This window comes from Lutra lutra, chromosome 5 (assembly GCF_902655055.1).
Source record: "Lutra lutra chromosome 5, mLutLut1.2, whole genome shotgun sequence".
NCBI lineage: Eukaryota > Metazoa > Chordata > Mammalia > Carnivora > Mustelidae > Lutra > Lutra lutra.
In genome coordinates, this window is record NC_062282.1 from 29,708,554 (window position 1) to 29,952,346 (window position 243,793).

General features: G+C 38.5%; 2 protein-coding genes and 1 non-coding gene across 7 annotated transcripts; all 3 read right to left on the reverse strand.

The window, feature by feature from the left end:
* Positions 1-8,178: 8,178 nt before the first annotated feature.
* CPLANE1 (ciliogenesis and planar polarity effector complex subunit 1) lies at positions 8,179-154,706 on the reverse strand. 5 transcript variants are annotated; one of them, XM_047729904.1, is made up of 56 exons: positions 154,117-154,706; positions 145,336-145,463; positions 141,155-141,290; positions 140,921-141,040; positions 139,822-140,054; positions 135,229-135,335; positions 133,654-133,810; positions 132,735-132,838; positions 131,208-131,390; positions 128,394-128,643; positions 128,070-128,225; positions 127,126-127,895; positions 125,980-126,188; positions 125,702-125,782; positions 122,331-122,495; positions 118,030-118,203; positions 110,817-111,045; positions 109,542-109,681; positions 104,624-104,841; positions 101,859-102,023; positions 97,613-97,751; positions 96,819-96,928; positions 96,505-96,663; positions 96,278-96,386; positions 94,381-94,681; positions 91,312-92,215; positions 79,278-79,426; positions 78,505-78,668; positions 76,261-76,343; positions 75,442-75,521; positions 74,329-74,406; positions 71,803-71,995; positions 69,066-69,359; positions 67,939-68,709; positions 66,516-66,682; positions 61,664-61,796; positions 60,574-60,625; positions 56,853-56,957; positions 53,980-54,051; positions 51,293-51,402; positions 50,716-50,911; positions 50,188-50,337; positions 45,240-45,469; positions 35,857-35,941; positions 31,119-31,283; positions 28,840-28,870; positions 28,126-28,257; positions 19,260-19,425; positions 16,815-16,873; positions 16,190-16,357; positions 15,324-15,436; positions 13,088-13,177; positions 11,116-11,199; positions 9,923-10,098; positions 9,296-9,459; positions 8,180-8,845 (listed from the first exon to the last, which is right to left on the reverse strand). In XM_047729904.1, exons 2-56 carry the CDS (start codon positions 145,414-145,416, stop codon positions 8,710-8,712), a joined length of 9,996 nt encoding a protein of 3,331 aa, XP_047585860.1. In that variant the 5' UTR covers positions 145,417-145,463; positions 154,117-154,706; the 3' UTR covers positions 8,180-8,709. The 5 variants fall into 5 exon arrangements, 4 of the variants coding, with proteins under 4 accessions (XP_047585862.1, XP_047585860.1, XP_047585859.1 ...); XM_047729903.1 differs by having other exon boundaries at positions 78,505-78,671; positions 154,104-154,706; XM_047729906.1 differs by lacking the exon at positions 50,188-50,337 and having other exon boundaries at positions 8,179-8,845; positions 78,505-78,671.
* A 15,077-nt stretch (positions 154,707-169,783) lies between these two features.
* NUP155 (nucleoporin 155) lies at positions 169,784-239,953 on the reverse strand. The gene is made up of 35 exons (XM_047730637.1): positions 239,666-239,953; positions 236,977-237,114; positions 234,698-234,794; positions 232,337-232,407; positions 228,339-228,431; positions 227,050-227,216; positions 226,517-226,622; positions 225,677-225,750; positions 224,867-224,958; positions 222,934-223,031; positions 222,289-222,441; positions 221,452-221,552; positions 217,586-217,756; positions 215,739-215,849; positions 214,318-214,412; positions 213,489-213,577; positions 212,523-212,585; positions 211,642-211,789; positions 210,462-210,528; positions 208,499-208,614; positions 204,946-205,043; positions 200,943-201,073; positions 199,366-199,557; positions 198,149-198,287; positions 196,662-196,797; positions 189,466-189,619; positions 189,154-189,258; positions 187,990-188,144; positions 184,562-184,691; positions 183,326-183,439; positions 182,507-182,627; positions 181,616-181,726; positions 178,815-178,951; positions 170,532-170,638; positions 169,784-169,986 (listed from the first exon to the last, which is right to left on the reverse strand). Exons 1-35 carry the CDS (start codon positions 239,820-239,822, stop codon positions 169,848-169,850), a joined length of 4,176 nt encoding a protein of 1,391 aa, XP_047586593.1. The 5' UTR covers positions 239,823-239,953; the 3' UTR covers positions 169,784-169,847.
* On the reverse strand, positions 207,404-207,535 carry LOC125101465 (small nucleolar RNA SNORA30/SNORA37 family). Its single transcript, XR_007127863.1, has one exon. It is a non-coding gene; the product is annotated as a small nucleolar RNA SNORA30/SNORA37 family (small nucleolar RNA).
* Positions 239,954-243,793: the final 3,840 nt, after the last annotated feature.

Sequence of the window (243,793 nt, forward strand, 5' to 3'; positions counted from 1 at the left end):
GAGATCAAGAAAGCTACATTCTGCACTCCTTTCCGGTGCTTAAAACACTGGATCCTGGGACGCCTGGGTGGTTCAGTCAGTTAAGTGGCTGCCTTCGGCTCAGGTAGTGAATCCAGGGTCTTGGGATTGAGCCCCACATCAGGCTCCTTGCTCAGCGGGGAGCCGCTTCTCCCTCTACCTGCAATTCCCCCTGCTTGTGCTCACTCGCTCTCTGACAAGTAAGTAAAGTCTTTAAGAACAAAAAACATGGAATCCTTCTTTCCTGTCATACTAACAATTTGTGTTGGGGATCACTTGGTACTGACCCTGGTTATTATTAGTTTCTGCAAACTTAATCACTTGGCACGTATTTGCTGAGTGTTTACTGTAAGCAACGTACTGCCGTACTGCGCTGGACCAGTGGCAATAAGTCTGTGTTCCAGTGAGAGAGTTGGGAAATGAACCACAAAGTACACAACTATATAGTTATTAAGTAACAAATGAAGTGAGTGCTTGAGAGGAAAAGTAACAAAAGGGTGCTAGCACTGAAGTAGTCTGGAGGGCTGGGGGGCATGGGAAAGGCTTTCTTCTCCGAGTGAAACTGATTAGTCCTCAGATAAAGCCTGACATGTAATAGCTGTAACAGATACCAGCTAATGTTGGTTGAGCCATTAAGAAATGGGAAATGATTTTTAATTTCTCCCAGCAGTTCATTCCTTTAGGGACATGATGGTTGAGGTCTGAACTCTAAGGGGGGAAAAAATAGATGGAGGAAGAGATACAAGGAGAATTCCAAATTGACGGCACAGCCTATGAAGCTTCGTGGTTCCCAGGGAGGGCAGAGAGCAAGACAGCAGAACAAAGCTGATGATGTAGTTGGGCCAAATCATGATTTTGCTGACCAAACCTTGTTAAAGATGTCCTGAAAGCAAATGGGAGCCATTAAAGAAATGAAGACAGGTAGGAGTAGAATAGGGATTTGCATTTGTGAAATCAGACTTTCATTTTTAAAAGCTCACTGTCGGGGCGCCTAGGTGGCTCAGTGGGTTTTTTTTTTTTTATTTTTAAAAGATTTTATTTATTTATTTGACAGAGAGAGATCACAAGTAGACGGAGAGGCAGGCAGAGAGAGAGGGAAGCAGGCTCCCCGCTGAGCAGAGAGCCCGATGCGGGACTCGATCCCAGGACCCTGAGATCATGACCTGAGCCGAAGGCAGCGGCTTAACCCAAGCTCAGTGGGTTTTAAAGCCTCTGCCTCGACTCAGGTCATGATCCTGGAGTCCAGGGATCGAGCCCCGAATCAGCTCGGCAGGGAGCTCGCTTCCTCCTCTCTCTCTGCCTGCCTCTTTGCCTACTTGTGATCTCTGTCAAACAAATAAATAAATAAAATCTTTAAAAAAAAATAAAAGCTCACTGTCTACAGTGTATACAGTGATGGAGGAGGCATAAGGTCCATGTGAAAGACGACAATAACTTGAGTGGGGGTGGCGGGAGGAGAGGAGTGGCCTCATTTGTAAAAACTTTACGATAATTACATTGGTCACATAGCTTTGATTGGATATTGTTTAAATTGTGATAAGGAGAGAACAGGTGTGAATTTTCTTAGACGCAGTGAGACAAGCCTTTCTGGGTTGGTACCACACAGAAGAGAACATGACTTATACTGGATTCATCTGGAGGACAGACCATGAGGAATAACCATGATCTGAAGTGAGGAAAGGAATCAGAAGATATGACATTATTCAAAAAGGAGAAAAGACGTGTCGGTAGACTTCATAGCTTGTAACTGTCAGTTGAATCTTTAGAATCCTGCCTTTTATACAAAGTAATCCCAAGATATAAATTTTACAAAGAGGCAAGCTTTTAATGCAATAATACAGTTTCTATTATTTACTGGTTTGATTTTTCTAATTAAATTTAAATAATCCCTTGTTCATAAAGGCAATCACTTTGAACTCTTTTAGCTCTTTCTTTGCATAGTTATATTTCTAAAGAATGTACTATTACAATTTATTAATTCTGGACTATGTAATATCTTATGACCTATTAACTTTTTTATGAAAGATGAGGACTTAGTTCTTATGCTCTTCCCCTCTCCTCCCAATATGGATATCACTGTATTTAATCAGAGTTTATGCAATAGAAAACTATGTAAATATTGTTCAGTCAGAGTGAGCATTTAGTGTACTAGATGAATGTTTCCTTTCTTGTATACTCAATTCCCTTCAGTGAAATTGCTTTGCTTTTCACTCACAGAAGTTCCACGTAGTAATCTGTAATTCTTTGTACGCTCTGTTGTATCATTCATTTGTGTCTCCTCCCCACTCTGCCTCCCACTCCCCAGCCTCGTTCCTCCATCAAGAAAGTCCTTCCTCTAGCTATCCTGACATTTTGCATCAGTATGGACCGATTTTCCAGGACTGCGGCAAAGTTATTGTACCAGACTCTTCCTACCCCTGTTTTGGTTGAATTCAGAACCTGTGTCTGGAATCCATGCCTTCTTCCTTTTTGCCTAAAAATGTTCCATTTGCTTGAGCATAGCCTGCCATAGCTCCCTAAAAATGGACACAATGGGACAAACTTGCTGAGTCATTAGGTGTCTGAAAATGTCTTTGTTCTCACCTTATAATTGATAGCTGGGTCTAGAATTCTGAATTGAAAATTTTCCCTTTGAAAATCTTTTCATCATCATCTAGCCTGTCCTGTTGCCATTAAGACGGCTGATACCATACTATTGTTCCTTTGTATACAACTTGTGTTGTCCCTCTCTAGAAGCTTTAAGGATATTTTATGTATTTCCCATATTTTGAAATTTCACTATGCTGTCCCTTAATGGATCTCTTTAAAATTCATTTTGCAGGGTACATACAGACTTTTAATCTTTTTTTTTTAAATATATATATATATTTTTAAAGATTTTATTTATTTATTTGTCAGAGAGAGAGAGGAGAGAGAGTGAGCACAGGCAGACAGAATGGCAGGCAGAGGCAGAGGGAGAAGCAGGTTCCCTGACGAGCAAGGAGCCCCATGTGGGACTCGATCCCAGGACGCTGGGATCATGACCTGAGCCGAAGGCAGCTGCTTAACCAACTGAGCCACCCAGGCGTCCCTTAATCTTTTAATCTATGTCCTTAGCTATGGTGAATTTTTCTAATTTCTTTCTCTTTAAGTTTTCTTTTTTTCTTTTCTTTTTTTTTTTTTTTCAAGCAGGCTGGATGTCCAGCGTGGGGCTTGAACCTAAGACCCTGAGATCAAGAGATCAAGAATCACATGCTCTACCCACCGGGCCAGCCAGGTGCCCCTCCCAGCCCTTTAGTTTCTTTTGTGTCTCTGTAGTTTCTGTTAGTCAGGTAATCCGGGACTGATTTTCTCAGTTGTTGTTGATGTTAAGATTTTATTTTATTTATTTATTTATTTAAGCCCAAGAGCAGGGGGAGGGACAGAGGGAGAGAGAAAATCTCGGATTCCTTACAGAGCCCGACGTAGGGCTCCATCTGGCAACCCTGAGATCATGACCCAAGCAGACATGGAGAGTTGGCTGCTGCGCCGACTGCGCCACTCAGGCGCGCTTCTCAGTTGTTTTTTGCCCGCCTGTGGGTGGGGCGAGAGGTGTCTCTGGGCTCCATCTTTGAGAGTTTTTCAGCTTTAACTCCTCCATTACGTTTTTATTTCAGCCGTATTTTAAATTTCAGTTTCTTCTTGTTCTCTGATTGTTCCTCTTATACAGTTAACTTATTCTTACTTTATGGATGCAATATCTCCTTATATCTGTCAGATTAAAAAGTAGATTTCTCACTTGGCATTTGGAGGCCTTGAGCTCAAGTCAGAGCTAAGGCATCGTATGTTCAGATTTAAGGAGGCTGATAAATCACTTTCCTCACTTCTTCAAATTCTGATTAGAATTATAAACTGGACTCTGAAAGATGGAGGTAAAATTAACAGCTTTCTTGTCAGTAGAGCCGGAGTAGAGAACGTACCGTAGCCTGGACCCGCAGCCACAGCGGGCTTGCCGCCATGCACCCCAAATCTAGACCTTGAGGTCCATCTGTCGTGTGGGATTTTACAAGGTAAATACTTAATCTGCTCAGCCTACTAAAGGAGACATTGCTGTCCATCACTCAAAAGCACTAAGAACAGGGACAGAGAGAATGAAGTCACAAACACACCTGCTTGGGTTTTATTTTGTTTTGTTTTAGTAATCTCTACACCTAACAGGGTCTCAGACTCATGGCCCTGAGATCGATAGTCTCATGCTCTTCTGACTGAGAGGCAGCCAGGTGCCCCACAAATACACTCTTTTTGTTTGTTTGTTTTTAAAGATTTATTTGTCAGAGAAACAGCAAGAGCAGGAACACAAGTAGGGGGAGTAGAAGAGGGAATGCAGGCTTCCCATTGGGCAGGGAGCCCGATGCAAGGCTTGATCCCAGGACCTTGGGATCATGACCTGAGCTGAAGGTAGAGGCTTAACCCACTGAGCCACCCAGGTGCCCCTCGTTGTTGTTTTTTGTTTTTTTTTTAGGTTTTTTTTTTTTTTTTCTTTTTTAAGATTTTATTTGAGAGAGTCCAAGTTGGGAGGAAGCAGAGGGAGAAGAAGCCTTCCCAGTGAGCAAGAAGCCTCTTGTGGGACTCGATCTCAGGACTCTGGAATTGTGACCTGAGCTGAAGGCAGATGCTTAATGGCTGATCCACCCAGGAGTCCCAAGGTTTTATTTTTTTAAGTAATCTCTACATCCAATGTGGGACTTAAACTGAGAACTCCAAGGATCACAAGTCACACGCTCCACTGACTAAGCAAGCCAGGTGGCCCTTCACTTGGTTTTTAACTCCTAGACTGCACTCATTTTAAACATGGGAATTGATGTTAACTCTTGACATTCACCAATCAGAAATAAAAATATTAACAGAAACAACCTCACGGAAATGTAAGAATAGAGTTTCCTCTCTCATGGAGTTTCCCAACTTGTTTTAAAGAAAGATTTCTTTGAAGGGTGCCTAGGTGACTCGTCTGTAGAACCCCACATTGGGTGTAGAGATTACATTAAAATAAATAAACCACATCTATTTCCTACATAATCCGTTCTATTATTTTGCCCACTTAACTTGTATTCTCCCTGTCATGATGAAGTCTTTCTCTATGTGTCTGGTGATACCTAAGTGTCCATTCAGGTTTTAGAGCAAAGTACTAAAAAGTTTATTGTGGGGCACCTGGGTGGCTCAGTGGGTTAAAGCCTCTGCCTTCGGCTCAGGTCAGGGTCTCAGGGTCCTGGGATCGAGCCCCGCGTCGGGCTCTCTGCTCGGCGGGGAGCCTGCTTCCCCCTTTCTCTCTGCCTGCTTCTCTGCCTACTTGTGATCTCTCCCTTTCTCTGTCAAATAAATAAAATCTTTAAAAAGTTTATTGAAGTTCTGAGTGTATAGGTAGATTTCATCTGCTGAAACTTTTTTTTCTAAAAGGCCAGAAAGTATTTTAGTGTTTGAAAAATCATATAGTCTGTGTAGCAACTATTCAGTTCTGCCATTGACACAGTGCTGGTTGTGTTTCAGTAAAAGTCTATTTCAAGGCGCCTGGGTAGTTCAGTTGGTTAAGCACCAGAATCAAATTCAGCTCAGGTCTTGATCTCAGGGTCGCAAGTTCAAGCCCCGCATTGGGATCCGCTCTGAGCATGGCGCCTGCTTACAAAACAAACACCTTTACTTCCAGAAGCAGAGAGTAGGTCAGATTTGCTGACGTCTGCTCTATGGTAATCAGTTAGAAAGCTGGACTCCTGCCTGGGATCATTATTTTTTAAACCCTATAGAGAAATTTTCCCTCCAGCTAGGCAACTTCTGTCACAGATCTTGGCCCCCATCCCACACATATAGGAAAAGTCTAGGCCATCCATTCCCAACTTATAAACCAACTTTAGCTAATAAGGACTTTTTCCTCTCACTTATTCCCCAGACTCAGTGTTTGTATGAAAACTAAAGCATTAGTTTCCACCAGGGTGTCCTTACAGGCAAAGGGCCATAGTCCAGATGCTGAACACAAATGGTCAAGGTGTACGCAATGCTTAAAGGAAAGTGGAGTTCTGGAGGGCTACCCAGTGTGACTTCTGAGCAATTATCAAGTACATTTTCCTTTTTCTTGTATTTCCTCAGCAAGATTCAAGGTTTGATTTCTTAGAGGAAAGCTAAGCAGGACACAAAGCATGTACCTAACAATTATTTGAATTGTTGACAGATGGAAAATTGTATAAGTAACAATGGCTTGTCATTAGTCCAACCACTTATCGATTATGGACTCTGGCTGGAAACAGTGGGTGGAGAAGTGAGAAAGCATGGAAGTCTGAAGTCAGTGTTTATTTTTTTAAAGATTTTTATTTGAGAGAGACAGAGCCTAAGACAAATGCTTAACTGACTGAGCCACCCAGGGGCCCCATGTTTTAAATCTAGATCCACGTATATAGCTTCTTGGCAGAAGCTTTGAGTTTCCTTTGCTGGTGGATTCCAAGCTCAGCCAGAACACTTTGGTTTATGATACATCATGCTAAATGCTGTATTATCTTTTTAATAAAAATGTAAGCAAAGATTCAGTTTTGAGAAATTGGGGACCACTTTTAATAACTAGAGGCATTTCCCAAGTGTGCTGTTTAAAACCTATATGTAGAAACTGCTTCTCTTTAGTCCATGCATGAAGGAGCTAAAATGCTCATTTGGATGAGTCTTCTGTGTTCAGATACACTAAGCAAAATCATCATATTGCAATTTAAAAAATTTTTTTCTTAAGGTTTATTTATTCATTTATTTGACAGACAAGAGATCACAAGCAGGCAGAGAGGCAAAGAGAGAGGAGGAAGCAGGCTCCCTGCTGAGCAAGGAGCCCAATGTGGGGCTTGATCCCAGGATGCTGGGATCATGACCTGAGCCAAAGGCAGAGGCTTTAACCCACTGAGCCACCCAGGCACCCCATCACATTGCAATTTTTTTGAAGACTGAAGACGTTCTCAGGCTACAGGTTGAGACTACCTAGGATTATCTGTCCTCTGCTGACAGTCTCCGCCCTTGTTCCTTCCTCCTTTTCAGGTTTACTATATGGATGTTCCCCAGAAGACTTCCACTTCCACCTGCGACAGAGGACCCGCTACCGACTCGCCTGCCTCGCTCAACCATAAAGCTGGCAGGTGTTGGACAATGTGCAGCACAAAACAGTCTCCTGGAGAGAAGGGCAACTCATGAGTAAGTCGTCTTGTGAATGCCTCGGTGCCTGCTTGAGGACCGTAATCTGATGACCGCAACATAATGAGCCAGAGTCCAGGCGCGCCACGTGGTCAGACTCAGATGCAGAGGCAGAGCTCAGGGCCTTCAGTAGCAGGACTCTGCAGGGCGGGGCCACAGGGGGAAGGACGCTGCACGGAGGACCCCCAGAAGCCTGTGGACCCAGACAGGGTTGAGCTGCTCGTATTAGTACGCGTGTACCTGAGGCAGACCCGAGAGCACTGACCACAAGGTCGAGAGCCAACAGGCCTACCAGAGGTGGAGCCCGGCTGGGGGGTGAGGCCAGCCCAGCCAGAGTGGAGAGACCTTGCTGGTACCTCAGTAAGACTCCAGGCATCCAATCGAGACACCAGAAAGGCCCATCTTAGAAGAAGAGATCTTGCCCTAGAATAAGGGCTAAGAAAAACGCCCTTCCAGTGAGGGTAAAACCTATAGTCCGCCAACGAACCCTGAGCGAACCGCCGGAAGATGTGTGCCCGAAGAAATGCCGACCTGAGGCTGAAGGGAGCGACTAGATAGAAACTGGGATCTACAGGAAGAAATGAAAAAGTACTGGAAATGATAGTTGCCTTAAAAGGCAACTGAATGTTTACATCAGAATAGGAGCAGGTAAAAGGGATTACACTACTGTAAAACCGCGTTATTTCTGAAGTGGGGTGAAATGTCCAGTTGGTAAGTTAAGGGTTCACACCGTTAGCCCTAAAGCATCAGTTCTCAAACTCTTTATACTCACAAAAACTATTTAGGGTCCTAAAGAGCTTTGTTTATGTTGGTATATCTGTGAATATTTATCATGCTAGTAATTAAAACCGAGGACAGTGTTTAAATATTTTTAATTACAGTGACCCATTCAATGTTTATTTTTTAGGGAGAGAGAGAACGCACATGCATACACACACACGCGCGCGTGTGCAGAGGGCAGAGGGAGAACCTTAAGCAGACTCCATGCCCAGCATGGAGCCCAACATGGGGCTGGGTCTCACGATCCTGAGATCATGACCTGAGTCAAAATCAAGAGTTAGACACTTAACCAACTGAGCCACTCAGGTACCTCCCATTCAATGTTTATAACACATATTTACAAAGGTAACTATTTTCCAAAACAAAACTTAGTGGGAAGAGTAGCACTGTTTTATAGTTTTACAAGTCTCTTGAATGTCTGGCTTTAATGGAAGACGGCAGAATTCTCATACGTGCTTCTGTGCACGGCCTGCAGGATGTTATTGTGGCTGAAGGACATAAAAACATCTGGGCCCACACAGGTCTGTAGCTGGAAAAGGAGGCACATTGAATTGCTTTTTCAGACAATAGTCTTTGATATTATGCCAAAAATTGACAAATGAATGAAGGTTTTTAGTTTCTTCTCATTAAAATTATCTCCAACATTATGACATTATTTGGGGGCAACACCAGAAACTACCCAGGTCTCCGCACCATGGTCTGTACAAAGTTCACATGAGCCTTCTGGAGTCAGGAGTCCTATTTGCCACTCAAAGCATTCCTCCCTGGTTCTTTCCCAAGGCTTTGCAGGCTGGAGGGCACAGGACAGGTGGAAGGTGGTTGGTTTCTTTTCACTCCAGGACCTGGCCTGCCCAGCTGAATTTTAGGCCGTGTTCTGAAACGGAGTTCGTTATTGAGTCTCGGGGTGAGATTGTGACTTTCTTATTCCCCTCAATTATCCATATAAGTTTGTTTCTCAAAACTCAGGAGATAGTAAAGAAGACGAAAGAGATTTTTTATTGAAAGTAACTTAAATATTATGTAAACTTGACTTGAAAGTTACTTTTCATTTTTTCATCATTTAAAAAAATGGTGTCTAAGGATAGGTCAAATGCAAAAGCATGCAACAGATCTATAGTTAAACAACCCTTTACCCATGAAGGCGAAATTATTGAGAAGCGTTTATTTTCCCTCTTGCCATGGCTAATCTGGGTAATGATATGGTTGCTGGTGGTGTGTACACATGGCTCCCTTCACTGCTTCTCTCTTTCAAACACACAAATCTTTCAGCACGACTACCACTGAGGCGCCGGGCTTTGCTTGGCAACAGATACTCGGGTCTTACAGGTCCCAGGCCCGGTGGACAGACAGGCTCTTGTCCTCCACACCGGCCACCATGTCTTCAATGGCCTTCCAGTCAAGCTTGCTGAGGATGCTGCCGGTGCTCTCAGACACGCTGTCCATGCCGCGGGAAGGAGGCTCTCGCTCTTCCTCAACGGCTGACAAGTCCTGTCCAATTAAGAAAGGCAGTAAGTTGTGATCTGAGCCTGAGAAAAACAATAAATGGAACATGAACTAAGCTTTCCAAAGTTTCTAGGGCTGCTCATCCCCCAACTGGTGAAGCAAACTAGGGCGGTGGTTGCCCAGCACATCTGGAGTGACCATGGGCTGAACATCATCTGACACAACTAGATGCTGGCATCAGGTCTGAAGAATGGACACGATGGATTTTTATACTTGTAGTACAATTATCTGTTCTTACTTTTTTTGTTATTCTTTAGTTGAAAGGAAAATACAAATTCAAGGAAAATTCTGAAAGATAAATGCTAGAGTACTAAGCCAAAAGTGTCGATGCTTTGAATGACTGCTTCAGTCTTGCAGGAGCTCCACACCCCACAGAGAACAATAAGTACCACCAACAACGGGAGAACACGGAAATCACAGGCAGACGGAGATGGGGAACAGCGCTTACCTGTAGAAGGGAACCGTGACTCTCCTGAAGAATTGCACGGATGCGTGAAGGTACCACCCAAGGACTCACCATGGTCTCCTCCCTCTCGTACTCTACAGACACCTGCTTTGACTGAGGTGAAAGCTCGGCAGTGATGTGATTTTTCGTACACTGCACACGACATGGAGCACCGGAACCTTTCATGGGAAAAGGACAAAGCTAGTGGGACTGATTCACTTATAAATTGGCTTGTTTATTCTGACTTTTATTATCAAATCCAAGGCAGTCATGTTTTATCTAATATTTAAAGTTTTTTTGTGACTTATTTTTAAGAAATCTCTGCACTTGGGGCACCTGGGTGGCTCAGTGGGTTGAAGTCTCTGCTTTCGGCTCAGGTCATGATCCTGCCAGGGTCCTGGGCTCGAGCCCCGTGTCGGGCTCTCTGCTCAGCGGAGAGCCTGCTTCCCCTCCTCTCTCTCTGCCTGCCTCTCTGCCTACTTGTGATCTCTGTCAAATAAATAAATAAAATCTTTAAAAAAAAAAAAAAAAAAAAAGAAATCTCTGCACTCAACACGGGGCTTACACTCACAGCCCGGGATCGGGAGCTGCCCCCTCCACCAGCTGAGCCAGCCGCGTGCCCCTTCCCTGACAACTGAATTCTGGCCATCTCGTCATTTTAAAAATAACAGGAACCTCTAGGACAAGAGAGTCCTAGAGAGAACAAGTCTAGAAGTAACCTCTAGGAGAGGAGAGGCCGCAGATATAATGGAACCGTGGAGAAGTTCCAACTGCGAAGTTGTGTGAACAAACACTGCGGCGAAAAAGAAAACAGTAAAACAGAACTTGAGACTGAAGGCTGATAAGAGAGAGAACACCAAGTGGTTAAGAAGCATGATAACCACGAGGCAGGCAGTCTCTCCGAAGGAGACGGCAACACACGGAGGCGGCGCTGGGACGCCCGCTCCAAGTGTTCAGGCTGTGAGAGATCAGCAAAGGCTGTGACCGCCAAGCAATCCCACCCTCACAGCAGCCACAGCTCATGCGCTAACTAGACTTCGATACTCATCAAATGGACTTAATTATTGCCATCAAGAAGAATGACAAAATCATCACCAAAATTAAGAAATTAAGGTTAACGGTCCTGGACTTTAGGATAAACCTTTACCTGCGGGGAATCTACACACCTTGAGAAGCTGCCACTGGCTTTTTCTCACCTTGCTTTCTGCAGGGATGACTTTGTAATCTCCTTCGCTTCAGATCAGAGTGCATTTCTCTAGCATTTGCTCGGGATAGCCAATCTTAAAGTAAAATATGAAAACAATGCTGTGAAACTGAGCAGTGCGAAGCTTTTCAAGTGTGGGTGTTTGTGCCCCAGTGTGGACAGCGGACGCGTTCTAAGGTAAAAGGTCAGTGATACATCGGAAAGAAACCCCACCATGGGAACTAGGCTGGCAAGTGCACGGGCTTCCCTCCAAGAAGCACTCTCTCTGACGGACAGTGACCACCCCCCACCCAGTTTCTTTATGAAACCTACTGCCAAACGTCTATGGGGTCCAGCCTGAGGAATCTGAAACTGAACAGAAAAACAGAATCCATTCCCTATACCACCTCCAGAAGAAAACCCTGTCCCTCCGCTTGCTGGTCTTGGGCCATACTCTAGACACACAGCCAAGCTAGAAACTTGGGAGTCCTACCAAGTTCATCCTGTCACAGGCAGGACTACCCCTGGACAATGAAAGAAATACTTCTGTTTGCTTTTTTAAGGGCAAAGCCTCATGCTAGATCATAATTCACTTCACAAAACCCTGGAGTTTTGGAGCTTCCATAAATATAATATCAGTGTACCTATAACTTCAGCTATTTCTAGGGGCCACATTGCATTTTGGGGTTTTTATCTGTTAAACTAACATTGCCAGGTATTGAGAAAAGAATAAAATAGCTTTGGAGTATTCTCACCTAAAAATTTTACAGAAGATTAAAATGAGAGACTTTGAAATAAAAACAAAAGTCTGGGGGCGCCTGGGTGGCTCAGTGGGTTAAGCCGCTGCCTTCGGCTCAGGTCATGATCCCAGGGCCTGGGTTCGAGCCCTGCATCGGGCTCTCTGCTCAGCAGGGAGCCTGCTTCCTCCTCTCTCTCTGCCTGCCTCTCTGCTTACTTGTGATTTCTCTCTGTCAAATAAATAAATAAAATCTTAAAAAAAAAAACAAAAAAAACAAAAGTCTGGGGTTTTACAATTAATAGCACAGGAAATGATGCTTCTAGCACTCAAACTGATTCTAGTAGTTACAGCCTTGGGTTTTAAGGGATTCAGTGGGGAGAACTATGGAAAAAGAACCAAAGAGGATTCCTAGGACATAGAGCCATCAAAGTAACACAAACATGACAGGGTAAAGAGCAGACGTAGCTGAAGACCGAGGCAGTGAACTGGAAGGTGGCAGCACAGGAGAGAGGCCTAAAGGCAGCAATCGACTCATTCATGTTTCTCATCATTTTTATACTAAGTGTAGTCAGTGTTTGCATTATTGTCTCTACCACATGTAGTCATTTCTGTGAATCAGGATAATGCCAGAGAGCTCACTCAGTTACTGTGAGGACTAAGCGCGATCACTCACGGGCCGTGTGAGTACAGAGCCCGGCATCAGGCATCACTTCCCTGAGCTCCCTGGCTTCAGCAGGAAAATGGGGCCGTGACGGGGAGCTCCCAGGAGAATACCGTGAACGCACTCTGTAAATGGTGAAGAGTTACAAGGGGCGAGAGCTGGGCCGGGGCTAGATCTTAATTCTTAGGCACTAAGATCATGGCCATTTCCCTCTCCAGGTGATCAGAGCACAGCTCATTCAGAGACCCCAAACTTACCATGGCTCTGTGACAATGGCCGCCCCTTGAGTACTTGTTTTTATGTTCAGTACTCCGCTAAGCCCATAATACGGGCTCTCACTCTAACAATCAGGATTTTGCAGGCGAGAAAGTTGAAGCTTACACAAATGGCTTAGGAATGTGCCCAAAGCTAAAGAATAAGTGGTGACCTAGGATTCCAGAGAGAGCGAACGCCACAGCCGTTCCCAAGCCACCGTGCCACACTGCCGCACCCGCAGTCTGAAACCTGCATTTGAAATTTCTGAGACTGCCTGACAACTTTTAAAAAATTTAAGTTGAAGACCTTTATTCTTTACTTATCCCTTACCTTTTTGGAAGGTAACTGGAGATGCCACAGCCTTCCTTACTGCCACTTTGCCTCTGCCACCTCTGCTCTGTATGGTATAAGTAGCAGTTCCTAGAAAAACAGACAAACTCCTTTAACCTATGAGATGGGGAAAGGAGGCTAAGAAGGCAGGAGGAGGGGCTGCCTTGAAGGCCGGGACAAGCTCCAGACAGATCAGTGTGGGATGGGGTTCCCCACGTGCAGGAGCACCTTTTCGAGGACAGTCCCCCAAGAGTAGGGGAGCTGACCAAAGGAGGGCCAAGGCCTTAGCCCAGGCAAGTGCAACGTCATCATACAGGCCTGACTCTGGACAGACCCAAGCCAAAGACACATTTCCACAGAATCCAAGACTTCTCCATCTGATATTGAGAAACCATAGATTGAAGTTTAAAATCCTTGCCAATTTTTGGCATTTCTTTTATTTAACTTTGGCAAATGTATCAGGTATAAAATAAAACTTAAAAAAAAACATGGTTACTACTTTGAAATTTTAGTTTAAAAAGAGCACTCTTATTATAATTTGTTAATTAAGAGCAGGAGTTAAACTATGACGTTTTATTAGGAGGACTGGAATTCATAGAAACTCAATTTTCTAAATTGAGGCAGCATAATGAAGCGTAGTTTCTAAGTGTGTAGGCTCTAGACCCAGACCAGGTTTAAATCTCTAGCTATCTGATCTAAGGGACTTATTTCAACTTTCTCTGCCTGGGTTTTCTCACCTGTAAAATGGGACTATAACAGTACGTATCTCACAGGGTTGTAATTAAAGAGCTTAAATAGAACCTGGCACATTAGTTTATTATACAGCTAAAAGCTGTATGCATTTAATACTATATATTAACCATGATTATATATTTCTTAAGATTTTCTTTCTTTTTGGCGAGAGAGAGTGCGAGCTGGGGGAGGAGCAGAGAGAAAGAGAGAACCCCAAGCACACTCTGCTGAGCGCAGAGCCTGATGAGAGGCTCAATCAATCTCATGATCCTGAGATTATGACCTGAACTGAAAATTAAAAAAGCCAGACACCTGGGGCACCTGGGTGGCTCAGCTGGTTAAATGTCTGCCTTTGGCTCAGGTCATAATCCCAGAGTTCTGGGATCGAGCCCCGCATCGGGCTCCCTGCTCCATGGGGAGTCTGCTTCTCCCTCCCACTCTCTGTGCTCCCTCTCTAATAAATAAATAAAATATTAAAAAAAAAAAAGAGCCATACACTCAACTGACTGAGCCATCCAGGTACCCCTATGATTATACATTTTTAATGTGTAATCATTTCACAAAATAAGTATGTTTTACTCTGGTAATCAAAACCCAAATATGGCAAAATTAACTAAAGGAAGGCTAGCGATAAATAACAGATGTTATATCTTCAAATGTGCAAAAGGATGTTCAAAAGGTAAAAATATGATATTTCTTTTTTTTTTACGATTTTATTTATTTATTTGACAGAGATCACAAGTAGGCAGAGATGCAGGCAGAGAGAGATGGGGGGGAAGCAGGCTCCCCACTGAGCAGAGAGCCTGATGCAGGGCTCGATCCCAGGACCCTGGGATCATGACCTGAGCTGAAGGCAGAGGCTTTAACCCACTGAGCCACCCAGGCGCCCCAAACATGATATTTCAATATAAGCCTCTTACTATTCCTCTTCTGTGACATCCTGGTATCTATCTAGTCCATCTGATGTCTATAAGAACTTGACTTGTAAAATGCCTACCTTTTCAGCCAGACACACAAAAAGAAACATATTCCCAAATAAGTCTTCTCTAAATATTGACTGTTCAAACTCTATTATAAAAAGGCCATTCGTGGGGCGCCTGGGTGGCTCAGTGAGTTAAGTCGCTGCCTTCGGCTCAGGTCATGATCCCAGGTCCTGGGATCGAGCCCCACATAGGGCTCTCTGCTCAGCAGGGAGCCTGCTTCCTCCTCTCTCTCTGCCTGCCTCTCTGCCTACTTGTGATTTCTCTCTGTCAAATAAATAAATAAAATCTTTAAAAAAAAAAAAAAAGGCCATTCATTTAAGAAGATTTCTGGGGTCTTCCTATTTCAAAGCAGCAGAACAAACAAATCCCAGCCCAGGTGAGTCTTTACCAATCCTGCAACTTGCATCCTGCTGACATGAGAACTGCTTTTCATGGAGCTCTCATTGATGAAAACCAACTCTGGAGACAAGGAGGTCCAAATTATACAAAACTTAAAATTAAAAAAAAGCTTAAATTCTTACCACATGGCCAAGGAAGGCCTTGAGGTTTCCCCTTTCGGATATAACTTGGTCTGGATATATATCTGAATTTTCCAGGTTGATTTACTGGAATATTGTGACCATGTTGATTCTCTCTAAAGTAGAAATTATGTAATTATTATATCCCTAGAATCTCAAACCAGCAACGAGCTATATTTCAGAAGGCCCAAATTCTAACCCTAATACATTCACTTGACATTGCTTACTCTGTACTTCAGCAGTTATGTTTCACGTTATAACAATTCTCAACAAATCATTTTTCGTTTAAACTTAAACTTCATTTGTTTTTTTCAAGGAAACTGTTTTTGGTTATCTGCCCAATTCAAATTATCTATGTATTTGGCAGTTACTTATGTATTTAACACCCTGCTTTATTTCAGAAAAGATTCAAGGGAGTGTCTGGTATTTTGAGTAGACCCCAAATTATACACACATAAGTGACCTGATTACATGTGGGTTTGTGCTGGGAAGAGACAGCGGAGAAGTGAGAAGCTGGTGAGGACTGTTTCTACAAGAGTGGAGCCAAGTGGAGAAAAGGGGAGAACAGTGAGTGAGGTGGCAGACTGCAGAAAAGGAGGAAACAGAATTGAACAGATAGCAAAATTGTGTTAGGTATGCCGAAGTGCTTTGCCATCTCTAAGAGATAGAATGACATTGTTGTTGTTTTCCTTGGTGATTCTATAAACTTATAAAGACCTTGTAATCATAGGAACATGTTTTCCTTTACTTGATTTTCATATTTCTGAGCAACATAGATGCAAATACACTGGACTTGGGTGACAGAAGCCCCACATTCTTCTTACCGTGCCTGACATAATCTCGCCGAATGATATGTCAAACTGTCTCACCTTCTTGGCGAAAGAGAATGTTGCTCTTGGGAAACGGGAGCAGCTCTGGGTTTGTTAGGCAAGGCTTTCTGTGCAGCTGTTGGGAGCTGTACTGACTCAGATAACAGTTCATTCATCAGACTGTACGCTTGTGAGATCCGCCGACTATAGTGGTCAGAGAGTAGCAATCTTAAGACAAAGAATTAAACAACATTTAATGAAAGAGTCATTTTCAATTCATACCTCGAGAGGGAACGGAATGTTTGAAAGATCACCTAGCATTTTTTTCAATGCTTTTCAAATGCAAATTCATATTTCAGATTTCTGAAAAACATTAGGTGGAAATTAGTAAAGATACCTGCAGTTATGGCCCTTTAGGTATTTTCAAAATGTTCATACATATCTGGATTGCGAGAGGGAGGACAAGAGCAGAAGTAAAAGTCATGAAAATTCAACAGAATAAAAGATATTTGAAAGCAAATTCCTAAAAAGTCTAGTGGAGTCTATTTTCCTTGCAGTTATCTCCCATAATGTTCTGTTAATGGACAAAAAGGAGCTACTGTGAAGACTGGAGTTCCTCAGGCGTAGCTTGCACCTCGGGTGAGCAAACTGGAGAGGGCGCTAGGGGTACAGCTACCCAGCTCACCTGTCCTTTTCGTTCTTCATCTTCTGTCTCAGCCTGATTTCCCTTGAAGTCATGTAAAACTGCACGAGAAATACCCGGTTAGTCTGTTACTGTTCAGTTCAAATAATTAAGCCTTTTTGATGCACGAAAAACATGAAAATTCCACTAATCAATTTTAATGGGAGCTTAAAACATGTTTTTGCTCTTCAGGAAACAGTGCAAAACACTCTCATATTTGACGAAGCTTCCTATCCCAAACACAAATCATGAAAATGTTAAAGCATCATGTGATTAAAATCTAATTCAGTAAGTGGAAAGCAAAATCTATTTTAGCAGCTAAATTAAGCATTTTATCAAAAGGAGAGAACCCTATCAGCTGCATTTATTTTTCCTTTTTTTAAAATTTAAATTCAATTCACTAACATACTGTGTCAGCTGCATTTGAAATGGGAAACAACAACATTTTAAGGATGAAGACACACACTCTTCATACTCGGTCTTGTGATTAAAAGTGTACTTGATCAAGCAGAAAGGAGTCAGACCTTGAAAACTATCATTTTGATGTTTTAAAATGTCTCCCAGCAACCTACTGTAGTATGTTCACTGTGACTTGTAAACTCTTCAGACTTATGCACCAGGAGGCAAACTAGCAAGTGTCTTACTCCAGAACCCTAAGAGTAACTATGGAGTTACTAATGAAGTCAAGTCCTTTTAGACACAATTGTGTATATAAAAATGCACATAGAAGTGCATTCACTCTCTGTAGGCCCTACACAGAAGTCGTCAGTAACAAATTAAAGGTCTTATTAATTTCTGATACAAATTCAAATGAAATTTTTAGTTACATTAACCCCTCACTAACCCCAATACCTTCACCTGAATAGAAGATACAAATAAACAGGTGTTTGCACTTGTGGAGGAGAGCTCATGAAGTCGATGGACCAAGCAATGCCAGTGCCCTCAGAGTTAATTTGTTCCAAAATTGGACACCATCCTAACTATCTTGGGTATTTGCTTGGTTGACAGGGTGATACCAGAACCCACCCCCTGTGGGTAGAAGAACACACATATAAACACATGCACTTGAAGATTCTAGTCAGGTACCTCAGCAGCCTTGAAGGTCATTAACCAGGTCCTTAACACTATCCACAAAATGTTCTGTTAATTAACTCGGGCCACCTGGGTGGCTCAGTTGGTTAAGTACCTGACTCTTGATTTTGGTTCAGGTCATGATCTTAGGGTCATGAGATCAAGCCCCATAGGGAGAGATCCTCTTTCTCTCCCTCTCCCTCTGCCCCTCCCTCCAGGTCATGTGCACATGCCTACACTCTCTCTTAAAAGAAAAAAAAAATTGATATTAATATCTCCAGACACAGGGGCGCCTAGGTGGTTCAGTGGGTTAAAGCCTCTACCTTCGGCTCAGGTCATGATCTCAGGGTCCTGGGATCGAGCCCCACATTGGGCTCTCTGCTCAGCGGGGAGCCTGCTTCCCTTCTTCTCTCTCTGCCTGCCTCTCTGCCTACTTGTGATCTCTGCTTGTCAAATAAATAAAATCTTTAAAAAAAAATATCTCCAGACACAAGTAAAGTATGCAATTTACTTAACAGTTTACCTACTTTGCACCATTTGGTGCTTAAATGTGACACCCCTGTCTGGGAAACTCACTTTTATAGAACATGCTCCTCTAATGATGCTGAAAAAAATTAAGTACTATATATTTTATCTCAAATTACGAAGTAAAAGATAAACTAAGTATAATTCAAATGTAATTTTCATAGTAATGTGATTATCAAAGTAACAGGACCCTGAGATCATGACCTGAGCTGAAGGCAGAGGCTTAACCCACTGAGCCCCCCAGGCGCCCCCATACTCTATTTTTTGTAGATAACTTATGGATACAAAATTGATTTTTTAAATGGCTTTGTTACACACACAGTTGTTCAACTGCCATTGACTCTCACTGAAAATTAAGGGAAAAGTTCCAATTGGTCACCAATCAGTTAACCTCTTCACTTAGTTAAAATTAGCAAGAGCCATAGTTAGCCAGGGGAAGAAAAAGTATTTAAGATAGTTCAACAGAGGGGCACCCAGGTGGCTCAGTTGTTAAGAGTCTGCCTTTGGCTCAGGTCATGATCCCAGGGTCTTGGGATCAAGCCCTGCCTGGGCAGCAAGGCTGCTTCTCCCTCTCCCACTCCCGCTACTTGGGTTCCCTGTCACGCTGCAAATAAATAAATAAATAAATAAATAAATAAAAATCTTAAAAAAAAAAAAAAAAGTTTAACAGAACATGGCTTATAGAATACCTTGCTACATTTTGTTAATTAACATTTTCTGACAAGTCAAATGGTGACATTTCTATCTAATAAAAAATGTATCCAAATTACATTAATCCTTTTCTTGAATATTTGCCAGGGAAAACTGCATGTATTCGCTGCTAATCCCATTGCCCCGATCCTGCATACTTACTGGATTGCTCCTTGGGCAGAAAGGGTCATGTTCTTGCCCTCTCTTCTCTGCCAACTGGTTTAAGTACTCTGCCATTCTCTCCTTGCGTTTTCTTTTCATCCACACCTGAATTTCTCTTCTTTCCTTCTCAGTTCTTTGTGTTCGTCTACCAGAAGAATGCTGAATTCTGAGAAATTTAACAGGCAGGGCATCACTTAATTTTACATTTTTTATGGATCTAAGTAGTATCACAACTAAATACAGTTTATTTGGAAAGGGATTTTTTTTTTTAAAGATTTTTCTGAAGTAATTTCTACACCCAACGTGGGGCTTGAACTCACAACCTTGACATCAAGAGTCACACGTGCCACTGACTGAGCCAGCCAAGAGCTTTTTCCTGTTCTCAAAAAGCAGTACACTCATGTCTCTATCAGCTTGCTCCAACCTGTTCCCTGAAATCCACTGAAAATGATTTCAGAAACCTCACCTCCACCACCAACAAAAAGCTCACCAATAGCCTCTTCCTCCCACTGTACTTCTCTAGAACACTTAATACAACTGGCCCTTCTTTTCTTTGTTAAACTCCAACATGGGTCGTATTCTAACTCTGAAAACACTGTGCAGCCTCCTACATTGGCTCCTTTCATGTCTGCTCCCCTCTTCAATATTAATGTCTTTAAAGGTTCTGTTTTGGACTTCTTCACCAATCATCTACTCCTGGAATACCTCAAACACTTCCAACACATGCCACAGAGATGACTTCTAAACAGCTGCGCTTGAGGATCTACCCTCACTTTCGTGCCCATGCCATACTTTCCACAGGCTGACCTGAACTAATAACTGGGCATGGCGGGCATGTTATGGCTGGCCCCTTCCTGCAAGACACAGGACTCCTCTGGTGGGCCATGCTGATGGATGTCCACCACTGACCCAGCTGAAACGATCCTAGAACACCATACTGCAACATTGCACTTGCTTGACCCTCTCCCCTCCTCCTTCCCTCTCCTCCACAGGCTGCGATAACACACTGTGATCTGATGCTTCCCCCACTTCTATGTTTTCCGCCCTTTCCCCTCACAGGCCTTTCTCCCAATAAACGTCTTACACATGCCTTCTGCTTCTCAGATGACATGAGCAGACATAGTAGTACTAACGAATGGTCCGAGAAAACAGGTGGTGTGAGGCAGGGATTTGGGACAGACTCGTTACCCAGCAGGAGAGGAGAACATCATCCTGAATGGAAGGTCACTGATACAAACAGTATGGTTTACACTGAAAACCTGCTTTTCCTTCTGGAAATGTGGTTTTGGTATGTGCAAGGAAGAGGCTGCCTACTCCACCAGCCCCCAAGAAAAACTCTGGGAACTGAGGCTCTATAAATGAGTCTCTGTGGTGGACATTATCTCATGTGTGCTGTCACAACCTGCTGCTTCAGGAACTGTGTCCTGTTGAGACCACACTGGGAGAGGTTTCTTAGGAACCTGTGCCTGGTTTCCCTCAGAATTCACTGCATGCACTCCATTCCTCTTGCTGGTTTTCTTTGAATTCTCTTGTTGTAATAAATTGTGAGTATGACTCTATGAGTTCTGTAAGTCCTCCCAGTCAATCAGTGAACTTAAGGTGATCCTGAGGACCCCTAACACAGGATCAAATCCACACTGGGACTGTAGTCTGACAGCTGTCCCCACTTCCTCTGGCTCGTGCCCCTTTCTCCCTCACAGGTGTTTCCCCAAATAAATCTCTAGCTCACCCAAATCTCATTTTAGCATTTGCTTCCGGGATGACCTAAATCTAATGTGCCAATAAGTATTACTGAATATTCTCCTAACACCTTATAACAACTGAAACTACATTCTCTATCTTGCCAAAGAAATCCCCATCAACTCAGTCACCTGAGCATGGAGGCTGATGCAGGAGAAGTGAGAAAATCATTCTCACTTCCTCCAGGCTTACTCACGATTATTACCCCACACGCTCCATTCTGAACCCCTTCATCTTTAGACTACTAAGTAAGACCTCCCGTTGGTTCCCATTTCTAGTTTAAAGCCCTTTGCTGACCCCTTACTGTTTACAGATAAGAAATGGGTGCCTTTGGTCCCGAATCTACAGCCAGCACACCCAGCCAGACCCTCTCTCTCCTTCTAAGACATAACTCCAGTCACATCTAATTCCCAGCCCACTTCTGATCATCACTCCTTGGTATTTTATATTCTTGCTGTCTCGAATACCCTTTCTATTATTTATAAGCACCACGAATTTCTATCTGTGCTTTGGAATACAGCTCAAACACAGTAACTAGGGAAGCTGCTGCATTGGACTGACTCTCTCCGCAGCTCCCATAGCACACTGATATAACCTGGCCTTATGTCACACTGGTTTTATAGTTCTATCTTCATTCAAAAATACAAACCATATTTTTATTCTAAACTTGATACTTAATACATTATTGATGAAATAGTCATAATATTCATAAGGTTGACTCTCTTATATAAACAAGCCAAGAGGTATACGTATCCCAAGGAAGAATTAGTAGAAGAGCCAGACTTTATTCTATCAGGAACCAGTTCTTGGATCAGGACACGTTGCAAGGAAAAAAATTTTAACCTAATATTCCAAGAAAAGGCTATTAAATATGTATTCTAAGGATTAATATTGAGGGCAAAGTATTATGGGGCGCCTGGGTGGCTCATTTGCTTAAGCGGCTGACTCTTGATTTTGGCTCAGTTCATGATCTCAGGGTCATGAGACTGAGCCCTGCATCAGCCTCCACGCTCAGCTCAGAGTCTGCTTGTCCCTCTCCCTCTCCCTCTATCCCTCCCCCTACTTGCATGCATGTGCATACACACACGTTCTCTCTAAAAATGAATGGGTAAATAAAATGTTAAAAAAATATTTAATTACTTCTAAAAAAAAAGGATTAAATTTATGTTGTACTTAAAATGATAAGAGCTTCCAAGGAAGAGTAGGAGAACCCTAAGGCCATCTCATCCCATGGACATGACTAGATAACACTCATATCAGTGTAAATAACCCAGAAAATGATAAAAAACTGGAAGAACAAACTCCATCCACAGCTAAATGTAGAGAAGATGCCATATAAAAGAGGACAGGAAAGGTGGAGACTCAGTCAGAGGCTAAATGGAACCACAGGACTGTCTGCTGGAGGGAGGGATGCTGTGGGCGTGCAGTAGGGAGAGACATAGACCGTTACTCTGAGGAGCCCACACAGGAAGGATGAATCCCCACAACATTTGGCTTTGAAAACCACAGGGCTTGAATTCTGCAAGTTCTTATAATCAGAAGGACTTAAATCCTGGAACTTTAAAAATAAGCAGGCTCAGGTCTGGGAGAGCCTGGAGGGAGAGAGGAAACTGAGTCCCTGTCCTTAGCACAAGAGACAGTCCTCTGGGATACAGCAGAGAAGCAGCAGTTTGAAAATCTCCTGGGACATAGGGGAGGGAGGTCTGTTTACTAACCTCAAAGCATGTGTTGGAGGGGCAAGGATCTTTGGGAGACTTCTCCAAGAACAAAAGGCCTGGCAGGCACCATTTCTGTCCCCTGCCCCCCAGCCTAGACACAAGGACACCGGGAGGAACAGCACAACACTGACACCTTCTAACTAACTTGCCAACAGTACATCTGCTCCCATGTTTTCCTGCAGACCCATCGCCTCCAGTCAGAATTCCAACTCGCCTCCAATAGCAAACTTACTCACATCATGATAACAACACACATCCCAGCCCAGTGCACTCCTGTGGACTTGGCTCCTCCAATACGCTCTTGGCCAGAACCCATCTGAAGCTGTGCGACAAGCCTGGCATGTGCAAGCAGCTCCAACAGGAGCCAGCAGCATTCCAAAGTGACTCCTGCTCCAGGGAGAGAGAACCACATACAGTGATCAGACTGCAGCCCCAGTGGTGGAGTAGAGGCAGACAGCTGATCTGATTACAGGCCCCGCCCACCAACAAAAGCTTCTCTGGAGACAACAAAAGGAAAGTGCCCTGCACTTCCGTGCTCCTGCATCTCTGGCAAACACTTGGTCTGACTAAACTCAAGTCCAAGGTGACCCCAGACTGGCCCACTAACAACCCAGGGACCACACCCTGTCCATAACAGGTAAAGAAAGACGTTATAGACAACTGGACTGAAGGAAAAAGTGGCTCAGCCACAACATCAGGGCACGTGCAACACACAGAGGAGATGCCCCTGAAGCGCCAGGTGCTGGTGATCAGGGCCACTGCACTGCAGGGTGTGACAGCACCTTGTCTTCAGAAGGCCACTACTTGCAAGGCGGGAGATACAGCTGACTTCCCTAACACAGAAGAACAGTTACAGAGAGTTAGACCAAATGAGGACACAGAGGAATATGTCTCAAATGAAAGAACAGGACAGAGTCACAGGAAGAAACCTATGTGAAATGGACATAGTAATATGACTGAAAGAGAACTTAAAATAGTGGTCAAAAAGATGCTCTCTGAAAAAAGAGTGAAGGACATCAGCAAGACCCTTAACAAAGAGATGGAAAACATAGAGCCAATCAGAGATGAATAACCCAATAAATGAAATTAAAAACACAGCAGATGGAAAGAATAGTAGACTAGAGGAAGTAGAAAAATGGATCAACAACCTGGAGGACAGAATAATGGAAAGCAGTCAAGTTGAACCAGTAGGAGAAAAAAAAGTAATACAAAATAAAAACAGTCTTAGGGCCTCAGCAACACCATCAAGTGTAATAACATTTGCATTATAAGGATCTCAGAAGGAGAAGACAGAGAAAAGGGAGCAGAAAATTTACTTCGACAAAATAGTATCTGAAAACTTCCCAGCACTGGAGAGGGAAACAGAAATTCAGATCCAGTAGGCACAGAAATCCCCCAACAAAATAATCTCAAGGAGGTCCACACTAAGACACATAGTAATTAAGATGGCAGAAAGTAATGATAAAGAGAATTTTTAAAGCAGCAAGAGAAAAGAAAATAGTTACATACAAGGAAAACCTCATGAGGCAATCATATGATTTTTCAGCAGAAACTGGGCAGGTCAGAAAGGAATGCAATGATATATTCAAAGGGCTGAAAGGAAAAAAAACCTGCAGCCAAGAATACTCCATTCAGCAAGGCTATCATTCAGAATAGGAGAGATAAAGAGTTTCCCAAACAAACTAAATTTAAAAGAATTCATGACCACTAAACCAACCTTATAAGAAATGTTAAGGGGGGGGCGCCTGGGTGGCTCAGTGGGTTAAGCCCCTGCCTTTGGCTCAGGTCGTGATCCTGGAGTCCTGGGATTGAGTCCCACATCAGGCTCCCAGCTCCATGGGGAGTCTGCTTCTCCCTCTGACTTCCCCTCTCATGCTCTCTCACTCTGTCTCTCTCTTTCTCTCAAATAAATAAATAAAATCTTTAAAAAAAAAGAAAGAAAGAAAGGAAGAAAGAAAGAAAGAAAGAAAGGTTAAAGGAGACTCTTCAAGTGGAAAGGAAAAATTGTAAGTAGGAGTTAGAAAAGTAGGAAGTCCAAAAATAATAAAAATAAGAATACATATAAAAATCAGTCAAGGAACTCACAAAATAAAAATAAAAGGATGTAAAGTATGACACCATACACATAATACATGGGAGGTGGGAAGAAGAGTAAAGAATGGGTTCAAACTAAAGCACCTGCCAACTTCATATAGACTGCTCTATGCATAAGATGTTACATACAGGGGCGCCTGGGTGGCTCAGTGGGTTAAGCCTCTGCCTTCATCTCAGGTCATGGTCTCAGGGTCCTGGGATCTCAAACTATTCCAAAAAATAAAAAAGGAAGGAAAGCTTCCAAATTAATTCTATGAGGCCATCATTACCTTGATACCAAAACCAGATAAACATACTACCAAAAAAAGAGAACTACTGTGGCACCTGGGTGGCTCGGTTGATTAAGTATCTGACTTTTTTTTTTTTTTAAGATTTTATTTATTTATTTGACAGAGATCACAGTAGGCAGAGAGAGAGGAAGGGAAGCAGGCTCCCCGATGAGCAGAGAGCCAGATGCGGGGCTCGATCCCAGGACCCTGGGATCATGACCTGAGCTGAAGGCAGAGGCTTTAGCCCACTGAACCACCCAGGCGCCCCAAGTATCTGACTTTTGATTTCAGCTCAGGTCATGATCTTGGGGTTTGTGAGAATGAGTCCTGCATTGGGCTCCATGCTCAGCGGGGAGTCTGCCTAAGATTCTCTCTCTCCCTATCCCTCTGCCCCTCCCCGTCATGCTTTCTCTCTAAAATAATAAATAAACAAATCTTCAAAGATTTTTTTTTTTAATTTCACAGAGATAGGCAGAGAGGCAGGCAGAGAGAGAGAGGGAAGCAGGCTCCCCTCTGAGCAGGGAGCCCGATGCAGGACTCGATCGCAGGACCCTGGGATCATGACCTGAGCCAAAGGCAGAGGCTTTAACCCACTGAGCCGCCCAAGCGCCCCTAAACAAATCTTTATAAAGAGAGAATTACAGGGCAATATCTCTGATGAACAGGTGCAAAAATTCTCAACAAAATATTAATTAGCAAACCAAAGTATTAATGCATTAAAAAAATCATTTACCACTATAAAGCGGGATTAATTCCAAGGACGTAAGTGCGGCTTAATATCTGCAAACCAGTAAATGTGATAACATCACATCAACAAGAGAAAGGATAAAAAAAAATATGATCATTTCAATGGATGCAGAAAAAACATGTGACAAAGTATAACATCCATGCATGACAAAAACCTTCAAAGAAATAGGTTTAGAGGAAACATACCTCAACATAATTAAGGCCATATATGAAAAACTCACAGCTAATGTCATACTCAATGGTAAAAAACTTGAGAGCTTTTCCCCTAAGATCAGAACAAGACGAAGATGTCAATTCTCACCACTTGCATTCAACCTAGTACTGGAAGTCCTAGCCACACAATTACACAAGAAAAAGGGAAAAAAGCATCCAAGTTGGCAAGGAAGAAATAAAACTGTCAGTATTTGCAGATGACATGATACGATATATAGGAAATCCTACAGACTCCACCAAAAAACTAGAACTGATCATTGAATTCAGTAAGATGTGGAACACAAAATCAATATATAGAAATTCATTACATTTCTATATACTAGTAATGAAGTAGCAGAAAAAGAAATTAAGAAAACAATCCCACTTATAATTACACCAGAAATAATAAAATACCTAGGAATAAACCTCACCAAGGAAGTGAAAGACCTTGTATTCTGAAAACTATAAAAATTGATGAAAGAAATTAAAGATTATGCAAACAAATGGAAAGATAATCTATGTTCATGGACTGGGAAAACAAATATTGTTAAAATGTCCATATTACCCACAGCAATCTACAGATTTAATGGGGTCCCTATGAAAACACCAACAGCATTGTTCACAAATGACCCCCCAATGTGTATGGAACCACAAAAGACTCCAAGCCAAAGCAATCTTGAAAAAGTACAAAAGTCTAAGTATCACAATACCAGATTTCAAGATATACCACAATGCTGTAGTAATCAAAACAGTATGGTACTGGCATAAAAACAGCCACACAGCTCAGTGGAACAGAACAGAGAGCCCAGAAATAAACACACTGTTATATGGTCAATTAATTAATTCATTCATTGGCAAACAGGAAAGAATTTGCTTTAGGAAAATATGGTAACTTCAACAAATGGGTGTTGGGAAAACTGGACAGCAACATGCAAAAGAATGAAACTAGACCACCTTCTTACACTAAACAGAAAAATAAATTCAAAATGGATTAAGGACCCAAATGTGAGACCTGAAACCATAAAAATTCTAGAAGAGAACAGGCAGTAATTTCTCTGACATGGATTGTAGCAACATTTTTCTACATGTCTTCTGAGGCAAGGGTAACAGAAACAAAAATAAATGACTGGGACTACATCAAAATACAAAGCTTCGGGGCGCCTGGGTGGCTCAGTGGGTTGGGCCGCTGCCTTCGGCTCGGGTCATGATCCCGGGTCCTGGGTTCGAGCCCCGCGTCGGGCTTTCTGCTCAGTGGGGAGCCTGCTTCCTCCTCTCTCTCTGCCTGCCTCTCTGCCTACTTGTGATTTCTCTCTGTCAGATAAATAAAATCTTTAAAAAAACAAAAAACAAACAAACAAAAAACAAAATACAAAGCTTCGGCACAGCAAAAGGAACAATCAACAAAACTAAAAGATGACCTACCAAATGGGAGAACATATTTGCAAATGACATGTCTGATAAAGGGTTAGTATCCAAAATACATAAAGAATTTACACAACTCGACACCAAAAAAACCCCCAAATAATCCAATTTAAAGGTTGGCAGAAGACATGAACAGACATTTCTCCAAAGAAGACATCCAAACAGACAACAGACACATGAAAAGATATATATATGTATAAATAATAATGACAACAAAAATAAAAATAAAGTGATGAGACCTTGGGAAAACTCCCAGGATATAGATGTGCTGCTGTATTAAATACACCAGTCTGACTAAGGTTGGGGAAAGGGAGCAATGACACATAAACATCACAAAAAGTATTTATGAAGAAAAAAATGAAGTTTTGTGTTTGTTTCATAAAAATCACATTAAATTATGGTCAATTTTTAATATTCCTGAACCATAAGCATTTTAAATGAGTTAAAAATGATTTATTCAGGGGCGCCTGGGTGGCTCAGTGGGTTAAGCCGCTGCCTTCGGCTTGGGTCATGATCTCAGGGTCCTGGGATCGAGTCCCGCATCGGGCTCTCTGCTCAGCAAGAAGCCTGCTTCCCTCTCTCTCTCTCTCTCTGCCTTCCTCTCCTTCTACTTGTCTCTCTCTGTCAAAAAAAAAAAAAAAAAAAAAATCTTAAAAAAAAAAAAATGATTTATTCAAAGATTACCTGCAGATACTCTTAGCTTGTTGTTCTGTTAAACCGAGCTCCTCCCTGGAAACTCCGTCTTTTGCTATAAGGTCCTCAATGATGTCTCCAATATCAGTTAACCCAGTCAGCTGGAGTGGATCTACTGAAACGCTTCATTTTCAAATCCAATTTGAGAAATATTAGTTAGTATCTACAGTTTAATTACATTAATAAAAAATGAACATGTAAAGTTTAAAAAATGAACATGTAAAGCTATGTCCTCTAAGAGCATAAATGAACACAAAAATAATAAACACAAATCTAATGTTCCTTCTACTTTCCAGGAATCCTCAGCAAAAGTCTAATCATCAGTCATTGATGACTTCTTTTGTGCTCTTAAAAAAGTGAACCTATGGCTCAGGAGATAACCTCTACCTGTCCTGCTTGCTGAATACACACACAGTAAAGGATGCAGCAAGCGCAGTCTACTGCGTTCTAATTACCTATGCTGAGTTTTGCTGAAAAAATAAAAATTAAAAAAAAAAAAATCTAGAGGTCAAAACTATAAAGGATATAATAAAGCAATCCTCAGCTTCTTAAAACACCCCATTCCCAATGAGAATTATATTCCTTTCAGTCCATGAAAAAATATGTAGTGTAGAAGCTCACATACACATGAATAACAGAATTTCCGAAACACACAGTTTATACCCAATCTTAAGTAAACCTGTGAATTATTCTGAAGATACTTACCTCTCAAATAACTCATCACTGTTATTCACACCTTAAAAGAAAAGACACATTATTAATAAAAATTTTGGGTCAATATTTTTTTCTACTGTCATCTATTAACCTCTTTAGAAATTATATAACCAGAAATTAAAATATTTTAAGCCTCCAAATAGGTTTAAAGATATATATGTGTAATTTATTTATTCTCCTCTTAAATGTGCTATTTGATAGTGTATACTCTGCATTTTCAGATGATTACTTTTCTATCCAGAATACTCTGAATACTTTAGGAAGTACAGTCCTTCTTTGCTTAGTACACAGTTTAAAATACTAAAGTGTGGGGCGCCTGGGTGGCTCAGTCCTTAAGCATCCGCCTGGGATGCTTAAGGGTCCCAAGGATCCCCGGGTCCTGGGGCCTGCTTCTCCCGCTCCCACTCCCCATACTCGTGTTTCCTCTCTCGCTGTCTCTGCCAAATAAATAAAATAGAATTTTAAAAAATAAATAAACATAAATACTGAAGTGCAATTTACTGAAACAACAACAACAAAACAAAAAATGTTCTGATGATCTAAAAGTAATACATTTAGGAAAATAGCTAATTTCATTCGAAGAAGCCATAACTTGGAAGAACAGGACCCAAAAGAATAATTTTTAAACCTTGTCCAATATTAACTACATGTCTTTAAAGCAAAACACCTAATCTACTCAATTTTTGATACACTTAATCCTCAAGGAGAATTGAGTTACTATGGGGGAAAGTGTTCTGACACCTCTTCTCAAAAACATTTCCTTGTTAAGATCTCATTAGATGAATCCACCCTGACCCAAGACTTATATATCCACATGTTTTTAATACCAATTTTGCTTTCCTAAGCACATGTTATTTTGTTTAATTTATTAATCCTCAAATCAAGGATTTTACATATCTTTGTTTTCAGGGTTGGGGCATTTGTGAGGTTTTAATAGCAATTAACTCAATTTAACTATTTTTTAAAGATTATTAAAGTAGCATAAGCAGTAAAAAAATGCTTTTTTAAAAATGGCATAGTGGTTTTCTTTTTAAGATTTTATTCATTTATTTGACAGAGAGAGAGATCACAAGTAGGCAGAGAGGCAGGCAGAGAAAGGGGGGGAAGCAGGCTCCCTGCTGAGCAGAGAGCCCGATGTAGGGCTCGATCCCAGGACCCTGAGATCATGATCTGAGCCAAAGGCAGAGGCTTAATCCACTGAGCCACCCAGGCGCCCCAGCATAGTGGTTATTAAAAGAAAAACTGTTAAGAAGCTCGCTTTAAGTCCTATAATTTTTTTTCTCTAAGTTCTTCCTAGATTCCAATTGTATTTTGGTCGTCATCCTATGGGGTTGATCATTTCCACTTCATAGAGTTGTGGAGATTGAGTGCAGTACCTAAAGCACCTAGCTGAGAACCTGTTTGATTCCTGTAGGTTCTCAGTCATCTTTTTCTCAGTCTCCTGTTCTCAATCTCAGTTCTCAGTCAAGCTTTTGCTTGACTCTTATGGCGGAGAGCTGATGGATGAGGTTAAAGAGGTTGTAGAGGGTTCTGACTGCTTATGCTACTTTAATAATGACAATAAAACATACTATAAACACTTAAAAATTCATCATTTTTGACCATCAATAGCTGAGAGAGAAAAAATATTTCAAAGCCACTGTCAGTAGCCCATGTATTGTATTTAGTATGACCTATTATTCATATGACAAAATGTGTTTGTTAGGACTAAAAAGTGCACTTTTAATTGCCAACTCCAAATGAAATAGAATGAAAAGTGGCACTAAACTTGTCTAAGTCTCAAAATTCTCAACTGTACAACTGAGATATTAATGGCATCCCCTTTGCAGGCTAGGCTCACATCAGGGTCAATGCACGTAAAGCAGCCTTATCTGGAACATGGCAGTCTCCAGAAACTACAGCCGTTATTTGGTTTCATAATTAAAACTCCAGGTTCTCAATATTGGCTGAGTCTGAATTTCTCAAGTTTTATAAAAATCAGATAGAATAGTAAATCTAGTTTCTCTATATTTAACATTAATAAATAACTTAGGAGATGTAATCATACATCTTATTAGAGATAACGATACAGGCTTACAATAGATCTTAGGAAGATGATAAGACAACATAGTTCTTCAAGCAAATGGCACAGTTTTTAACTTCCCTCCCTTGAAATTTATAAATATTGCAAAATGGCTTCACAAATCTTCCACAACTGTGTTCCAAATAAAATACTCTTCAGTAACAGTATACGGGAAAACAAGAGTGTAAATGAAAAAAATGAACAGTACCAGGAGAAGTTGTATTCTGGTCACTGAAAAGGCTAAGAGCTGAGTCAGCAGAAGGAAACACACAAGTTTTCTGACTAGAATGAGTTTCTGTCACTGAAAATTCAGCTTCTGAAGTCTCCTCTTTGCCACATTGAGCATCCTTATTCATATGAGTCAGGAAATGTACTAATCCAAAGTAAAATGGTTGAGGAAGAAAAGCAAATGGGAAAAAAAGATACAACAGTTAACACTTTCACATGGCACAAGATGTATCAGAAGTTTACAATATATTATTTTGAAAACTTTCTATCCTATAATGGAATATAATTTAATAGATTTAAAATTTAATCTCCCTCATAGTAAAACTATTAAATTTACTATCAATTTCAGAAAACATGGTGGATGAGTTAGACAGTCTCATGCTCTGTTATAAAAACACAGAAGAAATGTTAAATTAAAAAAAATAGATTAATATGCAACCAAGCCTTGTAAATAAAGAAATCCCCCAGTCCCAGAAAAGAAAAAGGAATCAAAGCTGGGCAATATATGGGCAATGATGCTGGGATAGTCCATACAAAAAGGAGATAAATTTTCTGTTATCTGCAGTGGAGAGAACTGAGCTAACTTCATATGGCCTAGAGCACTGAAGGATAGCTCTGTCCATAAAACGAGAATAAGAAAATTGGAGAACCAGCAAAAAAGTTTTCTATCTGCCTGAATAACAGATGGGGAAAAAATAAGTCAGTTGAGAAATCAAAACCTCTGTTGTGCCACAATCAGGAATGGGATCTGAATTTATACTATCTATGTACTAATAGCAACTACAAGCCAAAAATGTATATAAAAATTTGCCCCCCAAATTTTTCTACTTCAGTGGATCTCAAGAAGCAAATATAAAACCATATCAAAGGCGAGTATATACAACTGAGCACAACTCCCCTAAAGATAAGTTCATGATTAAAAAAACAAAAAACAAAAAACAAAAAAAAAAAACAGATTGCACAAAGAAACCACCATAAAAGAGAGCTGTATGCAGATCTGATAATTGAGAATATACACGCATGAAGTAAAACAATCTGAAAGGGCATAAAATACTACTAAAATCATTAAGCAGATAAAAGAAGATAGAGAAACCATAATAAAAGAACAGCTCAGGGGCGCCTGGGTGGCTCAGTGGGTTAAGCCTCTGCCTTCGGCTCATGTCATGATCTCAGGGTCCTGGGATTGAGCCACGCATCGGGCTTTCTGCTCAGTGGGGAGCCTGCTTCTCCCTCTCTTTCTGCCTGCCTCTCTGTCTACTTGTGATCTCTCTCTCTCTGTCAAATAAATAAAATCTTAAAAAAAAAAAAAAAAAAGAACAGGACAGTACATCCAGCAAACAAATTTGAAAAAGAAATAAAACTTCTAGATACTGATAATATATTTTAAAAAATTAAATCCTGTAACAAAGATATAGAAGAGAAAATTATGTTGTCGAGATCTGAGGACATCACCCTAAGTACATCATTGAGAGATAAAAAGGTGGTAATTAATAGTTAAGAGAAAGGGAATAAAGTGAGAAGGTCCAACATAGTTCTAATAGGTGTTTTAGAAAACAGAACAGAAAGAAAGAGGAGGAAGCAATACTCCAAAAGAAAATGGATGAAAAATAACCAACATTAAACCTGCAAATTAAATAATCATTCCGACTCTCATTTAGAATAAATTTTAAAAGTATATACACTGAGGACCCCTGGGTGACTCAACCAGTTGAGTGTTTGACTCCTAATTTTGACTCAGTTCATGACTTCAGGATTGTTAAATCAAGACCAGCACCAGGATTCTCTCCCTTTTCCTCTGCCCCTCCCCTCACTGAAAAAAAAAAAAAAAAGCTCTTAAAAAATACATAAAAATGTTTAAACTGAGACACACTTGTATCAAAAATACAAAGTAAGAGAACTTTAAAAGCAATCAGAGATAAAAACAGTAACTGGACAGACCGCACATAGGTAGAATAAACATGGCAATTAGAGATGTCCGTAAATAATGGAATATTATCCTTAAAATGCTGAGGGAAAATGAACATCAACTTAGAATTCTGTGCTCATCTGTAAGCCATCACTCACAAATTGTAATAAAATTAAAGATATTTTCAAAGACTAGGAGAATTTACCACTCACATGTTCTAGATGGAAGAACTATTGAAGGAAGGAAGAAGGAAGCAATTCTCAAGAAAGCAAATACAAAAAGCAATTGTGAGCAATAAAATCAGAGAATAGAAAATTTTGTCAGAGAGCATCTCACGCAATAAGTATTATTTCATAAAACTTGTGTTTTGGTTTTATACAGTTATAGTTCACATATTTACATTATTTGAGTTACAAATTTTTTAAAAAGAACCAACTGAAGGCAAAGAAACTGGAAGACATGGGAGACAAAATGGGAGGGTTAAAAACAAAGATCTAAAATACTAGAAAACAGTATCAGGGAAGATAAGGGGGAGCAAATCAGTGTTAAAAGCTCTAAAGTCAGGGGCTCCTGGGTGGCTCAGTGGGTTAAAGCCTCTGTCTTCGACTCAGATCATGATCTTGGGGTCCTGGGATCGAGCCCCGCATCAGGCTCTCTGCTTGGCGGGAAGCCTGCTTCTTCCTCTCTGCCTGCCTCTCTGCCTACTTGTGATCTCTGTTTCTGTCAAATAAATAAATAAAATCTTAAAAAAAAAAAAGGCTCTAAAGTCAGGGTGCATGGGTGGGTCAGTCGTTAAGCATCTGCCTTTGGGGTCTCAGGGTCCTGGGATCAAGCCCCGCATCGGGCTCCCTGCTCGGCGGGAAGACTGCTTCTCCCACTCCCATTCCCCCTGCTTGTATTCCCTTTCTTGCTCTCTGTCAAATAAACAAATTCCTTAAAAAAAAAAAAAGCTCTAAAGTCCTTATATTGTTTAGGAGGTAAATATATTTGTCTTAAATTTTAATTCAATTATGAATGTTCAACATTCAAAAATAATCACTAAGAGGTTAAAAATAGAATGTGTAATTTCTGAACCAATAGAGAGGAAAAGAGAGAATACAGAAAACTCAATCCAACAGAAGGAAAGAAAGAAGCTCAAAAAGTAAAGAAAAAAATACATAGTAAATAGGAAGCACAAAATGAGATTATAGAAATAAGCACAAATATATCAGTAATCACAATATCCATACTTACATTTGATGATGAAGACACACAAATTAATTATTTTTAAAAATGAAATCTAGTTAACATGCTTAACACAATTACAACAACATAATCACTCAGCTTGAAAATAAAGGAGTACCTTACAGAAAATACAGGAGAGAGTAAAATATGTTAAATGACCCCATAAAGATTCAATTAGCAAAATCTAGACTCTGAAAAGCATTTTCACAACAAACATCTATGTTTCTTCAACAAATAAACTGCAAGGGGAAAAAGAGACTAAAATACCAGAAACATAGAAAATGTGGACAATTTAAAAGCTTGATTAAACATATATATGTATACAGAGACAATCTAAAGCTTGACTGAACATACAGACACACACGCATATGCATGCACACACACCCACATACAGACTATACAAAGCTACAGAAAATTCATATTCTTCTCAAGTAAACATTTACAAAAACTACACATCCCAGGGCACAAAGGAAATTTTTGTTTTTAAGATTTTCTTTCTTTGGCAGAGACAAACACAGTGAGAGAGAGAACACAAGCAGGGAGAGTGGGAGAAGGAGAAGCAGGCTTCCTGCTGAGCAGGGAGCCCGATGCGGGGCTCGATTCCAGGACCCTGGGATCATGTCCTGAGCCAAAGGCAGATGCTTCACTACTGAGACACCCAGGCACCCCCACAAAGGAAATTTTAACAAACATCTAAGAGTTGCTATTATCATACACTCATCTAATCAAAATGCAACGAAAATGAGAGTAAGTTAAAAATATAGTCGAAACCGCATAATATTGAGAAGTTAAAAATCCCTTTCATGAGCGAAAGAAAACATCTTAATACAAATTACAAACTAGATCAAAACAACACCAAAACATGGTGCATATCAACACTCTTGTCTGTGTCCCTGCAGGAACATGTTTAGCTTCAAATACATATATTAGAAAAAAAGAATGAAGTTAGGAAAAAGTCAACAGTTTAAGCCCTCAAAAACTGAAGAAATAATAGAGCTAAGGGGTAGAAATTTATGAAAAAGAAAATTAAATGACAGAATCAAACCAAAGTCTGTTTAAAAAAAAAAAAAATAGAAAACTGCATTAAGTTGCTGACAAGACTGAATTAAAGAGAATGTAGAGATAAACAACTATAGGCACAGTAGAAATTTTAAGTAACTACCCTAATTTCATTCTTTCAGTAAGAAATAAAAACATATTCTATTTCACCACTGCCTGGCCATTTAACCAGAGCCTCAAATTCCAGTTCCGCAGTTGACCAGGGGCAAACAGCAACCTCAGCACCAAGCTCTGTGCAGCCCTCAGCAAGTGCGTGGTGGGCAGTGCCCCACTCTAGGAGGCTGGGCATTGGATTCTGGGGTGGGGTGGGGGTCGGGGAATGGCCTGGGTGAGAGCCAATCACATTATCACATGAATAATCCCAATCTAACAAGGGACTATGGGCTTCAGCTCACGAATGAAAACTATTCCTAGTTCTGTAGCTCTCAAAGGCCAATGCTTATTCTTTCAAAGCAAGGCTTCAGTCCCCTCTACCAACACTCCCCCCTCCACTCCCCCACCATCCCACCCCCACCTGTAACACACACACCTTCAGAAATGCCAATGGCTTTTGAAGCTAATGTTTTTTCAGATTCAGGACTAGAAGACAATTCAATGTGATCTTTAGGTTCGACCTACAGAAAAACACACACAACAAAATAACTTAAAAATTTCATAGTTTGATAATTTCACAATATTGTTAAATAACCTTTTAAATATTAGGGTAATGTACCTTTTAAATATTTGGGTGACAATGAAAGAAATGTGACTAAATCCAGTAAGAGCTAAATGCGGGGATGGATGAAGAGAAGGGAATTTTAACTTATTTGTAATCTAAATTTTAATTTAGATTTAATTTAAATTTAATCTAAATTTTAACTTATTTGTAATCTAAATGATTTAATCTTTTTAGGCATCCTAAGGAAAACAACATCATGTAAGTTTAGATTGGGAAGGATCATTAGCTACCATTTAGACAAAACCTTTCATTTTATAAATGAGAGAACACAACCCAGAGAAATTCAGTGACTTTCTTAGTGGCAGAACATGGATTTGAACTGAGGTCTTCAAAGCCCCTAGTCAGCGCTTGTCCACAATTATTCCTTTATTTCTTCCAGGCTTAAAGTCTGTTCTCTTAATTAAAATAAATAAGCCAAAATCTTTGTATTTATGTGTGCATTATAACAGGATGAGAACATTGTAAAACAATATCCCAAAATCTTTCATTGAAATCAGTGTTAGTTCCTTCAAAGTAGTCACCTTAGCAGACTAAATACTTATAGAGTTTGATCAACCTTCCTTTGAGAACTCTTCCTTTGAAATAGTCTCCTAGGCTTGCATACTATTATTAGTAACTGTTCAGGTGATAAGTCTTTATTATATAAATGGGATCTTATTACTCTCAGAATCTAAAACCAAGAGAGCAAAGATAACCATTAAATAAGCATGTATTGAATGCCTGCCATGTTACCAAGCAAAAGGCAAGGTCCCTATCCTCCAGTATTAAAAGGCTTGGGTGAGAGGGGAGCTGTAACAGAACTTTTAGGAACTTTTTCAAAATGTATGTGTGTGATCTACACATTCCCCGCTGCCAAGCCACTGGCTCCTCCTCTGTCCCCAGCCTACCACCCCAGATTCAGCAGGGCTGGCGTGTATATTTTTGAAAAAGATCACAACATGCACAGCTGTCCTTTTAGCTAATGGATACAGATGTGTGGAAATTCCTTTTTTTTTTTTAAATTATGTTATGTTAGTCACCATACAGTACATCATTATTTTTTGATGTAGCGTTCCATGATTTACACCCAGTGCTCCACGCAATACATGCCCTCCTTAATATCCATCACCAGGCTCACTCATCCCCCTAACCTCCCACCCTCTAAAACCCTAAGTTTGTTTCCCAGAGCCCATAGTCTCTCATGGTTCATCTCCTCCTCTGATTATCCCCCCTTCATTTTTCCTTTCCTTCTCCTAATGTCCTCCATGCTGTTCTTTATATTCCACAAAGAAGTGAAACCATATGATAACTGACATTCTCTGCTTGACTTATTGTACCTAGACTATTCTCCTCCAGTCCCATCCATGTTGATGCAAAAGTTGGGTATTCATCCTTTCTGATGACTGAGTAATATTCCATTGTATATATGGACCACATCTTCTTTATCTATTCATCTGTTGAAGGGCATTTCAGCTCTTCCCACAGTCTGACTATTATGGACATTGCTGCTATAAACACTGGGGTGCATATGGCCCTTCTTTTCACTACATCTGTACCGTTGTATCGTTGAGGTAAATATTCAGTAGTGCAATTGCTGGGTCATAGGGTAGCTCTATTTTTAATTTTATGAGGAAGCTGCACACTGTTTTCCAAAATGGCTATACCAATGTGCATTCCCACCAACAGTGTAAGAGAGTTCCCCTTTCTCCAGAGCCTCTCCAATATTTGCTGTTTCTTGTAGATTTTTGGCATTCTAACTTGTGTAAAGTTGTATCTCAATGGTTTCAATTTGAATTTCCACGATGGCTAATGACGATGAACATTTTTTCATGTGTCTGTTAGCCATATGTATGTCTTCTTTGAGGAATTGTCTGTTCATGTCTTTTGCCCATTTTTTGACTTAATTCTTTTTTGGGTATTGAGTTTTTGAGGTGTTCTATTTAGACCTTGGACATCAGCCCTTTGTCTGTAGTGTCATTTGCAAATATCTTCTTCCATTCTGTGGGTTGCCTCTGTTTTGTTGACTGTTTCCTTTGCTGTACAGAAGCTTTTAATCTTGATGAAGTCCCAAAAGTTCATTTTCACTTTTGTTTCCCTTGCCTTTCAGGACATGTCTTGAAAGAAGTTGCTGCGGCTGACATTGAAGAGGTTACTGCCTGTGTTCTCCTCCAGGATTCTGATGGATTCCTGTCTCATATTGAGGTCTTTCACCCATTTTCAGTTTATCTTTGTGTATGGTGTGAGAGAATGGTTGAGCTTCATTCTTCTGCATATAGCTGTCCAATTTTCCCAGTGCCATTTATTAAAGATACTTTTTTCCATTGGATATTTTTTCCTGCTTTGTCAAAGATTACTTGACCATAGAGTTGCAGGTCCATATCTGGGCTCTCTACTCTGTTACACTAGTCTATGTGCCTATTTTTGTGCCACTACCATGATGTCTTGGTAATCACAGCTTTGTAATAGAGCTTGAAATCAGGCAACATGATGCTCCTAGCTTTTTCTATTTCAACATTTCCTTCACTATTTGGGGTCTTTTCTGGTTCCATACAAATTTTAGAATTATTTGTTCCAGCACTTTGAAAAATGCTGTTGGTGACTGGGATGGCACTGAAAGTACAGATTGCTCTGGGCAGCATAGACAGTATACAATGTTTATTCTTCTGATCCATGAGCATGAAAAGTTTTTCCATCATTTCATGTCTTCTTCAATTTTTTTCACTAGTTCCTAGAGTATACTAGTTCCTAGAGTATAGTTCCTTTACCTCTTTGCTTAGGTTTATTCCAAGGTATCTTATGATTTTGGGTGCTATTGTAAATGGAACTGATTCCCTAATTTCTCTTTCTACACTTACATTATTAATGGATAAGAAGGCAAATGATTTCTGTGCATTGATTTTGTATCCTGCCACAGTACTGAATTGCTGTTCCAATAATTTGGGGGTGGAGTCTTTTGGGTTTTCCACATAAAGTGTCATGTTGTCTGCAAAGAAAGAAAGTTTGACGTCTTCTTTGCCAATTTGAATACCTTTGATTTCTTTTTGTTGTCTTATTGCTGTTGCTAGGACTTCCAGTACTATGTTGAACAAAAGTGGTGAGAGTGGGCATCCTTGTCGTGTTCCTGATCTTAAGGGAAAGGCTGTCAGCTTTTCCCCACTGAGAATGATATTCGCTGTGGGTTTTTCATAAATGGATTTTATGAAATTGAGGAATGTTCCCCCATCCTTATACTCTGAAGAGTTTTAATCAGAAAGGATGCTGTATTTTGTCAAATGCTTTTTCTGCATCAATTTAGAGGACCATATGGTTCTTCTGTATCCTCTTATTAATGTGTTCTATCACACTGATTGATTTGCAAATGTTAAACCACCCTCGCATCCCAGGGATAAACCCACCTGGTCGTGGTGGACAATCCTTCTAATGTAGTGCTAGATCCTGTTAGTTAGGATCTTGTTGAGAATTTTGGCATCCATATTCATTAGGGATATTGTTCTGAAATTCTCCTTTTTGATGAGGTCTTTGCCTGGTTTTGGGATCAAGGTAATGCTGGCCTCAAAGAAAGTCTGGAAGTTTTCCTTCTGTTTCTATTTTTTGAAACAGCTTCAGGAGAATAGGTATTTTTTTCTTTTTTGAATGTTTGGGAGAATTCCCCAGGGAATCCATCAGGTCCTGGACTCTTGTTTTTTGGGAGGTTTTTGATCACTGCTTCAATCTCGTTGCTAGTTATTGATCTTGTTTTGCAGGAATGGAAATCTTTTATTTCCAGGAATGCATCCATTTCTTCCAGGTTGCTTAATTTATTGGCATATAGCTGTTGAAAATAATTTCTGATAATTGTCTCTATTTCCTTGGTGTTAGTCATTATCTCTCCCCCATTCATTCATAATTTTATTAATTTGGGTCCTTTCTCTTTTCTTTTGGATGAGTCTGGCCAGTGGTTTAATGACCTTATTAATACTTTCAAAGAACCAGCTTCTAGTTTCATTGATGTGTTGGTTCTACTGTATTTCTGGTTTCTAATTCATTGATCTCTGCTCTATTCTTGATTATTTCCCTTCTCTTGTATGGGTTAGACTTAATTTGTTGTTGATTCTCCAGGTCTTTCAAGGTGTAAAGATAGTTTATGTATTCAGGATTTTTCTACTCTTTTGAGTGAGGCTTGGATGGCTATGTATTTCCCCCTTAGGGGGAAATCCTTTGCCGAATCCCATAGGTTTTGGACCGATGCATTTTCATTCTCATTGGTTTCCATGAATTGTTTAGTTCTTCTCTGATTTCCTGGGTGACTCAAACATTCTTGAGCAGAATGGTCTTCAGCTTCCAAATGTATGAATTTCTTCCAAACTTTTTCTTGTGATTGAGTTCCAGTTTCAAAGCACTGTGGTCTGAGAATATGCAGGGAATAATCTCAGTCTTTTGGTATCAGTTGAGACCTGATTCGTGATCTAGTATGTGCTCTCTTCTGGAGAAAATTATATGCACACTTGAGAAGAATGAGTATTCTGTTGTTTTAGGGTGTAATGTTCTGTATATATTTATGAGATCCACCTGGTCCAGAGTGTCATTCAAAGCTCTTGTTCCTTTGCTGATTTTCTGCTTAGATGATCTATTGCTGAGAGTGGAGTGCTGAGGTTTCCCACTATTAACATATTATTATCAATATGTCCCCTTTATTTTGCTTAACATTTGGCTTATATAGTTGACTGCTCCCATGTTGGGGGCATAGATATTTACAATTGTTAGATCTTCTTGTTGGATAGACCCTTTAAGAATGATTTGGTGCCCTTCTGTATTTCTAACTATAGTCTTTAGCTTAAAATCTAATTTGTCTGCTATGAGAATTGCTACCCCAGCTTTCTTTTGAGGTCCATTGGCATGAAAGATGGCTCTCTGTCCTTTCATTTTCAGTCTGGATGTATCTTTAGGTTCAAAGAGAGTCTCTTATAGACAGCATATGGATGGGTCTGTCTTTTTATCCACTCCACAACCCTGTGCCATTTTATGGGAGCATTTAGGCCATTCACGTTGAGAGTGATTATTGAAAGATAAGATTTTATTGTCATCATCTTGCCTGTCAAATCCCTGTTTCTATAGATTGTCACTGTAAGTTTCTGTTCAGTATCACTCTTGGGGTCTTTCCCCTTTTATAAAACCCCTCTTAATATTTCTTGCAGGCCTTAGTGGTACTTGCTTAGTGGTCACATATTCTTTTAGTGTCTGCCAGTCCTGGAAGCTCTTTATCTCTCCATTCATTCAGAGTGACAGCCTTGCTGGATAAAGAATTCTTGGCTGCATGTTCTTCTCATTTAGTACCCTGAATATGTTTGCCAGCCCTTTCTGGCTTGCCAGGTGTCTATGGACAGGTCTGACACTATTCTGATGTTCCTCCTTCAGTACGTAAAGAATCTCTTACCCCTAACTGCCCTTAAGATAGCTTCCTTGGTTCTAAGATTTGCGAGTTTTACTATTACATGCTGTGGAGATGGTCTGTTCTCATTGATCTTGGGAGAGGACTTCTCTGCCTCTAGGACATGAATGCTTTCTTCCTTCCCCAGATTAGGGAAGTTCCTGGCTATGATTTGCTCAAATGTATTTTCTGGTCCTCTCCCTCTCCACCCCCTCAGGGATCCCAATAATCCTGACCCTGGAACATTTCATGGGATCATTTATTTCATGGATTTTAAGCTGTTTGTTCCAGGCCTCCTCCTGTTCCTTCTTTGCTATCAGTTTGCCTTCTAGATCACTAATTTGTTCTTCTGCCTCATTTACCCTAGCATTAGAGTATCTAGATTGGATCTCAATAATAGCATTTTTAAGTTCTGGCAGATCAGCTCTCATTTCTGCTCTTAAAGAATCTATGTTGCCATTAATGGTTTTCTCCATCCTAGCTATTGTCTTCATAACTGTTATCCTGAAGTCTATTTCTGACATCTTGCTTATAACCATATCCATTAGTTCTGTGGCAGAGGTCACAGTCTCTGAATTTTTCCTGTGTTAGGGGTTCCTTCTCTTAGTCATTCTGTTGATGGGTGGTTGAGGGAATGTACAGAGTCCAAATGATTGACTGCAACCCAAGCAGGATGCACCTTTTTTATAGGGATCTTAGGGTTGTCGGTCTCTTGTTCTTTCAGACTGTCTTCTGAGGGAGGGGCCTGTCCTGCTGTTACTCAGGCAACCCTGTTTGGGCAGAGCTGCCCTGACTCCTGTAGGGAGGAAATGGGCTCAGTGAAAACCAGTTTTGGCGGGCTTTTGTTCTCTGGCAGCTTTTCCTGGCAGCTTTCCACATCTCTTCTGAAAGTCAGAGTAGAAGTGACCGTATCCATATCTCTATCTCAGAACAGAGAAATCACAGTCTGTTCTTCAGTAAGTTCTCCAGGCTACATTGTCTCCATTTTTGTCTGTACTGCTAAAAAACTGTATTCTGGGTTGTACACCCATAGCAGCTCTGCTAGTCCTTGCTTCCAGGTCCAGGCATGTCTCTGCCTTTTGTGCTTCTAAAACCACTAGCCACCCCCAGTTCGCACGTGCATCCCTGCAGCTCTAGGTTTCAATCTGGGGGGCTGTCCTAACGTCCTTTTACCACTGCTACCAATCAAAGTTCCCCACTTGAGATATTCAGCTTGTAGAGCTCCAGATATATCTTCTTACACCACAGGCTGATTTCATGGGTGTTTAGAATGGTCTGGTAGATCTCTAGCTCAGTTCAGAGGACGGGTTGAAACAGGGTCCCCTACTCCTCCACCATCTTTACATCTCCCCTATAGAAATTCCATGAAACTCTTTCTTTGCTTTGCTTTCTCCTGAGTCTCTTAACTACTTCAGAATGCTCCTTCTCAAGCTTTGTTGTCGAGTCATCTTTAAAAGTTCATGCATCTACAGAATTCTGTCCTTTACCCTCTTTTTCTCCTCATTCAGTGTATACTCCTTGGGTGAGTGCCCTGTTATGATTTGAACTTCCTTGTAAGGAGTCTAAAATCTGTACCATCAACCCAACTCTAGCTTCTAAGCTCCAGAAGCATATATCCAACTGCTACTAATCTTATACCTCAAATTTAAGATGTTTCTGACCAAAATCACTGTGCCTCTCTTCCCCCAAAACACACGGTCTTCTTCTTCCCTTGTTTGGAAAGTGACTCCACCATTTACCCAGGCTCAAAATTTAGATACCACTGTGAAACTATTCTTTTTCACATTTTCAGAGCCAATCACCCTCTGAGTCCTGCTACATCCTTCTCTAACTCCAATCCTAAAGTTCAGGTTATCATTACTTCTTAGCTTGGTATATAGTGAGTCCCAAACATCAATCAGTAAATGCAGTATACAGCTAGCTGTATAAGAGCCATTCATGAAGCATATTAATTACACAAATTCCGGGTCCCACCAAAGAATTACTTAAAATCAGAATCTCAGGGTTTGGGCCCACAAGTCTACATTTCTAACAAGCTCCCAAGATGACTCTAAAGAGCAGCCAGTTTAGAACCACGGTGACCCAACCACCTCCCTGTCCTCAGGCTTATCCTCTCCAATCTGCCCTCCCCGCTGCTGCTGCCAGAGCATCTGATCACACCATTTCACTGCCCAAAATTCTTCAGTGGTTCCCTCCTGCCTATTTATAGTATAGAAAAAAATCCTAATCACTTGACATAGCAAACAATACTTTCCATTATCACTTATCCACCCTTATCTACCTTTACTGTCAAATGTCCTAAAGCCCAGTATCATCAACCTCTACCTCACAATGTTTCATCAGTCTTTCCTTACCTAACTGGTGAATATCAATTCATTACCAATTCCAGAGTCACCTCTATAAAGGCATCTTTGATGCTATAGTTTCACTGTCCAGCCACAACCTGTCCTGTGCACCTGTGTTCTCACTGCACCCTGTTCATATGTTTTTACTGGTGTATACATCTATCTTCTTTTGTTAGATTCTAAGCTGCTTGAAAGTAATGACTATGTATGTCTTATTTATCGTTCTATTCCAAAAACTTAGCAGAAGCTTAATAAGTGTTTATTGATGAAAAAACGATTCTTGGGACTCTGGAGCAAGCCAGGATCAAGACATATTTGGCTCTGGATATGCTTAATATACAAGAACATAAGGCCATTTTGAAAGTGATTCCTTGGAATAAGGAGTTCCAAAGATGACTCTAACACTTAACACTTATTTTGAAGTGCTAGATCTAAGTCTGGATTTAAAAAAAAAAGGACACAATCAAATAAACATCATAATATCATTACTTAAAAGTAGTCCCACCTTATGTTTTTTCTGTGTGATTTCACTTAAGTTTAATCTTAACTTTTTAATATGTGCTAAATGTTTGAATTAAAGAAATACTATAAACCTAATAAACACATCTTTTAAAATATCAGCCAGCTAGCAACCTAGAATATTTGTTAGGTAAGTCAATGATGGAATTTTTATCCTGCAGACCAATTTGCATTTCCCAATATAAAGCTTTAACACATTCAAGATATTTTTACTGTTTGTTCCTTAATCTTAATTTTATGTAAATTTTACTTCCTAAAAAAAGTTTGTGCAAAATAATTAATTCATGTTTGAGACTTCCTATTTGTCTAACTACCATGATATACCAATATACATAAATAATCTCATTCTTATATGTATTTTTTAAAGATACAGAAAACGTCTAAGGACTACTATTCCCATTGTATAAAATATTTAAAAGAAACTGAGAACTCTAAATATAAAGACAACAGCATTTTTATAAAGTTAAAAAAATCCTGCTGAAGAAAATGATACTCAATTATGAGCAGGGTTCATTTAAAACCACATTCTTGTTTTCTAATTCATGTATTTATTTTCCTGGTAGGAAGCAATGGTTCACTTCTTAGAAGCTTAAGGCAGTGGTTGTTAACTGGGGGCTATCTTGCTCCCCACAGAATATTTGGCCATGCCTGAAGACATTGTTTTATTATTACAGCAAAGCTAGCAGGTAAAGATTAGGGATGCTATCAAATATCCCTGTCAAATAAATAAAATCTTTAAAAAAAAAATCCTACAGTGCATATGACAAGTCTTCCACAACAAAGAATTATCTGGTCCAAATATCAATAATGCTGAGGTTGAGAAACCTTAGCTTAAAAAAGAAAATCCTATTATATTAAAAAACCAAATGTCTAAAATCACATCAAATTCCAAATCTAATAACTCAGTAACAAACGATTAGCTAAAATAAAGACAGTCTGTCTACCTTATCACAATGTCGAACTAGCAGTTTGTATCTGGGGCAATCCTGCTCTATGTTTTCAGCAATGTTCTGTATTGCTAACAGCTGTTCATCAATTTCCTGAAGCTTAGATGTGAGACGCTCTAGGCGGCAAGCTGCAGACACATCCTGCAGGAGCTCCCACGGTGAGTCATCCTCTGCAGCAGCTGACTTCAAGTTCTGTTCTTTGACTTGAAAATCTGGCTTTAGCATATCTAAATATTAATAAAGGTAATCAATATTAGAATTCAGTAGAATTAAGGGAGAAGTAAATGATGATGATCTAATTTTTTTCAAGACTGCATTTTAAGTCAAAATAACACTCCCTTCCAAATCTGTTTCAATACACTCAGAAATAACACTTCAGCTTCTCAACTTCGGAGAACTGTCTGTTGTGAGATAAGAATACATAACAGTGTTGCTATTACCACAAAACTCCACACACAAGGCAGTTTGAATGATAATTTTACCCTCTGCAATAAAAACACACTTCATTAAAAAGCAACATTATTTAATATTTTTGACTTTTTATTTATTTTAAAGATTTGCTTATTCATTTTGAGAGTGAGTGAGAGAGAGAGAGAGCATGAGGGGAGAGGCAGAGGGAGAGAAGCTCATGCAGACTTCCCACTGAGCACAGAGCCCAGTGTAGGGCTTGATTTCATGACCCTGAGATCATGACCTGGGCAGAAATCAAGAGTCAGACACTTAACTGACTGAGCCACCAAGGTGCCCCTATTTTTGACTGTTTTAAAACTCTACTTGAAAACCACCAGTGTCACATAGTAAAAGCAAGGCCTACTGTGGGCTACTACCAACTCTACGTGGGATCTCAGGCTATCATTAAACCTCCCAAGACCAATATCAAAGCCAATGACCCTCCCAACTCTTAAACTCAATTGATCCTTGTTCCAAATTTGAAACACTTTTTTTTTTTTTTTTAAGATTTTATATATTTATTTGACAGAGAGACAGTGAGAGAAGGAACAAGCCAGGGGAGAGAGAGAGGGAGAAGCAGGCTTCCTGCTGAGCAGAGAGCCTGAGGCAGAGCTTGATTCTAGGACCCTGGGATCATGACCTGAGCCAAAGGCAGATGCCCTATGACTGAGCCACCCAGGCACCCCTCAAGCACTTTTTATAAAATGTGTTCTTTTTCCAGGTTCTGGGTCTCCTTCTCCCTCTATTGCTCTTCCTTCTTCGTTGTCTTGTCGTTTTACTCTTCAGCCCTCCCACCCCTCTGACCCATCAGCACTTCCAGGGTGTCATTCTCAGCTCACTTCTCACTTACGTATTCTCCCTGGGTGGTATCACCGAAGCACAGATGACTCTCAAATTCACATGGCATCTTCATGAGCACCAGCCCTTAAATCCACCTATGTCCTGGGTATCTCATTTAGGTTGTTCCAAAAGCCTATCAGCTGAAATTCATCGCTCTGTCCCTCCAACTTTCTCCCTCTTCCTGATTCCCCAGTTCAGTTAGTAGCTCTCATTCACCATGTTCCTAAGCCAGAGGACTGAGAATCATTCAAGGTTCTTCTCTTTCCTTCAGATCCAAAGTAATACCAAATATTGATGATTACCAACCAAAATCTCCATTCCTATTACCATTGCTTAGCTGAAGCTTTCACAATAGCTGGACCCCAAACAGCATTTCTATCACTAATTTATTTTACCCCTATTTAGTCCACCTTCCACACGGATCTTTTAAAACACAAATCTGATTTTGTTCCTTTCCCACCTCAAATTCTTCAGTGTTTCTCTAATACCTCATCTTAAAAGTCCAAAGGCCTCAGTATGAGGACAATGCCATTCAGTCTTTCCTCTATCTCCCTCTCTAGCTCATCTATTGCTGTCTTAAACAAACAAAACCACTTCACTGCCTCCAAGCAAACTTTAATTCTCTCAGCCTCTGCAGGCTCCATGGAACCTCCACATCACTGAACAATTTAGTCCCTCACTCTGTGTGACCTTTCTCTAAGTCCCACTTCCCTTTAAGATTCCACTGAGGTGTCTCAGTGGAATAAATGGGGATAAATGTCCCATCCTCCCTAGAGATGGAGTAGATGCTGCATTTCCCAAGAATCTCATCCATACCACCTTGAAAGCACTTCCCATGCTGTATCATAATCCTCTGCTTCTATGCCTTCCTTTCCTCCCCGAGGTGAGTGCCCAGGCAGAGAGCCCAATATTAATTATGCTCTTCTTAAGCTCCAAGATCTGGTCCTTCATTTAGTGTTTATTGACTAGTTGGTCAAATGAGGAGTATGATGCCTGATCTATCTAACTTAGAGAGGCTTTGTGAAGACTGAATTGTGCAATAAAATACTCTGAAAAATGTGAATCACTAAACAAGTGTAGGTAGTGCTTCTTACCTTTCAGTCCCAGTCTAGTGTGAGGTTTCCCATGACAGGATAATATCAAACTGCGATGCAGGCAATGGCCACTGTATCACTTTCCACTACCTGTTCTGGCTTTACTTTTTTTTTTTTTTTTTTTTTTTAAGTAATCTCTACACCCAAGGGGCTCAAACTCACGACTCCAAGATCAAGAGTCACATGATCTACTGATCATGCCCATCAGGTACGCCAGGCCTTACCTTTTTTAGCTTGACTCTCGTAGTACTTTACCATCTGTCCTTCCTGTTTTGGGGAGCCTGAAGTATCTCCCTTAGTCATTCTCAGGAGAGAATTTTGTATACAAACTTCAAGGAGAAAATTTGGCAAAAGAGCTGGACGTGTTCAAAATCCAGAATGGTCTACATACATAATGAAAATAGCTTCCCTTTCTTTGGAGAATCTGCTCTATTCCCACTGACTAATAGGGGGAGAAAAAAAAGGAAAAATCACCTAAAGGGTTAAATACTGAGCTCCATTGATGAAAAATTCTCCCTCTGGCCAGCAAAGCTCTGCTTGTTATTAATAGTTAAAAGCATTCCTATTGGAGATAAGTTTCTAAAATAGGAAACTACTGTCATTCAAAATGGTGAGCAAGTATCACTAAAAGTAGGAATTCATTACTTGTCTTGCTTTTGTTTTAAATACCTAGGGAATCTGTCCCTCCTTCTCCCAACCTTTTTCTATAATACAAATCCCATTCAACTCTATTATGTAACAAGATTCTGAATCTTTATGGTATATTATGTAAAAACCATAATGGAATTTATTTTCAAAATATGAAACACATCCTTTTAAATTGGCAATTTAAAGTTGTTCTCTTTAATAAGGGACACTGACATATTTTTGTAACCAGTCTTCTCAGAGAATGATCTTCCAAAACGTTGAATAGACTTGATCTGACTAATGAAGAAAATTAACCTGTAGCTAGATTATGGTCACTTAAAATGCTGGCCAAGGATATTCAGGGGTCACAGAGAGATGGATCTGGTTCCAGTTTGGCAGAATTTCAAAAGTTGACTGGTGTGAAAATGAAGGGAAACTAGCTGATAGGCATTTTTAAAAAAGATTTATTTATTTTAGATAAAGGGAGAGAACAAGAGAGTGAGCATGGGGAACAGGGACAGAAGGAGAGGAAGAGAGTCTTAAGCAGGGTCTGCACTGAGTGCAGAGCCCCACGCAGGGCTCTATCCCATGACCCTGAGATCATGGCCTGCGCTGAAACCAAGAGTCAGATACTCAACTGACTGCACAGCCCAGGGAGCCCACAGGCATTTGGCTAGATGTAACCCACATGACAACTCTATGAGGTTGTGTCCCACAGAGATATAAGTAAGGATCAGATAAAGTTAATATACTTGCAAAAAGTATTCAAACTATGAAGTGATAGAGTTGGGACCAAAAACCAGGTCTGTTCTACTTGAACCTAGAAGTCAAGCTCTTTTCATTTCCCCACACACTTTCCCAGCCTAAAAGACTTGTTAGTTTCATACATTCTCCCTTCAATACCCATGCACCAAACAGCCCCATGACAGGAGAGAGAATGGGCCAAGGCTTCAAAATCTGAAATTCTGGCACTTATTGGTATACACAGCTATAATAGACATGCCCTAACACATCCTAAGGTGAGGTTTCCCTGCTACCCATCCCTTCCCTATACCCTCACATCTGAGTGCCCACTGTTGATATACAATTAGCAGACAGGGCTGTACTCTGACCCCAAGCATCTGAAAACCACAAGGCTGGGTGTCCCGCCCAGGAGCTATGGAACCCAGAAGACATATTGGCTTTCAGCTGGAAGAAATCTGATGGCTTATTAAGCTTAATCTATTCGGGGCACATGGGTGGCTCAGATGTTTGGCCATCTGCCTTCGGCTCAGGTCATGATCTCCAGATCCTGGGATCGAGCCCCGTGTTGGGCTCCCGGCTCAGTGGGGAGTCTGCTTCTTCCTCTCCCTCTGCCTCTCCTCCTGCTCAAGCTCTTTCCCTATATCTCTCTATATCAAATGAATAAATAAAATCTTTTCCAAAAAGAAGAGTAATCTAATCATTCATAGGATGTAATAACTTTAGGTTTTAGAAAAATATTCTTCTAAATCTTGCAAATATTTTATAATAATGCAACCTAATTTATAATTCTAAAACTGAGTATTTTACTTATAATATTTTACTGTTGGCTAAATACCGGTGTATTTTCTATATGCTATTCTAGAATCACCCACTTTTTTTAAATATGAGAATTCCCTTTTAATACCAAAGCACTCATGACATCCCATAGGATGTTTATTTTTATTTTATGTTTATTTTATCTTATAAAAGACCTATGTACAAAAAGATCTGTAGTCTCCTCGCGGAATACCCAGGGTCTCCAGCTTTGGAACCATGACGCTACCTAATTTACCTATCTGACCACACTCTTCTTAGCAAAGGAAAAAACTTTTCCTGGTTTCTTTTGCAATTACCAAGTTTTAGAACTCATTTCTATATATCAGTAATTTAGAGAAAAGGCGAGAGTCATGTTAGACATTGAGGGTATTCACCTTTGTCCTGCTGTAATTCTGATGGTACAGGTGAGGCGATCCCAGGGTTCTTCACCTCTGTGCTGCCTGCTCTCCAGCTTCTTTCATCCAGACAGGGTGGAGACATTTTTGCAGATTTAAAAAATAAATCCATAGTGGAATTGGCTGACTCTATCAAGAATATGAAAAGCATGAAAAGACTGATTCTAAATAAGGTAGTTAGAAGATTAATAGAACATTTCTAGGGGGACCCAGGTAGCCCATTCAGTTAAGCCTCCAACTCTTGATTGTGGCTCAGGTTGGGATCTCAGGGTCGTGAGATCAAGCCCCACATCAGGCTCTACGCTGGGCTTGGAGTCTGCTTAAGATTCTCTCTCCCTCTTCCTCTGCCCTCCCCCACAAAAGAACATTCCTAAATGTGAATATAAACATCCAAAGATATAGTGGGTTTGCAGGAAAAGAGCTAAGAGACTTAAGAAGGGGTAAAAATGCTATATTAAAGAATTTTTTAAATGTTTTTAATCTACTTAAAAAGAAAAAAATTATTACCTTCAGTCTTAACAGTGTGCAAGGGAACAGCATTTATAACTGAAGCTGCCTTATAATGTAACTCTGCAGAAGATGGGATCTCCAGGTGATCACTTGGCTGTTTGATAATAGTATCATCTGAAGGCCCCTCTTTGACAGGCAGTTCCTGTAGATCATCAGCTTTAATATCAATCACATTTATGTAAGTGTGTCTAACCTGAAACAAAACACGTAAAATCAAAGAGGGTTATATTCTTTTTACTCTGTACAACCAGTCTGCACCATTCACCCCTGTAAAAAAAAAAAAATTAATTAAAAATAATAATAATAATAATTAATTCTAAAGGCAAAAAGAGCTTATATGAGCTTATGTATTTCCCTAACTTAGGGAAAACTGCAGGAAGTATGTGTTATGGTCTTAGTTTACAATACTTTGGGGCACAGTATTTAAATTTTAATTTTTTGATCTTTCCAACAAAGCTACATAGATGCCATTTTAGCCTCATTTCATCTATACAATTAAGTGATGCAGATGACCATAATAAATTTTAGCAAATGTATTATTATAACCTCTGAATAGAAATATCAAATTTAGTACCAGATCAGACAGTGAAGGTGACAAAGGTTCCTCTGAAATTTCAGTGTGAAGTTTGAGATTTAGACATACATCGGGAGCCAACACTTGAGGAACATTCAAAGGTTCATGTTCTGAAAATTAAGAAAATAAAAAAATCAGGAATATAAAAAAAATCTGTAAATAGCTCTAAGTCATTAGCATTTATAACAAGTCAGCAACAAACAACATAAAATTTTTTTTTGTTATAAATCTAAGTAGGACGGGGCGCCTGGGTGGCTCAGTGGGTTAAGCCGCTGCCTTTGGCTCAGGTCATGATCTCAGGGTCCTGGGATCGAGCCCCGCATCGGGCTCTCTGCTCAGCAGGGAGCCTGCTTCCTCCTCTCTCTCTACCTGCCTCTCTGCCTGCTTGTGATCTCTGTCAAATAAATAAATAAAATCTTTAAAAAAAAAAAATCTAAGTAGGAGGCACCTAGCTAGCTCAGTCTGTGGAGTGTGTGGCTCTTGATCTCAGGATTCTGAGTTTGGGCCCCACTTTGGGTGAAGATATTACTTAAAAATAAAATCTTTTAAACAAATCTAAGAAGTTTCACAGGTATAAATAAATTCTATTCTAAAAACAATTTACTGTAAGGTAATTCATAGTTGAATAGAGACTGATTATTGCTTTTTTCATATGAATGATTCACGGGGATCAGAAAGTATCTAAGTCATGTCAAGAAAATGCTGTTAATTTCCTAGGTGGCTCAGTCGGTTAAGTGTTCGACTCTTGATTTCAGCTCAAGTCTTGGTCTCAGGGTTGTGATCTCAAGCCCCGTGAGAAGAAAGAAGGAAAAAAAGAAAGAAGGAAAATGCTGTAATTTCCTATTTCCATTTCAGATATATTAAGTCATGTTTGTTTAGGAGATTGCAAGAAAACCTGTTTAGGAAATTAACCTATAACTAATTTGTTTTTTTACTGTCAACGCTTTTTCTTGTTATTCATTTGTTTTAACAGATTTATTGAGATATAATTTACATCCTTTAAAATGGCACAATTCAGGAGTGCCTGGGTGACTCAGTTTGTTGAGCAACTGACTTTTGATTTTTCTGCTCAGGTTGAGGCGGAAAAGCCTAAAATGGCCACCTCACCGAGATGAGGAGCCACCGAGGATGACTCGGCACTTCTCCACCAAGTCACTTCCGCATAGCTTTAAGAACTACCTTGTGACCCTGAGCCAATCAGCTGTACGAAACCATGAAAAATCCCTAGTTTGCCTATAAATATCTGTCCCAATAAAGGCTGGGTGCTCAGACTTTGGGAGTGATCCCACTGAGCCCACCGGCGTTAATAAAGCTCTCCCAGTTGTTCTTCCAGTTCTCTGTGGGCCTCTTGAGCTTCTCCGATGGCTCTGAACTTCCACAACAAGGTTATGCTCTCTGGGTCATGAGATTGAGCCCCAAGTCAGGCTCCGTGCTGGGCATGGAGGCTGCTTTAGATTCTCTCTCATCCCCTCCCTCTACCCCTCCCCATCCCCCTGCTAGGGTGTGCACTCTCCATGAAATAAAATAAAATAAACAGAATAGAATAGAATGGCAAAACTCAGTATTCAGTAGTTTCTAGTATATTCACAGAGCCCATAGCTTAATTTACCACTTAAAAAATGTTTAACATCTAAATTTTATAAAAGTCATTAGCTTCTTATTCAAAAGTATACTAAAGAAGCCTATCACAATACGTCAGCAAATGGTCTAACTCTGTGCCTTTTGTCCTAGTGATGAGGGAAAAGAAGCCAAGCTGGGGACAAAGCAGAAGCGGACACCCCACAAAACCCCCCCATGGGATATAAGGGACATTCCTCATGTACTCTTGGCCACCCTAAAGCTAAGGAAAGGAAAAACATAGTTAACTTGTAGAGATCACAATCCTGCAAGAACTGAGTCTCCCTCAGTTTATAAATGTCTTAGCAATTTACAGAGATGAAGCATTTCTATCAATGGCCTAGCTTCCAGGAGGAAATGTAGATACAATATCCTTATAAGCTGCAGCCCATTGACAGATACTGGAAGAGGGCAGAGTGTAAGGATCCTCCAGGAAGTTCCCAACTATCTTCCTATTAATGCTTTGCTAGAGGGAAAACTTTAACTTGACAGTGGCAAGGCCTCCTGTATCCCGTGAATTTTCTTTAACATACAAAAGACCTCAGTTTTTCCTTACCTTCCCCAACCCCATAATATATAATCAGCCACCCCTCTCACAACCCTGAGGCAGCAGCTCTTTCTGCCCACGGGTCCTGTCCTCATGCTTTATTAAATCACCATTTTGCACCAACAATGTTTAAAGAATTCTTTCTTGGTCATCGGCTCCAAACTTTACCCCACTAAACTTCACCAATATTCCAAAATCCCTTCACTAGGACTCTAGTTTTACTTCCTAGCATTTATTTTTAATAAAACATTACTTTCAAATTTCAAATGCAAAATATAATTTCTTATTATATTGAATACTGGAAACTTGGTACCAAGGCTTGAATTTAAACCATGTAACAACCCAGAAACTAGAAAAAAGGAAAGTGAAAATACTTAAATTATCATTCTATCTCTATTCAATCAATTGATGGGTTTTATTGCTTTTTTAAGGATGGTGGTAGCTCTTGTTTGGTCATCCGAAAAACAGTCTTTAATTAGTAATGTTATTCTCAGGAAAAAAAAAAAAGAGAAAAAAAGCACACCTGATATGGAAGAAATGATTTGTTGATTTTTACCACATTCAGAAACAACTTCTTGAGAAGTAGCTTTTTTATCTTGTAGTCAGTTGGAAGAGTTGAGGCAAAAAAAAAGAAAACAAAAAAGAATTTCACAAACAGAAAAAATTAAATGTATGAATGCGATTTTTAGATATTGTGTTTAAAGGTAGTAAAGTAGATTGACCGCTTAAAAATTTAATTTTTAAAAATTAGTGTTAATTTATGATTTTATTATTGTTTTTCCTGGGCCTGATTACCTGGATGATAACAGACTTCTGGCAAACAGGCTGCCAAGTCTAGAAGACTACCTAGCAGTAAAGTACCTCCAAGGCTTTCTCAAAGGTTTTTTCTTATAAGAATGTTTCTCTGGGGCACCTGGGTGGCTCAGTGGGTTAAGCCTCTGCCTTCAGCTCAGGTCATGATCCCAGGGTCCTGGGATCGAGCCCCGCATCGGGCTCTCTGCTCTGCAGGGAGCCTGCTTCCTCCTGCCTCTCTCTCTCTGCCTGCCTCTCTGCCTACTTGTAATATCTGACTGTCAAATAATAAATAAAATCTTAAAAAAAAAAAAAAAAAGAATGTTTCTCAAATGCATATGCACCATTTGCATCAAAAAACATCTTCTGTAGGCTAACCTCATTCAGATAGAAACAAAAACTAAATAATGAGATGCCTTTTTATGACATATTAAATGGGTAAAGATAAAAGAATTAGCTAAATCACAGTGGTGACCAAAACAAAGGCTCACATGTGGAAAGATACTGAAAACTTATTTATAGGAGAAAAATACTGGAAACCACCTAATGCACTCAACACTAAAAAATTAGGTAAATATTTTATGTCACAACTGGAAGAAGGAATATGCTTACAAAGTACTTTTTGATGACACAGGGAAATGTAGGACATAAGCAGAAATCAAAGTGAAAGCAAAGGATACACAATATAGGTAAATTTTGTTTTCCAAATCCAATCCATTCTTATAAATGTGCTGCACAGACACCAAGAGACTTTTAAGATTTTTTTTTTTTTAATTTATGACAGAGAGAGAGAGAGAGAGAGATCACAAGTAGGCAGAGAGGAGGAAGCAGGTTCCCTGCTGAGCAGAGAGCCCGATGCGGGCCTCGATCCCAGGACCCTGAGATCGTGACCTGAGCCGAAGGCAGAGGCTTTAACCCACTGAGTCACCCAGGCGCCCCCAAGAGACTTTTTAAAAGGCGGAAAAAAGGTGTCCCAGACCAGCCCATCCAATACTCCCAAACATTAAACAAGTCTGAATAACTATGCATCTAGGATTATTAAATATAAATATATTAATATATAAATTAAATATAAAGCATTTTAAACATCACTTCTTAATTAACATTCATTTAACTAGTTTGTGTGCATATGAAATAATACTGACCATATCAGATAAAATATTGACAGTATTGCAAACATATACTATAAGGTAAGTAGATAGTATAATGTAAATACTATACTATAATGTTAAGTATGTACTATAATGTATATGCTACCTACACATATATACTACATATGTATAAACTATACTATGTAAATAAATAATGCAATATGTTAAAGACACAGTCTAACTAGAGAGTATCCAAAGATTGCTACGCAAAAGCAAACACTGGGACCCATGAAGGGTTAAATTCTCAGGGAAGAAAGGAATACTATTTGGAAGATTAAAGTACAGATAGTGAGGCAGGACACCATATACTGTATCAAACTATGTAAAATGGGGGTGCCTGGGTTGCTCTGTGGGTTAAAGCCTCTGCCTTCAGCTCAGGTCATGATCCCAGGGTCCTGGGATCAAGCCTGCATAGGGCTCTCTGCTCAGCGGGGAGCCTGCTTCCCCTCCTTTCTCTCTCTGCCTGCCTCTCTGCCTACTTGTGATCTCTGTCAAATAAATAAATAAAATCTTTAAAAAAAAAAAAAACCCAACTATGCAAAATGTGCAAGAGAAGACTGAAAGAAAAATCATCAAAATGTTACTTCTAGGGTAGCCTGGTGGCACTGCTGGTTAAGCATCTGACTCTCGGTTCTGGCATGGGCTGTGATCTTGGGGTTGAAGGATCAAGCTGCACACTGGGCTCCACACTCAGCATAGGGTCTGCTTGAGTTCCTCTCCCTCTGCCCACCCCCTAAAATCTTTTAAAAACACATTAATTCTAAGTGATATGATTATAGTTAATTTCATCTTCTTCATAGCTTTGCTACATTATTCAAATATTCTATAATGATATTATTTTGAAACCATATCAATAAATACTATTTTTAAATAAAATAAAATTAGAGATTTAAGAAAAGCACTTGAAGGTTCTGAACACAGTTGAAAGCAACTGTTTCCTAAATATCATAGAAAAGAATTTCTACAACACAAAGGTCAGAGCACTTACATGAATGAGGAAGTCTATCAGGCAAAATTCCAAATAACAGTTCCTTCAAATTTTATTTCCTCTGTTCTTGGACACAGTTACATATGCCCTTCCCATACCAACCCAATCTAGTCCTCTTCCTAAATAACTTCAACAGCCATAGCTCTAGGCTTCTTGGTCTTAGGCATGAAATCCCAGTGAAGGCAATTAATGGCATAGAGAACCCAAATTTAAAACATGGATGTAGTCCATGGTATTTTGAACAAAAATTTCTATTATGTTTTAACTAAATTATCATAAATTCAACTTAAAGTTTAAAATTTGTGAAGTATATACCAAGGTTGAGGATAAGAACTTAGGAGGAGTAACTATTATCACTTAACTTAAAATTCATGTTAAATCATTATTTTGAAGAAAAAGTCTAGATATATTAAATATTGCACAAAACATATGAATTTTAAAAATTAAGGTAAAATAGCATTTTACCTGGGTCTGTATTTGTACTTGCATCCTGACATTCTACAGCTTTCTTTCTCACAGAGGCCATAAAGTGCAATCCAGCTGAAGTATTAATATCCTCTTGTAGCATTTCTTAAACATAACAACAAAACATTCAAAGCAGTCACTGAGAAGCCAACATATTACCTGGAGTCCAATAGCAGAGCACCTAACTCAAGGGAGATAAGGCATGGGGTGCCAAGATGTTATCAAAATGGACTTTCTGAATGAGGTGCTGTCTATGTTAACTCTCAAAGGCAGCTCAGTGAAATCAAAACCAAAATTGTAGAGGATTCTGTATGTCCAACCTAGAAACCTAAATGTTCTTCTGGCTGATGAAGATCCAGTAGAAAATGTTAAACAAGAAAATGATATGGTCAGATTGATGTTCAAGAAAAACCACCCCAGCCAGTATATGGAATGCATTCAAGTGGCTCCAGACAGATGAGGCTGCTGTACCAGTTCAGATCAGAACTTCGGTAATGGTGAAAAATGGAGGAGAGATGATAAATTTACAAATTTCAGTGGAAGTAAAACAGACAAGACCTGGTTATTGTCTAGATGAGAAGGTGGGAGAAGGCAGAATTCAGATAACCTATGTTTTGGTGTTGAGTTGGTGGTGACACCAGTGGGGATGGAGAATGAAAGAGCAAAGCAGCTGCTGGGGAATAGACAACAAATTCGGACTGCACATGCTGCACTTGAGGTAATTTCCACTTAGGTGGAAAAGTTTAGCCGCAAGTAGAATCCAAGTCCAAAGTCTATTATGGGAGTTTGGGTTTAGATGTGAATTCTCCTGGGAGACCATCCAGGACAACAAAGTAGCATAAGAGATTATCAATTATGGCACATTATAGTATAATAAAATATATATATATTTGGTCTTCATCCTTGGTTGTAAGCACAGAGTTCCTTAAATCTTTAGAATTTCCTGAGTAAATTCCTGTCATTATTCATGTTATGACCTTTTTGATCATATCTGAATTTATGCTAATGAGGTGACTCTTGAAAGGCCCCTAGATAGCTTCAGGATAGGTGCTGGTCACCAGAGGGAAAAAACCACATGGTCAGAGGGTTAGAACCATCATCAGCCTCATCCCAACCCTACCTCTGGGGAATGGAGAGCAGCTGGAGATGCAGTTCAATCATCAATGGCTAATGATGCAATCAATCATGCCTATATAATGAAACGTCAATAAAAATCCTGAAACAATGAGGTTAAGGGGGCTTCTGGGTTGATGAGCAAGGGGATGTGCTGGGTATGTGGCGTACCCAGAGAGGGTGTGGAAAGACTGTGCCTTCAACCCCCATACCTTCCTTTATGCATCTCTTCCATTTGGCTATTCCTGAATTGTATCCCTTATAATAAAACTATAATCATAAGTGAAGCACTTCTCTGAATTCTGGAATCACTGTAGCAAATTAGTGAACCTGGAGGGTGAGTCATGGGAATCCCTGAATGTGTAGTTGACTGGGCAAATGTGCAGGTGTATGGGGACCCCATTTGTAGCTGATATCTGAAGTGGTCTTTTGAGACTGAGCCATTAATCTGTGGGATCTGTGTTAACTCCAGGTTATTGTCAGAACTGAACTGGTGTCAGAGAATTGGAGAATTACTGTTGTTTGAAATGACACAATACACATATTAAGCATATATTTACTAAAATATAATTATTAAATATATATTAAATATTATTAAATAGATAACATTACATTATATTAAATAAATAAAAATAAACAAAACATTTATATAAGAGTATATAACTACCTATATATGTATTTACAGATATATATGAGTGGAGATATTTAAAAAATAAACTTTGGAAGAAAACACTGGCTATCTCTAGACAGAGAAATTACGGGAGTTTTTTTTGGGGGGGGGGGTTATTATTCTTCCTATTCCTGATTTATATTTTCTCCAGTGAACATGTATTACCTCCACAAAGCAAAAACACAAAACAAAACACTGTTAAGAAAGAAAGAGAAAATGGTTTTAAGACAAGTTAATGGGAAAGAATACCAGATGGGTTAGGAAGCTGAGAGGTACAAGCTAAGCAGGTCAGTTAGGGAAAAAACTGCTTGGTTTAGGCATACAGAGGCTTGATGCAGGGCAGTGGCATCACGGAAGGTGGTGGGGGTGGGGGATGCCTGGGAGGCTCAGTCAGTTAAATGTCTGCCTTTGGTTCAGGTAATGATCCCAGGGTCCTGGAACGGAGACGACCCCTGACGGCTCCCTGCTCAGTGGGAACCCTGCTTCTCCCTCTCTCTCTGCCCCTCTGGCCCCCACTTCCCCACTGCTCATGCTCGCTCCCTCTCTAATAAATAAATAAAATCTTCAAAAAATAAAATAAAATTTGGACATGCTAAATCTAAGATGAAAGTAGAAAAGAATGATGAGAGAGGGTAGATGTGTATTTGAGTGTCATCAAAAAAATTTAAGAGCTGAAGTCATGAGAGTGAATGTTTGTGTATATGTGATGAAAATTACTGAGAAGAAAGTCTTGGGGAACACATACATTTGGTGGCAAGAAATCAACTGACCCACTAGAGAAAGAAAAGAATTTCCTATCTTATAAACAAGTACTCTTTCCTGAACTAATTCCTTACTTTAATGTGCATGTATTTTCTTTTTTTTTTTTAAGATTTTATTTATTTATTTGAGAGACAGATCACAAGGAGTCAGAGAGGCAGGCAGAGAGAGAGAGAGGGAGAAGCAGGTGCCCCACCAAGCAGAGAGCCCGATGCGGGACTCGATCCCAGGACCCTGAGATCATGACATGAGCCGAAGGAAGAGGCTTTAACCCACCGAGCCACCCAGGCACCCTGTGCATGTATTTCTATAAAGAATTCAACAGGCATATTTTTCCATAATTTCCTTTTAGGCCTTATATATCAGTATCTTATTTGAAATTCTAATTAATTGTGCTGTTCTACTATAGGGATCAGCAAATATTTTCTGTAAAAGACCAGACAATAAAGATTTTAGGCTTTGCAGATTGTATGGTGCCTCTTGCAACAAGTGAACCCTGATCCAGTGCAAAATCTGTCAGTAACAATGTGTAAATAAATGGGCATAGCTCTGTTTCAACAAAACTTGATTTACAAAGGGGCGCCTGGGTGGCACAGTCATTGAGCCTCTGACTTGTTTTGGCTCAGGTCGTGGGCTCAGGGGTCATGAGATCGAGTACCACGTCAGGCTTCATGCTCGGAGGGCAGTTGACTTGAGATTCTCCCTCCTTCTCCTCCCCACACTCATGCTTATGTGCTCTCTCTCTCTCTTAAATAAATAAAACCTTAAAAAAATTTTGATTTACGGGGGTGCCTGGGTGGCTCAGTGGGTAAAGCCTCTGCCTTTGGCTCAGATCATGATCTCAGGGTCCTGGGATCGAGTCCCACATCGGGCTCTCTGCTCAGCGGGGAGCCTGCCTCTCTGCCTACTTGTGATCTCTCTCTGTCAAATAAATAAAATCTTTATAAAAATTTTTTTTTTGATTTACAAAAACAGGCATGGTCTGGATCTGGCCTGTGGGCCACAGTTTCAACCACTGCTCTACCAGATAACACATCAAAACACACACACACATACACACACACTCTATTTTGTTGAAGATAAAATTAAAATAATTTAGCCTCATTTTTACATACATAATTCTAGAAAACTGATTTTAACTTTGAACTGAGACACTACATTAATCATGATTATACATACCAAAAGGAATATCGAAGTCATCCAAAGGCTGGGAACCAGGATGTTCTTGCTCCTAAATGAATCCCCAAATGATCATTCTATGATTGTAACTCAAAGACAATCGTTACTTTGAAAAAAAAAATTAAATAGCTAAGAGGATTGTCGAATGTTTATGTATAGGCTTGAATCCATTCAATAAATATGTATTTACTCTATCAAAGTAACTTCACAAAGAAGTTCACAAAACTCATAAACCAAGCAATAAAAAAGAACATTACTAACTTAATGCAGTTACTAAATTACAGTGTGCTCTTCTCCACTGCAGAGCAGCTCTAACACTCAAATGGTCCCCCCACTGTATCAAAAGTGCTCTGGGACTCAACAATGGTAGCAAATGCCTCCAGACGTGTCTTTGAGGCTCATGACAGTATGCTTTTAAAAAATCCTTATAAACAGGGTGCCTGGGTGGCTCAGTGGGTTGAGCCGCTGCCTTCGGCTTGGGTTGTGATCCCGGGGTCCTGGGATCAAGTCCCGCATTGGACTCTCTGCTTTGGCAGGGAGCCTGTTACCTCCTCTCTCTCTCTCTGCCTGCCTCTCTGCCTGCTAGTGCTCTCTGTCTGTCAAATACATTAAAAAATCTTTAAAAAACAATCCTTATAAACAAAACTGTTAGTGTTTAATTTGTTGCAAAAATATGTAAACAGTCACCAAACTTAGAAGTAATGTTTGAAAAGATCTGATTTCAATATATAGGTTACTTAACAAACCTGTGTGTGGGAAATGCTGGAGGGATCGAAAAAGGGTCAAACTATAATAGGAGCAACCCAAAGAATATATATGGCATGCATTAAGACAACACAGAAAAAGCAAGGAGTGATTTCAAACATAAAAAAGTCACACAGGCAGGTAAATCAAAAACTTTTCACATTTGCAACTAAATGTCCACTATTCCAAAGAGGAATGCAGCAGGGCTTATGTACTTAATGATGTGAAGATTCTCCTGGTCATAATCGGAAGCTTCCAGCAATCAGAAGACTAGATAAACCACAAAGACATTTGCAACTCTATGTACAGGCAGACCAGAGAGGCATGTATAATAGTGTTTCTGTACCTTGGGTTTCATAACTATTTCTGAATCATTATCATTTACAAGGGAACCCTCTGGTTGGAAAGCCACCCTCGGTTTTCTCTTCAGTTTCTCTGATCTTTTTTCTTGCAGCTCTTTCTCAGCTCGTCGTCTTTGTCTGTTAAAAAGAATAAAACATGTTACTATTTTAGTAACAGTTTTTCACTTATATTTTGCTATATAGGGAGAAGGTTATCAAAATTATGGCAATAAATTATTCTATGGCATATAATTAAATGAGCAAGATCCTTTGGTAGTATTCAAGCAAATAGAAGCAAATGTCAGGGACACATGAAAGTTATTTTTAGTTCCTCTACTAGTGAACTGACTTTTCTGTGTTAGTTACTGGAATCTCAGGTCAGAGTCATACCTGTTAAGTAATTTTCAAATGCTCCTTTCTGCAGACTCTGACCTGACCCCAGAAGCCCTACGGGATGCCTCCAATCACCCTTTTGAAGAAGTTAAGTATACTTAAGTCACCTCAGCAAAATCCCAGCAAGGAGGAAAGAGGGCCCCAAAAGCTAAGGAGAAGACTTATTTTGATGAGGGAATATCTGAAAAAGATGGAAGGAAGGAAACATTTCTGGAAAGAGAGCACTGGTAGTAGACTTTAGGGTCTGTAAATGTGAAATTCTTTTTTTTTTCTTTTTTTTTTAAGATTTTATTTATTTGCCAGGCGCCTGAGTGGCTGAGTGGGTCCTGGGATCAAGCCCCGCATTGGGCTCTCTGCTCAGCAGTAAGCCTGCTTCCCCTGCCCTCTGCTTGCTCTCTGCCTACTTGTGAACTCTTTCTATCAAATAAATAAATAAAATCTTTAAAAAAAAAGATTTTATTTATTTAAGAGAGAGAGGGAGAGAGAACATGAGAAAGGGGAGGGGCAGAGGGAGAAACAGACCCCCTGCTGAGCAGGAAGCTTGACCTCCTCCCCCTGGGCCAGGGGCAGGACTCGATCCCAGGATCCTGGGATCATAAGCTGAGCTGAAGGCAGACGCCCAACCAGATGAGCCGCACAGGTGCCCCTAAATGTGAAATTCTTACACTGTTTGCTAGACTCAGTAGTAATCTACCAGTCAATACATCTTTGAATACCTGTTATGGGTAAAACACTATAAATCTCTTCATCAGAAGTCACAGCCTTTTCATAGATAGATTTTATGAAGTTGAGGAATGTTCCCTCTATCCCTATACTTTGAAGATCATCCTCAATGGGGAAAAACTGACAGCCTTCCCTTTGAGATCAGGAACATGACAAGGATGCCCACTCTCACCACTCTTGTTCAACATAGTGTTAGAAGTCCTAGCAACAGCAATCAGACAACAAAGAGAAATAAAAGGTATTCAGATTGGCAATGAAGAAGTCAAACTCTCTCTCCTCACAGATGACATGATACTTTGTATGGAAAATCCAAAAGACTCCACTCCCAAATGACTAGAACTCATACAGCAATTCAGTAATGTGGCAGGATACAAAATCAATGCACAGAAATCAGTTGCTTTCTTATACAATAACAATGAAAATACAGAAAGGGAAATTAAAGAATCGATTCCATTTACTATAGCACCAAGAGCCATAAGATACCTGGGAATAAACCTAACCAAAGAGGTAAAGGATCTGTACTTGAGGAATTACAGAACACTCATGAAAGAAATCAAAGAACACAAAAAGATGGAAGACCATTCCATGCTCATGGATCAGAAGAATAAACATGGTTAAAATGTCTATACTACCTAGAGCGATCTATACTTTCAACGCCATTCCAATCAAAATTCTACCGGCATTCTTCAAAGAGCTGGAGCAAACAATCCTAAAATTTGTATGGAATCAGAAGAGACCCCGAATTGTTAAGGAAATGTTGAAAAAGAAAAACAAACGGGACTGAAGGAGATTATGCTAAGTGAAATAAGTCAAGCAGAGAGAGTTAATTTTCATATGGTTTCACTTATTTGTGGAGCATAAGGAATAACATGGAGGACATGAGGAGATGGAGAAGAGAAGGGAGTTGGGGGAAATTGGAGGGGGAGACAAACTATGAGAGACTGTGGACACTGAAAAACAATCTGAGGGTTTTAGAGGGGTGGGGGGTAGAAGGTTGGGTGAGCCTGGTGGTGGGTATTATGGAGGGCACGTATTGCATGGAGCACTGGGTGTGGTGCATATACAATGAATTCTGGAACACTGAAAAGAAATTTTAAAATAAATAAAAATTTAAAAAAAAAGAAAAACAAAACTGGGGGCATCACGTTGCCTGATTTCAAGCTTTACTACAAAGCTGTGATCACTAAAACAGCATGGTACTGGCACAAAAACAGACACATAGACCAGTGGGAACAGAGTAGAGAGCCCAGATATGGACCCTTAACTTTATGGTCAACTAATCTTCAACAAAGCAGGAAAAAATATACAGTGGAAAAAAGACAAGTCTCTTCAATAAATGGTTCTGGGAAAATTGGACAGCTATCTGTAGAAGAATGAAACTCCACCATTCTCTTATATCATACACAAAGATAAACTCGAAATGGATAAAAGACCTCAACATGAGACAGGAATCCATCAGAATTATAGAGGAGAACATAGGCAGTAACCTCTTCAATATCAGCCACAGCAACTTCTTTCAAGATATGTCTCCAAAGGCAAAGGAAACAAAAGCGAAAAAGAACTTTTGGGACTTCATCAAGATCAAAAGCTTCTGCACAGCAAAGCAAATAAGTCAACAAAACAAAGAGGCAACCCACAGAATGGGAGAAGATATTTGCAAATGACGATACAGACAAAAGGCTGATATCCAGGATCTATAAAGAACTTCTCAAACTCAACACACACAAAACAAATAATCATGTCAAAAAAATGGGCAGAAGACATGAACAGACACTTCTCCAATGAAGACATACAAATGGCTATCAGACACATGAAAAAATGTTCATCATCACTAGCCATCAGGGAGATTCAAATTAAAACCACATTGAGATACCACCTTACACCAGTTAGAATGGCCAAAATTAGCAAGACAGGAAACAACGTGTGTTGGAGAGAATGTGGAGAAAGAGGAACCCTCCTACACTGTTCATGGGAATGCAAGTTGGTGTAGCCAATTTGGAGAACAGTGTGGAGATTCCTTAAGAAATTAAAATTGGAGCTTCCCTATGACCCTGCAATTGCACTACTGGGTATTTACCCCGAAGATATAGATGTAGTGAAAAGAAGGGCCATCTGTACCCCAATGTTCATAGCAGCAATGGCCACAGTTGCCAAACTGTGGAAAGAACCAAGATGCCCTTCAATGGACGAATGGATAAGATGTGGTCCATACACTATGGAGTACTATGCCTCCATCAGAAAGGATGAATACCCAACTTTTGTATCAACATGGACAGGACTGAAAGAGATTATGCTGAGTGAAATAAGTCAAGCAGAGAGAGTCAATTTTCATATGGTTTCACTTATTTGTGGAGCATAAGGAATAACACAGAGGACATGGGGAGATGGAGAGAAGAAGGGAGATGGGGGAAATTGGAGGGGGAGATGAACCATGAGAGACTGTGGACTCTGAGGAATTAACTGAGGGTTTTGGAGGGGAGATAGGTGGGAAGTTGGATGAGCCTGGTGGTGGGTATTGTGGAGGGCACGTATTGCATAGAGCACTGGGTGTGGTGCATAAACAATGAATTCTGATACACTGAAAAAAAATTTTAAAAATAAAAATTTTAAAAAAAGAAAAAGAAGTCACAGCCTTGGGGCGCCGGGTGACTCAGTGGGTTAAGCCTCTGCCTTCGGTTCCAGTCATGATCTCAGGGTCCCAGGATCAAGCTCTGTATCGGGCTCTCTGCTCATCAGAGAGCCTGCTTCCCCCTCTCTGCCTGCTTCTCTGCCTACTTGTGATTTCTCTCTCTCTTTCTGTCAAATAAATAAATAAATAAATCTTAAAAAAAAAAAAGGTCACAGCCTTGCTTTTTACATGCATGTTTCTTAGTGCGCTGAAACAATTCACATTTACCCTCCTGCTTCTTTTGTAAGAATCTAGAGGATATGGTAAGATAAATAACAATATTACTTTAGTGCATTAGGTAGTACATGGACTATTTATTGTATGAGATACCAAATATTTGTCCTACAAAAAGAAAACTGCTTATAATGTTATAGAAAAATGTAAAAGAGGAGTGCCTGGGTGGCCCAGTGGGTTAATAACTCTGCCTTCGGCTCAGATCATAATCCTGGGATCCTGGGATCGAGCCCCACATCGGACTCTCTGCTCAGTGGCGAGCCTGCTTCCCTTCCTCTCTCTCTGCTTGCCTCTCTTCCTGCTTGTGATCTCTGTCAATAAATAAAACCTTAAAAAAAAAAAAAAGAAAAATGTAAAAGAATCTTCCAGCCTGTGAATTCCAGTGAAGAATTCCTTAATAAAATGTAAAAAATAATATTTCTCCCTCACAGTATAGGAATTTTCCTCATCAGAACATGTGTTTATTTTTTTTTAAGATTTTATTTATTTATTTGACAGAAAGAGAGATCACACGTAGGCAGAGCAGCAGGCAGAGAGAGAGAGGGTGAAGCAGGCTCCCCGCCGAGCAGGAAGCCCGATGTGGGGCTCAATCCCAGGATGCTGAGATCGTGACCTAAGCCGAAGGCAGAGGTTTCATCCACTGAGACACCCAGGCGCCCCAGAATGCCCCAGAATATGTGTTTAAATGCATGACACTTGATAAGAAAATTGAATATTCAATTGTGTATAGGCTGGGAGGCTGAACCAGATAACTTTCACCTTTATAACTAGGATATTTTAACCAATAAGACACTTGCAGGTAAGTGATATTCACAAATAAAATTTCACTTAAAACTTGCCTTTTTTTACTGTCCTTTCCTTGTCTCACTTCAGATGGTTCTATTTTGACATTTAGTAGCTGAAGGTGTCCAGAATCGCCTCGTTCAAATAAATTATGTGTTAGTTTCTCTTGGCTTTGTTTGAATGCAAGGAGGTTTTCAAGGGGAATAAGTTGTGGGGTTTTGTACTATAAGAAATAAAGCATAATAATTTAAGATTACAAACCTCAATCACATAATATGTTAATAAAAATTGAGAAAACATTTGTTTAAATTAAATTAAAATGTGCAAGAGATAGAACACGTCAAGATAACAAATTAATTTGGCCCAGTAAGAGGAATTATCCAAAGCTTGAAGAATAAATGATTTTAGAGGGCTAGAAATGCCAAATGGGTCATCTTATTTCAGAAACTAAGCTAGAAGTCCTAATCTTCTTCTTTTCTATATTAAAAAAAAAATCTTCCTTATAATTATAAATAAAATCTATAATTTCTGCCATTTGACTTAAAATTCTTTCAAATAGGAAGGATACAGAGAAGTGGAGATTATGCATGGAACAGATTAGCAATATGTTAATAAGTACTGATGTCCGGTAATGTAACTTAGGGGTTCATTATACCGTCCTAATAAGAAAATTTCTTTCAAGCCATCGCAAAAAGTCTACTACTTTTCCACACCTTTAATCTTTTCTTCTCTGTTCATAGTATGTTCAGAATAAAAGAAGGTACGATAAGTACTTCCTCTCAAGAATGACCATTTCTTTCCCCCATACATCTTCAAATCTTAAAATTAAAAGTGTACCACAGCATTAATTATTCAATTACCTTCCTAAGATGGTAATACAGACTTACAAGATTAGAGCCTAAACAATACGAATTTCATAAACCAAAGCTTCCAACTTTAAAGAGGATTCTGTGGGTTTATAAAGATTCAATCTTTTTAAGTACTTTAAAAATACACCATTATTTAAATATACACAACTATTTATAGATCTGGGGTCTATTTAGCAGTTTTAAAGTATAACAGATTTGAAGGCAATCATATCACAGTTACTAGAAACATGCATGTGTGCACACTTACACACGCCCCCTCCCTTTCTCTCAACACACACGCACATACCCTGACCCATATGAACAAGAATACTGGTCACTTTGTTTTACTTCTTATTTCTTCTCTGTGCAGAAGAAATACTACCTATGAAAAAGCCTCATAAATTCTAGAATTGCTGTACAAGATAGACCTAAAAGCTTTAATACCTAATTACCATTTTAAACTGAATTTTATATTATTTCCAATAACAAAAACATTATTCCTATTTATTTTTAATTTTTTAGAAGCATTGTTCTTTAAAAAGAAATGTGTAAGAGCTTTTCATCTCATGTATAGTATTTATGGTATGAAAAATGCAGGACTACTTTTGCATCACTCTGCAAAAATCATTACCATATTTTGTGGGGATAGGCATGAATGAAGTAATGACAGTCTCGGGTATTTTCTTTCTTCTCCTCCAGTTCTGGTAGGTATTGAGGGAATTGTTCCTGATGCTCTTGAGGCAGAGGAAACTATATAAGGAGGTTTAAGTTGCAGGTGCAATAATGGAAGTCCAAAGGAATTCTGTGGAGATATCTCAAGGGGTCCTGGCTTAATATCAAGTAGTTTTCCTGGTTTTATAAATACTGAAGAGTCCTGTTGAGGTGTCAAGTTTTCTTGTCCAACACACTGATCTAAGTTCACACGCTTAGGGATTTCTGTAAGTATAGTTTCTGCCCATTTCTTCTGCTCAACTGCTTTTTTTATGGCTTCAGTATTACAGTGGCTCAAATTCAAATGGGACACTGAAGCGGTGTGCATTGTTCTCTGTGGCAAAGGAGGCTGGAAGGAATCAGATAATCCCCATGCCTCTCTTGGCTCTGGCAGGAGCCTGAAGGGAACTTGTGGAACTCTTCCTGTATGGAAGGAAAGGGACTTAAATTCATGCTTAGGCTGAAACTGAAGCAAAGGAAAACCATCACCAGGTCTGAAACTTTTTGCAGCTGGAATAAGTCTAGGTGTCTTCGGAATGGGAGAAGATGGGGACAGAAGGTAGAAGGGAGTATTTCCAGCAGGAGCTGGAGACAGCGCAGTTGTTGGTAAGATTTGAGATGCCGGAGTTAATCCTGTATTGGGAGGCAGGTCTTCTAACTGACATAAAGGAACACTCTCGTGTGGTACATTCTGGAAGAGAAAAAAAAGCTATCACACAAGTTTATTTATTATTTTTTAAGATTTTATTTATTTATTTATTTACATCACAAGTAGGTAGAGAAGCAGGAAGAGAGGGAGAAGCAGGCTCCCTGCTGAGCAGAGAGCCCAACTCGGGGCTTGATCCCAGGACCCACTGATCATGACCTGAGCCAAAGGTGTCCCATAAATTTAGAATATATTACAAACTTCGTATTTTGTACATGATGTTCAATATGTTTTGGAGGTGGTAGAACACAGTAACTGCCAAAAAATTATATGCTCAAATAACAAAAAGCCAACAACTGAACTACTAGAACAACTTTAATGGTATCTTTAAAATGTATTACCTGTAAATTTCCATTACTATCTTGATCAGACTGCACAATTCCTTTATGGCAATGTGGACTCTTCTTGTCAGGCTCTGTGGTGTACTCTCCCCTGGACTGTGGTTTAATAAAAGAGCTCTCCTTAAAATTTCTACTGTTGTCATCAGCATCATTACTCCCTCTTGTAGGATTTGATACTTGACTTCCCACCAAAGGCACAGGCTGAGGCTGCTGTAGAAGTTGATGTATATCTGGGAGGTTAGTAAACGGTGATCCTACTATTTGCATTAGGCTCATGAAGTTGATCTGTTGCAGCTAGAATAAAATAAAAATTAAATATTTTAAAGTATAGTGAAAAAATCTAAAGAATCAACAACTATCATCTGAGTATCCCACTAACAGTCATACTTCCGTAATATATGTCAGACCCAGGAAGCAGAGCTGGGAGATATTTTTTTGAAAAAGAAAGAATACCTTCCCTTTTTCAAGGAGCTGTCAACTGGAAATATAAACTTGAGACTTGGGACTATCTATAAAGCAGTTTATATAAACATCACAGAGATCATAATGGAGTGATCTGATGAAATGTAATGACAATTAAAGAAATCCTAAAATGAGTGTGTTGTGATCAGGTTTTCAGGAAAGAAAAAAAGGAAAGATTGGCAAACAGGTGAAGAGTGAGGAATTCCCCTGGTAATGCTGATGAGGTGAAAGGCAAAGGCATTTACCAGTGGTTGACAAACTGGGGCACATTAGAATCACCTGAGACGCATTTAGAAATCTCCTTGGCCAGAGCACACCCAGACCAATAAAATCAGAATATCTGGGGATGGAAGCCAGGATCAGTATTTTTCTTAAGACGACAGGGTGTTTCAGTGTGTGGAAGAGCATGGGAACCACTAGCATAAACACTGGTTCAGACGGAACAGGAAATTAATACAGCTGTAAAGAGAGAACAGGCAAGTACAGGAGTTTGCAAACTTGAGCATGCAATCAGAATCACCTGGAGGACTTGTGAAAGCACTCTTTGCTGAACCCTATCCCCAGACTTTCTGATTTTAATAGGTCTGGGATGGGGGGGTCTGAGGATTTACATTTCTAACATCTAAGTGATGCTGATGCTACTGATCCAGAGACCACACTTTGAGAACCACTGGACTTAACGACAGTATGATGGGAAAAGAGTGAATGTAAAAGCTGGTGGTGGGTCTTTCAAACACAACAGAAGAATTTGCACTTAATGAAACATACCAGTTGAGAAACACTGCAGGTTAAAATAAAATGTAAGTTCCCTTTAATTATGAAAAAAAATGCACAAAAAAGAATATAAAAATCACTCATTATCTTCAAAGATAATTAGCACTGAGATTTTTAGTATATTTCCTTTTACTTTGTATTTTGAAAAGAAGACTGATTTCATATTATACAAATTGGTACCTGAAATTTACTGAATATTTTAAAACAGGAAAGTAACAGTATTAAAAGAGCATCTGAAGAAGAATGTCTTAGGAAATGCATCTATAAGACAGTGGAGGTATGAAGTTCTGACTCTAAAGCTGGCTTAGCTATAGAAATAGCAAGTGCTATACTGACAGTGTGGGCAGAAGAATCAGGAGGGCACAGAAGAACACCGGATAGAGTGGGGAAAAAAGGCAAAGATGTTTCTAAGACAGTGATTCTCAATTCTTTGTGTGCATCAGAATTATTCGGAGAATTTGTTAAAAATACAGGGCAACTACCAGCAAAGTCCCTTGGTAAAAAAAAAAAAAAAAAGTTTCAGAAATGCTTCCAAAATTTTAAGCTGGTAGAATAGTTAACGCTACTAAATGGAAAAGGGTAAGAAGGGACTGGGAAAAATCAAGATAAAATCAGTTTCAGTAAGTTTCATGAGACAGTGAGACATGCTGAAAAAGTATTCTCATCAGGGCACTTAGCTGAAAGAGAAAATTAGTGCCAAGCATCAATATAAAAATGGTATATTATACCACCTAAAAGGATATGAAAGTGAGTGACATACATGACATACATGAATGAGGATTAAATTTGAGGGAAATTAATGTTTAAGAAATAAAATAGAAAAGGGAAATAACTTAAAATTGGTGGTGAAGGATAAACAATTGAGAAAAAGATGAAAAAATTCAAAGCGAACAGTACTTTAAAATGCAGCTGACAATTTCTTTTTTTTTTTTTTTTTAAAGATTTTATTTATTCATTTGACAGAGAGAGATCACAAGTAGGCAGAGAGGCAGGCAGAGAGAGAGGAAGAAGCAGGCTTCTGAGCAGAGAGCCCGATGCGGGGCTCGATCCCAGGACCCTGAGATCATGACCTGAGCCGAAGGCAGCGGCTTAACCCGCTGAGCCACCCAGGCGCCCCCAGCTGACAATTTCAAACCAAGCCGAAGTTCAGTTTGAAGATAAGAAATATGACATGACAGATTGTGTTAAAAAACTTTTTGGCTACCTCTGAGCTACAGTCCGCTGATCTGGTTTGACTCACCCCCCTGACTTTTATGAGCAGCTCTGCATCCCAAAGAGATCAGGTGTAAGAAATCATTTTGAGAAGTAGGTAGCTCAGCCTGGACCCTAGGCCCTTGAGTTAGGAACCTCTGAATAACAAAGGAAGAGTGCCCAAAGCAGAAAAACCAACCCTGCAATTTCATTTCAACTTGGCCATTTCTGAAAGTTTGTTCGTATTTAAAATCCTTACATATATATATCACACATGCAGATTTACTTGTTTATAGGGAGAGGTGCTTACCTGAACTAATTTAAACATTTCATCTTGGAGCATCTGCCTAACAGAATCCGAAGAATCTGGCAACTGCACCCTGGGTTCACTTCTCTGGGTCTGCTGCAGTGTTGGCATGGGTGTTTGTGAAGCAACACTGACTCCATTTGATACGAAAGGTGGAACTGAGAAAGATTCATCTTTAAATGCAGAGATCTGTGCACTAGGTGGAAGCACATATATATATATATAAAATACACTTAATAAAAAATCAAATCAGATATCTACAATTTGAGTATTTTTATCTCATCTTTTTCTTCTAAAGGCTTTCTGGAAGTTTTCAGGAAATTTAAACCCTAAAGCCTATCACTCTCTACTCCTTAGCCACCAGACAAATTTGTCATCAGCACAGGGCTCAAGTGAATGCTGTCTTATTAAGAGAGATGTAACCTCTAGTCAGCCATGGTCCTCTCCCTGTGGTGTTACCACCTAGAACAGTTCACACGTTTATCTGACTTGCCTGGTCCCTGCAAGCACCTGACTTTGAGACCTACAACAATATTCTAATGAGTTATACTAGGAGTATTTTTTTTTACTAAACTTAATGATCCGGAATGGAATTAAAACTAGAGAAAGTATGGGTTAAAAAAATTTTTAAATTAAGATGGGTAGCGTGAACTCCTGTTGAACGTCATTAAATGTGAAACAATAGTATTATGAACATTTCTTTTCCGAACTAATCACAAAGTTTATATCTTTAATTAAACCCTAACAAAAAATGTCTATATAGGAATAAAAATTAAAGATCAAAATAAGTTTTTGGTCTTTTTAAATAAGATGATTGTTTGGAGATGACACAGCAGATATTCAAATGTTTTCTAAGCAAACTGACTTCACAAACTAAGGGAGCAGCCATTACTATATCCAAATAAATTGATCACTGTCTCTAAAAAGAAAAGAATATATTAAGTCGCATTTAGATTATTTGGCTTTATATTCATTCTGTTTCAGCAATAATATTTGCCATCTAATACTAATAAGCTCAGTAACAAAACTCATGGCAAATCCATGAAAAACAGGCATTTCAACTGACTTGCCTATTTTTTTTTAAAAAAGATTTTATTTATTTATTTGAGAGTGAGTGAGCTCAAAAGCAAAGGAGGGGTAGAGAGAGGGGGAGAAGCAGACTCCCTGCTGTGCAAGGAGTCCAGTGTGGGCTAGATCCCAGGACCCTGAGATCATGACTTGAGCCAAAGGCAGTTGCTTAACCTACTGAGCCAACGAGCCACCATTTCCCCCTTGACATGCCTATTTTAAGACAATATTGGCCTTTGTTTCCAACAAGTAGCAATGAGATAAATTATAATAATGGAGAATTCTTCTAAAGTAAGGCTATGCTATGTTATTCTATTTCAGCAAGATTTCTAAATACTAAACACCCTGTTCAGTCTCTGTCAAAGAAGTTCAAAAGACAGAACTGGATGAATCTGTTCTATAAGAGAATTAAAAGCATTTCATACACTATTAGAAATCTGTTAGAGGGGCGCCTGGGTGGTTCAGTGGGTTAAGCCGCTGCCTTCGGCTCAGGTCATGATCTCAGGGTCCTGGGATCAAGTCCCGCATCGGGCTCTCTGCTCAGCAGGGAGCCTGCTTCCCTCTCTCTCTCTCTGCCTGCCTCTCTGTCTACTTGTGATCTCTCTCTGTCAAATAAATAAATAAAATCTTTTAAAAAAAAGAAATCAGAGGACTAAAATAAGCAACTTTTTAATATATTCACTACAGTTGACTCTTGAAAAACAAGAGGGTTGGGGGTTTAATCCTCATGCAGTCAAAAATCCACATATAACCTGACTCCTTAAAAACTTAATTACTGGGGTACCTGGGTGGCTCAGTGGGTTAAGGCCTTCGGCTCAGATCACAATCTCAGTGTCCTGGGATTGAGCCCCACATGGGGCTCTCTGCTCAGCGGGGAGCCTACTTCCTCCTCTCTCTATGCCTGCCTCTCTGCCTACTTGTGATCTCTGTCAAATAAATAAAATCTTAAAAAAAAAAATACTTAATTACTCATAGCCTACTGATGACCAGAAACCCTATTATAACATAAACATTAGCATATTTTGTTGTTATGTGTTGCATACTATATTCTTACAATAAAGTAAGCTAGAGAAAGGAAAATGTTATTAAGAGTCATAAGAAAAAAATACATTTACAGTACCAAACTGTTATCAAAAAAAATTTTGTATGTAAGGGGACCCAAGTGACTCAAAACTATATTGTCCAAGGCTCAACTACACTTTTTTTCAAAAAGACTATTCTAGACCAGTTCCTGTATATCTAAAGCACAGCTGCTATAGGAAAATCTTCCAATAATAAAGGTGTCAGAAATGTGTACCTACATTGCTCTTTCAATGCTTCGTGTTGCTTTCATTTTGCTCTTAGTTTTTAGTCAAAACATTTAGAAGTATTTCAAAATGGCACAATAGGCATCATTTCATTCTCTTATCTACTTATAAAATATGATTATATCAAAATACTAGAGTACACAAAAATACTTACCTAGAAATTTCTGAACTTGAATCTACACAAAATGAATAAGGAACAGTGTATTCAGGATTTGAAAAGGCTTCGATCATACTATAATTAAAGACTGATAACTGATTAGGAAATATTCTTCACATTTCCTAAGGTACAGGTGATCTAATGCTCAGCCACCTAAGAGTGTAAACATTCTCTAATCCTCTACAATGCTTTGCTCACAATTACAATCTGTTTATATTTGTCTCCATAGCAATTAGTAACAGATTCAAACAAACAGCAAAGAATACATCTGAATAACTGAACATATAACTTGAACACTGTTGACTGCCCAGCAGAAATAAAAGAATCTAAAATGGGGAAGTGAGGTTAGCAGTGACCTCAAATTCCACCTATAGCAGAAACAGACACTTTGCTCAGAAACACTATAGAGAGCCCTTATTACATTAAAAACCGTAAAGGCTAGCTTTTTAATAGAAATATCTATTTGTAAAGGCACATCGCATTTAAAATATTCTTTTGTTAACTGTCCGAAGAAATGAACAAAATTTGTATATTAAGAAGAGGAAGAAAATCTAATGATGGTGCTTCTCTTATCTAAGTTAGTTCTAAAATTCTAAAACTTCAAAAATTCTAAAAATTAAGAAATCATGTCCCACCTGCAACAGATTAAAACTGTTTTTGGATCTCCTTGAAGCAATAATATGTTAGCCAGTAGAACAGCCCTATGGTGTGCAGTAATCATATCGTAACAGTGAACAAAATTACACATACAATTGTGATTCATAATGGTTCTTTATTTGATCCAAGAAAAATGGAATCAGTTTGACAAGGTGTTTCCCTAATTAGCAGCTGAATAAACTCTGGTCTATTTACAGCTGTATTTTACTTTGATAAGGCTGATAGTGATGGGAGAACAAAAGGCATTTGAGATATTATGTCTTTCATTCTACCAAGATTAAGACATCTATAACATTTACTAAAGATTATCATTTACCTTTGCTATAAAGTTAAATTTCACTAGGAATACAAATCACCATAAAACATATATTGTAAATTATAAGAAAAATAACCTCTTCATCAAATGAATCCCAGATGGCAGTAACAATCACCTCCTCATTTTCCCCCCTTTACCGTTTATGTTCAGTTGATTTTTTCTCCATACATGACTCCAGTGGTTCTTCCCTTGGACACTGAACCTCTCCCGTGGAATGCTGTTAAAATTAATAGTACCAAAAAAGAAAAGGGGTCATATAAATAGGTATTATTGTCTTAGGTGTCCTGAGTTTCACATTAGCCACTCACTTGGAGTAAAAATAGTCTAAAAGCAAGTGAAAAACCAAGCATTAAATGAATTCCCAGTGCTGCTCTGATCAGATTTTTAACTGTGTGAATTGCCTTTGGCCTGTCACCCTGAGCAACTGAACATATAAAAATACAAAGACAAATGATGTCAGTGGAAATTATTTACCCTATATTCAAAAATAACCTGTAAATTACATATACCCATCATTACCTGATTAATAAGTACATTCTGAAAACAACTATAGACAAGAAAAACTAATCCCTTTTGAGGGAATTTTTTCAATAATTAGAAATGTCCGTGTTCCAACTGAAAATGCAGTGTAGTTTTGAAAACACAAATAGTGCATTAAAGTGATAGATGTACAAAAACTATACTACAGCTAAATTAAACATTTTGCATATAGAACACTTCTAATATTTTGATTAAGTTAATTCACTATAGCAGTTTATGAAATAAAAATTTCATTGCCTGAAATCATTAGACATCTTAGTAATGATAGAATTTCAGTGAAAGAAAAATGCTGCATGGCCTGGATATTCTCTACAACCCACAGAGCATTTTTAAAAAGATAACAGCCTTGGCTGGATGATGAAATAAAAACACTCAAGTATAATTTAAATAACATTATCCACTACTTATTGACTTACTTCCTCTAAATGCTGTGGTAAAGTCTGCACGTTAACAGCAATACTGGAACTTTTAAGACTTCCAACAGGCTCTTTGGCACCTTCTATAGGGAAACAAGGAGAAAGAGAAGAGTGACAATTTGAAAAAAATCAGTTTAGGGGCACCTGGGTGGCTCAGTTGGTTAAGTGTCTGCCTTCAGCTCAGGTCATGATCCCAGGATCCTGGCATCAAGTCCCTCATCAGGCTTCTTGCAAAGTGGGGGGAAGTCTGCTTCTCCCTCCTTCTCTCTACCCTTCCCTGCTGTTCATGTTTTCTCCATCTCTCTCTCTACCTCTTTCTCAAATAAATAAATAAATAAAAGCTTTAAAAAAAAGAAAAGAAAAAAAAATCAGTTTACTTTTTAGAAGGTTCAGGAATATTACAGGAAACAAGTATAATGGCAGAAATATTTTCTATCCTCCTTATAAAAAGTTTTTAAATTAAATTCAATTAATTAACATATAGTGTATTATTAGTTTCAGAGGTAGAGGTCAGTGATTCATCAGTCTTTTTTTTTTTTTTAAGATTTTATTTATTTATTTGACAGAGACACAGAGAGAGGGAACACAAGCAGGAGAGTGGGAGAGGAAGAAGCAGGTTTCCTGCTAAGCAGGGAGCCCGATGTGGGGCTCGATTCCAGGATCCTGGGATCATGACCCGAGCCGAAGGCAGACACTTAATAACTGAACCACCCAGGCGCCCCTCATCAGTCTTATATAATACCCAGTGTTCATTATATCACATGCCGTCCTTAAAGTCCATCACCCAGTTACCCTCCTTCCCACCAACCCCACCAGCAAACTGTTTGTCTCCTGTGATTGAGAGTCTCTTATGGCTTGTCTCCCTCTCTATTTCATCTTGTTTTATTTCCCCCCCTTGCCCCCCATGATCCTATTTTGTTTCTTAAATTCCACATATGAGTAAGATCATATGGTAATTGTCTCTCTCTGATCGACTTATTTCACTCAGCACAATACCCTTCAGTTCCATCCACATCAGTGTAAATGGTTAAGTATTCATCCTTTCTGATGGCTGAGTAATATTCCATTGTGTGTGCGTGCGTGTGTGTGTGTGTGTGTGTGTACCATATCTTCTTTATCCATTCATCTGTTGATGGATATCTGGGCTCTTTCCATAGTTTGGTCATTGTGGACATTGCTGCTATAAACATTGGAGGGCGGGTGCCCCTTCAGATCACTACAATTGTATCTTAGGGCTAAATACCTAGTAGTGCAATTGCTGGGTCGAAGGTAGCTCTATTTTCATCTTTTTGAGGAACTTCAATACTCTTTTCCAGAGTGGCTACACAACAGACTGCATTCCTACCAACAGTAAAAGAGGGTTCTGCTTTCTCTGCATCCTTGCCAACACTGTTGCTTCCTGACCTGTTAATTTTAGCCATTCTGATTGGTGTGAGGTAGTCTCTCATTGTGGTTTTGATTTGTATTTCCCTGATGCCAAATGATACTGAGCACTGATAGAATGGGAAAAGATATTTGCAAATGTCTTTACAGATAAAGGGCTAACATCCAAAATCTTTGAAGAACTTATCAAACTCAACACCCAAAGAACAAATAATCCAATCAAGAAAAGGGCAGAAGACATGAACAGACATTTCTCTGAAGAAGACATACAAATGGTCAACAGACATATAAAAATGTTTTTTAAAAAACACCAGGAGATAACCCCTCTTCATTAAGTGAATCCCAGATAAGACTTGAGCGACCTCATGTCAGTGTGTTTAACTCCAATCAAAGCTCTGAAAGTTTCTGTTTTATCAAAGACTGCCAAGGAAAGTTTCACAGAATTGGTTCACAAAAATGAAGAGGCCCATGATAGTTAGATAACCAAGGCAAAAGAATTGTAAATTCAGGTTATGAGTTAATGCACTCAACATTTCATAAATATTGCACTTTTTTTTTTAAGATTTGTTTATTTTATTCAGGGAAGGGCAGAGGGAAAGGGACAGAGAGAATCTCGAGCAGACTGCCCATCAAGCATAGAGCCTGCCAATGGCCCTGAGGTTACAAACTGAGCCAACACCAAGAGTTGGATGATTAACCAACTGAGCCACACAGGCACCAAGAGGTCTCTTTTAACTTTTGGATTTAGGTAATTGTAAACATCCTAATTTAAATATAAGACTAAATAAATTATCTCAGATAATCATTCCCCAACTAAAAATTGATAAAAGTCAAATAAAAAGATTAGCCAAATGAACTGACCTTCATAGTCTGATAGGTGTATTTCCATTTCCTCTTGGCTAAATGTTTTCACTTCTAAAAGATCCTCATCAATATCTACAAGTTCTTTTTCAGTATCATCAGTAACAGAAATAATCTCATCTTTGGTTTCTTTTATTTCAGGATTATATGCTTCGGTTGGCATTCTACTGACAAAAATAAAGCAGCTAGAACCCTAAGTCATTCTTAGAAATAAAAAAGCTTGCTTTCAATTGATTCTATTTACTGAAAAGGAACATTACGTTTCATATTTATAGTGTTCTGTTTTTTAACCATGTGTGGTACATAGTAGAAGCTCAATAAAACATTGTTCAACGAATGACTAAACATCCCCATTTTTATTTACTCAAATAACTGGAATAATTTCAATCTATGAAATCTGCCATTCTCACAAAGGAATCTCCCTGCTATTAAAGGTTCAATCTCGTTATTCAAAGATATATTGCTTCATATGTAAAAATGGATGAAATGATTAGCTCAACTTCCTCTGACACAGGAAATTAACATAATAAGAGAGGATCTCTCAGAATGAGAATTAGCTCCTCTCTCAGAAGATATAAACTAGACCAACAGGGAAAAAAAATATTTTGCAATGAATTGTTAAAGCACTACAGAAAGTACTCTCTTCCTCCTTCTCCACAGCTCCAAGAAATGTTCATTTCTTTATCTTTCAAGGGTTCGATTCTTGCCATTAAGCCCAAACACCATCAAACAGATATCATCCACTGAAAAGGAATGTATAATCAAAAACTTACTTCAAGATACTTTGACGAGATTCATTTTGATCATTTCTTTCCTCAGTCCGATCTTGACTGGCTACTGTGACAGAACAGCCAGCATCTGTTTTGCAATCACTCTCTATGCTGGGTACATTCTGAGACTGAGAGTAATGATTCTCTAGCACCTAAAAACAAACCATTTCCATTAGTTAGCATTCACAATCGAATCCCCTACTTTTCTTTTTTTTTTTTTTTTTTTAGATTTTATTTATTTATTTGACAGAGAGAGAGATCATAATTAGGCAGAGAAGCTAGAAGAGAGAAAGGGGAGAGCCCAATGCAGGGCTCGATCTCAGGACCCTGAGATCATTACCCCAGATGAAGGCAGAGACTTAACCCACTGAGCCACCTAGGCGCCCCTGAGTCCCCTACTTTTCATTATATTTTTAGATTATTCATATTTTCTACAGACCTACTCCCAATTAAATCTTTCATTCATTTATCAAGTATTTACTGCATTTCTACAACTCAATATTTAATGGTGAGGCAATGATCAAGTCTTTATTTCACCTGGAAAAAGCAAATCTGACTACCTAAATAGTATTGGAAAGAAACCAGCTTTACAAATTTGTAAGGGGGGGGTGCCTGGGTGGCTCAGTCTTGCTTAAGCATCTGACTCGATTTTGGCTCATGTCATGCGTGATCTCAGGGTCCTGGGATTGAGCCCTGCATTGGGCTTTGTGCTCAGCATGGAATATGCTTGTCCTTCTCCCTCAGCTCTTCCCCCCGTGCACACTTGCTCTCTCAAATAAAAAAATAAATAAAATCTTTAAAAAACATAAAAATAAATTAAAAAACCCCAAATTTGTAAGGTATGTTACCATTTTCAAGTCACAAAACAATAACAAAAAAAATGTAAAGTTGCTTTTCCTTAACTCTTTTGGTTATTATAAAGGCACGTACTAATTATTCCAATATGACACAGTGGTTAAACATATATACAGGCAAAAATATAGGCAGCTAAAGATACAGGGATGTATCTAAGTCTCTTATTTAGAAATTTAGATATGTAACACCTAGAAACACAAATTTCTGTGACAACAAATATCACAGTATCTTAAATAAAATACCTTAAGGATAATAGACACCAATCTCAAAAAATGAAAAAGATCTCACAAAAACAAAATACATACACATCCCCTACAACCTAGAATAATTTTTTTAGAATTTAGAATTTTTTAGAATTTTTTTTTTACTTTTTTACTTTAATTTTAATTTTTTAATTTTTTTAAAGTAATCTCTTTATACCCAACATGGGGCTTGAACTCACAAACTCAAGACCAAGAGTCACTTGCTCCACTGACCCAGCCAGGCACCCCAGAATGAAGGCACTTCAAAATAGAACAAATGTGGTTCTTTCTCTCTCTCTTTCTCTCCCCACAAAAGAAAACAAGAAAATAAAATGAAATGAAAGAAGACAAATACAGAATTAGAATGAGTGGAGGTAAGTCAACCAAGATGGTGACATAGGAGGTTCCTGAATTCCCCTCCTCCCACAGACACACTGAATGTACAACTACACACAAAGCAATTAATGCTGAAAGAAATCTAGTCACTAGCTGATGGATTCCTACATATCAAACAAATGAGAAAATATCCGCACAGAGATACATAGGAAACGATGAGACACACTCACCATAAACTCTACTGTAGCACAGTACCCTATAAGCAGGAGGGAACTCCCAACCTCACTCTGAGGAGTGAGGTTCAGACTCCACACTGAGCACTCTAACTTATAAGATGCCCACTTGAGGGAGGGCCTCCAAAACACCGAGCTCTGAAAGCCAGTGAGGGTTGCATCCATAAATCCCACAGGACCATAGCAAACAAAGCAGCGTCTATTAACAGGTGCATGAGCACTCATTGCAGCTATCCCCAAAAGGCTCAGGTGAAAACACCTATCTCCCAGTCTTCCCTTGGAAGGAATCCAGCTGCATACTTCTAGGGGCTAACTATGATACCAAGGAGACTGGGATGCTGATGGACAATTCCCCTGCTTTCTCTTTCTAGTCCATTTCAAGTCACCAGTATCTCCCTGCAAGCAGCTTGTACACACATTTGGGTGCCCCAGCTTTTGCAGCTGCTGCCTGAAGGAAAGGTCCCCAGATCACCTGTCTCTGACAACCAACTGAACTTGCATTTATGAGTCCCAAAAGAATGTAACAAAGAAAGAAGAACCCCTGTAGCTATTTACCTGGGCCTCACAGAGAGTGAGCAAAAACACCCATCTTCCAGTTTCTCTTACCTACATATTTTGCCACATGCTGCCTGAGAGTGCAATTTCTAGTCACTGTGTATCTACATGCTATATGTGACCCACACCTTTGGGACACTGATAGGTCTTGGTTACCCCCAATTACTGGGAACCACTAAGAACAAAGAAGAAGACTTAGACCATCACAAAGATTTCAGAGCCAAACAAAAGCTCAGGTGAAGCTAATTGATGAGGTTTATCTCCTACATGAGATCACTCTATCCAACCTGGGAGGTGTGACTGTTTTATCTAATGCACAGAAACCAACATAGAATGTCAAGTAAAATCAAGAAACAGGAATATGTTCCAAACAAATGAACAAGATAAACCTCTAGAAACAGATCTTAATGAAATGGAAATAATGATATATCCTGAGAGAGATTCAAAATCATGGTCACAGAGGTCAGGGGATGAACAAAGTGAAAATTTAAGTGATGTATGAACAAAGAGAATTTCAATAAAGAGAAAATACAAAAAGTAACAAACAGAAATTACAGAGCTAAAGAATATAATTAAACTGAAAAATTCAATGGAGAGGTTTAAAGGCAGATTGGATCAAGTGGAAGAAAGGATCAAAAAACTCAAAGACCAGGCAGTGGAATTCATCCAATCAGAGGAGGAAAAAGAAAAAAAAATTAAAAGAATGAACATAACTTAAGGGACTTATGGGATAGTAGCCCCAGAGGGAGGGGAAAGAGAAAGGAGCAGAAAGCTTATTCCAAGAAATAATAACTGAAAACTTCTCAAATCTAAGGAAAGAAATAGACATTGAGATCCAGGAAGCCCAGAGAGTTCTAAATAATATAAATTCAAAGAGACCTACACTGAGGCACCATGGGGCTTAATCCCATGACCCTGAGCTCATGACCTGAGCCTAAATCAGGAGTCAGACACTCAAGTGATGAGCCACCTAGGTGCCCCTATTTTTTTTTTTTATTAATCATGTCTTTTCTTAAGTTTTTATTAAATTCTAGTTAGTTAACATTCAGTATAATATTGGTTTCAGGAGTAGAATTTAGTGATTTATCATCTACATACAATGCCCAGTGTTCATCACAAGTGCCCTCCTTAATACCCATCATGTATTTAACTCATCTCCTGTCCACTTCCCCTCCAGCAACCCACAGTTTGTTCTCTATAGTTAAGAGTGTCTTATGGTTTGTGTCCCTCTCTTTTTTTCCCCTCCCCCTATATGTTTTGTTTCTTAAATTTCATGTATGAGTTAAATCACATGGTATTTGTCTTTCTCTAACTGACTTACTTTGCTTAACATAATATGCTCTAGCTCTGATCCATGTCATTGCAAATTCAAGATTTCATTCTTTTTTATGGCTAAGTACTATCCCATTGTATATATATTCCACATCTTCTTTTTTATGTTTTATTTATTTATTTGACAGACAGAGATCACAAGTTGGCAGAGAGGCAAGCAGAGAGAGAAGAGGAAGCAGGCTCCCCGCCTGGGCAGAAAGCCCGATGCAGGGCTCAATCCCAGGATCCCGGGACCACGACCCAAGCCGAAGGCAGAGGCTTTAACCACTGAGCCACCTAGGTGCCCCCCACATCTTCTTTATCCTGTCATTAGTCAATGAACATTTGGGCTCTTTCCATAATTTGGCTATTGTTGATAATGATGCTATAAACATCAGGGTACATGTGCCCTTTGAATCAGTATATTTGTATCCTTTAGACAAATTCCTAGTAGTACAGTTGCTGGGTTGTTGGACAGCTTTATTTTTAACTTTTCAACGAACCTCCCTACTGTTCTCCAGAGTGCTGCAACAGCTTGCATTCACATAAATAGTGTAAGAGGGTTCCCTCCTCTGCATCCTTACCAACATCTGTTGTTTCCTGTGCTAATTTTAGCCATTCTGACAGGTATGAGGTAGTATTTCATCATGGTTTTCATTTGTATTTCCCCAATGATGAGTGATGTTGAACATTTTTTCACATGTCTGTTAGCCATCTAGATGTCTTCTTTGGAAAAATGTCTGTTCATGTCTTCTGCCCATTTCTTGATTGGATTATCTGTTCTTTGTGTGTTGGCTTTGATACGTTCTGTATATACTCTGGATATTAACCCTTCATCAGCTATGTCATTTGCATATATGTTCTCCCATTCAGCAGGTTGCCTTTTAGTTTTGTTGGTGGTTTCCTTTGCTGTGCAGAAGGTTTTTATCTTGATGAAGTCTCAATAGTTCATTTTTGCCTTTGTTTCCCTTGCTTCCAAAAATGTGTCTAGTTAGAAGCTGCTACAGCTGAGGTCAAAGAGGGTGCTGCCTATGTTCTTCTCTAAAATTTTGATGGATACCTGTCTCACATTTTGGTCTTTCATCCATTTTGAATTTACTTATTGTTTTGTATGGTGTAAGAAAGTGGTCCAGTTTCATTCGTCTGCATGTAGCTGCCCAGTTTTCCCAACTATTTGTTGAAAGACTATCTTTTCTTCCATTGGATATTCTTTCCTTCTTTGTTGAAGATTAGTTGACCATATAATTGTGGGCCCATTTCTGGGCTTTCTATTCTGTTCCATTGATCTATGCATCTGTTTCTGTGTCAGTACCATACTGTCTTGATTAGAGCTTTGTTATATAGCTTGAAATCTAAAATTGTGGTGACTCCAGCTTTCAAGATAGCTTGGGCTACCCACAGTCTTTTGTGGTTCCATACAAATTTTAGAATTCTTTGTTCTAGCTCTGTGGAAAAATGCTGTTGGTATTTTAATAGGGATTTCATCAAATGTATAGATTACTATGAGTAATACAAACATTTTAACAATATTTGTTCTTCCAATCCATAAGTATGGAATGTTTTTCCATTTCTTTGTGTCATCTTCAATTTCTTTCATAGGTGTTCTATGGTCTTCAGAGTATAGATCTTTTACCTCTTTGGATAGGTTTCTTCTTAGCTAGCTTATGGTTTTGGTGCAATTGTAAATGGGACTGATTCCTTGATTTCTCTTTCTGCCGCTTCATTATTGTTGTATAGAAATGCAACAGACGTCTGTGCATTGATTTTATACCCTGCAACTTTGCTGAATTCCTGTATCAGTTCTAGTAATTTTTTGGTGGAGTCTTTTGGGTTTTCTATACAGAGCATCATGTCATTTGTGAACAGTGAAAGTTTCACTTCTTCCTTACCAATTTGGATGCCTTTTATTTCTTTTTGTTGTCTGATTACTTAAGCTAGGACTTCCAGATCTATGTCAAACAACACTGGTGAGAGTAGACATCCCTGTCTTGTTCCTGACCATAGCAGAAAAGCTCTGTTTTTTTCCCCCAATGAGGATGATAACTGTGGGTCTTTCATATATGTCCTTATGATATTGAGGTGTATTCCATCTATCTCTACTTTGTTGAGGGTTTTTATTAAGAATGGGTACCTGGGCATCTCGATGGCCCAGGTGGTTGAGCATCCAACTCTTGATTTCAGCTCAGGTCATAATCTCAAGATTGTGGGATCAAGCCCCTCATTGGGCTCTATGCTGAGTAGGAAGTCTGCTCGAGATTCTCTCTCTCTGTCTCTGCTCTTCTCCCCACTAGTGCTTTCTCTCTAAAATACATACATCTTAAAAAAAATTTTCTAAGAAAAAAGAGAATGGGTGCTGTACTTTGTCAAATGCTTTTTCTGCATCTATTGAGAGGATCTTATGGTTCTTACCCTTTCTTTTATTAATGAGGTGTATCATGTTGATTGATTTGTGAATACTGAACCACACCTGCAGCCCAGGAATAAATCCCACTTGATCATGGTGAATAATTCTCTTAATGTGCTATTGAATTTGATAGTATTTTGTAGAGAATTTCTGCATTGATGTTCATCATGGACATTGGCCCATAATTCTCCCTTTTTAGTGCGGTCTTTGGTTTGGAAATCAAGGTAATGTTGATCTTACAGAATGACTGAAGTTTTCCTTCCATTTCTATTTTTTGGAACAGTTTGAGAAGAATAAGCATTAACTCTTCTTTAAATGTTTGGTAGAATTCCCCTGGGAAGCCATCTGGCCCTGGACTTTTGTTTGTTGGGAGACTTTTTAAAATATTTAATTAATTAATTAATTAAAGAGGGAAGGGGAGGAGCAGAGGCAAAGGCAGGGAATCTTAAGCAGGCTCCACACCCAGTGCAGAGCCTAATGCAGGGTTCGATCTCACAACCCTGAGATCATGACCTGAGCTGAAATCAACAGTCTGACACTTAACTGACTGAGCTACCCATGTGCCACTGTTGGGAGATTTTTGGTTACTGAATAATTTATTGATTGAATAATTTATTTGCTGGTTATGTATCTGTTCAAATTTTCTATTTCTTCCTATTTCCATTTTAGTAGTTATATGTTTCTAGGAATGTATCCATTTCTTCCAGATTGCTTACTTTGTTGGCATATAATTAATTGCTCATAATAGTCACTTATAATTGTATTTCCGTGGTGCTGGTTGTGATCTCTCTCTTACTCATTATTCCATTTAATTGGATCTTTTCTCTTTCCTTTTTGATAAGTCTGGCTAGGGGCTTATCAATTTTGTTAATTCTTCATACAACCAGCTCCTAGTTTCACTGATCTGTTCTGGTTTTTTGTTTGCTTGCATGCTTCTCTATCATTTATTTTTGCTCTTAGCTTTATTATCATTCTTCTGCTAGATTTAGGCTTCATTTGCTGTTTCTTTTCTAGCTCCTTTAGGTGAAAGGTTAGGTTGTTTATTTGAGAATTTTCCTGATTGTTGAGGTAGGCCTGTACTACTATGTATTTCCCTCTTATGACTGTTTTGGTCCATCATGTTTTCATTTTCATTTGCTTCCATGTATTTTTTGTATTTCTTCTTTCATTATCTGATTAACCCATTCATTCTTCAATAGGATGTTTTTTAACACCCATGAATTTATGGTCTTTCCAATTTTTTTTCTTGTGATTGACTTCAACTTTCATAGTATGGTGGTCTGAAAATATGCATGGTATGATCTCAATCTTTTTGTACTTTTTGAGGCCTGATTTGTGACCCAGTATGTGATCTATCCTGGAGAACCTTCCATGTTCACTTGAAAAGAATCTGTATTCTGATGCTCTAAGATGTAGTGTTCCAAATACATCTGTTAAGTCCATCTGGTCCAGGGTGTCATTCACAGGCCTTGTTTCCTTGAAGATTTTCTATGCAGATGATCTGTCCATTGCTTTAAGTGGGGTGTTAAAGGCCCCTAATATTATGTATTGTTAACAATGAGTTTATTTATGTTGTTACTATTCATTTATATATTTGGGTGTTCCCAAGTTGGGGGGCATAAGTATGTACAATTGTTAAATCTTCTTATTGGAGAGACCCCTTGATTGTGACGTAGTGCCCATTTTCATCTCTTGTTACATCTTTTGTTTAAAATATAGTTTGTCTGATGGGCATTAAGGAGGGCATGTGACATCCATTAGCATGATAAATGGTACTCTATCCCCTCACTTCCAATCTGTAGGTGTCTTTAGATCTAAAATGAGTCTCTTGTAGGTAGGATATAGATGGGTCTTGGTTTTGTTTTTGTTTTTATCTATTCTGATACCCTACGTCTTTTGATCGGAGCATTTAGTCTATTTACATTCCGAGTGATTATTGATAGATATGAATTTATGCCATTGTATTACCCATAAAATTGTTATTCCTGTAGATTGTCTCTGTTCCTTTCTGGTCTTTGTTACTTTTGGTCTTTCTTTCCCACTCAGAGTCCCCTTTAATGTTTCTTGCAGGGCTGGTTAAGTGATCACAAACTCCTTTAGTTTTTGTTTGTCTAGGAAATTTTTTATCCCCCCTTCTATTCTGAATGACAGCCTTGCCAGATAGAGTATTCTTGGCTGTATATTTTCCCCATCAGCACATTGAATATATCATGCCACTCCCTTCTGGCCTGCCAGGTTTCAGTGGAGAGACTTGTTAACCTTATTTGTCTTCTCTTGTACATCAGGATTTTCTTTTCCCTTGCTGCTTTCAGGATTTTTTCCTTACCTCTGTATTTTGCAAATTTCACTATGATATGTCTTGCTGTTGGCCTGCTTTTGTTGATTTTGATGGGAGTACTCTGTGCCTCCTGGATTTGGACGTCTGTTTCCTTCCCCAGATTATGGAAGTCTTCACCTATAATTTGCTAAATAAACCTTCTGCCCCTTTTTCTCTCTTCTTCTCCTGGGACTCCTATGATACGGATATTATTACATTTTATGGAGCTTCTGAGTTCCCTAAGTCTATAGTCATGATCCAATTTTTCTTTCCCTCTTCTTCTCACCTTTATTATTTTCCATAATTTTATCTCCTACATCACTATTCATTCCTCTGCTTCTGCCAGCCTTGTAGTCATTACATCCAGTCAGTTTTGCATCTTGTTGTAGCATTTTTTATTTTGGCCGACTAGTTTCTTATGATTGTTGTTTTAAATTTGGGTTCAGGTGTATTACTTCTATCAGTTTTGATTAGATCCCTGGCAGTGACCTCTTCGTCTTTCTTTTGGGGTGAATTCCTCCATCTTGGTATTTTGTCTAGGTCTCTGTCTTCTGTGTGTTATGAAAGCGCGTCATGTTTCCTGCTCCTGGGAGTAATGGCTATATTAAGAAGAGGTTCTATACCATCCAAGGCCTGGTGCTTCATGAAGTGTTTCTGTTATATGCTCTGTGCATTCTGCTGTCATGTTTTGGCTGCTCTTTCCCTCAGGTCAGTCCTCTGCAGAGTTTCTCCTTTCCTGCAGTGGGGAGTATTTGGACTTTTTCCAGTTGTGTGACAAGTTTTAACTAGGTGTGTTTTGGTTGGCTTAAAAGAGGTTAGTCCAGGGCGCCTGGGTGGCTCAGTCAGTTAAGCATCTGACTCAGATTTCGACTAGGGTCATGATCTCAGGGTTGGGAGACTAAAGCCCATGTCAGGCTCCACATTCACCATGGAGTACTTGAGATTCTCTCTCCCTCTCCCTCCCCTCTGACCCTCCCTGCATGTGCTCTCTCTGAAAGAAGGAAGGAAAGAAGAAAAGGAAGGAAGGAAAGAAAGAAGGAAGGCAGGCAAGTTAGAGCCTATTTCTCTTAGTGCTTAAATGTTGCAGTACTCTATGGTCAGTAGGTGTGATGCATGCAGGGGATCTGTGTGATCTTCTGCCAGGGATAGGGGGAGCCTGCTGCTCCTGTGACTCTCAGGCACATTTGCCCTAGTTCAGAAGCACCTGCAGAGGAGTGGGGCTTGGTGTAAGTGGCTCAAGCCTCCACTGTGGGGTGCCATGCTGCTCAATGACGTTCACCTGTGTTGATGCAGGGGGAAGAGGAAATGATATCAGCTTGCTCTCTTGTCCCCAAAGAGGGGAGTTTATGCCCACCACTGTACAGGAAGCCCTCAGAGATGAGCAAACAATCTCCCCTGCTGTGTCCCAGGCTTCTGTCAGATCTTTGCCTTCACCCTGTCTGTGTCTGAGCTGTCTGTCCACATAGTGGTCCTGTTTTATCTCAAGCATGCCTGCTGGGTTTCAAAACTCCAAATTTTAGGAACCTGACATGGCATGGTCCTATGCTGATCCTCTGTGGGAGGGTCTTGCTGTGCTGTGGCTAATGACACTTTACCCCAGAAGGGCAGCTATACAAATGCCCAGGGACTTGGAGTTTATGGTAAAGCTCAGCAAAAATCTGGGGTCCAGTTAGCTGCCCTCAGCAGCTCCCTCTGCTTGTATGCTAATGAACAGGGCAGCTCAATGGCACCTGTGGGAGAGTCAGCCTGTGTTCTGAATCCAAGCATTGACTTTACCTTTATTGACTTTATTGAAGTCCTAGATAGCATCTTCTTCCAGTATAAGGTTATCTTGTCTACAATGAAAATCTGTTGTTTAGTGTAACCACCTTCATTAACTATTCTAGCTAGATCTTTTGGATAACTTGCAGGATCTTCTACATCAGCACTTGCTACTTCATCTTGCACTTTTAGTTATGAAGATGGCTTCTTTCTTTAAACCTTATGAATCAACCTCAGCCTAGCTTCAGACTTTTCTTTTGCAGCTTCCTCACCTCTCCCAGCCTTCAAAGAACTGAAGAGTCAGGGCCTTGCTTGGGACTAGGCTTCGGCTTAAGGGAATATTGTAGCTGCTCTGATCTTCCATCCAGACCATTAAAACTTTCTCCATATCAGCGATAAGGCTGTTTCATGTTCTTATCATTCATGTGTTTACTGGTCTAGCACTTTTAATATCCTTTAAGAACTTTTCCTTTGCATTCACAACTTGGCTGTTTGTTGTAAGAAGTCTAGCTTTTGGCTTATCTCACCTTTCAACATACGATCTTCATTGATCTTAATCGTTTCCAGCCTTTGACTTAAATTGAGAAACAAGTGACTCTTCCTTTCACCTGAACACTTAGGGGTCATTGTGGGATTATTAAATAGTCTAATTTCAATATTGTTGTGTCTCAGGGAAAATGGAGGTTGGAGGAGAGGGCGGGTGATGGGGGAACAGCCAGTTGGTAGTAGAGTCAAAACATACACATTTATTGATGAAGTTCATCATCTTATATGGGCAGAGTTTGTGGTGCCCCAAAGCAATTACAATAGTAACATCAAAGATTACTGGTCATAAATATATAACAAATATAAGGATAATGAAAAAGTTTAAGATATTGCAAGAATTGTCAAAATGTGACAGAGACATGAGGCAAGCAAATGCTACTAGAAAATGGTACAGACAAATTTGCCCAGTGCAGGGTTGTCATAAGTCTTCAATTTGTATAAAATGCAGTATCTGCAACATACAATAAAGCAAAGTGCAATAAAACTAGGTATGCCTATACAAACTTTCAGTTATAAAATAAATGAGGTCTGAGAAGCTAATATGATAACTATAGCTGACAACACTGCATTACAGAACTGAAATTTGCTGAGAGTAGAACTTGTATGTCTAACCAAAAAAAAAAAGTATGTGAGGTGTTGAATGTGTTAATTAGATGAAGGGAAGCCTTTCATTATATATACATGGCTATTAATCCATCACATTGTATATTTAAATATCTTACAATTTTTCAATCATACTTCAATAAAGCTGAGAAAAAAACAAAAAATTAGAAACTATTGGAATTCTCCAAATATTAAAAAAAGTCCATTTCCATTTTTCACCTACTTTACCATACATAAACTGGTTTTCCAAAAAGTTCATCTCCATAGTTTTTTTTTTCCAGTGCAACAGCAACCACCCAATCAAAAGATATTTATGTAAAAATATTTGTTCTTGAAAACAGGTTAAAAGAGCAGTTTGCTAGTTGCCACTGGTTAAAGAAAAGAAAAAGTAGTTAATAAGCACTAACTTCTCTACTGATACCCATCTGCCTCTCCAGGTATGGTTCTCTAAATTCTAGTCAAGGTTATAAGAAAAATGATCCTCTAATGCATATGATGAGACACCAGTAATAAAAACTCTACAGAGGCCTAGTCTTCCATCTGAACCAACCTGAAACTTGAAAGAGAAAGAATATAAAGGTACTACCACTCATAGTATCACTTAAAATTATCTCCTTTTTCCTCCTTTTTCTTTTTTTATAAACACACATAAAACCACAAAACCTCAAAACCTCTATGAAAACACTTTTACCCTAATTATTTTTGAGAATTAAAGGAATCACTTGAAGAAAAATAATTAATTATGCAGATTATAATCAACACTGTCATTAACTTTGTTACTTAGTGACTTTTTAATAGATGGAGAAATATAAAAATAGTTTCAATCTACAATGAGAATTCTCATTTGTATTCAATAAAGAATTCAAGTTCTTACCTTAAAAGTGACATTTTTTGCCTTATATGTAGCAAAATATGGTTGTTCCAAAAGCCACAATGATGTAAGAATGGCAGCTGTAGAGGTCTTTACACGAATGACAGGACTATACTCCCAGGATAACTCGGTGAGAGTAGGATCACAGGGCAGTCTTTTATTAGACCACCTTATCATCCATTCCAGCAGCCTTCTTATACTGCCAAATGTGTTATTTAGTGCTAGAGGAAGATCTTCTTGAGGGTTAATATCATTGCACTGAATTGCTTTAAAAATATACCTTCTAGTTTTGTTGGACTTGGGAGTCCAAAAAATATGGTTTGACAATTTCTGGATTACAGGTTTCTCTGATTTGTCATCTTGTATTCTGTAAACTGACTTTTTTTTTAAACCAAACAATCCACTTGTCCCATCCTTTTTGTCGACTTCATTCAAAGGGCTCTCTAAAAATGGCCCAATTCCTTGATTAACCGGGACTGAAGCTGAAAGTTCTTGGTTTTCTGATTTTTCAGACTCATAAGACTCAGAAGCAACAAAGCAGGAGCCAGCTCTAAACACATTCTGGCTTTTGGTTTTGGCTTGACGTCGTTTTAATGTTGTATGCACATCAAAAAGTAAAGAATTAAGTTCGTTTTCTCTAAGATGTCCAGAAAAACTGGTTAGAAATGGAATGCCAGGATCCTTGGAATCAAGTAGGTCTCTTTCAAGAACATAACTCAAAAAGAGATCAAGAAACTTAATATATTCATCATCATCACGTTCAAATTCCCAAACACCTATTACAGGAAGTGCATTTTGTAATAACTTTTCATGATCTTTTCTTTCAAGATTTTTTTTCTGATTACATATCTTCTTTTTTTCATTGGACTTATCAGTCAATGTAAATTCCATGTGATTTGGGGCATTTCTAGCAAAACAAAGTTAAAAAAGACAAAATTAATAACTAGAACAGATATTAGAATTAACAACAAAAATTCTCTCCACTGATTGAATCATATATATTTTTTTTAATGCCTCAATGTCTTTCAAATGAGGGGGCCAGACCAAATGATCTCTAAGTGTTTACTAGAGCTAAACATTCTGATTCAAAAATATAACACATTAGTACCAAAAGGGGGAAATTTGTGTTAAAAAAAAAAGACTGAAATGGGGGCGCCTGGGTGGCTCAGTCACGTAAGCATCTGCCTTTGGCTCAGATCATGATCCCAGGGTCCTGGGATCAAGTCCCACATCAAGCTCCCTCCTTGGCAGGGAAGCCTGCTTCTCCTTCTCCCTCCAGCAGCTGCTCTCCCTGCTTGTGCTCACTCTCTCTCTCTGTCAAATAAAAAAATAAAATCTTTTATTTAAAAAAAAAAAGACTGAAAAAATTTTAAAAATTTTAAAAAAGACTGAAATGTGTTCACAGAAATTTCACCTTAAAAATATGAATTTTTTTCTGAAAAAAAAAAAAAAAAGGTCCACTGATGTGTCAGAATTTAGGAATATAAAGTCAATAAAAATCATAAGCCACCAACATACATATTAATTTAAGGTTTCTTATTTTTTACATCTGCCCCTTTCAGCTTGCCCTGTACAATGTGCAACAAGGAGGACTGCTCTCAAGATTCTGCTACACAAAAGTGGGGAATTTTTTCAAAACTTTCTGCTGCTACTAAACCTGTTAGGCAAACCCTTTAACTGCCAGTCATAATTACTTTTAAATCTGTTTCCTTTCAACATGGTCCTTAGGGAAGAACACAGATTCCCAGTTCCCTCAATAAAAGAAATAAAGGGTTCGTATTAAGGCACCCAACTGAAGGCACCATGTCTCTCCTTATTAAAAAGTCACAATAAGCAGCCTCCAGTGTAACCAAAATTGGCGAAACAAGTTCACAATTTATAATACTATGAGGTATGATTTAAGCAGATGTTTATGTTTGAAGAAGATAAAATTATTTCATTTGAGAAGATTGTGGTTCATTTTGTAGACTTCTAGTCGTGAAAAGGATAAACTGCATGGCAGATAATGGAATTATAAAGAAAAATTTTACCTAGAGCAACAGAAGTTTAAATGATAAGAATTTCTCAACAATTTATAGACAAGTTTCAAAGATGAATGTGCAATTTCCTTTCCCTGGAAACCTTTAAAAATAATTTAGCTGGGACACCTGGGTGGCTCGGTGGGTTAAAGCCTCTGCTTTCGGCTCAGGTCATGATCCCAGGGTCCTGGGATCCAGCCCCACATCAGGCTCTCTGCTCAGCGGGGAGCCTGCTTCCCCCCACAACCCCGCCTGCCTCTGATCTCTGTCTGTCAAATAAATAAATAAATAATCATTAAAAAAATAATTTAGCTAACCCAATAATCCTAAATTACTTAAATCTAAAGATTACTAAAAAAACTAAAATGGGGCGCCTACGTGGCTCAGATGGTTAAGCATCTGCCTTCACCTCAAGTCATGGTCCCAGGGTCCTGGGACTGAGCCCCACAAGGGGCTCCCTGCTCAGCTGGGAGCCTGCATCTCCCTCTCCCTCTGCCGCTCCCTCCATGCTCATGCTCTCTCTCTCTCTCAAATAACTAAATAAAATCTTTAAAAAAAAAAAAAAAAAACTAAACTAAAAGCTCCCCAGTGAACTCTAGAATTTCATCTACTGACCTGATTTTATACTATCAGGTAGCAAAATTATTTCATATCTCAATAATATTTTTTTTTAAGATTTTATTTATTTATTTGACAGACAGAGATCACAAGCAGGCAGAGAGGCAGGCAGAGAGAGAGAGAGGAGGAAGCAGGCTCCCTGCGGAGCAGAGAGCCCGATGCGGGGCTCGATCCCAGGACCCTGGGATCATGACCTGAGCTGAAGGCAGAGGCTTTAACCCACTGAGCCACCCAGGCACCCCTCAATAATATTTTTAATTGTACATTTTATACTCCTAACATCCTTGTGAGTCAGGGAGGGTAGCATTTATTGTTCATATTGTTAACAGTGCAATCAGTGAGGGACAAGAAATCAGCTCCTCTGTCGCATGAACATACTGAAAATATTTTTTTCCAAAGGAAGTGAATACTTGCTATTAAGAGATCTCAACAGTACCTTTGGTTGACACGTATCCTACTTTTTTCTTCAACTGACAATGCTTCTGAGAAGGTGTCTGCTGTATCTGCATCACTATGGACTAGAGAATTCCCCAGTTCCGTGAGTGTGCTCCTGCTCAAACTAGTTCCTAAGGAAAACCTATCAAAACCTGGAACCCCAGCTGGTTTTTCTTCTTCAAGTGGTTCCCAGATATTCATCTCAAAAGAGCCTATATTTCTTTGCACACGTTTTAGGGCTTTCACTCTCACTTTATGAATAGAATGCATAATAACAGACATCATTTCCTCAGTTTGGGGACCTATAAAAGAAAAAAGGAGGTCTTAGATTAAATTAAAATGTTTCCACTTAAGACAAAGGGGGACCCAATTCCAGTCCCTTGTGGGAACAAGGAATCCAACTGATGACTAAGATTTATTTCCACATTCTTACAGAGCATGCTTTCTTCAGTATTTGTTAGAAGGCTATGGTCCACATTTTAAGGCAGAATTGCCAAAGTTAGAGAAGGTCCATTAAAGAACAATAAAACGGACAGAATCCAGACTCCATAAGAACATATGCCCTAGAAAACAAAAACTTAAGGAGTAATTTCACTGTTTTGGGGCTCCTGGGTGGCCCAGTTGGTTGAGCTTCTGGCTCACTTCGTGATCTTTGGGTCATGGGATGGAGCCCCATGTCAGGGTCCACATTGGGCATGGAGCCTGCCTGAGAGTCTCTCTCTCCCCGCTCTTCCTCTGTCCCTCTCCCTGCACTCACTCTCCCTCTCTCAAATAAACAAATAAATCTTAAAAAAAAAAGTAATTTAACTATTAAAAAAATGAGACAGATAATTACAAAAAGAATCGCTACAACTTTTCCATTCCCAAGAGTGGTAAATAAGAGAAAATGAATATAATTTTAGCCAAAGAAACAAAAACACCTTTCTGACTTTAAATAACAGGAAACATTAGAAAGGGAAGTTTTTCAAGGTTGCCTACAAAAAATAATTTAAACATTACTATACATAACAGGACATTTTAGAGAATGTCAAGAAAGTATTAAGAAAAATATAAACCAGAAATATATTAATACAATAATGTATAATCATAAGACATAACTAGACTTATATACTATAGTTATAAAAAAGAGGGTAATTTGAATTTTTAAAAAATTTCCACAATGTGAATGTAGTTAATGTCACTGAATTATATACTTAAAAGTGGTAAATTTTATATTATTTATATATTTTAACCACAAGAAAAAAAATTTCCACAAGGGCATCTTGACTGTAGAGGATAAAATTAGAAATACAAATAACCATAAAGGAAGAGGAAGAACACTAGTTTTCAATAAAATATCTGCATTATGCAAAGCTCCATATGCTCATTTTATATATTTTATCTTCATCTTTTTGTTTTGTTTTGTTTTTTTAGAAAGAGAGAGAGCATGCAGAGGGCGCTGTAAAGGGAGAAAGAGAGAATCTTAAGTGGGGTCCATGCCCAGCAAGGTGGGACTCAATTTCATAATCCTAACATCACGACCTAAGACAAAATCAAGAGTTTGGCGCTTAACTGACTGAGTTACCCAGGCATCCCTTAATCTTTTAATACACATTCGCAAAGTAGGTATTAGTATACCCATTTTACAAATAAGGAAATGAGACCCATAGAGACTGAGCAACCTTGCCTACAGTCACACAGTTATTAATTGACAGAGCCATGACAGGAAGTCAGCTTTGTCTGGTTCCGAAGCAAAACTGGCGCTTCAGTGATGGAGGAGTGCTTATTTCTGCCTTCTCATACTATCTTCAAAGAAAGAAGAAATGCATAAAAATATAAGCACTAGAAATCACGTGCTTTCAAAAGAAAACAAGAATCTTCCGTAATTCATCAGATACGTAAGAAATGACAAATACTACCTTTTACAACACAGTGTCTGAGTCTCTGCTGAAGAGAGTGATATTTTTCTCTTAAAGGAACCCTTATGTCCTCAGGATTGGGAAATGCTCTCACAAAAATTTCAGCTACCTTCAAAAAAATTTAGAAAATGAGTTTTATGAGCAACATCATTCTTAATTAAAGTAAAGCAAAAATCCTTTGAAATCTCTGATTTTCATTTAGTTTGTTTTCACTACATTCACATTACCTTTCTGATTGGTGGCAATTCTCCAATAAGGCTCAAAATTAGATCCTGAATAAGTTCTTCGATATTAGCAAATCGAGAGAAGGGCAGCATTCTGTATGCCCACTCCACTGCACTGAGACAGTGCTCAACCATACAGGAATCAAACTCCACTTCAAGGTCCTAAAAGGATATTGAGAAATACATTTCCTTTTCAATTTAGATGGACAGAGCAGGAGTTCAAAAGAAAGACTTTTATAAGCAGTAAAATCTTCTATCAAGCAATAACTTCTCAAATAATATTTGTTCATTTTCCTTATTCTTGTTCAAGTAAATACCTTTTTTCCCTCCACATTTTCTCTTGCTTTCTGATACTGCCTGCAACTATAAGATAACTTATCACGAATATGTAGCATCCAACACAAAGCACAAAGTTCTCTGAAGCAACCTAAATCAGGAATACAAATATGAAAAACTGGATGAGTATGCACATTCATATAATAGCAACTTCACCACTGCTCATTTTCTTTCCAAAATAAATGTCTTTATTTTGTTGATTATAAAAGAAACATATGTTCATTGCCAACACCTTATATGAAAGTCATGAAAATCCTTTCAGAACTTTTATGTACATTATTCTAGAATATTTCATGCATGGGCAGTTGCATAAAAATATTGAAAACATTTTTGGAGTAAATAACTTACTCTATTTACTAGTAGTTTACTTGCTTTAAGCTTCATAGCCTATTGTAGATAATGTTCAAAACCAATACACACAGCTGTACTTAATACTGGATAGTTAATCTGGAAAATTCCTTATGATAGGCAACTAAGTTTAAAATTTTTCAATACTAGAAACATACTTTCCACTATTGGACAATTTTTTAACTAAAAGCAATAAAAGTACACAAAGATATATATAATCATACTATGTATGCTGGGCTGAAACTAGGTCTTCTTTTCACTTAATGTATCCTGGATATCTTTCCTTGGTGGTAATATACACATACTGTCTTTTCATTGCCAATATAGTATTCCGTTGTACAGAAACTTCCTCAAATCAATTGTATATATTATATCATTATTAATATTTAGGCCTAATTTCTAAGCAAACAGTTCATTTTGAACAAACCTATTGCTTTAATGGAAACTTCATCAAGCTTGTGGTCTCCAGCCGCTCCAGGTCGAAAGAATGCTACCCCTTTTTTACAGTAATTAAGTAATGACTGAGGGAAAGGACTCAATGAAGGAAGGGACCCTTTCATTCGAATCTGAAAGAATGACAGAATATGTTAATTATCAGTCATCTGAATCTATTTCTAAGGAAGGTATAATGGAACAAACAAGGCAAGTAAGATAAACCATATAGAATGGAAAACACCCCATGGTTCCTATACTATGTAAGAAAATACCCCTGACATGAGCTGTACTTTCAGAAACTTAGCTCACAAATTTAATTCAAGAAATTCACTAGACTACGGATGCCTGGGTGGCTCAGTTGGTTCAGCATCTGCCTTTAACTCAGGTCATGATCCCGGAGTCCTGGGATTGAGTCCAGCATCAGGCTCCTTGCTCAGCAGGTTCTTGCTTCTCCCTCTGAATACCACTCCCCTTGCTTGTTTACTCTCTGATAAATAAATGAATAAATAAAATCTTAAAAAAAAAAAAAGAAATTCATTAGGCTAGGTCATAAAAGAGAAAAGAAGGTTTCAATCAATTTTTTTTCATCACTCAGTTTTGCCTATATAGAAAGAATTTAATGCTATTTGTCCTGACTTTCCCCAAAAGCATAATAAAGGGAAAAAAAGATATTTAAGCATCTCTCCTCCAAAATAAAACTATGTGCAGTATCTAAAAATAAATATGACAAAAGTTATATCTACCTATATAACTTTCAAAAAACTTAAGTGAAAGAATTAAAGTCACCATTTGGCAACTCCTAATAAAGAAATGACTCCAGCAAGGATAATCAGTAAATGTTCAATTAGGTAAAAAGTTGCTGGCCTGATGGAGAATGTGAGTGGGTAAAACACAACCTGAACTCATGAATCCATTTCACTGTCACTAAAGTGAGATAAAAAGTCCTATGTGTCACATGATATGTAGCAACAGGGAAGTATACCACACCATTTATGAGGACCCATTTCTAAGAAAATGTGAACCTGATCAAGCCTCTGTACCTCAATGAGTGTAGAGTAACTACTAACGGGGAAATAAAAGGAAAGAGGAATAAGTTAATTGACACCAAATAGATAAACTATCAAACACATGCACAATACAGTACAGGACAAATTACTATGTTTCTCTACAAATCAAGGAGAGAAAAGAAATTAAAGGAAACTGCTATAGAATAAAAGAAAAGGAATCTAAGAGACATAAACCTGAAAATGAAAGGATGAGCAGCAGGTTTCTAACCTGCTTTCTCCCTCTTCTATTCACTTCCATAAAGAGACAATCTCATCAAATCCCCTTATAATCATGCTAATAACAGACATATTGTCAAACAAATGCACAGTATTTACTAGATATACAGAGCCTAGCTAGGTTGGTTATTATAAATAAACATAGAATGCATGGATTTATGCAGTAAATTGTGTGGAAATGTCACACAAGCTCTATAATTAAAGGAGATGTTCAGTAACTGATACTCTCTTGTGTCATGATGTTAAACAGAGGTCAGATCACATTCTCCCACAGCAAGAAAAACCTTGGTAGCAACATATGCAATTGCAAGCTTCACCTAAGTCTTTTAGTTATATCCTTGAAATCATTGGTATAAAGTTTGATCCTGGATAAGTCTGTTGATTCTTATGAGTCAGACTTGATAATATAGTCCTTCCTATAAGCTCATAACCAAACATGGGTGAACTTTGGTTGGACTTTAATTCTAAAAACCTACTATTAAAAAGACATTTTCGGGGCACCTGGGTGGCTCAGTGGGTTAAGCCTCTGCCTTCGGCTCAGGTCATGATCCCAGGGTCCTGGGATCAAGCCCCACATCGGGCTCTCTGCTCACTGGAGAGCCTGCTTCCTCCTCTATCTCTGCCTGCCTCTCTGCCTACTTGTGATCTCTGTCTGTCAAATAAATAAATAAAATATTTGAAAAAAAAAAGACATTTTCAAAATCAGGGAAATTTTATTATGGACCAGGTATTAGACATTAATAAGTAAATATTGTTAACTTTGGTATAATAGTATGGTGGTTTTGGGGCACCTGGGTGGCTCAGTGGGTTAAATCCTTTGCCTTTGGCTCGGGTCGTGATCCCAGGATCCTGGGATCCAGCCCCGCGTTGGGCTCTCTGCTCAGCGGGGAGCCTGCTTCCCTTCCTCTCTCTCTGCCTGCCTCTCTGCCTACTTGTGATCTCTGTCTGCCAAATAAATAAATAAAATCTTTAAAAAAAAAAAAAAAAGTATGGTGGTTTTAAAATATGTCCAGAACTTCTTTAAAACTCATCCCTTCAAAGGTAGAGCCTAATTTCCCTCACCTAGAGTGTAGATCATACTAAGTAACTAGTTTCTAATTAGCAGAATATGAAGTGGTTGTACTGATTTCTGGGATTAAATCACAAAGGCATTGTAGCTTCCACCTTGCTGTCTTTTGGATCACTTGCTCAGGAGAAGCCTCCTGCTAACAACCAGCACAAACTTCTTAGCCATGTGCATGAGCTATCTTGTAATCCGATCTCTGCTTCCTGTCAAGCATTCAGATTCCTGCAGCCAACAGTCCGTATTTTGTTATGCAACTTTATGAGAAATGTGACTTTTTGCTTTCATGAGTAAAGACCCTATAATTTTGGTAGCAACAAGCATTCCAGCATTCCAACCAATTAGAAAACATCAATTTACTACAACCAAATTTGTAATTAAATTATATGCCCAATAAAGTCTGAATGAAGGAGGTAGAGAACACAGCAGTACAGGGAATCACTTATAAATTGTACAAATTTCTGTAAGAATGGATCTCCACATTTTTGGCACCTCTCCCAACATCAGTAAATTCATGGGCTAACAATAAAACTATCAGAGAAATTTGAGGAATAGTGAATTAGAGGGAATTTATGTGTCATTTCTGTATATAGACCAAGGGTTGACAACAGGCCTAAAGATAAGCTGCAAGTCACACATGGCACTGGGCAATCAGAGTAGCAATGACTACACACACAAAGGCTCTAATCTATGGCCTGCTAGTCCTAGGAGGCATGTCTTCAACTATGTCACAAAAGTCTTAACACAGTCTTAACGCTAGCTAAATTAGTTAAAGCTAGATTAAGTGAGATTACTGTCAGGATTTGTACATCAGATCAAACTTCTATGCGAATCTAATTTCCAAATTTACTGTAGAAAACTGTTTACTTAAACAATTTTTTTTAAAGATTTTATTAATTTATTTGACAGAGAGAGAGAGCACAAGTAGGCAGAGAGAAAGGCAGAGAAGGTGGGGGTGGGGGAGCAGGCTCCCCACTGAGCAGAGAGCCCAATGCGCAGCTGATCCCAGGACCCTGAGGATCATGACCTGAGCCGAAGGCAGAGGCTTAACCCACTGAGCCAGTCAGGCGCCCCTTAAACATTTTTTAAAAAATGAAGTCTCCTATAAAAAACAGACTCAGTAGATCTTATTAAACTATTAAACTTATTAAACTATTAAAATCAGTCTTTCAATAACACAGGAAAACTCTTTGCCCTACCTAGTAAACATGCTTTGAAAATAACTTTGGGATGACAAGATACAGAAAGGGTACAATTTCATGTTATATTCTATGATAGCTGTAAGCAAATTTTACAAACCTTTCTTTCTAAAAAAAAATGTCAAATTTTCAATAACAACTTGGTAACTTCTCAAAGTCTCTCTAAAGGTTCTACTAAGAAAAGTTGTAGACTCTTGTTTTTAAATAGAATCAAGAGTTGGGACACCTGGGTGGTTCAGTCAGGTCCAACTCTTGATCTCAGCTGATGTCTTGATCTGAGGGTCATGAGTTCAAGCCCCATGTTGGCTCCACACTGGGCATAGAGCCTACTTAAAACCAAAAACATTTAAATATAATCAGGGGCCAAATTAAAGATATTTGGCACTAATATTTATTTCCACATTTCACAGAGACAGACAACAGGCCTATAAAGGGCTTGCATCTGGATAAGGGACATGTGAGCAAATATCCGGTCTGGCCGCTGATCAGGTAAAGATGCAGCTATGGCTCAGCTGAAGTCAGTGTAGAAGAGGATGACAGCCTTGCTTATTATAAGCAAACCTGAAATCTATGCCTTTATAGGGTAGGATTCCTTGGAAAATTGTCATAATCGTAGGTATTTGTAAATATGAATAAATATTAGTGATTTAAATAGTTTAACATAGCACATAAATGACTAAGACGTTTCCAGACCTTCTGCATGACTTTTCTTGCCCATCTCAACTGCAAGATGTACCACTGTGCCACAGGAAAAGAACACCGAGCTGCCCGGAAAAGCAAGAGGACCCGTTGGAGAATTCCAGACACCTTCTGGCGGTTCTCTTTCTCAGCTTTTAAAAGAAGATCATCACCATCTTCCTGAAGAAAATAAAACCAATGATTTTAGTAGCTAGTAATATGAAAATTTTAAGGGGTAAAGTGAAAATAAATACAGTGTTTCTCAAACTAAAATGTTCCTGGAGATTTATAAGGGAAATTTTGAGGGATGGCCTCAGGTTTCAACTATAGCTATTGCTAGTGTCAAGGAAATATTTCTCTCATCTCAAACGTAAAGGGCTAAACTGACCTTAAACCCAAGACTTCCCCTACAGCAGTTAAAGCCCTCCACTCCTGACTCCAATGGTACTAATGGACTGCCAAACAGAACCTTACATTCTCCCCAGCCAAGAGTGAATCTCAGTACCCTGAGGGAGAGAAATAATGGGGGAGAAATAATTCTATTGTTTTTCTTTCTCCACCTCCCTCTCCCTCTGGACATAGACAAGGTATCCTTAAAAGCTGTTGGGAGGGCACCTCGGTGGCTCAGTGGGTTAAGCCACTGCCTTCAGCTCAGGTCATGATCTCAGGGTCCTGGGATCGAGTCCCACGTCTGGCTCTCTCCTCAGCAGGGAGCCTGCTTCCCTTCCTCTCTCTCTGCCTGCCTCTCTGCCTACTTGTGATCTCTCTCTGTCAAATAAATAAATAAAATCTTTAAAAAAAAATAAAAATAAAAATAAAAGCTGTTGGGAGCCACCCTGCTCCCACAAAGGGAACCAGCCTTAAGCTGAAGCTAACACTTTAGAAAACAAACCAGAGAGGAAGAGCTCAAATCTATGTTAACATAACTGAGTCAGAAGACTACCCTATTACTGGGCTTTTGAATTAGGCCAGCCATTTTGGACCAAGTTTTCTATTATTTCCAACCTAAAGAATTCTAATTGATACAGAGTGATATTTAGGAGAAATCCTACCACTCAGGATTATTTTATTAAAAAGTAATAAAATGAATCAGTACTAAGGATCGCAACCACTCGAACTAGAATCAGTGTAGCACATTCCAAAAATACCTTAAATACTATTCTTTTTTTTTTAAATTTTTTTATTTTTTCAGCATAACAGTATTCATTATTTTTGCACCACACCCAGTGCTCCATGCAAACTGTGCCCTCTACAATACCCACCACCTGGTGCCCCCAACCTCCCACCCCCCACCCCTTCAAAATTCTCAGATCGTTTTTCAGAGTCCATAGTCTCTCATGGTTCACCTCCCCTTCCAATTTCCCTCAACTCCCTTCTCCTCTCCATCTCCCCTTGTCCTCCATGCTATTAAATACTATTCTTTTTTTTTTTTTTAAAGATTTTATTTATTTATTTGACAGAGAGAAATCACAAGTAGGCAGAGAGGCAGGCAGAGAGAGAGGAGGAAGCAGGCTCCCTGCTGAGCAGAAAGCCCGATGTGGGGCTCGAACCCAGGACCTGGGATCATGACCTGAGCCGAAGGCAGCGGCTTAACCCACTGAGCCACCCAGGCGCCCCTTAAATACTATTCTTAATTTCTAAACTTATTGAATTATTTCTACTGAAAACTCAGAATGTGAGATGTGACAAAAAAGATGAATTACTAAGAAATATGATGGACAATTTACTCCTTCCACGTATAACATATTACATTTGAAATATCAGTAAATGAAATATTTTAAACCGGGGCGCCTGGGTGGCTCAGTGGGTTAAGCCGCTGCCTTCGGCTCAGGTCATGATCCCAGGTCCTGGGTTCGAGCCCCACATCGGGCTTTCTGCTCGGCGGGGAGCCTGCTTCCTCCTCTCTCTCTGCCTGCCTCTCTGCTTACTTGTGATTTCTCTCTGTCAAATAAATAAATAAAATCTTTAAAAAAAAAAAAAAAAAAAAAGAAATATTTTAAACCTATTGAAACATAACTATAACAAATAAGAATAGAATAAAAACTCTTAAGAAAAAAGCAGAGAAGTTGCTCATACTAAAACAGTAAGTAGTGAAGAAACAATACTAGAATCACTTCAAAATATTAATCAGTGTAAAAAATAATTTAAATATAAATAATTTGCACTAATACTTTAAATCTTAAAGCCAGCTAATTCTGATATCATGAGACCAGAGAAAAAGTTCCTGAGAGGAACACCGTATTGCTATTTATGACAGACTATCAACTGAAGAGTTCAGGAGAAAAAAATGACCTACCAAAGAAAAAAACACAGTAAGTCTTTCAAAAGAGGCAAAGACAATGAGGTGAATAAAAGACTGAAACAATGTATGGCTTCTAAATTCTGACATTCAATATGTGTTATCCTAAACAAATGTCTATTTTTTAAAAATCTGGATAAAGAGAACTCTTTCTTGATTTTGTTTTATTATTGCAATAATTTTAACATTTATTGACTGCTTACTACGTGTCCTAGGCCCTAAGGTAAAAGCTTTTACAGGATATCTCATTTAATCCTCACAATAATGCTATTACAGTTACTATACTCATCAGCATTTTACAGATAAGGAAACTTAAACAGTTTAGTACATTGCTTAAGATTATACAATTAATAAACAGCAAAACTGGGATTTGAAAGTTTGTCTTCAGAGCTTGCATTCTTATCTTGATAATTATTATGAAGTTGATTATTTTAAAATTTAGACAAAATCAATTTTAAATTAATTAAAAGATTAAGCTTACTTCACTAAGAACAGCTGGCTGAGGACAATACAATGGAGGAGCTGGAAGATACAAGCCAACTGGCACTAAGCCCCACAGTCTCCTACTGAAGTCTTTGGCGGAGTTTACCAGAAGCTGAAATGTCTCAGACAAAACATCTGCATCAGCCATAACTGCTGCTTTCAGTACTTCCTGCACTGAACCAAATAGCAGATTTACATCTTCTTCTTCAATGGGATCTGCCAAATACAAAATTAGTAAGAAAGTTAAGATTTATACTATGCTGATCCTATTTTGTAGTGTAAAATTTCCTATTTGAAAAAGCAGATCATCAAAAGTGAACATACTGGTTGACATGCAAAATAAGCCAACTTCTAGCCAGAAATTTAGTAACTATTCTGCTACTTCATTCATTCATTCATTCATTCATTTATGGAGAGATTGAGCATGGGTCAAGGACAGGATGAAGAAAGAGAGAGGATATCTTCTTTTTTTTTTTTAAGATTCTATTTTTATTTATTTGACAGACAAAGATCACAAGTAGGCAGAGAGGCAGGCAGAGAGAGAGGAGGAAGCAGGTTCCCCGCCGAGCAGAGAGCCCGATGTGGGGCTTGATCCCAGGACCATGGGATCATGACCTGAGCCGAAGGCAGAGGCTTCAACCCACTGAGCCACCCAGGTGCCCCAAGAGAGAGAATATCTTAAGCAGGCTCCATACCCAGAGCAGAGCCCAATACAGGGCTTGATCTAATGATCCTGAGATCATGACCTGAGCTGACAGACTAAGCTTAACCAAATGAGCCACCCAGGTGTCCCTACCACAGTATATTTTAAATAAAAGTTAGTAAAAATGATTTATGTCATGCAGCTAAAAAAAAATTAAAAAAAAAAAAAAAGAAAAGCAAAAAGATACAAAACATTCCCACCAACAGTGTAAGAGGGTTTCCCTTTCTCCACATCCTCACCAATGTTTGTTGTTTCCTGTCTTGTTAATTTTAGTCATTCCAACTGATGTGAGGTGGTATCTCATTGTGATTTTGATTTATATTTCCGTGGCAAGTGATGTGGAGCATTTTTTTCATATGTCTGTTGGCCATTTTATGTCTTCTTTGGAGAAGTGTCTGTTCATGTCTTCTGCTCATTTCTTGACTGGTTTGTTTTTTGGATGTTGAGTTTCAAACAGACTGAGGGTGGCAGGAGGGGAGGTGGGAGGGGATGGGGTAACAGGGTGATGGGGATTAAGGAGGGCATGTGAAATGATGAGCTCTGGGTGTTATATGCAACTAATGAATCACTGAACATTACATCAAAAACTAATGATGTGGGGAGCCTGGGTGGCTCAGTGGGTTAAAGCCTCTGCCTTCAGCTCAGGTCATGATCCCAGGGTCCTGGGATCAAGCTCCGCATCAGGCTCTCTGCTCAGCAGGGAAACTGCTTCCCCCCCCGCCCTTCTCTGCCGGCCTCTCTGCCTACTTGTGATCTCTCTCTCTAATAAATAAATAAAATCTTAAAAGAAAAAAAAAACTAATGATGTATTATATGTTGGCTAATTGAATTTAAATAAATTTTTTTTAAAAAGACAAAAAAACAGTCCTACATTTAGTTCAACTATATAAATACGTATATAAATGTGGATATGTCCCAAAAGGTAAAGTGCAAGGAGATGTAGATGATAGAACTAGAGATTTAGGGACTTTTATATTATGAAATATTTAAAGCATGCTTTAAGATATAGAATATAATATGAAAACACTCATGCATTGATTTTTCATTCTTGTCTGATATTAGCATTGTTGATATATTTAATATTTTTAAAAAATAAAATGTTTCACGGGGCACCTGGGTGGCTCAGTGGGTTGAAGCCTCTGCCTTCAGCTCGGGTCATGGTCCCAGGGTCCTGGGATCAAGCCCCGCATTGGGCTCTCTGCTCACTGGGGGGCCCACTTCCTCCTCTCTCTCTCTCTGACTGCCTCTCTGCCTACTTGTGATCTCTGTCAAATAAATAAATAATTAAAAAAATTTTAAAAAATGTTTCAGATATAACTGAAATTTCTGCACCAATCATATTCCACTCACTCTCTCCAGAGAGTGTGGTATGGGTATAAAGGAAATCTTATTATACACAAGCTATGTCCTATACACCTAGAGAGTTCAAATTCATCTTCCACTTCACTAACCATCTGCTGAGTTTGCTCTTAAATCAGTTTAAAAGGTATAATTTACATATGTTAAAATTCATCCTTTTTAAGTATATAGTTCAATGAGTTTTGACAAATTTATGCAGCCTTGTAAGAATAATGCCATCTCAGAGGACATGAACAGACATTTCTGCAAAGAAGACATCCAGATGGCCAACAGACACATGAAAAAGTGCTCCATATCACTCGGCATCAGAGAAATACAAATCAAAACCACCATGAGATATCACCTCACACCAGTCAGAATGGCTAAAATTAACAAGTCAGGAAATGACAGATGCTGGCGAGGATGCAGAGAAAGGGGAACCCTCCTACACTGTTGGTGGGAATGCAAGCTGGTGCAACCACTCTGGAAAACAGCATGGAGGTTCCTCAAAATGTTGAAAATAGAACTACCCTATGACCCAGCAATTGCACTGCTGGGTATTTACCCTAAAGATACAAACGTAGTGATCCGAAGGGGCACGTGCACCCGAATGTTTATAGCAGCAATGTCTACAATAGCCAAACTATGGAAAAAACCTAGATGTCCATCTACAGATGAATGGATAAAGAAGATGTGGTATATATACACAATGGAATACTATGCAGCCATCAAAAGAAATGAAATCTTGCCATTTGCGACGACGTGGATGGAACTAGAGGGTATCATGCTTAGCGAAATAAGTCAATTGGAGAAAGACAACTATCATATGATCTCCCTGATATGAGGGAGAGGAGATGCAACATGGGGGGTCGAGGGGGTAGGAGAAGAGTAAATGAAACAAGATGGGATTGGGAGGGAGACAAACCATAAGTGACTCTTAATCTCACAAAACAAACTGAGGGTTGATGGGGGGAAGGGGTTGGGAGGGGGGGGTGGGGTTATGGATATTGGGGAGGGTATGTGCTATGGTGAGTGCTGTGAAGTGTGTAAACCTGGCGATTCGCAGACCTGTACCCCTGGGGATAAAAATATATGTTTATAGATTAAAAAAAAAAAAAAAAAAAAGGCAAAAAAAGAATAATGCCATCACCCCCAAAATGTTCTTCTGATGGCAACCACTGATCTGTTTCTTGTCCTTACACTGTTTTTTCTTTTTTTTTAAGATTTATTTATTTGAGAGGGAGAGTGAGGATGGGGGGAAGGGCAGAGGGAGAGAATTCTTCAAGCGACTCCACGCTGAGCCCTATACCCGAAATGGGGCTCAATCCCACAAACCATGAGATATGACCTGAGCAGAGACCAAGAGTTAAGACACTCAATTAACTGAGCCACCATGGTGCCCCCTTATAGTGTTACTTTTAATAAAATATCACATAAATGGAATCAAACAATATGTAATCTTTGTTTCTGACTTCTTTCATTCCTTACAATGGTTCTGCAATTCATCCACGTTGTTGCATGTTATCAGTAGTTTGCTCCTCTTCATTCCTGATTATTCTTTTGTACAGATACAATGAAATTTGTTTATCCATTCACAAGTTGACAGGCACTGGAGTTGTTTCAAGTTTTTGGCAATTATGAAAAAGCTGCTGTGAACATTTGTATTCAGGTCTTTTTGTGGTTCTATGTTTTTATCATGCTTAAATATCTAGGAGTAGCATCCACTGAGTTTCTATTTCCTCTTTCTTTCTGACTCCTGGAAATTTTCCCCACTTTCTCTATATATTAGCCTTAAAACATCTATTTTTATGTTTTATCTAGAAACACATTTTATCTATCTATTTATTGTGGGAAAGTTTTGCAGATTATTTAAAACAACATATTGCCAGAACTATAAATTCAGACTAAGACTTTTTTAGTCCTTTTTTTCAAAACCAACTTTCATGCAGTTACATTATCTTTTTGTTTATTTAAAAAAATATTGACAGAGGTGCCAGAGTGGCTCAGTCAGTTGAGTCTCTGTCTGCCTCCAGCTTGGGTCATGTCCCAGGGTCCTGAGATCAAACCCTGAGTTGGGCTCCCTGCTCAGTGGGGAGCCTACTTCCTCTCTCTGCCTCTGCTGCTCTCTTGATCTCTCTCTCTAATAAATAAAATAAAATCTTTAAAAATAAATATTTAAAAATAAATTTAAAAATATTGACAGAAAACTAGCAAAGAAGTTTTTAGTCAGATTTCCAAGTATTATGAGTTCTTTCTGGAAAGAGGAGTTATAATTAGTAAGATCTAAGAATCTAGAGTTAGAAATCTCACCGCTTAATAGAGACATGCACTAACAAAATCAAAGGGTCCTACAGTAGTCATTAAGCATACATCTTTAAATACCTGACTTCATTATTTTTCATCTAAATTTCTCCATTTATAAAACACACAAATTTTATAAGGCTCCTGGATAAATCTATGAAATATATGTGATATTACATTATTTTTAATTTTGTCATGCCACTCTGAACTTTTCAAACTAAAAACAAAACCAACCCTGTGATTTATGCACTCAGCAAGACTTAAACTAAATACTCTCCTGTGTGCGAAATTCTACAGCTATGACTACAAGAGAAAATAACCCAAATGGAGCAAAATATAACTGGTAAAAAGATATGTACAGGAAATCAGAGTCTCATTCAGTTACTTACCATCATTTTTTGAGCCGGCTTAAGTTTTTAATGCTCCCATGATTAGGAATAAATAGCAAACTTTTATCTTTGATAAGCTTACTGCAAAGTTTAATATATTTGTGGATATTAACAAGCTTTTTAAAATATCATAAGGTTTATATTAATTAAGCTGATACATTGTCGGACAAAAGTAGGTAACATACCTGTAAACTGTTTGTGTCTTGAGCCCATTTCATTTTTTGCTTCGGAAGAGGCTGGCCGACCTAAAAAACACTGCAGTTTTTCCTGGAAAATCTGTGCTGGAGTCAAATTTATAGGTAAATTCAGACACTTTTTGTTGGACCTGAAATCATATCAAGTTAAGAGAAATGAATCCAAACTTTGAAAAAAAGGAAATATTAACACACTAAGAACTAAACATGAAATTTTAAGGAACAGTGAAATTCATTTTCTTTATTCATCCTCTATTTTAAAAAGAAATAATTAGGGGGAAATAAGAAATAATTGAGGAAATATTACACTAAGAAAATTTTTAAGGCTCTCCATGATTATGATACTAATACATCATCCCATCATTATTTCCCATTGCTACCCTACAGTCTACTCTATCCAAACTGTACCAAACTTGTCTTTAGCCATATGCCTTTGCTCATGTTTGGAATGTTCTCCCTCCCTACAGCTACTCCATTTGTCAAGATCCTGTCTTCCCTTTAATGCCTATCTCAAATGATATCTCCTACATAAAATATTTCCTGTCCTATACCCATTTCATAATATTGCTCTCTCCACTGCATCACTGGCACTTTTTTTACCACACTATCTAAATTATAATAATGTTTTGTCCTAATTTCACTATTAAACTATAAATGTTTTAAGCATGAAGACTATGTGCCATCTGTGTTTATGTCTACTAAAATATCTGGCAGAGAGCCTGGTATAGAAAGGTTACGTATAAATAAATATATGTTGAATTACTGAACTGAAAAATATCAAAGATACAGAAATACCATAATGTTCAAAGAAGTTAAAATACATATATTAGATTGATTAGCTTAAAATTTAAATCCTACTTAAGATAGACAAACTCTCCCATTGACTAAGACTTTTGAGGGAATTACTAACAAATGTGCTAAATAAAAGTGGTTTTTTTAAAGTTTTAATACAAGAAAGCTGCGAAGCTGTCCAACATGCTAGCCCCTAGCTTCATATTTACTATTTAAATTTAAATTAGACTGAAAACTCAGTTCCTTGGTCTTACTAGCCACATTTCAAGTGCTCAATAACTACATATGACTAATAGCTATCATATTGGACTGCACACATAGAACATTTCCATCACCGAAAACAATTTTATTGGACACCGCTGGACTAAGGATTCCACAAAATGTGCAAATGCCAGCAATGAGAGAAATAAAAAGTTAAATGTCACTATGATACTATTTCTTAACCTAAGTTTGCCTACCTAAGTTTGTACATACCTTATGAAATTGCTATCATATTTACAGAACAGTTGGAAGGCCACACCAATGGAAACAGATGTCTTCCAGTCTCCAAGTTTATGTGCCAGCCACACAGCCTCTGGAACTAGGCCACCAATAAGTAATAATTCAAAGGCATATTCAACTGTCCACACATCAGAAAGATTCTGATCTCTTACAACACTGGCCACCTTAGAGTGTTGTAAAGGAATAAGTCGAAGGGCGTATTCTATGAGTAAATAAAAGAAAATAGATATTATAATTAATCAGAACTCACTTCTCCTCACATAGTTACTTCTCTCTCTCTCTCTCTTTTTAAGATTTTATTTTTAAGTAACCTCTATACTGAATGTGGGGTTGAAACTTATAAACTCAAGATTAAGAGTCACATGCTTCACTGACTGAGCCAGCCAGGAGTCCCTATCTGTTTAGTTAGCCTTTTTTACACAGAATCACAAGAAAGATGGCTTAAGATAGGGATGCCTCAGTGCCTCAGTCAGTTAAACATCTAACTGTGGCTCAGGTCATGATTTCACTGTCCTGGGATTGAGCCCCACGTGGAGCCTTCAGAAGGGAGTCTGTGTCTCACCTCTCTCTCCCTCTCCCCTTGCCTCTCTTCCTGCTCATGCTTTCTCTCTCTCAAATAAATAAATAGAATCTTTTCTTTGTCTTTTTTTTAAGATTTTATTTATTTATTTGATAGAGAGAGAGTGAGAGAGCACAGCAGTGGGAGGAGCAGAGGGAGAGAGAGAAGCAGGCTCCCCGCCTGAGCAGGAAGCCCGACATGGGGGTCCGATCCCAGGACTCCCAGATTATGATCTGAGTGGAAGGCAGATGCTTAACTGACTGAGCCAGCCAGGTGCCCTAAATAAAATCTTATAAAAAATGGTTTAAAATGGGGGCACCTGAGTGGTGCCATCGGATGAGTGTCCAACTCTTGGTTTCAGCTCAGGTCATGATCTCAGGTTCATGAGATCCAGCCCCACCTTGGGTTCAGCACTTAGTGCAGAGGAGGCTTAGGATTCTGTCTTCCTCTCCCTCTGCCCCTCCCCCCGCTCATACTCTCTCCCTCTCTCTAAATAAATAAATAAAATATTTTTTTTAAAGTGGTTTAAATAATACTTAACATACTCTAGGTTTTGTTTTTAACACTGAAGAAAATGCCTCATTAGTGGATCATGAAGTAAATGCCAGCATTCTTAAAAAATGAAACAGAACCAAGTAGATACAGAAAGAGACAGCATTGAGTACATTACATAAAACAAATATAAATAAAGTTTAATGAAAACTTGATGTCAGATAATAAAAACATACTTATACACACTAAAGTATACTGGGCCACAGTGTACATTTTATTACTGTGGGCTAACTGAAATACATCTCTATTTCTCCCACTAGAAACTGGGAGACCAGAGATGCATTTTACATGAATCTGTATTTCTCATAGCACCATGCAATAAATAACTAATTTAAGGTAAAACTCAAGCACTAAGTGTTCAATATATTAGTGTTTATAAAAAGGTAGAAAAGAGTGATTTTCAATAATCCTAAATGGACTAAATGGACAAGATTTCAGTCTGGCCTGGGATTAAATACAAAGGATGTTATCCTTCTCCCTAGCCTTTCATACCTTTCCCTAATTAAAGTAACATGAGTAAGCAACTTGGAAATATGATGACTGAACTGTTATTTTATACACTATGGAGTATTATGCCTCCATCAGAAAGGATGAATACCCAACTTTTGTAGCAACATGGATGGGACTGGAAGAGATTATGCTGAGTGAAATAAGTCAAGCAGAGAGAGTCAATTGTCATATGGTTTCACTTATTTGTGGAGCATAACAAATAGCATGGAGGACAAAGGGAGATGGAGAGGAGAAGGGAGTTGAGGGAAATTGGAACGGGAGGTGAACCATGAGAGACTATGGACTCTGCAAAACAATCTGAGGGTTTTGAAGGGGCGGGGGGTGGGAGGTTGGGGGAGCCAGGTGGTGGGTATTAGAGAGGGCACGGATTGCATGGAGCCCTGGGTGTGGTGCAAAAATAAGGAATACTGTTACGCTGAAAAGAAATAAAAAATTTAAAAAAAAAAAAGGAGAATAAGTATGCATTGGCACCAGCTCAGATTGTCACTTCTAAACTTCTGTGATGTAAATAGGTAAAATGTATGAATTTATGAAGAATTAATGAATTTTATAATTAGAGCAATCAGTTGTATAAAATTTCCTAACAATATGAATTATAATTTAAGAAATTAGAAATAAAATTCAAGTCCCCTTTATTTTTTTTTTTTTAAGATTTTATTTATTTATTTGACAGAGAGAAATCACAAGTAGGCAGAGAGGCAGGCAGAGAGAGAGGAGGAAGCAGGCTCCCCGCCGAGCAGAAAGCCCGATGTGGGGCTCGAACCCAGGACCTGGGATCATGACCTGAGCCGAAGGCAGCGGCTTAACCCACTGAGCCACCCAGGCGCCCCTCAAGTCCCCTTTATTAAAAAAAGATTCTCGGGGCGCCTGGGTGGCTCAGTGGGTTAAAGCCTCTGCCTTCAGCTCAGGTCACAATCTCAGAGTCCTGGGATCGATCCCCACATCGGGCTCTCTGCTTGGAGGGAAGCCTGCTTCCTCCTCCCTCTCTCTCTCTCTCTGCATACTTGTGATCTCTGTCTGTCAAATAAATAAAATCTTTTTTTTTTTAAGATTTTATTTATTTATTTGACAGAGAGAGATCACAAGTAGACGGAGAGGCAGGCAGAGAGAGAGAGAGAGGGAAGCAGGCTTCCTGCTTAACCCACTGAGCCACCCAGGCGCCCAAATAAATAAAATCTTTAAAAAATTAAAAAAAAAAAAAAGAGTCTCAAGAATTCTCAACGAAAAAAAAAATATATATTGCTAACATTCCCAATCACTTCCTCAAAATAAAACTGGCAAATGGGTTTCTGCTCCTTGAAATGATCAGTTTCTCATGTGACCTAGTCTCTTCCCATACCAAACACTAACACTTTAGCCTTCTGACAAACACATTTGGATAGAAACACAAAAATTTGCCATTCAGGGCACCTGGGTGGCTCAGTGGGTTAAGCCTCTGCCTTCGGCTCAGGTCATGATCTCAGGGTCCTGTGATCGAGCCCCGCATCGGGCTCTCTGCTCAGCAGTGAGCCTGCTTCCTCCTCTCTCTGCCTGCCTCTCTGCCTACTTGTGATCTCTCTCTCTCTCTCTCTCTCTGTCAAATAAATAAATAAAATTAAGAAAAAAAATTTGCCATTCACTTGAATGTTTGATTCTGCACAGGCAAATAGCCCAGAGACTGATGAAATTTTTCCTACTTTTTTATTTACTATGAGCAAAGTACCATACTACTAAAAGAATTTGAATGATTTAATTTTCTAAAAATTTTATTGCTTTCATACAACAAACATCATGCCAAATAAGCAACTCAAATCCTCAATACATTCTGCCATTAGTTCTGATTAAAATGATTAACATAAAAACTATTCTAAGTCAAGCCTGCAGATACCTTTTTCAAGATACTAGAAATTAAATACTATATATATCATGTTTCAGGTATTTAACTTTTCAATAATCACAGTCTCAGGCTTAGGAAGAGATCACAAAACTTTCTTTCCTAGCCTCTCCTCTTACTGGGAAGATATGTACACAAGAAATAAAAATGTGTGTCTTTGAGCTTTTATGAATGGTTATGAATATGCCCCAAAACAATTCAATAATTCTATCACCTTTCTTCCTACAATGTGATAAAGATCAATCTTGTTGGGGCTCCTGGGTGGTTCAGTGGGTTAAAGCCTCTGCCTTCAGCTCAGGTCATGATCTCAGGGTCCTGGGATCAAGCCCCGCATCAGGCTCTCTGCTTAGCAGGGAGTCTGCTTCCTCCTCTCTCTCTGCCTGCCTCTCTGCTTACTTGTGATCTATGTCTGTCAAATGAATAAATAAAATCTTAAAAAAAAAAAAAAGATCAATCTTGTCTAGGGATGCAAAGTGATCTGAAAAGACAAAGATCATGGCAAACAACTAAGGTCCTATAAATAATGTAGGATAGGAAAGATAAGAAATCGAGACAAACTTTCAAAGTCAGGATTTGATCTTTTTTTTTTTTTTTAAGAATTTTTAAAGGTTTTTCAAAAAAACAGAGGGAGTACTACCTTTTCTCTTTAGTAAAATAATGTGGATTAAGGACATTTGTTGTCAGAAACATTACTACCAAAAATAGAAAACACAGGTGATAAATACCTAGGGATGTAACAAAAGAGAGCTTAAATATAAAACCACTGCAATGATAATAAATGCAGCTGACCTTGAACAACATGGGTTTGAAATGTGCGGGTCTACTCATACACAATTTCTTTGGATAAATACAGTACAGTAATATAAATGTATTTTCTCTTAGGATTTTCTTTCTTTTTTTTTTTTTTAAGATTTTATTTATTTATTTGACAAACAGAGATCACAAGTAGGCAGGAGCGGGGGAAAGCAGGATCCCTGCTGAGCAGAGAGCCCAATGTGGGGCTCCATCCCAGGAACCTGAGATTATGACCTGAGACCAAGGCAGAGGCTTAATCCACTGAGCCACCCAGGTGCCCCTCTCTTATGATTTTCTTAATATTTTCTTTTTCTAGCTTACTTTATTGCAAGAATACAATAAATAATACATGTGCAAAATACATATGAACTCTTTATCTTATGGGTAAGACATGTGGTCAATAATAGGTTATTGACAGTTTACTTCTGGGGGAGTCAAAAGTTATATGTGAATTTTTGTGCAGTGTGCTGGCACATCTAACTGCTGTATTGTTCATGGGTCAACTGTATTATCAAATGTACAAGGAAATAAGTCATACCATCTGAGTAATATATGTCCTAGGGGAAGGCATAAAAGTGAAAGGAGTGCATACTGTTAGAAAGAAAAGGCAGGGAGCACCAGCTGAATCTGAATTAGGACATGGTAGAAAAGGACAATGGTGGACAGGGACAGGAGAGCAGACAGAGCCTCGTGGAAGTTGAGCACCTGTTTCTATTTGTACTAGCTCCCTAAAACAAGCCATAATCAGATCAGGAGAAACTCTTCTTCCCAGAGAAGCAGGGATCTACTAGAAAAGAAACCATGAAACAAGTTCCCTTCTGATCTTACCTCACAAACATGACTGTCTAGGGAGCAGAACCTCTTGAAGAACCCCAGGTGAGAAGAGAGACTAGAACTACTGCCATAGTGTTGTTCAAGTGGGCATAGGCAGTCCTCTGCTCTTACCCACATCCCGAGACAGTTACAGAAGACTCTGAACATGTAGTTCAAAACCCACTGTTCTGTGATTAAGTTTGCTGACCACTTGTTGCTACCCCTATTAAACTTTTTCTCTTAATATTTATTTATTTGAGGGCGCCTGGGTGGCTCAGTGGGTTAAGCCGCTGCCTTCGGCTCAGGTCATGATCTCAAGGTCCTGGGATCGAGTCCCTCATCAGGCTCTCTGCTCAGCAGGGAGCCTGCTTCCCTCTCTCTCTCTGCCTGCCTCTCTGTCTACTTGTGATCTCTGTCAAATAAATAAAATCTTTAAAATATATATATACATATATATATATTTATTTGAGAGAAAGAGAGAGAGAGCACAGCGGGGAGAGGAAGGGGGAGAGGGAGAAGCAGACTCCCTGCTGAGCAGGGAGCAAGATGCAGGACTCCAGCCCAGGACCCCTCAATTATGACCTGAGCTGAAGGCAGATGCTTAATGGACTGAGCCACCCAGGTACCCCTCTATTAAACTTCTAATTACCTTCCATCTTGTACTATTCTAATATATGTGTATCAGTTCATGCTACTTCCTGATGAAATCCCACTGTACTTAAACTGGAGGTTCCTTCCCCTGGCTCACAACTGGCCCCTGTCTCTGCCTTCATGTCTTATCAGTCTTCACTTCATCCTCTATGCTCCAGCCACACCAGCCTTTCAGTTTCTCAAATGCATCAAGTTTATTCTTGTTCTGGAGCTTTTCCACAAGCTCAGGTTAGAATGCTGTAAGTACTGATATGTCCATGCTGTTAGTACTGATATGTCCATGCTGTTCTTCCTTGTCTGTTAAGAGTTCATCTTAGGGGCGCCTGGGTGGCTCAGTGGGTTAAAGCCGCTGCCTTCGGCTCAGGTCATGATCCCAGGGTCCTGGGATCGAGCCCCGCATCGGGCTCTCTGCTCAGCAGGGAGCCTGCTTCCTTGTCTCTCTCTGCCCTGCCTCTCTGCCCTGCCTCTCTGCCCTGCCTCTCTGCCCTGCCTCTCTGCCGACTTGTGCTCTCTGTCAAATAAATAAATAAAATCTTAAAAAAAAAAAAGTTCATCTTAAATGTCCCCTCCCCCCAAGAGAGCATTTTTCCAAATTCACCATCTGAAATAGCTACTCAGTCATCACGCATTACTCTACTTCAGTTCTCTGCATGCCAATTATCACCACTTGATATATCTTGTTTATGTATTCATTTATTTAACATTCTGTTTCAAGCTACTAGATGTTATTTAATTAGATGTTAATTTAATTAGATGTTATATTTAAATTCCATAAAAGAACAGGCATTTTAACCGTTTTGTTCATGGCAGTCAGAATAAGTCTATTTCATACATCAAAATAAAAGAAATACAAATATCTTCATATTGTTAATCTCATGTGGTGCATGTTAATATATTTCTAGCACCTATAACACTGCTTGTTACACAGCAGACACTTAACAAAATTCATGGAATAAAATGAACATCATAGAAATCTGTGTACATGTTTCTCTCCATGACAGCAGAGCAGTTCTCTATGCACTGATCTGTGGTACATTTTGACATTAATAAAATGATCAAATAGAGCAAAGTAAATGACCTAAAGGAAATTATAAAAGTAAATCATTTAAATAAAATTAAATTCTAAATTAGCATACTCAAAATTTGTTAAATTTTCATTTTTTATATAAATGACAGTCCTTTTACTTTAAAAATGGAAACTTTATAAAAAATACCAATTTGTCTAAAATTTATACTTAAAAATCCATACTCAATAAAAACAAACCTAAGCAATACCTTTCCCAGATTTTATTCATTTATAGGCACTGAGAATCTATATGTCACACACTAAGCTAGAACGGAATTATTTCCATAGAATAATGATCACTATATAAGCTGATTCTAAATACTATGTGAAAAAACAAAGTGAGAATATTATTTGCTTACTGTATTACCTGTTTTAACATGAAGGGGAGGAAGATCATTCACATTGTGAGGTGGCAAAATGTAAAGCAGCTGATTGGCGAAATAGGCGGCCATGAAACGAGCCATGGACTGGATAACCCTCACCGCCACGTCAGGACGAACATTTCTCATTATTCCAAACTCACAGTGAGACTTCTCGGGAACTAAGGAATACAGCAAATGACCAAAGGAGATTATGATCAAACTATCAAAAAGTAATAATATTTAAGTTCCCAAAACTACACAAGAAGAAAATTACAATTAAAAATTGTTTCTGAGGGGCGCCTGGGTGGCTCAGTGGATTAAGCTGCTGCCTTCGGCTCAGGTCATGATCTCAGGGTCCTGGGATCGAGTCCCACATCGGGCTCTCTGCTCAGCAGGGAGTCTGCTTCCTCCTCTCTCTCTCTGCCTGCCTCTCTGCCTACTTGTGATCTCTCTCTCTGTCAAATAAATAAATAAATAAGCTTTAAAAAAAAAATTGTTTCTGAGATGTGCACCCATAACCTGTATGAGCAAATTTATAATAAATCTATACTTCTTGAGGACAATTGAACAAAAATAATTAATTCACAATTATGAGCATATGCACTTCAGAACTACTGATGACTTCAAGTTACCAGTTTTATTTTAAAACATGGAAGGAGAAATACAAAACAATCCAGTCATGATGGACTTGCAAGCTTAGATTCATTCTTTTCCCTTTTCCTCCTTTTTCTAAGGCTTTTTCTTTGATGAAAGGAGACAGAGCTTACTATAAAAATAATCCAAAAAGCACTAGAACAGTGATTCTTTTTTTTTTTTTAAGATTTTATTTGAGAAAGAGTGAGTGAGAGAGAGAGCACAAGTGCAGAGAGGGGGAGAGGGAGAAGCAGACTCCCCTACTGAGCAGGAAGCAGATGCTCTATGCTCTATCCCATGATGCTGGGATAATGACCTGAGCCAAACCAGCCGCTTAACCAACTGAGCCACACAGGGACCTCTCGAATAGTGATCTTAATGCTATTTTCTGTACCATTAGATCTGGGGACTAGGATACGGTCCCTATTTGAGAATCAAAACTTAGTAATATAAACTGGCATTCAGAAATCTGAAAATAGTTAAGCTAGTAAATACAGAAAAATACTAAGTTAACATTAATTTTTATGAAATTCATGGTCCCAGGGCACCTGTTTGGCTCAGCTGGTTAAGCATCCAGTTCTTGATTTAGGTGCAGGTTACCATCTTAGGGCTGTGAGATCAAGCCCCAGGTGGGCTTGCGCTGTGTGTGGAGCCTGCTTAGGATTCCTTCTCTCTCTCCCCTCCCCGCTCGCTTTCCCTCTCCAATTAGTAAATTAATTAAAAAGTAAAATTTATGGCCCTAACAATAGCAAAATACTTCTCTTTCCCAAAAGTCACTTAATAATATTCACAAGAATATTAAGCTCTATATTCATATGAACCACTTCTATCTTGTCATGGTACACCTCAGCAGGTAACACTCTTCCTCTCACAGAGTAGGTACTCAAGATTATAGTTAGTAAGCTTTTTTAAATAAAGGGAATCTTGAAAAAATATGATTAGCCTTTAAGCAGTATTCTTCATCTGGTCAGTTAAAGTCTGGAAAAACAGTATTATTTCTTCACATTGAACTTAAATGGCTCATAGGTATGAATCATTTTCTCCTGTATTAAACTTACTGTAGGAATTATACAAAGGCAAGATTTCCAGTAATTTTAATCATACAAAACTCATTATTATAAACTCAGAAATAAGCTCCTTAAATGGGAAGCAACCTAATTCTAAAAGATGGTCACAGAGTAAAACTGTATCAATTCAGAAGTAAAAAATTTGAAACAGTAATTCTGTATGTGGCACCCTAAGGCAGCGTCTAGTTAAAAACCCTGAATCTCTAAATGAGTTTCCTTGGGATTCCTGGGTGGCTCAGTTAGTTAAGCATCTGCCTTCAGCTCAGGTCATGATCCCAGGGTTCTGGGATCAAGACTCATATCAGGATCCCTGCTCAGTGGGGAGTCTGCTTCTCCCTCCCTCTGCCACTCTCCTGCTCATTCATTCTCTCTCTCTCAAATGAATAAATAATATCTTTAAAAAAATAAATGCGCTTCCTTGGTAAAGAACATTCACATGTGTTGAGACAACCTGTTGCTAGAGGAATTAAATGTGTCCTGTGTGACTTCACTAGGAAAGGAGTCTTAGAAACTTGTGCCTGGTTTCCTCTGGACTTCATCCCAAGCACCTGTTGTCTATGCTAATTTTGCTTTGTATCCTTTCACTGTAATAGATCATAGCCTTGCATATGACTATATACTGAGTACTGTGTGTCCTCCCTGTGAATCACTGAATATGGAGGGTAGTCTTGGGGACCTCCAACCCAGTAGGGATATACTTAATATATTCTAAACGATAGTCATTAAAAATTAAAATATATTAATATAGGTTCAAAATAGGTTATTTTATTTTTTTTTAAAGATTTTTTTATTTATTCATTTGACAGATAGAGATCACAAGTAGGCAGAGAGACAGGCAGAGAGAGAGGAGGAAGCAGGCTCCCCGCTGAGCAGAGAGCCCAATGCGGGGCTCGATCCCAGGACCCTGGGATCATGACCTGAGCTGAGGGCAGAGACTTTAACCCACTGAGCCACCCAGGAGCCCCAGGTTCAACTTATTTTAAAAGTTAGTGACACCACTGAGAAATGATGAAGAATATTCAATCAGTTAAAAAGTCACATAGAAAAGCTTTTCACTCATACACAGCTAGTAGACCTTTCTTAAGGGCAATTTGATATCAGTCCTAAAACCATGGATTCTCTTTGATCCAATAACTTCATTTGTAGAAATTTATCCTAAGGAAATTATTAGTAATGCCCACAAAAATTTATGTGAACTGCAGCACTATTTAAAATAGTAAATAGGTGGCAACAACTAAAATGTGCAACAATGGGGGAAAGGTTTAATAGGCTTTCAAAAAGCATACTATTTACATTTGAAAATATTCATCAAAATGTTAAATTTTAAAAGATTATAAAAGAGAGGGGAAAACGATACAAGATGAAACTAGAGAGGGAGACAAACCGTAAGAGACACAATCTCAGGATCAAACTTGAGGGTTGGTGGAGGGGAGGGGGCTGGGAGGGCTGGGGTGGCAGGGTGATGGACATTGGGAGGATCTGTGCTATCGTGAGTGCTGTGAATTGTAAGACTGATGAATCACGGGTGCCTGGGTGGCTCAGTTGGTTAAGACTGATGAATCACAGACCTTTACCCCTGAAACAATATATTATATGTTAATAAAAAAAAGAAAAAGATTACAAAAGAGAATACACAGCTCTAATAAGTGTATACATACGAAAAAGTGTTAGAATTGTAAGTTATTTTTCTTTTTACATTTCCATTTTTCAAAATTATCTAAAATAAACACATATTACTTCCATAATAAACACAAAAATTTTAAAAGATAAAAATACAAAAAATAGGGGCGCCTGGGTGGCTCAGTGGGTTAAAGCCACTGCCTTCGGCTCAGGTCATGATCCCAGGGTCCTGGGATAGAGCCCCACGTCAGGCTCCCTGCTCAGCAGGGAGCCTGCTTCCTTCTCTCTCTCTGCCTACTTGTGATCTCTGCCTGTCAAATAAATAAATAAAATCTAAAAAAAAAAAAAAATACAAAAAATAAGAGATCTATAAACAGTGGCTGGAACAATAAAAACCTAAGCTGGCATGGATTCCATTTAGAAAGTTCTGATACACTGGGCATTTCAGACCCACTCATATACATATTATACATTTAATGGTCTACTACCTTATAAATATTATACAGAGGTGTTCATATATATCTTTCACTCTGGTTATTGCTTAATTTAAATATACCCCTTTTAAAAAGGGCAATCACATACTCTGCAGCCTCTTAAATGAATTTTTTAAAAAAAGAGTTGGAATACCTCAGAAAGTGATTTTCATCACTTTACCAAACCACCTTAACCAATAGTTAAAATATAAATATATTAAGGAAAAATACTTGGATATCTGATATTATGTCTAAAAAATATGACTGTGAGAAAACAATTCTGGCAGTTCAGCAGGCAATTATTGCTAAGCCCTCAGGATCCAAAGATTTAAGAAAACAAACAAACAAACAAAACAAAACAAAACAAAAAACCCCACGATCCTTGCTATTGAGAAGCTGACAGGTCAAAATTCACTGTAACGTAATTAGCCAGGTCAATCAACTTTCATGTTTTACCTAAACCTATGAACACAAATTAATGAGATGAAACATACTGATTGTCAAAATACATACCTGAACAATCCTCATTTTCTTTTACAGGTAGATGGGACCACTTCAAAATTTCTCTTACTAGGTGATCACACAATCCTTGAGCATCGTTTAAATTATAGCTATAGAGGTAGCAGTATAAAAGAGAAAGATAATAGCGTATCTGAAGAAAACATGTTCTTCTTCCTCCTTAAACAAGAAAGAATTAAGCTTACATTAAAAACATGTTAGCAAGGTAATGTTCCTTTTTTAAGCTAATTTATTTAGGTAATCTCTATACCACGTGAGGCTCTAACTCATGACTCCAAAATCAAGTCACATACTCTTCCGACTGAGCCAGCCAAGTACCCCAGCGAGGTAATGTTCTCAATCTCAGAGCAAGGTAGACAGGAATGTTCAGTTTATGAAAACTGTATACTGAGGTTATGTGAATTTTTCTGTATTTGTTTTATATTCCTATTTTAAAAATATTTTTCTTATTTATTTTTTAGAAAGAGAGAGAGAGAGAGAGCATGAGAGGAGAGAGGTCAGTGGGAGAAGCAGACTCCCTGGCGAGCAGGGAGCCCAATGTGGGACTCGATCCCGTGACTCAAGGATCATGACCTGAGGCGAAGGCAGTCGCTTAACCAACTGAGCCACCCAGGTGCCCTGTTTTATATTCCAATAAGTTTTTTTTTTTTCTTAAAACAGGTCAGCAATACTTTGTTCTCTTTCATTTTAAGTTCTGAACAATTTTATTATCTTTTATCAGACCCTAGGACAACTAAGATTTTATCCCAAGGGTGCTGAAAATCTTCAGCATCTCAGCACTAAAGTCCATTAACAACATCTATCTGAAGCGCACATGGTATAAAACAGAAGGAAACATGCTAAAAAAAGAAAACCCCAAGAAACCATACGTATATCAAACAGTTAGTCAAAGAGACTTCCCAAAGGAGAAACACTATCCAACAAGATAGGTTCCCCTGACCACGGCGCCCAAATATTGAAGGGTGTTTAGAACTGATACCTTATCCATTCTTTCTGAGTAAAAAGAATTTCAATTTTATCTGGGTTTAACAATCCACCCAGGGGCACCTGGCTAGCTCAGTCAGCAGAGCAAGAGACTCTTAATCTCAGGCTTGTAGGTTCAAGCCCCACACTGGGTGTAGAGATTACTTAAAAGTAAAAAAAAACTTACAAAAAAAAATAATAATAATGCACCCAGATCATAATTTCTCACTTAGATGTGGCCAGGTGAAAAAAACAACTTAGCTCTGGACCAAGAGATAACACTGTGTAGAACTTCCAGAAAAGCTGGAAGGGAGGTAACTCAGCTAGGAGGTGCACACTTTTCTTGCCCTTCCTGCTCCCCTCCTCTCTGCTGTCTAGAAATGGATGTGATGGCTGGAGTTTCAGTACCCATTTTGCACATGTAATGGTCTTAAGATTGGAAGCAGTACACTAAAGACGTCTGAGAAGAAAAACTAAAGGACATGTGTCCTTACTTAGATCACAGAAACACCAAATCAGCCCGACTATCAACATCTGGTCTCCTTTTGTAAGAAAGAGAAATAAACTTCTTTCCTGTTGAAACCACTATTACTTTCAGTCTCCATTATTAGAACCCATTCCTAGCAGATAGAGTTGGGAATGAAATGAAACATAAAGGTCCATAATGGAATTAGGAAAACTTTTCTCCATCAGAAGTTCTCATCTCCTTGAATGCCACACTACTTCATCCAGTGGACAATCCCCAAACGTGAGAACTGCATTAGACTTCTTTCTCCAGATCTATTCAGTCACAAGTACAACTGATCAAACCTATTGTCTTTCAAGTGTAACCTCTGCTCTCCAGTACTCTTAACATTGCTTTGATTCAGGACCTCCTCAACAGACTAATTTTCCTGCTCCCATGTGAATCCCACATATCTACACAGGATTCCTACAAATGATGCTCCACATTGTGCCAAATTAATCTTTCCAAAAGGCTTATATTCATTTGAAAGGTTCTTTTTCCTACATAAAGTACCTAATTGATCCCAATTTCTTCAGAATAAAATCTTAATCCCTTGGCATTGCATACAGTATGTCCCTTATCATCATTTCCCTACATACCTCTCACCTGAGCTCTTGCCACCCTACTCTCAACACTGCATACATGTATCATATAAACTAGTCCTAGCAAACAACTTGCAGTTTACCAAACTGCCCTGGTTTCTCATGCCTTTTCGCTTTTATAATTGCTATCTCCTTTGTTAAACCATTACCACTATTTTAACTGGCTAATTTATACTCAATTTTAAATGTCAACTCCTCCAGGTTTTCCCCCAGACTAATGCTTATACTCCAGCCTCATGTGGAATGTGGGAAGTGCTCTTTTGTGCTTCCCCAGCATCTACCAAGCAACACAAGAAAAGTGCTGGTTTTTTCACGTAATCTCTCCTCCATATCACGGGCAACTTGTGAGTAAAATTATTTATTTCAGTTATTCCCAGGGCCTAATACAATACTAAGGACATAGCAGGCCCTCGATGAACACTGGTTAAAATAGGGGAATAAATGAAATATGCAAAGCAGTCAGAAAATAAACTTAAAAACTGAGCAAATCTGACCACGTAGTAATTATAGTCACAGCTAGCTCCAAGGTCACTGGCTGAAAACTTCTGTCATCCCACTTGTACTCTTAATACCATAAAAGCTATCACCAGTTTCTAGAATGTACATTTTCTAGTCTCAAAAAAAATTCCATAAATCCTGTACTTTAAAAAAAATTTTTTTTTAAATTTATTTATTTGACAGAAAGAGAGAAAGAGAGAGAGCACGAGCAGGAGGAGCGGCAGGTGGAAGGAGAGAGAGAAGCAGGCTCCCGACTGAGCAGAGAGCCCAATGTGGGGCTCGATCCCAGGATCCTGGGACCATGACCTGAGCCACAGGCAGATGCTAAACCAACTGAGCCACCCAGACCACCCAGTATGAATCCCGTACTTGACCCAACAATCAGTCTAACTCACAAGAAATTCTTAAAGTGGAATTACTTAAGGGTAAAGAGCCTTCGCTCAATGTTTCTCTAAGTCTGTAAAAAGGTGATAAATGACCAACAAAACATTATTTTATTTAGGATCTAAATCTCATTTTTCCCCATCAATAATTATTCACAGCTCCCGTCAAAAAAAGGACAGAAGGAGATTTGTCTATAGATAACAGAAAAAATTCTTAGTACTAACAATTCCAAGACTAAAAATAATTTTAAAGAAGTATTTCTGACAGTCAAGGTACCTACCATTGTGTATTCTATTTGAGCATGGAGAAATTGTGAGCACTTGGGACTCTGGAATTATTTTTAAGCTGTACAGCATGCCAAAATACATTCCTACCAATATTATGGCGACTATTATTTTTCAACACTCTCCTACCTTTCTCCTGAGTTTCTTGTAGAGCTTTCCTCCACAGCTGAACAGATTTTTCATATGATCCTAACAGGAAACACTCTTCACCTATGAAGTTTTTAACCCACAGTCAATCATGGTTAATGACAGTGCTTTATATATATTTACTTCATTTTAAAATTTAGTGGATATAGCTCAGCCAGAAACTATTTTGAAAAACAATTAATTGCAACCAATTAATAAAATCAAAGCCTAGTTAACCATATTGCTTATTCACAGTTAGAAAATGTTTATAAACTACTGACCACTGATAGATTTAAGTTCCAAGGCTTGGTTCATGTGAGCTCCAGCAGTCTGCAAGTTAGCCTGGATATGACATAATAGAGCCTTGACAGTAGATGCTTCCTGTGTCATCTTTTCAGTTAACAGTCTGTCACCTTCAGGAAGTCTTCGACTTAATTGTGTTTGATACCATAAAGTTTTTTTGTACAACACTCTCCAGAGAAAAATCAATCTGCACACAAAATTAAATGATCATCAAAACCAAATTTCAGACTAGGAATAAAAATGAATACAGCCTCCTACTTAGCCTTATTATCTTTGCCTGGATTCTTCACTGATATAGTAATATAAATACAAACTGATCAGATTTAAATATAACACAAAATCCACTGATCAAAAAATGCAAAATGCATTTTTTAAGTCTTCAGTTATTTTTCTATAGTGCTTACCTAAACAAAAATCATTCAATACTTGGGCATGTATCAGGGCTGCCCAAGACTAATAAAATACATGTGTTGAATAAAATTTGGCATAAATCCTAAAATATTTTAAAATAATATAAAAATCTATAAACGCTAACTGGTAATGGATACGGTGTTCCTTTGGGGGATTATAAAAACGTTCTGGAGGGGCTCCTGGGTGCCTAAGTCAGTTGGGCATCCAACTCTTGGTTTCTGTTCAGGTTGTGGGATCAAGTCCTGCATTGGGCTCCGTGAGGAGTATGCTTGGGATTCTTTCCCCTTTCCTCTTCCTCCCCTTCTGCTCCTCCCTCCCCCAAGATAAATGAATAAAATCTTTTTTTTTTTTTTTTTTAAAGCATTCTGGGGTTGCCTGGGTGGCTCAGTGAGTTAAGCCTCTGCCTTCAGCTCAGGTCATAATCTCAGGATCCTGGGATCAAGCCCTGCATCAGGCTCTCTGCTCAGCAAGGAACCTGCTTTCTCCTCTCTCTCTGCCTGCCTCCCTGCCTACTTGTGATCTCTCTCTCTCTGTCAAATAAATATATAAAATTTGAAGAACAACAACAACATTCTGGCTTAGTGCTAATAGTTCTACAACCTTTTTTTAATACTTCAAAATGGTGTATTTTACAGTATGGGAATTATATCTCAATTTTTCAAAAAGGAAAACATCTATAATATTGATGGTATCCTAATATAAAGTAATTATACCTGCATCCTGGTTGTTGAGCAAGGTTTATTACTTGAGGACAAATCTTGAAAGATGAGTTCCAAGACCAGTTTTCCTGAGAATCACTATCTTGAAATATTTGAAAAATGGGTACCACCCATCTGTCTTGATCTGCTGTTCTACTTCCGTCAGTTGATGCTGAAATAACTTCAGGTTGAAGAATGTATATGCCATTTAAATTATCAGCTACCATTTTAAGTAAATGAAAACAAGCCAAAAGCTTCTCTGAAAATAACTGACCCTGTTGTTGCTGAGTCAGCAAAAGCTTTATAGTATTTGAGGTCAGCTTTACCAAATGTCCCAGATCTTGTTTGTATCTCATATCCCAATAATGGAATGATAAACACTGATGAAAAAGTTGAAAGATACATAGTACCCATGCATTTTGTCTCGTGCTCTTGCTTAAAAAAAGATCTAGTTCAGGGAAAGGACATTTTATAAATTGAAGAATGTAGAAAAAATGAGTGATACAAACTACTGTGTAATTTAACATTACATTTTTTTCCACCACATTTTTTGAAATTCCTATAGCCCATGCTGCAAGGAGATTTTTCTGGACAGAATGCAGTTCTGTAATGGTTTTATCTGTCTCCTTGATATTATCTTTTGCATGTATTGTATCAAACATAGACGCAAATTCCAATCTTCCCTCCTTGACACTACTGAACAATGAATCATTTCTTTGGTTCCAAAGTGAAAATAAGTTGTCTGGAAAGTATATGCCTTCATTAGTTTCTTCTGCTTCAAAATCCTAAAACATGGGTGAAAAAAAAGTTATACTTAATGCCATTTAATACCTTACATGTAAAATCAATGACGTTCTCAAATTTCTCTCCCTTTAACAAGAGAGAAAAACAAAATACATTTCTTGGTATAAAGTCAATATGAACCTGTTTGAAGTAAATAAAACACTGCTACTAAGTACCTGGAAATCTGCTGTTTTTTCAGTTAAGTTCATTGTTTCTTCTGCCTGTAAGAATCTGGGGACAGTAGAATCAGCTAAACTTTGATTTCCTTGGTGTTTTAACAGGCTACATCTCAGGGAATCCAGTGATCGCAAGTTCAGCCCTTTGCCTTTTGGCTGCAGAAAAGATTTCCAAGAGCCAAAGTTTATCTGTAATTATATCACAAGCAGCTAAAAATTCTATAGACAACTGTATATAATCCCAGGACATTACTGTCAGTATGGTTTTAAATCTGAGAAAACTAAGAAGCCATCTTTTACCAATGATACCAAAAAGCACTATACCTTAGACAATATCATACTTTGGTATGTTTTCTCAAGCCTCTGGGTTGAATCAAGTAGAAGGGATCTCATGAGCACTGATGGAGACAGGTTATCAGCAAATCGAAGAGTTGTGACCATGTATCCATCAGAAATAATGAGGTAGGGTAACCGTGAGTGTGCTTTTATAGAAAATCTCTGTCTCATAGGGTCATTATCAGAAGCTGATGAATCTACACAATTATTCGAATCTTGAAATGTAAACTGCTGTGGTCTAGCAAACAAACACAAAATTAAAGAACAGTTAAGAGAAAAATCTTCAAGGAAACAATCATATTATTCCAAAGAAAAGCAAAACAACAATTAAAAGCTACAGAATGAGGGGCGCCTGGGTGGCTCATTGGGTTAAGCCACTGCCTACGGCTCAGGTCATGATCTCAGGGTCCTGGGATCGAGTCCCGCATCAGGCTCTCTGCTCAGCAGGGAGCCTGCTTCCCTCTCTCTCTCTCTGCCTGCCTCTCCGTCTACTTGTGATCTCTGTCAAATAAATAAACAAAATCTTTAAAAAAAAAAAAAAAAAGCTACAGAATGATAAAAAAGCCACTGAAACACACTAACATTAAATTGTATATATCTGTAAGGAAAACATAAATGACTAAATAATATGTAGGTTTATATACTTTTTGAATATTTCCTGAATTATGGCATTTACTCTATTTTGTTTTTAATTTAGTTTTATATAAACTATTTCAGAGAAGAATTAAGGCAGTTCATTTTTACTATTACAGAGTTAAAGAGCTAACCCTGCTTCTCATATATTTAAATACACTTATAAGAATATAATTATGAGATATGAATATACTTGTTACTAAGGAGGAGAAAGAAGGGGGGCCTGGGTGGCTCTGTTGGTTGAGCGTCCGAATCTTGGTTTCAGCTTAGGTCATGATCTCAGGTTTGTGGGATTAAGCCCTGAGTCAGCCTCCGTGCTGGGCACGGAGCCTGCTTAAGATTTTCTTTCCCTCTCCCTCTCCCGCACCCCTTAAAGAAAAAGAGAGGAGAAAGAAAAAAAAATGAGAAAGACATTTGGGAGAAATAGTAATGAGTAAAATTTATCAGCTTAAGATTAAATTTGACTGAGTTTCCACATAAATGTACACATTTACTGTTATGGTGGTATACCTGCTTACAATTACTTAATATCACTGCTTAATAACTTTGGGGCTTTATAAAGAGAACAAATAATCAAAAATATATTATAATCTCTTTCTGGTTAGGAAACTATTCAAATATAGATTTTATTAGTCAAATGGTCAACAGGAGATTGGTGAATTACACAATATCTACACAAGGAATCTATAAAACATTAAAAAATTACTTCATGGAAAGATGTATAATATAAACTGTTCAATCAAAAAAGCAAAACAAACAGTAAACCGCATTTATCACAGAACTTTTGCTTTAAAAAAGAAACTAGGGGCGTCTGGGTGGCTCAGTGGGTTAAAGCCTCTGCCTTCGGCTCAGGTCATAATCTCAGGGTCCTGGGATCAAGCCCCACATCAGGCTCTCTGCTCAGTGGGGAGCCTGCTTCCCCCTCTCTCTCTGCCTGCCTCTGCCTACTTGTGATCTCTCTGTCAAATAAATAAATAAAATCTTCAAAAAAAAAAAAAACTAATAGTTATTATTATAAATGTCATTTTTAAAAAACTTATTTTAAGACAACACGCTAAAATGTTAATAATCGTTATTTCAGAGGAATAGGAATACAAGAATGTTTCATTTTCTACACCATTTAGTTTTATAGCACCTGATTTTTTATTAGTTAATTTTCTCACATAATAAATAGTATTACTTATGTAACCATTAAAAGTAATCTGTTTTAAAAGGTCCTAAATTAATTTTAAAGAAGAATATGAGGAAATTTAAGTCAATTATGAAATAGACCATAAAAATAAGGAAAAAAATACTTTCACTGCAGGAAATGACAAATTTTTCAATTAGGATTTTCTAATACTAAAAATTAAGCATCATTTTTGCTAAATATAATCAAGGACATGCCCCTCCACAATTACCTTTCTGTGAGGCAATGGCAATGGATTAATTTCAAAGGAGTTTTCCAATTTTTTTGTATTGTAAATACCTGTGTATATATGTCTGGTCATATCTAATATCAACATCATTAACAACAAATATTTACTGAGCACTTACTTTATATTGGAACTGTGCTAAGCAATTTAATACTACTTATTATTTTACTTCAATCGAGTCTTCTTTTCACAGTAAAAGAAACAGAGGCTTAAAGTATAACTTTCCCAAAGTCACGCAACTAATAAGTAGAAGAACCAAGATTTGAATTTACATCTGACTCCAAACCTAAAGTGCTACCCCACCCCACAATTAAAAATTAAAATATGGCTAAATTCTGAAGTCTTCTATCCATTTCCCACAACTTTTTCCTTTTTTCCCTTTGGGGAAAAAAAAAGATAAATCCATTTGCCAAGTTAAGTTTGAGTTACTAATTTATCTAAGTATTCTTCTTTTAAAACAATGAAAGACATATCATACTTCTTTGAACTTTTACATAAAAGAAGATAAATGTTTTAGTGTTACTGAATATTTAAATAACTCATACTTACATAGTCACAATGTCAAATTTTCACCAGGATTAAGCAACAAAAAGAAATAGAAGAAAACTATAAATAAGAAACAGGTATTGAGATGACAGACGCAAAGAAAGAATAAGACAATGTGAAAGACAAAATTATTTAAAAAAAAATACATAAAGTAATACCAAAGAAGAAAACGTTCTGTAAACAAATTATAACAATTCAAATGTCTCACCTATATGTTATTAGAGGGTGAAAAGGAATAAATTCTGCTGGCCCAAATTCTATGGAGCAACCAAATGTAATTAATGTTACCAATTCACCTTGACAGGTCAATAAAACCAGGGAGCCGCGTTTTAACATACAAGCCAGAAAAAGACTATCATGAGTCCAGCTGATATCACCCACCCAGTAGGACCTAGAAAAAGCAAGACAGTATGTTTAGAAAGGACTCCATAGAATGTTTTCACAATTTAAAATGGCCAAGGGTGAAACACTCCAAAAATAAGGGGAAAAGAATGAACAGTAGACAACTACCACATATATTTTGTGTATTTTACTTCCTAGGAAAATGGTAAGAACAAAGATGTTTGCTCATAAATACTTACTCCATACAACATATCAACTAGAAATTCACAGATACATAAGCAAATAAGATGAAAATACTCCCTAAAAGAGTTAAGCCTTTTGGTTACTCACATTTTAATTAGAACAGCTCTAATCATATTGGTGTCTACAACTAAAATCCACTGATAGATTTAAAGGTCAATACCCCACCTATCCTCTCTGCAGCTTGCTAGAGTTCCATGAGCAGCGGACTTCCTCCTCCCAAAGCCATCCTTTCTACTCCTTAACTATCTGGTAATATTAATCTTTCATGAAAACAAAAAGTAGCCCCTCATGTAAATTATGACAGAGATTCTAAGTCAAGCAGACCACTGCAACTGAGACTAGTAATACTTTATTGAAGTATAGTTGAGACATGGTGTTATAATAATTTCAGGTGTAAGAATGAATAATACCTTTAGAAAAGAACTTTTGAAGAGGGAAAGAAAATGCAGAGACAAGGCTAGATAGACTAAAAACTTTGGAAATTCAGAGAACAGCACAGAAAAGTGTTTAGAAAAGGAAATTACAGGGGCGCCTGGGTGGCTCAGTGGGTTAAGCCTCTGTCTTCGGCTCAGGTCATGATCTCAGGGAGCCTGCTTCCCTCTCTCTCTCTCTCTCTCTCTGCCTGCCTCTCCATCTACTTGTGATCTCTCTCTGTCAAATAAATAAATAAAATCTTAAAAAAAAAAAAAAAAGGAAAGGAAATTATAAAAGTCCAAGAGAAAATCTGGTAGTGGCTCATGTGCCATTCAAAATTAATCCATATGCAGAGCACACCAATTTTGTTTAAAAAGCTAATACCTCAGCCTCCCTGGGTATATAATGGTTTTCCCAGTCCAGGCTATTTAACTTTGGTCTCTAATTAAGCTCAATTATTTCCCTACCCAGTTGTAATCCCACTCCTCCTGAGACAACACAGGAGAAAAAGGAGAAAAGAAAATATGTTCATTATCTTTTACCCTACTGAGACCCTTTCTTAAAGTAGGATTTTCCTTAATAAAGCAATTTTTAGAAGTTATCAAGCACAAATGCTGAAAGTAAATTGCATTATCTATCTAAATATCTATTTAGATAGCTTTTGAATTATCGGAGCCTTAAACTTATCAAACCATTGGAAAATCAAAACACTATGTAGAAACACAAGAGTTCTTACCTGGTAAGTGTAGCTGGGACTATAGGATTCTTATTACTACATCCTCTCAGGCTACCACAGAGAGTAACAAAATTCAGTGTGTTTATAAACAATACCTGAGTTGCCTAGAAAGGAAAAAAAAAAAAAAAAAAGACAACAAAGCCATTAAATTATTTCACTTTAATCATTACTTTTATTTTTTTTTTTAAAGATTTATTTATTTATTTATTTGACAGAGAGAGAGAGCACAAGCAGGCAGAGAGGCAGGCAGAGAGAGAGGAGGAAGCAGGCTCCCTGCTGAGCAGAGAGCCCGATGCGGGGCTTGATCCCAGGACCCTGAGATCAGGACCCAAGCCGAAGGCAGCGGCTCAACCCACTGAGCCACCCAGGCGCCCCTAATCATTACTTTTAATTCTGGAGACCTAGAGGCGCCTGGGTGGCTCAGTTGGCTAAGCAACTGCTTTCAGCTCAGGTCATAATCAAGTCCCACATCGGGCTCCCTGCTGGACAGGAAGTCTGCTTCTTCCTCTGCTTCTCCCCTCTCATGCTTTCTCTCTCTCAAATAAATAAATAAAATCTTTAAAAAAAGAATTCTAGAGGCCTAGAGACTATTATTGTATAAATAAACTATCTTGGAAGTTTTTCCCAATTGGAAAACAATACTGAAAACTAAAACTCCTCACTTTTTTAGACTATATTTTAAGGCTATCAGTTACCACTTTGTCCTTTTTTCTTCCTTTTTGCTACCCTTTTCTCACTTCTCAAGGCCAAGTTTTGGAATTACAGCAGCTAGTTTAAACAACTTTACCAATCTACAACATTAAATTGGATCAGAAAACACCAATTTAAAAAACGTAAAGTAGTATTAAAAAAACAAGGAACTCCAAACAGAACTAAAGTCTTTTATAGGTCACTTCCAAGACAAATTACATTTACCAACCTTTGGGTCTTTCTGATTAAGAGTTACTGCCAAGGCAATACCATCTCTTGAAAAGGCAGAAAGTAGAGCTCCTCTTGACTTCACTGCTTCACATTTAGGAACCAGACTGCACAGATGGCAGTTTTGTTGTGCCCAATGAACATGGTATGGCAATGAACTAAGAAAGCAATGAAATAATTGTAATAGGATATTTAGTTCATCACGAAAAACTTAAAGAGTACAACTAAATTCCTACATGTGCACAAATATTAGGAGCCTCTTAGCTACTGTTCAGAAGTTTCATCCACGGCACAAAGAGCAGTTGCTAGTTAAACAAATTCACTATCAGCGTTTTGTTAGTAAAGGCATGTTCCATAGTCAACCCCAAACTCATCTGTTTTGATGAAAGGTTTAGGTGACACATATTTCTACATTATTATAAACATTTTTACGGAAATTAAATAGGTAGAGAAGAAAGGATTTTTTAAATAGTGCCAATGATTTTGCTGCTGGGGTGCCTGTCTGGCTCAGTTGGTAGAGCCTGCAACTCCTGAGCTCAGGGTTTTAAGTTCAAGGCCTACCTTGGGTTCCATGCTGGGTGTGAAGCTTTCATACAAAAAATTAAAAATTAAATAAAATAGTGAAAATGTTCTATATTTGATATTAGGATGGTTATATACATATTTATCAAAATCCATCTCATTATACACTTAAGATCTATTCATTTTACTTTATATAAATATTTTAATAAAGTACTGTTAGTGTATGAAAATGAAGAAAATAATTAAAAAAAAGCCCACTATTTTACTAAATCCTACTTAGGCATTCTACGCTTTTAATGAACTCTGTATATTACTGGGCTTTTTAGAATAAATAAAACTTTTTATTTTTATTTATTTATTTTATTTATGTAATCCCTATTCCTGACATGGGCTCAAACTAATGACCCCAAGATCAAGGGTGGCATGCTCTTGTAACGGAGTCAGCCAGGTACCCCTAAATAAAACTGTTTTTTTTATATATTTTTTAATTCATTTATTTGAGAGACAGAGAGAGAAAGCACATGAGTGGGGGTAGGGGCAGAGGCAGGGGGAGAAGGAGACTCTCCACTGAGCAGGGATTCCCTGGGGATACAGGGCTCCATCCTAGGACCCCAGGATCATGACTTAAGCAGAAGTCAGATGATTAACATACTGAGCCACTCAGGCACCCCAATAAAATTATTTCTTAATTTATTTACTTTTTAAAGATTTTATTTATTTATTTGACAGACAGAGATCACAAGTAGGCAGAGAGAGAGGAGGAAGCAAGCTCCCTGCCGAGCAGGGAGCCCAATGCGAGGCTCGATCCCAGGACCCCGGGATCATGACCTGAGCTGAAGCCAGACGCTTAAGTTCTGAGCCACCCAGCCGCCCCTAGAGTAAACATTTAAAATGAAAACTAAAATAGCAAAGTAGTATTTATGGGAAGAACAGCTTTGTAATCTCAGAAGTTCAAATTCACATTCCATTTAACTAATCTTATTATGTTTTTATGGGAGAAAAATACTGCTGTAAAAGGGATAAGAAACAAGGAAGAAGGAAATCTTTGCCTTACCTTATAGGTGTAAATACATTTTCATGCCACTGAATTGCTAGAAATGTCAACTTCAGACATTCTCCAGAATAAAAAGTAAATGAACAGAAGCAGCAATCTCCAAATAACTGTAGATAAATTTAATAAACTTTAGTATATAATTCATCTAAAAATTAATCAAGATATATAGAACATACATTTTTCATCATAAATAAAATAAAATATGGAAATCTTTTTTTTTTTTTTTTTTTTTTTTTTTAAAGATTTTATTTATTTATTTGACAGAGAGAAATCACAAGTAGGCAGAGAGGCAGGCAGAGAGAGAGGAGGAAGCAGGCTCCCTGCTGAGCAGAAAGCCCGATGTGGGGCTCGAACCCAGGACCTGGGATCATGACCTGAGCCGAAGGCAGCGGCTTAACCCACTGAGCCACCCAGGCGCCCCAAATATGGAAATCTTGTTTGTATTTTTATTCTTAACATTAGGCTAGAGAATAAGTAATTTTAAAAAAAATGAGTAAGTAATTTATTTCTGAGCCAGAGGCATGTCTCAAGCAAACACTGCCATTTACGGTAACTATTACTGAAAAGATTCTTATATATTCTTATATATTTTTCTCTTATCTTATAGTTATATATTATTTAAATTAGGGCACTACCCCTACAGTGGAGGATGATAGAGGAAAATAAAATTTCAAAATGCAACTTTTAACAATAGTGGATTCGGTAACTGTTGGTCCATACTTACAAGGAATGCATGTAGCTATTTATAATGTTTCTCAGTTAATGAATTTGTTCTTTCTTGGAAATTAAATGTCTTACTTAGTATCACCAATCCTAGCTTTTTAAATTATTAAACTAATTAGATTTTAAAACCAAGGAAAACTAAGGAAAAACTAAGGAAAAGTACAGAATCAGACCTATAAATAGAGAACAAACTGCTGGTTGTCAAAGGGAAGGAAGGAGGGGGATGGGCAAAATGGGTGAAGGGGAGTGGGAGGTACAGACTTCTAGTTATGTGTAACGAGTCATGGGAATAAAAGGTAGAGCATAGGGTATATCATCAATGGTACTGTAATAGTTTTGCATAGTGACAGATGGTGACTATACTTGTGGTAATCACAGCATAACATAAAGTGTTGTTGAATCACCATGATGTATACCTGTAACTAATGTAACACTGTGTCAACTATACTCAAATAAATAAGTAAAAATAAATAAAATTTTCGGGACGCCTGGGTGGCTCAGTTGTTAAGAATCTGCCCTTTGGGGGCACTTGGGTGGCTCAGTGGGTTAAAGCCTCTGCCCTCAGCTCAGGTCATGATCTCAGGGTCCTGGGATTGAGCTCTGCATCGGGCTTTCTGCTCGGCAGGGAGCCTGCTTCCTCCTCTCTCTCTGCCTGCCTCTCTGCCTATTTTTGATCTCTGTCTGTCAAATAAATAAATAAAATCTTAAAAAAAAAAAAAAGGGGGGGCGCCTGGGTGGCTCAGTGGGTTAAGCCGCTGCCTTCGGCTCAGGTCATGATCTCAGGGTCCTGGGATCGAGTCCCGCATGGGGCTCTCTGCTCGGCAGGGAGCCTGCTTCCCTCTCTCTCTCTCTCTCTGCCTGCCTCTCTGTCTACTTGTGATCTCTCTCTGTCAAATAAATAAATAAAATCTTAAAAAAAAAAAAGAATCTGCTCTTCGGCTCAGGTCATGATCCCAGGGTCCTCGGATCGAGCCCCGCATCAGGCTCTCTGCTCAGTGCGGGAAGCCTGCTTCTCCCTCTCCCATTATCCCTGCTTGTGCTCTCTCATGGTCTCTCTCTGCCAAATAAATAAATAATAAGAAAATTGGCAAATAAAATTTTAAACCTAGGGAAAAGTGAAACTAGGGAAAGAAAAAGGAAGCTCTAACTTAAACCATTTTTTAACTTATAGTTTACAGTGTTGTATTATTTTTGAGTGTACAATATAATGATTCAACAATTCTACACATTTCTCAGTGTTCATCAAGGTAGGTATGCTCTTAATCCCTTTATCTATTTCACCTATCCCTCACCCACGTCTCACCCACTCCCCTCTTGTAACCAACCACCAGTTGTTCTCTGTATTTAAGAATCTATTTTGTTGTTTTTGTTTGCTCATTTTGATTTTTTTTTTAAGATTTTATTTATTTATTTGACAGACAGAGATTACAAGTAGCAGAGAGGCAGGCAGAGAGAGAGGAGGAAGCAGGCTCTCTGCAGAACAGAGAGCCCGATGTGGGGCTCGATCCCAGGACCCTGGGATCATGACCCGAGCTGAAGGCAGAGGCTTTAACCCACTGAGCCACCCAGGTGCCCCTGCTCATTTTGATAAAGATTCGACATGTAAGTGAAGTCATGGTCCTCTGACTTATTTCACTTTGTCAAGTATTTGTCGTTTGACTTATTTCACTTGGCCTTATACCCTCTAAGTTGATCCATGTCATCACAAATGACAAGATCTCATTCTTTTTATCACTGAGTAATATTCCATTTTATTTATATATATATATATATATATATATATATATATATATATATATATCCACTTCTTTATCCACTTCCCTATTTTTTTTTTAAGGTTTATTTATTAATTTGAAAGAGAGAGCGAGAGAGGAAACACAAGCAGTGGGAATGGGAGAGGGAGAAGCAGGCTTCCTGCTGAGCTGGGAGCCCGATGCAGGGCTCAATCCCAGGACCCAGGAGCCTGGGATCATGACCTGAGCCAAAGGCAGATGCTCAAGGACTGTGCCACCCAGGAGGCCCTATCCACTCACTTATTGATGGACATGGGGTTGCTACCATAGTTTGGCTATTATAAATAATAATGCTGCAATAAATAAAGAGGTACATATGTCTTTTTGAATTAGTGTTTCTGTTTTCTTTGGGTAAATATCCAGTTGTAGAATTAGTGGATCACATGGTATTTCTAATTTTTTGAGGAAACTCCATACTGTTTTCCACAGTAGCTATACCAATTTATATTCCCTCCAACAGTACATGAAGGTTCTTTTCTCAACATCCTTGTCAAACACATTTTATATCTTATCTTTTTGATACTAGTCATTGACAGGCATCAGGTGATAGATCTCAGTATAATTTTGGTTTGCACTTCCCTGATGATTAGTGATGATGAGCAATTTTTCATGCAACTGAGGCCATCTCTATGTCTTCTGTAGAGAAATGTCTATTCAGGTCCTCTGCCCATTTTTTAATTGGATTATTTGTGGGTTTTTGGTGTTGAGTTGTATACTTTTGTATACTTTGGATATTAACCCTTTAACAAAAATATGTGCAAGTATCTTCTCCAGTTCAATAAACTCCCTTTTTGTTTTGTTGATGGCTTCCTCCTTCCTGTTGCATAAGCTTTTTATTTTTGTGTATTTACAATAGTTGTTTCCTTTGCCAGAGGAGATACATCTAGGAAAATGTTTCTTTTTCTTTTTTTTTTAAGATTTTATTTATTATTTATTTGACAGAGATCACAGGTAGGCAGAGAGGCAGAGAGAGAGAGGAGGAAGCGGGCTCCCTGCTGAGCAGAGAGTCCCATGTGGGGCTCGATCCCAGGACCCTGAGATCATGACCTGAGCCGAAGGCAGAGGTTTTAACCCACTGAGCCACCCAGGCGCCCCTAGGAAAATGTTTCTAAAGCTGATGTCAAAGAAATTACTGCTTATGCTTTCTTCTAGGAATTTTATGGTTGCAGGTTTCACTTAGGTCTTTAATCCATTTTGAGTTTTTTTGTGTGTGTGGTTTAAGAAAATGGTCCAGTTTTCTCAACAGCATTTGTTGAAGAGACTGTCTTTTCCCTCACTATATATTCTTGCTTCCTTCCTCATAGACTAACTGACCATGTATGTATGGGTTTATTTCTAGGTTCTCTATTCTGTTCCATTGAGCTATGTGTCTATTTTGTGCCTGCCCTGTACTGTTTTATCACCTCCAGCTTTGTTCTTCTTTTCCAAGACTGCTTTGGCTGCTCGGGATCTTTTGTGCTCTGTACAAATTGGGGTTTATTTGTTCTAGTTCTTTAAAAAATGTTATGTTGATAGGGATTGCATTAAATCTGTAGACTGCTTTGGGTAGCATGGACATTTCAACAATACTCGTTCTCCCAATTCATGAGCATGAAATATCTTTCCATTTGTTTGTGTCATCTTCAATTTCTTTAATCAATGTTTTAAAAAGTTTTCAGAGTACAGATCTTTCACCTCCTTGGTTAAGTTTATTCCTAGGTATTTTATTCTTTTTGGTGCAATTATAAATGAAATTGTTTTCCTAATTTCTTTTTGCTACATCATTTCTAGTGTAGAGAAATGCAAGAGATTTCTATATAATCACCTTATATCCTATGACTTTACTGAATTCATTTGTCAGTTCTAAAATTTTTTTTGGTGGAGTTCAAACCATTTTTAATAAACATTTTTAAAAATATAACCAAGAAATGTAAAAATATTTTTTCTACAATAATTTCATAATTACTCTGACAATTAATGATGACTAAAGCTATGTAACAGTGCTTTACACACTCTGCTCAGTAGCTTCACAAAGAGTGTCTGTTCTTAGAGTCAGAGATCTCAACTCCTATAGCACCCTGTCTGATTTGGATTTTACCTCATTTTTTATAAAAACAGCATGCACTACAGCTTCTTTATCTTCATTAGAAGGCAAATGAACTGCTTCTTCAGGTATGATCTGGGACCACTGGCCTACCAATGAAGGGCTTTTAGAAGAGAAGATGTTCTTGAATTCCAAATATTCCCAAAGAAATATGCATCCAGAAGGAGTTATAAGCAGAACTCTTTTCCCATTTCCAGATACACACAAGTACAGTCTCAAGGAGCTCGCTTAAAAAAAAAAAAAAGTTAATTAAACTTCTGAAGTCTGAATTCTTCCCAGAAAGTACATAATTTACCTCTTCTGACAATAAGAAACCTAAATGATGCTTCCATTCAGGATAAAACTAAGGCACTACTAATAAATTAAAAGTACAAATAATAGTAACATTTATCATGTACCTGTTATGTGATTTTAGGAACCCATTGTTGTTGTTGTTGTTGTTTGTTTGTTTGTTTTTTAAGATTTTATTTATTTATTTGAAACAGAGAGAGATCACAAGTATGCAGAGAGGCAGGCAAAGAGAGAGAGAGGAGAAAGCAGGCTCCCCGCCGAGCAGAGAGCCCGACATGGGCCTCGATCCCAGGACCCCGAGATCACGACCCAAGCTGAAGGCAGAGGCCCAACCCACTGAGCCACCCAGGCGCCCGTTGTTGTTGTTTTTAAGGTTGTATTTATTTATTTGACAGAAAGAGACACAGCAAGAGAGGGAAAACAAGCAGGGGAAGTAGGAGAGGGAGAAGCAGGCTTCCCGCTGAGCAGGGAGCCCAATGTGGGGCTCGATCCCAGGACCCTAGGATCATGACCTGAGCCGAAGGCAGATGCTTAACGACTGAGTCACCCAGACACCCAAGGAACCCACTGTTATCAGATATGTTAGGCCAGACTTTTCTTCAAGATAAATCTAAGTATCACAAATAAACACCACCAAAAAAATTCATATACAAGAAAACATAAATATGTATATATTCTCTATATATACAGATAAATATATGCACACATACAGAGATATATTTTTAAAATAGTAATAGGAAAATGTTTCATCTTCTTTTCTATTTACCAAGTAAACCAATTTAAGCAAATAAAAAACTCCTACCTACTGCAGCTTGAATCATTTTCTTAGGCTCTTCAGTTGTCTGTATAGTTTTCAAGCAATCTTGATCCTTGTTCCAAAGAAAAAGCTCCCCTGTAGTGAGTACCCCAGCCAGCCAGGCATCTGTTTCCAAAAAGGAAATACAATACTTATAATCTAATATGTCCCTTGATATTGCCCCAAACTATGAACAAACACAATTAATCTAGACTTTTGAAAATATTAGTACTACTTAACCATTACTGGATGTTGTTAGGATAATAACATCCTTCAGTAAAGGCTGCAGACAAGGAATTTTCTTCTTTGTTCTTCCTGATAGCAAATTAATTTCATTTATGAATTTATCATCCAAAAGAAAAACAGCTTCATTTTCCTAAAAGAAGAAACATGTGAGACTTAAGAGGTGCCAGAGGTTCATTCAACCTCTAACCTAAATAATCCCAGAAAGGAAAATAAAGTAACATTCAAGAAAGATTATACACTTTACCACAAATAATAAAATTATTATTATATTATGAATAGTATATATTATGATGTTATAATAATAAAATGATTAGGTAACCTGGAGATTTTTTTCATTCTGTCTTAAAATATTTTTTTTTTAAAGATTTTATTTATTTATTTGACAGAGAGAAATCCCAAGTAGGCAGAGAGGCAGGCAGAGAGAGAGGAGGAAGCAGGCTCCCTGCTGAGCAGAAAGCCCGATGTGGGGCTCGAACCCAGGACCTGGGATCATGACCTGAGCCGAAGGCAGCGGCTTAACCCACTGAGCCACCCAGGCACCCCATGTCTTAAAATATTTCTTAATAGAATTACTAGGTAGGGGGGCACCTGGGTGACTTCAGTGGGTTAAAGCCTCTGCCTTCCGCTCAGGTCATGATCTCAGGGCCTTGGGATTGAGCCCCGCATCAGGCTCTCTGCTCAGCAGGGAGCCTGCTTCCCGCCTCCACCCCCTCCCCCCCGTCTGCCTCCCTGCCTACTTGTGATCTCTGACTTGTGATCTCTGTCTGTGAAATAAATAAATAAAAATCTTAAAAAAAAAAAAGAATCACTAGGTAGGATAACCTAATGTTTGCATCTAAATCTTTTTGATTTTTAAAATTACAGGAGTGTCTTCCAATTCTGCTAGCCAAAATTGAGTTATGTGTTGTTTAATTTCATCAATCTGAAAAGTAGTATGGGCAAGTTTTTAAACTATTTACCTAGATTAAAACAGATATGCCTTCTGAAATTTATAAACCCCAGGCTCTGATTATTTTTTATTATCTAGAAAAAGCATGCTGATTTGAATGAACCTTGTTTTCATATATTTTAGGGCAGTGGTTTTCAAAGTACTACCTAACCAACACTATTAGCAACACCTAAGACCTTGTTAGAAAAGCACACTCTCCACCCAAACCTATTCAATTCAGGAATTCCAAGAATGGGGCCCAACACTTGTTTTAAAAAGATCACCAGCTAAAGGGGCAGCTGAGTGGCTCAGTTGATTAAGTATCTAACTCAATCTCGGCTCGGGTCTTGATCTCAGGGTTGTGAGTTCAAGTTCTGAGTTGGGCAGCAGATGACCCTGAATCACTGGAAAATTCAAGAGACACTGTTCTAGAGGAAGTTAACAATGTAATTTCCCACAGGAATGATTCTAAACACCAAATTTTTAAATTTTCTTAATTATTACATAATCTAAGAGGATTTTATAGGTCTGCCAATTTTCCCTAAGGAAAATGTGAATGGTGTTCCTGGATTGCTGGTATATTCTGGCCCATCTTTATTCTAAGTTCTAAGAGGCACTTTTTTTTTTTTTTTTAAAGATTTTTATTTATTTGACAGACAGATCACAAGTAGGCAGAGAGGCAGGCAGAGAGAGAGAGAGGAGGAGGAGGCAGGCTCCCTGCTGAGCAGAGAGCCCGATGTGAGGCTCAATCCCAGGACCCTGGGATCATGACCTGAGCCGAAGGCAGAGGCTTTAACCACTGAGCCACCCAGGCGCCCCCTAAGAGGCACTTTTATTGAGTACTCATGCAAATCACAATGGGAGGAAACACTTCACTGACTATTCCAGTAAAGAAAGGTTCAGAAGATTAAATATTCTCTTTTGGTTACACAAAAAAGCTTTTGCACCATGCAGGAGGAAACCATCAACAAAACAAAAAGGCAATCTGCTGAATGGAAGAAGACATTTGCAAATGATAGATCTGATAAGAGGTTAAAATCCAAAGTATACAAAGAAATTATACAACTGTACACCAAAAAAACCCCCAAATAATCCAATTAAAAATGGGCAGAGGACCTGAATAGACATTTTTCTACAAAAGACATATAGATGGCCAACAGATGCATGAAAAGATGCTCAAAATCACTAATCATCAAGGAAATGCAAATCAAAATCACACTGAAATATATCACTTAATACCTGTCAGCATGACTAAAATCAAAAAGATAAGAAGGGGGCCACCTACATGGCTTAATCAAGTGTCTGACTCTTGGTTTCAGCTCAGCTCATGATCTTATGGTCCTGAGTTCAAGCCCTGCTTTGGGCTCTATGCTCAGCGGGGAGTCTGCTTGAGATTTTTCTGGCTCTCCCTCTGCCCCTCTCCCTGCTGGTTTTCCCTCTTTAATAAATAACCAAAATCTTTAAAGAAAAAAAAAAAGACAAAAGGGGCACCTGGCTGGCTCAGTCAGTAGACTATGCAACTCTTGGTCTCCGGTTGTGAGTCTGAGCCCTATGCTGGGTGTAGAGATTACTTACAAATAAAATCTTAAAAAAAAAAAAAAAAAAAAAAAAACAGAAATAACAAGTGTTTGGCAAGGATATGAAGAAAAATGGACTCTTGTGCACTGTTGGTAGAAATATAAATTGGTGCAGCACTGTGGAAAATAGTATGGAATTTCCTCAAAAAATTAAAAATACAAATACCATGTGATCCACTAATTCCACTGGATTTTACTTTATTTTTTTAAGATTTTATTTATTTATTCATCAGAGAGAGAGCAAGAACAAGCAGGGGAAGCGCCAAGCAGAGGGAGAAGCAGGCTCCTCACCAAGCAAGGTGACTGATGTGGGACTCCATTCCAGGATGCTGGGATCCTGATCTGAGATAAAGGCAGCCACTTAGCAGATTGAGCCACCCAGGCGTTCCTGGATTTTTTTCTTTTTTTTTAAGATTTTATTTATTTATTTGTCAGAGAGAAAGAGAAAGAGAGCACAAAGTGGACTTTCCCAGAGGTGAGATAAGTGGGGAGATGGGCAAAATTGTTGAAGGGGATTAAGAGGTACAGAGTTCCAGTCATAAATAAGTTACAGAGATGAAAAATATAGCATTGGGTATGTACTCAATAACATTGTAACAGTGTTATATGGTGACAGATGGTGACTAAATGTGAGGAGCAACGATTAATGCACAGAACTGTAGAATATGTTACACACCTGAAATCAATATAACATCATTATGTTAATTATATTTAAATTAACATTTTTCATTAAAAAGCTCCCTTTGGGGACACCTGGATGGCTCAGTGGGTTAAAGCCTCTGCCTTCAGCTCAGGTCATGATCCCAAGGTCCTGTGATCGAGCCCCGAATCAGGCTGTCTGCTCAGTGGGGAGCCTGCTTCCCCCTCTCTCTGTCTCTGTCTGCCTCTCTGCCTACTTGTGATCTCTGTCTGTCCAATAAATAAATAAAATCTTAAAAAAAAAAAAAAAGCTCCCTTTGAGGGGCACCTGGGTGGCTTAGTCAGTTAAGTGTCAGACTTCAGCTCGGGTCATGATCTCGGGATCCTGGGATTGGGCCCCAAGTCATGCTCCATGCTCAGCAGGGAGTCTGAATCTTCCTCTCTCTCTCTCTCTCTTTCTCCCTCTCCCTGCTCATGTTCTCTCTCTCAAATAAATACAATCTTAAAAAATAAAAATAAAAAACAGCTCCCTGGGCGCCTGGGTGGCTCAGCTGGTTAAGCGACTGCCTTCAGCTCAGGTCATGATCCTGGAGTGCCGGGACTGAGTCCCACATCAGGCTCCCTGCTTGGCAGGGGAGTCTGCTTCTCCCTCTGACACTCCCTCTTCTCATGCTCTCTCTCTCTCTCTCAAATAAAGAAATAAAATCTTTAAAACAAATGAACAACAACAAAAAAACTCCCCTTGATACTACATTTGAGGTTGAAATGGTGTTAAGACGAAAAATTTTTTTTGAAAGTAAAATATTTCTTTTAGACAAACCATTTAACTTTCTGGAAAAGCTAACTTGCTCACCATTAAAAAAAAAAAAAAAAAGAAAAGAAAAGAAAAACCCACAAAAAAATCCTGTTCTGTGAGCACATGATTCTTCTAAATATGGTGGTTTAAGACCAGAGAACATTCTATCTTAGAGGCAAAGTATACATTTAACACATTATTACAGCTGGTACTATATGAAGAAAGAAAAACCTACCTGTCCTAACCAGGAGACTCTTGGCCAAGGCTTTTTCTGCTTGATACTTGTTGATGTCAAAACTTCTAATCTTATCTCCATGCTTGTCAAGGTAACAATGACCAATTAAGTAAACAGTCCACAAGACGCTGTAAAAAAAATTACAATAATAATAAATAGCCCAAAAGATTTACTGAGGATCCTAATCTAGAATGTTCACATAGTAAATTGCTTTTCCATCACCTCAAATTAACTCACTTTTTAAGGTGAGATACTGAGAATGCATTTAGTATCTCGTATCACAAACAGGCAAAATGCATTTGCTTTTTTTTTTCACAAGTTTTTTCTCAGACTACAAAGATAAAAATAAACTAGGAAAAAACCTTGACAATAAAGTTTCTATGCAATATGCTTTTCTCAGTGTTATAGGTTGTATTTCCCAAGGTTGGCCACAATAGTATCTCCCAGACCACATGTCTTTTCATACTGTGACTTTGACACTTCTCTCATTGAGTTATTTGAGATATGAGATACTAAATGTATTCTCAATATCTTACTTTAAAAAGAAGAAACCATGACTCTCTATAATTATGAATAAGTAATCAATTGAACATTTTATTTAAAATGGTATATTTACATTGTTTCAAAGTATAAAAATACCCTATAAATTGCAAAAAAGAGTAACTTTATAATGAAGAAGCCAGGCAGCCTCCATTTAATCCAGTGATCAAAATGAAAATTATTGGGACACCTTGGTGGCTCAGTCAGTTAAACGGCTGCCTTCAGCTCAGGTCATGATCCCAGAGTCCTGGGATCAAGTCCCGCATTGGGCTCCTTGCTCAGCGGGGAGTCTGCTTCTCTCTCTCTCTCACTGCCTGCCACTCTGCCTGCTTGTGCTCTCTCTTTCTCTCTGTCAAATAAATAAATAAAATCTTTTGAAAAATGAAAATTATCAAAATGGATCAACTGGAGAATGTGTCGCCTAATAGGTAAAATGAGAAAAATGTCTCTGTGACATATGTGCAAAAGATACATAACCTGAACCTAATCACAAGGATGTATTAGGCAAACCCAAACTGAGGGACATCCTACAAAATAACTGATCTGAAATCTTCAAAAGTTTTAAGGTTATGAAAGTTGGGAAAAAGATCAAGAGACTGGTCCCAAGTGGAAAACCTGATAACTAAATGAATTGCAATAACTAATGGTACATTTTATCTTTTCATGATAAAGGACAAAATTGGCAACTGGAAAAACTTGAATAGGAAGAAAAAATGAGGGCGCATGGGTGGCTCAGTGGGTTAAAGCCTCTGCCTTCAGCTCAGGTCATGATCTCAGGGTCTTGGGATCGAGTCCCGCATCGGGCTCTCTGCTCAGCAGGGAGCCAGCTTCCTCCTCTCTCTCTCTGCCTGCTTGTGATCTGTCTGTCAAATAAATAAATAAAAATCTTTAAAAAAAAAAAAAAAGAAAGAGAAACTGAGGATGATATGGCTGTAATGTATGAATCTTAATTTTCTGATTTTGATTGGATATCTTCCATATATGTAGGTAATGTCCTTGTTTGCAGAAAATACACACTAAAATATTCCAAGGTAAGAGAACATCAGTTTGTCATTCACTCTCAAATGAGTTATGAAAGATCCTTGTACTATATATGCAATTTTCCTGTAAGTTTGAGTGTTCCAAATTAATTTTTTTCATTTTTAAAATCGAAAAATCATATGTAATTTGGCCATGGCCTGTATTCAATCATAGCCTTCTTCTTTCTTTATTTTTAATGTTATATTCCTAATTCTAGTTTATGAAATCCAAAAATGCTGGTATGATTAATGTCATCTTAAAAAAGTAGCTGAACTTTTTTTATAAAATAAGCTTTAAAAGAAAAACTATTCAAGTACAACAAAGAGGACCTATTAAGATGCTAGACATCCTCATATTTTACACTGCAACAGTTTTCAATTGCTTAGAACCCTAATAATCTAAATGACCATGTCCTGAGATACTATTTTTATAAACTTTAAATATAAGTAAAACTATAAATAAAAATAAATAAAAGAAATTCTTTAAAAATAGCTAACCACGGGTGCATGGGTGGCTCAGTCAGTTAAATTCCTGACTCTCGATTTTGGCTCAGGTCATGATCTCAGGGTCATGGGACAGAGCTCAGATTTGGGGCTCTGCACTCAGTGGGGAGCCTGCTTTCGAGTTTCTTCCTCTCCCTGTACCCCTCTTCCGCTTGTACACACACACTCTCTAAAATAAATAAATCTCTTTAAAGAAAAGCTAACCAAATGCAAGAGGAATGATTTCATCAGAAAAGCATCATTTGCAGTTCCTAATAAAATAACAGATCTAGTCAACAGTGTCAGTGGTTGCTAAAACTATTAGGTTAAAGTAGATGGAGAAATTTATTAGGTGAACTGACATGGCCTACCATCTTAAAATTACTAACTATGAGACAAAGACATTATATTCCTCCTGATATGTTGCTACGTAGATGGGAAGTACACAAAACTATCTATGAAATATTCTTTTTTTTTAAGATTTGAGAGAGAATGAGCAGTGGGTGGGGGAGGGGTAGAAAGAGAGGGAGAAGCAAACTCCCCACTGAGCAGGGAGCCCAACACCGTGCTCAATCCCAGGACCCCGAGATCATGACCTGAGCCAAAGGCAAGACATTTAATCAACTGAGCTAACCAGGCACCACTGAAACATTCTTAAAAAGATAAAAAGTTAAAACTGAACCTTAATCTGTATCTGACTCTAAACACCAATTGACAAGAAATAAAGAAAATAAAGGAATATATTAAATACACCAAGGAGAATAAAATCAACCAAATTCAGAGTATAAAAAATGTTACAGGATAAATGACACAGTTTCAACAAATAAATGGTACTTTAAAGGGAGAGGGGCACCTGGGTCACTCAGTCAGTTAAGCATCTGACTCTTGATTTTATTTTTTTTTTTTTAAAGATTTTATTTATTTATTTGACAGAGAGAGATCACAAGTAGACGGAGAGGAAGGCAGAGAGAGAGAGAGAGGGAAGCAGGCTTCTTGCTGAGCAGAGAGCCCGATGTGGGACTCGATCCCAGGACCCTGAGATCATGACCTGAGCCAAAGGCAGCAGCTTAACCCACTGAGCCACCCAGGCGCCCCTGACTCTTGATTTTAGCACTGGTAATGATCTCAGGGTTGTGCGATAGAGCCCCAAGCTGGCCACCACACTCAGTGGAGAGCCTGCTTGAGATTCTTTCTCTCCCTCTCTCTCTGCCCCCTCCCCACTCACACATGTTCTAAAACAAATAAATAAAATCTTTTTTAAAAGGGGGGAAGGGGAAGAAACTGCTGTATATGTATTATATATAGATATGCACTTATATATATTTATAAGGGGGGAGTGTCAAGAAACATAACCAAATGTAGTATACAAAGATCTTTTTGGACCTTAATTTAAATAAAAACAGTTAGAAGTAGATATTCAGCAGCTGCCAAAAAGAGTAAGATCTCAAAAAAAAAAAAAAAGAATAAGAAAGATCTCTGTGAACTGTGATTTCTGAAATATATTTTTAATTGAAAAAAAGCAAAGTGCAGGGATGCCTGGGTGGCTCAGTCTGTTAAGGCATCTGCCTTTGGCTCAGGTCAGAACCCCAAGGTCCTGGGATTGAATTCCACATCTGGCTCCTTCTGCAGCAGGTAGCCTGCTTCTCCCTCTGCCTGTTGCTTCCCCTACTTGTTCTCTGACAAATAAATAAAATCTTTTAATAAAACAAGCTTCACTTACTCTTTAATAAAAAAGGAGAGAAAAGTAAAGTGCAAAATTGCATATGTGGGGTGTCTACCCGGCACAGTTAGTACAACAAGCCACTCTAGAACTGGGGTTTGAGCCTTATTTGGGTGTGGAGTCTACTTTTAAAAAAGAATATACCGGGCGGCTGGGTGGCTCAGTGGGTTAAGCCACTGCCTTCGGCTCAGGTCATGATCTCAGGGTCCTGGGATCGAGTCCCGCATCGGGCTCTCTGCTGCAGGGAGCCTGCTTCCCTCTCTCTCTCTCTGTTGCCTCTCCGTCTACTTGTGATCTCTCTCTGTCAAATAAATAAATAAAATCTTTAAAAAAAAAAAAAAAAGAATATACCTAGGGGTGCCTGTGTGGCTCAGTCCTTAAGTGTCTGCCTTTGGCTCAAGTCATGATCCCAGGATCCTGGGATTCAGCCCCATATCAGGCTCCTAGCTTGGCAGAGAGCACCCTTCTCCCTTTCCCACTCCCTCTGCTTGTATTCTCACTCTCCCGTTCTGTCAAATAAATAAATAGAATTAAAAAAAAAAAAGAGTATACCTAGTATGCAACTTTGTATGTAAGCAGAAGAAAATAACATAAGCATCATTTAACTTTGTAAAAAGAAACAAAAATGGAACAAAAATTAACAAAACAGGTTAACTACCATGGGGTGGGGGTGGCAAAGTGAAAAGGCTAGGGAGAGCATACTTAATACACCTTTTTGTATGGTTTTGACTTTTGGAATTACATTAATAAACAAGAATTGGTGGGGACATAAAACTTAATACAAAGAGAAGCAAATCTGACTATATTTCAAATGAGTAAAATAACCACAATGAAAAGAAAAAGGATTAATGCAAGTAACTTTTTTTTTTTTAAAGATTTTATTTATTTATTTGACAGAGAGAAATCACAAGTAGGCAGAGAGGCAGGCAGAGAGAGGAGGAAGCAGGCTTCCCGCTGAGCAAAGAGCCCGATGCGGGGGTCGATCCCAGGACCCTGAGATCATGACCTGAGCTGAAGGCAGAGGCTTTAACCCACCGAGCCACCCAGGCGCCGCAACGCAAGTAACTTTTAAATACAGTATTCTGACGATATGCTCTCAAACTGAAGACAAAAAGAACTACAAACAAATCTCAAATTCTTCTTAGTAGGTTTGTTTTTACCAGGGGTAAGAGTATAGAAATTATGAAACTATTTTTGTATATTGTAGGAGTGAGCAAATGAATGTGTGTGTGTGTGTATTTCATATATATATATGGATGGGAGTCAGCATTTTCATTGTAGAAGAAATGGAAACCAAAGAATGGGGAAAGGTAAAGAAGAGCCCTAAAGGGCTGGATAGGAACTAAATGTGTCAGTATAAAAACTCATGATTCCTAGTTCTGTCTTCTAAAGGGGCCTATAGAAGCAATGACACTCTAGTAGCAATGAGCAAACCTAGCACCCAGATTCTGGGTTCTTTTCTTTCTTGTTTTGTTTTGTTTTGTTTTTTTAAGATCCTACTTACTCATTTGAGAGAGAGAGAGAAACCACAAGTGGGGTGAGGGGCTGAGGGAGAAGGAGAAACAGATTTCCTGCTGAGCACAAGAGCCCGATCCAATGACATGGGACTTGATCCCAGCACCCCAAGATCATGACCTGAGCTGAAGTCAGACTTAACTGACTGAGCCACCCAGGCACCCCCAGATTTTGGTTTCTAACTACCATTCCTCAGTCAGAGAAACCTTGAAAAATAGCTGATTTCAGGATAGTGAAGGAAACAAATGGACCTGGAACATCTTATTCCAAAGTAAGGAAGCAAACATATAATGGGGGCATGTCAAAAACAAACAGGACCAAGGAGTGCCTGTTGGTTAACCAGGTTAGTTAGTTAGTTGGTTAACCACCCAACTCTTGGTTTCAGTTCGAGTCAAGAGTCTCGGGGTTATGGGATTGAGCCACACCTAGGGCTCCATGCTGAGGAGAGTCTGCTTGGGATTCTTTACCTCTCCCTCTCCCTGCCCCACTCTCCCCCACCCCCGACCTTGTGAGCACACATGCACACACACTCTCTTTCTCTCTCTCAAATAAATAAATAATCTAGAAACTTTCTTTCTAGAAAGAAGGAAGGACCGACCAAGACTGATGGGCCAAATCCCACAGGTCATATTTGAGACAATCTTAGCATCAAAATAAAGATAAGCAATAGGTTACAATCTATTAAATAAAGAATAAACAAGGCCTCACTGATCTGAGGGTAGATGTGGAAAATCACCATTTTGCAACTGTCACAGTTAAAACTGATTAGGGATGAACCATCAACAGATGCTAAACCAGGCAGAGGGAGAGGGAGCATTCTGATAAAGCACAGATTATTTACATAATCTGGATGTACTGGCCCACAATTGCAGCTGAACCTTGAACAACACAGGTTTGAACTATGAGGATCCACTTATACACAGATTTTGTTTTTTTTTAATAAATATGGTATAGTATTGTAAATGTATTTTCTCTTAGGATTTTATTAATGCCATTTTCTTTTATTTATTTTACTATGCTATAATCCAGCATAAAATACATACAACATACAAAATATGTGTTAAATATTTGTTATTGGTAAGGCATGGCCAACTGTAGGCTATTCGTAGTTTAGTTTTTCTGTGGTCAGCAGATTTTCAACTGCATGGGGATGGGGGTTGGAACTCCTAACCCCCAGGTGCTTTAAAGGTCAACTGTACTTAGTTTACAAAAAAGGGGGAAAGAATAGTGAAAAGGACAAAAAAAGTGATAGTGGAGAAAACAAATTAACATCTTAACCTCTAAGAGGGAGACATTATGCTCCTCTGATTATGATAATTTGAAAAAAACATAAGATTATTTATATTGTATTCCAACCAAAAATTTCAAACCTAACTCTATTCATGAGGAAACTAATTCATATTGAAGACTTTGATATAAATGGCCTATTAGCCCTTAAAAATACCAGTATCATGAGAAACAAAGGTTCAAGAACTATTCAAAGTTAAAGAAGTTTAATGATATAAGACAATTAAATGAAATGAAATATCCTGAACTGTATCTTGTACTAGAAAAGAAAATTAGCCGTAAAGGATATTATTGTGACACTTGACATAACTGGAAATATGGACAATAGCACAGATAAAAGTAACATGTCAATGTTAAACTTGGGGAATTCGATAAAGGTACTTGTTTACATAAAAGAGTATCTGAATGAATGAATAAATAAAAAAAGCATCACTGCTGGGGCGCCTGGGTGGCTCAGTGGGTTAAGACTCTGCCTTTGGCTCAGATCATGGTCTTAGGGTCCTGGGAACGAGCCCGGCATCGCATCGGGCTCTCTGCTCAGCAGGGAGCCTGCTTCCCTTCCTCTCTCTCTGCCTGCCTCTCTGCCTACTTGTGATCTCTGTCTGTCAAATAACTAAATAAAATCTTAAAAAAAAAAAAAAGCATCACTGCTCTTAGGAAATACATATTGTCCTACTTGAGTGGTAAGGCAGGAAGAGGCATAATGCATGCAATCCACTCTCAAACAGTTCAGAACAAACAAGTTGTGTGCACATGTATAAACAGAGGAAAAAGCATGCGTAAAATATAAGCAAGTGGAGGGCGCCTGGGTGGCTCAGTTGATTGAGCGACTGCCTTCAGCTCAGGTCATCGTACTGGACTCCCTGGGATGGAGTCCTGCATCGGGCTCCCAGCTCCATGGGGAGTCTGCTTCTCCCTCTGACCTTCTCCCCTCTCATGCTCTCTCTCACTCTCTTGCTCTCTCTCAAATAAATAAAAAATAAAATAAAATCTTAAAAATAAATAAATAAATAAACAAGTGGGCAAACTGGGTAAGAGTATAGGTGTTCTTCAGTATTATTTTTGCAATTTTTCCATAAGCCTCAATTTCAAATTCAAAAAAGAGGAAAATTAATATGACAGAGTATTAAATAACATTAAGCAATTAATGTTATTTTTGATGGTATTTTGTAATTCTATTATGGGTTTGGGTTTTGTTTTTGTTTTTTTTTTAAAGAATTTTTATTTATTTATTTGACAGAGAGAGATCACAAGCAGGCAGAGAGGCAGGCAGAGAGAGAGGAGGAAGCAGGTTCTCCGCTGAGCAGAGAGCCCGATGCGGGGCTCGATCCCAGGACCCTGAGATCATGACCTGAGCCGAAGGCAGCGGCTTAACCCGCTGAGCCACCCAGGCGCCCCTTGTTTTTTTTTTTTAAGAGTGCTTACCTCTCCTAGGTATGAGATATACAGTATATACTTAAGTATTTATGCCAAGAATTTGTTTTAAAATACTTCAGAAGGGGGCGCCTGGGTGGCTCTGGCTCAATACATTCAGCCTTCCGCTGAGGTCATGATCCCAGGGTCCTGGGGTTGGCTCCCTGCTCAGCGGGGAGTCTGCTTCTCTCTCTCCCTCTGCCCTCTACACCTAACCCCACTCTTGCTATCTCTAACAAGTAAATAAAATCTTTTAAAAATAATAATAAATAAAATATATCAATAGTATGGTCATATAGCCTTTCAACTAAAATGTAAAGGATAAAAAGATGGCTCAAGGTGTAAAGTCCTACAGGATTTGATGATGATGGATGGTCTTTCAGCTTTTGAAGTCTAGTCGATGTTCTCACCTCCTGTTTCATGGCAAAGATTATTTCTGCCTCAGAGTGAACGGACAGTCAAAACCTAATGCTACAGGGCGCCCGGGTGGCTCAGTGGGTTAAGGCCTCTGCCTTCGGCTCAGGTCATGATCCTGGGGTCCTGGAATCGAGTCCCGCATGGGGCTCTCTGCTCAGCGGGGAGCCTGCTTCCTCCTCTGTGTCTGCCTGCCTCTCTGCCTACTTGTGACTTCTCTGTGTCAAATAAATAAAAATCTTTAAAAAAAATTTTTTTTAACCCTAATGCTACAGATAATAATAAACATCACGAAACAAAATTAGTTAATGAAAAGAAGAAATAAAAAAACTCAGTAACTCACAAAGTAGATTAGGAGGAAAAATATGTTGTCTTACCCCAACAAAGTACCTTTAATCAAAACTCACTGGCGAACGCAATTCCCAGAGACTAATTCAACTTCTGTTTTTTTCCCCACCAGAGACAGAGCCTAAGACACCGCATCTATTCCTCAGTGATCAACTGATACTGAAGAACGTCAAAGAAGTGTCCCCCACGATCACCTCGCCAAAGTCACTGGATCACCCCCAGGGGTTTTCCACCCCACCCCGCGGCGTAGGGTTGGTAGGGAGGGCGGCCCTCTCCCTGGCGGGGTGCTCGCCGCGGCGCCCCCGGGACGGCCCGGGGCTGGAGAACCCCGGGGGTTGTCCCACGCCGGCCGGAGGGCGACGCGGCCCCGGGAGCTCCCGCGCCTCGGTCAGCCCGAGGATGCTGCGGCGGGAGGGCGACGCGGGGAGGCTGAGCAGGGCCGAGCGCGAGGGAAGGACGGGGGGACGGGGTGCGGCGGGAGGCGGGGAGTAAGGGGTAAGGAAGGTCGCGGACGGGCACGACGCGAGGGTGGAGGTAGCGGCCGAGCCGTGCCGGGAAGGGGATGGGGTCGTGAGCGGCAGGAATCCGCGGGCAGTTACCTCCGCCGGGGCGCCGCCCGTCCGCGTAGCGAGGAGGCGGGACCGCGACCGCCAGAGGCCCAGCCGGCCGCCCAGACGCGAGCCTGTGCCCTGGCGACGGGGAAAGGCGGGGAAGGAGACGCGGGCACCGCCAGGGCGCCTGCTCCGAGCGCGGGCGGGAAGCTCGTGATGCTCCTCCCTCCCTCCGCCTCTTCACTCAGGCGCTCCAGTTCCCGCCCCTCTTTTTCGAGCCGCAGGGAACTCCCGGTTCGAGGCTTCCGGCTCCCTCCTCGGGACTGCTGCGGTCTCCTCAGCTTCCGCCGGGAGTTCATCCGTCCGGGGCGCTTCAGACGCTCGCCTCCTGAGTGCCCTGGCGCTGCGCAGCGCTTTCCTGGGAACTGCTTAATAACCGACTGACGTGTAACTCCCGGCACGTCCCCGCCCCTGTGGGGACCTCTCTGGACCCGTAAATGAAAGGGTCGCACACGGCTCTTCACAGGCCGGGTGGGCAATCTACAGCACTAAGGACAGTGTCTGTACTCGCCGTCCTAGTGACTTGTTTTGTTTTGTTTTGTTTTTTTAAGATTGTGTTCATTTTCTTTTAAAGACTTTATTTATTTATTGGACAGAGAGATCACAAGTAGGCAGAGAGGCAGGCAGAGAGAGAGAAGAGGAAGCAGGCTCCCCACCAAGGAAAAAGCCCGATGTGGGGTTCGATCCCAGGACCCTGGGATCATGACCCGAGCGTGAAGGCAGAGGCTTTAACCGTCTGAGCCACCCAGGCGCCCCATGTGTTCATTTATTTGACAGAGATCACCAGTGGGCAGAGAGGCAGGCGCGGGAGGTGGGGGGAGGGGGAGTATGCAGGCTCCCCGCTGAGCAGAGGGCCCCATGCGGTGCTCGATTCCAGAACCCTGCGATCACGATCACGACCGGAGCCCGCTTCCTTTTCCCCAGTCCTGGTCCCGCTGACTTACCGGGGACAGAGGTCACCGACAAGCAAATCTCGAGCTCTGTCTAGCCTGGAAAACATTTTTTCTGAGGCATGCTACGGCTCCCTCCTCGCCCTCCTCTTCACACGTTGATGCCATCGGCCTGGTTCGGGGGGCTTTTATTTTGTATTCTACAATGTTTCTTTTTTGAGCATTTGCGTCATTTTCCATTTACATTGTAATACCATTACAAAATTCTCATAAACATTTGTGTGCAATCTAGTTTTATTCTTTAACATCAGAGACAATGAGTCAATATATATTTTAAAGTTTTTGATTTAGTGTTTCTCGATTCTGGCTGTATATGAGAATTATTTGGAGAGCTTTTAAAAAATATTGGCACTTGGGGTTAACTACTGAAGATTCTGATTTGAATGATCCGGGATAGAACTCAGGTATTGGGTTTAGAAATTCTGCAGTTCTGGTGCCTGGGTGGCTCAGCGGGTTAAGACCTCTGCCTTTGGCTGGGGTCATGATCTCAGGGTCCTAGGGTTGAGCCCCACATAGGGTTCTCTGCTCAGCGGAGAGCCTGTTTCCCCCTCTCTGCCTGCCTCTCTGCCTATTTATGATCTCTGTCAAATAAATACAAAAATCTTTTAAAATACACACACACACACAAACCTCTTAAGAAGTTCTGCAGGTCTAGTAGTGCTCAGTCCCTTGAGTGTGGACTCTTGAGTCAAATCAAGTCAAGTCATGATCTCAGGGTGGTGAGATGAGTCCCAGATTGGGCTGGCTGTGAGCATGGAGCTTGCTTGAGATTTTCTCCCTCCCTCTGCCTCTCTCCCTGCTTGTACTCTCTCTCCTCTTCCTCTCTCTCAAATAAAAAGAACAACAACAACAACAACAAAAAATCAATCAATCTCTAAAAGTTCCCCAGGTCTTTACTAGACTTAAGATTTAAAAAAATAAAATAAAAAGAATCACACTTAAAAAATAAAATAGGGGCACCTGGGTGGCTCAGTGGTTAAGTGTTTGCCTTTGGCTCAGGTCATGATCTCAGGGCCCTGGGATCTAGCCCCACATGGGGCTCCCTGCTCTGAGGAAAGCCTGCTTCTCCCGCACATACTCTCCCTGCTTATGTTCCCTCTCTCCCATTCTCTCTGTGTCAAATAAATAAAATGAAACCTTTTTAAAATAATGATAATATTATTATTATTATTTCCCCAGGGGATTCAAGTGTGAAGTCAAGGTAGAGCCTGATACGTATATTACAAAATTGACATTTGTCCTCGTTTGAATCTATGTCAAATAGGTGACAATGGTAACTCATTATCTCAATATGCATTTTTGACTTCTAATAAGATTGAACATTTTTCAAATATTTACTACCCATTTGTAGTTTAATTCCTTTTTTTATGAATTGTCTCTTTATAGTCCCTGATCATTTGTTCAATTGCACTGTTCAAGTTTTTATTATTACAAATAATTACTTATGAGAATTAATTATTCTACCAAATAGAGCAAATCTGCCATTTATTTTTTAATTTTGTTGATGTAAGTTATATGAAAATATGAAATAACTAAACCTATTTTTATAAGATTTTAAAATTATTCTTATCCTCTTTTTTTAAAAAAAATATTTTTTTATTTGATAGAGAGAGAGGGAGATCACAAGTAGGCAGAGAGGCAGGCAGAGAGAGAGGAGGAAGCAGGCTCCCTGCCAAGCAGAGAGCCCGATGCAGGGCTCGATCCCAGGACCCTGAGACCATGACCCAAGTGGAAGGCAGAGGCTTAACCCACTGAGCCACCCAGGCACCCCTATTCTTATCCTCATTTAAACTGATGTCACTATACTTTTTTTTCTCACTAGAATATAAAAAATGCATACAAAGATTTATTTCTTTTAGAGAAAGAACACATCCACATGCAGGTGTCAGGGGAAGGAACAGGGGAGAGGGAGAGAATCCCAAGGAGACTCCTGCACAGAGAGTGGAGCCCTTCTCACCACCCCCCAGATCATGACCTGAGCCAAAAGCAAGAGTCAGAGGCTTAATCAACTAAGCCACCCATGGGCTCAAAAATACCAGTTCTTATAAGAATGTCCAAGGGGTGGAAGAGAATCAAAAGAAAACCTAAGAAGGATGAATCTAGGAAGGAGCAGCCAACCATGTGAAAATCCAAGTAAGGTCAAATAAAAATAAGCCTCAGAATTCCCACAGCAGCAGTTTTGCTATTTTGTAGTAAGGGTTACAGTAGCCATAAAGTAACTAAAATCCTTTTGGTAGAAGATAATAAAATCAAATCTGACTAGCTTGAGCAAGAGAGGGAATTTATTGTAGAAATTCTGGTGTATCCCACAGAATCTAAGGGAGTGGTTTTAACAACCAGTTCTTGGGAAGAACTGTAACCACGACAGATCATGGGTGTTCTCTGTAGAACAGTGCTCTCTAGTAGAAATTTCTGTAATGGTGAGAATATTCTATGTCTGCTCTGCCCCAAATGGTAGCCATTAGCCACAATGGTATTGAGCACCTGAAATGTAACTAGTGCAGCTGAGACACTGATTTATTTTATTATGTTTTATTCCATTTTAATTAAATTCAAATAAACACATGTGGCTAGAGGCTCCTGTATTGTACAACACAGCTTTAAAACCTTGCCACTAACATGACTCAATTCCAATTATTCTCAGTTCAAAATTCCAAATCTCGGGCGCCTGGGTAGCTCAGTGGGTTAAAGCCTCTGCCTTCGGCTCAGGTCATGATCCCAGGGTCCTGGGATCAAGCCCCACATCTGGCTCTCTGCTCAGCAGGGAGCCTGCCCCTCCACCCCCTGCCTACTTGTGATCTCTATCTGTCAAATAAATAAATAAAATCTTAAAAAAAAATCCTTAAAAATAAAAGAGCTGTTTGCATCAATCGGCAATTTAAGTTTAATAATAAAAGACTGGTTAGTGATAACAAGGCATCGTAAAACTTTCAGAAGGAAAGGAGAATGTTTTGTGGACCATTTTTTTTTTTGTGTGTGTGTGTGTGTTTGTCAGTTTTAAGTTATTATTTTTTAAAATCAGTACTTTTTACTGGAAACAACTTGATCAAAAATCTGTCACAGAATTTTGAGATCCATTAAAACAAAAGTTTAATGAGAAAAAAAAGAAGATAGATATCACCTAAAAAAAGTTTTCATTTTCAGTTTCAAGTTTCCAAGTAAAATTATTTCTTTCACAAGACAGCTGTCTAAACAGTTCAGCTTTATTTTCAGGGAAAAGGGTTCCCCAAATTTCTTGTTAAATATCAAATTCAAAACATTAAAGTCTGAATATGGCATTTTGCCATAAACCACATTTGGGGCATGCAGGGGCAGTCCAGAGAAGACCCTGGATATGTGGAAGAGGAGTACTGTGCGGGCAAGAAGAGGCAGCAGCCCCTCTGACTTAGTGGAAACAAGGAATCAGAGATGCATGTATTTCAAGATAAAATCTCATGAGGACGAGATTAAGAAGAAAGTTGAGGGGCGCCTGGGTGGCTCAGTGGGTTAAGCCTCTGCCTTCAGCTCGGGTCATGATCTCAGGGTCCTGGGATCGAGCCCCGCATCGGGCTCTCTGCTCAGCAGGGAGCCTGCTTCCCCCTCTCTCTCTGCCTGCCTCTCTGCCTACTTGTGATCTCTCTCTGTCAAATAAATAATCTTAAAAAAAAAAAAAAAGAAGAAAGTTGAAAGCCAAGTAGTTTTCCTCTGTCACTGGAAAAAAAAATTGTCCTTTAGAATGCTCACTCCCAATATGGGGGTGATCCTACCAGAATAAAACATGGTAATATGATAGGGAAAGGAACTGAGCTGCTCTCAGCTCTTACATCAAGTTCAAGGCATATAACTCACATACTCTGGGGAAGTTGAGAGCAAGGGGACCCACCAAAGAGACACCAAATGGAAAGACAAAGGCTGAGCCTTGGTGGACAAGTGTAGCACCATCAAGGGAGAAAAAAGTTTACTAGCTGTACCACAGTAGATACCAACCCAAGAGATCAGGAGCAAACATCGAACACCCTGAAGCAGTGGGTAAGAAAATAGAAAACAAAGTCTGAACACAGGTACTCTCTCCCCCATTGCCTTTAGGGCATGTAACCCCTCCTCCCAATATCATAATCTACCCTGTAGATTAAGTAGAATGAGAAGAAAAAATCCACAAGATACAGCATTTATTTGAAATTCTTACCAAAGAAGAAATGGAAGTACTATTAATTGTCAAGATAAAGACTTTCCCTGCTATACACTGGGGTGGAGCCTTATGAAGAATATTCAATTACAGAAAAAAATTATAAACTACATTTTCTTTGTGAAATGGTAGATTTGCCATCTTCTCACTTTACCACAAAAGAAGCCAACTTGAAGACAAAGGCCAGAGTGAAGAGAATTAGAGAAAAATAGAAACAAAACCCCACTTGATCAAAACTTGCAACAGACCTGCTGAATCCCTACATTAATGAGCCAATCATTTATTGTTTGGCTTCTTTAATTGTTAAACCCAGTTTAGGTTCTCTGTTACTAAAGATCTTAAAGGTCTTGCTTAAAGGTAAGCAATTTAAAGCAGCCAGTAGATCATAGAGTTTGGAATAAAACATAGGACGTCTAACATCCAAATCTGGACTCCCTTTTTTTTTTTTCTTCAAAAGATTTACCTATTTATTTGAGAGGGGGAGGGGCAGAGGGAGAGGAAGAAGCCATCTTAAGCAGACTCTGCACTGAGCGTGAGGTGGGGTGTGATGCTGGGTGCAACATGGGTGGGGATTGACCTCAAAACCCCAAGATCACAACTCCAAGATCACCACACCGAAATCACAACCTGAGCCAAAACCAAGAGTCATATGGTTAACCTTCTGTGCCACCAAGGCACCCCACCTAACTTGGACTCCTAATCATCATAACACATAGATGTAGCTCAACTGCCATTTTCTTTGCTGAATCTGCAACTACTTGCTACTCAAAGTATGGTCCAAAGACCTGAACTGTGGCATCACTGGGAGCTCGTTAGGAAAGCAGATCTCTAGGCTCCACCCACCCAAACCTACTGAGTTAAAATCTGCATTTTAATAAGAGTCTCAAGTAATTCCTATGTACCTTACTGTTTGAGTCATCTATCTCCTTACCAAAACTGTGATAACTTTGAAGGCAGAAAATATATATTAGTACTTTTAAAATGTAACTACTTGTAATAATTGTCCACCAAATTAATTGTTCATAATAATAATAATAATTGTGCACCAAAACACTCTTTCAGTATTACTGGGTACATTGCCAATCTGCATTTCCCAGCCTCCCTTGCAATGCCCATGTGATTAAGTAAGTTCTCTCTAATGCAACCTAAGCAGAAATATGGTGTACAACTTCTGGGCTCAGATCTTATTATCATGGACATACTTTCTCATTTTCCTCTCCCCTTGGCTGAAATCCACTGTGACCCAGTTTGATTACGCAATGAGACACTGAAGAATGCCAGAGCAAGTATCCTGAAGGAAGCGAAATCTCTGAATAATTGTACGGATGAGAGCTACTCCTCCAACTGAATCAGTACCTTGTAATAGTAGTATAAGAGAGAAATAAATGTCTCTCTTCTTTAGGCCACTGATTTATTGTAGGGGCTTTTTGATATGGCAGTCTAGTCTTATCTTAAATAACTCACACTCGGGTACCTGGGTGGCTCAGTTTGTTGGGTAACTGCCTTCGGCTCTGGTCACCATCCTGAGTCCAGGGATCAAGTCCTGTGTCGGGCTCCCAGCTCCACCGGGAGTCTCCTTCTCCATTTGACCTTCTCCCCTCTCATGCTCTCTTTCACTGTCTGTCTCTCAAATAAATAAATAAAATCTTTAAAAAAATCAAATCAAAAGCTTATTTAAAAAAAAATAATTCACACTCCATCTTGTAATAAACCTCAACTTAGAATGTTTCCCCTTGTGCTAAAGGCCTCAAATAAGCACACAGCACTCATTTCTATGCTATGTGATACTAGCCATAGGTGACTGGTTGAAAAATGGATCCTTTACCCAAACTGCACTATTTGCAATTTCCCTCCAAGAGATTTGGAATTTTTTTTAAAGGTTTTTTTGTTTTCTATTTTTTTCCTTTTTTAAAGATTTTATTTATTTATTTGACAGACAGAGATCACAAAGAGGCAGAGAGGCAGTAGAGAGGCAGGCAGCCTCTCTGGAGGCTGGAGCAAAGGGGGGCACCATGCCAGGTTGAAGAACACCAGTCTTCACTCGGCCCACAAATTCTGTAGATGTCCTGGAGAGGCAGATGCAAGGGCTTGTCAGTTGGACGAGCTGGTGACAAAATGCAATCCAGAGCTTCAAGCAGGGTGGTTCCAAGGGCATTCCCATCTTTTCGGGTGACTTTCCATCCTTTGAACCAAGGTGTGTTAGCACTTGTCTCCAGCATGTTGTCACCGTTCCAACCAGAAATTGGCACAAATACTATTGTGTTGGGGTTGAAGACAATTTTCTTAATGTAGGTGCTTCTTAATGATTAACTTCTGTTAATTGATTAACAATTCACTTCCTTAACCATCTCCTCATATCTCTCCTGGCTGTAGGGTGGCTCAGTGGAATCCATTTTGTTAACACCAGTAATTAGTTGTTTTACACCCAGTGTGTAAACCAGAAGGGCATGCTCTTAGGCCTGCTCATTCATGGAGATACCTGCTTCAAATATATCCACACCACCAGCAACCATCGGGACAGCACAGTCAGCCTAGGATATGCCTGTAATCATGTTTTTGAGAAAGTCTCTCTGTTCTGGGGCATCAAGACATAGTACTTGCTGGCCTCAAATTTCCATTGGGATATCAGTGGTGATACTACATTCACGTTCAGCTTTCAGTTTATCCAAGACCCAGACATACTTGAAGGAGCCCTTTCCCAACTCAGCAGCTTCCTTCTCAAATTTTTTGATAGTTCTTTTGTTGATCTCACCACATCTGTACATCAGATGACCAGTAGTGGTAGATTTGCCCAGGTCTAGGAGTCCCCGATATTGATGTGAGACTTTTCCTTTCCCATTTTGGTTTAGGTTTAGCAGTGGTTTTCATGACACCTGTGTTTTGGCGACAAACCTGTTTTGAAAAAACTGGTTGGTATATAGATTTTTTTTTTAAAGATTTTATTTATTTATTTATTTGACAGAGAGAGTGAGAGAGAGCACAAGCAAGGGAAGCGGCAGGCAGAGGGAGAGGGAGAAGTCAGCTCCCAGCTGAATAGAGAGACTGACACAGGGCTTGATCTGAGGACCCTGGGATCATGACCTCAGGCAAAGGCAGATAGATGCTTAACCGACTGAGCCACACAGGAACCCCGGTATCTATCTTCTATATAAAGAAGTGAATGTCACTGATTCAATGAATGGGTTGTAATGATAGATTTGTACTGTGTCAACTTGGCTAGGCTGAATCCCCTCCTGGTATGTTTCTAGCCAGAGTAGACCACAGGGAAGATTCTTTCCCCTCCCCCCCCACAAGGGAGATTTTTTTTTTTTTAAGATTTTATTTATTTTTTTGACAGACAGATCACAAGTAGGCAGAGAGGCAGGCAGAGAGAGAGAGGAGAAAGCAGGATCCCTGCAGAGCAGAGAGCCCAATGTGGGGCTCGATCCCAGGACCCTGGGATCATAACCTGAGCCGAAGGCAGAGGCTTTAACCTACTGAGCCACCCAGGCGCCCCCGCAAGGGAGATTTTTATGGGAGATTTCAGGGGCAGAAGTGAAGCAGCTGTCTTAGAGCTCACATAGGTGGTCACTTATCTGCTGGCTTTGCAGCTGCTCTAACTTCCCTTGAGTTAGTTCCAAAGTCTCTTTCAAAGTCTCCAACTCCTGGGCCAGGTGTAAGTATTTAGCTCCATGAAGAAGGACTCAGCTTCTGCAGGACATCAATACCACCATGGTCAGAAGCAACAAAAACTGACATGGATTTTGGTCTGTCCTCATGAACTTCAGTTCATGCTTGTAGGGTCCAACCTGTCTTTACCCTCTTTTCCTTTGCAGCCATCTTCCCTTGTTGCCTGACTGCTCTATGAACTTCAAGCTCCAACATCTGATGCAAAGAAACAGTCTTACAGAGACTTAAACGAGCCCTACTGATTCTGTAATATCAAATTCCTATAAAAATACACACCACAAACCCATTTTCTAATGCTTCTTTCTTTTTTTTTTTTTTTAAAGATTTTATTTATTTATTTGACAGGGACAGATCACAAGTAGGCAGAGAGGCAGGCAGAGAGAGAGAGAGAGGGAAGCAGGCTCCTGGCTGAGCAGAGAGCCCGATGCGGGACTCGATCCCAGGACCCTGAGATCATGACCTGAGCCAAAGGCAGCGGCTTAACCCACTGAGCCACCCAGGTGCCCTCTAATGCTTCTTTCTTTCTTAGAACCATGACTGATACAATATGTAGGACAACAAATTTTAATGAATATAGTATTTCTTCCCAAGATATTATTTAAAAGTATCATTTCTGGTATGGTACCAAAAGGCTAGAGATGTCTCATATCCTACACTGTCACACATCAAGGAAAAAAAAATCTATTTCCTCAATCTGTGCTTCACTCTGATTGGAACAATTTAAGTCACATACCCACTTTGAGTTAATCACTTGTCCTAAAAAAAGAAAAAAAAAAAAGCATTGATTGGTTTAGGCTTTAGTTAAGTGTCACTTATAGACTAATCACTGTGACAAGGTGAGTTACGAGATTGTAGTAGCAATAACTAATCATGCATTTTTCCTGTCACCTGAAATGTGGCCATTTTGTACTTTAAGTATGCTTCCCATTGCTTGTCATTTGGAGGGTCGATTTATCATGTACGTGGGCAGACAACGAGTGAGTACTCAGAAGCCATTTTGACCATCTTCCAGCTCAACAGAAACTATTAAACTGAATTTACACAATCCGTTAGAGTTGCCAGAGTTGTCAGAGAGAAAAGACTATTTCTCATGGCAAGCACTATGGATCCATATGTCATCTCAGTAATAGGGACTCACCCTCTCACTTCTCTTCTGAGGCTGTACCTCAGAAAGAGACCTACAACAACTGTGTAACCTGGCAGATGGACTGTGTGCAGAAGCTTTGATAGTTTACCAAGCTGCCGTTCTTTATCTTCAGATGAGTGTAACAGTACTGTTTTATTTTATTTTTTTTAAAGATTTTATTTATTTATTTGTTAGAGAGAGAGAGCATGAGCACAGGCAGACAGAGTGGCAGGCAGAGGCAGAGGGAGAAGCAGGCTCCCCGCTGAGCAAGGAGCCCGATGTGGGACTCGATCCCAGGACGCTGGGATCATGACCTGAGCCGAAGGCAGCCGCTTAACCAACTGAGCCACCCAGGCGTCCCAATAGTACTGTTTTAACATGCATCCTTTTAATTTCAAGTCCTAAATTCTCCTCTTGTTTATTTTATTTTTTAACATTTTACTTATTTATTTGACAGAGAGAGTCACAGCTAGAGAGGGAACACAAGCAGGGGGAGAGGGAGAAGCAGGCTTCCCGCTGAGCAGGGAGCCCATGTGGGGCTCAATCCCACGGCCCTGGGATCATGACCTGAGCCGAAGGCAGATGCCTAAAGACTGAGCCATCCAGGCATTCCAATTCTCTTGTTTAAAGAGAAATTGGAGTTGTTATTTCTACTTTCAGAAAACCTATCAAGGGGTGCCCAGGTGGCTCAGTGGGTTAAACCTCTGACTTCGGCTCAGGTCATGATCTCATGGTCCTGGGATTGAGCCCCGAGCCCCGCATCAGGATCTCTGCTCAGCAGGGAACCTCCTTCCCTCTCCAATATCTGCCTGCTTCTCTGCCTACTTGTGATCTCTCTCTGTCAAATAAATAAATAAAATCTTAAAAAAAAAAAAAAAGAAAAGCTGTCAAAAGGAAAAAGACAACCCGTGGAGGGAAAAAAAGTAGGTAAAAAAGTAAGATTGGCTCAAATTCCTTGGCATCAAGACCAGACATAGGAAAGAATATACATGCTTTTAGGTAATATTCTATATCTCAACCCAGTGGTAAACAAGTGTGTTCTTTTTGAGAAAACTTATCCTATGATTTGTGTGCTATTCTCTGTGTTATTTCAATTAATATCAGGGTTGTTTTGTTTTATTTTGGGGGAGGGCATGCAGGGGAGAGGTAGAGCGAGAATCCCAAGCAGGCTTCACACCTAGCCCAGAGCCTGACACAGGGCCTAATCTCAGAACCCTGAGATCATGGCTTGAGCTGAAATCAAGAAGCGGATGCTCAATCGGATGCCACAGAAGTGCTTCAAAGTCAGTTTTTAAAAAAATCGTATATTGGGGTGCCTGGGTGCTTCAGTTGGTTGGGCAACTGAGCTTTCGACTCAGGTCATGATCCTGGAGTCGCAGGATCGAGTCCTGCATTGGGCTCCCTGCTCAGGGGAGAGTCTGCTTCTCCCTCTGATCCTCCCCTTCTCATGCTCTCACTCTCTCTCTCAAATAAATACATAAAATCTTTAAAAAGATAAATATCATATATTGGAAGCTACCTCTTATTTTTTTGAAAGCTACTGTTTGGTTTTAAAAATATTTTATTTGAAAGAGAGAGAGAGCGTACGCACATGTGCACATGCAAGGGGGGCTGTAGAAGGAGGAGAAGCAGGCTCCCACTGAGCAGGTAGGATTCAATCCCAGGACCCTGGGATCGTGACCTCAGCCGAAGGCATTTTAAAAAAAAATTCTGCTTGGGCGCCTGGGTGGCTCAGTGGGTTAAGCCGCTGCCTTCGGCTCAGGTCATGATCTCAGGGTCCTGGGATCGAGTCCCACATCGGGCTCTCTGCTCAGCAGGGAGCCTGCTTCCCTTCCTCTCTCTCTCTCTGCCCGCCTCTCTGCCTACTTGTGATCTCTCTCTGTCAAATAAATAAATAAATCTTAAAAAAAAATAAAAAATAAAAAAAAATTCTGTTTGACTAAAATAAAAAAGAGATCTATCAGAGCCCAAGCAGATTCACTTTTAAAGGATGTAAGATTTTGATAACAAAGTGGAGGAAGATCATGAGTTCAGGTTTGGGTTTTTTTTTTTTCTGTATTAATTTTTAAGGGGAGGAAGAGGTCAAACTATTTGATAAATCTGAGGGTGAAAAGTATCATATCCTCAGATGTTCTGATGAGGCTTCTTATATCCTTGAAAGATTATCCTAATGCAAAAATGGGAAAATATGAAGCTGCCTGCAAAGTGGCAGGAGTAGAAGGCTATTGCTCCAAAGCAGAGTCTCTATTTTTTTAATTTTATTTTAAATTTTATTTATTTGACAGAGAGACGGTGAGAGAGGGAACACAAGCAGGAGGCGTGGGCAGAGGGAGAAGCAGGCTTCCCAACGAGCAGGGAACCAGATGCCGGGCTCAATCCCAGGACCATGGGATCATGACCTAAGCCGAAGGCAGATACTTAACCAACTGAGCCACCCAGGCACCCCAAGTTTGTTGGGTTTTTTTAGAGATTTTTAGTTATTTTTCTGAGAGAAATAAATAGGGGGAGCTCCCACAGGGAGAGGGAGAAGGAGAAGCAGGGTCCTTGCTGAGTAGGGAGTTTGGTGCAGAGCTGGATCCCAGGACTTTGGATCATGACCTGAGCAGAAGGTGGGCGCTTCACTGACTGAGCCACCCAGGCTTCCTGAAAAAATTGTTTCTTAGGAAAATGAAAGTTTGAAGAGTTTAAATGATTAACCAGAAGACTCAAAAATATTCTGGAAAAAAATTTTATTATTAAGAGAATTTAAATGAGGAAACTGATAGAAAATGAAAGAAAATTATGTGCCCTTTCAAGACCTTTACATTCAATATTCCAGTTCTTCATTTTCTTGATACAACTGTATCACTATCACAATTTTTCCTCTCATGAATAAGAGGAAAAATGAGGTGGGAAGAATCCTGAGGAAGAGAATGAGCAATCTGTGAATCCTGAGACTGAAATTAACTATATAACATAAATGTGGAGGAAATGCATGTGATCAGCAGAGGTGTTCAATGAAAAAGTCACTAGTAAATCACATATGTTTTAACTAAAGAAATGTCGAACATAATCACATGCATTTCATGGTCAATATCCCATACTTTGAACAATTACTCAAAAATAGGTTCTTCTCTTCTTTCCTGACCATTTTGCCAAATGAAAATGATCTATCTAAAACTAATATGTCACAATCATGGTCTTCAGTGACTCGTCATTGCCTACAACGAATGCACTGTTTCATAAATAATGTTCAACTTATTATTCATTGCCTATATATGTTTAATAGTCAGTATAAAGAAATAATGTGTTGACTAAACATCAAGTACGAGATATATTAATACAGTGTTAAATGCGCAAGAACAATGCTATTCCAAGCTTGAGCCACTGACCACCAGTATCAGTATCACATTAGAGGTGGAACACCTGGTTTTAGCAGGTTATCCAGGTGATTCTTATGAATTACAAGTTTTAGAAACACTGTTCTAGAAAACTTAAAATGCACTAATTTCTCTTAGGGATCTCACCCTCCCCAAAGGTATGGAAAACATTTGCTGTGCAGCTAGAACTGTTAAACCTTCTCAAAAGTGCTCTGTGATAGAAAGAACAGCGTTCAGATTTCTGACTCCTAAGGACCATTTAGCCATGCTTAGCTTACAGTCCTTTTGAAAGATGTAGCCTCAATATCTGAGTTGAGTATATTTAATGTAACATATATATTAATACGCTTGTGTGTAAATGGACTTAAAAAATACATATATATAGTAGAATTGGAGTCATGGCTAAATACCATTTAAGTAAGACTTTCATTTTAAGTAGACGTAACAAAATTTTAAGTTTATAGAGTCAACAATGCATAACTTACATTCATTTTACATATTCAAGAAAACTAAACTTAAGGAACTAAAAGCTGAAAAATATGAGAGGTAGTGGTATTGAATGAGTGACATTTTGATAGTCTATTAAATATTATGAATTAGATTATAGGAAAAAGGGAACTAAATTCTAAGAGAATAAATACGAAAAGGTCAACCCATGACCTTGGGAAAAAAGAAGGGAAGGAAAACTATTTTCAAAATGTACTATAAAAATTGTTAGACATGCTTCAGTGACAATAAGTAGAAGGCAATTACTCTTGATGGCATAAAAGGTGAGAGGAAAGAAGTCCATGTCCTCGCTTTTTTGTCAGTCCTGGCCATTCCTACTCTGTTCTCCTTCCTTGTTGTTGCCATGACTTGGTTTGGTTGTTCCAATTTGCTGAAAACTAAAATCTCCATCACTAACAATTTTACTTCATATATTGTGTCTTGGGTAAAGCTCATTTGTTGTGGTTATTGATTGGGAGGAAAAAGAATCAAACAGGGAGCAAATTCCCAGATGATGCTTCTCTGCTGGTTTGGTGCATACACTCTGAGAACCACTGCTTTAATGTGGTTGGTAATCAGTTGCAAGGACTGGTAGGTAGACACTAAAAGGAAAACAGTATCTCTCTGTGTAGGTTTTTAGGACATAGAGTATTAGTTACACATTTGCTACCTGCTCAAAAAATAGCCAAGTATATATTAATCTTTAAGAATTACAACTGACAATATTAGTAGTTGGAAGAAATTTCTTTCCAAAGATGAACCAAAACCTAAATAATTTTTTAAGAGACAGTGTTTATTTGCCTATATTAGGACTGTTGTAGAATCCAGTGTTATGGAACTTGCTCAGCTAGCCTATTTAAGTTTTGATATCAACATCCTTGGACTAACTTGAAAATGATTACTGTAAGTTCGAAATTTCTGCCTTCATTAAATTAAAAATAAGAATTTCTAAATGTTTATCTTTGTGTTAAGATTGTAAGTAATCTTGGGGCGCCTGGGTGGCTCAGTGGGTTAAGCCGCTGCCTTCGGCTCAGGTCATGATCCCAGGGTCCTGGGATCGAGTCCCGCATCGGGCTCGCTGCTCAGCGGGGAGCCTGCTTCCCTTCCTCTCTCTCTGCCTGCCTCTCTGCCTACTTGTGATCTCTCTGTCAAATAAATAAATAAAATCTTAAAAAAAAAAAAAAAAGATTGCAAGTAATCTTATTTCACTTGTCTTTTTAACCTGATTATTAAAAAACAAAATAATAATAAAAATAATTCATCTGGCAAATGTACTGATTGTAGATATTGCCACTTATTTCTATTAAAATTGTTCTTAAATTCTTAAATTAGAGCACCTGATATCCAGACCCAGCTGAGCTTTTATTTTACAGATTAAAATGCATGGATGACAATACACTACAATAATTAATGAAGCCGTTCTAGTTTAGCCTGAAGAGATTTAAAATTTCCCGTGATGGCTTGTACTGCAACTGAAGAGCTCATAGACTGAAGCTCAACCAGATAACCACAAATGGCATCCAGGCACAGATTTGTAAATCTTCTCCTGTAAAGGAAAAAATACCTGATCAACTGTTGATACATTTAGAAACATTTCCTCCTGTTTGTTACCTTTGCTAACATTACTATCATCCCAGAAAGAGCAAGGATCATATGATTAAGTAAATGGTAAATCAATGAAAACAGACAAGAAATGCAGGGGGAAGGTGAATTACCACATGACCACCATGTTCTTTTGGGAGATTATTATAATGGGAAGGAGACAATAGGGATGACTCTTTAAATTAATACTGAATTATTTACGTTCTTTTGGTCTTTTCAAACAAATATACCTCGAAATGGCCAATAATCTCACAAAGACATAACTGAACTGAAGGAGTTTAGAAGTAATTCATAAATTACATTATTTACCTATAGAAAGTATTCAGAACAGGGGTTGAAAAATGGAAAAAACTCTAACCTTTCATATATGCTAACTGATACCATTCAAATAGTAATTCTCCATATCTTCCCCCATCTAACTTTGTTGTTCAAATACTTATTAGAAATATTTAAGGTTTTGCTATAATGCAATAGCTAATTCATAGTTACCTCTCACAATTTAAAACCTGGCTAGGATTCTCAACATATCTTGCCAATAGTACATGTATACAATCCAAAAGGTGCAGTGGCTTCTTCATTCTGTTCCAGAATGGATCCTATAAAGAAAGCATACACCATGAGATCTAAAGCAAACTGTGTCAACTGATTTTTCAACCATTTATATTATTAGTTAAACCAGTCTTCAGAGTCCCAGGCAAAATTTCTCAATACTAAAATAAGCATTTAATTCAGGAGCACTGTGACAATGGGTGTGCTAACGGTTCTCACTATTCTGAGGGCTTCCTGAACAGCATGGGGTGTGAGATGCCCTGTTCCGGGCAGAGAGAGTGGGGTGGCACTATTTTCCCCCTTGCTACCAATACAAAGACTTCAGAGATCACTACAGTGGCCCCCAGTGGAGGTGCGGTTGCTTACATCAAACCCCACCCCTTGTGGTGCTTATTTACTGGGAATGTTCTGACTCTGCGCCAGTGTGGCAGGTCTTTCCCCCAGAAGACCAGCATAGGAAGCACACCGGCACCAACTCTAATGCTCACAGAGTGCTTCAAAGCATCACCTGAGTACCGGTAGAACTAGGACTAGGCTTTAGGGTTTTTTTGTTGTTGTTGTTAGTTTGTTTTTTCATTTCCTTTTCTCTTTTGGGGGATCAGGATTCTCACCACCCCTTCTTTTTCCTTGGAATCAGGCTTACAGTTTTTTTATTATCTATTCGATTTTGGCGGGGGGGTTCCTTTTCTTTTTCTTTTGTGGAACAGGCCTATTTTTTCCTTCTTCTTCTCTTTTATTTTTCTTTTCTTAAGATTTTTATTTATTTGAGAGAGAGAGAGAGATCACAAGCAGGGAGGAAGGGTAGAGGGAGAAGCAGACTCCCCGCTGAGCATGGAGTCTGATGTGGGACTCAATCCCAGGACGCTGGGATCATGACCTGAGCTGAAGGCAGACACTTAACTGACTGAGCCATACAGGCGTCCCTTCTTCCCCACCCCCCCACCAGGCTTATTTTAACAAATAAATCAAAGCACATCTAGTTAAAAGGTCCAAACATTCCTCGTGACAAAAAGGAGCTCTGTAGAGGACTAACCAGTGGGAAACAGCAGTCAAAGCACAACAGCAGAGGCCACACAGCATACACCAGAAACACCTCTTGAAGTGCCATGCCCTGGACAGTGTATGATTCTGCCACACTTTTTTTTTTTTTTTTTTTAAAGAAAGGGAGGGGCGCCTGGGTGGCTCACTGGGTTAAAGCCTCTGCCTTTGGTTCAGGTCATGATCCCAGGGTCCTGGAATTGAGCCCTGCATCGGGCTCTCTGTTCAGCAGGGAGCCTGCTTCACCTCCATCTCTCTCTGCCTGCCTCTCTGACTACTTGTGATCTCTGTCAAATAAATAAATAAAAACCTTTAAAAAAAAAAAAGAAAAGAAAGGGAAAGAGAGAGAGAGAGAGATGGAAGAGCAGAAGGAGAGGGAGACAGAATCTTAAGCAGGCTCCATGCCCAGTGTGAAGCAGGACATGGGATGCGATCTCATGACCATGAGGTCATGACCTGAGCCCAAATCAAGTTGGACGCTTAACTGACTGAACACTCAGGCACGCCTGACACCTTTTTAATACAGCATTACTTTCAGATTCAAGAAACATAATGAGCCTTCAAAACACGCAAAAGACAGAAACTTATCAAAAAGGCCAAGATAGAAAAATTCTCCCCAAAAGAAAGGTCAATAAGAAATCATAGCCAGGAACTTGTACAAAACAGATATAAGCAATATATCTGAATAAGGATTTAGAACAACAGGTGTAAGACTTCTAGCTGGGCTTGGAAAAAAGCATAGAAGACACCAGAGAAACCCTTGTTGCGGAGACAAAAGGACTAAAAACTAGTCAGGCTGAAATAAAAAATGCTATAGCTTGAGATGCGAAACCAAGTGGATATAATTACAATGAGGACTGAAGAAGCAGAAGAGCGAATAGGTGATATACACGATAAAATTATGGAAAATAATGAAGCTAAAGAGAAGAAGAAAAGAAAACTATTAGATTGTGTAGGTGGACTTAGGGAAGTCAGCAAGACCATAAGGCAAACCAGGATCTATATCATAGGAGTCCCAGAAGAGTGGGAAGAGGGGACAGATGGTCTATTTGAACAAATTATAGCTGAAAACTTCCCTAATTTGGCAAATGAAACAGGCGTTCAAGTCCAAGAGGCACAGAGAACTCCCCTCCAAATCAAAAAAATAGGTGAATACCACAAAATATCATTGTGAAACTTATAAAATACAAAGATAAAAAGAAAGTTCTGAAAGCAGCTAGGAACAAAAAAGGTCCTTAGCCTACAAGGGTAGACACATAAGATTAGCAGTAGACATGTCCACTGAAACCTGGCAGGTCAGAGAAAAGTAGCATATTCAATGTGCTGTGAATGGGAAAAATAAGCAGCAAGAATACTATATCCAGCAAGGCTGTCATTCAGAATAGGAGAGATAAAGTTTCCAAGACAAGCAAAAACTAAAGAAGTTCATGAACACTAAACTAGCTCTGCAAGAAACATCAAAGGGGATTCTCTGAGTGGGAAGGAGACCAAAAGCAACAAAGAATAGAAAGGAGCTGAGACAATCTACAGGAACAGTGTCTTTACGGGTAATACAATGGCACTAAATTCATATCTATCAATTATTATTCTGAATGTAAATGGACTAAATGTTCTAATCAAGAGATACAGGGTATCAGAATAGATTAAAAAAAAAAAACAAAAAACAAGACCCATTGATATGCCTGTTTACAGACTCACTCTAGACCTAAAGATAACCCCAGACTGAAAGTAAGGGAGTAGAGAACCATAATCATGCAAATAGACATTAAAAAAAAGAAAGAAAGCTGGAGTAGCCATGCTTGTATCAAACTAGATTAATTTATATTTAAGGTTTTCATTATTATTTATGTATTTGTCATAAAGACAGAAAGCGAGCGAGTGCACACCAGCACAAGCACGAGCATAAGCAGGGGGAGCTGCAGGCTCCCGGATGAGCAGGAAACCTGATGCGGGACTCAATCCCAGGACCCCTGGATAGTGAACTGCACCAAAGGCAGATGCTTAACCAATTGAGCCACCCAGGTGTCCTGACAAACTAGATTTTTTAAAAATTGTATTTTTATTTTAATTATTTTTTTCTTTCAAAGATTTTATTTATTTGACAGAATGAGAGAGCACAAGCATGGGGAACAGTACAGGAAGAGGGAGAGGGAGAAGCAGGTTACCCCCAAACAGGGAGCCTGATGCGGGGCTCAATCCCAGGATCCTGGGATCATGACCCAAGCATAAGGCAGACACCCAACATCTGAGCCACCCAGGCACCCGATAAACTAGATTTTAAACCAAAGACTGTAAAAAGACATGACGCAGGCACTATATCATAATAAAGGGGTCTATCTAACAAGAAGATCAAACAACTGTAAATATTTATGCTTCTAACTTGGGAACAGCCAAATATATAAACCAATTAATAACAAACTTAAAGAAATTCATTGATAGTAGGGGACTTTCACATCCCACTCACAGCAATGGACAGATCATTAACGCGTAAGATCAACAAGGAAACAAGGGCTTTGAATGACACCCTAGACCAGATGGACTTAACAGATATATTCAGAGCATTTCATCCTAAAACAGCAGAATACAGATTTTTTTCAAGTGCACACGGAAGATTCTCCAGAACAGATCGCATACTGGATTACAAATAAGGCGTCAAAAAGTACAAAAAGACTGAGACCATACCATGGATATTTTCAGACCACAATGCTATGACACTTGAAATCAACCACAAGAAAAAAATTTGGAAAGACCACAAATAAATGGAGGTTAAAGAACATCCACTAGGGGTGCCTGGGTGGTCATTCAGTTAAGTGTTTGCCTTTGATTTAGGTCATGATCCTGGAGTCCTAGGATAGAGTCCTGCATTAGGGAGGCTCCCTGCTAAGCAGGGAGGCTGGTTCTTCCTCTCCCTCTGCCCCTCTCCCTCCCCTTGAGTGCACGCACATGCTCTCTCTCTCTTCTCTCAAAAAACAAAAACAAAAACAAAAAACACAACCCCCCCAAAAAAAACACAAAAAAACTTAAAAAGGAAATAAAGAACATCCTACTGAAGAATGAACAAATTAACCATGAAATTAAAGAAGAGATTAAAAAAAATAAATGAAGGCAATTGAAAATGAAAACACTGTGGTCCAAAACCTTTGGGATGCAGCAAAAGCAGTCATAAGTGAGAAATACACAGCAGTACAGGCCTACCTGAAGAAGCAAGGGAAGTCTCAAATATACAACCTAAACTTACACCTACGGGAGCTAGAAAAGGAACAGCAAATAAGGCCTAAGTCAGGAGAAGAAGGATAATAAAGCTAGAAGCAGAAATAAATGATATAGAAAAAACCCCAACCAGACCAGATCAATGAAACTAGGAGGTGGTTCATTGAAAGAATTAATAAAACTGATAAACCCCTAGCGAGACTTATAAAAAAGAAAACAGAAAGGACCAAATAAATAAAATCACAAATGAAAGAGACCACAACGAACACTGCAGAAATACAATTGTAAGAGAATATTATGAGGAATTACATGCCAATAAATTAGGAAATCTGGAAGAAATGGATGCATTCCTAGAAACATATCAACTACCAAAACTGAAACAGGAAGAAACAAAATCTGAATAGACCCATAATCAGCAAAGAAACTGAATCAGTTATCACCAAAAATCTCCCAACAAACAAGAATCCAGGGATGGATGGCTTCCCAGGGGAATTCTATCAAACATTTAAAAAAGAATACCTATTCTTCTTAAACTGTTCCAAAAAATAGAAACGGAAGGAAAACTTCCAAACTCATTCTGTGAGGCCAGTATTACCTTGATTCCAAAACCAGATAAAGGAGAATTACAGGGAGCTCTGGGATGGCTTAGTGACTGGAGCACTGGACTCCTGATTTCTGCTCAGGTCATGATCTCAGGGTCATGAGACTGAGCTCCGTGTTGGGCTCCATGCTCAGTGCAGAGTCTGCTTGTCTTTCTCCCACCCCCTCTGGTACACTCTAAAATAATAAGTAAAATAAATTTTTTAAAATGGAGAATTACAGACCAATATCCCTGATGGACATGGATACAAAATTCTCAACCAGGGGCTCCTGGGTGGCTCGGTCAATTAAGCAGCCAACTCTTGATTTTGGTTCAGGTCATGATCTCAGGCTCTCAGAATCAGGCCCTGCATTGGGCTCAGCGCTCAGCTGGGAGTCGGCTTGAGGATTCTCTCTCCCTCAGCCCCTCCCCCTGCACACACTCTCCCTCTCTCAAATAAATAAATAATTTTAAAAAGCCCCAATTCTCAGCAAGATACTAGCTAAATGGATCCAAAATTACATTAAAAGTATTATTCACCACAACCAAGTGGGATTTATTTCTGAGCTGCAGGTATGGTTCAATATCCACATATCAATCCACGTGATATACCACATAAATAAAAGGATAAGAACCGTATGATGCTCTGAGGTGCCTGGATGGCTTAGTCACTAAGCGTCTGCCTTTGGCTCAGGTCATAGTCCCAGGGTCCTGGGATCGAGCCCCACATCGGGCTTCCTGCTTGGCGGAAAGCCTGCTAATCCTCTCCCACTCTCTTTGCTTATGTTCCCTCTCTCGCTGTGTCTTTCTCTATCAAATAAGTAAATAAATAAATAAGAACCATACAATGCTCTACATACAGGCAGAAATAGCATCTGACAAAATACATCATCCTTTCTTGATAAAAACCCTTAAGAGCGTAGGGATAGAAGGAACATACTTCAATATCATAAAGACCATATACAAAAGACCCACAAGTAATATTACCCTCAATGGGGAAAAAACAGAGCTTTTCTGCTATGGTCAGGAATAAGACAGGGATGTCCTCTCTCACCAATGTTGTCTAACATAGAACTGGAAGTCCTAGCCTCAGTAATCAGACAACAAAAGGAAATAAAAGGCATCCAAATTGGCAAGGAAAAAGTGAAACTTTCACTATTCACAGATGACATGATGCTCTGTGTAGAAAACCCAAAAGACTCCACCAAAAAATTGCTAGAACTGATACAGGAATTCAGCAAAGTTGCAGGGTATAAAATCAATGCACAGACGTCTGTTGCATTTCTATACAACAATAATGAAGCGGCAGAAAGAGAAATCAAGGAATCAATCCCATTTACAATTGCACCAAAACCATAAGCTAACTAGGAAGAAACCTAACCAAAGAGGTAAAAGATCTGTACTCTGAAGACCATAGAACACTTAAAAAGAAACTGAAGATGACACAAAAAAATGGAAAAACATTCCATGCTCATGGAATCAACAAATATTGTTAAAATGTCTGTATTACCCAAGCAATCCACATATTCAATGAAATCCCTATCAAAATAACACCAGCAATTTTCACAGAGCTAGAACAATCCTAAAATTTGTATGGAACTAGAAAAGACCCCATATAGTCAAAGTAATGTTGAAAAAGAAAACCAAAGCTGGAAGCATCACAATTCCGAACTTTTAAGCTCTATTACAAAGCTGTAATTAAGAAGACAGTATGGTACTGGCACAAAAGCAGATATATAGATCAATGGAATGGAACAAAATGCCCAAAAAGGGACCCGTAACTATATGGTCAACTAATCTTCAACAAAGTAGGAAAAAATATCCAATGGGAAAAAGTCTCTTCAACAAATGGTGCTGGGAAAATTGGACAGCAACAGGCAGATGAAGCTGGACCACTTTCTTACACCATACAAAAAAAAAAATTCAAAATGGATGAAAGACCAAAATGTGAGACAGGAATCCATCAGAATCCTAGAGGAGAACACAGGCAGCAGTCTCTTTGACCTTGGGCACAGCAACTTATTAGACATGTCTCCAGAGGCAAAGGAAAGAAAAGCAAAATGAACTCCTGGGATTTCATCAAGATAAAAAGCTTCTGCACAGCAAAGGAAACAGTCAACAAAACTAAAAGGCAACAAACGGAATAGGAGAAGATACATGGAAAGGACATATATAATAAAGAATTAGTATCTAAAATGTATAAAGAACTTATCAAAGTCAAGACCCCAAAACAAATAATCCAGTTAAGAAATGGGCAGAAGATATAAAAATGGCTAAAAGACACATGAAAAAATGTTCAACATCACTCATCATCAGGGAAACACAAATCAAAACCGTAATGAGATACCTCCTCACACCTGTCAAGAGGAAACACAGGTTCCTAAACAGGAAATTTAAATGCTCTACAAAATAACATCACAATGCAGTTTTCAAGGATGTTCAAATATTAACCATGACCAGATAAATAATCTAGAAACCACATAATATTAAATGCTTATTTTATTTTACTTATTTTTTTTTTAAATTTTCTTCTTGTCAGATGTGATACCTCTTTTGCTATAAACCTATGCAGACTTAGTCTGATATTATAAATAAAGACTAAACCAGTAAACAATCTTAATTCTCATTCTGGGTAACTAGACACGAGCAGGTTATTTATTTAAAATCTCTGCCCTTGTCAGATGCTCATTTCAAGGTTTAAATGAGATATACAAGTGTCTTGTGAAGCACCAAATAAATGTTTTGGTGGTGCTACCTTAAGAGACATCATATAGGTCAACAAGGTTTCATTTGCATCTTTTATCATAGGATAAAAATGATAAAATATATAGTCTGATAAGGTTCAATATGATCAGAAAGATTTTTTTTTAAATTGAGAAAGAATTTTTTTAATTAAGGTATAACTGACACATAACATCATATCATTTTCAGGTGTACAACATATGAGTTGTTATGGGAATCAGTATGGGAAATGATCACTATACTAAGTCTAGTTACCATGCATCACCATCATAGTTACAAAGTTTCTTGTTGTGAGGAAGATCTTTGAGCACTGACATTTTAGATGAAGTTATAGGGAATAAATACAGTATTATTTTGTTCTGATAAAACAAATGGTGATTCTTAATGTAACCGGTTTAGCTTATTCCACCAAGAGTAAAGAAAATATGTTTACTAAGAAATATTTGATTTTTATCATGATACATGGCAAAGCAACTCATTATCAGTTTTAGAAGTGTAAAGGATGATAACTTCTTATATTGAACCAGTGAAGCATGTTTCTGAAGTAATTTTTATCATATGATGAGACACTTTCATAAACAATCAAAATATTCTCCTTTTATTTAAAAAAGGTTTAACTTTAACTAAATTATTTCATTTTATTTTTTTCTTACCCGTGACTTGAACAAGTGATCATATACTTCTAATAGTCTAGGTAATGGCACTCCAATTTCATTCATTGTCTGTATTACAAAACCTACATCCCAGTTCAAAGTACAAACTTGCTGTTCTAAAAACTGCACAATAAAATCTGGAGGGGGAAAAAGATCAGAAATTAGAATTGTTAACTCTCCGCCTCACCCCAGCTTATTGAGAAAAAACAGGCAAACATTACGTAAGTTTAAGGTATAGAACATGAAGATGTTATACATATATACACTGTAAAGTGTTTACTCCAGTAAGGTTAGTTAACAGGCCCTTCACCTCACATAATTACTCTTTTGTTATTAAAGAATTGTTAACTCCTGGGGAGCCTGGGTGGCTCAGCTGGTTAACTGGCTACTTTCAGCTCATGATCTCAGGGTCCTGAGATTGAGTCCCGCATGGAGCTCCCCGGTCAGTAGGGAGTCTGCTTCTCCCTCTGCCCCTTCCCCCTGTTTGTGCTCGCACTTGCTCTTACTCTCTCAAATAAGTAAGATCTTTAAAAAAAGAAAACCAATTTTCAAAAAAATTTTTTTTACAAAAATAAGTGATATATCAGAAAAGGCAATGCAGAGACATAAACTAGATCAGTAATTGCCCAGGGCCGGAGAGTGGGAAGGTATAGGGAGTGACGGCTATTGGGTACATAGTTTCCTTTGGGGTGATGAGAATGGTCTAAATTTAATCGTGGTGATTGTTGTACAATGATGAATATGCTACAAAATTTAAAGCTATTAGGAAAAAACTACATTTTGCTGAGTTTGGAAAATACAGAAAGGTATAAGAAATAGAGACCATTCACAATCCCACTATTGGAGAGGACCCACTGGTATTTCTTCAGCATCTTGACATATTATATACTCAATTTAACAGTTTTTCAGAAAAGAAGGGTTACCTGCATCCTGATTTTAGAAATATTTAATGTGTTTTTTAAGCGCATCCACCCTCTCAGATGTGTAAGTTATTTATTTGATGGTTCTAATTTTGGCCCCATTCTCACTTTTTACTCCCTATCATATCACAAATAAGATTGTAATAGTAACAATCACATTCATATTTATGATAGTCAAAATCTGAGAATGACCAAGGTGAATGTCCCCAGGTAAGAAGAATCACTGAGGGGCGCCTGGGTGGCTCAGTGGGTTAAGCCGCTGCCTTCGGCTCAGGTCATGATCCCAGGTCCTGGGTTCGAGCCCCACATCAGGCTTTCTGCTCTGCTTCCTCCTCTCTCTCTGCCTGCCTCTCTGCTTACTTGTGATTTCTCTCTGTCAAATAAATAAATAAAATCTTAAAAAAAAAAAAAAAAAGAATCACCGAAAAGACTGCCATTGACTGAAACTGCAACTACCCTAGAATCTACCACACAAAAATTTTGCATTGGTAATCAAATTCCTAAAAACTCTACACTTGCTCTAATTTGCAGCCCCCAGAGCTTGTTTGACATTGAAAGATGGATGAAAAAAGAAGAAGGAAAAAAAGGGCCTCTTCTACCCTAGACATTATTGGGTTCAAAAATTAAAAATCTAAGCCAAAGCAGAAATACTCTCTAAAGAAATTTGTATAATGAGGCCTTTTTATTATTAGAATTGTTAAGTTTTTATTTTCTCTTTATTTTCATTAATAAATAGCATGGCAGTTTTAAATACTATACTTACAAGAGAAAAGGGTATGATTATAATGACTTGATTTCCTGACATTTCCAGGAAATAAATTGTAAATCAGAGATGGTCTATAAAAAGGGCTCTATCCTCATTAAGTAAACAAAACAATTTAATGTTATGTTGTGAGCATTTTCCTGGTTCTCAACATTTTTCAAAGACCCTAGGTGCTTAACATCTTACTTTATGGATGTATTTATGTTGATTCTATTCTTTTATTTTTATTTTTTATTTTTTTTAAGTAGGCTAAAAGCCCAGCATGGAGCCCAACATGGAGCCCAACATGGAGCTTGAACTCATGACTCTGAGATCAAGGCCTGACCTGAGAACAAGAGTTGGACGCTGAATCAAGTGAGCCACTCAGGCACCCTGATTCTACTGTTTTACAACTGAAGAAAAACATTATACATTGGCAAATGGCTAATAATTAGAGTCATATACATAACAATTATAGTAATATAGTTGATTAAGGGGTTCAAAAAATTGCATTTTAAACACAATAATTTGCTATTTAATTTTTTTAAAGATTTACTTATTTTTCTGAGAAAGAGAAAGAGTGTGAGCAGGGGGAGGGGCACAGGGAGAAGGAGAATTCTCAAGCAGGTTCCCTGCTCAGTGGGGAGCCCAATGTGAATCAGGGCTCTATCCCAAGACCCTGAGATCATGACCTCAGTTGAAATCAAGCGACAGCTGCACAACCAACTGAGCCACCCAGGTGCCCCAACTACTTGTTATTTTAAAGAAAAATGTGTCCTCAATATAATAAGAGGAGTTGAAGCAATCACAGATTTCCCATGCAGAAAAACAATTTTTCTTTCTTCCTTAAAACTTGAAGAGGGTTACCAACAATATAATCATTACTAAGGTCTGTTAGCACTATCCCCAGATATGGAGACTTGCAAGGTCAAAGAAAGTTCCTTACCTAACTACCAACAAATTCTGCTATCTTTGGAGATTTTTCTTTCTGGAGAGGTAGAATTACACTATTGAGCTAAATAGCAAACAAAGACACAATTCCACTCTGAAGAACATCAATTTTTTCCATGTCAATGAAGAAAACCATCAAAACAAAACAAAACAAAACACCCATGATAGCACATAAGATTACTGCTTACCTAAAGGAAAGAAGCGAGGTGTGCCAGCGTAAATTTTGCCCAGGAGCACAACCTTGAGACTGAGGGCATGCATTCTATCTGAGGAGCTCAGTGCCACGCTTTCATTCAATTCTGCAAGAAAAAGACATGCCATGAGAAACCAAACGGCTTTTCATGTGAAATGTTTAAATTGGCTATTTCATTCTATTTCAAGGTAAAAAGTATCCTACAAATGATATTCTAATATAATGAGCAGATACTGTGTTTCTGTTAGTGTCTGAAATACTTGTCTTAAATAAGACACAGGTTATGGGATTCTGAGGAAAGTGTCTCAGAATCCTTTATTAAGAAGAACAACCAGGGGCACCTGGGGGGCTCAGTCGTTAAGCATCTGCCTTCGGCTCAGGACATGGTCCCGGGGTCCTGGGATTGAGCCCCACACCAGGCTCCCTGCTCAGTGGAGAGACTGCTTCTCCCTCTCCCACTCCCCATGCTTATATTATTTGACAGAGAGAGACATAGTGAGAGAGGGAACGGGAGTGGGAGAGGGAGAAGCAGGCTTCCCGCTGAGCAGAGAACCTGATGCGAGGTTCAATACCAAGGCCCTGAGATCATGACCTGAGCCAAAGGCAGACACCTAATGACTGAGCCACCCAGGCACCCCTAAATAAAATCTTAAAAAAAAAAAAAAAAAAAGAACAACCAAAAAATAACTATCCTTTTCTCAGAGTTTTCTCCAATATAAATTGAGGTCACTCTCTACAGGACCACCCTCTGCCATATCCAAGTGCCCTCCACTTAGGTATATTCAATTTTCATGAGCTCTAGATATATGAAAGCCACTAAGAGCTTGCATTCCTCTACCAAGTCACTAAATAATGTATGCTAATATACCTGTAAGTGAGCACTTACCTTTCTCTATGATATCTTGCCAAAGTGTCTGCACCAATATAGGGTCTGAATAACCAGCGCAATGAATTATTGCAAGTTTACACTCTGCAAGTTTAAACGGGTCAGCAAATTCCCCATAAAGCTGTCGGAAAAAATGCCAACATTATACATACAACCAGAGGTCAAGAGTCAGAAATTAATAGCGATACAACTCCTTGTTATCCAAAGTTCCTAAAATATGATATAAAGATGTGATGACACGCAGCTGGTCATAACTCCAGATTAAGAATGGCAAAGGCTTGGTAAAATTAATAGATTTCAACATGTGTGCCTCCCCGGCCCCCTTGGCTGGCAGGGAGATACTGTAATAACATGTCTTTTATAATTAGCACTGTCTAAACCAGGATTTAAAGAATCATGGAAATACAAGTCTCAGGGTGCTTCACGGTCCTTGGAGAAATGTCCAAGAATTATTGAAAAAGGGACTGCTCTGAAGTACAGAGTGGGAGAGGCTTGGAGAGATAAGCAAAGATAAGTTACTTCTCCAAGACAAGAAGCAGGGCCATAAAATAAATGGCAGGAGTTTTAACAAAGCTTGGTATGAGGCTGATAAGAGTCTTGATAGAAAATGGCCTGGACAGAGCAAGTTAGCTGTCCCTAAGAGTCAGATACCACAGCAGTGATCTCTCAGCTCAGCGACATGCTCCCCAGGATGGGTTATCTTAATTTTGTGGAGACAGATTAATCTTTCTCATGAAACGCAAAGTAGAATGCAAATGAAACAAGGAATTTATAGGTATTATGTGACTGCTAGAGGAATTCAACTTGCTTTTTTATTACCTTAGTTATGTCCATTAGCTCAGAATCCAACTGAGAAATTGCATCCTGTACAGAAGAATGATGGGAATACTGTCTTTGTAGTGTCTCTTGTATCTGAAGTTGGATCCTAGCAACCTAGTTTGGATTAAAAAAAGCAAGTCTTAAATTCTTGATTATAAATCAACAAGTACTTGAAGGAATGATTCCTAGTATCTGACTTTAAGTTGGTTAAAGTAAAAATAATGTATAAATAACAGCATAGTGACTATAATTAACACTGTATCGCATATTTGAAAGTTGTTGAAGAAAATAAATTGTAGAAGTTCTTATCACAAGAAAAAAAAATTTTGTAATTATGTATATGGTGATAAGTGTTAGTTAGATTTATTATTGTATCATTTTGCAATACCTAAAAATACTGAATCATTACACTGTATACCTGAAACTAATATAATGTTACGTCAATTATACCTCAATAAAAAACTGTACAAATGAAGACTTCTATTGTAACAAACTGGCAGCTCTTCATCACACCACAAAAGATCTCATAGAAAGTATACTATGGCAGAGAGCCTTTGCTGTCACTGTAATACCCATCTCTCCCACAATTGCAGCCAGAAAATGGCTAGACCATATTTTCCAACCTCCTCTGTAGGGAGATATGGCCATAAGACTAAGTTCTCTTCAATGGACTGTAAGTGGCTATAAAGTATGTCACTTTAGGACTGAGGTCTTTAAGAGAGTGAATGTGCTTCTTACATGTGATTTTTTTCTCTTACTCCTTCTGACAGAAGAAAAAGTTAAGGCATAGGGAATGGCAGAGCCAGAAAATAGAACTTGGGTATTAAAATCAACCAAGTGGAAGAAAGCCAGTGGCCAGTCAGGAACACCAACTCTGGATATTTGTGAATGAGAAATAAGCTTTTGTATTTGCACTACTACATACTTTTGGGTCTCTTAATTAGGGCAGTTTAGCCTACTCTACTTCACGTATCTACTCATTAGTTTCCAGAATAAATGGTAAATGTGATAATCTCCTTTGTGTTGGAACAGTTGGAAAAAAAAAATGCCACAGAGAAAAATCTAATTATACCAATGTCCTGTGACCCAATAAAAGATGTATGTCTAAATATGAAAATAAATACATACAGGCAGAAGACACTAGAATTACTAACTGCTACTCACCTATGAGTTACTAGAGGGAAGAAGGGAAAATGAAATAAATGCAGGCAAAGTTTAAGTATCTTTAGCACTTACTTCCATTTTTTCTTCTAATTCATGAAGGAATTCACCATCTGCAGCTATCGATGAAATGGCAGTAGAACTTTTGGCACTAAGAATGGCTCGAGCAATGTACTCTAGTCGCTGCTGAAGTGAAATTTCTGTGCTGGGGGGGAAAAACCTTACTTTTATTTATATGAACTCTTAAGGATCCAATATACAAATATATTAATTATGACGCACTATTTTGTACATACCAAATGAGCCATAAAAGCCCATTTGAAACTTGAAAAAACTATTAAAGGACTTCTAATGAAAGAGATCTACAGTTTAAGGCAACAAATAAAAAAATGCTTAAGTTTACATCCAAGAAAGTAACTTCTGATTTTAAAACTTTAATTCAGTATATTAAAACTTGGATTCTTCGAAACACTAAACTAAGGAGAAAGTTCTTTATCACTCCTCATATTCTTCACTTCTCTACCTTAATACAGCTAATACTGTATGTGATCCTCCACAAAGCAACTAGAGAGACCTCTTAAAAACAGAAATCAAATTATGTCACATGTCTTCACCTACTCCTTCAACCTCCTCTCCTTTCACCTGCTCCCGTGTTCACCATCTCCAACCCCACTGGATTTCTTTTTTGTATCCTAAACATGATAAACCTGAATCTGAAACTACCTCTGCAGAGACTATTGTTCCCAAGCTTGGGCCATTTCCTCCACATCTTTAATACTGTACTTTCTTGTCACTTGAGAATCAATTTTCTTTTTTAAAAAAATTTTTAAAAAAGATTTTATTTATTTATTTGACAGACAGAGATCACAAATAGGCAGAGAGAGAGGGGGAAGCGGGCTCCCTACTGAGCAGAGAGCCCGATGCAGGGCTCGATCCCAGGACCCTGAGATCATGAGCTGAAGGCAGAGGCTTAACCCACTGAGCCACCCAGGTGCCCCAAGAATCAATTTTCATAACAATCTGAGGCCTTCTCTGACCAATCTTAACTAAAGCCGCTCTTCACCCCCACTTCCCAATAGGCCCTTTTTACTATATTACTCTATTTTTATTATTTTGATAGAACCCGAATTTGTGTCTGCATTCTATACCCACTGGAATGGGAGCTCTTGGGAACAAAGGTGGTATTTACGTTGTTCACTATTCCTTTCTGCATGCCTTTAATATTCATCACTGGTGCTCAAAATCTATTGCTGGCTAGCGGGCTGGCAGGTGTCAGAAAGCCCAAGCATGTATCCACCTCCATGGTTACCACCTTCAGTCCTTTCTAATCCCCCATCACATTTGGTTCTTTGACATTACAAAGTGACTTGGCATTAAAAACAAACACACTAATTCATTTAGTTGCTGGCAACCTCCCTAACCAGTATTAAATGTAACTTTTGATATCCCCATTACTTCCAGTTTGAATCAGGAAAAAACTAGCTTTCTTTTACTTTCAGATCAAACTGTCCTTCTGTATAGCTATGCCTCCCATATTTTTCCCCTTCTAAAAAAAAAAAGAAAGGGAGGGAAGGAGGAAGGAAGAATTAACTCCTCTCTCCCTTCTATCTTTGAAAGTATCGGTGTAGGGCGCCTGGGTGGCTCAGTGGGTTAAGCCGCTGCCTTCGGCTCAGGTCATGATCTCAGGATCCTGGGATTGAGTCCCGCATCGGGCTCTCTGCTCAGCAGGGAACCTGCTTCCCTCTCTCTCTCTCTCTCTCTGCCTGCCTCTCTGTCTACTTGTGATCTCTCTCTCTGTCAAATAAATAAGTAAAATCTTAAAAAAAAAAAAAAAAAAAAAAAGTATCGGTGTAGATGACCATTACTTAGCACTGACCATCTCTCAGTGCTGCACATAAAGGACTGTTTAGTACATTTAGGACCTGTTTCTAAAAGAGCTTCCCTTTCTTGGGGCGCCTGGGTGGCTCAGTGGTTAGGGCCTCTGCCTTCGGCTCGGGTCATGATCTCGGGGTCCTGGGACCGAGTCCCGCATCGGACTCTCTGCTCGGCGGGGAGCCTGCCTCCTCCTCCTGTCTCTCTCTGCCTGCCTCTCTGACTACTTGTGGTCTGTCTGTCAAATAAATTTTAAAAAAATCTTAAAAAAAAAAATAAATAAAAGAGCTTCCCTTTCTTTCCCCTCTCATCTCTAAAAAAAGCCCTACTTGACCCAAACATATTAAAAGTGGGTAACATTTCCAAATAATTTAAAATACAAATTCTACAGCTGCCAATTTATTTGCTGCAGCCTGTATATGCAAAAAGAGTGTGGTGAGAAAGAGAGCAACATTATAGCTGGAAAAATATTTTATTGCGGAAAAAGAAGGTAAGCTGAGAGCTAGAGTAGAAGGACAGTGTATCTCGCATGAAGAGGAAATTAGGTTATATGTGTTATGTACTAAGTAGATATGGATAATGAGTGTTCTTAAAAGTTAGAGAATTTGTGAATTTTCTTTTTAAGATTTTATTTATCTGACAGAGAGAGAGCAGGGGGAGTGGCACACAGAGGGAGAAGCAGGCTCCCTGCTGAGAGAGGAGCCTGATGCAGACTCAATCCCAGGACCTCGGGATCATGACCTGAGCCAAGGGTAGACACTGAACGACTGAGCCACCCAGGTATCCCTTCTGAATATGTTATAATAACAATATAACAAGAAAAAAGGTCAATAAATATTAATGGAAGGCCAACTAAGAATAAATACGTACATACTCACACTTGCTATTACAGTCACATCTAGACTCTTTAAAGTAGGCTCTATGCCCAAGGTGGGCTTGAACTAATTACCCTGAGATAAGAGTCACATACTCTACTGACTGAGCCAGCAAGGTGCCCCATAAATTACCATTCTGATTAACTTTGTTTGAAAAACAACTTTGTTTCCACAACCTCTTCTTCCTAATTTAACAGATCTCCAGTTTTTAAAAATAGAACTTGTGTTATTTTGGCAAAGATTCCAAATGAAAATACAAGGTCAAATTAATGATCTGTCCAAAATTATATTGTTTTTTGATATGATAATCTAACTAGAAATTTCAATGCTTTCTTTAATAAGATTCTTAACAATCTTTAACATAAATGCTCAAAACTTTTTTGTAATTTAAACAATAGTGCAGAGGAAATTAGTCTGGATTTAGTAAAACATTTAAAATTATAAAGCCTTTGAGAGATTTGGTCCTTTTAATTAAGAATACTAATTAACGGCTTAGTAGTAAAGAATCTAAAGACATACTTTAAAGAAGAGATTTAGAAGATAGTTTGACTAAAGACAGTCTTGGGTATTTAGTACCTCCTACACACTATTAAAAAAGAAAAAAACTGTAAACTGTGGGTAAATCCAAGTAAAAGCATAAAAACTGTACATACTATAACCTGAATAAGGTTTTATTTAATTTCTGAAATCCAGATGTGTTTAGTTATAGGTCAGTTATCAGTCATTATTCATAGAGGTAAGAGTATTATACCATACCTATGCATGTCAGCCAATTTGGACAGGACGCGAGCAGCATTACTAAAGCTTCTGTTCTTTTCATAATACCTCCATAGTAAATCCATATAACGAACTTTGTTTTGATCAACTTTGGCCATTCGGACTAGATGTGGCTCCAGAAATGGAGAAGCAATCTGCAAATTATACAGTCACTCAGAAACTCTTCTGGGCTACCCGCTTGCTCTTTATGTAGTAACTATAACATTTTTAAAACAACTACAGGTATGCCTTGCTTCACAAATACATAAGCAAAATTATAATCTAACAACAGACAGAGGGCAATTTTTTTCATTATACATGAATTTTGTTTTACTAGAGTTAACCAAAGAGTTGCTATGATAGTTGAATTAGGCTAATTAAACTAATCATAATCCAGTTACAATTTTTAAATTTTTCTTTTTCTTTTTTTTTTTTTTTGAGACAGAGAGTGAGCATGAGCAGGGGTCAGGGGGAACCCCAAGCAGGCTCCATCTCATGACCCGAGGATCACAACCTGTGACGAAATCAAGAGTCGGACGCTTAACCGAATGAACTATCCAGGCATCCCCAACTACAAATGAAAATACAGCTATTGATTCCTCAAAGACGTCCTTGCCATTGTCAAATGCCACACATTTATTTTACAGAATGAAGAATACTGAGACTTAGGATAGTAAAAAGACATGTATGAAGTCACATACTGAATTAATGACAGAGGTTATGCCAAGTTTAGGACTCCTAATTCATAATCCAATGATTTTCATCCCACAATATAAGAAAATTAGAGCAATAGTTTACTTTGTCCACCAGGAAAGGATATTACATTACTTGGATTGATGCTAACACATAATGGTAGGTTCAGGATAAGAAAATGAATTTCCTGGTATCTGCTTTTTTTTTTTTTTTTAAGGATTTTATTTATTTGACAGAAAGAGTGAGTGAGTGAGCACAAGCTGGGGAGTGTCAGGCAGAGGGAGAGGGAGAAACACGACCCCTGCTGAGTAGGGCGCCCGATGCAGGGCTTGATCCCAGGACCTTGAGATCACGACCTGAGCCGAGGAAGACGCTTAACCAACTGAGCCACCCATGTACCCCTCCTTCAACTACATATATGGTCATTGAAAATACAAGTTAACAATATTGGAATAAAAAAATATTTTTTACCTGCAATAGCTTATCTGCAAGATCAGCTTGTATTAGCCAATTATAAAGGGCAATACTAAAGAGCTCATCTTTGGATCGTTGAGATAATTTAAGCATTTGTTCAAACTAAAACAAAAAAAAAATAAAAATTAGCAGTTAAAGGCTCTCATGCTGGACATCATAACCATCAGCCTTATAAAATGCTGAAATCAAGAATCTTTGTAAACGCTTATTTCTAAGATCTACTACCTTTCCCAAGACGAGCTGTCTCCACTATTACACAGAACGTCTAAACAATGTATTTTCAGGATAAAAATATGCTATGTCCCTTACATGATGTCCTGCTTCTTCATTACTCAGCATATTGGGATCAGATGACAATACTGGAGGCCCAGGTTTTTTGGGTACACTGGGAGACTGAGGAGCAGCCTTACTTTGGTTTACCAATTCTTGAAGCGTATCTGTAATACACTTATAACTGTTTAATCTGAAAAAGAACGGAAAAGGAGCAAATGCATTGTTTAATTAGATAGCAACTGACTAATCTAATTTAAATACAAAATAATAATATGAAGACTATTTTGGGGACTAGATATATGTACACACACAAATATATTTGGTATTAAAAATAATATAAATCGTATACTTTTTCTATGTATGAGAAACATCATTAACCATAAAAGGATGAAGTTATAAAAATTAATGTATTAATAAAAAACATGTTTTAGATAGGTTATATATTTCCTTTATGGACACACTTTTTTTCTTAACAGTCACTACTAATTTGTGAACATTTAAAAATCATCCCATAAAATAAAATACTAATCATCACCCAGAACCAGAAATTAGGTGGGGGAGAGATGGTTCCAAATAAGTTATTGCATTTAAAACTGACATTAGTAAAGTGTTATAAAAACCATAGAGGCGGGGAGGAGTCAAGATGGCGGAGAAGTAGCAGGCTGAGACTACTTCAGGTAGCCAGGTAGCGGGAGATCAGCTAGATAGCTTATCTAAAGATTACAAACACCTACAAATCCAACGGGAGATCGAAGAGAAGAAGAACAGCAACTCTAGAAACAGAAAATCAACCACTTTCTGAAAGGTAGGACCGGCGGAGAAGTGAATCCAAAGCGACGGGAAGATAGACCGCGGGGGGAGGGACCAGCTCCCGGGAAGCTGCAGAGCAACGGAGCACAAAATCGGGACTTTTAAAAGTCTGTTCTGCTGAGGGACATCGCTCCAGAGGCTTAACCGGGGTGAAGCCTGCGCGGGGTCAGCGTGGCCTCAGGTCCCGCAGGGTCATAGAAGGATCGGGGTGTCTGAGTGTCGCAGAGCTCACAGGTATTAGAACGGGGAAGCTGGCTACAGAGACAGAGCCGAGGAGTGACTCTCAGCTCGGGGTTACCTTGAACCGGTTGCAGGCTCGGTCAGCTCGGAGCGTGGCCGGAGGCCAGGGTGGCGGGAGTCATTGGGCGCTGTTCTCTGGGGGTGCACTGAGGAGTGGGGCCCCGGGCTCTCGGCTCCTCCAGCCGGAGACTGGGAGGCCGCCATCTTCATTCCCGTCCTCCGGACTCTATGGAAAGCGCTCAGGGAACAAAAGCTCCCGAAAGCAAACCCGAGCGGATTACTCAGCCCAGCCCTGGGTAAGGGCGGTGCAACTCCGCCTGGGGCAAAGACGCTTGAGAATCACTACAACAGGCCCCTCCCCCAGAAGATCTGCAAGAAACCCAGCCAGGACCCAGTTCACCTACCAAGGAGTGTAGTTTCAATACCAAGGAGAGCGGCAGAATTCCAGAGGAGGAGAAAGCAAAGCACGGATCTCATGGCTTTCTCCCCATGATTCTTTAGCCTTACGGTTAAATTAATTTTTTTTTCTTTTCTTTTTCAATTTTTTTCTTCTTCTGCTAAATTTTTTTAACTTTTACCCTTTTCTTTTTTAACATTTTTTAACTAGTTTATCTAATATATATATATATATATTTTTCCTTTTTATACTTTTTCTTTATTGGTTTTCTTTTTTTAATTTTTTTTTTCTTTCTTCTTGAACCTCTTTTTATCCCCTTTCTCCCCCCCCCACGATTTGGGATCTCTTCTGATTTGGCTAAAGCATATTTTCCTGGGGTTGTTGCTACCCTTTTAGTATTTTACTTGCTCCTTCATATACTCTTATCTGGACAAAATGACAAGGCGGAAAAATTCACCACAAAAAAAAAGAACAAGAGGCAGTACCAAAGGCTAGGGACCTAATCAATACAGACATTGGTAATATGTCAGATCCAGAGTTCAGAATGACGATCCTCAAGGTTCTAGCTGGGCTCGAAAAAGGCATGGAAGATATTAGAGAAACCCTCTTGGGAGATATAAAAGCCCTTTCTGGAGAAATAAAAGAACTAAAATCTAACCAAGTTGAAATCAAAAAAGCTATTAATGAGGTGCAAACAAAAATGGAGGCTCTGACGGCTAGGATAAATGAGGCAGAAGAAAGAATTAGCGATATAGAAGACCAAATGACAGAGAATAAAGAAGCTGAGCAAAAGAGGGACAAACAGCAACTGGATCACGAGGGGAGAATTCGAGAGATAAGTGGCACCATAAGACGAAACAACATTAGAATAATTGGGATTCCAGAAGAAGAGGAAACAGAGAGGGGAGCAGAAGATATATTGGAGAGAATTATTGGAGAGAATTTCCCCAATATGGCAAAGGGAACAAGCATCAAAATCCAGGAGGTTCAGAGAACCCCCCTCAAGATCAATAAGAATAGGTCCACACCCCGTCACCTAACAGTAAAATTGACAAGTCTCAGTGACAAAGAGAAGATCCTGAAAGCAGCCAGGGAAAAGAAGTGTGTAACGAACAATGGTAAAAATATTAGATTGGCAGCAGACTTATCCACAGAGACCTGGCAGGCCAGAAAGAGCTGGCATGATATATTCAGAGTACTAAACGAGAAAAACATGCAGCCAAGAATACTATATCCAGCTAGGCTATCATTGAAAATAGAAGGAGAGATTAAAAGCTTCCAGGACAAACAAAAACTGAAAGAATTTGCAAATACCAAACCAGCTCTACAGGAAATATGAAAGGGGTCCTCTAAGCAAAGAGAGACCCTAAAAGAAGTAGATCAGAAAGAAACAGAAAATATACAATAACAGTCACCTTACAGGCAATACAATGGCACTAAATTTATATCTCTCAATACTTACCCTGAATGTTAATGGGCTAAATGCCCCAATCAAAAGACACAGGGTATCAGAATGGATAAAAAAACAAAACCCATCTATATGTTGCCTACAAGAAACTCATCTTAAACCTGAAGACACCTCCAGATTTAAAGTGAGGGGGTGGAAAAGAATTTACCATGCTAATGGACATCAGAAGAAAGCAGGAGTGGCAATCCTTATATCAGATCAATTAGATTTTAAGCCAAAGACTACAATAAGAGATGAGGAAGGACACTATATCATACTCAAAGGAACTATCCAACAAGAAGATCTAACAATTTTAAATATCTATGCCCCTAACGTGGGAGCAGCCAACTATATAAACCAATTAATAACAAAATCAAAGAAACACATCAACAAGAATACAATAATAGTAGGGGACATTAACACTCCCCTCACTGAAATGGACAGATCATCCAAGCAAAAGATCAACACGGAAATAAAGGCCTTAAATGACACACTGGACCAGATGGACATCACAGATATATTCAGAACTTTTCATCCCAAAGCAACAGAATACACATTCTTCTCTAGTGCACATGGAACATTCTCCAGAATAGATCACATTCTTGGTCCTAAATCAGGTCTCAACCGTTAACAAAAGATTGGAATCATTCCCTGCATATTTTCAGACCACAATGCTCTGAAGCTAGAACTCAATCACAAGAGGAAATTTGGAAAGAACCCAAATACATGGAGACTAAACAGCATCCTTCTAAAGAATGAATGGGTCAACCAGGAAATTAAGGAAGAATTGAAAAAATTCATGGAAACAAACGATAATGAAAACACAACGGTTCAAAATCTGTGGGACACAACAAAGGCAGTCCTGAGAGGAAAATATATAGCGGTACAAGCCTTTCTCAAGAAACAAGAAAGGTCTCAGGTACACAACCTAACCCTACACCTAAAGGAGCTGGAGAAAGAACAAGAAAGAAACCCTAAACCCAGCAGGAGAAGAGAAATCATAAAGATCAGAGCAGAAATCAATGAAATAGAAACCAAAAAAACAATAGAACAAATCAACGAAACTAGGAGCTGGTTCTTTGAAAGAATTAATAAGATCGATAAACCCCTGGCCAGACTTATCAAAAAGAAAAGAGAGAGGACCCAAATAAATAAAATCATGAATGAAAGAGGAGAGATCACAACGAACACCAAAGAAATACAGACAATTATAAGAACATACTATGAGCAACTCTACGCCAACAAATTTGACAATCTGGAAGAAATGGATGCATTCCTAGAGACATATAAACTACCACAACTGAACCAGGAAGAAATAGAAAGCCTGAACAGACCCATAAGCAGTAAGGAGATTGAAACAGTCATCAAAAATATCCAAACAAACAAAAGCCCAGGGCCAGACGGCTTCCCGGGGGAATTCTACCAAACATTTAAAGAAGAACTAATTCCTATTCTCCTGAAACTGTTCCAAAAAATAGAAATGGAAGGAAAACTTCCAAACTCATTTTATGAGGCCAGCATCACCTTGATCCCAAAACCAGACAAAGATCCCATCAAAAAAGAGAACTGCAGACCAATATCCTTGATGAACACAGATGCAAAAATTCTCGCCAAAATACTAGCCAATAGGATTCAACAGTACATTAAAAGGATTATTCACCACGACCAAGTGGGATTTATTCCAGGGGTGCAAGGTTGGTTCAACATCCGCAAATCAATCAATGTGATACAACACATTAATAAAAGAAAGAACAAGAACCATATGATACTCTCCGTAGATGCTGAAAAAGCATTTGACAAAGTACAGCATCCCTTCCTGATCAAAACTCTTCAAAGTGTAGGGATAGAGGGCACATACCTCAATATTATCAAAGCCATCTATGAAAAACCCACCGCAAATAGCATTCTCAATGGAGAAAAACTGAAAGCTTTTCTGCTAAGGTCAGGAACACGGCAGGGATGTCCGTTATCACCACTGCTATTCAACATAGTACTAGAAGTCCTAGCCTCAGCAATCAGACAACAAAAGGAAATTAAAGGCATCCAAATCGGCAAAGAAGAAGTCAAACTATCACTCTTCGCAGATGATATGATACTATACATGGAAAACCCAAAAGACTCCACTCCAAAACTGCTAGAACTTGAACAGGAATTCAGTAAAGTGTCAGGATATGAAATCAATGCACAGAAATCAGTTGCATTTCTCTACACCAACAACAAGACAGAAGAAAGAGAAATTAAGGAGTCCATCCCATTTACAATTGCACCCAAAACTATAAGATACCTAGGAATAAACCTAACCAAAGAGACTAAGAATCTATACACAGAAAACTATAAAGTACTCATGAAAGAAATTGAGGAAGACACAAAGAAATGGAAAAATGTTCCATGCTCCTGGATTGGAAGAATAAATATTGTGAAAATGTCTATGCTACCTAAAACAATCTACACATTTAATGCAATTCCTATCAAATTACCATCCATTTTTTCCTAAGAAATGGAACAAATAATCCTAAAATTTATATGGAACCAGAAAAGACCTCAAATAGCCAAAGGAATATTGAAAAAGAAAGCCAAAGTTGGTGGCATCACAATTCCGGACTTCAAGTTCTATTACAAAGCTGTCATCATCAAGATAGCATGGTACTGGCATAAAAACAGACACATAGATCAATGGAACAGAATAGAGAGCCCAGAAATAGACCCTCGACTCTATGGTCAACTTCGACAAAGCAGGAAAGAATGTCCAATGGAAAAAAGACAGCCTCTTCAATAAATGGTGTTGGGAAAATTGGACAGCCACATGCAGAAAAATGAAATTGGATCATTTCCTTACACCACACACGAAAATAGACTCAAAATGGATGAAGGATCTCAATGTGAGAAAGGAATCCATCAAAATCCTTGAGAAGAACACAGGCAGCAACCTCTTCGACCTCAGCCGCAGCAACATCTTCCTAGGAACATTGCCAAAGGCAAGGGAAGCAAGGGCAAAAATGAACTATTGGGATTTTATCAAGATCAAAAGCTTTTGCACAGCAAAGGAAACAGTTAACAAAACCAAAAGACAACTGACAGAATGGGAGAAGATATTTGCAAATGACATATCAGATAAAGGGCTAGTGTCCAAAATCTATAAAGAACTTAGCAAACTCAACACCCAAAGAACAAATAATCCAATCAAGAAATGGGCAGAGGACATGAACAGACATTTCTGCAAAGAAGACATCCAGATGGCCAACAGACACATGAAAAACTGCTCCACGTCACTCGGCATCAGGGAAATACAAATCAAAACCACAATGAGATATCACCTCACACCAGTCAGAATGGCTAAAATTAACAAGTCAGAAAATGACAGATGCTGGCGAGGATGCGGAGAAAGGGGAACCGTCCTACACTGTTGGTGGGAATGCAAGCTGTTGTAACCACTCTGGAAAACAGCATGGAGGTCCCTCAAAATGTTAAAAATAGAACTACCCTATGACCCAGCAATTGCACTGCTGGGTATTTACCCTAAAGATACAAACGTAGTGATCCGAAAGGGCACGTGCACCCGAATGTTTATAGCAGCAATGTCTACAATAGCCAAACTATGGAAAGAACCTAGATGTCCATCAACAGATGAATGGATAAAGATGTGGTATATATACACAATGGACTACTATGGAGCCATCAAAAGAAATGAAATCTTGCCATTTGCGACGACGTGGATGGAACTAGAGGGTATCATGCTTAGCGAAATAAGTCAATCGGAGAAAGACAACTATCATATGATCTCCCTGATATGAGGGAGAGGAGATGCAACATGTGGGGTTAAGGGGGTAGGAGAAGAGTAAATGAAACAAGATGGAATTGGGAGGGAGACAAACTATAAGTGACTCTTAATCTCACAAAACAAACTGAGGGTTGATGGGGGGAGGGGGTTGGGAGAGGGGGGTGGGATTATGTACACTGGGGAGGGCATGTGCTATGGTGTGTGCTGTGAAGTGTGTAAACCTGGCGATTCACAGACCTGTACCCCTGGGGATAAAAATATATGTGTATAAAAAATAAAATTAATTAAAAAAAAAACAAAACAAAAAACCATAGAGGCAAGTTCTATAAAATTTATAAGTCCTTAAGAATTTCAGCCAGACTAAAAGTTGACCCCTAAGGCAAGAAGTATAATCCTAATTTAGGCCTGTGATAAAACAAAACATTTTTAAGTGAAAGCATAATTCATTCTTATAAGTATTGTACTTAAAATATTGTTTTCCTAATATAATCAATCAAACTGTACACCAAGGAAAGTCTGTATCCAAAAAGTTGACAAGCTGCTAGGGTGATAAAACTTGCCTTTCTTGGAAAGCCTGCAGTCCCACGATGTCTTCTTCTGGTTCTCCATGTTTATAGAAATGAAGTCCAAGACCCTGAGGATCTTTTTTTTCTGCAGCAGTAAGAGAGAGCTCCACTACACCCTCATAAAAACGGACTAATGGGAAAGGAAAAGGACAAAGAGATAAGGCTTATTAATAAGCTGGATGTGTTTTTCCTTAGCTGGTTTATAAAAGTACTGATCAAGGTCTCTACCGTATGCTAGTCACCTTAATGACACTATCATATAAAATATGGTGAATCTACCGAAGAACAAGGTACCAACATGCCTAAAAGGCAGCTATTAAGTGTATTTTCTTTATTGGAAAAAATTTTTTCCAAAGTTAGAATAACAAAAGGGAAGGTTTCTGTTCCTTGATGGGGAAAAAAAAATCTTAGAATTCAAAACAATATCTGTGCTAACAGTTACTACTTTTACATTATGCTAGATTTGATTTTAAGTAATTTAGGGGCTCCTTGGTGGCTCAGTGGGTTAAAGCCTCTGCCTTCCGCTCAGGTCATGATCCCAGGGTCCTGGGATCGAGCCCCGCATCCGGCTCTCTGCTCAGCTTGCCTCTCTGCCTAGTTGTGATCTCTGTCTGTCAAATAAATAAATTAAAAACACAAAAACAAACAAAAAGGTAATTTAAAAGCAAGCAGACAAGTACTATTTTCAAAATTAGCCAAAAGAATTGAAAGCATCCAAAAAACTAAATGTGGGCGCCTGGGTGGCTCAGTGGGTTAAGCCGCTGCCTTCGGCTCAGGTCATGATCTCAGGATCCTGGGATCGAGTCCCGCATCGGGCTCTCTGCTCAGCAGGGAACCTGCTTCCCTCTCTCTCTCTCTCTCTCTGCCTGCCTCTCTGTCTACTTGTGATCTCTGTCTGTCAAATAAATAAATAAAATCTTTAAAAAAAAAAAAACAAAAAACAAAAAACAAAACAACAACAACAAAAAAACTAAATGTAATCCAGGAAGCTATCTAATATAGATAGTATACAAGGACAAGGATTGAAACTCCTGTGTTAAAAGTTATCTACTTCAAGATATAAAAAGAGCATTATAGTTTTTGCAGAGGCCAGCAATCAAACACTAAAACATAAGGCATGAGTTTCCCAAGTCCTATCACATGGGGGAAGCGTTGCTTATGTTAAGAGGCTTTTTATCCGTAGCTTGTAATAAAACAGTCATTTGTCGGGGCGCCTGGGTGGCTCAGTGGGTTAGGCCGCTGCCTTCGGCTCCGGTCATGATCTCAGGGTCCTGGGATCGAGTCCCGCATCGGGCTCTCTGCTCAGCGGGAAGCCTGCTTTCCTCTCTCTCTCTCTCTCTCTCTCTGCCTGCCTCTCCAACTACTTGTGATCTCTCTCTGTCAAATAAATAAATAAAATCTTTAAAAAAAAACAAAACAAAAAAAAAACAGTCATTTGTCCCAAGTTAAGAAAAAGATGTGAAGAACATTTTGTTTCTCACCTTGTCTATACTGAGCACAAACATTGGAAAGGTCCACTTGATTGCTGATTTTCTGATACTCCTTTAAGGATTCTCTTAACATTCTTTCCTTTTCAATCTTATTCTGAACTTGTCGGGAACGCTGGAGGAGTTCATTTGCCTAGATTAGAGATGACAAGAACTTAAAAAGACATAAAATCCAGCACATAGACAATATTATCAACATAAGTCTCGGTCTATGTCTCAATTAACATCTGGTTTATTATCAGAAAAAATAAAAACAACTCTATAAACTTATTTCTTCTTAATTTTAGGCAGAAAAATTTTTGACCAAAAAAATCCTAGCTACTTTTAATTCCTCTCACAAATATTTTAAGCAAGACAGCTTTTGACTGGTAAATCTCTTGCCTAGTGAATACATTATTGGTCAGCAGGCAGTCCATGTGATACTGATTTAAATTATTTTTACGTGTAAGAAAGGATCAATAAAAATTGCCCAATCAACTCTTATTACAGACTTAAAGTTTTAGTAATTCTTAATTTCTAAGGAGATACGTGTTTAACCATTTAAAAAAATATGGTCTAGAAATGTTATATTCTTTATGAAAAACTTAAATATACAAGGATTTTAAGAAATGATGTATTCCAACTCCTTTCATCATACAAATGGAGACTCTGGAGGCCAAGAGAGAGGTTAGGAGACCCACCCAAGAGACGTCATATGTTAAGTAAAAGATGGTTTCTGATTCCAGTTCTATTGTGCTTTTCATACTATGAAACCCTCTTTAAGAAACACTGAAATAGGGGCGCCTGGGTGGCTCAGTGGGTTAAGCCGCTGCCTTCGGCTCAGGTCATGATCTCAGAGTCCTGGGATCGAGCCCCGCATCGGGCTCTCTGCTCAGCAGGGAGCCTGCCTCTCTCTGCCTGCCTCTCTGCCTGCTTGTGATCTCTCTGTCAAATAAATAAATAAAATCTTTAAAAAAAAAAAAAAAAAAGAAACACTGAAATAGGGGCGCCAGGGTGGCTCAGTGGGTTAAGGCCTCTGCCTTCAGCTTGGGTCATGATCCCAGGGTCCTGGGATCGAGCCCCACATCGGGCTTGCTGCTCAGCAGGGAGCCTGCTTCCTCCTCTCTCTCTGCCTGCTTGTGATCTCTGTCTGTCAAATAAATAAATAAATAAATAAATCAATCTATGGGGGGGGGGGGAGAAACACTGAAATAGCTGATAAAGCATCATACCTTAGAACAAATTGCATCATCAGTGCTATACAGAAGTGGGCAGATATCCTGTAAGTGTAAACTAATGCCATCAACAGCAGCATTATCTCTTATGTAGCAGTTGATAAGAGAAGCGATTAATGCCCCGGTCAGTTCCTTGTCCCTGATTACCAGATCTTTAAAGGTGGTGATTTTCAGCTGCTCTTGAAATTCCTAGGAGTATAATACAAAGTCCTTTTTTTCTACCAAAAATACAGAAATATCCTATTTCTACCCACAACAAAATTTCTTTAGCAATTTAAAATAAAAAATGAAAAGACTCTATAGTTCAAAAGAGAAAATATGCTAAACTATACAGACTAACACATTTTTGCAAACTTCCATAGAATCATACAGAATTGTTAAAGAACCCACAGTATGACCAGTCGAAATCTCTCAATTTATAAATGAGGTAAGTAAAATGTAGGCAGAATCAAAATTAGAGCCAGGTTTCCGGATTTTAGTCATCACCAGAAAGAATAATCACTTAGCTACATTAAAAAATCTTGGGTTTACGGGGCGCCCGAGAGTGGCTCAGTTGGTTAAGCATCCGACTCTTGATTTCAGCTCAGGTCCTACAAATGGACCTTGAGAGCTCGTTTGGAGGTTCTAGCAGGGACACTCAACTATTTGTACACCCCTTGACCAAAGAATGGTCCACCTCTATCAAGGAAGATCATCTTCTTCGAGCACAAAGCTTTGGAAGGGATGCACATGGAGTGGTGAGGGACAAAGGGAACACCTGCTTAGCCAGTCAGCCAAGTCAACTCGATCAATGGGCATGACAGCTTCACATCACACCTTTCCTTAGAGAACACAGTATACAGGAATGAAATGACATGATATCTAGGATCAAATTTAAAGTAATTTGGTAAAGAAAAAGAGAATAGATTAATGAAAGTTGATAAAATCTTGAAAATGCTGAATGCAAGTGTATATGAAGATTATAATGTAGTATTTACTCTATTTTTGTATATGTTTAGAAATAGTCACAATAGGAATACATTCCCCCCAGTGGCCTAACATTTAAGTGAATGCAAACTGCCATCATACTTAAAAAGGATTCAAATGAGGACAGCAAGAGAAATGTGACCCATTCATTTCTCAAATGGTAAACCTTTTTAAAAGTAAGAATGTTTAAGTCATTAGACTCTTTGAAATTACAGGCAAAAATTTTGTGGATGTATCTGTATGCATTCTTTGAGGGTGGGAAGAAAGAGTTTCCATCAAATTCCCAAAGGGATCTGAAATCCAAATAACGGTTACAACCTACTGTTTAAAAAAATACTTTTCGTAAAGATTTCATTCATATACCATAATAAAATTCTCACATACTGTAAAACTTGGGGTTTTGACAAAGTGGACCCTCAAGTTTTCATACTTTAGTGCAATTTTCCATTAAGATTTCCATTAAGCAGATACTAACTTCATCATAACACCTAAATGCTTCTCCCCGAAAGTCTCCTCTCAAACCCAAGTGTAAGATTAAAGCTCACTCAAAAGTAAACAAACTAAGCACAGAATTAACAAATATGATCTTAAAGGAAAAGAAATCCTACCTTCTGAAGTTCTCCTACAATGACAGTGAACTGATGTTCACAAAGAAGCTTCCATAAAGCCAGAGCCTGGTATGATTTTCGAACCAACTGCTGGATTGCCTGAAGTGAAACCTTTTCACTCAGTTGAGCCTCTAATTACAAAACACAACTGATGAAGTTTTATACAATGACATAGGTTGTTTTGTTTTAAATAAAACAACACTTTGCTTTCAATAAGAATAACTATAGTTAAGGCTGAAATCCTCAGTGGTCTCCCCTCATCACAGCCAACCATGATCATGACTTGTTGAATTTATCTTTTCATCCAGTCATTATGTATATGTGGTTCTATGTGTCTGCGTGTGTACACATAAAACAAAAACTGCTGTTTTTAAACCATTTACACCACTTTTTCCACCCACCTGTATCTTAATAAGTATTTAATATTTTTAATATTCTAATATGTATTACTGGATATTCCATCATGTAAGTATACCACAATTAGGTCCATTTTCTACCTTAAGGACATTTATGTTATCTCCCATGCTTTGCTACTAAAACAATAATGCAATAAACATCCTTAAGAAAGGACTCCTGAGGGGCACCTGGGTGGCTCAGTGGGTTAAGCCTCTGCCTTCAGCTCAGATCATGATCCCAGAGTCCTGGGATCGAGCCCCGCATCAGGCTCTCTGCTCAGTGGGGAGCCTGTTTCCTCCTCTCTCTCTCTGCCTGCCTCTCTGCCTACTTGTGATCTCTCTGTCAAATAAATGAATAATAAAATCTTTAAAAAAAAAAAAAAAAAAGAAAGAAAGGACTCCTGAAAAGCACTCCTGAAATCTGAAGCCATCAGATTTCTCTAGGACTATGTTCCTCAAACCCTGGATTAAGATAAATTGGTGAAAATAAATAAATAAATAAATAAATAAATAAATAAATAAATAAATAAATAAATAAGTGGGCAAGTCATGAAATCAATTCAGTCAGTCATGACAGCTACCCCCCCCCCCCTTTTTTTAAAAGATTTTATTTATTTATTTGAGAGAGAATGAGTGAGAGAGAGCATGAGAGAGGAGAAGGTCAGAGGGAGAAGCAGACTCCCCAAGGAGCCGGGACCCCGATGCGGGACTCGATCCCAGAAGTCTGGGATCATGACCTGAGCTGAAGGCAGTTGCTCAACCAACTGAGCCACCCAGGCGCCCTCCCCCCTGCTTTAAAAAGGAAAGAGAATTGGAGTGCCTGGCTGGCTCAGTCAGTAGATCATGCAACACTTGATCTCAGGGTTTTAAGTTCAAGACCCACACTGGGCATGGAGCCTACTTAAAAAAAAAAGAAAAAGGAGATAAAATAAAAAAGGAAAATATTAGAGTGTAAAACAGGTAGTTATTTCCTATAATTTTGTTTCAGTTATGTATATATGCTTTCAAACATGAAGGTCATAACATAAAATGTATTTCTTACCATAAGAAAAAAAGTCTGATAAAGACTGCTATACAATGTATCCTTAGAAGTGAAACTGCTGGGTTTCAATATACATGCATTTTCAGCTTTTATAGGCTATGATCAAACCGCTCCCTAAAGTAGTCGTTTCAGTGTACATGTGCCAGCAATCTGAACCCTCCTTTGGTTTTAATCCTTACCAATGCTTGGTATTGTCAGGCTTAAGACCTTACTGAAGTACCAATAGCAGTAATGAAAAAATATTTATGAAATAGTAAACAGAAAACTAGATTTAGCAGGAAGGGACAAGAGTAAATGGCTGGGTCTTAATTAGCAAGGATCTATCAGCCAGAAATGGCTCAAACAGAACACAAAAATTCTTTTAAAAAAACCAAATGGCAGGCAAAATTTAAGCAATGATTTATTATTATTCCAAACTATTTCTGGAGTAATTGATGATTTTAAGTTTTCCATTACCTTGCTCCTTCCTTGATTATTACTATTTATAACAGAAAAAAAAAAAAAAAACAACCAAAACCAACCAAAAATTTGATTCACATTTTTAACTTTATAAAAAGGTGTGCCACTAAGAGATTATGCTGAGTGAAATAAGTCAAGCAGAGAGAGTCAATTATCATATGGTTTCACTTATTTGTGGAGCATAACAAATAGCATGGAGGACAAGGGGAGATGGAGAGGAGAAGGGAGTTGAGGGAAATTGGAAGGGGAGGTGAACCATGAGAGACTATGGACTCTGAAAAACGATCTGAGAATTTTGAAGGGGTGGGGGGTGGGAGGTTGGGGGCACCAGGTGGTGGGTATTGTAGAGGGCACGGATTGCATGGAGCACTGGGTGTGGTGCAAAAATAATGAATACTGTTATGCTGAAAAAATAAAAAAATTTAAAAAAAAAAGTGTGCCACTAATCATTAGGAAAATGCAAATCAAAACCCACAATGAGATACCACATTGTATCCACTAGGATGGAGATTATAAAAACAGAAAAATGGTAAAGATGTGAAGAAACTGAAATACTTCTGCACTACGAGCAGAAATGTAAAATGGTGCATAGAGAACAGTATGGCAGTTCTTCAAAAATTAAAAAACCGACTACCATATGATCTAGCAATTCCATTTCTGGGTACATAACAAAAAAACTGAAAGCAAGGACTCAAATTTATATTTATTCAACACGTTCATAGCAGAATTATTTACAATACCTCTAAGGTGGAAGCAACCCAAGTGTTCAAAAACTCAAGCTTTTTTTTCTGGTTTCACGATACAATACCCTAAACCCAGTATTCAGTGTTTGTTCTGCAGTGAGCCTTACAGAGGCAGCATGCACCCTGCCAAACCCCTTTCCCAGAAACCACACCCATCACCTCAGCATCAAGCTGCCACAACTTTGCAATGTGTCTATGGAATTCTGTGCTTTATCTCTAAATGTGTCCTAAGGTTGGGCACCTGGCTGGCTCAGTTGGAAGAGCATGTGACTTGATCTCATCAGGGTCGTGAGTTCGAGCCCCACAATGGGCACAGAGATTACTAAAAAAGGCAAATAAACTTAAACAAAAAAAAAGTGTCCTACGGAATAGAAAAGCCCAAGAAAGGTTATTTTTTGGGGTCTGGGAATGCTCAAAAATTTTTCCATATAATTTAATGGTAATTACTTCCTAACTTTATGCCACCATTTTGGCTTATGAAAGGTTTCAGAGGAACATTACTTTCAGATAGCAGGGGAGAAACCTCTGTAGACATACAATGGAATAATATTGTCTTAAGAAGAAAGGAAATTCAGACATATGCCACAACATGGATGAACTCTGAAGACATATGCTAGCTGAAATAAGCCAGATGCAAAGGGGGTCACTGTATAATTCCACTTATATGAAGTGTATTAAGTAGTCAAATTCAGAGACAAAAAAAAAAGAACGAATGATTGACAGTAGTAGGGGCTGGGATGGTGTGGGAAATGGGGAGTTACTGTTTCGGTACAGAGTTTTTTAAGAAGATGAAAAAAGTTTTGGAGATGGATAGTAGTGACATTTGCACAACCAAGTGAATGTGGTTAAAATTGTAGTCTATTTTACGATTTAAAAACTTATTTTAAAAAAGGTTATCATGTTTCTTATAAAGGAAAGGAAAAAACTTAATGGGCTGAAAGTTATGAAAATACATGAAAGCCATACAGTCCACTTTTCTTTCTTTTTTTTTTTTTTTATAAAGATTTTTTTTTTTTTTATTTGACAGACAGAGATCACAAGTAGGCAGAGAGGCAGGCAGAGAGAGAGGAAGGGAAGCAGGCTCCCCGCTGAGCAGAGAGCCCGATGTGGGACTCGATCCCAGGACCCTGAGATCATGACCTGAGCCGAAGGCAGCGGCTTAACCCACTGAGCCACCCAGGCGCCCACAGTCCACTTTTCTTAACCACACTGATGTTATTTTAATAAAAAATATTTGTGTTATCAAAAACCAGATCTTATTAAGAGATGTTCACTGTTTTCTATTCAATCCACTGTTTTCTACTTGATGAATAAAACTCTTTATGGGGGTCATGTACAGTCAACTGATAGAAGGAGTAACTTACCATGAAACTTCCTTTGCAGCTCCTGTTGCATCTGCTGGGTATTTCCATTTTCAGGACGCATGAATCCTATCAGCCTTTGCTGCACTTTGGCAGTTGTACTGAAACAAATTTCAGAATGTGTATTTGTGTTTTTAACAGCTTTACTGAGATATAAATCATACATTATACAATTCAACCATTTAAAGTACACAATTTAGTTTTTCAAAATACGTTCACAGAGTTGTGCAACTATCACCACAATCTGATTTTAGAACATTTTCACCCATTCTCTATTAGCAGTCAATCCCTATCTCTCTCACCCCTACCCTAAGTAACTGCTAGCCTACTTTTGTCTCTTTAAGTTTGCCTATTCTGAATATTTAATATAAATGAGGTGGGATACATTGTTAATATTCTTTTCCTTTACAGAATAGTGAAGTAGTAGAATAGTAAAGCAAATAAATGATGATTTAAAACTGAATCATTTTAACCTCCTGGATGCTTAAAGTTTCAATTATTTGGTTATCGTGATGTCCATTTTTATTCAGAAAGGCTAGATAAGTGGTTGCTTCTTTCTCTTTATCCGCCAAATTTAAAAGTAATGGATTGGTTTCTAGCATCCTTCAAAGATGAGCAACATTTTGGTTTCAAGTTACATAATAAAATCTACCTTTTCCATGTGTAGTTTTATGAGTTTTGACAGATGCATAGTGTTATATAACTACCACCTCAATCAAGATACAGAACAGTTCCGTCATGCCTCAAATTCTCTTGTGCTGTTTCTTGCATCCAAATCCTCTTCCCACCCCTAAGCCTGGCCACCACTAATCTCTTCTTTACCCCATTAGTTTTTTGTTTTTGTTTGTTTTTAGATTTTACTTATTTCTTTGACAGAGAAAGGAAGTGAGAAAGCACAAGCAGGGAGAGTGGCAGAGGGAGAGGAAGAAGCAAGCTCCCCGATGAGCAGAGAGCCCAATGCGGAGCTCCATCCCAGAACTCTGAGACCATGATCTGAGTCCAAGGCAGATGCTTAACCTGGAGCCCCTACCCCTAGGTGCCCCTACCCCTACAGTTTTTGCCTTTTCCAGTATGTAATATAAATCTATTCTGCTTCTTTTCTATAGCATCATATATTTGACAGTCATCTATGTTGCTGTATATATCAGCTCTCAGGAGAATGTCAGTCTTGTTGTTTGTTTTAGCAGGTAATCTATCTCATGAAATCTGGTATTCACATTGTAAGTGCTAACTCATGAAAAATGGAAAATAAAAGAGATCTTAGAACTAAAAATATAATGGCCAGGAAAAAAATGTATCAGAGAAATTGAACAGATGCTATTTTTTTTTTTTTTTTTTTTGAGGGGGAGAGAGAGTGAGCAAGTAAGAGCACAAAAGCAGGGGAATGGAGAAGCAGACTCCCTGCTGAGCAGGCGGCCTGATGCAGGACTAGATCCCAGAACCCCAGGTTCATGATCTGAGCCGAAGGCAGCCATTCAACCGAGAGAGCCATCCACATGTTCCTAAACAGATGCTATTTAAAATATAATTGGAGCCCCTGGTGGCGCAGTTGCTTAAATGCCAGACTCTCGGTTTCAGCTTAGGCCATGATCTCAGGGTTGTAGGATCGAGCCCAGCATCAGGTTCCACGCTCACTGCGGAATCTGCTTAAGACACTCTCTCTCTCTCACTCTCCTATGCCCCTGCCCAACAAAGTAAATAAATAAAATCTTAAAAAAAAAAAAAAAAATATATATATATATATATATATATATACACACACACACCCAGGCACCCCTACATATCAACATTTTTTTAAAAAGTCCTTACACCCAATAATTCTATTTCTCAAGAAATTCATTGAAGATTACTGAACAAGTACACAAATATGTATAAAGAGGAGTGGGGGCACCTGGGTGGCTCAGTGGGTTAAACCTCTGCCTTTGGCTCGGGTCAGGATCTCAGGGTCCCGGGATCGAGCCCCACATCGGGCTCTCTGCTCAGCGGTAAGCCCGCTTCCTCCTCTCTCTGCCTGCCTCTCTGCCTACTTGTGATCTCTCTCTCTCTCTCTGTCCAAAAAAAAAAAAAAAAAAAAAAATCTTAAAAAAAAAAAAAAAGAGGAGTAACCACTGCACCTTGTTTATAACATGAAAAAACAGAAACACTACAATTATTAGTAGAGTTATACATTAAATGTTTGCGTATAAATAATGGAAAAATATGCAGCCAATATACAAATTATTTATTCCACTGATTTGGAAAGTTCTAAACTAGTGAGTATATACAATATATACAGTACATATAGTATATAAAACAATGAGTGTATATAATGTTTCATAAAAGTGTGCCTATTTAGATTCTATTTGCAGTTTTTAAAAAAATTTTTCTTAATTATTATTATTATTTTTTTTTAGGGAGAAGACCTAAGGTTCGAGCAGCAGGAGAATGATACAATGTTGAATATGATGTCACAGAACAGTCTCTCTGTCCCACTGAGTGACAGCTGCAACTGGCACAGTCACAGGGCAAGGATGCAATCAAGGGTTTTCTTTCAGTAGCAACTACCAAATCCTGGCCCCAGGGTTTGTCAGGGGAGGACCTATGAAAGTGTTCTATTTGCAGTTTTAAATAAATACCTTTATGTGTTTCATATAGTTTATACTCTTATATTTCAGATCATAAATTTTCTGGTCAGTAAAGTGAAATCTTTACATAAAGCCCATATTATTTCTATAATAAAATTTTTTTTATCCTAAGTGTACCCCCCACAAAAACTCTATAGGTATGTTCACATCAGCATTTTTCATAGAAACCAAAAAGCTAACATCACCCAAATAAGCATCACCTGATGAACTGAAAAATGAAACAAAGTACCAATACACATTAAAACACGTGAAACTTGAAAATATGCTCAAAGAAGCCAGAAACAAAAGGCCACATTTCCATTTACATAAAAGATCCAGAATATGGCAGGTCCACAGACACAGATAAATCAGTGGTTGCTAGGGACAGGTAATGGGGAGTGCTATGGACTGTCTGTGTCCCACTGTATTTCAATATTGAAGTCCCAATTCCCAGAGTGATGGTATTAGGAGGTGGGGCCTCTGGGAGGTAATTAGGTTTAGATCGGCTGATGAGAGTGAAGCCCCCACAATGAGATTAATAGCCTTATAAGAGACCAGAGAGCTTGTCACTTAGTTTTCTCTCTGCCATGTTAGGACACAGAAAGAAAGCAGCTGCCTATAAATGAGGAAGAGGGTCCTCACCAGAACCCAACCATGCTGGCACCCTGATCTCAGACTTCCAGCCTCCAGAACTGTGAGAAATAAACGTCTGTTGTTGAAGCCATTCTATAGTATTATTGCTACTGGGGCCTGAACACGGAGTAATTGCTAATGGGTAAAGGGTTTCTTTTTGGCATGATGAAAATATGCTGGAATTAGTGGTGATAATAGCATCAACTTATAAATATACTAAAAACCACTGAACTAAAAATTTAAAGGATGAATTTTATAACAAGAATTCTATCTCAGAGAGAAAAAGGAATAATAGGCAAATAAATCTTATTTATTCTTACTTTGGATTTCCTAAGGGTCCTCCTGCAAATTGGGAGTTTCTGTCTAGAAACTCTTGCAAACCTTTTAGTTCTTGCAGCACTGATTCCAACAGCTGGGAGGGAACACTACTTTCAATCTGTAAGAAAAAAAGTATTTTTAAAAGCTTTAAAACACTTGAAAAATTGTATATGTAAAAAACAAACATACTTTATAATTGAATGTCAAGTTTCAATTTTTAAGTTTCCTATCTTCATTAATAGTAATCATTTATGCTTGGTGACCAGAATAAAGGGCTAGATACCCACATCCCTCCCATCCTGCTCTGCTTTGTTTTAGGTATAACTGACATACAGTAATTGATAGCTTTTTATGTTTTAATACAGTCATCATCCAATCCACAATATAGAATATTTACAACACCCAAGAAGTTCCCTAATGTCCTTTTTAGTCACTAGTCATTCCATCTACCAGGTAGCCACTTTTCTTTTTTTAAAAGATTTTATTTATTTGACACACAGAGAGAGAAATCACAAGTAGAGAGGCATGCAGAGAGGGGGAAGCAGGCTTTCCGCTGAGGAGAGAGCCTGACACGGGGATCGATCCTAGGACCCTGAGATCATGACCTGAGCCGAAGGCCGAGAGAGAAAGTATACTAATGCATGGAAATTAGTAGTGGGTTCATGGAGTACGGGAGCATATAAGCAAAACACTAAATAGTAGCTCTGAGTAATATTAAGTATTAGGACTTACTCTGTTTAACACTCACAACAACATTAAGAGGAAGAGGTCTTATTGTTCTCTTCTCATAGTGAGGTATCAGACTGAAATATTAAGAAAATGACTCATCATTTATGTGAGTGACAGAGCTCCATGGGTTCACTGAGCCACCCAGGTGCCCGGTAGCCACTTTTCTTATTGTCACCAACAGTTAGCTTTGCCTGTTCTTGAACTTCATATAAATGGAATCATATACTATGTTAAATAAATATATTCTTCTTCTTAGAAATGTGAACTTTAAAAAGTATCAGAATTGAAAAAATATTTGGTAACTTTCAGATTTAAAAAGAACAAAGTTTAGGGGCGCCTGGGTGGGTCAGTGGGTTAAAGCCTCTGCCTTCGGCTCAGGTCATGATCCCAGTGTCCTGGGATCAAGCCCCACATCGGGCTCTCTGCTCAGCGGGGAGCCTGCTTCCTCCTCTCTCTCTGCCTGCCTCTCTGCCTACTTCTGATCTCTGTCTGTTAAATAAATAAATAAATAATCTAAAAAAAAAAAGAACAAAGTTTAAATTGCATTCATATTTCATGTTAAAAAATATTTACTACCTGAATTTATGATAATACAAAGTTTTACAGGATCTATTCTTTTTTTTTTAAGATTTTATTTATTGATTTGAGAGAGCACGAGTGAGAATGAGAGTAAGAGAGACGAGCAGGGGGAATAGGGAGAAGTAGGATCCCTGCCGAGCAGGGAACCCGAAGTGTGGCTCCATCCCAGGGCTCTGGGATCATGACCTGTGCCAAAGGCACACCTTAACCGACAGAGCCACCCAGGCGCCCCTACAGGATCTATTCTTACAGCACTCCAGAAAGTATACTAATGCACGGAAATTAGTAGTGGGTTCATGGAGTTCGGGAGCATATAAGCAAAACACTAAATAGTAGCTCTGAGTAATATTAAGCATTAGGACTTATTCTGTTTAACACTCACAACAACATTAAGAGGAAGAGGTCTTATTGTTCTCTTCTTATAGTGAGGTATCAGACTGAAATATTAAGAAAATGACTCATCATTTATGTAAGTGACAGAGCTGGGACTTCACCCAGGGCAAGGAGAGTTTATCGGACATGTACACAAACATATACATAAAAGAATAACCACTGCATCTTGTTTATAACACCAAGAAATGTGAAACAATCTACTTATACAATTAAATCATAAACTGGTTACACACAGCAATGAAATGCGTTATACGATACACTTACTGCAGTGATTTCTCTGTTGCCACTCTTGAATACTCTCTCCACAACTAAACTAGCATCCCAGATATTTCTGAAATAAAAAATGTTTTAATAATTATGCTGTGCAAACAAAAAACAAATACATTATGTAGTAAATTCTTTTGTGTGTTTGTCAAAGTACAGCAATGATTTAACACTTTACCAAGTTATCCAAAAGAATGGAAAATAAGAAAATTTCTAAACCTGATATATCTAAGTTATTTCACATAATGAAATACTGCTAAAGAAAAATCAAAGGACTATGGGCAATGAATTGTAAACAAGAGTGTTGCACTGTTTCACATTTTAAGCAAATGATTCTAATGAAAGAATTCATTTCAAATCTAAGACAAATATAGAACAGACAGGATAATTAACTAGATGATATGGTAGACTAATGCAAATTTGGCTGTAATTCTTTGTCCCTCCTTATACTTATCCTTTTTACAAGATGACTTTGATGTGTCTCTCATAATGAGTGTATTTCCCATTTTTGACTGGATTCTATTTTTGAATCTGGGTTGGCATGGAGATGTTTCCCTGGCCCAGTGAATGAGGTTAAAATGATGGTAAGCCAACTCTAAACTTAGGTAGGCATCAGGAAGCTTTGCAAATGTCTACCTCTGTCTCACCTTGCCATCACCAAATGAAGAGTAATCCTTGGCTAACCTGCTGGAGGATGACAGAGCATATGAAAACAATCCAATTGCCTCAGCAGAGACCATTCTAGACCAGCATACAAACATGACCCTAAATATGTGAGAATCCAGCCGAAATTGACAGCACTCTCTTCAACCTGACAGCTGAATGTGTATAAATGAGTGAGTGAGTCTAGCTCAGTCAAACCAGAACTGCCTAGCTGACTTGCAGATACACTTCACTGAGTTAATGGGGTGGTTTGTAACACTGTATGTTAATATATATGTATATGCATACATATAAAACACAACAACAAATATAGATGGTTAGATGATTTTTAAAAAAAGCTAAACAATCATAGATTGTATAGAAAATAGAAAACAATCATATTGATAAATAAGTGAGCTAAAATAACTATAAGTAAAATTTAACAGGAATAAATGATGTCCCAAATTTAGTTAAAAATATTCAACTACACAAAACAAGACAAGGTGAGCAACAGTTGGTTATTCCATGCAAAACTTACCCCATGATTCGAGAAAAGTAAATGCAAATACCATTGTGTTTTCCAGAGTACACAATCTCTGGTGCAGCCATACAACTCATACTTGCAGCCTGAGTTGCTGGGTTTCCTGAGATACACACTGGAGTTGACATGGCAGGAGGATGTACACCTTGTACACAATAGAAGAAAGACAAATCTTTAAATTTAACCTTAAACATTCACCATCCTCAATAACCAAAGCCTCTTTATCTAGGCCCAAAGGCAAGAATATTTATAAAAATACTGGAATAATCAGATACTGAATTTGGTTTTTCCTGATAAGAAGAGACTCAGATTGGATGGATGCTCCCAGGCAGGCTTTCAAGTGTCGGCATGCAGGAAAAAAGGCAAGAAAGCTTCTGGTCATCCCTCCTTAACGTCGGGTATCAGAGAGCTAATCATACATATTTCTTTTTTTTTAAAGATTTTATTTATTTATTTGACAGAGAGAGATCACAAGTAGACGGAGAGGAAGGCAGAGAGAGAGAGAGAGGGAAGCAGGCTTCTCGCTGAGCAGAGAGCCCGATGCGGGACTCGATCCCAGGACCCTGAGATCATGACCTGAGCCGAAGGCAGCGGCTTAACCCACTGAGCCACCCAGGCGCCCCGTAATCATACATATTTCATGGCTAAAACTTGAATCCTGGTCCCCAAATAAGGAGCTTTCAGGTATACTACTACAAGTGTTTCTATGCAAAGGCATTCATGGACATCCATACTTGTTTGGATGTAACTTCTACTCAATTACATTATTTGCAAGAGACTAGGGCAAGTTAATACTTCTCTCACTAAGCTTTAAGGATAACAGTGTTAGCTCTTCAAAAAGACTAGTAGTAGCAGTATAAAACAAAGAAAAGAGGTACCTTGAGATGGTGTTCCCAAAAATGATGGATTTGGGTAAGGACTACTACTAGGAATAGGAGAACCTAAAAAGAAAAGAATATCAAGATTTATAAAATAACCTCTAAATCTTTTAAATCTGATTAAATTAGGCAGAGAAGCTGTTTCTAAGCATGAGTGAGGAGTGGCACCATCCGTGAAAATTTTATTTATTTATTTATTTATTTATTTATTTTATTTATTTATTTTTTAAAGATTTTATTTATTTATTTGACAGAGAGAAATCACAAGTAGGCAGAGAGGCAGGCAGAGAGAGGAGGAAGCAGGATCCCCGCCGAGCAGAAAGCCCGATGTGGGGCTCGAACCCAGGACCTGGGATCACGACCTGAGCCGAAGGCAGCGGCTTAACCCACTGAGCCACCCAGGCGCCCCTATTTATTTATTTTTAAAGATTTTATTTATTTATTTGACTGAGAGAGACACAGCAAGAGAGGGAACACAAGGAAGGAGCAGGAGAGGGAGAAGCAGATTCCCCCTGAGGAGGGAGCCTGATGTGGGGCTCAATCCCAGGTCCCTGGGATCATGACCTGAACTGAAGGCAGACGCTTAGTAACTGAGCCACCCAGGTGCCCCCAAGAAATATTTAAGATTTAGGGACTCCACTCATTTCCCAGGAACTTTCTAACAATTCCCACTTTGGAAAACACTGAGGTAGGAGTTTACTTATTATTTAATCATTCACCTCCTTCCTTTTGGATAAATAACAAATGAGTTCTGTAAATAATAATAGTTACATGTTATTTTGTTTTCTAACATAAAGAACTCAGTATACCATCGCTTTTAAGAGTCAGCATCTATAGAATTATTCACCCAATAAAACAGTAGCAGTAAATAAAATATAATGAAAAGGTTTATTCATGAAAATATGCTACACAGTTTCTAAAATTCAAACTATTAGAAATAGTCTCATTTCAGTACTTTGTACTCACTAGAGTAGACAGGAGACCCCAAGATGGGACCAACGTTACTTGGAGCAGGAAGAGTGGTTGGAAATCTCATCTGTGCTTCCCCACCGTACCTGTTTTTATGACAACAGAGGTTGAGCTTATTCAGTGAAATTATCTACCTTAAAAGCTGGAATTGTTCCAAGTCCTGCTAGCTCCCAAATAAATGCTTTAAACATTAGAGACTTTATGGTATTGTGTTTACAGTGCTTATACCTATAAGCATAGATACAACATTTACTTAAACATTGTTGACTTGAATCTCCACCAGAAAGAATTATAAAGGACTCTAGCAGTTTCTAAGAAGGGTTAGCAAAGCACAGAATTTATTTAAGAGTGTATGGCTCTGTAATTTCCATGCCAAATTGTGGTTAGACAGCACTTGAAAAACTGTTTTAAACAAATCACGTTTCAAATTCTTACATGCAGCTATTTTCCAAATAAAAATATTGTTTTGATACCAAGTTTCCTTGAAGTGATTCAGAATCCCTCAATGCCAATGATACAAATAAAGCAGGATTGGTACAGTGTTTTAGGAAGTAAAAAAGATATGGTAACTGAAGTAGAAAGAGGTGTAGAAAAAAGATTAGACAGAAGAAATTGGAGAACAGAACCCAGAGCAAGGGTAACAATTCATACATTGTGCTAATCTACCTACTTCTATTAGTATTATCATCTTTCCAGATTTCAGTCTTGCAAAAAGATTTTAGTATCTTGCTTATATAGTTCTTCAACTGTTTGGTATGCCCTTAAACTATCACACTGACCAAAGCAATCATTAAAAAAAGTGGCCAAGAACAAAAAACTGACATACCTGAAGAAAGCCCGAGTGGCCCATGCAGATACTTCTCTATCACAGGCAGCAGTGGAACAAGCAAGGATAAGGCAGGTTGCGCAAGCCTGGTCTTCCTGTTAAAAAAAAAAAAAAAGTTTTCTTCCCTTATATCAAACATAAACGTTTAAAAAGTTTTGGTTATTTTTGTATCCAGTGTTTCAATTTGTGCCTAGCACAGAGTAGGTGTTCAGTATATATCTGCTAAGTGAATGAAATCAGTTGGTATGAAAAAGGAGAAAGTTTATCACAGGCACTATCCTTAAAGGATGCTTTTTCTTTTTATCTAGATTCTATTTTAGTTTGTAGTTTAGTCCCCTAATTTCTTTTTCTCATAGTCTTTTTACCTTTACAAAAATAACAACAATATAGCTATTTATTAAGTACCTGTCATGTGCCAGGTACTATGTTATAAGTTAATTCTATAATAAATACAATAACCATAGAAGTTATTTTAGTTAAAATAATAGTTAGTAAAAAATTATTAATAAAGTTAATAAATAAAATAAAAATAGCTAAGAATAACTATAATAAAAGTTAATTTTTATATTAAAAATTAATTCTCACATCATACACTATTTTAATGCCTGTTATAGACATGAAGAAACTGAAGTTCACAGAATTCAGGTAATCTAATCTACCCTGGTGGTAGAGCTGGTGATTTGAATCTAATGTCTCTGTATTTAACTTTGATCTGATATTCTATCTTTTTTTAAAGATTTTTATTTATTTATTTGACAGAGAGATGGAGAGAGAGCACAAGTAGGCAGAGAGAGAAAGGGAAAAGCAAGCTCTCTGCTGAGCAGGGAGCCTGATGCGGGACTTGATCCCAGGACCCTGGGATCATGACCTGAGCTGAAGGCAGCCGCTTAAGCATCTGAGCAACCCTGGCACCTTGATCTAACAGGCTTGATCTTAAGCTTTCTGAGTTTTACCTTCTCAATTCTAGCAATGGTTCTGAAATACTAATCGCCTTATCACTATTGCCCCAAATTTTTTCATCAGCTCATTGGCAAGAAATAAAAAAAATTTAAAAATTAAAAAAAAAAAAAAAGATTTGTCCACAAATATCCCGTGTTTTAGTAAAAATGCATTTATCATATAACTTGAACATGAATCTCTTACTAGTATACTTTAATAAGAACTTATTAATACTAGCAAATAAAAATCTGAGTTTATTGTATAAGCTTTACTTATTAATACTGCTCCCAAATATTAGCATACACATAATGACCAACGTAAAGAAAGGAAGACTGCTAAGATTACCTATTAATTACAGTATTTTGATCCTAACTTACATAAAATTGAGGCATTATTCTCATTGTTCTATTGTTCTATTCTTTATTCTATTGTTCTATTCTTTAAAATACCATAAAAATTTTTTAAAAAGTACAAATAATTACCTGATGTAATTTAAAGAATCTTTCGATCTCTTCTCCATCTCCACCCACATTACTCACAAGTAGATGCCTCAGTTGATCTACAGGTCTAAGTTTATGAAACATAAGACTTCCCTAAACAGTTAAAACAAAACAAAACACAACCATAAATAACAGATTTATCACGCACGGCTAGCATCAACTGATCCTCCTATCTTATCTAATAAAATCAATAAAACAAACAAAAAAACCCCTTCAATAATACAAAGTGAACTGGCCAAAAGAACATCTACATTTCAACTCCCAACCTATACTAGATCTATATATGCCTAAAGAAAATTTAATAGGAAAACACTGCTCTGTAACACACAAAACATGAATGCATTTGCTATTACCATGCATAAAACACAGGTTTATAAAACATTGTATCTACAGAGCAAAAACCTTATTTAATTTATTTTTTGGTGGAGGTCAGTGTTTTCTTATTAAATTTAGAAAGTTGTTATATAGGTTCAAGTAAATACTTACATTTAGAATATGATAAAAGCTGTCCCTCAAACCAGAGGATTAAAGTTGGTTATCCACTAATTATGTTGGTATAAGTATGTCCATTTAGAAAAAACTGAAGCTGGATCCTTAATCATATATCAGGATAAATTCCAAACAGATCAGAGATTTAAAGGACAAAAATAAAACTATAATAGTACTAAAAGCAACAATGGGTGAATTTTTTTTAAAATAGAGGATAAGGAAGTTGTTTTTTTTTTAACTACCTTTATAAATCTCAAAAAAAAAAAATAATAGAAAATGTTGACTACTTATATGCTTACCTGTATGGGAAAAATCTCAATAAACAAAATAAAATGACACACCAGGAAAAATATGATACTAAAATTATAAAAAGTTTCATTAATAAAGAGCTTCTATAAATCAAAATGAAAAAGAGAACTTAGTAAAATAGGAATAGATAGTCCATAGAAAAATAAACACTTGTAAAGACTGTCCATCTTACTCTTAATAAAATGGTATATTACATTTGGAGAGGATGTAAAGAAACAGGCACTCAATATTCATCGATAGTGAATGTATACACGGATATATGAATACAGGGGAATTTAGCAAAATCTATCAAAATTAGAAACACACATATTCTTTCACCCAGCAGATATAATTCTACAGCTTTATTCACACACACAGAAAATGATACACACATAAGGTTGTAGTGTTACGAACAGCAAAAAATAATTCACTAATAGGAACCTAGTTAAATAGGATACATTCATATAAAAGAAAACCTTACAAATACAAAATAGAATGAGAATGTTCTTTATATAATGATATGGACAGATCTCTAAAATATATATTTGAGATACAAAAAACAAAATATAAAACAATGTATATAATACACTACCATTTATTTAGAAATATATTTCATTGTTTGTGTATCTACACCTCTGGAAGGATACACAGATGCTGATGACATGGCTGTCTGTAGGAAAGGGACCTCAACTGGAAGGGAGATATTGCTCTGTATACTCGTTATACCATTTGAATTTTAAATTCATCACTATTCCAAAATCAAATATTAAATATGTTTTAATAAGTGAGTAGTATAAAAATAAACTTAGGTTATTTTGTTTTATGCTGCTGAACACTGGTACTAGAAATGCTACTTTAGAAAAAATGTGACACTTTATAAACAGCAAGTTCTTTTCATTGCTTTTTTGGTAGTTACAAACTATTCCTCAAGAATACTTTTAGGAGTAAACATTCCTAAAGTACTTAATGACTCTATGAAGCAAATATAGCAGAATACTTAACATTAAACATCACTTCTTTTTTGTCTCTACCTTAACAGAGTATGTACATACCTGTGCTGAGAGGAGAACAAATTTCTTTGGAGGCAACATGTGCTGCTGTACTACAACTGGTGAGTCAGTTATTGGAATATGATCCTTATTTAAGGGTGTAATTATTTTATCTACTTTCAATTCATCTATTGCAGAAAGAGCCCAGGAATGACCATCAACACGGGTTGTCATCTATGCAAAAGAAATAAACTTTTTATACCTGTTATTAAAGTTACATAAAGCAAATGTTCCAAAAAGGAAAAAAACATATAGACCTAATTTCTAAGGAAAAGCAGAATTTTACAAATTAATAACACATGAATGTGAACATTCCTAAGTTTCTATCTAATGCTCTACAGTCTATTCCTTCAATTAAGCCAGCTTCTATGATAATAATCCTCATAAAAGAAGGCAAAGGCGGGGCGCCTGGGTGGCTCAGTGGGTTAAGCCGCTGCCTTCGGCTCAGGTCATGATCTCAGGGTCCTGGGATCGAGTCCCGCATCGGGCTCTCTGCTCAGCGGGGAGCCTGCTTCCCTTCCCCTCTCTCTGCCTGCCTCTCTGTCTACTTGTGATCTCTCTCTCTCTGTCAAATAAATAAATAAAATAAATAAATAAATAAAATCTTTAAAAAAAAAAAAGAAGGCAAAGGCAAGATTTTCTTAAGATAAACTGTGAATAGTGTTTACTAAAATTTTAATTATTTCGATAACCAAAAACTATTTTACCATCTTTCCGGGATAGACTGGATAGGTTAATACTTACATTTTGCTGACGTTTAGATTTTTGTTCTCTTCTGAAGGTTTTGCTTTCTAAGCTATTTTTTAAAGTGTTTAAATTTATAAAAAATTTCAAGCATCTAAAAATGTTTCAAGCACAGTAACTATCCATATGCCCAATACGTAGATTCGGTAATTGTTAGCATTTTGCCATATCTGTTTTCTCTAATATATAGATTTATATATATATATATACATACACATATATATAGATCTAATATACATATATTATCTACCTATATATATCTTTTAACTGAACCATTTGAATGTGCTGGATATCATATGTCACTGCCAAATACTTTTGCATGCATCTCCTAAAAATAAGGATGTTCTCTTATACAACCATAATACTGTAACATTAAAGAATATTAACAATAATCTAATGTCCAACCAATATAGAATTTCGCATTGTACCAATGTCTTTTATAGCTGTTATAGGGAGAATACAATTTGCACGACATTTATATTTGGTAGTTGTTTTTCTTTAAAAAAAAAAGTCCAGGGGCGCCTGGGTGGCTCAGTGGGTTAAGCCGCTGCCTTCGGCTCAGGTCATGATCCCAGGTCCTGGGTTCGAGCCCCACATCGGGCTTTCTGCTCAGCAGGGAGCCTGCTTCCTCCTCTCTCTCTCTGCCTGCCTCTCTGCCTACTTGTGATTTCTCTCTGTCAAATAAATAAATAAAATCTTTAAAAAAAAAAAAAAAAAAAAAAAAAAAAAAAAAAAAAGTCCATATTTGGGAACAATTCAAGTACTATACAAATGAAATGAGATGCTGTACAGCTTTAGCTCAAAAAAATTTAATAGTTATCATTTATTATTTCCTGTGTGCCAGGCAGCGTGCTGAGTGCTTTATACATATGAACTCATTAAATCCTACAACAAACTCATAGAGATAGTTTTTATTACAACTATAATAGACAAGGTAATTGAGAGCCAGAGACATACTAAATCCTTTGAGTCACAGTTTTAAGGAACTGGAGGCAAAATTCAAACCTGCATTCCCTAACACTGTGCTCCCATCAGGACAGGGTTTGTATCTTATTCAGTTCTGAATCTTCACAGTCTATCACGACATGAGACTCATAATCAGTGCTCAGAAAAGTTTAAAGGAAAGAATTTGAGAAAAGTGCTTCTTGCCTCCATACCTACCTACCACCTGCCCCTACCCCAGCTCCTTGGGCCATGTCAGAAACTTGTAAGAGTCTATTCAAACCACTCCCCCATCCCTAGGGATGGTTTCTACCTCCCTATGTACCTTTTCCTGCTCCCCACAACAAAAAGGGCTTAAATTTGAGAATAACCAGAAGTAGTCAGCAGCACCTGGAAACAAAATACCTTTAAAGAGAGGATTCCAAAGGGAGTCTCAGACATTCATACCCTAGTGGACGTTGGTCTATCTGGTTTGATCAGCATCCTCAGGGGGCAAGAAGCATGGGCTATGCAAGGGCACTTAGGAGAAATAAATGGGGTGAAATAGGGTATACCAACAGTGGGAACAGAGCTAGTTTTCCCTAGCCATATCCTTGGAGGTGCTGGACACTCCTTAGCTCCTTTTGTGCTGAGGGCTGAAAGGAGCAGCCAAGGTGTGAGACTGGGCCGGGATAGGCAGGGGCTGCACCCCTATCTAGGACCTGTACATCAATCTCATGGAATGTGCAGTAGTATCTGCTTTTAAAACACAATTATGGGGACGCCTGGGTGGCTCAGTTGGTTAAGCAGCTGCCTTCGGCTCAGGTCATGGTCCCAGCGTCCCGGGATCGAGTCCCACATCGGGCTCCTTGCTCATCGGGGAGCCTGCTTCTCCCTCTGCCGCTGCCTGCCATTCTGTCTGCCTGTGCTTGCTCTCTCTCCCTCTCTCTCTGACAAATAAATAAATAAAACCTTTAAAAAAAAATAATAAAACACAATTATGTGTTTATGTGTGGACATTTGTATATGCAGGGAAGAGAGATGAAAACAAGATGGGGATAATGTTGGTAATTGTCTAATGTGGGATTCACTTTATCATTCCTCTATTCTTTTGTATGTTCAAAAATTTCTATAATTAAGGGGCACCCTTAAATAAACAAATCTTTAGGCGGAACTACAAATTAAAGGCATCATTAAGATAAAATTCTAAGGGGCACCCGGGTGGCTCAGTCAGTTAGGTGTCCAACTCTTGATTTTGGCTCAGGTAATGTTCTCAGGGTGATGAGAGGGACGCTTCATCAGGTTCGGCATTCAGCAGGGAGTCTGCTTGAAATTCCCTCTCCTTTTGCCCCTCCCCCACCCCACATACATACGCACTCTCTCTCTAAAATAAATAAAATATATTAAAAAAGACACAATTCTTTTATTTATTTTTTTAAAGATATTATGTATTCATTTGTCAGAAAGAGAGAGTGCGAGCGAGCACACAAGCAGGGGGAACAGCAGGTAGAAGGAGAAGCAGCTCCCCGGTGAGCAAGGAATCTGACAAAGGACTCAGTCCCAGGATCCCAGGATCATGACCTGAGCCAAAGGCAGATGCCCAACTGACTGAGCCACTCAGGCATCCCAAAAAAGATGCAAATCTAACCATAACTGTAGTAGATGACCTCATAATTAAATGACTAAGAACATATTTAAAAGGCACAAAAATGGGGCGCCTGGGTGGCTCAGTGGGTTAAGCCGCTGCCTTCGGCTCAGGTCATGATCTCAGGGTCCTGGGATCGAGTCCCACATCGGGCTCTCTGCTCAGCAAGAAGCCTGCTTCCCTCTCTCTCTCTCTCTCTCTGCCTTCCTCTCCGTCTACTTGTGATCTCTCTCTGTCAAATAAATAAATAAAATCTTTAAAAAAAAAAAAAAAGGCACAAAAATCATTTCAGAATATGTATATGCATTTTCAGGTACATTATGAGAAAGACTCTAAAACGATTCCAATATTTAAAGATATATTTAATGATTACCATAATGACTTCTGACCTCACAGAAGAAAAACAAAGAATTAATAGGATACACTTCTTTTCAATATGATTTCTAATCATATATGATTGCTCAAAATAAATGTTATCACAACATAAAGATTCTTATAATTTTATTCTTTACTTAAAATAATAAATTATATAAAAATTAAGATTCTCAGGATAACTTACCTGGGTTTCCATCATTGGCTTTTGGAAAGGAAATGTATCATGGTTGACACACCACAAGATGTCATTATCTTCATTTTCTGAAGCTGCCATCAGTAGGATGCCTAGAAGTTTAATACATAAAATCTTATTATATGATGCTAAATAACATGCATCCCTAATGATCTTAAAAATATTAATTACTAACATTAATATGTATAACATACATATATAACATGCATTGTTATAAGTAAACAAGTCACAAAATGAAAAAAAAAATTAATCCCTTGAAAGGACATATAATCACTGATAGGGTAGAATCAATTAAGTGTTCCAGATCTTATACTTCATTTCTTTCAAGTAAACACTTTTTCACATCTTAAAATTTCTGACATTAGGATATATTTTCCAATCAATGAGCTTATGAATTTAATTGACTTAAAAAAGTATACTTAGTACATTAAAAATGTGACTTTCAATCAGTGGTACCTAATATTCAATGAATAGAATTTCATGTACTGATCATCTCACTATATCATGAATAAAAATGATGAAGTTACTAGTGGAATGACAGAGTAAACCATAAAAGTATCATCTTAGCAATATTAGTTGATTTTGAAATATACTCTCCTGTGCTCAATTCCAGCTCCTTCCGCTAACTTATTCCCTTTATACTGACGTTAGTGATATCAGCCTTAAATTAAGTCCACTGGATCGTTATAGGTGATAAGGGCATAGTTAGTGTAAGAAATTAAAATATTCCAAATTTTACTGGAAAATTTATTAATTTCAAATGGCTCAAATGACACTTTAACAATTTAAAAAATTCAATCTTAAATCTGAAAGGATATCAGAACCTACCTTTACTGTAAAGAGCTTTATGTACTTTTGAAGGTTTTTCCACTGTTGAAGATGCTGAGAATCCAGGAGGTAAGCGGACATGAACCAGTGTCAACGTATTAGGTCGTGCTAATGGTTGTCTGAATGGACAAGTGCTGAAATACAACCTTACACCTGATGACGGAATAAAATTATACGTCAATAACAAAATGAAAGACTTGAGGTCCTTGTGTTATTGATGCAATTCCACAGTGAAATACAGACACCTGTTAAAAAGTCATAGAATCACTTTCCTGACTAATCTTAAATCACCATGTGTAAAAACACCTGAAGTAGAGTTCCAAGAAATTGTCACTTGGAATTGACAGGTGAATCAACACATTTTAGCAGAAGAAATCTGCAACTAAAAGCCAAGAGAGTCCTTTTCCCTATTCAAGCTCTGTCACAGAATATTAGCCACTTTACTGTTCTGGCTTAGTTTTTTATCTATAACATGAGGAGACAAAACCAGAAGAATCTTCCAATTTTCAAAATCCTTAATTTTATGAATTATTAATATGTTGAAAATTGATACAGAAGTAAAATACATTTCTCATCATAAATTTCCAAATCTGAGGATCATCAAGTTCTAAACGCAATAGCAGACATATAAATTAAACAACATACCTGCATGTGTGACTGCCAATAATTGACAGTCCAGTGATTCAGAATTTTCAATCACTGCTATCTGAACAATTGGCTTAAAAACAGAACGATCTATGGTCCTATGAGAAAGGAAAAAAAACTAAAGTCTAATATGCTAAAACAAGATTAACTTCTTAGAAAAATAATATAACAGCAGCAAGAGCAGGCAAAAATCCCTGAATACGAGTTTACCTTGTTAGACATTACCCTTTTTTCAAAGATCATAAAAGAAGGTTAATTCCACTGGATAAATGGTTAATGAGGAATGGGGTGTTCTCAGAGCATCAAATTATCATTATAAAGATTAACACTAACTAAAAAGAAAGAAAAATGAAACTTTATGATGGAGAAATCTGGTAAACAGCACCTTAACCAACTATTCTAGTGGAAAAACTTGTGATTATGTGCCTACTGATGTAATGCTGCAAGGAGTTCACATCACCTATGTAATACTGGCAAAAAACAAAACAAAACAGAACAAAACAAAACCTGAATCTAATGATAATGAAAAACAAACAAACAAACAAACAAAAACGACCCAAATTCAGAAATTGGGATATTCCACAAATAAGACTCTTGCCCCCCCCACCAAATGTGAGTATTTAGGGAAAAAAGAAAGATGATGAGACATTTGTTGTACATTAATAAGACAAATGACCGATGTAATTCATGGGCTCTGACTGAATCTGGGGAAAAATGGAAAGAAAAACAGCTATGGAAGATTTTGGGGACTGTTAAGTAATGTTAATATGAACTGTACAATTACAAGATAATACTACAAAACTACCAAGTTTTTTAGATGTGGAATTGGTATTGTGCTTAATAGAGACTTAGGACATGGAAGCTGAAGGATTTAAGAGTGTAAGTCATGTCTGCAACTTACTTTCAAATAGCTCATAAGAATGAAAATGAGCAAATAAGGGAAAACAGTAACAACTGCTGAATTTGGATAATTTGATAGGGTGTTATCAGTTTTACCACTGCTCTTCTAGTTTTTTCTGTGGATTTGAAAACATTTCCAAAAAAAAAGTAAAGTTGGAGAAGAAAAAGGAAACCCTTTTAGATTGTCTGCCTTAAGAATTTTTTTTTTCACTGAAAAGCTACGAAAGCACTGAATTTTTGCTAGGATAGGTGAATGCAGCAATGACCTAAGCACATAGAAAACTGAAGTTAAATATGTGAGGTCTTTGTTATGTAAAGAGAATTTCTGCAGCTGAGCTAAATTAGTTGTGATAAAATAAATCACAGCACACAGTGTCTGAAGAGTTTGCTTGTAACTTGGGTACCGTTACTTATCTAGGAGTCAGACATCAGACAAATCATAACATCCCTTAGTTTCAGTTTCCTCAAGAATACAATGTGAACACAATACAACTGTAAAGTTCTGTATTCCCAAACTGCCCCTGTGTCAATTATAAGACCAACTAAACTCATACTACGCAGGCCTGTTAAAAGGTTGAAGTGGTGATTCCAGGGTCCGGGGATCGAGCCCCGCCGGGCTCCCTGCTTAGCAGAGAGTCTGCTTCTCCCTCCCTCTACCCTCTCTCTCAAATAAATAAATAAGATATATAATGGTTGAAGTAGTTACTAGTGGGAAACTTTGAGACATGTAGTTTCCTAGTGACAACTCCTGTAATTGCCTATACAGACCACCTAAAGCTTAAAAATCCAAGGAAAAATCAAGTTGTACTTTACACTGTAAAAAAACCAGTCTGCCTTATGTTTCAAACCATCCTACATTAGAATTAACATAAGTCTTTCTCTAGGAGCTGTTTCAAACATAACCTGTAGTGCCATCTTCTTCAACTTACCTTACCCTTTAGATATATTTTGAAGAGGAAATAATTTTAGTATGCTGCACATATATAGTATACTGATATACCTTGTACAAACGAAATGCCTAACAATTAATTACCTAGCAATGTTTCCAGCAGCAGAGACAATAGAATTCTGTGAAACTGAGGCAACTCTGCTCATTCCTTGTCCATCCTGGCCCAAATCATATACCTGTGAATAAAAAATTGTACCCACTTAAACATAACTATAACCCATATACTTAGAAAATAAACTTTTAGAAAAAATTGTATTAAATACACTCTTCCTTTTTAGGGATCCTTTAATTTAGGCACTTCACACAGATATGGAAACATCCAAGATCTGAAATTTCATAAAGAAAGGAGCCCTAAAAAGATTTTTTTAAAACTTAACATATAGGGGCACCTGGGTGGCTCAGTGGGTTAAAGCCTTTGCCTTCGGCTCAGGTCATGATCCCAGGGTCCTGGGATCGAGCCCCGCATCGGGCTCTCTGCTTGGCCAGGAGCCTGCTTCCTCCTCTCTCTCTGCCTACCTCTGCCTACTTGTGATCTCTGTCTGTCAAATAAATAAAAAAAAAAAAAAAAAAAAAAAAACTTAACATATAATGTATTATTTGCTCCAGGGGTACAGGTCTGTGAATCATCAGGCTTACACATTTCACAGCACTCACCGTAGCACATACCCTCCCCACTGTCCATAACCCAACAAAGCAACCCTCAGTTTGTTTTGTGAGATTAAGAGTTTCTTATGGTTTGTCTCCCTCCCGATCCCATCTTGTTTCATTTTTTCCTTCCCTTAAAAAGTTCTTTAAAAAGCACACAGCTCATAGAAAAAGGTAAGAGTAACTGAATCTCTTCCTTAAAAACAGGGATGTTCTTACCCCCCTATATAGTAATGTATTAATACTTGCCTGTATTACTCCTTTCTCAGAACGTGTATATAAAATGTTTCTAGAATTATCAATTGCAATTTGAACAATAGGATCTAAAAATAAGACAAAGAAAAAAACCTCTAAAAATTAATGAATTAAACAGAGTAGCCATTTGTAACAAATTTAAATTGGCTGAATTAGAACTTTGCATTTAAGGGCTTTCTCTTGCTTTGCAGGTAAGTCCTACGATATTTGCATGAGGAAAAAGGTAGGAAGCATTTAAATCAGACAATATATGAAAAAAGCAGACATCAAAAACTGTGACTAGATGAAGGGCCTCACAAATAAATAACTATCTTAATGAATTTTAAGCCAAATCAAAACCAAGGTCTAAATTATTTCATTCAACATTTAATGAATGTCCACTATATGCTAGAAACATAGGAAATAATTACACTCAGTGCATTCCTTCAGGAAACTTCCAATTTAGTTTAATAAATTATTGTGTGAGGGCACCTGGGTGGCTGAGTCGGTTGAGTGTCCGATTCTTGATTTTGGCACAGGTCACAATCTTGGGGTCATGGGATTGAGCCCGCTGTCGGGGTCCATGCTCAACATGGATTCTGCTTATATCTTTTCCTTTGCTTTTCCCTCTGTTCCCCACCCCCACAAACTCTCCTTCTCTCTCTCTCTCAAATAATTTTTTTTTTAAAAGGGAAGAATAAAAAGAAACCTTATGAATATATAAAAATGTTATTTAGTTGATAAGACATTATTTAGTAAGACAAACTTTCAGTTAAGAATGAGAATTTCTGAAGAAAATGTTAAGCCAACAATTTTAAAAAATTCTGTTTGCCAAATTTATTGTTTTCTACTTACCATCTTCTGAGAATGTGAATTGTAGCAATGAAGGAACAAGGAAAGAAAGTGCACTCTTTGAGTGGTTTATTTTCCTACATCTTTGGCTAAACCAACCTGCTTCTGCCTTAAAAGGAAAAATTGAAAGAAGCAAGACTTGTAAATATAGATGCATTTGTCATAGGAACTAACCGTATTCCCACATATACAAAAATCTTCAAATCTTAGCAAAGTACAAATAATTGTAAATAAAGTGAGACATACTATTTGGAATAAGTACTGAGTTTAATCTTTTAATTAATAATAGAAAATGTAGTTAGCCATAATCAAATCACAGCTCTCAATGAAATCAGCTATTTCAACCTCATAGTGCTATGTTAATGAACTCAAATTTTAGTTATCTTAAAAACTCTTTTATTTGGAAGTTTTAGCTGTATGTTTGAATACTTTCCTTAAGAATATATTAATGTGCTTACATAATTAGAAACAAAAGTACAGTCTATCCTTACTTTATCCAGAGGGAGAAAAAATATGTTTATAAATGCCAGACTTACTTGGTATGCTACTTCATATAAACAGCCATCTTTTCCAGCCAAGAAAATTCTGCCATTATCAGTGGAAGTTATTGTTAAAAGGTAAGTATTATCAGTGGGAAGAGAATATAAGGGATCTGGAAGCAACTGCATTCCACCACACATACTGTCATTAAGAACCCCAGAACCTATTTTTTTTAAAGAAAGAATACAGGAATCAGCTTATCAGCTTTTTTAAAGGTTGAAACAATCACTGCATTATCTTCAGAATTGGTATTGTTACTGAATTCTTTTTGACACACCCAAAAATTTCTATAACATACCTTTAAATTACTATAAAAAGTCTGATAGAATTTATTCAAGTTAAATAAAACCTACAATATGTACATATATATTTAAAAAATACATATGTTTTATATATATAACATCGTAAAACATCAATTGACAAACTATTCTAAATGATTAGATTTTGGGAAAGAACCCAGGATTTGATAGTAATAATCACTAATCTAAGTCACTGAAATTCAACATTATTTCACCCAAAACAGATGACAGAATGCAAGAGAAACCACTGAATGTACTAATAATAAACTGAGGGCTTCTTATGTTAAAGGACAGAATAATATATATTTCAGTGTTCCTATGTTAAAACGGCCATTCAAAAAAACAGAAACAAACTGAAAGCGTTACAGAAAAACTCACTAGTGTCAATTATTTCTCTTCTACTACCCTTTTATATTGTACATTTAAGGAGCGCACATTGATATGATAAACATATTCAAAATACTTGCTTGATGGAGCTGCTAAACCTGAAAGATATCATACCTATAGGGAAATATTTTCCTATGAACAAATAGTCTGGAAAGTTAAGTTAGTGAAAAAAATTAGCTTTTAATTATATTAAATTGCCTAACATATTTTTATTTTAAAAATACTACATGTGAAGCGAAATAAGTCAATCGGAGAAAGACAACTATCACATGATCTCCCTGATATGAGGGAGAGGAGATGCAACATGGGGGGTTAAGAGGGTAGGAGAAGAGTAAATGAAGCAAGATGGGATTGGGAGGGAGACAAACCGTGAGTGACTCTTAATCTCACAAAACAAACCAAAGGTTGCTGGGGGGAGGGGGTTTGGGAGAGGGGGGTAGGTTATGGACATTGGGGAGGGTATGTGCTATGGTGAGTGATGTGAAGTGTGTAAACCTGGTGATTCACAGACCTGTACCCCTGGGGATAAAAATATATTATATGTTTATAAAAAATAAAAAATTAAAATAAAAAAAAATACTACATGTGATTTGCTATACCTGTTTGTAAATTAGCATAGCTAAGTCCAAGAATCACTATATCCACGGGGGTTGCCAAAACCAGGAGATGTCGTACATGAGGTTGAAAGATGCCTAAGATAAAGCAGACATGGGTTAGAGATTATTCCAAAAAAATCCACTTCCACTATTTAAGGCTTCAACCCACTTAGCCACCCAGGTGCCCCCATAAAAGCCATTTTTGTGTATGAAGGTTCAAGTCAGTAAAGCTGAAGACACAGATCTTCTACCAATTGAACTCAAAATATAATTGATATTTCATGATAAGTTGGTTTAAAAAGCTTTAACTTTATGAAAACTTAGATTTTCCTCAATAAAAGCCTTATCTCATGCTTGCTTCAGCAGCACATACATTACAACTGGAATACATGGATTAGCATGGCCCCAGTGCAAGGATAACAGGCAAATTCATGAAGCGCTCCATATAAAAAAGAAAAAAGAAAAGCCTTATCTCTAAGTATTCAGTCACCAGCCTATGCCAAAGAAGTCATCTTTGATTACAGAAACTTTAGTGAGGTTGGAATTTTATAGATGATTGAGCTGATTTATGGCTTTAAGTAAAGGTAGTGTCTTTAGACACTAAAGCAGTGTCTTGTCAAATGATGCATCTTTTCTAAAATCTCTCATCATTTATTCAAGTATTTTGTAACAGGAGATGGTAGAAATGGAAGACATTTCCTTTCAGGATGCAATAAGGTTAAATGACTAACACTTCTCACTTCTGTCAGTTCTCACTTCTTCTTCTTTTTTTTTTTTTAAGATTTTATTTATTTATTTATTTGACAGAGAGAGAGACACACATACACACACAGCGAGAGAGGGAACAGAAGTAGAGAGAGAGGGAGAAGCAGGCTTCCCACCGAGCAGAGAGTCTGATGCGGGGCTCGATCCCAGGACCCTGGGATCATGACCCGAGCTGAAGGCAGACGCTTAGTGACTGAGTCACCCTGTCAGCTCTCACTTACCTAAAAAGTACATTTTATTAGAACTTTTTAGAAATTAACGTTAAGTTTTTTAGGTCTTTGGAACAGTTCAGTTTGGGCTTCTGAACGAAAAAATTTTAAAGTTTTGAAAAAGTTTTGAAATAGTTTAATATTTGTGCACAAACATGAACACTTAGGGTCCTTTGGTAACATGTCTGTTTTTGCCTTTTTTTTTTTTTTTTTTTTTTTTGAGAGAGAGAATGAAAGAGAGAAAGAGTGAGAGAGAACACGAGTATGGGGACGGGCAGAGGGAGAAACAGACTCCCTGCTGAGCAGGGAGCCCGACACGGGACTCCATCCCAGGACCCTAGGATTATGACCTAAACTGCCTAAAAGCAGATGCTTAACTGACTGAGCCACCCAGGCGCCCCTGTTTTTGCTGCTTTGATGAAAAAAAACTCAACAGAACCATAACCCACTGCATTTTATTTTTTATTATTTTTAAAAGATTTTAGAAAGGCATGCTTTGGCACCAAAAACTTGCCCAATGGAACCTTCAACTTTTAAGGCAACTTCAATGACAGTATGAAGTGATGCCTTTTCAAAGATGTTGGTTCAGTAATATGAAAATATAAAGTTCTCTCCTACTGAAAAGTCCACTGACTTTCCTGAACTAATTGAACTTGAGGTAGGAGGTTTACTGTTTGACAGGAAAGACCATTCCAAAAATAACTTCCAGGAAGGAGTTTACACATGATTTGACTTTGGTGGCAGCCCTAGTTGGTCATACAGATGAGGTCAAATGACTCATAATCACTAATTACTCATAATCACTATAATGAATAATGTCCCAAAGCCATAATTCAGCTAAGTTACCTCCCTGGAAGATGCAAATGAAGCTAGACAACCACGTGACTCTTTCAATACATGGAAAATGCTCCCTTGAACTCAGAGAAGTGTGATTAACTCTTGTCAATTTCTCTGCAGACAAAAACCTGCAAATGCTAAAAAACACTGAAGAACTCTATGTTTTATTCAAACAATCATAAAATTGAAACACGTATTCATACTCTCCTTGCCAATAAAGCAAACTCTTGCCAAAGAGCTGAACTTAGAAAACAATGACTTTAAGAATAAGATTTTCCTGGAATAGGTGAAATAAGATATGGACTTTGTTAGCTTTAACATTATGTTCGAGTTAGAATTTTCAGTGCTTATGGATAGCAGCGTCAGAGTTGTTTTCTAATCAAGGTGGCTCATTCTGTTAAGTGTCTGACTCTTGATATTGGTTCAAGTCATGACCTCACGGTAGTGAGATCCAGCCCCAGAGTCCAGCTCTTTCCTGGGTATGGAGCCTGCTTAGGATTCTCTCTCCCTTAGCCCCTCCGCCCCCCACTTGCACACTCTCTCCTAAAAGAAGAATTGTTTCATTATCAAAGATCACAACTTCGTTGTCATATCAAAGACTCATCATAATTTTAATTTTGCACTGAAGTTTATATTTACGTAGAATAAAATTTTACTTTAAGATATACAATTTATATTTATTAAAATACACAGCAGGGACAGCCCTCCATTGTTACTATGAATAAACTTTAGATAGTAACTTTTCTTAAAAAAAAAAAAAGATCTATTTATTTTGAGAGAGAGGACATTTGAGAGTGAGCACACGTGAGGAGCAAGCAGAGGGCAGGAGCAGAGGGAGAGGGACAGTCTTAGGCACTCTGCACTGAGTGTGGAGCCCCATGCAGGGCTCAATCTCATAACCCTGAGATCATGACCTGAGCCAAAACCAAGAGTTGGATGCCTAACGGACTGCACCACCCATGCGCCCCTATGAATAAACTTTTTTTCTTTTAAACTTTTTTTTTTTTAAAGATTTATTTATTTATTTATTTGACAGACAGAGATCACAAGTAGGCAGAGAAGCAGAGAGAGAGGAAGAGAAGCAGGCTCCCTGCTGAGTCGAGAGCCCGATGTGGGGCTCGATCCCAGGACTCTGGGATCATGACCTGAGCCGAAGGCAGAGGCCCTTCTTTTAAACTTTTAATGTAGAAAAGAGAGATACATAATCTCATGGTGAAGAATACCTTGAGGTTCTATGTTAAAAAAATAAGTTTCCAATGTAATCATGTAAACAGTGTATAAGAATGCATGTTTGCACCATGTGAATATCATTTCAAAGCAGCTGTGACCTCAAAAGATTTTATTTAGGCCTTACAAACAATTTTGTGTACTATTTCCCATTGTAGGAAGATTTCTCATACATCCCAAAAAATGTATATTAAATTTAAATCAATCTATTATTGTCATTAGCTCTGATAAAAAAAAAAATCTGATGTTGACTCTTAAACAATGCTTGCCACTTCTTTAAGACTTATTCTGAACTCTTTTCATTTCTATTGGATATCAAGACTAAAAAAACACAGGGCGCCTGGGTGGCTCAGTGGGTTAAGCCGCTGCCTTCGGCTCAGGTCATGATCTCAGGGTCCTGGGATCGAGTCCCGGGCTCTCTGCTCAGCAGGGAGCCTGCTTCCCTTCCCCTCTCTCTGCCTGCCTGTCTACTTGTGATCTCTCTGTCAAATAAATAAATAAAATCTTTAAAAAAAAAAAGACTAAAAAAAACACAGAGATAAAAATGGCTTTTACATTAAATTCAGTAACCAATAAAAATGTATAATGCAAAAAATTTAAGTAATTCAACAAGAGTAATAAAAAATAAGCAAAACAAAATTCAAAAATTATAGTTTAACAATTTATTAAAAATGATTTCTTTAAAGTAAGCTCTATACCTAATATGGGGCTTGAACTCATGATCCTGATATCCAGAGTCACATGCTTTACCAACTGAGCCAGCCAGGTGTCCCAGTGTAACAATTTAAAGACAAACTCATCTCTACCATTACATGAATAAACTGTTAAATATTCCTAATCACTATACATATTTCTAATTAGAATTCAGACCAAACTTCAAAATTTCAACTATATTAAAATGTGCTGTTATTCAGTTCCATGTATATACATATGTAAATTATTCATTACATTTTTATTTCTTACCAGGTTTTGGTTTCACAAGTCCCACAGCAAGAATGGTCTCACTAAGTCCATCAAAATAGGCAAGGTCTCCTCTGTCAATAGTTAAAGGAAAACATATTATACATATAAAGAAAACAAAGTTTTATCTAAAATGTTCTTTAAGACATCAGAATATAATGAAAAATAAATCAGCAAACAAAACTGTTTCAATTCCAAGATCTAGACACACAGGCGTATCTAAGGCTAATAAGCACAAACCAAGGAATGCTGCTCCTCATCCCAAACTTTCCCCCAACCAGGTTGCAAGGCTCAAGTAACAGCCATTCTACTGCTGGGGCAAGACCTCTTCAGAAAAACAGACTCATAGGGAAAGAATAAGGTTGAGAGTAGAAGAGAAACATTGAGAAAAAATCTCCAGCATCCCAACTTGTATCCTATGTGCAAATAATTCTACAGGAATTTGAAACCTATGGTCCATTAGAGGTAACTACAGCAATGACAAAACCAAACTCAGCTCAACTCCCCATTATAAAGGCTTAACCTGCTAGGCCTATTTCTAAGGATAAACATATTTACTGCATTATCCACTGTCCTATACATGATATCTAGCTTTCAAAAAACACATGAGACATAAAAAGCACAGGAAAAAAAAGCCTGTCAAGAAACAAAGTAATCAACAGAAATGGACTCAGCTATGACCCTGATGTCTGAACTACAGATAGGAAAGTTAAAATAAATAAATCTGATTAATATTGTATAAGTGCTAATGGAAAAAGTGAACAATATAAACAAATAGATAAGGAATTTCAGCAGAGAGGTGAAAATTACAAGAAATAAACAAGTGAAAATATTAGATATAAAAAGTACAGCACAGAGAAAGAGCATCTCGTAAGAACTTCTGAAGTAGAGTTGACATAGCTAACAAAGGAATCTGTGATCCTGAAGTTGGGTCAATAGAAATTGTCCAAATTGAAACAAAAAGAATAAAAAAAAAATGGCAAAACAAAAATAGAACAGAGCATCCAAAACCTGTTGAAAAACAAATCTAACAAACAAAGAGGGAGAGAGTGGGGCAGGACAAATATTTGAAGATAATCGCTGAAAAATTTCCAATAAATTCAATATTTTATCATGATGGATATGTTAGATGTTAACGGAAATAAGTGAATTTTCATTAAAGGGAAAATCCTTTTTAGGGGAATTATTCTTACATTTATATATTACATAGTTTTTTGGCATTTGATTTTCTTAAATACACTCATGCCTAAATGAAGAGGTTTTATTCCTTAGTATCAAAATGACCATGTTACAATAACATAACAAACTAAAGTTCAGAGTATATGAAGAACAATCACAACCATGTATCACTGCTATTAGGAATACGTAATAATTCAGTCATAACTCTAGCTATGAAAAGTTGTAATCGAAAAAAATCAGTAAACAAAAATGGTTTCATTTAAGCTACAAGTTCAAGTTGTCATTTAGTGTCACTTCAACTCAATGATACAGTGTATATGTGTGGTTCCTAACAGATGTTTTAGTACCCAAGGAAAGAGTAACAACTACATGGGCCTTCCTTTCATTAGCCCACTTAACCCCCTATAGATAATATGACAGAGCACTGGTAATAAGCCAAAATTTATCTCCAGAAAGCCAGGTGAGATTACCAGATCAATAAGCTTTATTTTAGCAAGAATGTCTTGGACCTTCACTCAGACTATGACATACATTCAAATTACACAAAGATTAAGTTCACAGACCAACAAAACTGGTTAGTCACTTCAGTAAGTTAAGAGACTTTCAATGCATAGAAATACATCAAAAATAGAGATCCTCGGGGCGCCTGGGTGGCTCAGTGGGTTAAGCCGCTGCCTTCGGCTCAGGTCATGATCTCAGAGTCCTGGGATCGAGCCCCGCATCGGGCTCTCTGCTCAGCAGGGAGCCTGCTTCCTCCTCTCTCTGCCTGCCTCTCTGCCTGCTTGTGATCTCTCTGTCAAATAAATAAATAAAATCTTTAAAAAAAAAAAAAAATAGAGATCCTCAAGACGTCAAACCATCTCTCTAAACACTACTGATAGGCTATCTTACTGGACGATAAGAGCTTGGCAACTAGACCCCTGCTACTCAGAGTGGTACTTAGACTGGCAGCATCACTGGGAGTCTGTTACAATGTGGACTCTTGAGGCTCACTCAGAACTACTGAAACAGAACCCACATTTTAACCCCCTACCCAGGGGATTGGTATGCATACAGAGAAGCACTTATCCAGATGTTACATGAATGAAAGAGAAGCCAGGCAGATTCCGATGGGTAGAACAATAGCTGCAGTTAAGATCATCTACATTCTAACCATGCTACAGCAAACCGGCATTAAATACATACCCATCTTCATAGTTCCACATGAATATGTCACTGTCGATTGTGAGCCAAGCTCTGCTGATAGGAGGAAACACGCCCATCATGCAGTTACACTGCATATCTGAAGTCATGTGAATGTAAGGCAAAATATTTCACTCTTATCTTTCTTAAATTTGCTTAGATTTTGATTTAAAATTTATGATTAAAAAGTCACGACCTAAACACTCTTTAATAGAAAGAGAAAATAAAATATCTTAATTTCGAATGAGTTTAACGAAAAACATAGCCATGACAGATATAAACCTGTAATTTGTAATTTCTAAATAATGCTATCTGACCACTTAAAATGTATTCTAAAGGACAAGTGAAATGTTTTTACCATTACTGACTTACTGATTATGAATAACACCATTAAATTTTGACCATGAAACCAAATTTTGACCATAACACCATGAAAAACTTACTGGACCAGTTTCTCCAATTGTGTAAGAGCAAGACTGATTTAAAAAAAAAAAAAAAAAAAGCACATGGTATGCTAAAGTCATAGCTTGACAATCTGCAAGCCTCTTATAAATAATACAACTGAAAAACAATGAATTATATTATGTAATTATAAGACAAGGAAACAATTATGAAATAATTTCCTAATGTTTCTTGCAGAAGTAGTATTATCAGAAGATTAAAGAATATAGGGGCACCTGGGTGGCTCAGTGGGCTAAGCCTCTGCCTTCGGCTTAGGTCATGGTCTCAGGGTCTTGGGATCGAGCCCCGCACTGGGCTTCTGCTCAGCGGGGAGCCTGCTTTCCCCCTCCCTCTGCCTGCCTCTCTGCCTACTTGTGATCTCTCTCTCTGTCAAATAAATAAATAAAATCTAAAAAAAAAAAAAAAAAAAAAGATTAAAGAATATTAAGAAACTAAACAAGAGTAGAATATGGAATAAGGTATGTTTTATATTTAATAACACTATTTCATCAAGTCTCAGAGAAACACTGAAAATTTTAGGGAAAATATTAAATTCTACTAGTTTTTCTACTTACAAGTATTTCCTTAAATTTCCATCTCCTTTATTTTTGAATCAGACTGCAATGAAATTTGTAATGTTTTCACTTTAAATAGATTAATATACTTTTAAGTCTCATTAAATATTAATACAGCATCTTAATATCTATATTATGAGGGCTATAGATTGATAAAAAAGCTTTCTAGGAAATAACTATAGATCTAATGCCTTTATAGGATATGCCACACTTTAAAAAATTAGATAAAATCTTTCTTTCTAGAGGGTAAGAAAACTCCTCTAGCAACTCAGTCTACAACGATGCCATTAGTGCTCCATTCTTATTGTGATCCTTAGAAATGCAATCATTTATAAACTTTAATTCTAAGATAGCCGTAAGTGTAAAACCACACCAAAAAATTTTGGGGAGGGGCAAAAAGAAGTACCTGGCAGATTGTTTTAAACAGTTTTAGAACATCTCAGTTTTAAAATTTAAAATATGAGGGGCGCCTGGTTGGCTCAGTGGGTTAAGCTGCTGCCTTCAGCTCAGGTCATGATCCCAGGTCCTGGGTTCGAGCCCCGCATCGGGCTTTCTGCTCAGCAGGGAGCCTGCTTCCTCCTCTCTCTCTGCCTGCCTCTCTGCTTACTTGTGATTTCTCTCTGTCAAATAAATAAATAAAAATCTAAAAAAAAAATAAAAAAAAAATAAAATTTAAAATATGAGAAAAAATAAAAATAAAAATCATAGGTCTTCCAGCTAAAATGTAGTAGTAAAAGCTTCCTTCTATAGCATTTAACTGGAAAGTACTACTTTGCAAGAATATCATTAAAAAAAATGCAGAGGGGCGCCTGGGTGGCTCAGTGGGTTAAGCCGCTGCCTTCGGCTCAGGTCATGATCTCAGAGTCCTGGGATCGAGCCCCGCATCGGGCTCTCTGCTCAGCGGGGAGCCTGCTTCCTCCTCTCTCTCTGCCTGCCTCTCTGCCTGCTTGTGATCTCTCTCTGTCAAATAAATAAATAAAATCTTAAAAAAAAAAAATAAAAATAAAAAAAATGCAGAACTCCTTGTAAACAATTTACTCTCTTTAGTGTCCCAGAAAAATTAAAATGTGATTCAATTTTCAACATTCAATGTTATATGAAATTTTCTAGGCACATGGCAAACTACCCACATAACTTAAGATGTTTTTTAAATAAAACTCTTAAATGAACTGATATACACACACCAATTAAACACAAAACAAGAATTATAATAAGAATACCAATTTTAAAAAATTGTAAGGAATTAAAAACAAGGTAACAGGATACGTCCAAACTGTTCAACAAGTTCAGGTGGGAGAGGAACTCTTCGGATGGAACTGATCTCTGGAAGGTTGGGTACTGACAGCAAACCAGGTCCTTGTAGAGGATAATCCATATCTGACATGCCAGAAACAGTGGGATTATCTGCAAGTAATAAAACAAAGCATTTATTAAAATAATAATGTTTTGGGCATCAACTAGGCATACTGAAGCACTGCAAGCTACAAAATGAAACTGTACATCTGGTGGTTGTAAAGGTAAAAAGAGAAAATAGTTCTGACCCAACACAAACGAGGCCTGGGAAAATCCAGTGTTAACATGGGGGCAATTATAGGTTTCAGCCCTAAATAGAAGATTATCTTTCACAAAGATTCCATTTCCCCAAGGAAATACTTGGGGTGCCTGGGTGGCTCGGTGGGTAAAGCCTTTGCCTTTGGCTCAGGTCATGATCCCAGGGTCCTGGGATCGGAGCCCCGCATCAGGCTCCTGGGATCGAGCCCCACATCAGGCTCTCTGCTCGGCGGGGAGCCTGCTTCCTCCTCTCTCTCTCTCTCTGCCTGCCTCTCTGCCTACTTGTGATCTCTGTCTGTCAAATAAATGAATGGAATCTTAAAAAAAAAAAAAAAAAAAAGAAAGAAAGAAAGAATGGAAATACTTAGTTCAATAATTTAGGGTTTTTTTCCCATTATTTTACTAATCTGAAATGGGCAAATATTTATAAAACTACTTTGTGATTGTCAGATAAAACAACTGAACAAAATATTGATTAGGGGAAAAGAGCTATTTCATTTCCCACTTAAATATTAATAGATTAAAACAACCTATGCATTTTTCTGTTAGACCACCCCCCACCAAGACCAATAAGAAATACAAATAATACTACATATGCAATATTTTATTGGGAGAAACCACAGACTGCTCTATAAACTGTTCACATTTGGGAACTTGCTCTCAGACAGAGTCAACTAAGGGCAGAAGTGGGCTACTCTATTCAGCCTGTCCTTTCTGTGTCTTGAACAGGGAGGTGTTCTTCAGATCTGACTGATAACTTATGTTTATCCCAGGCACCTTTCCAGGCTCTCTTTAAGTACAAAGATGTTGGGGAAAACTGATATATAAAAGAAATTCTAAATCTATCATGAAAATTTAAAATATACAACTAGGGAGAAAAATGCAATCAATTCCTATGTACTGATTTGATTACCCAGTTTCAATAATGACCAATAACATGACTGATCATGTTTCATTTATATTCCTAGCTACTACTTCCCTACTGGATTTTTTGAAGCAAATCCCAAACATCCTATTTAATCTTAAAACATAATTTTAATAGGATATTGCACATGTTAAATGACAATGGAAACACAAAGGATGGAATTAATAACTGGTGAAAGTGTGCATGGTTAAGAAAGCCCTCACAAAGAAGTGATATTCAAGGGAGTCTGGAAGAATGCCAAGCAAAGAAGAAAGAACCTTCCATTAGTGATGAAGTAAATGATGATATAAAATAGAATCCTGAAGAGGGAGCTTTTTATGAAAAACATATTAAATTCTGTGTGACTGGAACAAAGAGTTTGAGAATTGGATGGAAGGGAGGAGATTAGGTTGAAGAAGTTGATGTAAAGGTGGATAGAATCTATTTGAATCAGATAAGAGAGGACAAGAATGTATGGACTGTTTTTACATCTTGCTTTTCAAACCTAAGGAGGTCAAAGGGAGTAATGCTGTTCAAGATGAGAATTGCTAATAGGCCACTCAGTTCTTAAAAACACTGGTAAGCAGCTGCCAGAAACAAATACTACATGTGTTTTACTTCTATCTTTCTCTGACTACAAGTCTACTCAATTTTTATAAATCACCAGAAGTGTCCTTTAGGTTGACATTGCACAGATTATCCTTATTACTTTATCCTGGTTATTGTTTACCGAAAACCTTGTCTCTATATCAGGCTTCTTTTCTCCATTATAGGTCTCAAAAAGGGGCCACTCTTTTTTTCTTAAACAACTTATGTAACTCCATGCCTTGAGGAACTTGGTCATAATTTAAAACCATGATATATAGTACTTTTCCCCTCACCTCTCTTTTGTTGGCCCATACACTGCCTTACCCTCCCTGTCCATCATCACAGCTAATATCCCTGCTCTCTTCCTTTATTTCACAGGTAATGACATAAAGAATATTTATTTCTTTAATAAATACAGGACTCTGTATTTATTTATACAGAGAATTACAGTTCTTCGTATTACAGGACTGTATTACAGGACTTCGTATTACTCTAACTCTACACATAATAAAGGCTATCTTTGAGAGAAGATGGTAAATTTCCAAGTTTCGTTTGCTCTTCTGTTTTAGTCTAAAGTTAATGAGGAATCAACAAGAATGAGACTTGGATCAGGCGATCCTACTCAACTGGCCTTAGCGATGAACACTTGGAGGCAGTGAGCAGCTCGCTAAGTTTGGGGTCTTTGCTTCAAATGGGTTGCTCGTCACTCCCCCCCTTTCAAATATCGGCAATGAAGTGAGGACAGGAAAATAAACGAAAAATAGACTCTTTTTCGCTCTTAGAAATGTAGCAAACAGCTCAATCTCAAAATGTTTTCGCTGGGCCCACCCTGGGGATAAGGCCTAGTTAGAAAGTCAGGCGAGAGTCCTTTCGGCTGAGAAAGCAGTCACCAAATGGGCACTGATCACTCACTTGGGGCAGACACCATGAGAAGCTCGGAAAGGTCCGGGTACATGCGGTCTTCTTGCAACTGACGGTCGATGAGCCGCCCTGCATTTTCCAGGGCTTCCTGCAAGCCTGAGGCCGACGTGGAGGCCGGCATCGCCGAGCCCAGTAAAGAAGACGGCATGTCGTGCTTCGGAGACACCAGCGTCTGGAAAAAGTAAAAAACCAAGAAGAAAAGAGAGAAAATCCAACAACCCAGCTCAGACCGACAGCTTAGAGCGCGCGCGCCAAACGAGCGCCTCGGCGCTTGTGCATGACGCACTTCCGGTCCATCTGGAGGGGAATTTGAAGGCTGCGTTTTGAAGCCGAAGAGAGGAAGTTGTGGAAGGGGTGCTGGACGTTAGGGGGCGGAGCCAGTGAGCCGAGGCTCTCCAGGGCTTGGGCTGGGTGCTTGAGGGTGGGGGAGTAGAAAATCCGTGGAGGTTATCTAGGGAATGGAGGAAAGAAAGGGAAACGACCCCGGGAAGGAGAGGGTTGGGAAAGGGTCGGGGGGTGGGGGGAGGTGGAAGGGATCAGGGGTCGGGTAAGTGGGAGCTGGGTAGTGCCCGGCAGCGCAGGCTGCTCCGGTTCTGGTGGGTTTCGCGAGCGCTGGATCTTGGTGTCTCGAGCTTTGCAGGTTAGAATCTCCCAACTGCAACTACTTAAGAGTTTGCGCGTCAATTTCTTTGGCATTCCACATAACTTCTTTTCAAGAGTGGATAGGAGTCGGTGGTTTGCCAGAAATAGTTTACGTGTGAACCAGAATTTCACTACATTTGTTATGGGCTTCACTGTAAATTCATCAGACTTTACTGGCCGGGTCAGTCAGTAGAGCATGTGATTCTGGGTGTCTGGGTGGTGAGTTCAAGTTCCACGTTCTGGTGGAACCTACTTCAAAAAAATTCATCAGGGGCGCCTGGGTGGCTCAGTGGGTTAAAGCCTCTGCCTTCGGCTCAGGTCCTGATCCCAGGGTCCTGGGATCGAGCCCCGCATCGGGCTCTCTGCTCAGCAGGGAGCTTGCTTCCTCCTCTCTCTGCCTCCTCTCCCCCTACTTGTGATCTCTGTCTGTCATATAAATAAATAAAATCTTTAAAAAAAAATTCATCAGGCTTTTCTATTTGTGTATGGCTACTGTTACTTTGAAGAATTGTGTGTTTACTGAGTCATTCGTTGCATGCAGGAGGCTGATGCCTTCCTTTATTTCTCATTACAGAGCGGAAGAAGAGTGTTCTAATTCATTGGTGGATTCCCAGCACAAAGTAGAGGGACCCCTATAAAGTAGATCACCCAATACATCACCAAGTCCTACAGAAATTGAATTTATAATTTGTGTCAGGCACTGTGCCTGGTGCTGGGAATATCAAACGACCCATTCCTGTCCTCAAGTTGCTTCATGCAGGGACACACAAGTAAAACAATAAAGTGCATCACCGTAATGTTTTATGGGGTATGTATTAATTGCAGTAGGAGGATAAGATGAGCAAGAAGAGGTAAGATAGGCTTCATTTCACATAGAAGACAACTGGGGTGGTCAAACCAAAGCACTCTTTCAAAGCGCATTCCTCATTTAGAAATACTAGATTTGTCCTTATTTAGTGCTCATTTAGAACCACACTTAAGCTTCATCTGCTTACATTATTAATAGTTCAGCTAGTCAGTAACTGAATTACCCCTTATTGACAAGCTAAACTGAAAGAGGACTTCAACTACCTCCATTTTGATCTCAAACCTTCTAATTGATTAGGTTTTTCTTTCCAGCTTATCTTTTAACTCAGGCCAAAGATCCTGCTGGCAAAGCATCCTGTGATGGGAACCAAAAGTACCCCCTCAAACAATTAGGACTGCCCTGAGCCAGCAAAACCCTGCCTGTAGTTGACCCCCAAGATAATGATGGATCTGACCTCTACTGCCCACTTACTGAAATTTACTGAACTTTGTCCCTCATTTTCCTTATATAAACCTAGGAGTATTTTCAGCAGTTTGGAAGCAGTCTTTGAGACACTAGTTTGCTGTCTTCGCAGTGTTGGCCTCACTCAAATGAATTCCTTTCTTGTTTCATCACCACTTGTTTCTCTGCTTTTGGATTTTTCAGTGGTGAGTGGCTGAACCTTGTGTGTTTGGGACCCCTTGAGCCAGGTGCTCTTGTGCCCCATGCCCTGGATAAAAAACTATAGTCTTTGCTAAACTATGGTCTTTGCTACTTGAATTATATTTTGCTCCCTCAAATGAGGGGTTGACTGAATTTCTGAAAATTAAAATTTCTGAGATGTTACAGATCTATAGGTATAATTTAAAACTTCATAGTAAATATATCAGGAAAAATTAGATTTGTATTATTGGTGAGTAAATAGGCAGGTGGTTCTCCAGCCATCAACTTTCTTTTATTTGGGAGACCACAGATTGAAAACTGATGGTTTGGAGCAGGGTTTGTTTGTTTTAATTTAAGATAAAACATATGACTGAGACTTTTTAATTCCACAAATTGGATGATCTGGCAATAGAGGTCTAATGTTCCTGCATTCCAATAATATTCCCAGGGGCCCAAGTCCAAGGACTTCTGTTCATTTGTATATTGCCTTTGGTTGCTTTTGAGCTTCAGCTGCTGAGTTGAGTAATTGCTACACAAACCACAGGGCCCCAAAGCCTAAAATACTTACCACCTAGCCCTTTACAGGAAAAGTGTGAAGTCTTCCCTAACCAGTGATTTTAAAACTTTTTTCTCAGAAACTCTTGAGACTTTTATTAAGGATTACAAAGAGTTTTTGTTTTGTGTGGGTTGTATTTGTCAATAATTGCTAATATCTCCTAAAAACAAGAAATTTAAAAAGTCATTTAAAACAATAAGCCTTGCGGCACCTGGGTGGCTCTGTCGTTAAGCGACTCCTTTAGCTCGGGTCATGATCCTAGGGTCCTGGGATCAGGTCCCATGTTGGACTCCCTGTTCCTTGATCAGCAGAGAGCCTGCTTTTCCCTCAGCCTGCCACTTCCCCTGCTGTGTTCTTTTTCTGTGTCATTTAAGTAAGTAAAATCTTTTAAAAAATAAAAGAATATGGGGTGCCTGGGTGGCTCAGTGGGTTAAGCCGCTGCCTTCGGCTCAGGTCATGATCTCAGGGGTCCTGGGATCGAGCCCCGCATCGGGCTCTCTGCTCGGCAGGGAGCCTGCTTCCTCCTCTCTCTCTACCTGCCTCTCTGCCTGCTTGTGATCTCTCTCTGTCAAATAAATAAATAAAATCTTTAAAAAAAATAAAAGAATAAACCTAATCCATTTTAATTTAATTTTAACTTAATTTAATCTAATCCATTTTAAATTTAATTTAAAAATTCATTTTAATTAAATGACACAAATTCTATGGAAAATCACTATAGTTTCTAAAAGTAAATATTAGAAGAATGCATTATTTTACATTTTTCCAAACCTCTTAAATGTCTGGCTTAATAAGACAGATAAGATAGCTAGATTTTCATATCTGCATTTGCGGTAAGTATGTTGTGATCTGTTGTTTACTTGAAATATATGAAGAAAAGTGGGCCTCTCACAGTTTTGAAATGGGAAAGGGAGAAGTATTTTAATGACCTTTTTATTTAATTTTTTTTTTCAGCATAACAGTATTCATTATTTTTGCACCACACCCAGTGCTCCATGCAATCCGTGCCCTCTACAATACCCACCACCTGGTGCCCCCAACCTCCCACCCCCCACCCCTTCAAAATTCTCAGATCGTTTTTCAGAGTCCATAGCCTCTCATGGTTCACCTCCCCTTCCAATTTCCCTCAACTCCCTTCTCCTCTCCATCTCCCCTTGTCCTCCATGCTATTTGTTATGCTCCACAAATAAGTGAAACCATATGATAATTGACTCTCTCTGCTTGACTTATTTCACTCAGCATAATCTCTTCCAGTCCCGTCCATGCTGCTACAAAACTTGGGTATTCATCCTTTCTTTTTTCTTTTTCTTTTTTTTTATAAACATATATTTTTATCCCCAGGGGTACAGGTCTGCGAATCGCCAGGTTTACACACTTCACAGCACTCACCATAGCACATACCCTCCCCCAATATCCATAACCCCACTCCCCTCTGCCAACCCCCTCCCCCCATCAACCCTCAGTTTGTTTT

Excerpts from the sequence above, each read along its gene's own strand:
- CPLANE1 (XM_047729903.1), bottom strand. The coding sequence starts at position 145,416 with ATGGAGATAAGATTAGAAGTTTTGACATCAACAAGTATCAAGCAGAAA. Across the intron at positions 74,407-75,441 it reads AAATCAACTGAACATAAACG|TATGATCGAAGCCTTTTCAA; the intron begins GTAAAGGGGGGA and ends CTTTAATTATAG. Across the intron at positions 10,099-11,115 it reads TCATCCCTGCAGAAAGCAAG|GTTCCGGTGCTCCATGTCGT; the intron begins GTGAGAAAAAGC and ends TTCCCATGAAAG.
- NUP155 (XM_047730637.1), bottom strand. The coding sequence starts at position 239,822 with ATGCCGTCTTCTTTACTGGGCTCGGCGATGCCGGCCTCCACGTCGGCC. Across the intron at positions 221,553-222,288 it reads TAAAGCTCTTTACAGTAAAG|GCATCCTACTGATGGCAGCT; the intron begins GTAGGTTCTGAT and ends TTAAACTTCTAG. Across the intron at positions 208,615-210,461 it reads GCAACAGAGAAATCACTGCA|ATTGAAAGTAGTGTTCCCTC; the intron begins GTAAGTGTATCG and ends TTTTTCTTACAG.